General features: G+C 42.9%; 1 protein-coding gene and 2 pseudogenes across 1 annotated transcript; 2 read left to right on the top strand and 1 right to left on the bottom strand.

Moving 5' to 3' along the window:
* Nucleotides 1–36,627: 36,627 nt before the first annotated feature.
* LOC101441373 (hepatoma-derived growth factor-related protein 3 pseudogene) lies at nt 36,628–37,448 on the top strand (annotated as a pseudogene).
* A 37,233-nt stretch (nt 37,449–74,681) lies between these two features.
* On the bottom strand, nt 74,682–264,295 carry LOC101440942 (zinc finger protein 596-like). The gene is made up of 9 exons (XM_058290790.2): nt 263,905–264,295; nt 261,509–261,549; nt 241,684–241,837; nt 162,378–162,455; nt 129,363–129,448; nt 127,576–127,702; nt 125,924–126,016; nt 123,374–123,474; nt 74,682–122,929 (listed from the first exon to the last, which is right to left on the bottom strand). The coding sequence occupies exons 5-9, from the start codon at nt 129,393–129,395 to the stop codon at nt 121,589–121,591; spliced, it is 1,695 nt and encodes a 564-aa protein (XP_058146773.1). The 5' UTR covers nt 129,396–129,448; nt 162,378–162,455; nt 241,684–241,837; nt 261,509–261,549; nt 263,905–264,295; the 3' UTR covers nt 74,682–121,588.
* Nucleotides 178,464–188,751, top strand: LOC101440058 (myotubularin-related protein 10 pseudogene; annotated as a pseudogene).
* Nucleotides 264,296–288,358: the final 24,063 nt, after the last annotated feature.

Below are 288,358 nucleotides of genomic sequence, written 5' to 3'. Positions count from 1 at the left end.
CATTTCCTGTCAGCTTTAGGAATAGGGTTAATCATATTTGTTCTGTTGTTCATGATTCTCGCCTGTGCCAGACAGTGCTTTTGAAGAAAATTGCAAAGTGTAATAGCCATGGGACATGCAAATAATCTGGTGCTAGCAAAAGCACTTCAATAATTTCCCCAAGTCGAAGAGTTTGGCTGGTAGTCAACGATGGGTAAGACTCTCAGAGAAGGGCAACCTAAGACAGGCACGGTCACCTCGACAAAAACAAAAAGGGGGAGATGTTGGAAACTGAGGCACAGTGGATTCTCAAGGAGAGATGTGCTGTCTCCATGGCTACACTTGCAATCTAAGGAATGTGGTAATTAAGAGTTCCCAGCAAACAGGATGAAGCTGTGAAAAGCTGAAAGGAAAAATGAGCAGATAACATTTGTGTAGTAAATAGAACACTTAAACCTTGAGATAATATTTTCTTAATTCCTTAAACTATGAGTAATGTTGATGGTTCTACCCATGTGGACTGGGGTATATATAGAGCCCCTTGTGAACGATAAAGTTATCTGAGGAATCATTACTCACAGACCCCCTGATCCCTGCTCTCTTGTTCTTTCTTTTTGTTTCCTTCTCCCTTTTCTCTTTCTTTCATTCCTGATACCCTTTGGGTCCAAATCTCCAACACTTTCTTTCTTTTGAATAGGGATATCCAGTTCTCCCAGCACAATCTGCTCAATAGACTATTCTACTCCAGTTGAAACGATTTGATAGTCTAACCAAAAATTACTTCACCACAAATGCAAGGATATATTTCTGAACTCTCATTTTTATTCACTTAATCAAGTCTATCTTTATACCAGTACCATACTGTTTTACTGTAGCTCAGTGCTTTAAAATCAGGAAGTAGGCATCCTCCAATCACTTTCTTTTTTTCAAAGACATTTTTAGCTATTTGGGGAAATGTACTCTTCAAAATTAATTTGATAGTTGGGTTCTCCAATCTGCAAAAAAGGCTTTGGGGATTTCATTGGAATTATATTGAATCTGTAGAACAATTAGTATAGCATTTTTATCATAGTGATATTTAGTCTTCCAGTCTATGAAGACATTATGACCTTCCATTTATTTAGGTCTTCTTTGGTTCTTTTAGCAATGCTTTGTTGTTTTCTCAATATAACTCCTTAATGTCCTTGATTTAGTTTAATTCTAAATATTTAATTCTTTTAGTTGCTATTGTAAATGAGATGTTTTTCCTGACTTCATAGAAACACTACTGATTTTTGCATATTAAACATGTATCCTGCCACTTTGCTGGACTTGCTTATTCACTCTAGCTTTTTGTCATGGAATTTTTAGGAGTTTCTAGATATAGGATCATCTATCAATGAATAGTGAAAATTTTACTTCTTCCTTTCCTATTTGGATACATTTTATTTCTTTTTCTTGCCTGAATGCTCTAGCTAGAACTTCTAAGCCAATATTAAATATTAATAACAGCGGTGACAGTGTTCGTGATGTCAGGGGAAACTTTCAATCTTTTACCATTGAGTACAATTTAACTGTGGGTTTTTCATATATGTACTTTATCATGTTGAGAAAGTTTTATTCTATTCCTTTCTTTCCAAGTGCTTTTATCAAGAAAGTGTAATGGATTTTGTTAAATAATTTTCATGCATCAATTGAGATAACCATATGTTCATTCCTTGAATTAGTAATGTTACATATTACATTGATTGATTTCTTTGTGTTGAACCCCCTGTCCAAACCTGGATAAAATCTACTTGATCATAATGTTTAGTTCTTTTATTGTGCTCTTGGATTTGAATAGCAAGTATTTTGTTGATGGTTTTTAATCCCTATTCATTAGAGATATTGATCTATAAGTTTTTCTTATGGTATTTTTATCTGGTTTTGGTATCAGAGTGACGCCCTCCTCTTGCTCTCCTTTCAGATCTAAGTGGCTTAGAAATAGTCATATGTAGTCCCTATCCCCACTTATTCATCTCTATTTCAATCCTCTGTGATCTTGAACTAGCTGAACCCTAGCCAACCCTCCAATGAAAACTCTCTCCTACAGATATACCAAATACATTCAAATTCTTACATGCAGTAGCCACTTTCCTTTTCATTCTTGATTTTTCCTTCCTGATATTGAAACAGAGTTTATGGATTTGGTTATGTTCATCCCTGTCTGCCATCTTGGCTTCACCATATTTCCCTGGTGCATCTCCCTCCTCATGTTCTCTTTCTTACATCTCATTGTTCTCTTCTTGTTAACTCCTTACATGTTGATAACCCCAAGTTTCCTTCTTCTTCCCACTCATCATTCAACATATTCTATTTGAGTGACCACACCCAAACCTATGGTTCCAAATCATTCAATATGCCAGTGACTCTTAACTTTTCATATCTAGCCCAGATCTCTCTTCTGACTTCTATATATGAATTTCTTATTTGTCTCTCATAGATACCTCAATGTAAAGCTGATACCACATTTTTCTACCCCTTTTTCCTTTTCAGGATAAATGTCACCATCCCTGCCCAATTTTTGAAGCCAGAAACTCTGATTTCCAATGTACTTCCCACTTTATTGTTCTTTGATACAATTAGTCCAAAGATGTGTCAGTACAACTTCCTAAATATTATCATCTCAATTTCACCATACTGCCCCATTTCTCTCATCACAGATTTAGTCCAGTATTTCATCACTGATAGCCTGGATTATGGCCACAAACTTCCTATTTTCTCTGCTTCTGGCTTTGGCTCTCTCAAAGTTATCATTTACACTCCTGGAAGAACATTTATAAAATTAAAATATTCCTTATCTAAAACCACTCAATGATTTTTGAAGCTTACACAATAAAATTCAAATTCCTCAACACTTTAGAACACCTGGACTGGCCAGGATCCACTTCTTCAGCTCACTTGAAAGTAACCCAAAAGAATTATTTTACACTAGAAATAAGCATATTCTTCAAGGTATGAAAAAAATTCAGGTTACATAAATTTTCAAATGTGGAGAAATGTATTTAAACACAGTAATGGGCATTTGCAATAACCAAGAAAGGAATGGAGAAGATAGTTTGAGTACTGAAACCCCTGTTTTTCAATGAATACAATTAACATTGAGGAGTTCATCTGAGAAAAGTTACCGAAGGCCTTTGGGAAAACCTATACTTCTGACAGTATGCTATGCTCTCTGTTTCTTCACTTCTAGGTAGGGTGCCTTCCATTCATTCATTCATTTTTTCTTTCATTCAAAAAAGCTCACTGTAAATCAACTAGAATGGGCTGCACATTCAGTGGGAAAGCATGCCCTTGGTGAGCCAAAATTTGTAACTAAATGATTAGAACCATTAGGATAAGTTCTGTGAACTTGGCATCATACTGGAAAGAACTGAGTTGTATGTGTTCATATACTGAAAAGACCATTATGGGAAGATGGGATACAAATAATCTCTATTCATATTGACTATTATCTTTATTCAAATAATGTAAACTCAAATGGCCTTCCTTAAAATGAAATGATTCATTTTGGTATTAGAATATGCTAAAAGTCTTTGAAATTTAAGGCAATAAAACATTTTAGGGAACAGCGGAAACTTTCTAAAATAAAGTCTATATAGTTTCATCAATGTGTTCTTGAAGAAGAAAAAGAGCACAGAAAAAATGGCTCTATGCAATGTTTTGGAACAGTTTACCAACTTTAAATTGTTTCACAAATACTTATCCTAATAATGTACTGCCTTGATTCTAAGAGTCCGTCTATGGAATAATGATTGGGAGGGCAAAATTATTCTTAAACAAAATATACATGGCATTATCATATTAAATGAAAATGTATAACTTTATTCCATATATTAACATACTACTACTTCCTTCATTGACACACATGTCTGCACCTAAAGAGGCTTTCTGAATCTTCCTTAAACTAATAATTTTGACAGATGGATCACATTGTTTAGCTCCTTCATGATAGTCTTTCACAAAACATGAATTAGTCACACAGACCTCTCTCAGCTTTGAAAATTCTAAAATCCATTCTAGGAATACTTGACAATTTCCACCACCTTTGCTAGCATTTTCTGACATGTGACAGGCAAACTTTCATATTAAATACATAATTTTCACACCACTATAACAACATAGTAAATACTAGAAGACATTTGAAATGATGAAGAAACAAAATGTAACTAAAAATTATACACCTGTGGTGACAAATAATTAACTATGAAGATAATTAGATAAACAGATATCTTCCTTACAATTCTCAGAGGCAATAGGACCCTTCAAGGGATTAGTAAAGCAAAAACCTCATAATACAAAGACATTATTTGCCCATTCCATTGTTTATTCTTTCACAAATATTCAAAGCAGTTCTCCAAATGCTAAATGACATGGGGTCTCACTACTCTGAGAGCTACCTGAATGTGTGTTCTTGTATTTTAAAAACTCTGAATTTAATTATTAATACCATAAATACCCAAGGTTCGTGAGATCCTCAATAATTTTTAAGAATTCAAATACACACTGAGACTGGGCCGTCCTCCACGTCTGAGGTCAACACTTCCAGTACCCTTGATGCCCCCTGATGATCTGCCCAGGGGTAAACAAGTCACTTTTGACAAGAACTGTAATTTGGGCCTTACTTTAATGTTTCAGAAACATTAAAAAGAGGAAAATATGTATCTTAGAAAGAAATCTAGATTCCCAGATACATGAATGTTGTGTAAAATGCTGCTAAACTGCATTTTGTCTTTCACTAAAACAAGTAGAATAACTGATGTAATTCGATTTGTGAAAAATCCGTTTTTCCATTTTGACTCATTCTACACAAAAAAGGCTCTTTTTAACAAGAGGGACTATGTCTAACATCAATTTGACTTCAGAAATTTTATCAGCAAATGAAATTTGATGGGAAGCCTGAAATGCATTTTATGATTTTAGAAAATGGGTTACAATATTTTTTTAATTGCAACAAAAGAATTTTGCTAAACAGCCACAACAATCTGTGTAGAGGATTGGTGCACCATAAATTGTAAAAAGATAGGAGGAAAGCCTGAGGAGGTCTGAAAACTATGAAGAATGGGGTTTGGACTTGATCCCATAGCAAAGGTCAAGCTAACTAAAGACATTGGAAGAGGAAATTCATGATGAGCAAATGGTTCACACTGAATAGACAGGAACAGACTGAAGAAAGAAGAAACTGGAAAGTGAAACGATCACTTAGTTTTGTTAAGGTACGTGGTGATGGTAACATGTCATTGTCAATATAATTCACACCACTGGGTTATCTATCTGAATCTGGATAAGAGGGGACATTTTGTACAGTATTTATGTTGCTAGAATAAAAAATCAAAGCAAATAAGCATAAGAACATACAATACAGTGAAACCTAAAGAAAACTATGGAGTACAATTAATACAAGTTATTATTCACAATTGCTAAAAGATGGAAACAACCTAAGTATCTGTCAACTGATAAACAGATAAACAAAATGTGGTATATTACTGAAAGTTGCAACCTATTAAGTATATATGATTCAAAACTTACTAATTCTAAATAAATCTTTTGTTAATAAGCCTAAAGGGACAGATTTTGTTGTATTCTAAAAACAATTAGATTGCTACAATAACTAATTTTCTAAAAAGCAAGAATATAGGGAAACGGACTTTGGCCCAGTGGTTAGGGCGTCCGTCTACCATATGGGAGGTCCGCGGTTCAAACCCCGGGCCTCCTTGACCCGTGTGGAGCTGGCCATGCGCAGTGCTGATGCGCGCAAGGAGTGCCGTGCCACGCAAGGGTGTCCCCCGCGTGGGGGAGCCCCACGCACAAGGAGTGCGCCCGTGAGGAGAGCCGCCCAGCGTGAAAAGAAAGAGCAGCCTGCCCAGGAATGGCGCCGCCCACACTTCCTGTGCCGCTGAGGACAACAGAAGCGGACAAAGAAACAAGACGCAGCAAATAGACACCAAGAACACACAACCAGGGGAGGGGGGGAAATTAAATAAATAAATCTTTAAAAAAAAAAAAAGAATATAAAATACAAATTCTATATGGAAATATTAAACCCAATTAGACAATTTCAGCAAATAAGGCAACATTCAAAATATAATAAACAATTTTAAGAAAAATGATAGGTTATGTAATCCTTATGATTTCTTTGTCAAAGTACAAAGAATTTTTAATTAAATCACAAACATTTGTTAAATCCAAATTGGAAAAAAACTTTATCGTAGCAGAAATTTGATTACTATAATATCTTGAAACAAAATTAGCAGTATTTATTCCTACAAACCGACACCATTAAAAAACATAAGTATTATTATTTAAATAAGAATCCCTCATCCAGAAAAGCCCTTGCAAGTATTTATATCTTGGAGTTTAAAATTTTTTGGATAGTATAAAGTTAAATATTCTAGTTTATTTTGGTAATATAGGGCATGTCATAAGGAGACTACAGGGCCTACAGCAGTGCTCTAAAATTACACATATTAATCATTCTTTTATAAAACATAAAAATATTCAGTTCTCTCAGTTTTACTAAGAAATGAGTCAATAAGGGTTTGGTTCCAAATAATCATTAAAAATCATGTAGTAGCTACAGCCATATGGATTTAAAAGTTTCAGAAAAGGAAGAGTTAACCTTATAGCCCTTCTTGAAAATCATCAATGAAGTTATTAAAAAATCAATAGTTTGCAACAAACAAATACTATCAAAGTATCACTGTTTCATTCGTTTTTGGTTTTATTTTCTTTAAACATGGAATGAAATATTACCATGTGTATCAAATGGCTTGGGTTACAATGGAAAGAAAAACTGTCCAAAACAGTCTTAAACACAAAATTCATTTATTGACTAACACATATGAAAAATTCAGCCATAGTACGTGGCTTCAGAAAAACCCTGATCACATTTTTCCTGCTGTCCTTTCAGCTCTACTCGCCGCTGTATGTAAGTCTGTCCTCAGACTCCTTTACCTTAAAGTAGGAAAGTGATTCCAGGGGATCTCCTCACACGGACACATCCCTGTTCTGGCCTCCTTCTGACTGGACCTGTTTAGGGCCTGCACCCATCGGCAAGGCCAGGAGATCTGATTCTCTGACTCACAGGAAAATCACGGTCCACCTTCTAGTCGAACCATACAATGGATAAAGAATAGAATGGATATTAGGGAGGCAAGTGTTAAGGTACATAATGTCACAAATGAAACAAAAGAGATTCAAAATTAAGAGCAAATAATAGATCATGGAGATGGTTGGTATGAATTAGTACGATGGTTAGTATGACTAGATCACTTGGATCTATTCATTCACTTACTCTGAAATCAATGTTTCCTAAAGTCCAGAGACTACACTAGCTATGACACTGAAAATGCCAAGGGGAGAGGAGATGCTCAAGTTTGTGTGAAAACATTTTTTGTATGAATACGGAAATTACCAAAAAATTAATATATTAAACCTATAAACGGAAGAAAACAGCATCTATGCCTTCGATTACACTGAAGTATCTAGGCACCTTTTTGAATTTCAAATGCAATGGCATCTCCCCATGAAGAAGGCAAGACCTGGTCTCTCACAGCAAAAGTTCCTTAGACCAGTTACCCTCAAGAATGAAATAATTTTCTATTTAAAATCACTAAAACCAAAACAGGTGCCGTGCATGATGGATCAAAGGAAACGACAGGATGGCTATTTAATTTGACACAGGAACGCAGGACTCACACCATTTACCTGGTGATGAGCTTCCTTTAAAACCACCTTGGGAACCGCCAGGGGCAGGGCTCGCTGGGGCTGCCCGGTCTGGTGCCCGGTGCCCGGGGAGGCACCTAGCCTGTAAACGCCACCCAGCCTGGTGCCCGAGGTGGCATGGGGCCTGTAAAATCCACCCAGCCTGGCGCCCGAGGAGGCACCTAGCCTTTAAACGCCACCCAGCCTGGCACCCGAGGAGGCACCGGGCCTTTAAACGCCACCCAGCCTGGCACCCGAGGAGGCACGGGGCCTTTAAACGCCACCCAGCCTGGCGCCCGAGGAGGCACCTAGCCTTTAAACGCCACCCAGCCTGGCACCCGAGGAGGCACAGGGCCTGTAAACGCCACCCAGCCTGGTGCCCGAGGAGGCACCTAGCCTTTAAACGCCACCCAGCCTGGTGCCCGAGGAGGCACGGGGCCTTTAAACGCCACCCAGCCTGGCACCCGAGGAGGCACGGGGCCTGTAAATGCCACCCAGCCTGGTGCCCGAGGAGGCACCTGGCCTGTAAACGAAACCCAGCCTGGTGCCCGAGGAGGCACCTGGCCTGTAAACGCCACCCAGCCTGGCGCCCGAGGAGGCACGGGGCCTGTAAACGCCACCCAGCCTGGCACCCGAGGAGGCACCTAGCCTTTAAACGCCACTCAGCCTGGCGCCCGAGGAGGCACCTGGCCTTTAAACGCCACTCAGCCTGGCGCCCGAGGAGGCACGGGCCTGTAAACACCACCCAGCCTGGCACCCGGGGAGGCACGGGCCTGTAAACGCCACCCAGCCTGGTGCCCGGGGAGGCACGGGGCCTGTAAACGCCACCCAGCCTGGCGCCCGAGGAGGCACGGGCCTGGAAACACCACCCAGCCTGGCGCCCGAGGAGGCACGGGCCTTTAAACGCCACCCAGCCTGGCGCCCGAGGAGGCACGGGGCCTGTAAACGCCACCCAGCCTGGCACCCGAGGAGGCACCTGGCCTTTAAATGCCACTCAGCCTGGCGCCCGAGGAGGCACGGGCCTTTAAACGCCACCCAGCCTGGCACCCGAGGAGGCACGGGCCTTTAAACGCCACCCAGCCTGGCGCCCGAGGAGGCACGGGCCTTTAAACGCCACCCAGCCTGGCGCCCGAGGAGGCACGGGCCTTTAAACGCCACCCAGCCTGGCACCCGAGGAGGCACGGGCCTGAAAACACCACCCAGCCTGGCACCCGAGGAGGCACGGGCCTGTAAACACCACCCAGCCTGGCACCCGGGGAGGCACGGGCCTGTAAACGCCACCCAGCCTGGCGCCTGAGGAGGCACGGGGCCTTTAAACGCCACCCAGCCTGGCGCCCGAGGAAGCACCTAGCCTTTAAACGCCACCCAGCCTGGCGCCCGGGGAGGCACGGGGCCTTTAAACGCCACCCAGCCTGGCACCCGAGGAGGCACGGGGCCTTTAAACGCCACCCAGCCTGGCGCCCGAGGAGGCACCTAGCCTTTAAACGCCACCCAGCCTGGCACCCGAGGAGGCACGGGCCTTTAAACGCCACCCAGCCTGGCACCCGAGGAGGCACGGGGCCTGTAAACGCCACCCAGCCTGGCGCCCGAGGAGGCACCTAGCCTTTAAACGCCACCCAGCCTGGCACCCGAGGAGGCACGGGCCTTTAAACGCCACCCAGCCTGGCGCCCGAGGAGGCACGGGGCCTGTAAACGCCACCCAGCCTGGCACCCGAGGAGGCACGGGGCCTGTAAACGCCACCCAGCCTGGCGCCCGAGGAGGCACGGGGCCTGTAAACGCCACCCAGCCTGGCGCCCGAGGAGGCACCTAGCCTTTAAACGCCACCCAGCCTGGCGCCCGAGGAGGCACCTAGCCTTTAAACGCCACCCAGCCTGGCACCCGAGGAGGCACCTAGCCTTTAAACGCCACCCAGCCTGGCGCCCGAGGAGGCACGGGGCCTTTAAACGCCACCCAGCCTGGTGCCCGAGGAGGCACAGGGCCTTTAAACGCCACCCAGCCTGGCGCCCGAGGAGGCACGGGCCTGTAAACGCCACCCAGCCTGGCGCCCGAGGAGGCACCGGGCCTTTAAACGCCACCCAGCCTGGCACCCGAGGAGGCACCGGGCCTTTAAACGCCACCCAGCCTGGCGCCCGAGGAGGCACGGGGCCTTTAAACGCCACCCAGCCTGGTGCCCGAGGAGGCACGGGCCTTTAAACGCCACCCAGCCTGGCGCCCGAGGAGGCACCTAGCCTTTAAACGCCACCCAGCCTGGTGCCCGAGGAGGCACCTAGCCTTTAAACGCCACCCAGCCTGACGCCCGGGGAGGCACCTAGCCTTTAAACGCCACCCAGCCTGGCACCCGAGGAGGCACGGGTCCTTTAAACGCCACCCAGCCTGGTGCCCGAGGAGGCACGGGCCTGTAAACGCCACCCAGCCTGGCACCCGAGGAGGCACCTAGCCTTTAAACGCCACCCAGCCTGGCGCCCGAGGAGGCACGGGGCCTGTAAACGCCACCCAGCCTGGCGCCCGAGGAGGCACGGGCCTGTAAACGCCACCCAGCCTGGCGCCCGAGGAGGCACGGGGCCTTTAAACGCCACCCAGCCTGGCGCCCGAGGAGGCACCTAGACTTTAAACGCCACCCAGCCTGGCGCCCGAGGAGGCACGGGGCCTGTAAACGCCACCCAGCCTGGCGCCCGAGGAGGCACGGGGCCTGTAAACGCCACCCAGCCTGGCGCCCGAGGAGGCACGGGGCCTGTAAACGCCACCCAGCCTGGTGCCCGAGGAGGCACCTGGCCTGTAAACGCCACCTAGCCTGGCGCCCGAGGAGGCACCTAGCCTTTAAACGCCACCCAGCCTGGCGCCCGGGGAGGCACGGGGCCTTTAAACGCCACCCAGCCTGGCACCCGAGGAGGCACGGGCCTTTAAACGCCACCCAGCCTGGCGCCCGAGGAGGCACGGGGCCTTTAAACGCCACCCAGCCTGGCACCCGAGGAGGCACCTAGCCTTTAAACGCCACCCAGCCTGGCGCCCGGGGAGGCACGGGGCCTTTAAACGCCACCCAGCCTGGCACCCGAGGAGGCACGGGCCTTTAAACGCCACCCAGCCTGGCGCCCGAGGAGGCACGGGCCTTTAAACGCCACCCAGCCTGGCGCCCGAGGAGGCACGGGGCCTGTAAACGCCACCCAGCCTGGCGCCCGAGGAGGCACGGGGCCTGTAAACGCCACCCAGCCTGGCGCCCGAGGAGGCACCGGGCCTTTAAACGCCACCCAGCCTGACGCCCGGGGAGGCACGGGGCCTGTAAACGCCACCCAGCCTGGCACCCGAGGAGGCACGGGGCCTGTAAACGCCACCCAGCCTGGCACCCGGTGCCCGAGGAGGCACGGGGCCTGTAAACGCCACCCAGCCTGGCGCCCGAGGAGGCACCGGGCCTTTAAACGCCACCCAGCCTGGCACCCGAGGAGGCACCTAGCCTTTAAACGCCACCCAGCCTGGTGCCCGAGGAGGCACGGGGCCTGTAAACGCCACCCAGCCTGGCGCCCGAGGAGGCACGGGCCTTTAAACGCCACCCAGCCTGGCACCCGGTGCCCGAGGAGGCACCTGGCCTTTAAACGCCACCCAGCCTGGCGCCCGAGGAGGCACGGGGCCTGTAAACGCCACCCAGCCTGGCGCCCGAGGAGGCACCTAGCCTTTAAACGCCACCCAGCCTGGCACCCGAGGAGGCACGGGCCTTTAAACGCCACCCAGCCTGGCGCCCGAGGAGGCACGGGGCCTGTAAACGCCGCCTAGCCTGGTGCCCGAGGAGGCACGGGGCCTGTAATCGCCACCCAGCCTGGTGCCCAAGGAAGCACCGGGCCTTTAAACGCCACTCAGCCTGGCACCCGAGGAGGCACCGGGCCTTTAAACGCCACCCAGCCTGGCGCCCGAGGAGGCACGGGGCCTGTAAACGCCACCCAGCCTGGCGCCCGAGGAGGCACGGGCCTGTAAACGCCACCCAGCCTGGCGCCCGAGGAGGCACCTAGCCTTTAAACGCCACCCAGCCTGGTGCCCGAGGTGGCACCTAGCCTTTAAACGCCACCCAGCCTGGCGCCCGAGGTGGCACCTAGCCTTTAAACGCCACCCAGCCTGGCGCCCGAGGTGGCACCTAGCCTTTAAACGCCACCCAGCCTGGCGCCCGAGGTGGCACCTAGCCTTTAAACGCCACCCAGCCTGACGCCCGAGGAGGCACCTGGCCTTTAAACGCCACCCAGCCTGGTGCCCGAAGAGGCACCTGGCCTTTAAACGCCACCCAGCCTGGTGCCCGAGGAGGCACGGGGCCTGTAAACGCCACCCAGCCTGGCGCCCGAGGAGGCACGGGCCTGTAAACGCCACCCAGCCTGGCGCCCGAGGAGGCACGGGGCCTGTAAACACCACCCAGCCTGGCACCCGAGGAGGCACGGGCCTGTAAACGCCACCCAGTCTGGCGCCCGAGGAGGCACGGGGCCTGTAAACGCCACCTAGCCTGGTGCCCGAGGAGGCACGGGGCCTGTAAACGCCACCCAGCCTGGCGCCCGAGGAGGCACCGGGCCTTTAAACGCCACCCAGCCTGGCGCCCGAGGAGGCACGGGCCTTTAAACGCCACCCAGCCTGGCGCCCGAGGAGGCACGGGGCCTGTAAACGCCACCCAGCCTGGCGCCCGAGGAGGCACGGGCCTGTAAACGCCACCCAGCCAGGCGCCCGAGGAGGCACCTAGCCTTTAAACGCCACCCAGCCTGGTGCCCGAGGTGGCACCTAGCCTTTAAACGCCACCCAGCCTGGTGCCCGAGGTGGCACCTAGCCTTTAAACGCCACCCAGCCTGGCGCCCGAGGAGGCACCTAGCCTTTAAACGCCACCCAGCCTGGTGCCCGAGGTGGCACCTAGCCTTTAAGCGCCAGCCAGCCTGGTGCCCGAGGAGGCACCTAGCCTTTAAACGCCACCCAGCCTGGTGCCCGAGGTGGCACCTAGCCTTTAAACGCCACCCAGCCTGGCGCCCGAGGAGGCACCGGGCCTTTAAACGCCACCCAGCCTGGTGCCCGAGGAGGCACCTAGCCTTTAAACACCACCCAGCCTGGCGCCCGAGGAGGCACCGGGCCTTTTAAACGCCACCCAGCCTGGCACCCGAGGAGGCACCTAGCCTTTAAACGCCACCCAGCCTGGTGCCCGAGGAGGCACGGGCCTTTAAACGCCACCCAGCCTGGCGCCCGAGGAGGCACGGGGCCTTTAAACGCCACCCAGCCTGGCGCCCGAGGAGGCACGGGGCCTTTAAACGCCACCCAGCCTGGTGCCCGAGGAGGCACCGGGCCTTTAAACGCCACCCAGCCTGGCACCCGAGGAGGCACGGGGCCTTTAAACGCCACCCAGCCTGGCACCCGAGGAGGCACGGGGCCTGTAAACGCCACCCAGCCTGGTGCCCGAGGAGGCACGGGGCCTGTAAACGCCACCCAGCCTGGCACCCGAGGAGGCACCTAGCCTTTAAACGCCACCCAGCCTGGCACCCGAGAGGCACGGGGCCTGTAAACGCCACCCAGCCTGGCACCCGGTGCCCGAGGAGGCACCTAGCCTTTAAACGCCACCCAGCCTGGCGCCCGGGGAGGCACCTAGCCTTTAAACGCCACCCAGCCTGGCGCCCGGGGAGGCACCTAGCCTTTAAACGCCACCCAGCCTGGCGCCCGAGGAGGCACGGGGCCTGTAAACGCCACCCAGCCTGGCACCCGAGGAGGCACCGGGCCTTTAAACGCCACCCAGCCTGGTGCCCGAGGAGGCATGGGGCCTTTAAACGCCACCCAGCCTGGCGCCCGAGGAGGCACCTAGCCTTTAAACGCCACCCAGCCTGGTGCCCGAGGAGGCACCTAGCCTTTAAACGCCACCCAGCCTGGCACCCGAGGAGGCACCTGGCCTTTAAACGCCACCCAGCCTGGTGCCCGAGGAGGCACGGGGCCTGTAAACGCCACCCAGCCTGGCGCCCGAGGAGGCACGGGGCCTGTAAACGCCACCCAGCCTGGCACCCGAGGAGGCACCTAGCCTTTAAACGCCACAGAGCCTGGCGCCCGAGGAGGCACCTAGCCTTTAAGCGCCACCCAGCCTGGTGCCCGAGGAGGCACGGGGCCTTTAAACGCCACCCAGCCTGGCGCCCGAGGAGGCACCTACCCTTTAAACGCCACACAGCCTGGCGCCCGAGGAGGCACGGGGCCTTTAAACGCCACCTAGCCTGGCGCCCGAGGAGGCACCTAGCCTTTAAGCGCCACCCAGCCTGGTGCCCGAGGAGGCACGGGCCTTTAAACGCCACCCAGCCTGATGCCCGGGGAGGCACGGGGCCTTTATATGCCACCCAGCCTGGCGCCCGGGGAGGCACGGGGCCTTTAAACGCCACCCAGCCTGGCGCCCGAGGAGGCACGGGGCCTGTAAACGCCACCCAGCCTGGCGCCCGAGGAGGCACGGGGCCTTTAAAACGCCACCCAGCCTGGCACCCGGTGCCCGAGGAGGCACGGGTCCTGTAAACGCCACCCAGCCTGGTGCCCGAGGAGGCACCGGGCCTTTAAACGCCACCCAGCCTGGCGCCCGAGGAGGCACCTAGCCTTCAAACGCCACCCAGCCTGGTGCCCGAGGAGACACGGGGCCTGTAAACGCCACCCAGCCTGGCACCCGGTGCCCGAGGAGGCACGGGGCCTGTAAACGCCACCCAGCCTGGTGCCCGAGGAGGCACTGGGCCTTTAAACGCCACCAACCCAGCCTGGCACCCGAGGAGGCACCTAGCCTTTAAACGCCACCCAGCCTGGTGCCCGAGGAGGCACGGGGCCTGTAAACGCCACCCAGCCTGGCGCCCGAGGAGGCACGGGCCTGTAAACGCCACCCAGCCTGGCGCCCGAGGAGGCACCTAGCCTTTAAACGCCACCCAGCCTGGTGCCCGAGGAGGCACGGGGCCTGTAAACGCCACCCAGCCTGGCGCCCGAGGAGGCACGGGCCTGTAAACGCCACCCAGCCTGGCGCCCGACGAGGCACCTAGCCTTTAAACGCCACCCAGCCTGGCGCCCGAGGAGGCACGGGCCTGTAAACGCCACCCAGCCTGGCGCCCGAGGAGGCACCTAGCCTTTAAACGCCACCCAGCCTGGTGCCCGAGGAGGCACGGGGCCTGTAAACGCCACCCAGCCTGGTGCCCGAGGAGGCACGGGGCCTGTAAACACCACCCAGCCTGGCACCCGAGGAGGCACCTAGCCTTTAAATGCACCCAGCCTGGCGCCCGAGGAGGCACCTAGCCTTTAAACGCCACCCAGCCTGGCACCCGAGGAGGCACGGGGCCTTTAAACGCCACCCAGCCTGGTGCCCGAGGAGGCACGGGGCCTGTAAACGCCACCTAGCCTGGTGCCCGAGGAGGCACGGGGCCTGTAAACGCCACCCAGCCTGGTGCCCGAGGAGGCACCGGGCCTTTAAACGCCACCCAGCCTGGCGCCCGAGGAGGCACGGGCCTTTAAACGCCACCCAGCCTGGCGCCCGAGGAGGCACGGGCCTTTAAACGCCACCCAGCCTGGCGCCCGAGGAGGCACGGGCCTTTAAACGCCACCCAGCCTGGCGCCCGAGGAGGCACGGGGCCTGTAAACGCCACCCAGTTGGCGCCCGAGGAGGCACGGGCCTGTAAACGCCACCCAGCCTGGCGCCCGAGGTGGCACCTAGCCTTTAAACGCCACCCAGTCTGGTGCCCGAGGTGGCACCTAGCCTTTAAACGCCACCCAGCCTGGTGCCCGAGGAGGCACGGGCCTGTAAACGCCACCCAGCCTGGCGCCCGAGGAGGCACCTAGCCTTTAAACGCCACCCAGCCTGGCGCCCGAGTTGGCACCTAGCCTTTAAACACCACCCAGCCTGGCGCCCGAGAAGGCACCTAGTCTTTAAACGCCACCCAGCCTGGCGCCCGAGGAGGCACGGGCCTGTAAACGCCACCCAGCCTGGCGCCCGAGGAGGCACCGGGCCTTTAACACCACCCAGCCTGGCGCCCGAGGAGGCACGGGGCCTTTAAACGCCACCCAGCCTGGCGCCCGAGGTGGCACCTAGCCTTTAAACGCCACCCAGCCTGGTGCCCGAGGTGGCACCTAGCCTTTAAACGCCACCCAGCCTGGTGCCCGAGGAGGCACGGGCCTTTAAACGCCACCCAGCCTGGCGCCCGAGGAGGCACGGGCCTTTAAACGCCACCCAGCCTGGCACCCGAGGAGGCACGGGCCTGTAAACGCCACCCAGCCTGGCGCCCGAGGAGGCACGGGGCCTTTAAACGCCACCCAGCCTGGCGCCCGAGGAGGCACCTAGCCTTTAAACGCCACCCAGCCTGGCGCCCGAGGAGGCACGGGCCTTTAAACGCCACCCAGCCTGGTGCCCGAGGAGGCACGGGGCCTTTAAACGCCACCCAGCCTGGTGCCCGAGGAGGCACGGGGCCTGTAAACGCCACCTAGCCTGGTGCCCGAGGAGGCACGGGGCCTGTAAACGCCACCCAGCCTGGTGCCCGAGGAGGCACCGGGCCTTTAAACGCCACCCAGCCTGGCGCCCGAGGAGGCACGGGCCTTTAAACGCCACCCAGCCTGGCGCCCGAGGAGGCACGGGCCTTTAAACGCCACCCAGCCTGGCGCCCGAGGAGGCACGGGCCTGTAAACGCCACCCAGCCTGGCGCCCGAGGAGGCACGGGCCTGTAAACACCACCCAGCCTGGCACCCGAGGAGGCACCTAGCCTTTAAATGCACCCAGCCTGGCGCCCGAGGAGGCACCTAGCCTTTAAACGCCACCCAGCCTGGCACCCGAGGAGGCACGGGGCCTTTAAACGCCACCCAGCCTGGCGCCCGAGGAGGCACGGGCCTGTAAAAGACACCCAGCCTGGCGCCCGAGGAGGCACGGGGCCTTTAAACGCCACCCAGCCTGGCGCCCGAGGAGGCACCTAGCCTTTAAACGCCACCCAGCCTGGCGCCCGAGGAGGCACGGGGCTTGTAAACGCCACCCAGCCTGGTGCCCGAGGAGGTACGGGGCCTGTAAACGCCACCCAGCCTGGTGCCCGAGGAGGCACCGGGCCTTTAAACGCCACCCAGCCTGGCGCCCGAGGAGGCACGGGCCTTTAAACGCCACCCAGCCTGGCGCCCGAGGAGGCACGGGGCCTGTAAACGCCACCCAGCCTGGCGCCCGAGGAGGCATGGGCCTGTAAACGCCACCCAGCCTGGCGCCCGAGGAGGCACCTAGCCTTTAAACGCCACCCAGCCTGGTGCCCGAGGTGGCACCTAGCCTTTAAACGCCACCCAGCCTGGTGCCCGAGGTGGCACCTAGCCTTTAAACGCCACCCAGCCTGGTGCCCGAGGAGGCACGGGGCCTGTAAACGCCACCCAGCCTGGCGCCCGAGGAGGCACGGGCCTGTAAAAGCCACCCAGCCTGGCGCCCGAGGAGGCACGGGGCCTTTAAACGCCACCCAGCCTGGCGCCCGAGGAGGCACGGGCCTGTAAACGCCACCCAGCCTGGCGCCCGAGGAGGCACCGGGCCTTTAAACACCACCCAGCCTGGCGCCCGAGGAGGCACGGGCCTTTAAACGCCACCCAGCCTGGTGCCCGAGGAGGCACGGGGCCTTTAAACGCCACCCAGTCTGGCGCCCGAGGAGGCACCGGGCCTTTAAACGCCACCCAGCCTGGCGCCCGAGGAGGCACGGGGCCTGTAAACGCCACCCAGCCTGGCGCCCGGGGAGGCACATAGCCTTTAAACGCCACCCAGCCTGGCGCCCGGGGAGGCACGGGCCTTTAAACGCCACCCAGCCTGGTGCCCGAGGAGGCACGGGGCCTGTAAACGCCACCCAGCCTGGCGCCCGAGGAGGCACCTAGCCTTTAAACGCCACCCAGCCTGGCGCCCGAGGAGGCACCTAGCCTTTAAACGCCACCCAGCCTGGCGCCCGGGGAGGCACGGGGCCTTTAAACGCCACCCAGCCTGGCACCCGAGGAGGCACGGGGCCTGTAAACGCCACCCAGCCTGGCACCCGAGGAGGCACGGGGCCTGTAAACGCCACCCAGCCTGGCACCCGAGGAGGCACCGGGCCTTTAAACGCCACCCAGCCTGGTGCCCGAGGAGGCACGGGGCCTTTAAACACCACCCAGCCTGGCGCCCGAGGAGGCACCTAGCCTTTAAACGCCACCCAGCCTGGTGCCCGAGGAGGCACGGGGCCTTTAAACGCCACCCAGCCTGGTGCCCGAGGAGGCACGGGGCCTGTAAACGCCACCCAGCCTGGCGCCCGAGGAGGCACCTAGACTTTAAACGCCACCCAGCCTGGCGCCCGAGGAGGCACCTAGCCTTTAAGCGCCACCCAGCCTGGTGCCCGAGGAGGCACGGGGCCTTTAAACGCCACCCAGCCTGGTGCCCGGGGAGGCACGGGGCCTTTAAACGCCACCCAGCCTGACGCCCGGGGAGGCACGGGGCCTTTAAATGCCACCCAGCCTGGCGCCCGGGGAGGCACGGGGCCTTTAAACGCCACCCAGCCTGGCGCCCGAGGAGGCACGGGGCCTGTAAACGCCACCCAGCCTGGCGCCCGAGGAGACACGGGGCCTGTAAACGCCACCCAGCCTGGCACCCGGTGCCCGAGGAGGCACGGGGCCTGTAAACGCCACCCAGCCTGGTGCCCGAGGAGGCACCGGGCCTTTAAACGCCACCCAGCCTGGCGCCCGAGGAGGCACCTAGCCTTCAAACGCCACCCAGCCTGGTGCCCGAGGAGACACGGGGCCTGTAAACGCCACCCAGCCTGGCACCCGGTGCCCGAGGAGGCACGGGGCCTGTAAACGCCACCCAGCCTGGTGCCCGAGGAGGCACCGGGCCTTTAAACGCCACCCAGCCTGGCACCCGAGGAGGCACCTAGCCTTTAAACGCCACCCAGCCTGGTGCCCGAGGAGGCACGGGGCCTGTAAACGCCACCCAGCCTGGCGCCCGAGGAGGCACGGGCCTTTAAACGCCACCCAGCCTGGTGCCCGAGGTGGCACCTAGCCTTTAAACGCCACCCAGCCTGGCGCCCGAGGTGGCACCTAGCCTTTAAACGCCACCCAGCCTGGCGCCCGAGGAGGCACCTAGCCTTTAAACGCCACCCAGCCTGGCGCCCGAGGAGGCACCTAGCCTTTAAACGCCACCCAGCCTGGTGCCCGAGGAGGCACCTAGTCTTTAAACGCCACCCAGCCTGGCGCCCGAGGAGGCACCTAGCCTTTAAACGCCACCCAGCCTGGTGCCCGAGGTGGCACCTAGCCTTTAAACGCCACCCAGCCTGGTGCCCGAGGAGGCAAGGGGCCTGTAAACGCCACCCAGCCTGGCGCCCGAGGAGGCACGGGCCTGTAAACGCCACCCTGCCTGGCGCCCGAGGAGGCACGGGGCCTTTAAACGCCACCCAGCCTGGCGCCCGAGGAGGCACGGGGCCTTTAAACGCCACCCAGCCTGGCGCCCGAGGAGGCACGGGCCTGTAAACGCCACCCAGCCTGGCTCCCGAGGAGGCACCGGGCCTTTAAACACCACCCAGCCTGGCGCCCGAGGAGGCACGGGCCTTTAAACGCCACCCAGCCTGGCGCCCGAGGAGGCACGGGCCTTTAAACGCCACCCAGCCTGGTGCCCGAGGAGGCACGGGGCCTTTAAACGCCACCCAGCCTGGAGCCCGAGGAGGCACGGGGCCTGTAAACGCCACCCACCCTGGCGCCCGAGGAGGCACCTAGCCTTTAAACGCCACCCAGCCTGGCGCCCGAGGAGGCACGGGCCTTTAAACGCCACCCAGCCTGGCACCCGAGGAGGCACGGGGCCTGTAAACGCCACCCAGCCTGGTGCCCGAGGAGGCACGGGGCCTGTAAACGCCACCCAGGCTGGCGCCCGAGGAGGCACCTAGCCTTTAAACGCCACCCAGTCTGGCGCCCGAGGAGGCACGGGCCTTTAAACGCCACCCAGCCTGGCACCCGAGGAGGCACGGGGCCTGTAAACGCCACCCAGCCTGGCACCCGAGGAGGCACGGGGCCTTTAAACGCCACCCAGCCTGGCGCCCGAGGAGGCACGGGGCCTGTAAACGCCACCCAGCCTGGTGCCCGAGGTGGCACCTAGCCTTTAAACGCCACCCAGCCTGGTGCCCGAGGTGGCACCTAGCCTTTAAACGCCACCCAGCCTGGTGCCCGAGGAGGCACGGGGCCTTTAAACGCCACCCAGCCTGGCGCCCGAGGAGGCACGGGGCCTTTAAACGCCACCCAGCCTGGCGCCCGAGGAGGCACGGGGCCTGTAAACGCCACCCAGCCTGGCGCCCGAGGAGGCACCTAGCCTTTAAACGCCACCCAGCCTGGCGCCCGAGGAGGCACGGGGCCTGTAAACGCCACCCAGCCTGGTGCCCGAGGTGGCACCTAGCCTTTAAACGCCACCCAGCCTGGTGCCCGAGGTGGCACCTAGCCTTTAAACGCCACCCAGCCTGGCGCCCGAGGAGGCACGGGGCCTTTAAACGCCACCCAGCCTGGCGCCCGAGGAGGCACGGGGCCTTTAAACGCCACCCAGCCTGGTGCCCGAGGAGGCACGGGGCCTGTAAACGCCACCCAGCCTGGCGCCCGAGGAGGCACCTAGCCTTTAAACGCCACCCAGCCTGGTGCCCGAGGTGGCACCTAGCCTTTAAACGCCACCCAGCCTGGTGCCCGAGGTGGCACCTAGCCTTTAAACGCCACCCAGCCTGGTGCCCGAGGAGGCAAGGGGCCTGTAAACGCCACCCAGCCTGGCGCCCGAGGAGGCACGGGCCTGTAAACGCCACCCTGCCTGGCGCCCGAGGAGGCACGGGGCCTTTAAACGCCACCCAGCCTGGCGCCCGAGGAGGCACGGGGCCTTTAAACGCCACACAGCCTGGCGCCCGAGGAGGCACGGGCCTGTAAACGCCACCCAGCCTGGCGCCCGAGGAGGCACCGGGCCTTTAAACACCACCCAGCCTGGCGCCCGAGGAGGCACGGGCCTTTAAACGCCACCCAGCCTGGCGCCCGAGGAGGCACGGGCCTTTAAACGCCACCCAGCCTGGTGCCCGAGGAGGCACGGGGCCTTTAAACGCCACCCAGCCTGGTGCCCGAGGAGGCACGGGGCCTGTAAACGCCACCCAGCCTGGCGCCCGAGGAGGCACCTAGCCTTTAAACGCCACCCAGCCTGGCGCCCGAGGAGGCACGGGCCTTTAAACGCCACCCAGCCTGGCACCCGAGGAGGCACGGGGCCTGTAAACGCCACCCAGCCTGGTGCCCGAGGAGGCACGGGGCCTTTAAACGCCACCCAGCCTGGCGCCCGAGGAGGCACCTAGCCTTTAAACGCCACCCAGTCTGGCGCCCGAGGAGGCACGGGCCTTTAAACGCCACCCAGCCTGGCACCCGAGGAGGCACGGGGCCTGTAAACGCCACCCAGCCTGGCACCCGAGGAGGCACGGGGCCTTTAAACGCCACCCAGCCTGGCGCCCGAGGAGGCACGGGGCCTGTAAACGCCACCCAACCTGGTGCCCGAGGTGGCACCTAGCCTTTAAACGCCACCCAGCCTGGTGCCCGAGGTGGCACCTAGCCTTTAAACGCCACCCAGCCTGGTGCCCGAGGAGGCACGGGGCCTTTAAACGCCACCCAGCCTGGCGCCCGAGGAGGCACGGGGCCTTTAAACGCCACCCAGCCTGGTGCCCGAGGAGGCACGGGGCCTGTAAACGCCACCCAGCCTGGCGCCCGAGGAGGCACCTAGCCTTTAAACGCCACCCAGCCTGGCGCCCGAGGAGGCACGGGGCCTGTAAACGCCACCCAGCCTGGTGCCCGAGGTGGCACCTAGCCTTTAAACGCCACCCAGCCTGGTGCCCGAGGTGGCACCTAGCCTTTAAACGCCACCCAGCCTGGTGCCCGAGGAGGCACGGGGCCTTTAAACGCCACCCAGCCTGGCGCCCGAGGAGGCACGGGGCCTTTAAACGCCACCCAGCCTGGTGCCCGAGGAGGCACGGGGCCTGTAAACGCCACCCAGCCTGGCGCCCGAGGAGGCACCTAGCCTTTAAACGCCACCCAGCCTGGTGCCCGAGGTGGCACCTAGCCTTTAAACGCCACCCAGCCTGGTGCCCGAGGAGGCACGGGGCCTTTAAACGCCACCCAGCCTGGCGCCCGAGGACGCACCTAGCCTTTAAACGCCACCCAGCCTGGCGCCCGAGGAGGCACGGGGCTTGTAAACGCCACCCAGCCTGGTGCCCGAGGAGGTACAGGGCCTGTAAACGCCACCCAGCCTGGTGCCCGAGGAGGCACCGGGCCTTTAAACGCCACCCAGCCTGGCGCCCGAGGAGGCACGGGCCTTTAAACGCCACCCAGCCTGGCGCCCGAGGAGGCACGGGGCCTGTAAACGCCACCCAGCCTGGCGCCCGAGGAGGCACGGGCCTGTAAACGCCACCCAGCCTGGCGCCCGAGGAGGCACCTAGCCTTTAAACGCCACCCAGCCTGGTGCCCGAGGTGGCACCTAGCCTTTAAACGCCACCCAGCCTGGTGCCCGAGGTGGCACCTAGCCTTTAAACGCCACCCAGCCTAGTGCCCGAGGAGGCACGGGGCCTGTAAACGCCACCCAGCCTGGCGCCCGAGGAGGCACGGGCCTGTAAACGCCACCCAGCCTGGCGCCCGAGGAGGCACGGGGCCTTTAAACGCCACCCAGCCTGGCGCCCGAGGAGGCACGGGGCCTTTAAACGCCACCCAGCCTGGCGCCCGAGGAGGCACGGGCCTGTAAACGCCACCCAGCCTGGCGCCCGAGGAGGCACCGGGCCTTTAAACACCACCCAGCCTGGCGCCCGAGGAGGCACGGGCCTTTAAACGCCACCCAGCCTGGCGCCCGAGGAGGCACGGGGCCTTTAAACGCCACCCAGCCTGGCGCCCGATGAGGCACCGGGCCTTTAAACGCCACCCAGCCTGGTGCCCGAGGAGGCACGGGGCCTGTAAACGCCACCCAGCCTGGCGCCCGGGGAGGCACCTAGCCTTTAAACGCCACCCAGCCTGGCGCCCGGGGAGGCACGGGCCTTTAAACGCCACCCAGCCTGGTGCCCGAGGAGGCACGGGGCCTGTAAACGCCACCCAGCCTGGCGCCCGAGGAGGCACCTAGCCTTTAAACGCCACCCAGCCTGGCGCCCGAGGAGGCACCTAGCCTTTAAACGCCACCCAGCCAGGCGCCGGGGGAGGCACGGGGCCTGTAAACGCCACCCAGCCTGGCACCCGAGGAGGCACCGGGCCTTTAAACGCCACCCAGCCTGGTGCCCGAGGAGGCACCGGGCCTTTAAACGCCACCCAGCCTGGTGCCCGAGTAGGCACGGGGCCTTTAAACGCCACCCAGCCTGGCGCCCGAGGAGGCACGGGGCCTTTAAACGCCACCCAGCCTGGCGCCCGAGGAGGCACGGGGCCTTTAAACGCCACCCAGCCTGGTGCCCGAGGAGGCACGGGGCCTGTAAACGCCACCCAGCCTGGCGCCCGAGGAGGCACGGGGCCTTTAAACGCCACCCAGCCTGGTGCCCGAGGTGGCACCTAGCCTTTAAACGCCACCCAGCCTGGTGCCCGAGGAGGCACGGGGCCTTTAAACGCCACCCAGCCTGGTGCCCGGGGAGGCACGGGGCCTTTAAACGCCACCCAGCCTGACGCCCGGGGAGGCACGGGGCCTTTAAATGCCACCCAGCCTGGCGCCCGGGGAGGCACGGGGCCTTTAAACGCCACCCAGCCTGGTGCCCGAGGAGGCACGGGGCCTGTAAACGCCACCCAGCCTGGCGCCCGAGGAGGCACGGGCCTGTAAACGCCACCCAGCCTGGCGCCCGAGGAGGCACGGGCCTGTAAACGCCACCCAGCCTGGCGCCCGAGGAGGCACGGGCCTGTAAACGCCACCCAGCCTGGCACCCGAGGAGGCACCTAGCCTTTAAATGCACCCAGCCTGGCGCCCGAGGAGGCACCTAGCCTTTAAACGCCACCCAGCCTGGCACCCGAGGAGGCACGGGGCCTTTAAACGCCACCCAGCCTGGTGCCCGAGGAGGCACGGGGCCTGTAAACGCTACCTAGCCTGGTGCCCGAGGAGGCACGGGGCCTGTAAACGCCACCCAGCCTGGTGCCCGAGGAGGCACCGGGCCTTTAAACGCCACCCAGCCTGGCGCCCGAGGAGGCACGGGCCTTTAAACGCCACCCAGCCTGGCGCCCGAGGAGGCACGGGCCTTTAAACGCCACCCAGCCTGGCGCCCGAGGAGGCACGGGGCCTGTAAACGCCACCCAGCCTGGCGCCCGAGGAGGCACGGGCCTGTAAACGCCACCCAGCCTGGCGCCCGAGGTGGCACCTAGCCTTTAAACTCCACCCAGCCTGGTGCCCGAGGTGGCACCTAGCCTTTAAACGCCACCCAGCCTGGTGCCCGAGGAGGCACGGGCCTGTAAACGCCACCCAGCCTGGCGCCCGAGGAGGCACCTAGCCTTTAAACGCCACCCAGCCTGGCGCCCGAGGAGGCACGGGGCCTTTAAACGCCACCCAGCCTGGTGCCCGAGGAGGCACGGGGCCTGTAAACGCCACCCAGCCTGGCGCCCGAGGAGGCACGGGGCCTTTAAACGCCACCCAGCCTGGTGCCCGAGGTGGCACCTAGCCTTTAAACGCCACCCAGCCTGGTGCCCGAGGAGGCACGGGGCCTTTAAACGCCACCCAGCCTGGTGCCCGGGGAGGCACGGGGCCTTTAAACGCCACCCAGCCTGACGCCCGGGGAGGCACGGGGCCTTTAAATGCCACCCAGCCTGGCGCCCGGGGAGGCACGGGGCCTTTAAACGCCACCCAGCCTGGTGCCCGAGGAGGCACGGGGCCTGTAAACGCCACCCAGCCTGGCGCCCGAGGAGGCACGGGCCTGTAAACGCCACCCAGCCTGGCGCCCGAGGAGGCACGGGCCTGTAAACGCCACCCAGCCTGGCGCCCGAGGAGGCACGGGCCTGTAAACGCCACCCAGCCTGGCACCCGAGGAGGCACCTAGCCTTTAAATGCACCCAGCCTGGCGCCCGAGGAGGCACCTAGCCTTTAAACGCCACCCAGCCTGGCACCCGAGGAGGCACGGGGCCTTTAAACGCCACCCAGCCTGGTGCCCGAGGAGGCACGGGGCCTGTAAACGCTACCTAGCCTGGTGCCCGAGGAGGCACGGGGCCTGTAAACGCCACCCAGCCTGGTGCCCGAGGAGGCACCGGGCCTTTAAACGCCACCCAGCCTGGCGCCCGAGGAGGCACGGGCCTTTAAACGCCACCCAGCCTGGCGCCCGAGGAGGCACGGGCCTTTAAACGCCACCCAGCCTGGCGCCCGAGGAGGCACGGGGCCTGTAAACGCCACCCAGCCTGGCGCCCGAGGAGGCACGGGCCTGTAAACGCCACCCAGCCTGGCGCCCGAGGTGGCACCTAGCCTTTAAACTCCACCCAGCCTGGTGCCCGAGGTGGCACCTAGCCTTTAAACGCCACCCAGCCTGGTGCCCGAGGAGGCACGGGCCTGTAAACGCCACCCAGCCTGGCGCCCGAGGAGGCACCTAGCCTTTAAACGCCACCCAGCCTGGCGCCCGAGGTGGCACCTAGCCTTTAAACACCACCCAGCCAGGCACCCGAGGAGGCACCTAGTCTTTAAACGCCACCCAGCCTGGAGCCCGAGGAGGCACGGGGCCTTTAAACGCCACCCAGCCTGGCGCCCGAGGAGGCACGGGCCTTTAAACGCCACCCAGCCTGGCGCCCGAGGAGGCACGGGCCTTTAAACGCCACCCAGCCTGGCGCCCGAGGAGGCACGGGGCCTTTAAACGCCACCCAGCCTGGCGCCCGAGGAGGCACCTAGCCTTTAAACGCCACCCAGCCTGGCGCCCGAGGAGGCACGGGCCTGTAAACGCCACCCAGCCTGGCGCCCGAGGAGGCACCGGGCCTTTAACACCACCCAGCCTGGCGCCCGAGGAGGCACGGGGCCTTTAAACGCCACCCAGCCTGGCGCCCGAGGTGGCACCTAGCCTTTAAACGCCACCCAGCCTGGTGCCCGAGGTGGCACCTAGCCTTTAAACGCCACCCAGCCTGGTGCCCGAGGAGGCACGGGCCTTTAAACGCCACCCAGCCTGGCGCCCGAGGAGGCACGGGCCTTTAAACGCCACCCAGCCTGGCACCCGAGGAGGCACGGGCCTGTAAACTCCACCCAGCCTGGCGCCCGAGGAGGCACCTAGCCTTTAAACGCCACCCAGCCTGGCGCCCGAGGAGGCACGGGCCTTTAAACGCCACCCAGCCTGGTGCCCGAGGAGGCACGGGGCCTTTAAACGCCACCCAGCCTGGCGCCCGAGGAGGCACCGGGCCTTTAAACACCACCCAGCCTGGCGCCCGAGGAGGCACGGGCCTTTAAACGCCACCCAGCCTGGCGCCCGAGGAGGCACCGGGCCTTTAAACGCCACCCAGCCTGGCGCCCGAGGAGGCACGGGGCCTGTAAACGCCACCCAGCCTGGCGCCCGGGGAGGCACATAGCCTTTAAACGCCACCCAGCCTGGCGCCCGGGGAGGCACGGGCCTTTAAACGCCACCCAGCCTGGTGCCCGAGGAGGCACGGGGCCTGTAAACGCCACCCAGCCTGGCGCCCGAGGAGGCACCTAGCCTTTAAACGCCACCCAGCCTGGCGCCCGAGGAGGCACCTAGCCTTTAAACGCCACCCAGCCTGGCGCCCGGGGAGGCACGGGGCCTTTAAACGCCACCCAGCCTGGCACCCGAGGAGGCACGGGGCCTGTAAACGCCACCCAGCCTGGCACCCGAGGAGGCACGGGGCCTGTAAACGCCACCCAGCCTGGCACCCGAGGAGGCACCGGGCCTTTAAACGCCACCCAGCCTGGTGCCCGAGGAGGCACGGGGCCTTTAAACGCCACCCAGCCTGGCGCCCGAGGAGGCACCTAGCCTTTAAACGCCACCCAGCCTGGTGCCCGAGGAGGCACGGGGCCTTTAAACGCCACCCTGCCTGGTGCCCGAGGAGGCACGGGGCCTGTAAACGCCACCCAGCCTGGCGCCCGAGGAGGCACCTAGCCTTTAAACGCCACCCAGCCTGGCGCCCGAGGAGGCACCTAGCCTTTAAGCGCCACCCAGCCTGGTGCCCGAGGAGGCACGGGGCCTTTAAACGCCACCCAGCCTGGTGCCCGGGGAGGCACGGGGCCTTTAAACGCCACCCAGCCTGACGCCCGGGGAGGCACGGGGCCTTTAAATGCCACCCAGCCTGGCGCCCGGGGAGGCACGGGGCCTTTAAACGCCACCCAGCCTGGCGCCCGAGGAGGCACGGGGCCTGTAAACGCCACCCAGCCTGGCGCCCGAGGAGACACGGGGCCTGTAAACGCCACCCAGCCTGGCACCCGGTGCCCGAGGAGGCACGGGGCCTGTAAACGCCACCCAGCCTGGTGCCCGAGGAGGCACCGGGCCTTTAAACGCCACCCAGCCTGGCGCCCGAGGAGGCACCTAGCCTTCAAACGCCACCCAGCCTGGTGCCCGAGGAGACACGGGGCCTGTAAACGCCACCCAGCCTGGCACCCGGTGCCCGAGGAGGCACGGGGCCTGTAAACGCCACCCAGCCTGGTGCCCGAGGAGGCACCGGGCCTTTAAACGCCACCCAGCCTGGCACCCGAGGAGGCACCTAGCCTTTAAACGCCACCCAGCCTGGTGCCCGAGGAGGCACGGGGCCTGTAAACGCCACCCAGCCTGGCGCCCGAGGAGGCACGGGCCTTTAAACGCCACCCAGCCTGGTGCCCGAGGTGGCACCTAGCCTTTAAACGCCACCCAGCCTGGCGCCCGAGGTGGCACCTAGCCTTTAAACACCACCCAGCCTGGCACCCGAGGAGGCACCTAGTCTTTAAACGCCACCCAGCCTGGCGCCCGAGGAGGCACCTAGCCTTTAAACGCCACCCAGCCTGGTGCCCGAGGTGGCACCTAGCCTTTAAACGCCACCCAGCCTGGTGCCCGAGGTGGCACCTAGCCTTTAAACGCCACCCAGCCTGGTGCCCGAGGAGGCAAGGGGCCTGTAAACGCCACCCAGCCTGGCGCCCGAGGAGGCACGGGCCTGTAAACGCCACCCTGCCTGGCGCCCGAGGAGGCACGGGGCCTTTAAACGCCACCCAGCCTGGCGCCCGAGGAGGCACGGGGCCTTTAAACGCCACCCAGCCTGGCGCCCGAGGAGGCACGGGCCTGTAAACGCCACCCAGCCTGGCGCCCGAGGAGGCACCGGGCCTTTAAACACCACCCAGCCTGGCGCCCGAGGAGGCACGGGCCTTTAAACGCCACCCAGCCTGGCGCCCGAGGAGGCACGGGCCTTTAAACGCCACCCAGCCTGGTGCCCGAGGAGGCACGGGGCCTTTAAACGCCACCCAGCCTGGTGCCCGAGGAGGCACGGGGCCTGTAAACGCCACCCAGCCTGGCGCCCGAGGAGGCACCTAGCCTTTAAACGCCACCCAGCCTGGTGCCCGAGGAGGCACCTAGCCTTTAAACGCCACCCAGCCTGGCGCCCGAGGAGGCACGGGCCTTTAAACGCCACCCAGCCTGGCACCCGAGGAGGCACGGGGCCTGTAAACGCCACCCAGCCTGGTGCCCGAGGAGGCACGGGGCCTGTAAACGCCACCCAGCCTGGCGCCCGAGGAGGCACCTAGCCTTTAAACGCCACCCAGTCTGGCGCCCGAGGAGGCACGGGCCTTTAAACGCCACCCAGCCTGGCACCCGAGGAGGCACGGGGCCTGTAAACGCCACCCAGCCTGGCACCCGAGGAGGCACGGGGCCTTTAAACGCCACCCAGCCTGGCGCCCGAGGAGGCACGGGGCCTGTAAACGCCACCCAGCCTGGTGCCCGAGGTGGCACCTAGCCTTTAAACGCCACCCAGCCTGGTGCCCGAGGTGGCACCTAGCCTTTAAACGCCACCCAGCCTGGTGCCCGAGGAGGCACGGGGCCTTTAAACGCCACCCAGCCTGGCGCCCGAGGAGGCACGGGGCCTTTAAACGCCACCCAGCCTGGTGCCCGAGGAGGCACGGGGCCTGTAAACGCCACCCAGCCTGGCGCCCGAGGAGGCACCTAGCCTTTAAACGCCACCCAGCCTGGCGCCCGAGGAGGCACGGGGCCTGTAAACGCCACCCAGCCTGGTGCCCGAGGTGGCACCTAGCCTTTAAACGCCACCCAGCCTGGTGCCCGAGGTGGCACCTAGCCTTTAAACGCCACCCAGCCTGGTGCCCGAGGAGGCACGGGGCCTTTAAACGCCACCCAGCCTGGCGCCCGAGGAGGCACGGGGCCTTTAAACGCCACCCAGCCTGGTGCCCGAGGAGGCACGGGGCCTGTAAACGCCACCCAGCCTGGCGCCCGAGGAGGCACCTAGCCTTTAAACGCCACCCAGCCTGGTGCCCGAGGTGGCACCTAGCCTTTAAACGCCACCCAGCCTGGTGCCCGAGGTGGCACCTAGCCTTTAAACGCCACCCAGCCTGGTGCCCGAGGAGGCAAGGGGCCTGTAAACGCCACCCAGCCTGGCGCCCGAGGAGGCACGGGCCTGTAAACGCCACCCTGCCTGGCGCCCGAGGAGGCACGGGGCCTTTAAACGCCACCCAGCCTGGCGCCCGAGGAGGCACGGGGCCTTTAAACGCCACCCAGCCTGGCGCCCGAGGAGGCACGGGCCTGTAAACGCCACCCAGCCTGGCGCCCGAGGAGGCACCGGGCCTTTAAACACCACCCAGCCTGGCGCCCGAGGAGGCACGGGCCTTTAAACGCCACCCAGCCTGGCGCCCGAGGAGGCACCTAGCCTTTAAACGCCACCCAGCCTGGCGCCCGAGGAGGCACGGGGCCTTTAAACGCCACCCAGCCTGGTGCCCGAGGAGGCACGGGGCCTGTAAACGCCACCCAGCCTGGTGCCCGAGGTGGCACCTAGCCTTTAAACGCCACCCAGCCTGGCGCCCGAGGAGGCACGGGCCTTTAAACGCCACCCAGCCTGGCACCCGAGGAGGCACGGGGCCTGTAAACGCCACCCAGCCTGGTGCCCGAGGAGGCACGGGGCCTGTAAACGCCACCCAGCCTGGCGCCCGAGGAGGCACCTAGCCTTTAAACTCCACCCAGTCTGGCGCCCGAGGAGGCACGGGCCTTTAAACGCCACCCAGCCTGGCACCCGAGGAGGCACGGGGCCTGTAAACGCCACCCAGCCTGGCACCCGAGGAGGCACGGGGCCTTTAAACGCCACCCAGCCTGGCACCCGAGGAGGCACGGGGCCTGTAAACGCCACCCAGCCTGGCGCCCGAGGAGGCACGGGGCCTGTAAACGCCACCCAGCCTGGTGCCCGAGGTGGCACCTAGCCTTTAAACGCCACCCAGCCTGGTGCCCGAGGTGGCACCTAGCCTTTAAACGCCACCCAGCCTGGTGCCCGAGGAGGCACGGGGCCTTTAAACGCCACCCAGCCTGGCGCCCGAGGAGGCACGGGGCCTTTAAACGCCACCCAGCCTGGTGCCCGAGGAGGCACGGGGCCTGTAAACGCCACCCAGCCTGGCGCCCGAGGAGGCACCTAGCCTTTAAACGCCACCCAGCCTGGCGCCCGAGGAGGCACGGGGCCTGTAAACGCCACCCAGCCTGGTGCCCGAGGTGGCACCTAGCCTTTAAACGCCACCCAGCCTGGTGCCCGAGGTGGCACCTAGCCTTTAAACGCCACCCAGCCTGGTGCCCGAGGAGGCACGGGGCCTTTAAACGCCACCCAGCCTGGCGCCCGAGGAGGCACGGGGCCTTTAAACGCCACCCAGCCTGGTGCCCGAGGAGGCACGGGGCCTGTAAACGCCACCCAGCCTGGCGCCCGAGGAGGCACCTAGCCTTTAAACGCCACCCAGTCTGGCGCCCGAGGAGGCACGGGGCCTTTAAACGCCACCCAGCCTGGCGCCCGAGGAGGCACGGGGCCTGTAAACGCCACCCAGCCTGGTGCCCGAGGTGGCACCTAGCCTTTAAACGCCACCCAGCCTGGCACCCGAGGAGGCACGGGGCCTGTAAACGCCACCCAGCCTGGCACCCGAGGAGGCACGGGGCCTGTAAACGCCACCCAGCCTGGCACCCGAGGAGGCACGGGGCCTTTAAACGCCACCCAGCCTGGCGCCCGAGGAGGCACGGGGCCTGTAAACGCCACCCAGCCTGGTGCCCGAGGTGGCACCTAGCCTTTAAACGCCACCCAGCCTGGTGCCCGAGGTGGCACCTAGCCTTTAAACGCCACCCAGCCTGGTGCCCGAGGAGGCACCTAGCCTTTAAACGCCACCCAGCCTGGTGCCCGAGGAGGCACCTAGCCTTTAAACGCCACCCAGCCTGGCGCCCGAGGAGGCACCTAGCCTTTAAACGCCACCCAGCCTGGTGCCCGAGGAGGCACCTAGCCTTTAAACGCCACCCAGCCTGGTGCCCGAGGAGGCACCTAGCCTTTAAACGCCACCCAGCCTGGCGCCCGAGGAGGCACGGGGCCTGTAAACGCCACCCAGCCTGGCACCCGAGGAGGCACGGGCCTTTAAACGCCACCCAGCATGGCGCCCGAGGAGGCACGGGTCCTGTAAACGCCACCCAGCCTGGCCCCCGAGGAGGCACCTAGCCTTTAAACGCCACCCAGCCTGGCGCCCGAGGAGGCACGGGGCCTGTAAACGCCACCCAGGCCCGCCCCTCCCGGGGAGGCCACGGGCACAGGCGCAGCACAGCGCGGGAAATCCGCAGCGCAGCACAGCGCGGGAAATGCGCAGCACAGCGCGGGAAATGCGCAGCGCCCTCCACCTCTGCCGCGCCCTCCTCCCCTCCTGTGCCCTCTCCCTCTCCAGGCTCTGCCCGCCCTGTCCGCGCCCCAGCGCCCTCGGACCCCGTCCCCGCCGAGGCAGCCCCGTCCCGGGTCGCCCCGCGCCGCCCTGGTCCACTCCCAGCAGCACCCCCCGCGAGGCTTCCCCAGGGCCGCCCTGGAAGCCGGCGGGAACCGTGCCTGACCCTCCACGGTGGACGTTTAAACAGCTCTCTGGCTCCGCAGTTCCAGCAGACCGCGCTTGCCACGACTATGACAGTTCCCTCCGGTGGGCACATCGAAGGTGGCAGGAAACCGGGCACAAGGTGGAGGTGATGGGCGCGCCGACCCCAACCCAGAGAGCGCGCGGTCAGTGCGGACAGCCTCCCGCCCCCGTGGACCGAAACTCACCCAAAGCTGGGTTCAAACCTGGGGCTACTCGGGAATTCCTGCCTATTTGGAGAACCGGGTGAAGAATTGTCAGCAATCCCTTCCTTTCAATGCATCCCAGACCAGCTATGCCAAGCGGAAATTTTTTGAGCTCCCATGATTCTGAGGACACCAAGGTTTTTATTTTTATACCGCATTCGAATGTTATCTGCACTCAACACCATCAAGATAAATGGGAACTCCAGATCACTAAGCTTGACCAGTGTTGTTTAAAACGCTTCTATTTCAAATAGGATCAAGGGTCACAACTCTCCTAGTGTTGTTCTGGAAGAAATGCCCTAGGAAGATCTAGAGACTTAAAAGAAAACAAAAATAAAAGGCAAGCATCACTGTCTCTTTTCTGTGCAGTTTAGAACCAAAATAACAACCTTAACTGTGGTTTAGTCTTCAGAAGAAAGCTGCTGGGAAGAGACACTGAGCCATTATTCCCAGAATTAAATAATATATTTAAGCTGGATTTTATTCAGGCTACACTAAAATAGATTTGTGATGATTTCTAATTGGTAAAAATGTAGTCATCTTTTCAAAGCACGGTGATTTTGAGAAAAAAAGTGCTGAAGGCTTAAAAAAATAACCAAAAAAGGTACAACAAAATCAACTATCAATTCAGCACTGCAGTGGGATTGTGTAGCATAACCAACATTTTAGTCAGGGTAGTTACATAGAATTAGGTTGTTCAACACTTCCTTGTTGTTGTTCTCATTTCCTTTGTTTTGTTTTTGGCACAGCCTTTTGTTAATTCAGATCTTTCCTTGTATTTATTTATACTCAATATTTTTAATAGAGAATAAGCCTCATCTCTGAGCATCACCAACAGCAAGTTATGAACTTTTGAATGTATAATTGTCTTGGGTCCCTGGGGGAAATTTATAAATTACAACCATGGAACAGGTGAATTTCTACCTTGAAGAAGTAAGAGTTTTCTCCATTCTCCTAAACTTAGGATTTCTTGATATAAATTGCTGTAATTGCTTTAGGGAAACCTTTCCAACATTTCAATAAAACTGCTTTCCTCGTTTTAAAAATTAACATTTGCATGGAGTGAAATGCACAGATATTACATATAAAAATTCACTGAGTTTTGACAAATGTATACACCAGTGCAACTAAAAATGTAAATAAAGAACATTTCCATCACCTAGGAAAATTCTTTCCTCATTCTCGGCTATCCAGATAAATTATTTTAGATTCACTTTTAAATATCTCGCCTTTTATGAACATGATATATATGAATCCCCCTCTTTATTTCACTTAAAATTCTCTCTGTAAAAGACATGAAGTCTTAAATATACTTAAATTTTGTAAGTTGACTGAAAACATCCATAACTTAAAATTATTTCTAATTTTCATGTATCAATCAAAAGAGAATACTGTGGAAAACACAAGTATCACTCTATGTTTAATTTTAAAAATGCCAAACCATAATCCAACTACCTACCACATAAAAGCCACAACAATTTCATGGCAGAGTTAAAAGAGGAAAAAATTCATTACAAATCTTTTAGGCAAGTTAAAATACCTTTACATACTGAACTGAATTGCCAAAATCTCTAGAATTAAGATCAGAAGCGTTTTTTAAGATTCTTTTGAACAAGAAAAACCATCCTTTAAAAATCTTAAAAGAACTTCCTCTGTTCTGCTTATTTCCTGTTAGAAATACCTACTAGCAAAACAAACCTCTTTTATAATACCAAGTCAACCTTAACAAGAAGCCAGATCAATAACTAACCAGGAAAACAGTATTCAAAAAACTCACCATCAGGAACAGCAACAAACCATTAAAATAGGTATGCACGCGGACAGGTAGATATTAAAGCGGATTTGGAACTGTAAACCTGCATGAAGCAACTGTCCCAGGGGCCTAGGAATAAAGCCATGGTTATGTACCCATTAGGCAGCCTCGGGATCCCAGGGCGAGGCCTCGTCTACTCTCACACCTGCACCACGTCGCCCAGTGACAAGGCTCCTGAAACACTATAAAATGTGTCCCCTCTCGCGATCACACACTGTCCTACACCGCTGGAGGAAAATATTCACAGCGTCACAAGTTTTAAAAGCAAGCCAAGCAATGTGCCCTTGCTTGACGTTTCCGCAGGGGCCTAGCAGTCTAAGCCACGACACTGCCTGCCTCGTGTCACATCCCAGGACTCGCGGGAGCACCCGGTCCTGCCTCACCATGCCGGCTGAAAGGAACGGCACGCCGCTGAGATGGAAAGGAAAGAGAGGGCTTGGCCTCTGTCACCCTCCAGACCAACAGTCTCCATTCCCTCGCCGCGGGTCGGAATCCCTGCCTTCACCAGAGAAAGAGGACAAGTGGGGGCGGGACCCGCCAGGGCCTCTGCCCCCCACAAGCCCCCCGCGCCCAGGGCTGGCTCCGGAGCAGGGGCGGCCTCTTTCCTGCCTCCGCTCCCACTCAGCAGCCTTCGGGACCTCAGGTCTCCAATCCTGCCCTTCGCGGGGACTCTGCGAGGACAGACGGGTGGGACCCCGGCACTTCCCGCCCGCAGTGGCCCCAGCGGGCGGGTGTGCAGCCTGCGCGGGGCTCTGCTCCGCGGCGGGGACGGGCCTGAGGGCGGGGGCTGCGGGCGCGGAGGAGCCGCGGGGCCGCCGGGGGGCGCTGCTGCGCAGGCGCGCAGGCCCTCCAGGCCCCCGGAGGGGTGAGCAGGGGGTGCAGGGCGCGGAGGGGCCGCCAGGGGGCGCTGCTGCGCAGGCGCGCAGGCCCTCCAGGCCCCCGGAGGGGTGAGCAGGGGGTGCAGGGCGCGGAGGGGCCGCCAGGGGGTGCTGCTGCGCAGGCACGCAGGGCCCTCCAGGGCCCCGGAGGGGCGAGCAGGCGGCGCAGGGCACGGAGGATGCCGTGGGGCCGCCAGGGGGCCCTTCACGCCTAGCGGAGGGGCGAGCAGGGGGCTGCAGGGGTGGAGGAGCCACGGGGCCGCAAGGGGGCGCTGCTGCGCAGGCGCCCGGGACCCTCCAGGTCCCTGAGGGCGAGCAGGGGGCGCAGGGCGCGGAGGGGCCGCCAGGGGGCGCTGCTGCGCAGGCGCCCAGTCCCTCCAGGCCCCCGGAGGGGCGAGCAGGGGGCGCAGGGCGCGGAGGGGCCGCCAGGGGGCGCTGCTGCGCAGGCGCCCAGTCCCTCCAGGCCCCCGGAGGGGCGAGCAGGGGGTGCAGGGCGCGGAGGGGCCGCCAGGGGGCGCTGCTGCGCAGGCGCCCGGGACCCTCCAGGTCCCTGAGGGGCGAGCAGGGGGCGCAGGGCGGCTCCGCCCCGCCGGGACCACGCCCGTCTGCGGAGACGGTCTCGGGGAGCCCGCCCCAGCCCGCCCGCAGCGCGGCCCCAGCCCCGCCGCCTCACCCGCAGGCCGGCCCCGCAGCGGCGGCTGCCCGGATCCCCGGCGCGTTTGACCGCCCCACATGCTGCTGCCCCAGGGGCCGCCGCCTCTTCCACAGCCAGAAAGCCGGGTCCGCAGGTCCTAGTGGCCCCCATGCTGAGGAGGGGGCCGGGCCGCGGCAGCCCCACCGAGCGCGGGCGCCAGGGCGCGGGGTCCTCCCGGGAAGACGCAGTTCTGGGTCCCTCGGGTCTCCACACAATCTTGGCCTTCAGGATTCACTGCTGCAGCTCCACCAGGAGAAAAAAGAAAAAAGGGGGAAAAGCTGGCTGGAACGTGCTCACGGCCCCGGGCCCAGGGCAGCCCGGCCGGGGCGCCTCACGGGGGCAGGGACCGCCGCGCCCCCAGCCCAGCTGCCGAGGGCCGCGGGTCTCCTGCCAGCGGGGCGGGAGCTGGTGGGGGCAGGAGTGCGTGGCGGGGCGCGCTGCGGCGCCGGCAGCAGCTCCGGGAGCCCGCGGGTCTCGCTGCCTGCTTGTCCCCCCCGGGGTGGGGGAAAGTGGGCTGTGCAGGCTCCACCGTGGACCACAAAACCCGCCCAAGGTCCACCCTGCAGCCCAGAGCGTGTTCCCCCGCACCCCCGGGCCCCCGAGCTGCGGGAGGCGCAGTCCTGCCCGCGCAGCAGCACAGAGCAGCCCTTTCCACTGACGGGGAAGCCCTGGGGACTCAGGCCCCAGGATCCAGTCCGCAACTTGACTGCACTTGAGGAGCCGCTGTCGTCCGTCCGTCCATCCGCCCAGGTGCTGCCACAGGCGCTGACCCGTGTCTGGCCTCAGAGCTCCAGCCTCGCCATGCTCCGTCCTAAGAAAGGCCACATGCCCCCCAGTGGGCTTTTGTCAACATCCTAAAAATGCACAAACTGTTGCTGCTGCGCCAGTGTGAGCACCAACCTCCAACTTAGTGGTCAGATAATAAAAGCAGGGAAATGCTTCAAATTCAGTTATTGGAAAATAGCATGAAAAGAAAAGAACTTTACCCAATCAGTTCATAAAATCAATTATTTTATGTCCCAGAAAATCACAACAGGACGTTCTCACCCATACAGGTACAGATCGCCAGCTTTGACAATTCCTCCTGCTTTGATTTCTAAATCAAAACCTCTGTAGATGCCGGTGAGTGCTCGATTTCAGGCATATTTTATAGTATTTATGAAAGGTACCTTTTAATTCCCACTCGTGGTATTTCAGTGGTGCTAGTGGCTTATGATCAAATTCAAATAATTCTTCTGGCCCCCACTAATGTATTCTAAATTTCAGTTTCTTACAGTTTCCTAAAACTCTACTCTTATTTTAAAATGTTACCTTTTAAAAGTTTACGCCAGTCATGTGCAAGTTTAAAGTAAACTTGAAGCTGGTGTGAGGCCCAGCGCTCACACCTGGAGGTCGGGAGGCAGCGATGGCACAGGGCGGGGCAGCAGCGCCCCGGGACCTCAGCAGGAGACGGGTGATCACCTGGGGGCGCCCCCGCCGCGTGGCCGAGATTTGGGGGACGCCGCTCACACCTCTAGCCTCAGCTGCCTTGTCTCTGCTTCCCCGGAGCTGGGAGTACGGTGTGGACTTTGAGGGCAGTGGGGTGTGTGGCCTCCAGGCACCTTAGGCGACGACCAAGGACAGTGGGAAGGGGAGCAGCGGGGATGGGGTGTCCTTGGTCCCGCCAGTAGAAGGTGGCGATCTGGTCCTCCCAGGATGAAGGTCTCCCTGCACTTGCCGGCGGGACTGATGAACTCCCACAAGAAGCCCTGAAGCCTCCGCCAAGTAAGTGTCCTACCTTTTTTGTTGGCACCCAGGTAATTGCCTTTCGAGGTCCCAAAGACCCTTCCCATATAAGGAACACAAAGATAAGTTTGGAAAGTCAAACAGATGGAAAGGCTTTAATGAAGGATTATGGGAAATAGAAAATAACCCAGGAGTGAAGTTTACCGGCTTACAGGCAATTCAGTAACAGAGCTCTGCAAAAACAGGCACAAGGCAGAGGAAGAAGGTGATAGAGCAGAAGATGGAAAAGGCAAAAGAAAGAAGAAAGAAGCAGGCTCAAAATGGACACATCATTCACTTCCAAGAAATCCTCTAAACAGTTCCCAAAATCTCTGAGAGATGAAAAAGACAAGGATTGCAAAGAAAAAGAAAAAAGAAAGCAGCTGTGAGGCTGGATGCTGGCAGTGACACAAGAAACACAACTTCAGACTTGCACAAAACTAGTGAAGGGATCTAACTACTATAATGAAGCTGCATATTAAGAGAAACCACAAGAAGGTTCAACTTTGGTTGTCTAATATTCTTGGATTTGATATGAACCAATACCTACTTATTGTTGTCAGTGACAGCACACTAAATTTGTAAGAATGTTATTCACGTTCTTCTGTTGTCCTTGAAATAAAAGATATTTTAGCCTTTTTGAAAGTTATTTACTTTTGTGTTATTTAGTTGCATGAAGATGCGCTTAACTACTAAGGATTATAAAGATTTTTTTGCAGAGATTTATTTGTCTATTTATATAATGATATCAAATGATTAATCCTAGGCTCTCCCTATATCATAGTAAAGAATTGATAGAAAGGAAAAACAATCCACTTGGTTGGAAAAGTAATTCTTTCTCATTTTTAGACCAAACCTTATAATTGAATTCAGCCTCTGAAATTTGGGTAAATTGAATGATTTTTATCTTCACTCTGACCTTTGGAATCTGGCTTATTAAGTCTGGCTCTGCTAGCACAGCCGGGATGTCCTGACACTGAACTGACCTACTGGAACCAAACCGATTTAACCAGGTAACCAGCTACCAATCATCCAGTATCTGCTTAATCTTTACTGCCTACAAGTTCCCAGTCTTTTAAACTGCCAGCCTCCAGGTGGGTGAAGGAGCCTTTTCCTTTTGCCTTTGTCCTCTAGGAGCAGCCCCTAGAAGGGCAGGAAGGGTGGCCTTTTGTGGGAAGGATCATTGCACAGCATAGAAAAGATTCATGACAGCACCTGGGCCCCAAGCAATCGTGGCTTTCCAGCCAAGACACACCACAGAGGGCAGGGCACCCATTTGCCATTTTTCACTAGCTTCCAGCCCTCTCTCATCACTGTAAATAGGATGGACCAGTGATAACAAGGGTGACATCAGTGCACAACCTTCACCATCAGTGCGCTTTAAAAAAGGAGACACCAGAATTAACCAGAGTCCTGTCTGTGGTCTCTGGGTTGACAGGAAGGACATTTTGCTAGGGTACCTGCGTGTTACGGATGCACTTTGGCTATATCCCCTGACAGGGTCGGGTGGAGGGAGAGCTAATCACTCAGTAAACAGGAAAGACACTTATACGTAATAGGCCATTGCAAATGGAAAAAGTGAGCTCCTACCCAATGGGATCGTGTCTACAAGCAAACAGCTTGGGTCCAAGTACTAGAGACCCTTTTCAGAAGGCTGCGATCTCCCGGTCCCAGTGTTCCCAGAACATAATCCCGTCTGCACTCTCCTCTTCCATGTAGAAGTAGTTTTAACAAGGGGAGAGCACATTGTGTGTTTGTATGTGTGTGTATGTGTGTGTCACATTGGTGGGGTTTTTTTCCTTTGTCTGATGTTAGGGAGCTCCTGAGGTGTGGAACAGTATTCTCTCGGGGAGCAGACACAGCAATTGAAGGCAAGGGCCAGCTGAAGGCTGGCTGCTCTCAGGGCTGGGAACTGCCTCACATACTCCCCCCCCCCCAATCCCCATGACCCCTGAAGAGCTAAAACACCACTGAGCTTCAGCAGCACAGCACGTGGCAAAGCTGTCCCAGTGGCAGAGGGGAGGTCAAGGGCTCTGCCAAGGCTTGCTGTTCTGGCTCCTGTCATCTCTGTCTAGTGTCAACCACCACCACCCCCCACCACCAGATGAAAGAAACTGGTCCATCGGGCCATGGAAAGCTCAGGTTGGGAGCCTCAGCCGTGACCTTGTCACCACGGCCATTTCCATTTATTATTTTGTGCCCACTCTGGGTACTTTCACTTAAAATGTGGGAATAAAAACACTGACCTGTATCCCCAGACTGTAAAAAGGAACAACTAATATAAAAGGGGAAAAATGGATAATAGAGCACTTTGTAACTACACTATGTATAAATATTAAGGCCAGCATGATGCTACCACAAACAGGACCATGTAAAGAAGTTGAAGGGTGATTTGCACTTGGGGGTAGCTCCAAATTCAAATAATTCAAAACAGGGAGTTCTGGGAGCAGAATCCCAGCTCTTCTGTTTGCGCAGCTGCTATTTCTCAGCTCTTTTCTAGAAAAAAAGGACTTCAAAATTGCTTTCCCACTCATTGGCCCCATTGCTAAGGTCCTGGGCTCTAGCATCTCTTCATTTCAGTTTAAGAGAGGGGACATCTCTAGTTTTCTTCTAGAAACCAAGAAGGGAAGAGGGGTCACTAATAAGGCACAGCCCCTCAATTTTCTATCTTCTTCTGAGTGACCAAACCATGATCATCAGCGTTATTTTCTTTTTTTAAATTTATTTATTTCTCCCCCTCCCCCAGTTGTCTGCTCTCTGTGTCCATTCCCTGTGTGTTCTTCTGTGACCGCTTCTATCCTTACCAGTGGCACAGGAATCTGTGTTTCTTTTTGTTGCGTCATCTTGCTGTGTCAGCTCTCTGTGTGTGCAGCACCATTCCTGGGCAGGCTGCACTTTCTTTCACGCTGGGTGGCTCTCCTGACGGGGCGCACTCCTTGCACGTGGGGCTCCCTTACATGGGGGACACCCCTGCGTGGCACGTCACTCCTTGTGCACATCAGCATTGCACATGGGCCAGCTGCACATGGGTCAAGGAGGCCCGGGGTTTGAACCATGGACCTCCCATGTGGTAGGCGGACGCCCTATCCATTGGGCCAAGTCTGCTTCCCGTCAGCATTATTTTCATGCTGTTCACTGTTCATGTATCGAGGTCAATCAGCATGGAACTGAGATTTAGCAAAAATTGCCTGGCGTCAGAATGGAGCACCTGGAATGTGCCAAGAAATACCGTGATTGGGGTGGGAGGTAGGAGGGTCCTCCCCAGCCAACCTCAGCCTTTAGGACTGGTTCTTTTACTACAGAGGCTGCCATTTGGCTTATAAACCCACCTGTCAGAGTAGATACCTAGATACCAGGAAGAAAAGGGAACCCATTTTTTCTCTAATCTGGAGGAATACCCTTCCTTCTTTAGTTGACACCTTCTGGCTAAATAAAGTGGAGGAAAGAGAGAAGTTGTTCTCAGGATTTTGGAGCTAATAAATATAGGCTGTCAGCCACAGAAGGCCCTTGATATATTAATACATAAGCACTCTTTCACCCCAGTCTTGGTAATTACATCAGATTCTGGCTGAAGTCTCAGAGAACTATGTCCTGATGCCCCAAATAACACAGCTCTAAGTCACAGCTTACCTGGACCTCAGTGCCCTCATCTGTAAATGGGGATAACCGCAGGGCTCATCTTGTGAGCTTCCGAAGGATCTTGGCACGTTGAAATGCCTGTACAAATGCCAGCTTTCCTGCTCTTTTCCCCAGGCAGACACCTCCTGGGTCACCCGCACCCACCTCTCTGCCCTCTGTACCCATCTCTGAGTCTTCCTGCACCCACAGCAGACAGCACCCACCCAACTGGAACCAGTACCATGTACTCGATCAAGAACCCTGTGTAGTACTGACCTGGCCAGTAGCAGGAAATCACAGCTTTTCCTCTTTCCCTCTTACAAGCAGCTTTAGGCCAGGGGTAGAATGAGCTGAGGGCAGAGTGTTCCCTAATCGAGGGTGTTCCCTGATCACAGGAGAGACCAACGTCATGGAATTGCCCTGTTTTTTCTTCCACCACTGGCCAGGGACTCCAGGGCAATTTCAGACCAAGGAAGGAAGATGCTGGGCATCTGATGCCCAATCCTGCCTTAAAATCGACATCTGGAAGGCAGGAGGGACAGCTCCTCTCCCCAGTTACATGGACAGTCCAACCCTGAGCCCACCTGACACGCTCACACCCCAGCACTGTCAACCCCACCCACATCTCTGCTCCCCCATCACCCCATCCACCTTATCATAGGTTCTGCCCAGATTGAGCACCCCTTCATACTCTTTCCTTTCTGTCTCCTGATACATTATCTTCCAGACTCTGACTCTGCTCTACATGCTTAGTTCATATCAGTGAGACATGCAAGATTTCTTCTTTAGTGACTGCCTTACTTCACTTAACATTTTATATTTTTATTCAACTGTATTTTTTTAGTTATTATGTTTCCAATCATTAAATGTATAAAACATTTAAAAAAACATAAGATCTTCAATATTTGTCCATTTGTCGCGTGCTGATATTCATTCCTTCTTAAAGTCGACTAATACCATTGTATGTAAAAAACACATTTTGTGTATCTATTCATATGTTGATGAACAATTAGGGTTGAGTGCCGCTTTTGGCAATACTGAATAATGCCACTATGAACACTGGTGTGCATAAATCTGTTTGTGTCCCTACTTTCATTCTTCTGCGTATATACCCTGAAGTGAGATTGCTAAATCATATAGCCATTGTATAGTTATCTTCCTTAAGAACTGCCAAACCCTCCTCTACCATGGCCGCACCATTCTACAATCCCACCAGCAGGGATGATGGTTCCTTTTTCTCCCCAACACTTGTAGCTTTCTGTTTTTTCCTCTATATTTTATTTGCTCTATTTAATTGTTTGTTTTCTGCTTTTTTAATAGCCACCAGTCTAATAGGTATAAGGTGGTACCTCATTGTAGTTTCAATTACAATTTCACTAATAGCCAACAATGTAGAGTATCATCTCAATGTGCATTTTAGCCATTTGTGTTTTCTTTTTTTGGAAAAGTATCTACTCAAGTCTCTTGCCCATTTTTACAAAATGGGTGGTTTGTCTTTTAATTTTTGAGGTATGGGATTTCTTTATATATGCTCCATATTAGGACCTTATTGGAGAAATTGTCCCAAAATATTTTTGCCCATTGAGTAAGCTGTCTTTCCACTTTCTTGACAAACTCCTTTGAAGTGCAAAAGTTTGTTGTTGTTGTTTTTTTATCTTGAGGAGGTCCCGTTTATCCTTTTGTCCTTTTGTTGCACGTAATTTGGGTGTAGGGTCTGGGGATGGGATACAGGTATCAGAATTTTAACCTCCTGAGATAATGTCAAACTGTAGAGAGTTGATATATACTGCCTCAAGGAGTGAGGCCACATGGGAAATATCTACCTCTATGAATATATAAATTTTCCTTATATTTTAATTACATACAGGCATTCCCTTTTGTGTATTTTTTTAAAGATTTATTTATTTATTTCTGCCCCCTCCCTCCATTGTCTGCTCTCTGTGTCCACTCGCCGTGTGTTCTTCTGTGTCTGCTCGTATCCTCAATAGGTGGCTTCAGGAACCAGTCCTGGGACCTCCCAGAGTGGGAAAGAGGTGCTCATTGTCTTGAGCCACCTCAGCTTCCTGGCCTGCTACGTCTCTCATCATCTCTCCTCCGTGTCTCCTTTTGTTGCATTCCTTGCTGCGTCAGCCCTCCACGTGGGCCAGCACTCCTGCGTGGGGCAGCACTCCTGCGTGGGGCAGCACTCTGCATGGACCAGCCTGTGACATAGGCCAGCTTGCCTTCACCCAGAGGCCCTGGGTACTGAACCCTGGACCTCCTATATGGTGGCCAGGACCCCAATTGCTTGAGCCACATCTGCTGCCCTCCTTTGGTGTATTTTTAAATTTGAATTTGTTTGTTTACAATTGTTTAAATGATGGCAGAAGACAGCAGAAAATGTGTTTTGCTGGGACTAGAAATACAAGTCTTAAAGAGCTATAACCAACTCTTCAATTCACCAAAGCGTAATTCTTTACACACTATTTTTTTCATAGTTGAATAAAAACATACGTTTCTCATTTAAATGAACTGGATACATATAAATTTCTTTTGAATGATACAATATGTTGCACAATGTATTTGGTTCATAGTAATGCAATCATACAATATTTGTCCCTTTGTGTCTGGCTTGCTTCACTCAACATAATGTCCGCCAGGTTCATCCATGTTGTCATATGATTTACAGTTTCATTTCTACAGGTGCATAATCATAATATGCCATTGTGTGAATACACCATTCATCAGCTGATGGACACCTGTGTTGTTTCCAACTTTTGGCAATCATGAATAATGCCACTATGAACATCAATGTGCAGATGTCTATTCATTTCACAGTTCGTGTCTTAACACCACTACTGGATATATACCCAGTAGCAGTATTGCAGGGTCACATGGCAAGTCTATATTCAACTTCCTTAGGAATTGCCAAACAGTGTTCCTATCTCTCCACATGCTCACCAACACTTACAGTTCTGTGTCTTTTCAATAGTGGTCATTCTGATAGGTGGGAATGATACATCATTGTAGTTTTGAATTGAATTTCCCTAATTGTTAGTGATGTTGAGGATTTTTTTCATGTGCTCTTTTTTGCCACTTGTATTTCTTCTTTGGACAACTGTCTATTCAAGCTTTTTGTCCATTTATTAATTGGGTCATTTGTCTTTTTATTGTTGAGTTGTTACATCTCTTTATATATCCTGTATAGTAAACCCTTATTGGACATGTGATTTCCAAGTATTTTCTCCCATTGGTTCAGCTGCCTTTCCCTTTTCAGCAAAGTCCTGTGAGGTGAAAAAGTGTTTAATTTTGAGGAGGCCCTATTTATCTATCTTTTCTTTTGTTATGCATGTTTTCAGTGTTAGGTCCAACCAACCAACACTGACTACAAGGTCTTAAAGATGTTCTCCTATGTTTTCTTTTATTGGTTTTATGGTTGTGGATTTAATATTAAGGTGTTTGATTCATTTTGAATTGATTCTTGCATAGGGAGTGAGACAGGGTTCCTTCCTTCCTTCCTTCCTTCCTTCCTTCCTTCCTTCCTTCCTTCCTTCCTTCCTTCCTTCCTTCCTTCCTTCCTTCCTTCCTTCCTTCCTTCCTTCCTTCCTTCCTTCCTTCCTTCCTTCCTTCCTTCCTTCCTTCCTTCCTTCCTTCCTTCCTTCCTTCCTTCCTTCCTTCCTTCCTTCCTTCCTTCCTTCCTTCCTTCCTTCCTTCCTTCCTTCCTTCCTTCCTTCCTTCCTTCCTTCCTTCCTTCCTTCCTTCCTTCCTTCCTTCCTTCCTTCCTTCCTTCCTTCCTTCCTTCCTTCCTTCCTTCCTTCCTTCCTTCCTTCCTTCCTTCCTTCCCTTCTCCCTTCCTCCCTTCCTTCCTTCCTCCCATCCCCCCTTTCCCCCTTCCCCCCTTCCCCTCCTGCCACCTTGCTGTTTTTGCTCTCTGTATTGTAGTCTCATTTTCTCTCCTCTAGGATTCCCTGGGATTTGATCCTGGAAATCCTGATGTGGAGACAGGTTCCCAGTCAATTGTGCCCCCTCAGTTCCTGGTTTCTGCTGCACTTCACATTGACTCTTCCCTTGTCTCTCTTTTGATGTGTCATCATCTTGCCACATGACTCACTTGCGCAGGCACTGGCTCACCACACAGGCACTCATGCAGGCACTGGCTTGCCACATGGGCATGCTTTCTCCTTCTTTTTCACGAGGAGGCCCCAGGGAATCAAACCCAGGTCCTCCCATATGGTAGGTGGAAGCTCTATCACTTGAGCCACATCTGCTTCCCTGCTTCCTTGCTTTTCTTGATGGAAGCTTTTAATTGGGTTTTATTTAGGTTGCCAGAATCTAGAGCCAAGGCCAGCTTCCTGGGCCCATGACCTGTGCAGATGCACAGGGACATATACTTGGAAGTTCTCTGTGCTTTAATGCTCTGCTCTCATCACTCTCATCATCCTGAATTCGTAACCATTTTATCTTTGAACTTATGTTCTGTAAGTTAAGTCCAATAGGGCAGTGAAGAAGTAGAAGGAAGAGAATGACCTTATAAAAACCCCCAAACCACCTAGGACCCCTATTATATCCTTTCTTATTCTATTAGTCAACCACTTACAGTGAAAATAATTACAGAAGGAAAGGGAAGGATAGGGCAACTAATAGTTCCTTTCCTTCAGGCTTTCCTTATTCACCACTAAGCAAAAGGTAGAGAGTGTTGGTCAGATGTGCACCTACCAAAAAGCAAAATAAAAACAGTTGTGTTGGTTTCGTGCAGGGTTTCAACTATTCTAGTAAAAACAAAACACATGCACAATGAAATAAGAGCCACAGAATAGGAATTATGTGATTTATTGATTCTACATATGAGTTAAATGCTCTTATACTTGTATTTAATAGTGACAATGCACAATAAAATGAACAGCAAAATTCATACAAATAAATTTGTTTTAATTTTTCTTTCGTTCAAACGGTATTAAGTAGTAAGCTTGGAGCGTTTGTAGCTCAGTTGTTTGAGCACGTTTCCCATATATGAGGTCTTGGATTCCATCTCTGGTACCACCTAAAAAAATTTTTTTTTAAGTATTAAGCAAAATAAACCATGAAAATTAGAGATACTGTGGGATAAAGGAAAAAGCTTTATATTTTAGTATTATTAATGGCACATTTTTTTTCCTGCTTTTAGAACAAGAATCACACTTCATTTTCTCCTGTGCCCTGTAAATTACACAGCTAGCTTTGGAGTGAATATGTAGTTTTCAATATATTTAGAAATAAATATAGATGTAATTGTCTTTAGGTATATACTTATACATTCATATACAGATATATAAATAGTATAAATATTCATATATTCATTTGCTCTGTCCACTGAAAAGAACTGTAGTGACAATCCAATAGCAATGAGTGCCCTAGCACACAGAGCTTTGTTCCTTTTCTCTTCTTCTTTTTAATTCTTTGCTTTTTTAATTTTTAAATTTTTATAATAATAAACTTTATTTTTAGATAAGTTTTAGAATACAGAAAAGTTACCAAAAGTATAGAGGACTGTTTTAATCACTTCACCTGTGACTGTCAAAAGGGTGAAAAGGCAGATGAGTCACTGGGAGAAAGTATTTGGTAATCACATATCTAAAAGGGTTTAGCATCCATGCTATATAAAGAAATTATACAACTCAAAATAAAAAGACAAACTACCTGATTAAAAAATTTGCAAAAGGTCTGAAATGATGTTTGTCCACGGAAGAAATACAAATGGTGAAGGAACACATGAAAAATGTTAAATATCACTTGTGAATAGGGAAAGGCAAATCAAAACTACAATGAGATATAATTTCACACCTATTAGATTGACCAGTATTAAAAAGCCAGAAAACTGTAAGTGTTGGAGAGATGTGGAGAGAGAGGAATGCTTATTCACTGTTGGTGGGAATGTAGAATGGTACAGCCACTGTGGAGGACTGTTTGGCACTTCCTAAGGAAGTTGAATATAGACTGGCCATGTGACCTGGCAATACCATTACTAGGTATATACCCAGACCTGAGAGCAGTGACATGAATGGACATCTGCGCACTGATGCTCATGGCAGCATTATTTACAATAGCTGAAAGTTGGAAACAACCCAGGTGTCCATCAACTGATGAATGGATAAACAAACTGTGGCATATAAACATGATGGAGTATATAGTGGTAAGAAGAAATGAAGTCCTGAAGCATAAGGCAACATGGACGAACCTGTTGAGTGAAGAAAACCCGACACAAAAGGACAAATTCTGTATGATTGTACTAGTATGAACTAAATTTATTATGTAAATTCATGGAATTAATAATTAGAATACAGATCACCAGAAAATAGAATGAGGGTAGAGACTGGAAAGTTGATAGTTAATATGTGCAGGATTAGTTAAAAGATTGTTTGTAAATCTCTGGAAGTGAAATGAAGTATTGAGAGCTCATCATGCTGTTTATTAGCCGAGTTATTGTATGGGTATGACAGCAGTTGAAAGGTAAAGCCTAAGGACATTTATATTACTGGAAGGAAAGCTAAAATTGTAACTTGGGACTGTGTAACATAATGAAACCTCATGTGAAATATGAATAGGTGTGATAATGTCAACCACAAATTGTATGACTGTTTTTTACAAACTACAAATACAAATTAGAAAGAGTGAAACAGAATAGCAGCTATGTATGGCAGGGGAAGCATAGAAAGATTGCGAGGTGATGAGTTTTGTTTGCTTGGTGGCTGGTTTTTGTCTTTTAGTATTGTTGCTATTGTTGTTGGAATAATGAAGATGCTCTAAGAATTATTTGAGTGGTGAATGCACAGCTATATGACTGCACTGAATACCACTGATTGTACATTTTGCATGAACTTATGCATTATTAATATATATCAATAAAACTGATTTTTTAAAAAGGAAATACAGGGGAATTGGGGAGTTGGTGTAGCTCAGTGGTTGAGCACCTGCTTTGCATGTATGAGGTCCCAGGTTCAAGCCCTCATACCTTCTAAAAAAATTGTGTGTGAAACAAAATTATAGGGGATTCCAAAAAAAATGCAAAAATGTTTAGGGAATTCCCATATAATCCTCCTACTTACACAATTTCCCCTACTAACACTTACGTTACTGTGATACATTTGTTACAGTGGATGCACCAATACGGAAGCATTGTTACTAACCAAGATCAATAGTTTACATTATGGTTTACACTTTGTTCTGTACAGTTGTATAGTATTGCAGACAATTTTTAGGGCTTTAGAATTGATATGTATGATACTGCAGTGACAGATACATGACACTCTACATATGCCAGAGCTTATGAACTAGGTTTTTTAAAGGTTATATTGGCATGTACCACCACATGCAATGCTGCAGCCATTCCTCAGGCCAGGGGCGCCCTGTTCTCTTAATCTCCACCTCTCTCAGTCTGTCTTTTTCCTTCTACCTGCTGAAGTCCCACCTACTCATAAATCCAATCTCATCTCACCTTTTTCAAAACTCCTTGTATTAGTCAGCCAAAGGAGTGCTGAAGCAAAATACCAGAAATTGGTTGGTTTTTATAAAGGGTATTTATTTGGGGTAGGAGCTTTCAGATACCAGGCCATAAAGCATAAGTTACTTCCCTCACCAAAGTCTATTTTTACGTGTTGGAGCAAGATGGTTACCAATGTTTGTGAGGGTTCAGGCTTCTTGGGTTCCTCTGGGCTCAGCTCCTGTTTTCTCCACAAGGACAGCTGTAGAATGAGGCTCTCTAGGCTTTGCCTCTCTCCACACAGTCAGCTGTAGAATACCAGGTGAATGGCTCTGTCTCTTTCCGCGGACTCCAGCTTAAGACTTCAGCATCAGACTCTAACCTCAAAACTCCAACATTAAGAACCCTCAACTCTGTTCTTTGCCATACCTTTTATCTGGGGTGGGGACTCAATGCCCTAATCATAATTCAATCATGCCCAGGTACAGATCAGATTACAAACATAATCCAATATCTATTTTTGGAATTCATAACCATATCAAACTGCTATTCTCCTCTTGCACACACAGCCTGAACCCTGGGAATGAAATGACCTCATTTTCCAAACAAAAGTATCAGGACACATTGTGTCTCGATGTTAATAAACAAAATGGGGGTAATCCTTTCTACTGCAAGAAGCTTTACCATTAGCTTCTACAAAAGTGTATTTGTCACTGTGCTACATCAGCAGAATATCTGTTTTTTTGTTTTATGTTTTCTTGCAATATATATATAACCTAAAACTTCCACCTTTTAACTACATTCAAATATATAACAATGCAGGTTATATTACATCCACTATGTCATGCTACCATCACCACTGTCTATTACCAAAACTTTTCCATCACCCCAAATAGAAACTCCGTATATGATAAGCCTTAATTCCATATTCACTACCCTGACCTCATCCCTTGGCAACCTATATTCTAGATTCTTCCTCTATTAATTGGCAGAAGGCCTGGTATTTACATGAAATTTTATTGAAAGAGAAAGTATCAGATTCAAGTTTGTTCAAGAGATATTACCTAAGTCATTCCTCTATTCTGCCCCCGAGGACATCCAAATTACAAGAAAGGACAATGAATAAAAGGTTAATTAAAGATTATGGTCTGTATATTAGCTTTAAGGCTAATCTGTATTAAGATAGAGCTAATAGCCAGCTAATATTTTAGTTATTAACTTTATTTTTTTAATTTTTAAAAATATATAGATCACAAGGAATGTTACATTACAAAACATAAAAAACCAAAAAACATAAAAGGTTCTTATATAACCCACTCCCCACCACATCATTTTTGTGAATTATATTTTTTCAAGATAAATACATTACCCAAAAAAATGTTACACTAAAAAAATATGAGCTTCCTGTATACCCCCCAAGCCCCCACCTCACTCCTCCCACTCCAACAACCTTCCTCATCATTGAAGCACCCTCATCACACTCAGTGAACACATTGTGGGGCACTGCTGCCCTACACAGATAGTTCACACTCTCCCCCAGTCCATTCAGTGGGTTATGGCAGGATATATAAAGTCCAGCATCTGACCCTGCAATATCATTAAGGCAACTCATGTAAGATACTTTCATTTTGTGTAAAATTGAAAAGGTAGATAAAGTTATACAGAGGAAAGTCTCCTTTCCACCTGGCCTCAGTTCCCCACCTTGCTTCAGTCTAGAAATATTCTATACCACTAAACAGGTTTTGCTAATTTGGAATGTGAGACACTGTGCTAGTGTTTGTGCAGATAGGCTCCTTTAATTTTCATGAGCAGTGTAAGACACAGTATTATTATTATTCCCAGTTTACAAGGGAGGAGACCTGCTTGAGGATGGACGTGAACAAGAAACTTTACGTCTCATGACTCATAAGAGATAGAAAGACTGTGTCCTTCCTCAACCCCCTCCCCCCACACACACACACCACCTCCATGGGTTATAGGTATAATGGGGGCAATTTGTAAAATGCTCCATTTTGCAAGGTCTTGGATGATAATTTTACTATTTTAGTCACCATGAGAGCTTGAAGAGTACTTAAAACTTTTCTTTTCTGCTAGGATTTACTTGATTCAAACTCTCTAATTAGAAAGGCAATTCCCAAAGGTAACATTCTTCCTAAGGGTACATGGAACTTACAAGAAGTCATTTTATGGGGGATCTGGGAATCTAATGCTGTGAGGCCCCATGCTCACCTACCATTAAATAATGTCCTCACTCAGCCCCAGCACTTCCCCAGCCAGCAGTCACACTTCAGCCACTGTGTGTTGACCGGCTGGAGGTGAAAAACTGACTAGGCTTCTAACAAACAAAAGCTATGTCATTACCATATCCAGAAATGCAAACATCCTCATTTGTGAAAGCACTACCAAACATTAACCCTTTACTCCTTACAATCGCTAAAAAGCTCAGTCATTTCATCTGTGTTCTACCAGTGAGGAAGCTGACAGAATGAGATGAGATTTCAAGATCAGCAGAACAAACACCTGAATCCTAAAATCATCTCCAATAATTGACTTTGTTATGAAAATTCCTGAACAAAGGAAGTAGCAGAAGGTCATGGGAGTTTTCCAGGAAGGAATCTGAAATAAAAGCTCCCTGAAGGGCCCTTTCCAAACTGCAATGCTGATTCTGCCCCTGGCACTTTTCAGTAGGCCTGCCCTCTCCTTCACCAGAGGCAGGCTGCCTGTGGGCTGAGGAGCTGCTCACAGAAGATAACATCAGACCGTGGAGAAATGGAAACCTGTGTAATTCTGTCACTTCAGCATGGGAAGACTTTATATTGCCTGCTCAAAGATTACAGAAATACCCTTGGGCTCAGGTCTCCTGTACCAATATATGGAACAACTCAAAATGATGCATTCAGGAGGTACTGATGAACACACTGAAACCTGACTGCCTGGTTCAAACCTGACCTCCTTCACCCACTAGCCACATGACATTGGATGACTTACAGTTTCTGTTCCTCAGTTTCCTCATCCATGAAGTGACAGCAGTAGAGCGAGCACACACCAAATGATGGATGCTATCACTGTTGTTCAGAAAGTCTTGTCCAATTCAGGGCCCATCCCTGTCTTACAATGTCATTAAATCACAGTATGTATGATGGCATTCTACCATTCATCCCAATAGCTAGTTTGCTTTCAACGAAGCTCATAAAAATAACAATAAGAAACTGGTTTTCTCAAACCACAAGGCTTACATTAACTATTTTATTATATGATGTATGAGAGTTAAAAACCAATAAGCTCCCACAGAATTCACACTCACATTTAAACTAGAAGATAATTTAAAGGAATAGTTTAACTCATTTCCACAAAAATGCATTCTTATTATTTGGTATAACCACAGTCAGTAGACATTCTCTCAAATAAGAGATAAGTATGGGTTTCACTTTTTAAAGGTATAATCTATGTAATTCCACTGAATAGTTTTCATATTTCCGATTTGTTTTACTATGAAAAACATCCCATTTAAAATATCAAATTAAATTTTAAATCATTAGGAAGCAAAGTATCATTAATTTAAATATATATTTAGGATTTGGGAGTGACATTTTCACCAAATATTTTTAGAGAGAGAGAACATTAAATAGCAACAGGAACAGATAACTAACATTTATTACAACAACAATTAAGTATTTAAGCTAGGTCCTATTTTTACATGCTATCTCATCTTTTAATCCTTTGACAGAGGTACAACCTCCTATACAGGAAAATCTCAGCTTTGAGGTGGATTATTAAATGGTTCTGAGAGCTGATGGTAGCATCCATGTGAGATTATTAGGATAAAAACATACACACAACTGTCCTTCACAAACATTTTTTTTAAGATTTATTTTTTAATTTATTTCTCTCCCCTTCCCCCCACTGTTTGCTCTGTGTCCATTTGCTGTGTGTTCTTCTGCACCTGCTTGCATTGTCAGGTGGCACTGGGAAAATGTATCTCTTCTTTGTTGCATCATCTTGCTGCATCAGCTCTCTGTGTGTGTGGTGCCACTCCGGGGCTGGCTGTGCTTTTTCACATGGGGTGGCTCTCCTTGTGGAGCACACTCCTTGCATGTGGGGCACCTCTATGCAGGAGCACCCCTGCATGGCATGGTACTCCTTGTGCACAGCAGCACTGTGCATGGGCCAGGTCACCACACAGGTCAGGAGGCCCTGGGTATTGGACACTGGACTCTCCATATGGTAGGCAGAAGCTCTATCAGTTGAGCCATGTCTGCTTCCCTCTTCACAAACATTAATGTGCATGAGAATCACCTAGGGATCCTTGTTAAAATGCCTATTATAATCCAGAAGTTCTGGAATGAGGCATTTATAATAAACTCTTAGAAAATTGGTGAGGCTGGTGGTCTACAGAAAACATTTTGATAGCAAGATCAACAGCTTGTATAGGCTACCAATCACACATGTAAGAGTCTTTCTAAAAACTGACCTTTATGTGGTTTATTTCACTAATTGATTTTCTGGTGTTGAACCACCCTTGCATACCTGGTATATAACCCACTTGATCATGGTGTAAAATTCTTTTAATATGCTTTTGGATTTGGCTTGCAAGTATTTTGTTGAGGATTTTTGCATCTATATTCATTAAAGTTATTGCTCTGTACTTTTTCCTCTTAGTAGCTGTATCTGGTTTTGCTATTAGGATGATCTTGGCTTCATAGAATGAGTTTGGTAGCTTTCTTTCCTGTTCAATTTTTGGAAGAGCTTGAGCAAGATTGGTATTAGGTCATCCTTGAATGATTTGTAGAATTCACCTGTGAAACCACTAGTCCCAGGCTTTTAATCTTCTGGAGTTTTATGATGACTGTTTCAATCTCTTCACTAGTGATTGGTTTTTTGAGGTCTTCTGTGTCTTTTTTTTTTTTTTAATATTTATTATTATTTTTTTAATTACATTAAAAAATATATATGAGGTCCCATTCAACCCCACCGCCCCCGCCCCCCACTCCCCCCACAGCAACACTCTCTCCCATCATCGTGATACATCCATTGCACCTGGTAAGTTCATCTCTGAGCATCACTGCACCCCATAGTCAATGGTCCACATCATAGCCCAGACTCTCTCACGTTCCATCCAGTGGGCCCTGGGGGGATCTACAGTGTCCCGTAATTGTCCGTGAAGCACTATCCAGGACAACTCCATGTCCCGAAAACGCCTCCACATCTCATCTCTTCCTCCCGTTCCCCACACCCAGCAGCCCCCATGGCTACCGTTCCCACACCCATTCCACATTTTCTCTGTGGACATTGGATTGGTTGTGTCCATTGCACACCTATGTCAAGTGAGGGCTTAGATTGCACATGGGTACTGGATGCACTCTTCCCGCTTCTAGTTGTAGACACTCTAGGCTCCATGTTGTGGTGGTTGACCTTCTTCAACTCCATGTTAGCTGAGTGGAGTAAGTCCAATAAGTCAAAGTGTAGGAGCTGAAGTCTGTTGAGGCTCTGGGCCTGGGTGTCATATTATCAGTCCAGAGATTCAAATCCCCTACATATATCTTAAACCCAGCACCAACTACAATTCCAATAAAGTAGCATGCAAGTCTTGTGAAAAGAGATCCCCTCTGAGTCCATTTCCATCACGCAGAAACACCAGCTCCAAAGAAGGGCCATCTGTCATGGCAGTGAACCCCTTCTGCCATGACCATAGAACCCGTGGGTCTCTTTATCCCTCAAAAGAACCAATACCTGGGGTTGTATCTACCTTATCTGTCTCTTAGACTCTGTTCAGTTGTACATAGGGGTATTCCTTCTGACAACCTCCAGACTCTTTTTTAGAGACTCACAGCCTTATAATCTCATTTCTCCTTTCCATTTCCCCCTTACATTAGGTCAAACCGCTTCCCGAAGTCATGTTATTATATGTAGACAGGTATATTCTGCTGTTCCGCATTGAATCTTTAATTCAAGGTCATTTTCTAGTTGCTTCTTCAGCTGGTATGTGGTAGTGATCCCTCGGTGCCAGGGAGGCTCATCCCCGGGTGTCGTGTCCCACGCTGGGGGGAATGTTCTGTGTCTTCTAGGGTCAATGTAGGTGGTATGTGTGTTTTTTAGGAATACGTTCATCTCATCTACAATGACTAGATTTTTTCATATAGTTGTTCATAGTATCCTCTTATGATCTCTCTTAATTCTGTGGAAATGCCCTCCCCCCCTCATTTCTGATTTTATTTACTTGCATCTTCTCTCTTTTTTTTCTTTGTCAGTCTAGCTAAGGTTTGGTCAACTTAGTTGATCTGCTCAAAGAAACAACTTTTGGTTTTGTTGGTTCTATTGTTTTTTTTTCTTTTCTTGATTTCATTTATTTCTGCTCTGATCTTTACTATTTCTTTCCTTCATCTTGGTTTGGGATTAGTTTGCTATTCTTTTTCTAGTTCCTTCAGGGGTGCCATTAGATGTTCAATTTTAGCTTTTTCTTCTTTTTCCATGTAAACATTGAGGGCTATAAATTTCCTTCTCAGCATTGACTTTGTGGTATTGCATAGGTTTTGATATATTGTATTCTCATTTTCATTTATCTCAAGATATTTCCTGAATTCTCTTGCAGAGAATTCTTTGATCCACTCATTGTTTAAGAATGTGTTGTTTAATCTCCATATATTTATGAATTTCCCTTTTTCTGTCCATTATTGAGTTCCAGCTTCATTCTGTTATGATCAGAGAAAGTGTTTTGCATAATTTCAATCTTTTTAAATTTATTGAGTCTTGCCTTTTGACCCAAGATATGGTCTATCTTAGAGAAGAAAGCATGGGCATTTGAAAAGAATGTATATCCTGCTGTTTTGGGGTACAATGCTCTCTGTACATATCTTATAGGTCTAGTTGATTAATCATATTATTCAAGTTCTCTCTTTCTTTATCCTTTGTCCAGATACTCTATCCAATACTGAGAGTGGTATATTGAACTCTTCAACTATTATCTTAGAGACATCTATTTCTTTCTTCAGTTTTGCCAGTGGTTGCCTCATGTTTCTTGGTGCATTCAGGTTAGGTGCATAAATATTTAATATAACTATTTCTTATTGGTGAATTATCCCTTTTATAACTACATAATATCCTTCTTCAATCCTTATACCAGTTTTACATTTGAATTCTATTTGTCCATCATTACTATCACTACTTCAGTTCTTTTAAGGTTATTTGCATGGAATATCTTTTTCTAATCTTTCACTTTTAACGTGGTTGTGTCCTTCTATCTGAGTTGGGTCTTTTATAGACAACATATAATGGCTCATATTTTTTTATCCATTCCATCAGTGTATGTCTTTTAACTGGGAAGTTCAAGCTATTAACATTAAATATTATTACTGCAAAGGCATTACTTATTTTATCCATTTTGTCCTTTGGCTCTCTGTTATCATGTGGTTCCATTGTGTGTCTTTCTACCCTTTTATTTACCCTTCCTAATAATCTTCTTTTCTATACTCTTCTCCAACTCTTGCTTTTTCCTTTCAGGATTCAGCACTTCCTTTAGTGTCCCTTGTAATTCTGGTCTTTTGGTAACATATTCTATCAGTGTTTTTGTGTGTTTTTTTGTTTTTTTGTTTGTTTTTTTGTCTGTGAAGATTTTGAACTCACCCTCATTTTTTAAGGACAGTTTTCCTGTATTACAGAATTCTTGGCTAATAGTTTTTCAGTACCTTAAATATATCATACTAGTTTCTTCTCTCCTCTATGGTTTCTGATGAGAGGCTGGCATTTAATCTTATTGAGATTCCATTTTATGTGATGCTTTGCTTTTCTCTTGCTACTTTCAGAATCTCCATTCTCTGATATTTGTCATTCTGAGTCATTGGTGTTTCAGGGTAGGTCTATTCAAATTTATTCTGTTTGTGGTGCATTGTCCTTCTTGAATATTGATATTTATGTCTTTCATAAGGATTGGGAAGATTTGGGTCATTATTTCCTCAAATACTCTTTCTGTCCTTTTCCCATTCTCTTCTCCTTCAGGGACAATAATAATGTGAATTTGCATTGTCAATTCCCTGTGAATGTTTCATTTTTTTCCCATTCTCTTCTTCTCTTTCTGTTCTCCTGTCTTTTCCAGTTCAGATGTTCCGTCTTCAGAATCACTAATTCTGTCTTAGAGCAATTCAAATTCTCTTATGTGTTTCTAATGTATTTTTAATCTCATCCATCATGTCTTTCATTCCCATTTCTGTTACTTTTCTTTGCAGGCTTTCAAATTGTTCTTTTTTTTCTTTTTTGAATTTTTAAATTTAATTGCCTTTTTAAAAAAAGATACATAAATCACAAAAAATGTTACATTAAACAATATAAGAGGTTCCCGTATACCCCACCCCCCACCCTACTCCTCCCACATCAACAACCTCTTTCATCATTGTGGCACATTCATTGCATTTGGTGAATACATTTTGGAGCACTGAGCCTCAGCAGAGTTGCAACTCCTACTCTCTGGTTCAAATTGTTCTTCATGCTCACCCAATGTCTCCTCAATATCATTTATCTCTTTCAATTCTTTGAATTGAATCATGAGGGTTATGTGATTATCACTGATTAATTGTCTTTAATCCTGTATCTCTTCAGAATATTTGGTTTGTTCCTTTGGTTGTGCCATCTCTTCCTGTTTCCTGGTATGGCTTGAAATTTTTACTGATATCCAGGTATCTGAATACGTTGGTGAATTTTCTCTGTTGTCCAATTTCTCTCTCCTGCCTATTGTTTTGTTCCAAAGCTTTTCTTTGATATTCGGTCCAACTTATTCTTAGTCTTTATTGCCCAGCTTAAGTTATCAAAATAGGTCCAGGGACTAATGGGGCACAGATTTTCTCCCAGGGGTTAGGATACAGAGAGAGCCAAAAACAGTTTTTTTCCATGCAATTAACAGACCAGTTAGCAAGATGCTGTTCATCAATGCACCTTTATACAGAGGTGTTTCAGTATCAGCTTTCTTGTGTTCCTGTGTTTAATCTCCAGGTTAATATCCTGAGTGTGGGGGAGGCACATCCTTCTCAGCCATTGTAAGGGTTTGGTAATTCACATTTGTTGTTTCATATTCCTCTATCCGTTCCTTACCCTCTTGGGGGTTATATAGCAGTGCTCTGGCTTCCTAGTTCCCAAAACAGTTCCCTAAGACAGCTTTTGGTTCTTTCTTCATTTTTTTGAGAAATAACTGAGCCCTGCCTTCTATTCTGATGCCATCTTCCCACAATCCCTAAACTTCTTTTTAAAAAAATAGATATGCTACAAGCACGGATGAAGCTTGAAGACACCATGCTGAGTGAAATAAGTCAGATACAAAAAGACAAATATTGCATAGTTTTTCTTATATGAAATACTTAGAATAAGTAATTCATAAAGACTGCAAACAGATGAGTTGGTACCAGTGGGGGGGCGGGTAGAATGGAAGGTTTTTGCTTAATGTGTAAGAGTTTCTGTTTGGGACAATGAGTTTCTGGAGTAGATAGTGGTAAATGTTACACAAAATTGTCAATATATTTAATGTCACAGAATTGTAAACTTATGGTTAAAATATTTATGTATATTTTACCACAATAAACACATTTTGAGAGAGAAAGAAGCAGGAAGGCATCAGAAACCAGAAATCAGGGGGACTGGAAGAGAAAAGAAAGGACATAGTCATATGAAGGGAAAGCTTTGCTGACTCCAGAGATACCATGTGGCAGATGGACAGTGGGTGGGAAAGAGTGAGAGGGGCACATGAGAACCAGAAGAAACCAAGTCAGAGTGTCCAGCAGAACCTATGCCCCGACTACTCTGCAGGGGTGGGGTCCACTCCATCATGTGTCTGTAACTAGGATGAGTATTGATTTTGTCATGGCCTCTCAGGTCTGGGGACATTCTGTGGCAAACCGCCAACAGTGGGACAGGATAAGGATCCCAACCAAATAACAAATCTGAGCGTGTGTGGTTTCACACTGGGACAGAATCTAAAAACATCTATCTCCACCATGATTTATAGTTCACAAGGTGATAGTGGTATGCGAAGAAATGTGGCTATAAAAAATGAATACCACTCCTTATAATAAATTACTTATTTTTTAAACAACAGGAATTTCTGCCAGGCATCCCAGCTGCTTGCTTCAGTAGACCTCCAACACCCCAAGAGAAAAGGGCTGTGGCCACAAGGCACAAAGGTGAGCAGGCCCAGCAGGCCCAGCTCTGTCAGATGGAGCAGAGGCCTGGCCCCACCCCTCACCCACACTCCATGCGATCACCATGAGGGTTCCAAGAAGTCATGCCTCCCTTGGCTTTCAAAACCCCGCCAGGTCAGGTATCCTCAGGGGGTTGTGCCTTCAGGCCCTTGGCACTAACCCACCCTGCCCAGCCTTGCTCAGTCCCTGGAGGGACCCCAGTCCCATCAAAGGAGCCAACACCTGCCTGGAAGGCTGGGCCTGCAGGAGCCCTTGACATGAAAGTCCTGCCTGGCCTGCCTTTGTGCCTCACGCAGCACACGCACTGTCATGGGGTTTCTTCTAATCTCAGCAGCCTGAATTAAATCAGGGCTCAGATCAGATCTGTTATCATGGGAAACCTCAGCCAGGAGCCCAGAGAGAGACCTGGAGACTGTGGGCTTGGAGACAGGCCATTTGAAGGCATCTTCACCTGGGAAGAGATTTCCTCTGAGATGGGAACTGTTATGGTCCTTGGACCCTTAGGAAACAGGGGATCTGGGATGAGAGGTGGGGCTCTGGGGTTTCCCTGTGAGTCCCCAAGTGGCAGAGGCTGCCTAGGGTAATGAGCAGAGCCTCCACTCACATCTCCTATTCCTTTGCCATCTGTGGAGAGGCGTCCTCTGTGGGCTCTTGGGGCTTAGAGCTAAGGCCTTACATACAAGTCCTACTTGTTCACCATGGTAATATCTTTCTAAGGAGGGAGAGAATCATTGCCAGTGAAGAAAACTCCTGCCACAAATTACTGCAATACAATAGCAAGTCTCCCAAAGCTCAACCAGGCCATGGGAGTCTGTCCCTTGCCTGCCACACTATTGGAGGTCAAGGCTTCCTGCCCACCTCCGAAGCAGAGGCAACCCCACTCCAGGACTAGCAAGCTTCTTCCGTGATCCCCACTCTGGCTGGAGTCTTTCATTCTTTCTGCCCATTGTCCCTTGCATGAAGAGCCACAGTCTGAAATGTCTCTTCAGATTATTAATTTCCTTCTTTCTCAGGACACCTGCTGACCTCCCAGATCCTCCTGTTCTGTGAGGGGGATGGGGTGGGAGATTTGGTCAGAGGGTGGGGGGTGAATCTCAGACTTCAGCCTCAGAAAAAGTTGATGGAGATGGCTGGAGATAGTAGTGTGTCTGCCCACTGGGCTGTGCTGGGGCTGGGGCTAGGACTGCAGTGGGCTCCTGAGGGAAATAAAACAAGCATGTTTCAGAGCCCCTTTCCTGGGACTGCCGAGAGGCACAGTCCCTAGGAAGAAGGAAGGATGTTTAGAACACTTTCAGGCCCCCTGCTGTGGTCCAGTGGAGCTGATCCATGACCCCTCCACACACAAATCTCCAGCCCACACACACAACTCCAGGTTTTATTCTTACCCTGTGGCAGCATCTCATCTCAGTCAGGAGTGTAGACAGGATTCCCAGCCCGTGAGGGCACACTCAGCTAAAATTTACACTCCAGCCATGTCCAGGAGCCATTCAAGACTGCCACAAATTTGGGGACTGAGGCAGAAGGGCAATGAGTAGTGGGCGGAAAAAAACCACCAGCACATGTGAGCCGCTGGGACTCTTGGGGTAACTAAGATCCCACCTCATATTCGTGCAGCCCGATCTGTCCACACTTTCAGTGCCCACCTAATACCCATGTGGTCCTATATTTGCCCCCCTTCTTCACAGACCTTTACTTTGTACTTCCTCTAAAATTCAGGGAAAATTTTACTTCTGCCAAGTTCTTCTGTCACTAAAAAGTCGCCCACTCCATAGACTGGCAACTGTGAACATTCCAAGTCAGGGAGATGGACAGGGAAAATAGGCATGGATGTTTGATTGCTGAGGTCAAAATCTTCCATGCCTAACATTTCTGTTTTATTTAGTTATAAGCTTGGGCTCTGCTTGCTTTATGTTGCACCTAGCAATAAGAAATGCTGTGAGACTTCTAACTGAACACACAGAAATAAAGAGTATCATAAGAGATACTGTGAAAATTGTATGCCAACAAGATGGATAACTTAGATGAAATGGACAGATTCCCAGAAACAGAAAGAGCCTACATAGATGAAAGAAGAAATTGATGATTCAACAGATCAGTCATAAGTAATGATATTTAATTAGTCATCAAAAACCTCCTAACTAAGAAGAGCCCAAGACCACATGGCTTCATAGGAGAATTCTATCAAACATACTGGAAAGAATTTACATCAGTCCTGCTTAAACTCTTCCAAAAACTTGAAGTGGAGGGAACATTGCCTAACTCATTCTATGAGGCCAACATCACACTAATAATGAAGCCAAACAAAGAAGCCAAAAGAAAGGAAAACTATAGACCAATCTCTCTAATGAACTTGTATGTTAAAACCCTCAAAAAAATACTTCCTAATAATATTCAGCAACACATCAAATGAACTATACACAATGACCAAGTGGGTTTCACCCCTGGTATGCAAGGATGGTTCAACATAAGAAAATGAAATGCACCACATAAACAAATTGAAAGAAAAAATAATTTGATCACCTCTATAGATGCAGAAAAAGTATTTAAAAATACAGCACACTTTCCTGATAAAAACACTTCAAAAAATATGAATAGAAGGAAACTTCCTCAAAATGATAAAGGGTACATATGAAAAATCCAGAGCTAATACCATATTCAATGATGAAACCCTAAAAGCTTTCCCTCTAAGATCTGGAACAAGGCAAGGATGCCCACTGTCACTGCTCTCATTTAACATTGTGTTAGAAGTACTTGATCAAGCGCTTAGGCAAGAAAAAGATATAAAAGATATCCAAATTGGAAAGGAAGAAGCAAAAATTTCACTATGTGCAGATGACATGATCCTATACATAGAAAACTCTGAGAAATCTATAACAAAGCTTCCAGAGCTTATAAATAAGTTCAGTAAAATTGCAGGCTATAAAATCAATGTGAAAAAAATCATTAGCCTTTCTGTACATCAATAATGAGAAATCTGAGGAGGAAATCAAGAAAAAAATGCCACTTACAAATGAGCTTGAAAAGATACAATGAAATGTGTTGAAAATTCCACAATAATAAATTAAATTTATTTAATTTTTGTGGATTAAATATTAAAATGGAAAAAAAACTGGTGAATCTTTTACTGCAAAATGTTATATGAAAGATACATAGAAACTAAAATTAGAATTTAATTTCTCCATTAAAAATAACAGTGCATTGTCTTTAAAAGGGGTGGAGTGTGGGGTTTGGACCAAAAGCCCTAAGTCATGGCATGTTTATAATGATGTCAATTCAAGAAAATATTGACTATTATGTGAAATATATTCGACCAATGGAAATGAAAATTGGAAAAGAATGTAAAGAGATGACTCCAAGTGATTTCTCTATATAAATGAAGTATACGATTTAAAAACACACACACACAAAAAAACTACCATTTACAATAACAACTAAAAGAATCAAACTCCTAGGAATAAACATAACTAAAGAGGTAAATGACTTCTATGCAGAAAACAACACAGCACTTTCAAAGAAAATCAAAGAAGACCTAAATAAATAGAAGAATATTACATGTTCATGGGTAGAAAGAATAAACATCATTGAGATATCTATTATACTCAAAATGATTTACAAATTTAATACAATCCCAATAAAAATTACCGCAGCATTTTTTTAAACCAAATTGGAAAAGCTAACTATGCAATTTATTTACAAGGGCAAGGGGCCCTGAATAGCCAAAGACATATCAAAAAAGAAAAATAAGATCAGAAGAATCACACTACCTGACTTTAAAACATACTACAAATCTACAGGGGCCAAAACTGCATGTATGGGCACACGGCTAGACATCCTGACCAATGGAACCTATTGACAGTTCTTATATTTTTCCCAACACATACAGTCAACTGATATTGAACAGGGCCACCAAGCCCACTCAACTTGGAGAAGTGCCTCTTCAACAAATGGTGCTTGGAGAACTGGATATCCATATCCAAAAGAGTTAGAAAGAAATGCCATCTCACACCTTATACAAAAATTAACTCAAGATGGATCAAGTATCTAAATAGAAGAACCAAGACAATAAAGATCTTGGAAAATAATGCAGGGAATCATATACTAGATCTTATATTAGGAAATGGTTTTATGAACTTTATACACAAAGCACAAGCAATGAAAGAAAAAGTATATAAATGGGACCTCCTCAAAATTAAAAACTTTTGCACCTCAAAGCAATTTGTCAAGAAAGTGAAAAGGCAGCCTGCTAATGGGAATACATTATGATAACCATATATCTGATAGGGGCCTTATATCTAGCATATATACACATAGAAAATAAAAAAGGCAAACAATCCATTTAAAAAATGGGCAAGTGATTTAAATAGACACTTCCCAGAGAAGAAATACAAATGGGTAAAAAGCACAGGAAAAGATGATAAACATCACTAGCTGTTAAGGAAATATGCAACTGAAAACTACCGTGAGATACCATCTTATACTCATTAGACTGGTAGCTATTAAAGAACAGATGACTACAAGTTTTGGAAAGGTTGTGGAGGAATGGGAACACTTACCCACTACTGGTGGGAATGCAGAATGTTGCAGTTATTGTGGATGAAAGTTTGGTGATTCCTTAGAGAGCTAAATATAGAACAGCCATAAAATCCAGCAATCCCACCACTAGGTATATACCATCCATATGTAAAATGCTATTAATAGGGGAAAGGGGAATTAGGGGAGAACATTGGGTATATGGGAGTCCCCTATATGCCATATGTGTCTTATTCTGTAACCTAATGTAAGACATTTGGGGAATAAATGGAAGGAAATGTCACTGTACATGCAAGGCAACAGATCTTACAGTGATTAAAGACATAATGTCAAAAACTTTTTAGTTTTATTTTTCCTATTTCCAATTTTTATTGTATTTTATTTATTTTTAAAACTATTATTTCATTTTCTTATTGATTTTATTTTGTTATTTTGTTGGCTTCATTTTTTAAGAAGTTTTTGATACCAGAAGGGTTACAATTTTGGCAGGGGGGTTCATTGGTATGGAGTGTCAGTGATAGGGGATGCATGGGAGGAGGTTCACCTGGGGCATGCTTTTAAAGCATAAGAATTTGATCAAGTTTTCAGGAGGCATTTTCATGGTGGGTGGAGATACACAAAATAACCAAAAGAATATTGAATTCCCAACCTGGGGAGCTCTGCCTCATTTTCTAACTGGACAGCAAGAATCCCCCAAGAACAGGGTCAGTGACTAATGAAAGAGGAGAGAGCATTCATGGACCCTTGCATTATAACTGTACTTATGAAACTTTTTTTTGAAATTGAAAGTTAGCCTATTATATGTTGCCTAAGAGTTACCTCCTGAAAGCCTCCTTGTTGTTCAAATGTGGCCTCTCTCCAAGCCAAACTCAGCATATAAATGTATGGCCTTTCCCCAGCATGGGACGTGACTCCCAGGGATAAGTCTCCCTGGCAACAAAGGATTACTGCCAAGCACTGACTAGCAACGCAAATGGTAAAAGACCCTGACTAAATGGTGGAATGGGGTAAAGCCAAATGAGTTTATATGGCTAGGAGACTTTAAAGACAGTCAGGGGGTCATTCCAGAGGTTATGCTTATGCACATATTTGCAAGACCTCATTGACTGCCACAGTAAATACTGCCTCAAATAATGAAGCTCCTGAGGGCTCCAGCGACATCCAGATACAGTAGGCTGACAAATCAGTAGTTTGGTGCCCTGTCAATGGGTCCTACTTTGGAATTTATTCTCCCCAGTGTGACAGAATTGGACTCAGTTCTGGTTTCCCTAAACATGGCTATCCTTCCTTCTACTTGAACCTATAGTTAGTACTACAGTTGATAGGGTTATGTCAAGAGACTTAAATCTTTGGACTTTCCATGTGCCAGTTAGGCTCTGAATCTCAACAGATTTGTAACACCTACTCTCCAGTTCATTGGACTCACTAAGGACAACTAACAACGAAATGATGAACAACAACCATCCCAAGGAACAGAGAAGTCTACAACTGCAAGCAGGCCATCTATCTGATGCACTCCAAGCCACCTCTCAATTAGAAGTGGAGTGGGAATCACCATCCCAGAATCCTTAGGATTAGGGAATGAACAATGGACTAGTGTAGATTTACTGTTACTCTACTATGGACTTACTGTGATTCTAGCAATGGAAGAACATTTATCATTGATTTGAAGGCAATATCCACTGGAGGTTCTAAAGGGAGGAAGAGGGAAAAATAGGTGCAATATGGGGGCATTTTCAGGACATTGGAATTGTCCTGAATGACATTGCAATTACAGATACAGGCCACTGTATATCTGTCATAACATACAAAATTGTGTGGGAGAGAGTTTAAACTGTAATGTAAACTATAATCCACACTCAGTGGCAGTGCTCCAAAGTGTGTCCATCAATTTTAACAAATGTACCACACTAATGAAGGATGTTGTCAATGTGAGTAAGTGTGGGAAGAGTAGAGAGTGAGGCATTTGGGAATTCCCTATATTTTTATGTAACATTTATGTAATCTAAGTATTTTTTAATTAAAAAAAAGTATATACATATATATATATATAAGAACTGCTGTTACTTTGGAATTGTTAATGATAGAATAATAGAATAATGAAAAACATTACTCATTATCAGTCTCTTATTGTTTTATTAGCCAAATGTAGACTATTTAGTCCATTTTTCAAAACAGATATAAAAACATTTGACTTAAGTGCAATGATTTAAGCAATTGAAAAGTTGAAGTGTGGGGAGAAGCATCAGTCTTCCAATGCATAAGTGTGTCAGAAATGTAGAGTCACAGTTAATCAGAGGCTAGAAGTTGAATGGGGATGCAGGAATGATACTCACAAGACCTTGAGAAAATCTTCTGCACATGTTCCCTGAAGACTAAAGAACTAGAGTGGAGCGACCAGGTCATGCCATGTGAGCAGAGAGAGCCATGGGGCAGAGGGACACAATACTTATCTTCAGGCCAGCTGGTTGCTCTGCTGGACAAATCAGTGTGGGCATGCCCTGTCCTAGCATCAGAAATCACTCCATTTATAGAGACTAGTTCTAGTTGTCTCTGAACAAATTTTCCTTTTTATTTCTCAATTGTGTTATTGCATAGCAGGGAGTCACTGATAAAATTCCCTGCAATCCTGATATGAGGTTGTACTTAAGCTGGCAAAGTTTATACATCATGATAGAATTGCTAGCTTCTAGTGTAGGAATCTGTGGGTCCTTCATTCATGGACACTTGATCAATGAGCTCTGTGTCATGGTGACCCTGCTCCTCAGCTCCTGGTGCATTTATGAGACCTGGAAGTTCAGAATTAATCTCTGGCTATTGACAACATACTTAATGTAAGGTCTGCACAAAGACTTGCTCTGTGCAAACTACCCTTATACTTTCTGTAGGATGATCTTCCCAACTGTCAAACCAGTGGTTTCCATCTGCCCCAGATTCCTTCCTGCTCCCTCTGCATCCACTTCTCAGAGGGTCCTGTGCCTGGCTCTTTGAACACACTTGTGCATTGTGGTTGGAAGGATGAAGAACATGGTACACATCACACAGAGGAAGTTCCAGCCTGTGCAGAGGCACAGTCCACAGACTTCTGGGGCCTCTCTGCTGGCACTACTCCCTGTTCCAGGCTGGCATCCTTGCCTCCCTCCCACTTTGCCCCTGCTTTATTTGAGGCTCTCAACTCTGAGTCCATTCTTGCCTTCTTGATTTTGGCCTAATTCTGCAGTTTTTCACCCTAAGGACAAATAGACCAAGAAGCAGAGGGAAGCTGTGGGCAGAAAGGACAGAGTCCCATTATAAGACCAGCTGCTAGAGACACAAGGAGAGGAGACAGTGGAAGACATGGGAAGGGAATTGGCACCACTAGAAGAAAACTAGGCATATCTTTGGTTCTCCACCTGAGTCTTGGGAGGAGAGGTAAGGTTAGAAAGCTTGTTTAGAGGTAAGGCCATTTGAGGAGGATGGGGTTGCTGTTCATATTTAAGCATGAGCAGGCACTTTCCCAGAGTGAACCTTAGACCCAGTCCTCTGAACCCCTTGGAGCCTGCCTGCTGCTGTACTTCTGCTTCTGTATTTCCAATTATTCTTTTCTCCTGGCACTTATCGTTCATTTGACTGTCCTTAGGGTGCTTGTCACACCCAACAAAATACCACTCTTGTACTTACAAGCCACTCTGGGAGCCATGAAAAGCATAGTCTTGATTCCAGCATCTGGTGGGAACTGGAACTTAAAGGTGTTAGCTGCCAGGACAATTCCATGAGGTGCGTGTGCTGGGCACTCACTTGATATCTATTGAAGGGTGCACTGCTGGTTCATGGCCCACCTTGCCACTGGAAGCTTGCACTTTGACCTAGTCATAGCTTCCTTTTTGAGTTTCCATTCCTGTTCCTGATAGCTGAAAAATGTGCTTACTAAAAATTTCTTCACTTAAGCAACTCTGAAATTTCTAATATACTAATTAAACTAGTTTTCTGTTCATCGAAATTTAGAAATTCACTCTTTGTTCTTCATTCTCTGAATGATTTGTTTGCAGGAATAAGAAAATGTCTCAAAGCAAAACCAGACAGAGTGATGTGAGGAGCACCTTATGATGCAGCAAATCTGTTACTTATCTCAGAGACAAAAATCTTGATATCCTTGAACAGTGGGCACAATATCTAAACTGTGGTTAATTAGCCATTGAAACCAAGGACAAACTGTACATCCTTGAAACAAAGCAGGGCTGACAAATTGTATATACTCTCCTCACAAGACCCTGGTGTCTAGGTACTGGTACTTCTTACCTGCCCCTTTCCTCTTTTTTGCCTATAAAAATGCTACCTCCCATTTTCACTGTGAACAGGAGTGGGGAAGATTCTACCAATTCCTTACTTGTGTGCTCACAATAAACCACCTTTTCACTGACAGACATGTTCTTTGTGGTGCTGGATCAGGTGGACCCTTCTATTGGAAATGAGCCATGCTTATGGTAACAATTTGGTGAGCCAGCCAGGAGGCACAGTGCTCTCTGATGCAGGCCTTGGATCAGACCAATCCATGTGTTGTCAATCATGGGGCTTCCCTGGATCCTCCAGCTCTGTGTCTACCAGCTGCCTGGGGGTTTTCCTGGATGACCAAGACTGGAGGTTCTGGGTGAAGTTTCAGCCTGGGCAGACACTAGGTGTTTTCTGTGAAGGTGATTCTGAAACTGGGTTTTTCCCTGTGCTAGGTTAGTGCATAAAATTCTGTCCTGCTCTGATCTGTGTTCACTTTTACTTTGTCAGTCTCCTTATGCCTAGGACCTCATCAATCAGATTTAGGGTTTGCCTGTTGATTTTGTATTTTGAAGTTGGGAAAACTGATGACTTTGAGGAGCTCTTGTTCTTCATGTTGTCACTTCTGCCGGTGTTGCCTAGCCATGGGAAACTCTCGAATATGCCAGTCATATCTCCTCTGCATTGTAAATTGGAAAATTCTTCTAAATTTGGAGGGGATCCCCTTAAGAAAAAGAAAATATTTCCTATTGGAATGTTGCCTGGCCACAGTATAAATTGGATGACAGTGAAAAGTAACCTAAAAATGAGTCTTGGCAATACTATCTTGCAATTGGAATTAGTTTAACTGCTGTAGAAGTGAAAAACTTAGTAACATTAATATTCTCTGTTCTGTTTCCATGTTAATTCTAGTGGGATTTGGATAGCCACATTAATAAGTTTGGTGCTTCAGAGTGGCTATAACTCAGTGGTTGAGCACCTGTTTCACATACACAAGGTCCTGGGTTCAATCCCCAGTACCTCCTAAAAAATAAAACAAAAAATAAAATAAAATAAAATTGGTACTGTTAAAGTTTAGTAACTTTTGAACTGGAAAACACTATAAAAGAAAAAGAGAAAAAATATAGAAAACTGCTACCTACTTTTGTAAGCCTGCAGTTCAATCATGGTTTAACCCTGACAGCAACCAGCCCCACTAACTTGACTCCAGGGAAATGCTTCAGAAATATTTCCTTGCAAGTGTTTAATAATATAGCTCTCTGAAATACTGATAAAATAGTACACTAAAGAAAGCATATATTTCTGAAAACCATCCCCTATAGATTATCAATTTTCCAGTATTGCATGCTATTATGTATTTGAAATGAAGAGAAGTTATGCTTGCATACAACCAAATTAAATAATTATTCTGACAAGTTTGTTTAATTTTTATGGTAAATGTATGTTGTAAGAGATTTGCTGGGACAAATTTCCAAAATCATTTTGGTAACTTCAGCATGTTAGGTATATAGAATATTTTAAAAAATTATTTCTATGTAAAAAGAAAGACATTTTATCCTAAGAAAGTGACTGGTTATTAAGAAAGAAGAAAATGTGGAATAAAACCTGAATGAATATAAAAAGTGCAGTAGTTTCACAGAAAAGGAATTTTTGGGGTCAAATTAGGGTAAGATTTGATGGGTCTATCTATAAAGTTTTAAAACAGAGTATCAAATAGTATACTGATGCAAAACTAAAATGTGGTTCTTTCTCTGTTAAAGTAACAAGGTTCCTTAAATCATTTGTCTGTTTTAGCAAAAGTTTATAAAGAGTTTTTTCCCTGAATAATCAGTATATGAAGCAGAAAATCCATTTTATCAACATAGCTTCTTGTGCTTTAACCTTATCAGGTTCTTTGTTGTTTAAGATAAACAAGTCTTCTCACTTTTAAAAGAACATAATGTTCAAACCTAACATTTTAAAAACTTGCTTTTTCAAAATCAAACCCTGAAAAGTATCTTTTAATTTCAAATTATTGTAAGATTTGTTCTTTCACCTTGTAAAAAGTGAAGTCTTAAAAATAGTTAAGTTCATTTGATATGTTATAAATGAAAAGAGATAGACTTGAGTGTTTCCAAACTCTCATGTGCATTTAAACAAGGCACCCAGTGCTGTGCACAGTGCCTCTCCATTTGAGTTGCTGACTAGATTGGTCACTATGACTCTGAAAACAATAAACAAGGCCTCCACTGCTGTGTACAGTGCCTTTACATTTGAGTTATTGACTAGATTGGTCACTATGACTCTGAAAACAATAAAAGAATCTGCTACATCACCTGATCATGTTTCTGAAATACATGGAACTATGTAGCTGCTTCAAACACCTGCAGCTCTTCCAGCCAGAGATGGTTGCTCTCCAGGACCAATGATGCTGTAGTATGTTGGGTGTGTAGAGGATATACCAAGTGGAACATTAGTTACCAAAGTAATGCGAGTAGAACCTAAACAAACACAATTGGCATTATGGCCCACTCCCATGAAGAGATGACATGTACAGTATTGCAAACCTGGGGCTTAAATATATTAACTGCAGCTCAAAGAGAAATTTGTGCATTGCTCAGTATTAAGTACTGTACCTGATGAACATAATCTCTCCTCTATACTGGACCATAGTATGGAACATGTTAAAAGCCTTGGCAATAAGAGTTACCACCCAAAAGCGTCCATATTGCTCAAATGTGGCCACCCTCTAAGCCAAACTCAGCATGTAAATGCATTACCTTCCCCACAGTGTGGGACATGACTCCCAGGGATGAGCCTCCTGGGTGCCAAGGGATTACTACCAAGTACCAGCTGATGATGTAACTAGAAAAAGACCTTGAATAAAAGGGTCATGTCAGACCAGCAGAATATCTCAGCCTACATGTAATATTAGGTGCTAAAAACTGCTTTATGAACTTGAATAAAAGGGGGAAATGGAAAGGACACATGAGTTTATATGGCTATGAGACTCCAAAAAAATGTCAGGTCATCAGAGGGGTTGCACTTATGCACACCTCAGCAGAGTCCCAGAGACAGCCAAAGTAGACACAACCCCCAGTATTGGTTCTCTTGAGGGCTACAGAGACCCGCAAGTTCTATGGTCATGGGAGATGGCTCTGGATTCAGTGCCATGTCAGTTGGCCCTACTTTGGAGTTTGTGTTCCTGAGTGTGATGGAGTTGGACACAGATGTGACCTTTGTACACATGCCTCTTTTGTCACTTTTACTGGACCTGTGGTTGGTGCTGGGTTTGGTGTATACTCAGGAGACCTGAATTCTGGACTGTCCATGTGACAGCCAGGCCCTGAGCCTCAGCAGGCTTGCAACTCCTACCCTCTGGTTCATTAGACTTACTCCAGCCAGTCAACAGAGAGGTGAAGAAGGTCAAGCACCACACCAGGGAGACAAGAGTGCTTACAACTTCAAGCAGAAGAATCACATCCATCAACCATGTAGAATCTAAAACCCCTCTCAATATAGAAGTGGAGTGGACATAATCATCCCAGGGTCCACAGGATGGAGGAATAGAGTATGGATTAGAGTGGACTTACTGATATTCTACTATGGAACTATTGTGATTAGTAATGGAAGAAATTGGAGCATTGATGTGGACAAATTGGCCATGGTAGCTGCTGAGAGTAGGGAGAGGGAAGAGATAAGATGTGGGGGCATTTTCAGGACTTGGAGTTGTCCTGGGTGGTACTGCAGGGACAGATGCTGGACATTGTATGTCCTGCCGTAGCCCACTTGGTGAACTGGGGGAGAGTATAAACCACAATGCAAACCATTATCCATGTGGTGCAGCAGTGCTCCAAAATGTATTCACCAAATGCAATGAATGTCCCACAATGATGAAAGAGGTTGCTGATGTAGGAGTGGGGTGAGGGGTATGGGGGGTATATGGGGACCTCTTATATTTTTTGAATGTAACATTAAAAAAAAAAAGTCCTGGCAAACTTGATTCATTTTCTAAGTAGTTAATGAAATTGTCTATGAGATAAAAGAATCTCTTAAATAATGTCTTTATTTGCTTGCCATGATTTTCTTTTTGTTGCCTAAATCATCTTTGTGAATTTATGTATATAGCATCCTCCAAAATGACATGAAAAATTTCTTCACCCCTAAACAACATGAAATAACTAAGAGGATGAGACCTTTGTCCATTTTCCTTATATGAGGAATATTTACAAAATGTCTTCTTAAGAATAAGAAGAGTGTAAACACAAAGGAGGATTTGATAGCTGGAAAAACGTGCTTACTAAAAATTTCTTCACTTAAGGAACTGAAAATTCTAATACACTAATTAAGCTAGTTTTCTATTAATCTAATTTTAGAAGTTTACTCTTCCCAGTTAGTTCCCTGAAGGATATTAACCAGACTTCTTGTTTTGTTTACTGGAATAAGATAATGTCTCAAAGCTAAACCAGGCAGAATGGCGTCAGGAGCACCTTATGAATGACCCAGTAAACATGTAACTTTTCATGGGGACAAAATCTTGACACCCTTGAGCATTTGGCACAATATCTAAACAGTGTTTTATTAGTCACTGAAATCAAGGGCAATTTAACATGCTTTGGGGCAATACAGTACTGACAAATTGCATATACTCTCCTTACAACACTCCTGGCATCATAGCATCACTCGCTTTTTCCCTTATTTTTCTTCTCATCTACACCTTTTCTCTTTTCTTTGTCTATAGAAATGCTAGCTCCCACTTTCACTTTGAACTGGTTTTGAGAAGATTCCCCCAATTCCTTTCTTGTGCACTTGCAATAAATCACTTTCTCATTGAGAGATATGTTTCTCCTTTGTAACGCTACATCAGGTGGGCCCTTCTTTTGGAAATGATCTGTGCTTACAGTAATACTCCCACACTGCCTTTGCAGACAGCTACCCTTTAACTGTAGTTAATTGACTAGAATGTGGCATCTTTGTTTTTCTGGATGGATCACTGAACCTGTTCACCTCCAGAGGCCTTGGCACTCCAAGGCAGCTCTCCATACTGATAAACATGCGTTCGAGGAGGGCCAGTATCCAGGCAGTATTTGCAGATATTATGCCCATTTATCAGTGACAGACACAGGAACAGCAACTGGAACTGTATTCTGGACCCTGGCAGATGAGCAGATACCCCTCTACCATGGGGTCTCACTAGGGACCACACATACCAGAAAGAGTAAGACTGATGGAGCAGAGAATGTGAGAAATAATGAGGTTAGTAGATGTATGTGCAACAGAGATCCCCAAAGTGTGTGTGCTGTGGGGTCCTTGCAGGGGAGGTAGGCTTTTGAGGCACTACCTCTGGTTGTCTGTACTAACCAGACTGGCAAGACAAGTGGGCAGTGGCTCAGAGGGGACAGGAGAAAATACCAACACTCTATTTCTCCAAGTTCCAAAGAGTGTGAAAAATTTTAATTCCATCCTGGTCCTCCAGGTCTAGCTTCCTAAGAGTGTATGTGCCAAGAAGGAGGATGGGGTGTGCTTTGCTGAACAGTGGGTTAGCTTAATATATGCTCATCATGTTTCTGCAAGTATCATGTATGGTCTCCATTGTACTCTACATCTGGACTCCATGGGTGTCAGGGAAAGGTAACAGCTGTACACCATGTGTAGCAGACGGTGCTTGGGCCATTGCTCACTGCCATCGCCTTTGAATTTCTGGTGGGTGACAATCACTCTACCAGGGGACACAATGGAAGGGTTTCTGCTGAACAGTTTAACTCATTAAAATGTTTTTAATTGAGGTGAAGATTACATACATTGAAAAGCATGGCTCTTAATATTATGATTTGAGTTTGGGGAAATGCACACACACATGTAACCAACACCTAACTCAAAAACTAAAATATTTCCATCACCCCAGAAGGTTCTCTTGTCCCCTTCCCCTTTGACCCCACCTCTCTAAAGCAGCTATTATTCTGATTTACTCTCACCACAGGTCAGTTTTGGTTGTTCTTGAACATCATGTCAGGAAATGATACATCAGGTACACTGGGGTCCAGTTTCTTTGATATATATGTTGTCTGTGTTCATCTGCATTGTATAAATTAGCCAATTATCCTTTTATATTGCTGGAGACTATTTCATTCATTAATAGATAATGATTCGTTTAGCTATTCTACTGTTGAACATTTAGATTAATTACAGTTTGAGTTTGTAAAAAGAAAGAAAACAAAATAGAGTTACTATGGGTTAGAGATTAAAATTTGGTCAGGTGGTCATTCTGGATATTACTCTCAGACAAATATCAGTCAGATATCACAAACTGCCAATGTGTGCAAAGTCTCAAGCAAAAATATTCCTCAAAACCCCAAGGATACCTTGATACCACAAACAAATCACAAGATAAAGAACTCTGCAAATTATTAAACTGATGGACATTTGAAGCACTACAAGTATCAACCAATCGCAAATAACTTATGTAATCTTCTTTCTCTTTAAAACCCTTTCTTGGAAATGCCAAGATAGGACATGATTTGGGTTGTTATCTGAATGTGTGCAACACAAATTGCAATTCTAAAACTCCCAAATAAATATCTTTGTTGCTCTGCAGCTCAGTTTCTTATCTCATGCTTGGCAGGCACAGAATGGCAGAAGAGGAAGGTTTACAAGGATCTCCCTCCACTAGAAAAACAAGAGTTAAAAAAGAGGCTAAAATAAAGTAGGTGTTAACCCTGAACCAGAATGGTAGGAGTTCCAAAGGAAGCAAGAGGCTGCAGAATTGAGTTTTTTAAAGTGAAAGCAGGAACCACTGCCCAGCCCTCACTGCCCAGCCCTGCAGCAGGAGTTGCAGAAATGGCTGTTGCTGCAGGGAAGTCCAGCACCCAGGAGAAGCCGGTGGTCCAGGACTGGCAGAGGAAACCTCCTACTCTGAAAGTTGTGGTTGAGGCTTGCAGTTAGATGAGTGGATCTGGAAGGGGCCAGCTTGTGGAAGCTGACCTCAATTTCAGCCCTCTGGACTCCCGTGAGAATCCACCTAGACATAAAGAGCTAGTGTGAGTTTTTTTCCTTCTCTGTGTGGGCAATTCCTAGTCTGGAATGGTATAGTCTCTGATCTTGGTTTAAGCCCTATCAGCAACAGGTGCTTCAGACCTCACACCAGCATCTTTGAGGACTTAAAGACCCAGCTTGCTTTTTCTTACCTGGGTTTCTACTTTCTCTTTCTTGTTTATTCTGGAAGAAACCCACGCAGTGCCTCAATATCCTACAGAAGCAGCATTTTCTGACCTTACACCAACATCTACATGGACCTAAAGAACAAGTGAACCTCTCTCTTTTACTTAATTTTGTGACTGGTGTTTGCCTTTCTCTGCTTTATAGTTTTGATTGTGTTTGATCCCTGAGGGATGGGCAGGGAGGCCTAGGTTTTGGCCTCAAAAGCACAGCTTTTTTTCCCTCTCACCAGCACACAAGTCTTGTAGAGACAGTGAAATTCACATTTTTTTTCTTTTTTGTGTTGGTGTTTTTATCTGATTGTTAGTATATTTTCTTTATTCCTTGTCTTCCTATCTCTTTCTCTTTTTTTCCTTGCTTTATTTTCTTCATTTTCTTAGACTGTGGACTGAAGACTGGGAGAAATAGATTTCCAGAGTGACCAACATAGCATAATAGTCAGAAGATTCAGCTCTCAACTCAAATACAGAAAATATAAAAAAAGACAGGAAAATATGGCACAGAGGAGCAAAATAATTTAATGGAAAACATTACTGATGAAGTACAGTCTTTTGAATTACTAGTCAAAGATCTTAGAACAACTTGCATAAAAAGGATCAATGAATTAAAGGAAAATTTGTAGAAGAACTAAAAGAAATCAAGAAGACAATATAAAACTAAATGAAATTTTCAATAATAAGATAGAAATTACCCAGAACCAAATGGAAATATGGAAATTCAACAACACAATAAATGAATTGAATAAGTCAAAAACAGATTGAACTGAATTTCAAGAGATTGGTGGAGGCTGAAGAAAAGTATCTAGTTTACATTGTAGTTTACACTCTTCCCCAGTACATTCAGTGGGTTATGGCAGGAGATATAATGTCCAGCATCTGTCCTTGCTGTATCACTTAGGACAACTCCAAGTCCCCAAAATTCCCCCACATCACATCTCTTTTCCCCTCTCTCTGCCCTCAGTGAGTACTGTGGCCACTTTCTCCACATCATTGCTACAATCTTCCATTACTAGTCACAATAGTTCTGTAGAATACCAGAAAGTTCCATTCTAATCCATATTTTATTCCTCCATCCTGTGGATCCTGGGTTGGTGATGTCCACTCCTCCACTATACTGAGAGGGGGCTTAGATTTCACATGGCTGATGGATGCAGTTTTCCTGCTTGCAATTGTAGGCACTCTTGGCTCCCTGGTGTGGTGGTTGACCATCTTCACCTCCCTGTTAGGTGATGATCTTAGAGGACACGGTACTTCATTTCAGTGACTAGAGTCTTTATCAGTGGGTGAGAAAGTCCAGCAGATAGTAATTCACTGAGCCAAGCAGAAGTCCAGATTGTTAACTATGCCCCTTACTAATGGCCCAATAGGGAGTATCAGCCAGAGACCACTGCAAAAATCTTGTTCATAATAAAAACAACTAATAGATTCAAAAATCTACAAGACCCATAGGCAATGCCATTATGATGGTCCAGATGTGGAAATCCACTCCTTGATCTTTATTTTGGGAAACATAATCTGGACATATTAAAGTTTTCCATCCTCAGATCCTCACCACAGTCTCCAGGCTTAGTGGATGTGCAAAGCATCTTGACGCATCCTTCATTGGCTATGTCATTCCATAGATATCTATCATGATAGAGTCCTTGCCACTGACATCAACATGAGTTGATGTCTTCCACAATGTCAGTTGTTTCCATAAGCTCCTTTGTCACACCTGGGAACTTTCTTTTTTTTTAGCATTTTTTTAATTGTACTTTTTTGAAGATACATAGATCACAAAAAAATGTTACATTAAAAAATATAAGAGGTTCCCACCCCACACTCCTCCCTCATCAACAACCTCTTTCATCATTGTGGCACATTCATTGCATTTGGTGAATACATTTTGGAGCACTCTGCACTGCATGGAATATAGTTTACATTGTAGTTTACACTCTCACACCTGGGAACTTTTGATTCTCCAGTCATATTCTGTCTGTGTTCCTGACATGATTTTGTTTATGACTCCCACCATAAGGCACTAAACAGGTACATTTGGGTGCTTGGGTGTTCATGTCCAAGAGTTCCAGGGTTAAGCAGATCACTCATAGTTCAGCACATTGGGTAATTTTTGTCCAGTGCCATAGGAGGCTTATTATTCTGAGGCTAGTTAAACAGTAGCTGCTGCCCAATGAATGCCAGATGGCTTCAGCTTGACTAATCCATCAGTGAAACAGCACCCAGTGGGTATCTTTGAATAGGAGCCCTCTGGATTCCAGTGCAGGGAGGGAAGGGCCTTCATCTCCTATTGCAACAGGATCATTGTTGAGGGACAGTTTTGCCACCACTTTGTGCAAGCATGTCATTCCTTGGAGGCCCAGGTAGGCACAGTCTTTAATTTGCTACTTCCATTTGATGATACTCTGTTATTGGGCACATCCTGGATAAGTGTTGTGATTAGCCAGGTCTCAGGATCTGATGGGATTTCTAGACTCTGGAGGATCCAAGAGCTCTTTGTAATCCTTACCCTTTCCATTTCCACCAAGGCCCAGTAGTGTATCAGAAGTTGCCTTCTGAAGGACTAGTTCTGGTTTTCTGGGGGGTAACTTTGTGGCCTAAGAGCACATAGCTCTTTCCATATGCCCCAATATGAGGTGCCAGGGGGATGTGAAGATGTGGAGTATGTTGGCGCCAATATGCAAATAGCCTAGTAAACCACTGAGCTTCCTTTTTGGAGGTGGATGACTTTAAGGGCTGTAACTTCTCCAGTACTGCCTCAGAGATCCAGTACTGGCTTGTGCTGTTACACTACCATAGAAATTGAACTTTTGAGCTGGTTCTTGCATCTTGTTAGAATTTATGGCTCAACCAAATTGCCGAATCCCAGTTAGCAATGCATGCAGCTCCTGGGCAAATTGTTTCTCGCCCTGGCCACTAAAATGAAATCATCAGTATAATGGAGAACTTAGAATTCTCTGGGCAGGGGTACCTTACTCAAATCCTGCCCCACCCATTGATGGCAGATAGCGACTGAACTTAAATATTCATATGGCAGTTCAGCGAAGTTCCACTGTAGGGCTTGCCATTGGAAAGAAAATGGATTCTGGTCCTCCTCTCAGAGTAGTAAGGCGAAAAATCCATTCACCAGACCAAAACTACATATCAAACATCAGGGGAAGCTATGATGATTTCCAAGAGTGTCACAATGTATGGGATTGCATGTGCCAACGGCAGCACTTCTGCATTCAAATGCCAATAGCCTACAATTAGTTACTATGCTTCACTTGTCTTTTCTACTGGCCACACCAGGCTATTATAGGTAGAGATGGTGGAAAAGAGGACAGCTGCAGAAGGAAGGTCTTTTTTTGAGTTTTCTCCACCAGGAAGATAGGATTGCCAATGTTGTACAATGCAAGGAGGTGGGAGCACTGGAGATGCTGTGGAGATCCCCAACCATTACAGGCAGAAGTTGTTGTGATGGGGCAGTTTATACTTGTCATCATGCTAGGGATATGGAGTGGTGCATGATAGCAATCGCTACAATGTATTATGTGGCAAAAAGCATGACCACAGAGGTGGCCAAAGGCCAAAGGAACAAATGAACAGAGTAGCAGTAACCTCCCATCACCATAACCTTGTGGAATGCCCAAGGCTTCCCCTCTGCATCTATTGGAATGATAGTGACTTGGTTGCCTGTACCAAATGATGCTATGAAGCTTTGTTCAGGCCCCCAATTGTATGTGCACTGGGGCACATGGCCTAGGGTCCTGGAGGATGGTCAGGATCTTGACCACAATCCTCAGCTATTTTCAATTTGGTCATGTCTTGGTTAAAAGACCCCTTCCAGAGGCCAGACACTTCACTCACAGTTGAAGGAGGGAGGGGCTCTTCAACTTGCTCTTCCTCCTCTGCCTATATTTGGCAATTGAGGGGAGAGGATCTGGAAGAAAAATATTGTCTCTATTGAGCTGTGGCTCTCCTTCTAGTTTATATTTTTCCCAAAGTTCTCCACTGGAAATCCTGTCTATGTATGCTGGGCAGTGGAGGCTCCAATCTCATTGATCTCATTGATCTGTGTGTAACCATCAAGCCAATTCCCTGGAATTCATGGGGAGGTTCTCAAAGTCCCATTTATTGCCAACCTTCCTCCATAGGATGGAAACAGCAATGCTTTTGTCCCCCACCTGTGGACCATTACCTCCACCCAGTCTGGTAGGACAGGGGTGAACCTTCAGTTTAGCCCACCAGGACGCCAGTCCTGTTTTGTCCAAAATGCTCCTGTACAAAAGGAATGCAAGAGTGATGAAAAGAATGGCCAAAAAATCAACCCACTCCATTCCATACTTCCCCATGCACTCTGCTTACAGGACAAAAATCTGTGAAGCAAATTGCTCTTTGATGCATCATGGGAACACAAGCTCAAGAACAACTTTTAGCAAATGACTGCTTTATTCCTTGCACAGAATAAAGTGCCCAAAAGAGCAAAGAAAAAGTTAGTGTTGGCAGCTCCAAATTCTTCTCATTGGAGAGGAGAGAATTGTGCTGTTTGAATGTTCATTCAGCATTTATACACCACAGCATGTGGGGATCTGCCAATGAGAGTTCTCATCCTGATAATTAGCTGTTTCCAGTTTGTGGGTTTGAGATGTTCAGGCATTTCCACAAGACCTAATATATCCACCAGGCTGTGGAATGGAAACATACTGAGGCAACTGCAAACAACAGAAGTGGGAGTAGTCAAGGGCTGGGAGATGGTCTCTAGGTGTCTTTGATTTACCCAGCATGTTAGATTCTCTAGTGTGCCCACAGTAGGCACCCGTTATCATAAATTGGGCTACTTTGTCATGACCTGAAATAGTGCTGTTGCCCATTGTAACATTAAATTCAAGAGGGCTAAAAAGAAACAATCTCAGAATAAACTCACACCATTTTGTAAGAGTAGTCTTATGGAACTTCTCCCAGGATGACCTGGTGATATTTGGGCTTTCAATAAAAAGAAAGCATTTCTCCCCAAGGTTGGGGCACTCTATATGGGGAGTCCTTGGGATTCAAAGATGTCTAGCATGGCCAGTGGACTCTATCCTTCTTGCCTATAGAATGGTTTCCTTGAGACACTAGGTAATACATCCAGTATGCCAGTGTGGTCCACCATTTTGTCAACTGGGATCATGTGGAGTGATGGTTAAATGCTGAGCTGACAGATTTGCTTAGGATGGTGGCTTCAGCAAAAGCCTGTATCATTGGGACAAACAACCAGTTACCCAGGAAACAGACAGACAAGCAGGCAGACAAGGAGACAGATATATCCCAGGGGCACATTCCACACAGGACAGCAAACATCAAGATGTCAGCAGCAGAGGCAAAATTCTTCAAACCTTGGTTAATTCCTGTCCCAGAGGCCACACCCTTCAGCCTCCTTCCTTGGGTTTGGAAGGAACAAGTTGGCTGCAGGTCGACCTTGGGCTGGGATCTCTTCTCTGGGATGAGAGGAGAGAGGGTCGAGTGGTCTGTTCTAATAGAGCTTAGAGTCAGGTGGGTGGAGACCACCAAGAAACAGATCAGGGAGTCAATCTAGCAATCCAGGAGGTTTGCACAGAAGAACTCTGAAGTGTACCCCAAGAGATAGCCCATTAGGAAAAGGAATCCCCAAGTGGTGGGAAGTGTCTGCTACATTTCTGAGGTCTTGGAAATGGGGACAAATGTATTCTAATCACCCTCAGGATGGTCAGGAGGGCAGAATCCACTGAGGCAGGAAAGCCTAGTCAGGCTGTGTCTGGTGGGGGTTTGGAGAGGGTGTGGGCGAGGACTTTTGGGTGGGCTGGGGTGTTGGGGGAGCACCACGCCTAACCCACTCTCACCCACCAGGTCTATAGATCTAAGACTCTAGGGCCTTCCTGAGAAAGCCTGCCTTCAGACAGCAAAGGCACAGGAGGTGAGAGTGGAGGCTCTACCCACTGCACTGGGCTGTGGAGGCTGCTGGCATTCAGGAATCATGGGGAGTCTCTGGAGCTCTACCTCTCCTTGCAGACCTCTTGAGCTCTGCCTGACCAAGGCCCTCCCAGTTCCTAGCTCTAAAGGGATCTCCTCCCAGGTGATGATGCCTTCAGATGGCTTGCCTCCAAGCCTCCATCTGCCAGTCTCCATCACAGCCCCTCGCGGGGGTTTCCTGCCATAGCCAACCAGATTGGAGCCATGATTTGGCTCCTACTGCTGAGTTGAATAGATGCCCCATTGCACAGTGAGTGTGTGTTGCTTGAATGTGCATGGGTGGACCAGATGGGACCTTGGTGCCAGAGGCTCCCCTAGCCCCAGCCCTTTGAGCAGATTTCAACTTTCCACCTTGGGTGATTCCAGTTGAGTTCTGAGGGCTGAGGACAAAGCCTATTCAGAAGAGATGTACTCATTTTAGTGAGGCCAGTAGCAGGAGTACCATGGCCACATGGGTAGGAGGACACCTTGTGGGACAGGTGTACCCTATAGGAAGATAAGCATGGGGACAGCTTGGTTGGGGGTCCCTAGAGAAGAGATGTTCCTGAGTATTGGGTGGAAAACAATCCTCCAGACCTTAGCCTGGTATACTCAGTCAAGTCTACTAGGTGGGTGGGGCCCTGGCCTGGTGGATTGCCACAGGACATTCTAGGAAGTGCCTGTCAGGCTGAGCAGCTGCCAACTGGGCAGACCATCAGGGTGTGTTGGTAGTTCTGGTTGAACACAGCAGGGGTATGTGTGGGGTGCCTGTGGGAATGGTAGTGTGTGTGGTTGTTGGTTGGGGATGGGTGGCTTTCCAGAGACTAAACCAGGTTGGGCAAGGTGGGGCAGCACAGATGGCCCAAGAACACACCCTCTGTGTATGCCTGACTTGGGGGGATGTCAGAATCCAAGGGGAGGCAGGCCTCTTTGGAAACTGCCTAGTGAAGTGACTGGTACCCTGGGGATCCTTTGGCCTATGGTGTACTATATGGTAGCTGGGCACTATCAGCCATCTCAATATCTTGCCTCCCTTCTGGCTGCTGTCTTGGCCCTCAGGGTGGGGGCAAAATCCAAGAGTGAGTCATACCTCAGTGGCCAGGGCACCTGAGAGATTGGTGGCAGTGAGCAGGGTCCAGCAGCCCACAGATGGTTCCTCTTCTAACTTTTACTATTATTATTATCCTTTTTCTTTTCTTACCTCTTTTGCTTTCTCTCACCCTAATCTTTTTCTTTCAAGGGAACATAGACAAAAACAAGAAAGGAAAATAAGAGGAACAAAGTATCAAAGAGAAAACTTTAACACACAAAAACAGCAATTAAATAAAACCCTAGAGTAGAGAGAGAAGGTAATCAACTGAACTAATCCATTAAGATAAAAAGATGACCAGACAGCTACAAAAAATTACAAACCATACTAAGAAACAGGAAAACATGGCTCAGTCTAATAAAAAAACTAAAGACAAGGAGGAGATGCAGAACATTGAACAACTAATCAGAGCTGTCTAAACAAATATCATGGACCAACTTAATGAAGTGATGGAAGAGATTAAGGATATTAAGAAGAAGCTGGGAGGACATACTGAAGAAATTGTAAACATACATAAAAAGATAATGGATATGATGGTGATGGACGGCATAATCCAAGAAATACAAAATGCAATGAAAGCACATAATAGCATATTTGAACAGGCAAATGAAAGAATTAGTGATGTAGAAGACAATACATCTGAAATCAAACAGACAGTAGAACAGATAGGTAAAAAGATGAAAAAAATCCAGCAGACACTTAGGGGTTCAAATGACAACAAATAACATGCAAACATGCATTATAGGCATCCAAGGAGGAAAAGAGAAGGGAAAGGAGACAGAAGGTGTGTTGGAAGAAACAATGGCTGAAAACTTCCCAACGCTATTGAAGGAGATGGATGTACATGTCCAGGAAGTGTGGCATACCCCGAAGAGTATAAATCCCAACAGGCCTTCTCTAAGACATATACTTGACAAACTCTCCAATGCTGAAGATGAAGAGAAAAAGCTGAAGGAAGCAAGAGAAAAGAGAACCATCACAGACAAGGGAGGATCAATAAGATTAAGTGTTGATTTCACATCTGAAACCATGGAGGCAAGAAGATGGTAGTATGACATATTTAATGTACTAAAAGGAAAACTTCCAGCCAAGAATTTTCTATCTAGCAAAGCTGGGGTTCCAAAATGATGAAGAGTTCAAAATAATCACAGAAAAGAAATTAAGAGAGCATGCCAATAAGGAACGTGACTTTCAGAAATACTAAAAGGGGTGCTGCAGGTTGAAAGGAAAAAAGAGGAAAGAGAGAGTTGGAGAAGAAAAACTAAAAAGACAAAAAGAGAAATAAAAGCAACATATGACATATATAAACCCAAAGAAAATATGGCCAATGTAAGTAATTCCTTGAGAGTAATAACACTGAATGTTAATGGATTAAATTCACCAGAAAACCACCTTAGACCTAGTGATTGAAGGAGGTTGAAAGTGAATGGCTGGAAAACAATCTTACAAGCAAACAATAACCAAGAAAGGGAGGGAGTCACTATACTAATATTGGACAAAGTGGACTTTAAATGAAAAAAAATATTGCAAGAGATAAAGAGAGACAGTAAATATTAGTAAAAGGGGTAATCTTTCAAGAAGAAAGAACAATCATAAACATTTATGCACCTAACCAGGGTGCCTCAAAATACATGAGGCAAACACTGGGATAACTAAGTGGAGAAATAGATGGCTCTGCAATTATAGTGTGGACTTTATTATATCCTTATCACCATTAGACAGAACATCTCAACAGAAAATCAATAAAGAAAGAAGGACTTTGAATAATACATTAGAGGATCTGGAACTAATATATATATATATACAGAACACTACACCCAAATATAGCAGGATATACATTATTCTTGAGTGCACATGGATCATTCTCCAAGATAGAACACATGCTAGGCCACAGAAAAACTCTCAATGAATTCAGAAAGATTGAAATTATACAATATAATTTCTCTGACCACAATGGAATGAAACTGGAAATCAATAAGGGGCAGATAATGAAATTAGGCACAAATATATGCAAGTTAAACAACATACTCTTAGACAAACAGTGGGTCAAGGAGGAAATCACAAAAGAAATCATTAAATACCTTGAACTGAATGAAAATGACAACATAACACATCAAAACCTATGGGAGACAGCAAAAGCTGTACTGAGAGTGAAATTCATTGATAAATGCATATGTCAAAAAAAGAAGAAAGACCTAAAATTGAAGACTTAATGACACACCAAGAGGAATTAGAAAATGAACAATAAACTAACCCTAAAGGAAGTAGAAAGAAGGAAATAAAGATTAGAGCAGAACTAAGTAAAACAGAAAATAAGAAAGCACTAGAAAAAATAAAGCCAAAAGCTGGTTCTTTGAGATGATCAATAAAATTTACAAACTGTTGGCTAGACTAAAAAGGAAAAAAAGAGAGAAGATGCAAATACACAAAAGAAAAATGAGGAAGGGGAATTCACCTCTGACTTACAGAAGTAAAGAGTATCAAAAGAGGATATTTTGAAAAATTTTATGCCAATAAAAATAATTTAGGGGAAATGGTTAAAATCCTAGAAACCACAAGCAGGCTACATTGATCAAAGAAGAAACTGATGAACTCAACAGACTGATTTCAGGTAAAGAGATAAAATCAGTCATCAAAAACATCCCAACTTAGAAGAGTCCAGGAACAGATGACTTCACGGGAGAATTTACCGAACGTTACAGAAAGAACTAACATCAATCCTGCTTGAACTTAAAAAAAAAAAAAAAAAAAAAAAAGAAGTAGAAGGAGCATTGCATAACTCATTCTATGATGTCATTACCCTAGTACTGAAGCAAAAGAGAGATGCCACAAGAAAGGAAAATTACACACCATTCTCTCTAATGAGCCTAGATGCTAAAATCCTCAACAAAATACTTGCTAATTGTATTCAACAAGACATCAAATGAATTATACACCATGACCAAGTGGGCTTCATCCCTGGTATGCAAGAATGGTTCAACATAAGAATAATCAATGCAATATACCACATTAACTTAGCAAAAGGAAAAAATCACACGATCATCTCTACAGACAAGAAAAAGTATTTGAAAAAATTCAGCACAATTTCCTGATAAAAACACTGCAAAAGAATAGAAGGAAAATTTCTGAACATAATAAAGGATATATATTAAAAAACCCACAGTGAACTTCATATACAATGGTGAAATCCTAAAAGCTTTCCCTCTTAGATTGGAAACAAGACAAGCATGCCCAGTGTCACCACTCCTATTTAAAATGGTGTTACAAGTAGTTGCTCAAGCACTGAGGCAAGAAAAAGATATAAAAGACATGCAAATTGGAAAGGAAGAAGTAAAAATTTCACTATTTGCAGGTAACATGATCCATACATAGAAAGTCCTGTGAAATGTATAGCAAAGTTTCTAGAACTTATGAGTTCAGAAAAGATTCAGGTTATAAGATCAATGTGCAAAAATCATTAGCATTTCTGTACACCAATAATGAGCAATCTGAGGAGGAGATCAAGAAAAAATACCATTTTCAATAGTAACTAAAAGAATCAAATACCTAGGAATAAATTTAACTTAAGATGTATATGACATATAAACAGAAAATTACACAACACTGTTAAGGGAAATCAAAAAAGAATTAAATAAATGGAAGAGGGAAACGGACTTGGCCCAGTGGTTAGGGCATCCGTCTACCACATGGGAGGTCCGCGGTTCAAACCCCAGGCCTCCTTGACCCGTGTGGAGCTGGCCCAAGTGCAGTGCTGATGCACGCAAGGTGTGCCCTGCCACGCAGGGGTGTCCCCCCACGTAGGGGAGCCCCACGCGCAAGGAGTGCGCCCCGTAAGGAGAGCTGCCCAGGGCGAGAGAAAGTGCAGCCTGCCCAGGAATGGTGCCACCCACACTTCCCAAGCCGCTGACGACAACAGAAGCGGACAAAGAAATATGATGCAGCAAATAGACACAGAGAACAGACAACCAGGGGAGGGGGGGATTTAAAAAAAAAAAGAAAGAAACCTTTAAAAAATAAAATAAGATAAAATAAATGGAAGAATATTCCTTGTTCATGGATAGGAAGACTAAACAACATTGAGATGTCTACCCTACCCAAACTGATCTACAGATTTAACGTAACCCCAATAAAAGTTATCACAGCATTTTTACTGAGTAGGAAAAACTAACTATGAAATTTATTTGGAAGGGCAAGAGGTCCTGAAGAGCCAGACATATTGGAAAAAAAAAAAATTGGAGAATCATACTTTAAAACATCTGCAAAGCTACAGTCACCAAAAATGCATGGTATTGGCACAAGGATAGACATACCAACCAATGGAACCAAACTGAGAGTTCTGATATAGATCCTCACATATACAATCATCTGATATTTGACTAGGCCACCAAACCCAATCAATTGGGAGGGAATGGTCTCTTCAATAAATGGTGCTTTCAGAATTGGATATCCATATCCAAAAGAATGAGAGAGGAACACCATTTCACACCTTATACAAAAATCAACTCAACATAGATCAAAGATCTAAATATCTAAGTGCCAGGAACATAAAGACTTTGGAAGATAATGTGGGGTGCATTTCCAGGACCTTGTAATAGGAAATGTTTCCATGAACTTCACACTCAAAGTATGAGCATTGAAAGCAAAAATAGATAAATGGGATCTCCTCAAAATTAAAAACTTTTGCACCTCAAAGGATGCTGTCAAGAAGGTAAAAAGACAGCCTACCCAGTGGGAGAAAATATTTGGTAAGCGTATATTTGATAGAAGCCTTACATCCAGCATATATAAAGAAATCCAGGGAAGTGGATTTGGCTCAATGGAAAGAGCATCTGCCTGACACATGGGAGGCCAAGGTTCAAACCCAGGGCCTCCTAACCCATGCGGTGAAGCTGGTCCACCACAGTGCTGATGTGTGCAAGGAGTGCCATGCCATACAGGGGTGTACCCCGCATAGAGGAGCCCCATGCACAAGGAGTGCACCCTGTAAGGAGAGATGACCCGTGTGAAAAAAGTGCAGCCTGCCCAGGAATGGAGCCGCACACATGGAAAGCTAATGCAGCAAGATGATGCAACAAAAAAGAGACACAGATTCCCAGTGCTGCTGACAAGAACACAAGCGGACACAGAAGAACAAACAGTGAATGCACAGAGAGCAGACAATGGGGGGGGGGGGAGGGGAAATAAATCTTTAATAAAAGAAAAGAAAAGAAATCCAATACCTCAAAAATAAAAAGACTAACAATCCATTTTAAAAAGGGGTATGCAACTTGAAAAGACACTTCTCCAAGGAAAAAATACAGATGGCTAAAAGGACATGAAAAGATGCTCAACATCACTAGCTATTAGGAAAGTGGAAATCAAAACTACAATGAGATATCATCTTACACCCATTAGACTTGCAGCAATTAAAAAGTAGAGGAATACAAGTGTTGGAGAGGATGTTGAGGCAAGGGAACCCTTATCCATTGCTGGTGGGAATGTAGAATGATCCCCATGTTGTGGAGGACAGTTTGGCAGTTCCTCAAAAAACTAAGTATAGGACTGCCACATGATCCAGCAATTCACAGCTGGGTATACACCCAGTAGAATTGAAAGCAAAGACATGAACAGATATATGAACACCAATGTTCATAGCAGTGTTATTCACTATTGCCAAAAGTTGAAATTAACCCAAATGCCCATCAACAGCTGAATGGATAAACAAAACGTGGTATATACATACAATGGAATATTACTCAGCTCTTAGAAGGAATACAGTGGTAACACATGGGATAAGACAGATGAATCTTGATGAACTAATTTTGAGTGAAATAAACTAGGCAATGAAGGACAAGTATTACATGACCTAATTGATATGAATTAAGCAAATTGAGCAGACTCAGAGAGCTAGGGTCTGGAAGATAAGTTTCCATGAAATAGAAAGGGAGAAGATTGGGAACCAATGCTAATATGGGTGAAATCTATGATAAGGTGGAAGTGGGTAGTTGTGCAGTGAAGGGATATGATAGGAGTGTAGTGATACTATTGGTTTGGGTGGTACAGGTTTCACAGGGGTTAGAGTGGGGACAGTAGATTGTATGGTCCATGGAAATGGGGAAAACATTGAGAAGGGGCCAGGTGAACACTGGAGATTGGCAGGTAAGTGGTTGAAAGTACCAAGTTGTGAAAGTTTTTATGGCAATATGACAAGGAAGTGTTACTGGTTTAGGGTGTTGGATGGGGGGCATTTGGGACAGGGTGCAACTGGGGCAGGCTTCTAGGGAGTGTGTGAGCAATCATTTTGTCATAATGTGTTGTATCAGTTGATGGAGACCCACATAATGAGTGGGAAGGAGTTGGACTCCCATCCTGGTGAGGAAAGATATGTTCTCAAACAGAAGGGTGGGAGTCTCTTGCGATAGCATGGGTGGCTCCTAGTAGGGGAGGAAAAACCAGTGAGTCAAGTCCTCAGCATTTTTCCAATTATTTATGAATCTTGTCCTTCTAGGAGTGAAGCTTGGTGGTTACCATGGGCCCCAATGGGAGTTTGAGGAAGGAATAGAGAAGATGGAAGGGGAGATATTTAGTGGGCAATGGAAGTGTTCTACATGATCTTGCAATGATGGACACAGGCCATGTTAATTATCATCAAAATTTATAAAAGTATATGGTCTAAAATGTAAACCATACTGTCAACCATTGACCATGATTAGTAGCTATATTTTACTATTTGTATATCAGCCGTAACACATATACCATCCACATATAAAAAGGTATTAATATGGGAAGGGGGAGAAGGGGGAGGTTGTTGGGTATAAGGGAGTCCCCTGTATTCTGTGACTTTACTGTGACCTAAAACTTATTTGAAAACAAAATGAAAAACAAAATGGGGAATAAATGGAAGAAAATGTCACTGTACATACAGGACAAAAGATATTACAGTGATGAAAAGCAAAATGCCAAAAAAATTAAAATATTTTCCATTATTTTTTCATATCCCAATTTTAAAATTTGATTTTATTTTTGGTTTCTTTAGATTTTTATCTATTTTATTTCTTATATTTAAACATAATTATTATTTCGTTTTTCTTTTGCTTGTATTTGGCTATTTTATCGTCTTCATTTTTGAAGAAGCTTTGGATCACAGAAGGGTTACAATTGGGGCAGGGGAGGATTATTGGTGAGGGGTATCAGGGACAGGAGATACACGGAGGAAGTTCACCTGGGCATATATATGAGGTATATAAATGTGTTCAAATGTTCAGAGGGCACTGTCACAGTGGGTGGAGATTCACACAATAACCGAAAGAATATTGAATTTCCATCCTGGAGAGCTCTGCCACATTCTCTATTGGAACAGCAACAATCCCCCAAGTAAAGGGGCAATGACTAGCAAAGAAGGATGTTCCATTGATGGGTCCTTAGTACTGATGACTATGCTTTTAAGTCTTTGCTCTTGAAAATGAAACAGTCTGGTGTTGTAGGGCACCTAAGAGTTACCTCCTGAGAGCCTCCTTTTTGCTCAAATGTGGCCTTTCTCTAAGCTAAAGTCCACATATGAATACATTACTTTTTCCCCAGTGTGGGACATGACTCCTGGGAATGAGCATCCCTGGCACCAAGGGATTACCACTAAGCACCAACTAGCAATGCAACTGGGAAAAGCCCTCAAATAAAAGGGAAAAAAGGTAAAAACAAATGTGCTTATATGACTAAGAGACTTCAAAGTGAGTTGGAATGTCATCCCCAAGGTAACACTTATGCACATCTCAGCAGGTTCTCATAGACTGCCAATGTAGATACTACCCCACACAGTGGGGCTCCTCAGGGCACTGGAGACATCCAGGTACTATGGTCAGGGCAGTGTAGTTCCAGAGTTTTGTGCCTTGACAGTGGCACAAAGTGACTCCACTTTGGAGTTGGTGCTCCTGATTGTGACAGAGTTAGACTCAATTATGGCTTCCCTACACATGGATCTTCTGTACTTCCTATTTGAACCTGTAGTTGGTCCTGAAATTTGTAGGTATGACCAGAAGACTTATATAATCTTTAGGCTGTTCATGTGCCAGCTGGGTCCTGAGCCCCTGTGTAATTGCAACACCTACTCTCCAGTTCATTGGACTCCCCCAGGACAACTAAAAAGGACATGACAACCACCATATCAAGGAAATGAGAAAACCTACAACTGCAAGCAAGAGAGTCCCATCCATTGGCTGTATGGGATCAAAGCCATCTCAAATAGAGGTGGAGTGGACATCACCATCCCAGAATCCTCAGGATTGGGGAATGAACTATGAACTAGAGTGGACTTACTGGTATTCTACTGTAGACTTATTGTGACTCTAGCCATGGAAGAAATTATAACATTGATGTGGAAGTAGTGGCCATTGGAGGCTCTGAGGGCAAGGAGGGGAAAAACAGTTTTAAGACAGGGGCATTTTCAGGACTTGGAATCATCCTGAATGACATTGCAGGGACAGATATAGGCCATATCTTCCTATAACCTAAAGAATTGTGTGGGAGAGAGTGTAAACTACAATGTAAACTATAATCTGTGCTTGGTGGCAATGCTCCCAAATGCATTTATGAATTGCAATGAATGTACCACACTAATGAGCAGTGTTGTTTATATGGGAAGATATGGGAGATATTTTTTACATAACATTTATGTAATCTAAGTATCTTCACAAAAATACAAACACATATATAAAAAGATAAATATAGTGAACCCATAGTTGGACGTTGATTTTAAAAAAATCAACTCTGTCAATCTCTGCCTTATAATTGGCATGTATAACCATTTACATCTAATATGACTAATGATATAGTTGGGTTTAACTTTTCCCAAGAAAGATCTGCCATGTATCTGTCTCACTTTTTTTTTTGTTTCCTTTTTTTTTTAAACCATCCTTTAGATTATATGCTGATTTTTCTTATTAAATTTTATATCCATTGCTATCTTATTATTTATAAAAAAAGAAGACTGGGAATCTGTGGCATCTGATCTGAGTTTGCTCCCATTCCCTTCCCCACTCCAGCTTGTTCATTGTAGAGGTGCTGCCAAGACTGGATAGGCAGTGAGAACAGGAGTACCTCTCACACAGTCATAAAGGTTTCACTGGGTACAGGTTAAGCTCAGTGGTTGAATGCCTCCTTCCCACTTATGAGGTGCCAGTTTCAATCCCTGGTACCCCTAAAAAGGAGGGCTCATTAAATATGGATCAGTGTGCACATCCATTCATAGCATCATAACCAGTTGAAGTGAAAATCTCAGGCAGGAAATTGGAGAGGGTCTAGGGGTGTGTTGTAGGGAATCATAGGTCCAGATGTGGCCCCATGTAGGAGCAGTAGAGGGCAGATAAGGACCCCATCATCCATAAGCTCCAAGTAGACCATGAGGCTGTACATATAGGAGCACTGAAAGTACACAGCAGAAAGGGAAAGTCAGAACAGACATGAAAATATCAGGGAACCGTGAATACTAATGTAACCACAGAGAACCTATGAGCAGAGATTTGAACCCTTAGTGGCCCAATGTTGTTGAAAAACCTCTGTCCATTTATTAGCTGACAGTTAATCTACACAGAAATAGCTGCAACCCATAGGAAGCCAACAAGAATTATATAATATATGCTATATAAAATGTTACATATTTGTATGTTTATGCATATATATGCCTACACATATATTGAGCAGAAACATATATTGTTGTATTGTATAGGGGAAAGAGAATTATAGATTTAATCCAAGAGAGACGAAAATAAAAATATGAATGAAAAATTTAAAGCAGCAACATTAAGCACCATCAGAAGTAAAAATAAGAATCTAGACATGCTAAAATATATTGTTATCCAGAATGATCAGTTTTCAGAAAAGGAAAGTGATTCATACACATGGGAAAATGCAGTGAATAGGAATGGTGTATAAGTATCTCCAGAAGTCTGATACATGAAGGTATCAAACAGCTAATATAAATAAGTTGTGAGAACTAAAGTAGATCATAGTTAATGAAAGTATGACTAAAATGAAGAAAAAAAGAGGAAATTCTCAAAAGAGAGAAAATTTATTTTAAGACTAGAAATTTTATTGTTGGTAAAACAATAATTCATGAAAAAATCTGTAGAGGAATGCAACAGATGATCAGGATGGCAAAAAAATGAGTATTTTTAATATACTTAAAAATTTTTTAAAATATACTTACATGGATGTTACAGTAAAAAAATATTCAGAAGTCCTATATGCCCCAACTCTTTTTTTTTTTTTAAGATTTATTTATTTTTAATTCCCCCTCCCCCTCCCCGGTTGTTTGTTCTCTGTGTCTATTTGCTGCGTCTTGTTTCTTTTGTCCGCTTCTGTTGTCATTAGCGGCATGGGAAGTGTGGGCATGGGAAGTGTCGGCGGCGTCATTCCTGGGCAGGCTGCACTTTCTTTCGCTCTCCTTACGGGGCACACTCCTTGCGCGTGGGGCTCCCCTATGCAGGGGACACCCCTGCGTGGTGCGGCACTCCTTGCGCGCATCAGCACTGCGCATGGGCCAGCTGCACACGGGTCAAGGAGGCCTGGGGTTTGAACCGCGGACCTCCCATGTGGTAGACAGACGCCCTAACCACTGGGCCAAGTCCGTTTCCCTGCCCCAATTCTTAACCTTCCTACATTTTCCCACATTAACAACATCCTTCATTAGTGTGGCACATTTGTTATAAATGATGAACACATTTTGGAGTACTATCACTAAGGGTGGATTATAGTTTACATTGTAGTTTACACTCTCTCCCACACATTTTTGGAAGTTATGCCAAGATATATAATGACCTGTATTTGTTATTGAAAGGTCATTCAGGCAATCCCCAAGTCCTAAATTATGCCCCCAAATTACAACTATTTTTCCCTCTCCATCCTCTAAGAACCTCTTGTGGCCACTGCCTCCACATCCATGATGAAAGTTCTTCCATCACTAGAATCACAATATGTGTGTAGTAGAATAATAGTAAGTTTACTCTAGTCTATCATTCATTCCACAATCCTTAGAATTCTGGGATGGTGATGCTCACTCCACCTCTAATTGAGAGAAGGCTTAGATCCCATGGGGTAGATGGATGCGATTATCTAGCTTGCAGTTGCAGACTCTGTTCCTTGAGTTGGTTGCTGTCCATCATCATCTCCTTATTAGTTGTCCTGGGTGAGTCCAATGAACTGAAGAGTCGGTGTTGCAACTCTGTTGACATGCAGGGTCCAGTTGGCACATGGACACCCCAAAGATTTAAGTCTCTTGGACATATACCTATTAACTCCAGTACTAAGTATAGGTTCAAATAGAAGGGGCAGAAGAGCCATGTATATGGAAACCATGACTAAGGCCAACTCTGTCATACTAGGGAGCATTAATTCCAAAGTAGAGTCCACAGCCTGGGTGCCAAACTCCTGAGTTGCCTCCCTTTTCTATAGTGTTAGGATGTCTCCAGAGCACTCAGCTGCCCTGAAATATGAGGCAATATTTACTTTGGCAGTCAATAAGGCTGTGCTTAGATGTGCATAAGAATAATGCCCTCCTAACTCACATTGAAGTCTCTTAGCCATGTAAACTCATTTGTCTTTATCTATTCCACCTTTTTGGTCAAGGTCTTTTTCCAGTTGCATTGCTAGTTCATGCTTGGTAGTAATCCATTGGTGTCAGGGAGACTACTCCCTGGGAGTCATGTCCCACAAGTGCTGAGTTTGGCTTAAGGAGAGGCCACATTTGAGCAAAAATAGTAGGTAACTATTAGGCAACCTGTAATACGAGGCTGTTTCAATTTCAAAAGTAAAGTTTTGTAAGTACAGTCTTCACTATTAAGGACCCTTCAATAGTCCATCCTCCTTCATTAGTCCCTGTACTCAGGGGATTCTTGCTGTCCCATTAGAGATTGTGGTAGAACTCCCCAAGATGAGAATTTGATATTCTTTTGGTTATAGTGTGAAACTACACCCATTGTGACAATGCCCCATGAACATTTGAACACATTCATATGCCTTATAGTTATGCTCCAGGTGAACTTCCTCCCCTTCTTCTCCCATCTCTGACACCCCACACCAATCCTTCCCTGCCACAGCTACATTTCTGTGATCCAAAACTTATACAGAATTGAAGCCAGCATAATAACTGAATATAATTAAAAGGAAAATGATATAACAATGACAAGTTTAAAAATAATCAGTAAAATACAAATTTTTTAAAAGTTTGAAATAATAAAAAATAAAAATATAAAAGTTACAAACACTTTTGACATTGTTTCTGTCATCTGTTGTCTTTTATGTACAGTGACATTTTCATGTTTATTCCCCCAATATCTTATTTTTTCACTTTGTCATCAAAGAAGTTTTAGGTTACAGAAAAGTCATGTACAGAATATAGTTGATTCCCATATACCCAACATCTTCCCCCTTTTGTACTTTCCCCTATTAATAACATATTACATGTGTATGGTACATTTGTTACAATTGATGTACAAATATTGAGAGTCAATGATTTATATTATGATTTACATTTTGGGCTATACACTTTTATAGATTTTGATGAAATTTAACATGGTCTGTATCCATCATTGGAAGATCATGTAGGACAACTCGATTGCCCCAAAATGCCCCATTTTCCATCTCTTCTTTTCCTTCCTCCCCCTTCCCTCAGGACCCATGGTAACCACCAAGATTAACTAACTGAAGGACAAGTTTCATAGTTAACTGCAATGATATTGAGGACTTGATGTGCTGGCCTGTCCTCCCCTATTAGGCACTGCGTATGCTCTCAAGAGATGTCTGCCCCTCTAATTTAGACCATGGCAGGAATTCCCAGGATGGAAGTCCAACACCTTCCCACTCATTATGAGTTTCCACACTCTGATGCAACACAGTATGACAAGATGAACACTAAACACTCCCTAGAAATCTGCACCAGGTGTGCCTTTTCCTGCATGTCCCTGACATCCAATACATTAAACCAGTAACATTCCCCTGCCATATTTGCCAAAAGAACATCTTAACATTGTGGTATCAACCACAAACACACAAATCCCCATAGCTCTCCTGCTTTCTTCCCCAACCCTCCCCTGAGTTCCATGGACAGTCCAACCCACCCTTCCTACCACAACCCAGCCAAATCTCATACTGCACCACTATTATGCCCCATACACTGCATAATTACACCCTTCCACTTTATCATAGATTTTGCCTATATGGACATTGACTCACAACTTCTCCCTTTCTTTCTCTTGTAAACCTATCTTCCAGGCTCTAGCTCTGTGAGAATGCTCAGTTTGCTTAATTCACATCAGTGAGATCATGTAATATTTGTCCCTCAGTGCCTGGCTTGCTTTACTCAACATAAAGTCTTCAAGATTCACCCATGTTATCCCATGTGTTAATACTGCTTTCCTTCTTACAGCTGAGAAATATTCCATTGTATGTATATACCACAGTTGCTTTATCCATTATCTGTTGACAGGCATTTGGGCTGTTTCCAACTTTTGGCAATAGTGAATAATGCTTCTAGGAACAATGCTGCTAGGAACACAAACATATACCTGTTTGTTCCCTGCTTTCAGTTCTTCTGGGTATATACCCAGCAGTGGGATTTCTGGGTTATATAGCAGTTGTATAGTTAGCTTCCTGAGAAACCACCAAACTGTCCTTCACAATGGCTGCACCATTCTATATTCCTACCAGGAGTGGGTAAGTGTTCCCATTCCTCCACATCTTCTCCAGAGGTGTAGTCCTGTTTTTTTAATAGCCACCACCTTACAATGGATGTAAGATGATATCTAATTGTGGTTTTGATTTGCATTTCCCTAATAGTTAGTGATGTTTAACATCTCTTCATGTGCTTTTTAGCCATTTGTATTTATTCTCTGGAGAAGTGTCTACTCAAATCATTTGTCCAATTTTTAAGTGAGTTGCTTGTCTTCACTTTTGAGGTGTAGGATTTCTTTACATATGCTGGATATAGGCCCCTTTCGGATATGTGGTTACCAATTATCTTTCATATTGAGTATACTGCCTTTTCACTTTTTTGACCAAAAAAAAAAAAAACTTTTAATTTTCAAGAGTTCCTATTTATATATTTTTTCTTTCTTTCCTTGTGCTTTGTCTGTAAAGTTCATCCTAATACAAGATCCTGTTGATGCTTTCCTACATTACCTTCCAAGATCTTTATGGTCTTATGGTCTTGGCTTTCATATTTATATCTTTGATCCATTTTGAGTTAATTTTGTATAAGGTATAGTGATATTCTACTCTCAGTCTTTTGGAAAAGGAATTCTATCCCAGTTGAGCAAGCTTGATGGCCTTGTTGAATTTCAGTAGACTGTATGTGTGAGGATACATGTCAGAACTCTCAATTCGTTCCATTGGTCAGTATGCCTATCCTTGTAACAATACCATTCAGTTTGCACCACTGCAGCTTTGTAGTATGTTTTAAAGTCTGATAGTGTAATTCCTCTGATCTTTTTCTTTTTTAATATGTCTTTGGCTATTCAGGTCCCCTTGCCCTTCCAAGTAAACATCATAGTTAGCTTTTCCAATTCAGTAAAATCAATGTGGTAATTTTGTTGGGATTGTGTTAAATCTATAAATCCGTTTGAGTAGAATACATCTCAATAATGTTCATTCTTCCTATCCATGAACAGGGAATATTTTTCCATTTATTTAGGCCCTCTTTGATTTCCTCAGCTGTGTTGAGTAGTTTTCTGCATACATCACTTACATCTTCAGATAAATTTATCCCTATGTATTTGATTCTTTATTTGCTACTGTAAATGGGATTTTTTCTTGATTTCCTCCTCAATTTGCTCATTATTGGTGCCCAGAAATGCTACTACTGATTTTTGCACATTGGTCTTATAGCCTGCCACTTTACCGAACTCATTTATAAGCTCCAGAAGCCTTGTTTTGGTTTCTCAGGGCTTTTAATGTATAGGATTATGTCATCTGCAAATAGTGAAATTTACACTTCTTCCTTTCCAATTTGGATGACTTGTTTGAGCAAGTGAAAGTGGGTGTCCTTGTCTTATTCCAGAATTTACAGGGGAAGTTCCCAGGATTTCACCATTGAATATGATGTTAGCTGTGGCCTTTCATATATACCTTTTATCATGTTGAGGAAGTTTCCTTCTATTCCTATCTTTTGAAGTGCTTTTCTTTATCAAAAAAGAGTGCTGTATTTAGTTGAGTACTTTTTCTGCATCTATAGAGATGATCATGTGATTTTTTTCTTTCATCTCTTTGTGGTGTATTACATTGATTTTCTTATGTTGAACCATCCTTGTATACAAGGGATGAAATCCACTTGGTCTTGGTGTTTAATTCCTTTGATGAGTTATTGAATATGATTACAAAGTATTTTGTTGAAGATTTTGGCACATAGGATTGTTAGAGAGATTATTCTATAGTTTTCCTTTCTTGTGGTGTCATTGTTTGGGTTTGGTATTAGGGTAATGTTGGCATCACAGAATGAGTTGGACAATGTTCTAACTTCTATTTTTTGGAAGAGTTTACCAAGATTGGTGTTACTTCTTTTCAGAATGTTTGGTAGAATTTACCTGTAATGTGATCTGGTCCTAGGCTTTTCTTAGTTGGGAGGTTTTTGATGACTAATTCAATCTTGTTACTTGTGACTGGTCTGTTGAGTTCGATTTCTTCTTTCATCTGTGTAGAGTGCTTGTGTGTTTCTAGGAATTTGTCCATTTCCTCTAATTATTCATCTTGTTGGCATATAATTATTCAAAGTATCATCTTATGATAGGCTTTACTTCTGTGGTGTCAGTGATCATATCCCTTTCCTCATCTCTGTTGAGATATTCTGTGTAATGGTGATAATGGTGTATTAATGTCTTACTTATAATTTTAGAGGAATCTATTTCTCCACATAGTTTTTCCAATCTTTGCTTCATGTATATTGAGACAAACTGGTTAGGCGCATAAATATTTATGATTGTTCTTTCTTTTTGATAGATTATTCCTTTTATTAATATATAGTGGCCTTCTTTGTCTCTTAAAATAATGGTGCATTAAAATTCTATTTTGTCTGATATTAGTAAAGCTATGTCTGCCCTTTTTTTGGTTATTTGCATGTAGAATTGTTTTTTCACCATTCACTTTCTGCCTCCTTCCTTGGATCTAAAGGTGGGTTTCTTGCAGACAGCATAAAGATGGGTTATATTTCCTTATCCATTCTGCCAATCTGTGTCTTTTGACTGGAGAGTTCACGTCATTAACATTCAATATTACTGTCAAGGAAATAGTTACATTAGCCATATTTTCTTTAGGTTTCTGTATGCCATATGTTGTGGGGTTTTTTTATATATATTTTTATCTGTTTAATTTTTCTTACACACTTCTCCATCTCATTCTTTCCTGTTTTTTCCTTTCAACCGACAGAACTCCTTTTGGTATTTCTTGAAGGGCAGGTTTATTATAGAGAAATTCACTTTAATTTATGTTTGTGACTATTTCAAACTCTCCCTCATTTTTGAATGCCAGCTTTGCTGGATAAGAAATTCTTGGCTGGAAGTTTTTTCTTTTAGCCCCTTACCTATGTCATACTACTGCTTTCTTGCTTTATGGTTTCAGATGAGAAATCAATTGAGCTTCCCTTTTATGGGTTGGATCTCTATTCTCTTGCTGCTTTCAATATTCTCTTTTTTCTTAGAATTAGACAATTTGACAAGCATATGTCTTGGGGTTGGCACTTTAGGATTTACACTGTTTGTGGTGTCCTGTGTTTTCTGGACATCTACATTCATTTCCTTCAAAAGAGTTCAGAAATTTTCAGCCATTATTTCTTTCAACACTCCTTCTGACTCCTTTTCCTTCTCTTCTCCCTCTGGGATGCCTAAAATACATATGTTTGTGCATTTCATGTTGTCATTCAAATCCCTAAGTCCCTGTTGGATTTTTTTCTTTTTATCTATCTGTTCCACTATCTGATTTCAACTGTACTGTCTTCCATATTGCTGATTTTTCCTCTGCCTATTCACATCTGCTTTTATGTGCTTCCAGTGTGTTTTTGGTATCTTGCATCAAGCCATTTATCAACATATCTGTTATCATTTTTGTATGTTTATAATTCCTTCAGTATGTGCTCCCAGTGTCTTCTTAATATCCTTAATATATTCCTTTACATCATTAAGTTGATTCATGATGTTTTTGGACATCTCTGATTAGTTTTTCCATGTTCTACATCTCCCTTTTTCTAATTTGTTCATTGGACTGGGCCATGTCTTCCTTTTTCTTCATATGGATTGAAAAAAAATTTTTTTGGTATCTAGCCATCCATTTATCTTGATAGGTTTATTCAGTTGATTAGCTGCTCTTTGTACTCTAGGGTTATATTTGGTTGTTTGTATGTTTGTCATAAGGTTTCATGTTGACACTTAATTTCTCTTATTCTATTTCCTTGCTGTTGTTTATGCTCCTGTTTTCCTTTCACTTCCCTATATTTCCTGTACCCTCCAAGATGATTCAGAGAACTTTTCCATTCTCTATATATCCAAAGTAGTTCCTTCAGATAGGTCTCTGTCCCTTTCTCCACTCCTCTGTTGTGAAAGTGTAGACTCTGCCTCCCCACCTCAGCACCATTTTCCCAGAACTCCAAGAATGATTCTTGAACTTATAAATATAAACAACTTTTCAGAATCCAACTGAAAATTACTGAGGAAAAATTAATAAAACCTCAGTCACCTGTGAGACAACATTAACTACACCAATTTCCATGCAATAGGACTCCTAGAAGGAGAGGAGAGAAAAGGGAAGAAAAATATTTGAAGAAATAAAGACCAAAAATTAACCAGATTTAATGATAAACAATATCCATATACAGGATGCTCAAATAACCCTGCTAGGGTGTATCAAAGAGATCCACACATCACAGACAAACCATGAAAACTAAATGCAAAGACATATCCAAGGACCTGAGATCTAGAAGAGGATGGGAACTTTAAGTTCAGCTTATATGAAACCAATAGTGGCTCATTTGAAGATCAGGAACTAAAAAAAACTCTGTATAGTATTTCACTTGTGGTGCAGCAATAAAAAACACAGCAAGGAAGAGATTATTTCTAATTGGTCCAGGGAGAATTAATGATGAATGGATACTGCAGATACTGGTCCACTTTGAGAGAGAATTAGGATTCAAGTGGAAGAAACCTGGAGAAGCTCATGGAAGATCTGACCAGTGATTGCATGAAGACACCTGATTTTGTCCATGTTCACATGCAGGGGCAGGAAGCCCACTTCTCTGTGAATATGACCTTAAGAGAAGTCATTCATCTCGTGGGGAAAAAATGCCAGCAGGAACCCCAAGAGGAGAGAGCATGAGGACACCCTTCCAAGGTCCCCAAAATATTCCTCTTCAAACAGAACAAGCAGGTGGATATCAACATTTCTGTGATAGTGTAGTCAAAGAATGACACTATTGCAGGTTGACACAATCAAGTACTTTCCCTGGTTATTATTCAGAAAGATGACTACACTAATCCTGAAGAGAGGAGTAGTTTTGGAATAACCGGCATAACTCCAGAAGAGCAGAGCTTGACTCCTCCATACCACAGGAAGGATACCTAGGAGGAGCCTCTTCTCAAGCTCTCCCTATGGAGGTGTAACCACAATATCTCCACAGGACAGATCATGCCACCCAAGCCTGTCCCTACTAACCAAAGCAATGATGGAACACTCAGATGTGGGATAAACCAAAGTGTCCAGGGTCCCCAAATTCATTCAAGTGTGAAAACTATCCCAGGATGTTTATTCTTCTCAGCTAGGCACAGGAATGTGAGACTATTTGTGTGTGCCAAGTGCCACAAAGGTTTCTTCCAGATATCAGACCTCCATGTGCACCAGAAGATGCACAAAGTGGAGAAGCCCTGCAAGTGCAGCACATGTGAAAAGTCCTTCAACCAACTTGTGAGCTCATGGGAGAATCAGAGAAGCTACCACCAGTCATCTACATACCACTGTCATATGAGGACCCACCAGAAAATTGATCTCAAATCTTAGTCTTCCACACCAGAAACTTCCTCTGCTATGGCCCCCACATGATACATTTTAAAATTATCCAGTATGTCTAAAAATTCCTGCAAAATGATAATTATTTTGGTACGGAGATGATTTAAAGACTGGTTACTTTGATAGAATTATTCTTTTCTCCTTTATTATGTGACACCCTTACTCAAAGTTTAATTCAGATAGAAAAATAAAATTAAACAAAATCAAATACAAGGAAAAAATCTTGAAAACAACAAAAGAAAAATGGCTTATTATATAAAGTGGAGTATCAATAAAATTAATGGATTTTAGCCACAAATCAGTGGAATTATAAGGTCAAATCATTGCAAAGGAAAACAATGCCAAGCATAAATTCTATATTCAGCAAAACAAAAGTTAAATAAAGACAATCCAAGATAGAAAAATACCAATTATTTAAATGGTTGGCTTAAATAACAGGAATTATTGCCTCATAGTTTCAGAAACTAGCAGTCCAAAATCAAGATGTCAGCACAGCTATGGTTTCTCCTGGAGTCAGTCATTCTGGTGATAGCAGTGCTCCATCACATGGTGATGTATTAGGCCTTTGCCTATGACTTTCTTCTGCTGAAGTTTGCCAAATTAACTCTGTTATAAAGGATCCAGGAATAATGAATGTCCTATTTACCAATAGGTTCATACCCAGAGTAACACATTAAGAACAAGAACTTGGAAGTTCTGGGTACAAATAATTCCATCTATCAAACATGCCTTACAGGAAAATTGACAGCAAGTAATTCAGACTGAAAAGAATTTACTCCATTTGGGGAGCAATGAAGAGCACAAGAATGATAAATATGTAGCATAATGTAAAAGCATCTGTTGGTATACATTTCTTTTTCATTTATTGTATTGAGATGTAAAATTGCATAAATCAGTAATTATATTATTACATGGAACATTTATAATATATAAAAATATATATCATAACAGCCTAAAGAAAAGGAGGAAGAAATGGAGGTATATTGCAGCAAAATTTCTCTATTTCTGGAATTGTTAGCACTGATATGAAGCATGTTTTCATAAAATAAGATGTATCCCAATCTTTCACTTAGAATTCCAAAAGAATAACTAAATGATAAAAGTAAACAAATAAATTTAAATGGTACAATAAACAATAACTTACAAAAATGAAGTCAAGAGGAACAGAAGAACAAACAAGAGAGGAGACATAGAAAATAACTGCTAATATGGGTTGTATAAATCCAGAAATTCCAACAACTCCATTGAATGTGAATTGCCTAAACAGCCCAACCAAAGTTAGAGATCATCAGACTGGATGAAATTATAAGATCTAACAACACACTGTCTACAAGAGTCCCACTTTAGATTCAAAGATATAAATAGAGTGAAAATAAAACAATGGGAAAAGACATACCATTCAAAAGGAAATTATTAGAGAACTGGAGTAATTATATTAGTATCAGACAAAATAGGATTTACAAGTAATATTACTAGAGACAATGACAGATATTTCATATTAACAAAGAATCAATGCATGAAGAAAATATAACCGTAAATATATGCATACTTATCATCGAAGCCTCAAAATACCTAAAACAAAAAACAAAAAAAAAAACATCTGGAACATATCTCAGAGATAGCCCTGTAAAGGAGGAGGAGGCAAGGTACTGTCTCATGATCTTCCCCAATTCAGTTCCTAGCACTTTATACTGCCAAGTTCAAAGTACTCAGCCTGATTGTTTTAAGCACGTTTACTAATTTGGCTCATGTAGACCATGTTCCCTCTCTGAATGTTCAACCGCTACTAGTTTTAGTATATACAGTTGATGTACAATGAATGTTTTTGAATGAAAAAATAAACGAGTAAATGAATGAATGGATGGCATCTTATACAGAGGTGGAGAAGCAAGGGAGAATAGCATATTCTAGGAACTGTTATAAGTTGTTCCAAGTGCCTTCAGTAGCATTTTCTAAACTGAATTCCTAGAGATATAAATTGGTTTTAAATGAAAAACAGGGGTTCAGGACTCAAAATTTACATTCTCTTCCTGTCTTGAATACACTCAATGCCCATTACTGTTTAAACCATTTCCCCCAATTTCACAAATTAAAATTATTTCATGAGAATTTTAATAACTTGGTAATTTCCCTTCAGAACCGTTTAGAAAATGCTGACCTCTAGTATAGCATAGTTTTGATGAAATGGTAGGGGGTGAGGCTAAAGAGATGAACTGTGGCCAGGCCATGAGATTTTTTATATGAAATGCTAAGGAACCCATCTTATCCCTTCCCTGTACAAATACTTACCTCTAGTTTATCAGAGATTTCACCCATGTAAACGTCAGCTCACAACCTTCCTCCCCCACATCCCCCAATTTCCTGAAAGCCTATCATCCAGTCTCTAGCACTCAGAGACAGCTTGGTTTGCTTATTTCATATCAGAGAGGTCATGTAGTTTTTGTCCCTCAATGCCTGGCTTGCACAGCTCAGCTAACAGGGAGATGAAGATGGTCAACCACCACACCAGGGAACTGAGAGTGCCTACAATGCCAAGCAGGAGAATTGTATCTATCAACCATGTGGGATCTAAGCCCCCTCTCAATACAGAGGTGGAGTGAACATCATCAACCCAGGGTCCACAGGATGGAGGAATAAAATATAGATTAGAGTGAACTTACTGGTATTCTACTATAGAACTATTATGACTAGTAATGGAAGAAACTGTAGCATTGATATGGAGAAAGCGGTCAAGGTAGTTGCTGAGAGCAGGGAGAGGTAAGAGGAGATGAGATGTAGGGGCATTTTCAGGACTTGGAGTTGTCCTAAATGATATTGCAGGGACAGATGCTGGACATTATATATCCTGCCATAACCCATTGAACATATTTGGAGGAGTGTAAACTACAATATAAACTATAATCCATGCACTGCAGCAGTGCTCCAAAATGTATTCACCAAATGCAATGAATGTGACACAATGATGAAAGAGGTTGTTGATGTGGGAGGAGTGGGGATGGGATGATGTGGGAACCTCATATTTTTAATGTTATATTTTTTGTGATCTATGTATCTTTAAAAAAAGATGATTTAATTTAAAAAATGAAAGCATACGCACAAAAAGAAATACTAATACAAAAATAAATTTGGACTTTACTGTGCAAACCACAGAGACAGTTGCAATATTTTTGGTAAAGGTGTAATTTTTTTTAATAGCAACAGTATAGGAGATGAATTGGATAGAGGCCAGTCAAGAGGTAGAGGAACTAGTAGGAAATTTTGATAGAGAGCCAGGCTATCAGTAATGAAGACTTGGGCTAAGTCTATGGCAGAAAGAACAGGGAGGAGGAGAGAAATTAAGGGAAAAAAAAACTACTTAGAGAGTAGAGTTGACACATCATCATTAACTGCATCAATGAATGAGAGCAGGACCTGTCAAGGAAACCTTCCATCTTCTGACTTAGAACATTGGTGGTGGCAATCACCCTGATAGGGAAGAGGTGGAATAAATTTTAGAGAAGAACTTTAGTTTGAGGTATCCATGAGTCCAATTGGAAATTCAGAAGTGGGGCTGAGAAGACAGTTCTCACTAGATGTGAAAGGTTGTGTTCACTTGAATATTGACTCAGTTGAATCCATAGCTTGGATGTGGTTACTCAGAGAGAGTATGTAGAGTGAGGGGTATATGGGCAGGAGATTGAACCTTGAGGGCATCAATATGAAAGGGATAAATAGAGGAAGACTACACTGAGAAGGAATAAACCTAGGGGTAGGAAGGAATTCAAAAAGGATATAGGTAAGCCAGGATGATGGTAGAGAAGAATATAAACAAACCTATATTCAAGAATGAGAAAACAGGAAGAAAAGATTAAGAAGATAAAGAAAAGAATGTGTCCACTGCATTTGAGAACTTGAATGTAAGTGGTAACCTTAGAATAGCAGTTTCATTGGAGTAGGTGGCTGAAGTATGACAAAATCACAGCTGACTGAATTAGAAAGGAGGAAATGGTGCCAGTTAATGGCCTGAGACTCACCTAAAAACCTTAGCTCTGCGAGGAGAGTGAGGGAGCAATACTTACCAGTGGTGGGGACCTTTAGCGAAGCTGTTATCTCAGTTTTGGATGAGAAATAAAGGGGAGAGCATGTGTTGAGGGTAAGCCAGAGATGTGGAAGGGAGATAGCTGAGGGGACTGAGCAAAGCTGTTGGGGCAAGATGATAAGCAGCATAGTCAAGGCCAACTGAAATAGGCCTAGCAATATTTTCTCATTCTACTATCCTGTCCATACTGGTATGGTATATTCCCCTAAGACACAATATTTAGGATATATTCAGTAAGTTAGGCAAAAACATCTTACCATTTGCATATTCCTTACCAGAGTAGGTTAGAACAAATGGGGGTTAACTTGCCCAGAAACATGCCTTGCTCATCTGGCTGCTTCTCCCCTGCTCCCATCACTCTCCATATAGATTCTGTAAATAAAATCTAAACTTATGGTGTCCTACCAAAGTCCCATGTGATCTGCCTTCTTCTCAGCTCTCTAAATACATCCCCAACCAATTTTCCCCACTCCCATTTCTGTACCTTGAACTGGGGAACTGCTCTCCACATTTTAGGGATTTTCCCTTCCTGTAACCGCTGCTGGGAAAGCTCTTCCCTTAGCACTTTGCATAGCTGCCTCCTTCAAACTCTTCATAACTTAGCCTGAAGGTCACTTCATCTCCTCACATGAAAGGAGATCTCTGTAATCATCCATACTTTATTAATAGTCTTTTTTTTAAAAAAGATTTACTCCTTTTTTCTTTAGCGTTGTTATCTTAACTTTATATTTAGAGAAATTTAGATTCATATTTATAGAAAAATTACAACAAAAATATAGGGAATTTCCATACAATATCCCTGTACCCACACATGTTTACCTCTATTACTGATATCTTAGATGAGTGTGATCCATTTGTTACAATTGTTGAACCAACTGCTACTAATCAAAGTCTATAGATTATAATACTCTTTTTATTTCCTTCAAATACTTGCATGAAACAATGGCTATCTTTTCTGGCATTTAATTTGGCCTGCTGTTAATAACATACCATCAAGGTGACTGTGGTTTACCATAATGCCAGTGTATGTAAGTGCACAACAATCCAAATTGTTAAACGAGTAAGAGAAAACATGTCAAGATTTTTTGTCCTTTTCCCTCAAAAAGGATAAATACTCAACACTGAAAGAGTACAGGCCCTCTCCTAGTGGGCCATTTAGAGCAGCCATCTGCCAACTCTGGCCTGAACAGCTGGCCTACCTGGGACACTAGCCATAATTGAGTGTTTAATAGGGGCTGATGTGGGGCCTCACCCTTAATGGTCCAGAGGGAAGATCCTCTGGGACAGTCTGAGACTGGTCATGGTCTAAATTCTAATTTGTGGCAGTGGACAAAGAGCATGACACTTGTGAAGCTCAAGCCACACTTGCCACAAAACAAGAGGGTTTTTTTATACCACATGTCTATGTGCAGATGGAGATGGTATTTGAGGAAGTAGCATGATTAAAAGGCACAGTGCTCAAGAGAAATAAACAAGACCCAGACATTCACAGTGTTTTCCAGCAGGGCAGAAGTTACATTTTCACATTAGCTATGTAAAATGATAATTTACATGTTTGTCAGTAGGGCTGAAGTTACATCTTTACAGTAATTACTAAGGGATCTATTGATACTAAGGTGGTCAAGCTGTTCACAGATCAGATTATTCTTAGAGTTTCTAGGAGAGAAGTCTAACCGGACATTCCACTTATCAGTCATGAGCTCACAGTTATCTCTCAAGGCTTGCTGTGTAACTATTTAGAAACGAAAAGCTTCTGTGACTAGAAGGGGAAAGAAGAGAAAGCCTTGTGGGAAAAATTCAAAGCCATATATGCTACAGTGAGAGACAAAAACAGTATGACTTATAAAGGTAAAATAGAAAAATGACAGGAGAAATTTCTATATCATTAGTAGTGCCTTTAAATGAAAATGGAATCAACTCTTCAGTCAAATGGAAGAGATTGGTAAAATGTATTAAAAGCATGAGCCAACTTATGTTGTCTGCAAGAGACTTATCTTACATTCAAAATACAAATATGCTGAAGGTGAAAGGATGGAAAAAATATACCATGCAAGCTGTAACCAAAAGAGAGCTGAGGTAGCTATACTAATATAGGACAAAATAGTCTTAGAATAAAAGACAAATAAGTGGGTCAATGTGGCCATTACATACTGAAAAAGGGGATAATTCAAAAGGAATGTGTCATAATTATGAATATACATGCACCTAACAGTGGAGCCCAAAAATATACGAAGAAAATACTGACAGATATGAAGGGAAAAATCAAAAGTTACCATTAATAGTAGGAGAATTTAAAACACCACTCTCAATAAAGGGCAGGCCATCTAGAGAGACTATCAGTAAGGAAGTACAGGACTTGAATGATATAGATACACACAACCAACTAGACCTAAGAGACATATATAGAACACTGCACCTGACAAAAACAAAGTACATAATCTTCTCAAGTGCACATAGATCATTCTCCAGGATGGAATATATGTTGGAGCACAAAACAAGTCTCAATGAATTAAAAACTTTTGAAATTATACAATGCATATTCTCTGACCATAATAGAATGAAGCTAGAAATCAATAACATAGGGAGAATGGGGAAATTCACAAATATGTGGAAATTTAACAATACAATCTAAAACAACTAATGGGACAAAGAGTAAATCAGAAGCCTAATTAAGAAATACACCATGAGGTGAATGAAAATGAAAATACTATACAAAAACATTTGGGCAGCAGCAAAGTCAGTGCTGAAAGGGAAATTTATTGCTCTAGATGTATACATTAAATTTGAGAAAGATTTCAAATCAGACCGCTAACCTCAAAATTGAAAGGACATGAAGAAGAGCAAACTAAACCAAAAGCAAGGAGAAGGAAGGAAATAACAAGGTAAGAGCAGAGATAAATGAAATAGAAAGTATAACAATAGAACATTAGCAAAGCATAAGTTGATTCTTTGTAAAGATCAATAAAATTAACAATTTGGTAGAATAACAAAGAAGAAAAGAGAGCATACAAATAAAGAAAATCAGAAATGAAAAGGGAGACATTACTACCATCCTTACTGAAGTATCAAAGGACCATTAAGTGGATTCTATGAACAGATATGTCTTAGTTTGTCACAGATTGCCGATGCAAAATATCAGAAATTATTGGGTTTTATAACGAGAATTTTATTTAAGGTAAAATCTTACAATTCTGAGGCCATGAAATGTCCAAATCAAGGCATCAGCAGAGATGTTTTCCCACCAATATTAGCTAATGGTGATACTAGGGTCCTCCCACATGGCAAAGCAACATGGTCACCATTTACTACTGAGCCCCCTGCTTTCCCTTACAGAACCTACATCTCCTGGAGCTCCCATGTGCACATGCAGTTATAGGCCTTTTCTCTTTCAGGTCATCCTTTTCAATCTTGGCTGCCTTGCTTTCTTCCCAAGTTCACCTCTGGGCTATAAGGCACATGACTCATATCTTCAGCCATGAACTGTTTTTTGGGCCCATCCTCTTGTGGGTGTTGTGTTTAAATTTTTGCTGCTGGTGATCCTCAAGTCATGTGTCAGGATCAAAAAAGACAGATTCTATTTTCTCTGTCTCCATTTAAATAAGGCCCAGCAAGTAGGCAGAATCCCAAACTGTTACATTTCAAAGATGAAGTCCAATCAAAAGGGCCAAACACACTGAGAAGGGAATAGGTCAAAAACTTAATCTTTTACTTTTTGGGAGGCATAAAAGGACTTCAAACTGTCACAAGATATATGTCAATAAATTATATAACCTGGATGAAAAAGAAAAATTCTTAGAAGCACATAAACTATCTTCATTGACTAAAGAAGGAATAGAAGATCTAATAAACCATGACCAATAAACCAATTGTATCCACAATCAAAATACTCCCATGAAGAATAGTTCAGGACCACATGGCTTCAAGGGAAAATTTTTGCAAACATTTAAAGAAGACTGAACTTTAATTCTGCTCAAATTCTTCCAAAAAACTGAAGAGGATGTGAAACTACCTAACTTATTCTATGAGGCCAGAATTACCTTCATAGTTAATCCAGATAGAGATACCACAAGAAACGAAAATTACAAACTAAAATTTCATTAATTTAGAAGTAAAAATTCTCAACAATATACTAGCAAACTGAATCCAGCAGAGTCTTAAAAGAATTACACATAAAGTGGTAATCATCCCTGATATGCAAATTTGGTTCAACATGAGAAAAATCAATTAATGTAATCCACTACACTAACAGAATGAAAGAAAATACCCATGTGATCATCTCAATCAAGGCAGAAATGGCATTTGACAAAAACAAAAAACAAAAAAACCACAGTACCCTTTGTAGATAAAAACACTTTGAACACTAGGAATAGAAGGAAACTTTCTCCACATGAAAAGGGCATATATGAAAAGCAAATAACTAACATCCTACATAATGGTGAAATACTGAAAGCCTTCCACTTAAATTCAGGAACAAGACAAGGGTGAGCACTGCATCCTCTCTTAATCAACATTGTACTAAAGTTCCTGCCAGAGCAATTAGGCAAGAAAAAGAAATAAAGGCATTGAAATTGGAAAGGAAAAAGGAAAACATTCCCTATTCGTACTTGATACCCTCCTTTATACAGAAAATCCTGAAAAATCTACAACAAAATTCCTAGAACTAATAAATGAATTCAGCAAATTGGCAGGGTAGAAAATCAACAGCCAAAAATCAGCAGTGCTTCTATACACAATGATCAACAGGAAGAAGTGAACAAAAATATCAAGTCACAGTTACAAATTTAAAAATCAAATATAAAAGAATAAATATAATGAAGTAAATAAGAGACTTCTAAACAGAATACAATAAAACATTGCTAAAGGAAATTTTAAAAGATCTAAATAAACGGAAGGCTATTATTCCATTAATGGGTTAGATATCATCCTGAGGTCAATATACCCAAAACAATTTGAATCTACATTGGTAGATTCAATGTATTCCCAATTACAATTCAAACAAGTTTCTTTGCAGAAATGGAAAAGAAAACATTTAAATGTAACATTTTTCATGATTTATGTATCTTTTTAAAAAAGACAATTTAATAAGAAATTAAGAATAAATAAAATTAATTAGGATGGATAATGGGCCCTGAGTATCTCAAGACATTTTGAAAAAGACAGGAGTTAGAGAATTCACAATTTCCAATCTCAAATGTTATAACAAAGGTACAGTAATCAAAAACCAATAGTATTGTCACAATGACTGACATATAGAAGAATGGCACAGAATTGAGAACTAAATACTCAACCCTCACATTCCTGGTGAATCAATTACTGACAAGGCAGAAAAGGCCCCTCAATCTGGAAAGAACTCTCTCTTCAACAAATGATGATGGGAAAACTAGATCACCATGAGTAAAAAAATAGGTAAAAGGAAGCGGACGTGGCTCAACTGATAGAGTGTCTGCCTACCATATGTAGGGTCCAGGGTTCAATACCCAGGGCCTCCTGACCCATGTGGTGAGCTGGCCCACATGCAGTGCTGCCACTTGCAAGGAGTGCCGTGCCATGCAAGGGCACCCCTGAAAGGGGTGCCCACAAGAAGGGCTGCCCCACATGAAAAAAGTGTAGCCCGCCCAGGAGTGGCAACACACACATGGAGAGCTGATGCAGCAAGATGATACACACACAACAGAAGAGACGCAATTTCCCAGTGCTGACAATGCAAGTGGATGCAGAAGAACACACAATGGACACAGAGAGCAGACAATGGGGGGGAGGGGAGGAGGAAAGGGGAGATAAATAAATAAAATAAATCTTTTTTAAAAATAGGTACAGACTTTCAGGAAAATGGCACTGAAGTATGTAGGCAGAGTCTGACTCTCACAAAAATAGTGGAGAGAAGGAAGGCAGGGACATATCTAAAGGAGCTGCTTTGGATATATAGAGAATGGTAAGGTGCTCTGAGTCATCTAGGAGGTTACTGGAGATATAAAGAAGTGAAAGGAAAATTGAGTTGCTCACATCTGTGGCTGGAAATTGCACGTATACCCTGCCCTCAGGACAAAGAGCATTGGTGTAGACCAAGACTCACTGCTGCCAAAGGACTGGGAGGGGGCATTCCCTGAGAGGAAGAGAAAGGGGCCTGACAGAGGGTGGACAGTTGGTTATCTGTGGTGAGTTTGGCCAGCTGAGCCTCTTTTGAACATAGGAAGGGACCCATAAACAATAGGGAGAGGCGAGGGGTATCTGTTCAGGCAGGCTGTCACACCCTGCCAGCTGGGGAAAGAGAGGAACTAGATTAGAGAGGGGGTGGGACAGGCACCTAAAGAGCAGGACTCTAGCAAGCTGTAATCTAAAACACGTAGAGAAACAGGGTAGATAGCTTTCTGAAGCCTAATCAACCTAAGGAAACAATTTAACTCAGAGGAAGAATTCCTGCCTTGCATATACGAGGCCCCTGGATTGATTTTCTGGTCTCCACAGTGAAGTGGAGTAATGATCCTCTGGGTTGTCAAGAATACAGCTGGTACATTTTGACAGGGAACAATAAAGACATTCTTTTAATTCTGGATCTGTTATTTTTTTCAGAGATTCCTTTTTTTCTTTTTTCCTTATTTTCCTTCCTAAAACCCTGTACATTACCTGCACAGGGCAGGCTGCAGGGTGATTGATGAACAGCAGCCTGAGAGGCTCCTTAGGGTCCTCAGAAGGAATGCTCCTTTTCCTTGGTTGCTTTTTTAAGATGCTGCTGTTTTGCTTCCTATTTGGTATGTTTCCCCTTTCTTTGTTTTCCTTTTTTTCTTTTACTGAATTTTTCTACCTAGATTATATCTTTTCTTTACTTCATTTTTCTATCTTCTGTTCTTTGTTGTTTTCCATTCATTCCAAATTTTGTTTGTTCTACAATTTGACCTTTTAAATCATTCCATATACTTTTCTTTAATTTGTTTCTCACTTCATTTTCTTTATTCTACCTTTTTTGTTCTTGGTCCTTTATATTTTTTTTACATGTGTTATTTCTTCTCCCAGGTCTTGCTTGCTTCCTCTTCTACTTTTATTATTACTACTACTATTATTCTTTTCCACTCCCTATCTCTATCCTTTTCTCTGGTCCTAATTTTTTTTCAAGGGAATACAGACAACAGCAAGGAAAGAGAATAAGAGGAATGAAGTGTCAAAGTGAAATTTTACCACAAAAACAACAACAAAATAAAACCATATAGTAGAAAGAGAAGATAACCAACTGAGTGAATATATCAAAACAGATGCCTACACACCAACAAAAATTATAAGCCATACTAAGAAACAGGAAGACATGGTCCGGTCTAATGAACAAACTAAAACCAAGAGGAGATGCAGAACATGGAACAACTAATCAAAGATGTCCAAACAAATAGCATGAATCAACTTAATGAAGTGAAGGAAGAGATTAAGGATACTAAGAAAACACTGGGGGAAATGGCTATGGCTCCAATCAGTTGGGCTCCCATCTACCATATGGGAGGCCCTGGGTTTGCGTCCGGGGCCTCCTTGTGAAGGCAAACTGCCTGTGTGCCACGAAGAACTGACAGCCTGTGCGCTGCAGAGAGCTGAAACAGCAAGATGATGCAGCAAAGGGAGACAAACAGACACAGAAAAAACACACAGCAAATGGACACAGAGAACAGACAGGAAAAAACAAGCCATAAGGCGGGGGGTGATAAATAATTAATAAAACTTTTTAAAAAAAGATGACACTGGGAAAACATACCAAATAAATTGTAAACATACGTAAAAAGATCATGGATATGATGGCGATTGTAGCAGTTTGATATTATTTATGAATTCCAAAAATAGGTATTGGATTATTTGTAAACTAGTCTGTGGGAAGTTTCACTTTTACTTGATTAAATTATGATTAGGGTTTTGATTTGGCCACATCAGTAGGATGTGATTCCCTGCCCCCCCGGTGGGTGGGGAATCAAAGAGAAAATAACAAGGCACAGGAGTTGGTTGAGGCTTTGAGCAGGAGCCCAGGAAGTAAACACACAGAGAAGCAGATGCCTTAGACATGGCAGAGGCCCTGGAAAGAGATGTGAGTCATTTGCCTGACAGTCTACAGCTGACTTCATGAAGAGCCGTGAGCAGTTAAGTCCAGAGAGGAAATGAGTTCTGGGAGAGAGAACTACAGCTACAGCTGATTTTGAAAGAAGCTGGGACCACAGAAACAAGAGAGGAAGAGGGAGCCTGAACCCTTTCATACATCAGCACCTTCTTGCTCCAAAACATGGCAACAGATTTTTGTGAGGCAAGAAAATTATGTTTTATGTCCTGGTAACTGTAAGCTTCTACCCCAAATAAATACCCTTTTTAAAAGCCAACAGATTTCTGGTATTTTGCAACAACACTTCTTTGGCTGACTAATACAGTGATGAGGGGCAAAATGCAAGATATCAAAAACACACTGGAAGCATGTATCAACAGATTTGAACAGAGAAAGGAAAGAATTAATGATGTGGAAGACAGTACATCTGAAACCAGACAGATAGCAGAAGAGATAGATAAAAAGATAGAAAAAGTCCGCAGGGAATTGGGGACTTGAATGACAACAAGAAATGCACAAACATATGCATTATAGGTTTCCCAAAAGGAGAAAAGAAGAGAAAGGGGGCATAAAGAGTGTTGAAGGAAATGATGGCTGAAAATTTTCAAACTCTATTGATGGAAATGAAGGTACACATCCAGGAAGCACAGCACACCCCAAAGAGTATGAATCCTAAAAGTCCTGCCCCAAGACATATACTTGTCAAACTGTCCGATGCGCAAAACAAAGAGAGAATACTGAAAGCACCAAGAGAAAAGAGATCATCACATACAAAGGAAACTCACAAAGATTAAGTGCTGATTTCTTGTCTGGAACCATGTGGGCAAGAAAGTAAATGACAGAGTTAAAGTGCTAAAAGAAAAAATTGCTAGCCAAGAATGCTCTATCCTACAAAGCTGGCATTCAAAAATGAGGGAGATCAAAATATTCACAGAGGAACAGAAATTAAGAGAGTTTGTCAGTAAGAAAACTGCTCTTCAAGAAATACTAAAAGGGGTTCTGTAGGTTGAAAGGAAAAAAAAAAACAGGAAAGAGAGATGGAAGAGAGTGTAAAAACAATTAAAAAGGGAAAAAGAAAAAACAACATATGGCATACAGAAACCTAAAGAAGATATGGCTAATATAAGTAATTCCTTGGGAGTAATAACATTGAATGTAATGGATTAAACTTTTCAGTGAAGAGACACAGATTGGCAGAAGGGATAAGGAAATATGACCCATCTAAATGCTGTCTGCAAGAAACCCACCTTAGACCCAGGGACACAAGGAGCCTGAAAGTGAATGGTTCAAAAACCATTTTATGGGAAGTGGATGTGGCTCAACTGATAGAGTGACTGCTTACCATATAGGAGGTCCAGGGTTCAGTATATCCAGGGCCTCCTGACCCATGTGGTGATCTCACCCAAGCACAGTGCTGCAGCATGCAAGGACTGCTGTGACACACAGGGGTGTCCCCTGGGTAGGGGAGCCCCACATGCAAGGAATGTACCCTGCAAGGAGAGCTGCCCCACCTGAAGAAAGCACAGCCCACCCAGGAGTGGCACCGCACACATGGAGGAGTTGATGCAGCAAGATGACACAACAAAAAGAGAGACACAGATTCCCAGTGCCATGCTGACAAGAATGCAAGTGGACACAGAAGAACACACAGCGAATGGACACAGAAAGTGGACAACTGGGGGGGGGGGTGGTAGGAAAAGGGAGAGAAATAAATAAAAATAAATCTTTTAAAAAAACAATTTTACATGCAATTTCATTACATGCAATAATGAAAAATGGCAGCAAATGGTGCTTAGAAAACTGAATACCCATATCCAAAAGAATGAGGATGACTATCTCACATTCTGTACAAATATTAACTCAAAATGGAGCAAAGATATAAATATATAAGCCAAGACCATAAAGATCTTGGAACACAATGTAGGGAAGTATCTACAGGATTTTGTAATAAGAAATGGTTTCACAAAGCTTACACCCAAAGCATGAGCAATGAAAGAAAAAACAGATAAATGGGACCGCCTCAAAATTGAACTTTTGGACCTCAAATGAGTTTGTCAAGAAAGGGAAAAGGAGCTGTAGCAGTTTGATATTATTGATGAATTCCAAAAAGAAATATTAGATTATGTTTATAAACTGATTTTCTCCTCTGGCATATTAGATTATATTGAATTCATAGGCTTACTTGATTAAGGAATTATGTAAACCTCTGGTGCCAGTAGGGTGTTGAGTCCCCACCCTTTGGTGAGTGGGGACTCACAGATAAAAGGCATGGCAAAGAACAGAGTTCTGATGCTGGAGTTTGATGCTGAAGACTTAAGCTGGAGTCTAGGGAAGTAAGCTCATTAGGAAAGAGAAGCCAGACCCAGGAAGACAAGAACCCTGAGTCCAGAGAGAAACAAAACCCTGGAATGTAAAAACCCAGGAAACCTGAACCCTCACAGATGTCAGCAGTTAGTCATATTGCTCCAAATAGACTTTGGTGAGGAAGTAACTTATGCTTTATGGCCTGGTACTGTAAGCTCCTACACCAAATAAATACTCTTTATAAAAACCAACCAATTTCTGGTATTTTGCATCAGCACCCCTTTGGCTGACTAATAAAGCAGCCTACTCAAAGAGAGAAAATATTTGGTAACCACGTATCTGATAGGGACCTAATAACCAGTATATATAGGGAAATCCTACACCTTGAAAATAAAAAGACAAACTATTTACAAAATGGGCAAGTGATTTGCATAGACACTTCTCCGAAGAAGAAATACAAATGGCTAAAAAAGTATATGAAAGATGTTCAACATCACTAGCTACTAGGGAAATGCAAATCAAAACTACCTTATATTCATTAGACTGGCAGCTATTAAAATACAGAGTACTCCAAGGGTTGAAGAGTATTTGGAGGAATGGGAACCCTCATCCACTTCTGGTGGGAATGCAGAATGTTGCAGCCATTGTGGAGGACAGTGTGGTGGCTCCTCAGAAAGCTAACCATAGAACTGCCATATGACACAGCAATTCTGGGTACATACCCAGAAGAACTGAAATTATGGACAAAAACAGATATATGCACACCAATGTTCCTAGTGGCATTATTCACTATTGCCAAAAGTGGTAAACAATCCAAATGCCCATCAACAGAAGAAAGGATAAGCAAATTGTGTTATATAATACAATGTAATATTACTCAACTATAAGGAAGAATCCAGTATTTACACATGGGATAACATGGATGTATCTTGAAGACCTAATGCTGAGTGAATCGAGCCAGGCACTGAAGGAGAAATATTACATATCCTCACTGATGTGAATTAAGCAAACTCAGCAAGAATCTGGAAGATAGGATTACAGGAGAAAGGGAGAAAAAGTTTGTGAGGCAAAGCCCATATGGGCAAAATCTACGATAAGATGGAACTATGTAGTTGTGCAGGGGAGGGGCATGACAGCAGTGCAGTGATATTATTGGGTTGGGTGGTGCTGGTTTGTCAGGTGCTGGGTAGGGTGGGTTGGACAGTCCTTGGAACTGAGGAAAAGGTGGGGGAGGGAGCAGGTGCAAACTGGGGATTTATATGTGGCTGAAAGTACGATGTTGGGAATACTCTTCTGTCAACATGGCAGGGTGGGGTTAGTGGTTTGGGGTGTTTGATGGGGTAACCTGGGACAGAGCACATCTGGGCAGGCTTCTAGGGAGTGAGTGTTCATCTCCTCATAGTGTGTTGTATTCATTGGTGGATACCCATATAATGAGTGGGAAGGTATTGGACTTAATCCTGAGGAGACTGGCTATATTCTCAAACAGAGAGGCAGGCGTCTTTAGAGAGCATAGGCAGTGCCTGATAAAGGAGGACAGAGCAGTATGCCAAGCACTCAACGTTGTAAGTAACTATCACTCTTGATCTTCAAGGAGTGAAGCCTGGTGTTTGCCGTGGACCTCAAGGAGAGGTGCGGGGAGTGGTAGAGTGGACAGAACACGGGGCTTTTGGGGGGCACTGGAAGCATTCTAAAAGATCTTGCAGTGATGGATACAAGCCATGTTAAATTTCATCAAAATTTATAAAACTCTATGGTTCAAATGTAAACCATAATTTAAACCATTATGATGGTTAGTAGCTATGTTTCAATATTTGTACATCAATTGTAACAAATGTGCCATCTATATATAAAATATTAATAGGGGAAGAGGGAAAACTGGTAGGATGTTGGCTATATGAGAATACCCTATGTTCTGTACCTTCTTTAGGAAGTTTTCTGTAGCCTAAAACTTCTTTGAACACAAAATGCATAAAGTAAGACACTGCGGGGAATAAACAAAAGAAAATGTCACTGAACATACAAGACAATAAATCTTACAGTGATGAAAGACAACGTCCAACAAATTTTCTTAAATATTTTTTCATTATTTTTTATTATTCCAAATATTTTATTTTAAAAATATTTTATATCTTATTTTTAAAACTATCATTACTTAATTTTCTTAATGTATTTGGTTATTTCATTGCCTTCATTTTTGTAGAAGTTTTGGATCAAAGAAGGGTTACAACTATGATAGGGGAGGGTATTTAGGATGGGGTGTCAGTGATTGGGGATACACAGGAAGAGGTTCACCTGGGACATACATATAAAATATAAAAATGTGTTCAAGTGTTTATGGGGCATGGTCATGGTGGGTGGAGATTCACACAATAACCAAAAGAATATTGAATTCCCATCCTGGGGATCTCTGCCACATTCTCTAATGGAACATCAAGAATACCCCAAGTACAGGGGCAATGACTAGTAAGGGATTATGGTCATTGATGCGCCCTTGATACTGATTGAAAATTAACCTAGTATGATAGGGTACCTAAGAGTTACCTCCTGAATGCCTTGTTTTCAAATGTGGCCTCTCTCTAAGCCAAACTCAGCATATAAATGCATTACCAGCCCCCCAGGGTGGGATATGACTCCAGAGATAAGCCTCCCTGGCAAGAAGTGATTACTACCAAGCACTAGCTAGCAATGCAACTGGAAAAAAACCATGATCAAAAGGGGGAAAAGGTAAAGACAAATTAGTTATTTGGCTGAGAGTCTTCAGAGTGAGTCAGGAGTTCATTCCAGAATTTATGTTTATGCACATCTAAGCAGGATCTCATTGACTGCCAAAGTAAATACTAGCTCAAATAGTAAGGCTCCTGAGGGCTCTGGAGTCATCCAAACACTATAGTCAGGGCAGATAGCCCAGGAGTTTGGTACCTTGCCACTGGGCCCTATTTTAGAATTTATGCTCCCCAGTATGACAGAGTTGGATTCAGTTCTGGTTTCCCTAAACATGGCTCTTCTGACCCTTCTATTTGAACCAATAGTTAGCATGAGAGTTGACGGATATACAACCAAGAGAATTAAATCTTTAGGTTGTCAACATACGAGAGGGGCCCTGAATCTCAACAGAGTGGCAACACCTACTCTCCAGTTCATCAGACTCACCCAGGACAACTAAAACAGATTTGATGATGGACAACAACCATCCCAAGGAACTGAGTCTACAAGTGCAAGGAAGAGAGCCCCATCCATCTGCCATATGGAGTCTAAGCCCCTTTCAATTAAAGGTGGTATGGATAGCACCAACACAAAATCCTCAGGATTGTTGAATTAACTATAGACCAAAGTAAACTTACTGTTTTTCTACTACAGACATTGCTATCTATCAATGGAAGAGCTTTTATCATTGATGTGGATGCAGTGGCCTTCAGAGGTTCTGAGGGAAGGCCGAGTGAAAAATAGGTGTAATATGGGGGCATTTTTGGGAATTGGGAATTGTCCTGAATGATGTTGCAATGACAGATACAGGTCATTACAAATTTTGTCTTAACTTACAAAATTATGCAGGAGAGTTTAAACTAATGTAAAATATACTTAGTGGCAATGCTCCGATATATGTTCATCAGTTGTAACAAATGTACCACATTACTGATGGATGTCAATGTGGGAATATGTGGGAGTGTTAGGGAGTGGGCACATGGAAAACCCCTACATTTTTCATGTAACATTTATGCCATCTCAATATCTTTGAAAATAATTTTTAAAAGTATACCAAAAAAAGGTAGACCATTCTCAAACCATATACAAAAATAACCTCAAGATCATATGTTTCCATTTATTTAATATGCAAATATGAATCAATTTATAAAGATGAAATTATAGATTAGTAATGTAGGGTTGTGACAGGATAGAGGGATTGTGAGGTAACTGCTAAGTGGAGTGGAGTTTTTCTTCATGGTGTAATGAAATTGTTCTAAAACTATTTTGGTGATGAGGCACATTTTGTTTATGTTAAGACCCACTAATTATACACTCAGGATAACTTGTAGGGTATGTGACTATATCTCAATAAAATTGCTTTAAAATAAATACATATGCAAGAAAAGGCAAAAAGAATGGTTTATGTACAGTAGGGAATCATAAAGAGATTTAGAGGTGATGAATTTTTGTCTGCTTTTTGTTTATTATTGAAATAACATAAATGTTCTCATAATGGTTTAAATAAAGAATACACAACTATGTGATTAGGCCAAATACCATTGACCATACATGTTGGATGGATTGTATGCTTTACTAATATGTATCAATAAAATTGATTTTAAAAACTTAGTTGTAAAGTTAGCATATTTGCATGTTCTTGATCTTAATATTTTAATAATTAATGTCAAGGACAGGATTTCCAAATGTCAACCATCATAATGGCAAGGTCTATGGGCATAAAAGGCTTTGAATTTTAACAAGATGATTATTCCTGTGCATTTTCCCTGGATACTTCCTACTGGGAAATTAGTGATGGGCAGTGGGAATGATCTGGACCTTTGCCTGGCATAGTGAATGACTGTGTGCATGATTCTCACACCCACTGGTAAATATTCTCATCACTGAGATGAAGTATTGCTTACTCTAAGATTAGGAACAAAGTGACCATGTCTCTTCCTCCCATTCAGATATTTAATCAGTAACCCAGGCAGGAGAGGCAACCAGAGAACCACATTCATTTATGTGGGGAAGACTCCAAAATCACAGACTTCACACATTCTCCTATCCCCAAACCTATAAAATACCCAATTGATATCTACAAACTCAGCCAACAAGTACCCAATCATTTGCCAAAACCCCTCAAACAATATCCCTTTAAAAATTAATTATTTTTAATTATTAATGAACACAACCTTCCCAATCTCTGAATAGATGATTTCCCATGATTTTTACTGACTGCATTCTACACCAAAGAATCTTCTGGAAATCTCTCAAGGGATTTCATACTCCTAATGGAGACTTCCTCTTATTTAATGTTTTGTGGTTATTCTTAAACTGCATTTCCTTTAACACACTAAGGTTTAGCTTTAACTGAATAATAGTGCACAGGGATTACAGACCTAGTGTTTCACTCTTTTGGAGTTCACTCATTTAATTTAAAGAATAAATTAGGAATTTAGGCAATCCCAAATTGAGTAGAGGTGTAGAATTCCTCACAAGTGATTTACCCGATTAGCTTATCAGTTAGAATGGTAAAAGAGGTCTCTCCAATTCCACTATATTAACATTATGTGTACTCTCACATAATATATCACTTATCTACTAAGGGCTTTGCTACATAAATGACACGCATATGGATTCTCACCAGTATGAATGTCATTAGATTATTTGTAGTATGAATGACTGCAGGAACTTCTGAACAGATTAATAACAGTGTTTATTCACTATGTGAGCTCTCTGGTAGTTTAAAGTTAAATCTATGGCTGAAGTCTCTTTTATATACAAGACATTTATAGTGTGAGCTGCTACATCTTAAATAAGAATATTGTGGGAAGATGATTTGGCTCCATCTACCATATAGGAGGTCCAGGGTTCAAACCTGGGGCCCCCTGACCTGTGTGGTGAACTGGTCCACATGCAGTGCTGATATGCGGAAGGAGTGCCCTGCCACATAGGGGTGCCCCCCACATAAGGAAGCCCCATGCACAAGGAGTGTGCCCTGCCAGGAGAGCTGTCCTGCACAAAAAAAGCGCAGCCTGCCCAGGAGTGGCGCTGCACAGAGAGCTGATGCAGCAAGATGATACAACAAAAAGAGATACAGATTCCCGGTGCTGTGCTGATAAGAATGCAAGCAGACACAGAAGAACACACAGCAAATGGACACAGAGGGCAGACACTGGGGGGGGGGGGGGGGGGGGAGGGGGCAAAATGGGAGAGAGATAAAAAATAAATCTTAAAAAATATATATTGAATTATTTAAAAGTCAAATAAGTCAATATTGTTGACATTTACAGGGATTCTCTCCATTTGAGTAAAATATTGTCTAATGCTGGAAAAATTAGGGTTTTCCAATATATATATATTATGGTTTCTGTCCAGCATGAATTCTGTCATAGTGTCTGCAGGCAGAAATACAGGTGAAAGATTTCCAACACAGATAACATTTATGGTATTTTCTACAGTATGAGTTCTCCTATGGGGTTTATGTTTAGAAAATTGACTGAAGGTTTCCCACATGAGTGACATTTATAGGGTTTTTCACCACTATGAGTTCTCTCATGCCATTGACGATGGGTGTAGCAGTTTGATAGTTTATGAATTCCAAAAATAGATATTGGATTATGTTTGTGAATTAATCTGTCCTGCTGGGCATGTTAGATTGTATATTGATTCAGAGGTTTCACTTTATTAAACAATGATTAAGGCTTTGATTGGGGCATGTCAGGGAGTGGGAACACATAGAGAAACTGCACCTCAGAGAAAGGAGGTTGGAGTTTTGATCATGGATACTGGGAATAAACACACAGAGAAGCAGATACGTGAGGAAGGAGAGAATGCTCCACTAAACATGGCAGAGGCCCCAGGAAGAGAGATGAACCCTTCACATGATAGTCTACAGATGACCATATGGAAAGAGCAGAGTAGCTGAGCCCAGCGAAAAATGAATCCCAGGAAGAGAGGAAACCAGGTCTGAACCCTTGCAAACATCACCAGCTATCTTGTTCCAACATATGGCAGCAGAATTTGGTGAGGAAAACAATTTATGCTTTATGCCTGGTAACTGTAAGCTTCTACCCCAAATAAATACCCTTTACAAAAGCAAACAGATTTTTGTTATTTTGCATCAGCACCCCTTTGGCTGACTAATAAAATGGGAATGTTGACTTTTCAGCATTGATGATGTTCATAGGGTTTCTCACCAGTGTGAGTTGTCTCATGTCAACTAAGATTAGAAAAATTACTGAATGCTTTCTCACTCTGATGACATTCATAGAGTTTATCTCCAGTGTGAGTTCTTTCATGTTTTTCAATGGAAGAAGGATGAAAGAAGCCTTTCTCATAAATATGGCATTCATAGTGTTTCTCTCCAGTGTGAGTTATCTGATGTTTTCTTAGGGAAGAGGATTGATGGAAGGCTTTCCCACAAAGATGACATTCATATGGTTTCTCTCCAGTGTGAGTTCTCTCATGCTGTTTTAGGGAGTAGGATTGAATGAAGCCTTTTCCACAAAGATGACATTCATAAGGCTTCTCTCCAGTGTGAGTTCTCTTATGTTGTTTCAGGGTAGAGGACTGACTGAAGGTTTTCCCACAAAGATGGCATTCATAGGGTTTCTCTCCAGTGTGACATCTCTCATGTTGTTTAAGGGCAAAGGAAGTAGTGAAGGCTTTCCCACAAAACTGGCAATTATAGGGTCTCTCTCCAGTGTGAGTTCTCTCATGTTCTCTAAGATGGGAATGTTGCCTGAAAGCTTTCCTGCATAGATGGCATTCATGGGGTTTCTCTCCAGTGTGAGTTCTTTCATGTTGTTTTAGGGAAGAAGATCGAATGAAGGCTTTCCCACAAATATTACATTCATATGGTTTCTCTCCAGTGTGAATACTGTGATGTTTTTTTAGGGAAGAGGATATAGCAAAGGCTTTTCCACAAAAATGACATTCATATGGTTTCTCTCCAGTGTGAGATCTCTCGTGTTCTTTAAGATGAGCATAATCACTGAAGGCTTTCCCACATAAATGGCACACATGGGGTTTCTCTCCAGTGTGAATTCTCTCATGTCGTTTAAGGGAAGAGGATGTAGTGAAGGCTTTCCCACAAAGAAGACATTCATGGGGTTTCTCTCCAGTGTGAGTTCTCTCATGTTCTTGAAGATGGGAATTTTGCCTGAAAGCTTTCCTGCATAGATGGCATTCATAGGGTTTCTCTCCAGTGTGAATTCTCTCATGTTGCTGAAGATGAAAATGCCGACTGAAAGCTTTCCTGCATAGATGACACTCATGGAGTTTCTCTCCAATGGGAATTCCATTGTATTGTTTGAGGTCAAACCATTGCATAAAATTTTTAGCACTTTGGTAACATTCAAATGATTTACTTCTAGGGTGAATATGTTTATGTTGACTAAAATATGAATGATCACTGAGGACTGTTGGAAGTGGATTCCTGAAATAGGATTTCTTTGTCATGTGAATTAATGCATGTTGGTTCACTGTGGATGTGTGAGAGGAATCTTCTTGCAAATAATTATATTTAAAGGAATTCTTTTGGGTGCGAGGTCTCTGCTGTGGGGAGTGAGATGTGAGACTGTAAAACATTTGTCCATAAAAATGATTTTCCCTAAATATGAAACCTAGACTAATTCACTAGTGATAGTATCCAATTAAAATATTTGCCATGTTGGTTTCAATGCACATTATTCTACTCCAAGCACACAGATTTTCTCTATTACAACAATCTAGTTGCAGAGGTATCCAATCAATTTTGGGTTCATGATATTTCAAAGATTACGTATGTGAAACATGCTTATGCAATTCATTTTTTATATGAACTCAGGTAAGAGTTTGTGATTAGGTTCATTTTTACCTTAATTCAAACTCTCACTGATTTTCGTAGGATTAGCACTTAATCCCAACTCTCATTACAATGTCATGGTTTTAGTGCATTCCTAATTCATTCTGTCCCTAGGTATCTATTTGGAATATAAGGGTTCACAAAATTAAGCCTACCAATGCCATCATTTCAGAAGTGTCTTTCTTACAGATGTGTTGGTTGAATATCATTTCTGTCATCTCCCATATTTGAAAGGCACTTTTCCTTCCTGTAGGAACTGAAGAACAGAAAAGAAAATAAATTGTCAGAATAACATTAGGGGAACAAAATTTTTGGAAAGTTCCAAGGATTTCTTTCAATATGTTTCTCACAATCACAACTAGCTGGGAAAGAATATCAAATCAATAAATAATTTATGGATAAGAAATCATTACAGGACATTACAATCAGAAAACATTTTCAGACAAGGACTATGGGGAAAAAAAAGGATGTGAGGGAGGTAGAAAAAGAGGGAAAAATATTTCAAGAATAGGACCAAGACAAGGATCATTATGTGAAGGTTTAATTGCAATAACAAATATATATCACTTTCACAATGACAATGACACTTGATAAAGCAAGAGAAATATATGGAATAAACTCATTTGACTACAATTTTCCCAATATCCTCAGCTACATTTTAGAAATCATAACTCATATAAGGAAACCTAAAGAAATCGTAATTCATCTGGGGCATACCTATAAGTCATATGAATGTGTCAAGTGTTCATGGGGCATTGTCACAGTGGGAGGAGAGGCAATAACCAAAGAAATATTAAATTCCTATTCCTGGGAGCTCTGCCACTTTATGTAATGGGGCAAAAAGAATCCCCTGAGTACAGGGGCAGAGACTGGTGAAGGTTGGATGGACCACTGACAGGTCCTTGATTGTAATGACTATACTTACAAACCTTTACTTTTGAAATGGAAACAGCAGAGTATTATAGGGTGCCTCAGCTTTACATCCTGAAAGCCTCCTTGTTGCTCAAATGTGGCCTCTCTCTAAGCCCAAACTAAGCATATAAATGCATTACCATCCCCCCCAGGGTGGGACATGACTTCCAGTGATGAACCTCCCTGGCACTGTGGGATTACCACCAAACACTAACTACCAATGCAACTAGAAAAAGACTTTGACCAAAAGGGGGAAAAGGTAAAGAAAAATGAGTTTATATGGCTAAGAGACTTCAAAGTGAGTCAGATGGTCATTTCAGAGGTTATGCTTATGTACATATCAGCAGGAACTCATAGACTGCCAAAGTAATTATCTCAAATAGCAAGGCTCCTCAGGGTTCTAGAGACATCCAAATACTATAGGCAGGGCAGACAGTTCAGGAGTTTGGCACCCTGCCAGTGGGCCCAATTTTGGAATTTATACTCCCCAGTGTGATAGTGTTGGACTTGTATTTACCCTACACATGGCTCTGCTGCCCTTCTAATTGTACCTATCATTAGTACTAGAGTGGATATTTGTATGGCCAAGAAACTTAAATCTTTGGCTGTCAATGTGCCAGTAGGGCCCTGAATCTCAACAGACTTGCAACATCTACTCTCTAGTTCATTGGACTCAGAGGACAACTGAAAAGAAGAAGACTAACAAAGACTGTCTCAAGAAACAAAGAAAATCTACAACTACAAGCAAGAAAGTACCATCCAGGGAAGCAGATGTGGCTCAACTATACAGCATCCACCTATCTTATAGGAGGTCCAGGGTTCAAACCCAAGGCCTCCTGACCTGTGTGGTGAATTGGCCCACATGCAGTGCTGACACACGCAGGGATGGCCCCTGCATAGGGGACCCCACACCTGCACAAGGAGTGTGCCCCACAAGGAGAGCCACCCCATGCAAAAAGTGCAGCCCATCCAGGAGTGGTGCCGCACATAGAGCTGATGTAGCAAATTGACATGACAAGAAGAAAAATATATCCAGTGCCCCTGGGAATGCAAGCAGACACAGAAGAACACACAGTGAATGGACACAAGAGAGCAGACAACAGGGGAGGAGGGGGCAGGGAAGGGAGAGAAAATAAATCTTAAAAAAAAAAAGTACCATCCACTTGCCCCATGGGACCTAAACCCCCTCTTTATTAGAGGTATAGAGGGCATCACCATCACAGAATCCTACTTGAGAAATGGATGATGAACTAGACTAGACTTACAGTTGTTCTACTGTAGATGTGTGATCCTAAAAATGGAAGAACTTTTATCATGGATGACCACTGGAGGTTCCAAGGGAAGGGAGAGGGAAAAAAAGTATATAATTTTGGGGGCTTTTTTGGGATGTGAGAATTATCCTGAAATAACATTTCAATGACAGATACAGGCCACTGTATATCATGTAATAAGTTGCAAAAAATGTGTGGGAAAGAGTGTAAACTCCAACGTAAAATATAATCATCACTTAGTGGCAATGCTCCAAGATGTGTTTATCAATTGTCACAAATACATACTGATTAAGGATGCTGCTGATGTGGAAAATGTGGGAGGGTTAGGGAGTGGGGCATTTGGGAATCCCCTAAATTTTTTGTGTAACATTTATGTAATCTAAGTTTCTTTTAAGAAAATAAAAAAGTATATTTAAAAAATGAAATCATAATTCACCTAAGGAATTCTGAAGTGAAAATATTAAAGCACAAACACATTATATCATGAACCTCTCTTCTGATGCACAGGTCCTCAGAGCTCACCTGGATTCTGGTATTCAGGAAATACTATTCCTTCTTTCCACACTTCTTCTTCTTCCAACTGGGAAAGCACATCTGTTTTGCAGACTGGATATCCTGTTTGAATGAAAAAAAGTTACCTGGATTTTGAGTTGTGATAGTAACAGAGCAAGATCATGATGTACATGGCAGGTTACCAAAGAATAAGGTAAGCATTGAAAGTCAGCAATACGACAAAACCTAGAACTCAGATCACTGATAATATTTCAACAGAAATTGTAACTCTTGATCTTTTGCCCATTTCAATGAGGACCACTGGTTATTGTTACCAATGAACTAGCATAAAAAGAGACTGCAGTATCATCTATATTCTAAGTGGGGAGAAATCTATATTTCCAAAATGATTGAATATTATGTTAAAAAATAATCCAGTTAACATAAATCCCAACAGAATGATCAAAATTCTATATGGAAAAGGATATATGCAATATTTTTACGACTGTGTTATGAAGCCTCAGCATAGCCCTTGAGGCAGAATACTTATTTCAATAGTCAATTATTTATCCATTCAGAAATTATTCAGTGAGTCCTCAGCACAGCACTGAGTGTTGAAAATTGAGATTCAAGAAAGTTATTAAGTTGTGATCAAGAAGATTAAATTGTATTGGAGTGACCTAGATGTAAATAAAAATAAGGAAACATTCGTTTAAGCAGTTTTACTTTTTATAAAATTATAAAATATAAAAATATAAAGAAAATAAAGATTATACAACATAGGGAAGCTGATATTTGAATAAATGAAAGATGATTTATGATAAATATATAGGTAGATAGCTAGATAGGTTAGATAGATGTTAGGTAAGAGCTAGGTAAAGATGTTAGAAAAATTCTGAGAGGCGGCAGACTTGGCCCAGTGGTTAGGGAGTCCATCTACCACATGGGAGGTCCGCGGTTCAAACCCCGGACCTCCTCAACCTGTGTGGAGCTGGCCCATTCGCATTGCTGATGCACCAAGGAGTGCCCTGCCACGCAGGCGTGTCCCCCGCGTAGGGGAGCCCCACGCGCAAGAGAAGTGCACCCATAAGGAGAGCCGCCCAGCGCGAAAGAGAGTGCAGCCTGCCCAGGAATGGTGCCGCCCACACTTCCCGTGCTGCTGACAATAACAGAAGTGCCAAAGAAACAAGATGCAGGGAAACGGACTTTGGCCCAGTGGTTAGGGCGTCCGTCTACCATATGGGAGGTCCGCGGTTCAAACCCCGGGCCTCCTTGACCCGTGTGGAGCTGGCCATGCGCAGCGCTGATGCACGCAAGGAGTGCCGTGCCACGCAAGGGTGTCCCCCGCGTGGGGGAGCCCCACGCGCAAGGAGTGCGCCCGTGAGGAAAGCCGCCCAGCATGAAAAGAAAGAGCAGCCTGCCCAGGAATGGCGCCGCCCACACTTCCCGTGCCGCTGACGACAACAGAAGTGGACAAAGAAACAAGACGCAGCAAATAGACACCAAGAACAGACAACCAGGGGAGGGGGGGAAATTAAATAAATAAATAAATCTTTAAAAAAAAAAAAAAAGAAACAAGATGCAGCAAAATAGACACAGAGAACAGACAACCGGGGGAGGGGGGGGGGGCGGAATTAAATAAATAAATAAATCTTTAAAAAAAAAAATTCGGAGAGCCTCACCTATTGAGACCAAGTTATTTATATTCTCCAGCATCACTTCTCTGAACAACTTTCTCTGGGATGTGTCTAACAGGTCCCACTCTTCCTGGGTGAAGTCTACAGCCACATCGTTGAATGTCACTAATTCCTAAAACATCACAGAAACTTGTGTTCATACAGCACTATCTTTACCAATGTCCTGATTTTGATGTACACAGTAACAACACTAAAGAAGTAGAAATTGTGTACCTAAAACTTGAAATGTGTATGGGGTTCCAGTAACATCATAATCAATGCTGAATTGCCATCTGTCTTTTAGAAGCATTCACAGACATATACACACGCTGAACACATAACACCCCATTGTAAAAGAAAATCACATGACAAGGGATGTTATATACACCTGGAAATTTCCCAATAAATTTGTAATCATGCCTTCTTTATGCTGATTATAAAGTTTTCATTTGAGCATTCATAAATAAATCAATCTTTCCCAAAAATTTTAGGTAAGTTTACAGACTTATTGTAAGGCAAACAATATCCATGATATATCATTTTTAAAAATGAGTATGGTTAGATTATTCCCCTATATCAATGAACTCTCTTTCCTCTCATTTATAAAATCATTTAAAAATGTTATGCATTTTGACAAAATCAAGTCAATGTGTGAATTGCTTTCTATCTAAATTCAATTCACAGGTCTATTATTCATTAAAATAGTAGGGAAACTTGAAGAAATATCCAGAATTGAGATAAACTGAATAGGTATCATATCAGTAAGTCCTGCTTTCCAGTGATACGTAACTCAGATATTCATTATAATGTATAAATACAGATGGTTCAGGGTTACATGCCAGGGACTCCTGAGACAGTTGTACTGACATGTGGCTTTAGACTGACAATTCCTGTGGAAGAAGACTTTCCAATCTCAACTTTTTCAGTGGTCTACAGATAACAGTTTTCATTGTCTCATTTTTATGTTCATCTCATCTGGGTGTGAAAGATTAAAAGAATCCTTTTCATTGCTTCTGGTCTCTCCAAATATTCAAAATTTTTCACAGAGAAATAAATTTTATTCTACCTATTATAAAGCTCCTGAAACCACAGCCACAATGAAGGGAAAAAAAAATTCTATATGTTGCAGCCACTTCGAAATTTTAAATAAATTTTATTTAGTAAATTGAAGTTGGGATATCTGAATAACAGTGGTAAGGGGAATTTTAGTGTTCTTTTAAAAAATATTTCAAAATGTTAAAATATATTCCATCAAAACTTTATGAAAATTAAAATTGGGGAAAATAAATTTTCCTCATTTCCTTTAATTTACTAATCTTCTCATGTGCTTCTGGCAAATATGCCTACCACTACACCACAGGGCCTGTAGTATTCGATTGACTGCACTGCATAGCTGAAAATTCTCTGCTGACTGTCAACTTCTCTTCTTACTCATCTCTATTGCCTCTATTCATCATATGCCCAGGCCAATCTCAGGCACTAAAATGATCTATGAATTCATTATTTATCCAATGAGGTCTTGGGGCATGTGACAAAAGAAAACATCTGTCATCTTTTCAGAGAATACAGCTTTATGGAAGTTGGGACCAACACTTAGAATTACCTTGGAAGATTACTGATTCATCAGTCCCTAAGTTATCATAATCATCAAAGAGTCTGGTTTAAAAATAATTTAAGCTCAGATCCTTGAATACCTCCTAAATACACTTGGAATAATCACACCAATAGGAGAAATCTTCCCTTCTGCTGGCAACATAGGTGCAATTTCAGTTAAAGAAGAATTCCCTACTCACCTGTGATTGCATTGTCAATACCTTAGCAGGCATCTATATTCCTCTGGATTTTCGCTCACAACCAGACAAGAAGAAGGTGAGAAAAGCTGAGAATGGAGAAAGAATCTTAAGATTCAAGTCTTGACCACAACTTTCAGACCCATCAATCACAAATGCCATACCCTTCACCTATGAGTATCCCCAGCCCAATAACAAAAGGAACATGAGGTGTGCTTAAGAGAAATAAGGGGAGGACTCTCCTTTCTGAGTGTCAAGATGCTGGAGGTCTTGTCTTCTCCAGCTAATAAAGATGATATGATTATCTTCATTGTACAGATAAGAACATAAAAATCTATAAATTGTATTTATAAATTAGCCCAAGATGTTCACAGACTTAATCCATCACGGATTCCAAAACATAGGAACCCTTGACTAAAATCACATCTGGAATTGGGTACTCAGCACAAGAGGAAGCAGACTGGAATTTCTCCGTTATTACTGGTTTTTGCAGAAGCCTTGGTTCTTTCACTTGCATTTGTCTTCTGGACTTTGACTCCCTTCCTACTCTACAATGAACCTAATGTTCTGGATATATTTGTCCTAAAACACCTTAGTTCTTGCATATGTAGTGTATAACAATGCAACCCCCTCATCACTTGTTCTAAATCTCACATCAATGTATTTGGAAATCAACTGAGAAACTTAGGAATACCTATTATTAAAAGTAAAATTTTAAAAAGAAAAAAAAAGAATATGTATTTCTATGGGGGTGACCAGATCTAGGATTAATTTACCCATTTGTACCTCAAGTCCAGGAAGAAAATGATCGTATTCAACATGTTTGGAGAATTTCATATTTTTCATAACTTAATCTTCTAAGTAACCCAGCTGATGAAGGTTAATTTATTCATTTAACAAATGTTCCAAATAGAGGTTCAGAAAGCTGAAGTAATATGACCAACTTATGTGGCCAGAAAAAGGCACAGCTAGATTTGAATTTTTCTTCCTGTATTCCAATTTCAAATATCTTAAGGGTTACATACCACAGAGAGTGTCAGCTCTCATTTCAATAATCAGATCTTCACCCTATTGTCAAAACTTCCTCTTCATATAGTTTGTTAAATTTACATGCACACACAAGTTCTCCTGACACAAGGAAACCTCCACTGCCTTGAACACACTTCCTAAACATTAGCTTCCACCTCATGTGTAACATTTACTGCCAGATGTATTCCAAGCATACATATTTCAGCATATGCTTCCTGAGAACATTTCTGATGTCACCATATTTTACTTTATGTGTCAATAAATATCTTACTATTTTCACATTTGCCCACTAGGTGGTGATTTTCATTTCCTGTCATGTTTATTACTGCATGTGACACAGCACATCACTAAGCTCTTGCTTTATGACTAAATACAGAATCACAACTACTGGTGCATTCAAATATATCTAGGAAAAAGATTACATCTTGATAATTGAGTTATGTCTTCCATCTTCCAGAATTACTTCAAGTTCCATAGTTTGAATACCACATATTCTCATATTTCACATTACTGTTACCAGGTGAGATTAATATCATAATAAAGTGAATAATGTAATTTTTAAAAAAATCACCTCAACTTAATGCTTAGTTATTCCTGCATTCCTACCCATTAGTTACTCCATCTTTCTCATTGAAACGTTTGTCACCTTATTAAGGAGAAAGTCTCCAACTGAATTCTTGTCTTTCCTGTTTCTTTTTGAAATCTCTCTTATCACAATCACCTCATCATTTAACCTTATTGTTTCTCTTCTATTATGAATCCTAATGCTCCCTATGCCAATTTTATCTCTTGTGCCTTATCTCCTTTTCCTTCTTTCTCAGTCTACACACTTTTACCCTTTTCTCACACAGCCTTAAATGATGAGTTAATAACATCACAGACTTCCTTTTAAATAAAGCATGCTACCATCGCCAATAAACTTTCCATGAATAGAGCCAGTGTGTGTCCTTCAGTCTATTACTTGGAAGTAAAGACAAATTGGACCTTTTGGGAACTTTCTTTTTCTTAGACTTCTCTGACATCTCAATCCCCTGCGTGTATTCAAGTTATTTTAGTCACTCCTTACTCTTGTGTTCTGCATGGCAATACTTTAACAATATTATTAGGACATCTCAAGGATGAACTGTAGTCCACTATCTCTCTCATTTCTGTACACTATCATGACAATCTCACACATCTATTCAATTGCTTCCGTTTATTCCACTGTTGTTTGCTTTAAAACAAGAGTTTACTTTGTACATCTCTATTTTCATAGAGGCAAAAAATCAAATATAACTCAAGATTTTTCCACCACCATGATCCCAGAAATCTAAAATAAATTCTGTTCTTCTAAAGCTTCTCTCTGATTAATCTAGATGTCAATCAAGATTAATATAGGGAAGCAGATGTGGCTCAAGCAACTGGCTCCCAGCTATCATATAGGAGGTCTAGGGTTTGATTCCTGGGCCCTCCTAGTGAAGGCAAGCTGGCCCACATGGTGAGCTGGCCCATGTGGACTGCTGGCCCATGAAGGAGTGCTGGCCCAAACGGAGTGCTGTCTCATGTAGAGAGCTGGTGCAGCAAGATGATGCAACAAAAAGACACAAAGTAGAGACAATAAGAGGTGCAGCAGACCAGGGAGCTGAGATAGCACAAGAGATTAAGTGTCTCTTTCCCTCTCTGGAAGGTTCCAGGATCAGTTCCTAGTGCCAACTAAAGAGAAGACAAGCAGAGACAGAAGAACACAGCAAATGGACACAGAGAGCAGACAGTGAGTGCAACACAATAAGGGTGGGGGAGAAATAGATAAATCTTTTATAAAAGAGATTAATCAAGGTATGTCACTCTAACAAAATATTTCCCTGGAAATTAAGCAATTTTAAGTTAGGACTCCTCCAAGCATCCAAGGATTGAATAAGAACTCATCACTCAGAAACACAAAAATATATTAATGTGAACTATTATTTCAGCACTGAACACTATAATCATCCTTCATTCCATGAAAATTCCATCACTTTCCCCCATCATGCTCATTTCTCAGTCTCTGTTTTGTAATTTCCTTAGAGATTTCTTCACTGAGTCCCAACCTAATCTATTCTTTGCCCTTCTTATAGCCTATATTACAATTCTACTATTGCTTCAGGTTACTCACATAATTTTTCATTGCACACTTCTTTGTTCATAATTTGGTCTCTCCCCCTGGTCTAACTGCATGAAACCATTCCTTGAATGGCAACAGATTAAATAAGTTTCCTTTTGAAAATAATCAAGTAACTATAAATCCAGAAATATTGTGGATCCACAATAAGTTTACCTGACCTCAGATGGCCTAGGTCCAACTGTCTGCAGTCAAATTAAATAATACATTCTGATTAAAATCATTTACAAAATAAATGAAGGTTCTTCTACCTGGTGAAAAGTCTCTTCCTTTATTCATAAAGACCCAAATGGACTGAGATTGCAAGGAATCCAAGTCTTAATGAGTCTTTTTTGCTTTCACAAAATATGTAGTTCAGAGCTGCTTTTTCTCTAGAAAAAAGCATCATTTTGATGGCAAACTCTTTTTTTATGTAGTTGATAACATCATCAGGCCTATAGTTCAAAAGACACATCTTGATAGCTCAGATGTTAGTCAAGATAAATCTACTCAAGGCACACCTTGTGTTATTCAGTTCCTTCTAAAACTCTTAAAACCAACCCTTCTGTTTTTTCAAAGATACCTCACAATTTATGGATTTTGGTTGTTCTAGCTAAGTACTCTAAAGCACCTATACCAAGAAGATTCTTGCTAATCTATATATCTGAGAACAACTGATAACTACAGATATTTTCTCAATCATCCATGTGACTCTACGTAAGTAGAAATATTTCTACTGAAAAAAATATACAGTGAAAATTTGTATTGTTCTAGAGTGGGCATATTTTATTATCAATCAAGGGAAAGACTATCCAGTATAGGTCTTATTATGTCAGATCTACCTTGAAAATTAAAAAAATTTGGAGTTCCCAAAAAAATGATTTTCCTTGTTGATTTTACTATGAATAAGCTGGGTTTTAAAGATTTTCTAAACTGAAATTATTAACAATATATGCTTGCATATGTTTTACCAGTACATTCAGTTTATTTTGAGTTTTAACAAAGCTTACTATTTTAGTAGTGCTAAATAATTACTGGCTCTATCAAGAACCTGCAACCAGAAAATATTTTTCTTTTATGACCATTTAGATGCAGGTACTGGCAGATCAAAATGATTATTTACTTTTGTTTTTTAATTCTTAAAACATATAAAAGAGCAAGCAATGGTAGCAATCTGGTAATCCTAATCATTACTCAATGGACTACGGATTTCAGTGCTCAAATTAAAAACTACTAGAAGTACCAGAAAACCATGATATTAAGGGAGCAAATACACTAAAGCAAAACAAGCACAAAAGTAAAAAATCTAAAGCATTCATTGATAATATATGTCAGTCATTTCCACTTATTTCTTTTTAAGGTAAGCCAATTAATGAAAGAAATTGTGGGCAGTAACCTTGTCTCTCACACTATTTTTCATTTCTGTCGCCCTAGAGCAGGCTTGACTCAAAGGTCTTTTGAAAAGGTGTGGAGGTAAGAAGTCATCCCCTAACAATGATCTCACTTTGTCTACTACTAATTATCTCTCCAGTTAGTAACAATCATGAGTAGATTACCAAATTATTCATATATATCTTGAAAAATAGAACAATTTATTTCTGTTGAGAAGTCAAGTAATATATTTCCATTTTAGTTATTTATATCTAAATACATGTTTTGTCATTTTTAAAATTCACTCCACTGTAATTAAAATAATTGCGTTTCACTACATTTGTAAATGCATTTTAGGGAACCGATTATTCCATTTTCATGGTTTTCTTATATAATCCTGTGTATTTTCAGCCTAGCTTCTGTAGCATGATTAAAATGTAATGTATGTGCAACCTACCAAGCACCATAGGGATCACATGAAGTATCTAATTTGATATTAACCATAACTGTTAGTTCTTTGTGAAGAAAAAATGTAATGCTTCACTTGATCTATTATCTTTGTCACCATGAGAATTAGAGACCCCAGGATAATTATGTGTATCTTGATGTTAACAAGAAAAAAACACCCCAGGCCATTCACAGAGCTCAAAGAAATGACTTAACTTTCTTTATTGAACTGGGTATAAAACCTGTAAGAAAACCCCTCAATAGGGAGGCCAATTTGATATTGGTTAGACCTCCTGTCTTCCACTGGCCAATAGACACTTTTTCTTCCTGGCCTAGTTCAGTGTATTTATTATGCCATGTCAAGCACCAAGCCCACATCCATACTGGCAATTCCAGGCAATATTTTTCAAGAAAGTGATTCCTTTTTTTAATGTGTATATGTTGGAAGACAACTCTGAGCTAGGCCTATTCAAAAGCATAGAGTTATATTAGCAAATAAAACATATAGTCTGACCATATGGGATTTAAGAGCCACTTAAGAAGAGAAAATTTAAAGGAAAAAAAATGCAGGTTTCTTGTTACATGATATAGATTATTTCAATTTTGGAGATAGGAAATACCAATATTCTGAATGAAGAATAACACCAAAGTTTCTTTATTAAGCAACAATGTAACATGTAATTTTATTCAATCTGGTTTGGATTATTAAAGAGCAAGATTTTCAAAAGATGATGAGCTCCATTTAAGTTACTGATGATAAAGCTACGAGAATTTCAGTACAGAATATATTTTCAAGTCTGGAACTCAGATGTGATATTTGGACAGGAACATGTAAGAAATGTAACCATAGATGATAAGTCAAACGAAAGGAAGATATTGCCTAGGAAGAAATATAAAGGATTGGGACTATATTCCAATGAATTTCAACATTTGTATTTCAGAAATAGCTTGCAAATATGTAACGTGGGGCCAGAAAAAATCCAAGAGAGTGTTGTGACCTAGAATACCAGGACAGAAATGGATGACAGAAAGAGGAACTCAAGGAATGTGTTGAGGAATCTTGTAATGTTAAGAAGCTGTCAGTACTTTCACTGAGATGGATGTAAGCAGCTTCTGAAGGGCAGTGCATGTAAGTGCAGAAGGTGTAAGCCATATCAGAATGTATTGAGGAATAAGCAGGAGGTGAAAACAAACCCACTAATTGCAGCTCATTGAAAAAGGGTGGACTCAATTGGCAAGAGAATTGAATAACTGGAGAAAAGCACATACCAAAAAAATTAAATATTTTAAGATAATACTTTGATAGAATCTATGTGTGAAAATTTACAGTATTTATAAATGGTAATGGGGAAGGCCAGTTCACTTATAGTTTGGAGAACTCCCAAGAAAAGAAAAAAATAAGGAAACCTTGAGGTCTACTTAATTCTGAGGCAAGTTTCACAGATAAAACACACTTTGCTCTTCTCCCAAAGTTCTGTGCTCTTCAACTTATTTATCAATGGCAAAATGCAAAAACTCTATTTGTATTCTCTTTGTATAGGGAAAACATTAATAAATCCATTGAGTGATCCATTCCAGGGAGAAAGCACTGACTGCACAGACTGCAGATACTGGACTTAATCAAGGTTTCGTTCAATGAGATGCATTCTGCTTACCTTTGTATTAGTCAGCCAAAAGGGTGCTGATGCAAAGTACCAGAAATCTGTTAGCTTTCATAAAAGGGTATCTATTAGGCGTAGAGGCTTACAGTCACAAGACCATAAAGTATGAGTTACTTCCTTCAACTCAGTCTGTTGCCACATGTTGGAGTGAGATAGCTGCTGATGTCTGCAAGTGTTAAGGGCTTCTCTTCCTCTTAAGTCTCCATGGTCCCAGCTTCTTCCAATATCAGCATAGCCTTGGATAAGTCTTGTCTCTCTCCCAGTGCTCATTCCTCCCTGGGCTCAGCTGCTCTGGTCTCTCCACAAGGTCAGCTGTAGACTATCAGGCTCTCTCCTCCTGGAACCTCTACTGTGTCTATGGAGCCATCGCTTTTCCTCTGTTTTCTCCTGCATGTTTACTTCCCAGGCTTCAGCTGAAACCCCAACCTTCTCCTCTGCCATGTTGTTTTCTTTGTGAATGAATAGCCAGCAAGGGGGCAGGGACTCAATGTCCTACTGATGTAGCCCAATCAAATCCACAATCATAAAAATTTAATTAAGTAAAAGTGAAATTTCTGAAGTTAATAAAATCTAATATGCCCAGAGAGAAGAACAGACCAGTTTACAAACATAATCCAACATCTATTTTTGGAATTCATAAAAAATGCCAAAATGTCACAACCTTGATTTGATTTACAAGATAATTAAGAAGTTAAAATCCTCTTATGATGTTGGAAAATGAAGCAGTAAGGCCATTGAGGATGATTAATTATTAATTATTAGATTATTAATCCAATAAATACTTTACAATTCATTGTTTATAACAGGAAATATTCAAAATCCTGGGGATACAATAGGGAACCAGATATAGTGGTTCTATATAGACAAAGTTTGAATTCTCTGGAGGAATACTGGGATTAAAAACAAAATGTAACATTGTGGGAATATGGTGTCTGAGTAGGCAGGCAGGGCTCAGCTCTCTCACAAAAACAATGGAGAAAGAGCCAAAAGTTTTCAGAGGGACTTGCTTTGGAGTTCAGTAGATCAGGACAGTGCTACAAAGTTCCAGGAGGTTTAGGGTCAGAGAGATGAACAATGCAAAAGAAAAAATGTGAGTTACCAAACACCACAGTGGCAGGGAAGAGCTACCCCCCTTAAACACACCCTAAACATATTAAGCTGGGGTAAAACCCAAGGCTCACTGAAGCCAGCTGAGAGGGGAACAGACATCTTCCTCCATGTAAGCTGTTACAAGGAAAAGGGAGGGAGAGTCAGGCGGCTGTCTTCAGTGAATTTGGTCATCAGAGCCTACTTTGAATTTTGGCTCTAGCCAGACCAAAATAAAGTGGAGAGTGAAACCCCTCCATGAAAAGGCATGCTGTTGAGTGCCATCTACTGGCCAGTCTGGAAATTGCATGTACAAAACTGCTTTTGGGTTTCTCTCTACCCTAAACCCTGGAGAAAAATCTGCACACTATTAGTGAATCCCTGGCATGATTTTGATAACATAAGCTGGGCAATTTTAAAGACTTAGAATAAATTGAACCATAAATCAAAGAAGAGCTGTGAAAAAAAATTGGCAAGAAAGAGAAACTGGCCATCAGAGTAAATTCACCAACATATTCAGATGCCTAGACATCAGCGAAATTTACAAGCTATACTAGGAAGTGAAGAGATGGCCCAGCCAAAGGATCAGGTCAAAAGTCCTCAAGAGACACAGGATTTAAGACAATCAATCAGTGATAATCATACAACTCTTCTAAATTAATTCAAAAAATTGAAAGAAAATGACTAAAGAGATAAAGGAAATTAAGAAAACAATGGGTGAACATAAAAAACAACTGGAAAGCCTGCAAAGAAAAGTAACAGAGATTAGGGGAAAGAAAGATATGATGGATGAAATTAAAAATACACTAGAGGCACATAAGAGCATACTGGAATTCTGTGAAGACAGAATTAGTGATTTTGAAGACAGAACATCTGAACTGGAAAAGACAGAAGAACAAAAAAGAATGGAAAAATGGAACAGGGAATTGAATGACAACATGGAATGCACAAACATATACATTATCAGTGTCCCAGAAGATGAGAATGGAAAAGGGGCAGAAAGAATATTTGAGGAAATAATGACCAAAAGCTTCCCAACCCTTATGAAAGACAAAAAAAAAAAAAATATCAACTATCCTATAGTTTGCTTATCCATTCATGTGTTGATGGACATTTGGATTGCTGGGAACTTTTGGCAATAATGAATAATGCTGCAATGAACACTGGTGTGCATATATCTATTCATGTCCCTCTTTTCAATTCTTCTGGATACATACCCAGCAGTGGGTGTGCTGAATCATATAGCAGTTCTACAGTTAGCTTCCAGAGGAACAACCAAACAGTCCTCCACAACGGCTGCACCATTCTACATTCCCACCAGCAATGGATAAGTGTTCCCTTTCCTCTACATCCTCTCCAATACTGTTAAGTCCTCTATTTTTCAATAGCCTCCAAACAAATGGGTATAACATGATATCTCATCATAGTTTAGATCTGCATTTCCCTAATAGCAATGTTGAGCATCTTTTCATGTGCTTTTTAGCCATTTGTATTTCTTCTAGAAGTGTCTATTCAAATCACTTGCCCATTTTTTAAATGGGTGTTTGACTTTTTATTTTCAAGATGTAGGATTTCTTTATATATGCTGGATATTAGTCCCCTACAAGATAAATGGTTACCATTTTCTCCAATTGAGTAGGCTGCATTTTCACTTACTTGTCAAACTTATTTGAAGCACAGAAGTTTTTTTAAATTTTGAGGTCATATTTATCTATTCTTTCTTTCACTGTGTTTGGTTGGGATGTAAAGTTTATGAAACCATTTACTATTACAAGATCTCATGGATACTTCTCTACATTAATGTCCAGGAGCTTTATGGCCTTCACTGTTCTATTTAGATCTTTGATCTATCTTGAATTAATCCATCATGAGATGATGATCCTCTCATTCTTTGGATATGGATATCCAGTTCTCCAAGCACCATTTATTGAAGAGGCCATTCTCTCCCAGTTGAGTGGGCTTGGTGGCCTTTGTTGAACATCAGTTGATCCTGTATGTGAGGTTCTATATCAGAAATCTCAGTTCTGTTCTTTTGGTAAGTATGTCTATGCTTGTGCTAATACCATGCAGTTTTGAACACTGTAGTTATGAAGTATGTTTTAAAGTCAAGGTAGTGTGATTCCTCCAATTTCATTTTTATTTTTCAATGTCTTTGGATATTGGAGGCCCCTTGCCCTTCCAAATAATTTACATAGGTAGGTTTTCTAATTCAATAAAAAATGCTGTCATAATTTTTATTGGGATTGCAGTAAATCTATAAATCAGCTTGGGTAGAATAGACATCTTAATTATGTTTAGTCTTCTTATTCAACAGAAAATATACTTTCATGTATTAAGGTCTTCCTTGGTTTCCTTTTTTTTTTTTAAGATTTATTTATTTAATTGCCACCCCCCCCCCCCCCCCCCCGTTGTCTGTTCTCTGTGTCTATTTGCTGCGTCTTTTTTCTTTGTCTGCTTCTGTTGTCGTCAGCTGCACGGGAAGTGTGGGCGGCGCCATTCCTGGGCAGGCTGCACTTTCTTTCGCACTGGGCGGCTCTCCTTACGGGGCGCACTCCTTGCGCGTGGGGCTCCCCTACGCAGAGGACACCCCTGCGTGGCACGGCACTCCTTGCGCGCATCAGCACTGCACATGGGCCAGCTCCATATGGTTCAAGGAGGCCCGGGGTTTGAACCGTGGACCTCCAATGTGGTAGACAGATGCCCTAACCACTGGGTCAAGTCCGTTTCCCTTCCTTGGTTTCCTTTAAAAATGTTGTGTAATTTTCAGCATACAAGTACTTTACATCTTTAGTTTATTCCTAGGAATCTGATTCTTTTAATTGCTGTAAATGAATTTTTTTCTTGACCTATTCCTCCAGTTTGCTCATTATTGGTCTATAGAAATCCTATTCATTTTTTAATGTTCATCTTTTATGCTGCCACTTTACTGAACTCATTTATGAGCTGTAGAAGCTTTGTTGTAGGTTTCTCAGGGTTTTCTATGTATCGGATCCTGTCATTTGCAAATAGTGAAATTTTTAATTCTTCCTTTCCAATTTGGATGACTTTTATACCTTTTTCTTGCTTAAGTGCTTTAACAAGTACTTCTGATACAATGTTAAGTAAGGGAGGTGGCAGTGGGCATTCCTGTCTTGCTCCAGTCCAAAATGTAAATCATAATGTAAATCACTGGTCACTGTTAATTGTAATGTTTCAATATTTGGACATCAATTGTAACAAAAGTACCATCTACTTGTAAAATATTATTAATAGGGGATGGGGAAAGGGGAGACATTATTGGGTATATGGGAATCTCCTATATTCTGTAACCTAAAGCTTCTTTGAAGATAAAATGGAAAAAATAAGACACGGTAGGAATATATGGAAGAAAACATCACTGTCCATACAAGACAACAGATCTTAGTGATGAAAGACACAATGTATAAAATTTTTAATATTATTTCAAATAATTTTTAATTTTGTTGTATTTTATTTTTTAAAGCTACCATTATTTTATTTGGTTATTTTGTTGGCTTAATTTTTGGAGATTCTTTGGATCACAGAAGGGTCACAACTGTGGTAGGGGAGGATCATTAGCGTGGCCTATTAGTGATGGGGGATGCATGTGTAGCAGTTCACTTGGGGCACATCTTGAAGGCATATAGATATGTTCAACTTTTCATGGAGCATTTTCAAAGTCAGAGGAGAGTCACACAATAACTGAAAGAATATTGAATTGCCATCCTGGGAATTTCTGCTACATTCTCTAGTAGGACAGCAAGAATCCTCTGGCTACAAGGGGAGTGCCTAGTGAAGGACAGACCATTATGCCAGGTCCTTGATTTTGATGCTTGTATTTATGAACCTTTTCTTGTGAAATGGAAACTTAGCCTAGCGTTATATATTGCCTGAGTTGCCTCCTGAAATCCTTCTTGTTGCTCAAATATGGTCTCTAAGTCAAACTCAGCATATAAATGCATTTATCTTCCCCGCAATGAGGGACTTGACTATTGGGGATGAGCCTCTTTACCATAAGGGGGTAACAGTAAATACAAATGAGTTTTTATAGAGAAGTTAATATGAGTTGGGAGGTCATTCCAGAGGTTACCCTTATGCACATCTCAGCAGAAACTCACTGATTGCCACAGTAAATAGTGCTTCAAATAGTGGGGCTCCTGTGGGCTCTAGAGACATACTGACATTATAAGCAGGGCACACAGCTCAGGAATTTGGAAACCTTTCATTGGGCCTTACTTTGGAATTTATGCTCTCCAGTGTAACACAGTTATTAGACTATTTATAGTTTCCCTACACGTGGCTCTTCTGCCCCTTCTATTTGAACGTATAATTAGCACTGTGCTTGATAAATATATGTCCAAGAGACTTAAATCTTTGGTCTGACCATGTGCCAGTTGATTGCTGAATCTCAGTAGAGTTGCCACACCTATGCTCAAGTTCATTGAACTCACTCAAGACAACTAACAGGGAGATCATGATGGGCAATGCACATCCCAAGGAACAGAGAGTGTCTGCAACTGCAAGTGAGATAGTTCTATCCATCTGCAGTATGGGATCTAAGGCCCTTCTCAATTAGAGGCAATGTGGGCATCACCATCCCAAAATTTCAAGATTAGGGAATGAAAAATGTACTAAAGTAGACATTATTATTCTACCATAGACTTATTGTTATTCTAGCAATGGAAGAACTTTTATCATTGATGTGGAGGCAGTGGCCGCCAGAGTTCAGAGAGGTGGGAGAGGGAAGAATAGGTGTAATATGGGGGCATTTTCAGGACACTGGAATTGTCCTGCATGATATTGCAATGATGGATACTGGACATTATATATTTTGTCATAACCTACAAAACTGTGTCTGACAGAATGTAAACTATAACGTAAACTATAGTTTATAGTTGGGAGCAATGCTTCAATATGTGTTCATCAATTGTAGGAAATGTACCAGCTAATAATGAAAGATGCTGTTATATGGAAAATTTTGGGAGCAGGAGGGAGTGGGGCATATGGGTATCCCCTATATTTTTATGCAGCATTTATGTAATCTAAAGCTTTTTTAAAAATAAAAAGTAATTTAAAAATCATTTTAAAAAAACAAAAAAGTGATTTTTGACAAGGTTGTCAAGCCCTCTCTACTGAGCCAGAACAGTCTGTTCAACAAATAATACTGTTGAGAACTGGATAGCCATATCCAAAAAAAAGAAAGAGGACCCCTATCTCACGTTATACAACTGCATATCTTAATAAAAGGAAATTTGTCAATCTATCTATCAGTACACATTTATATATCTCACAAGGTTTTCCTAGAGATAATTGCAAAACTATATTCAGTTTTTTAAATCCACTAAAATTAGGAATTTAATAAAGTGAAATCCTTCAATTCCATTCAGGTATAAATTCAAATTCTTAGTAAAAAAACCATAAACATTTAGAGTACTCTACTGTAAGTATTTAAATTTAATTTTTTCCCTACAGAAACACATTTCTAAAACCAGGTTCTCATTTTATCTAACGAGAGGTATTAATAATAAAATGTCCTAAAGAGTACTATGTAGCCTCTTCACTAACACTGCCTTCCTACATTTTCCATATCACTAACCGGTTTCATTTTTGTTACATTACTGTCAATCACAAATTTTCATATTTCTTCATCTTCACATTTTAAAAATTTTATTGATGCATATTAATAAAGCTTAAAGCCATCCAAAGTGTGCAAACAATGGTATTTGGTATAATCCAAGATTTTGCATTTATCAATTCAATCAGGTTTAGACTATTTTCACTATTCCAGAAAAAATAAAAAATAAAAAAAACAAACAAACAAAATTCCATCACCTCTCAATCTATGCTTCCCCTTCTGTAACTACCTGCTTTTCTGTTTCCTTCTCTCTAGCATATTTGTATTAATGTTTTGTAACACAGCCATATATAAAAAAAGATCACCCATATTTGTATGTTACATGAAGTTTCAATATTTATAGAGACCCATGTTACATTTTTTAGCTTTCCTTTTAGAAATACACATGTCCTTAGATTTTCTCTTTTGGCCACTCTTGACTCTAGATGTGAGGGTCTATTTCTAAGTTCTCAGTTTGGTACCATAAGTTGATCTGTCTGTCTTTATTCCATTACCATGCTGCTTTTACCCCCTTAGCTGAGTAATATGCTTTAAAGTCAGGAAGTAAGAATCCTCCAAATTCATTCTTCACTTTTAAAACATTTTCGACTATTCAGGGTCCCTTTTCCTCCAAATAGTTTGGTAACTGGCTTTTCAATTTCTGCAAAAATGTTGTTGTGGTTTTTATTGGGATTGTGTTGAATCCATAAATCAATTTGGGTAGCATTAAACTCTTAATGACATTGATTGTTCCAATCCATGAACGTGAAATGTTCTTCCATTCATTTAGATCTTCTTTGATTTCTTTTAGCAAAGTTTTATTGTTTTCTGAAATAAGGTACTATATGGGCTTAGGTACGTTTATTTCTAAATATCTGATTGCTTTAGTCACTATTATAATAGAATCTTTCCTGATTTCCTCCTCAGATTGCACATCAGTAGTGTATAGAAATGCTGTTGATTTTTGCATATTAATCTTATATCCTAACACTTCGTTGAATTAATCTACTAGTTCTAGCAGCTTTGTTGTAGATTTTTCAGGATTTTTAAGATATAGGACATATCATCAGTAAATAGTGCAAGTTTTACTTCTTCCTTTCCTATCTAGGTGAATTTTATTTCTTTATCTAACCTAATTGCATTTGCTAGAACTTCCAGCACAATATTGAATAACAGTGGGCATCCTTGCCTTGTTCCTGATCTCAGCAGAAAAGCTTTCAGTGTTTTGATGTTGAGTACAATGCTACCTGTTTTTCCTATATTTATTTTAACACATTCATAAAGCTTCCTTCTACTCCAATCTTTTGGAGTGTTTGTAACAAGAAATGATGCTGTGTTTTGTCAAATGCCTATTCTGCACCAATCAAGAAGACCATGTAATTTTTCATTTTCAATGTATCTATGTAGTTTATTATACTAATTCATTTTCTTGTGTTGAATCACCATTGCATACCTGGGATAAAACCCACTTGATTGTAGTGTATAATTCTTTTAACGTGTTATGGATTCTTTTTTCAAGTATTTTGTTGAGGATTTTTGCATATATATTCATTAGAGATACTGGTCCGTAATTTTCTTTTTTTGTAGTATGTCTATCTGGCTTTTGTATTAGGGTGGTGTTGGCTTCAGAGAATGTGTTTAGCAGCTTTCTTTCCTGTTCAACTTTTTTTGGGAAGAGCTTGAGCAAGACTGGTATTAGATTTTCTTTGAGTGAATGTTAGAATACACCTGTGAAGCCACCTGGTCCTGGGATTTTCATCTTTGGGAGGACTTTTTTGAGGTATTGGGGACAGGTATTGAACCCAAGGTCTTGTATGTGGGAAGCTGGTGCTCAACTGCTTGAACCACATCTGTTCCCCTCTGGGAGGTTTTTGATGACTGCTTCAGTCTCTTCACTTTGGTTTGTTGAAGTCTTCTATTTCTTCTAGGGTGAGTGTAGGTGATTCATGTGTCTCTAGGACTTTGTCCATCTCATCTACATTGTTTAGTTCTTTGGCATACAGTTTATCATAGTATCCTCGTTTAAACTCTCTTATCTCTATGGGATCCATAATAATATCCCCCAATCATTTCTGATTTTATTTATTTGCATCTTCTCTCTTTTTACTTAGCTACAATAGAAAAACAGCTATGTACTGGCATAGACATGCACAGATTGAGCAATGGAGCCATATCAATAACACAGAAATAGACCCGCACATCTATGATCAAGTTATTTTTAACAAAGCTGTCAAGCCCTCAAAGCTGGGCCAAAACAGTCTATCCAACAAATTGTGCTGAGAGAACTGGATATGATCTCCAAAAGAAAGAAACATGACCCCTATCTCACATCATATACAAAAGTAGCTCAAAATGGAGAGATGGGGGGCAAGCAAGTGGCTGAGTAAGGCATCTCAACAGTCAGCTCATCCTACAGGGAAGTTAGCAATCTAAACAGATCTATCTAAACCATACATTGATGGGGCTCAGGAAAACAGAAGAGCATCCTGCAACATCCTTGAAAGAACGTAAGGAAGAAATGCCCATTTGCAGTGAAGATTTATGATTAGAGCACTCTGCACTGTGGAAGCCAGTGCCCATCCTTCCACTGGTGGCACAATCCACCCCAGGAACAATTCTGTGGTTATAGTTGGTAGCTCCATTTCCCAAAATAGGGAGAGGAAGAGACGACTGGACACCAACTTTAGCTACTGATTAGTAAATTTGGCTGGTGTGATAGATAGGTTAATGTGTCAATTTGGCCAGGTAATTGTGTCCAGTTGTTTGGTCCAGCAAGCACAGGGCTAATTGTAATACAAGGACATTTATGGGCTTTAGTCATCAGTGAGTTTACTGCATAGATGGCTGATTACATCTACAATCAACCAGGGAGACTGTCATTAGCAATGAATGATGTTTTATCCAATCAGTTGGATGCCTTAAAAGTGGAAGTGATTTCAGCATTCAGAGAAAATTTCCCAGGTCATCATGGATAACCAACAACTCCTGAAAACTCAAGGACCTTCAGTGGACTTTCATTGGGCAACCTGGTTTGCAGCCTGCCTGTGGAACCTGGACTTGGGCATTCCCAATCATGTAAGAGAATCTTATAAAATCTTATACTATTTACAGATATCTCCTGTTGATTCTGTTCCCTAGAGAACCCTGACTAATACAGTTTTGGTACTAGAAATGGTTCATGAGAAACAGAATCTTAAACATGGGAGATCTGAGGTGGTTCTGGGAGTTTTGCAATTGACTCTCTAATCTAACTGGACTCAAGGGTAATAATGACTCCCTTTCCAATAATGAAGAGGCCACTAAATAGTCCATGGCATGAGTTGGCAATGGAGATACACAAAATATTACTAGATTCCCCTACTTTCATGCCTATAAGAGGCAAGGATCTGAGTGAGACTGTTTTCAACACCTTAACAGAGATTTGCAGAGTTAAAAGGTATAACAATGTTGTCTGACTCTTCCTAGATACTCTGGATACAGTTACAAAAGAATGAGATTAGCTAAGTCTTCAAATTTGAAACATAAAGGCTGCATGAATGATATGAAAGTTGCTATGTGTACTCTGAAAGGAAGTCTTGTTTCCTGCAGCCAAAGGTTGAGATATCGGAGAATCAGAGTCAGACTCTCATTGTATGAGTAGCAGAGTTACAAAGGAAATTAAAGTCTCAACCCTGCAAGGTATCTGTTATTAAAGAGAGATGATAACGTTGGTGGGGATATTGTAAACCTAAATTCTGCTGAGACTTTACCAGATAAATCTGTGATGGCCTGCCCTATGGAGACCACATCTTGTCAACCTTGCATCAACCAGTCTCCAGCCTGCCCCAGGGAGTCCTGACAACTTTCCAGCCCTGAGTTGGGTAAGAACCAAACTAAAGCCTGCATGGCCCAGCCTCTGGCCTGCCCCAGAGAGTCTGGCTCTCCTCCCAACACTGAAGAAGGTACCAGTCCAACTCCAGCAAGTGCTGCCCAACCTCCAACCTGCCCTGATGAACCAACCTTCCAAGCCCTGCCCAAAGAAATTAATCCTGCCTCACCAGAAGAAAATGCAAAGGAATGCCCTTGTAGCTTGCAAGACATTTCTAACATTCTCCTTAACCAAACCCACCACACTTTTTCTCTTCTAGACCTATTACTAGACTAAAATCACAAGCTCCCAAAGATGAATTACAAAGTGTGATCCATAAGGAAGTATGCTATACTCTGAAAGAACTGCATGAGTTTTCCAACTTACACAGCCAGAAATCATGGGAATATATGTGGTAATGGCTACTAAGGGTATGGGATAATGGTGGAAGGAATATAAAGTTGGATTAGGATGAATTTATTGATATGGGCCCACTAAGCAGAAATTCAGGATTCAATGCTATAGCTCAAGGGATTAGAAAGGGCTCTAATAGTTTGTTTGGGTGGTTGACTACTGTATACCAATTTGCCCTGGTATACAGTAGAAGAGGGAATTCAAAGGCTTAAGAGAGATTGGAATGCTAGAATGAATTTACCATTTGAGACCTACCCACCCACTAAAGGAACGACCAGAGGACACATCTTTAACCAGGACTGTGAGGAATAAAATTTTAAGACTAAATCCATCTTCCCTGAAGAGATCTGAGGTTGCTCTTTGTCCTCCAGATAGGACTATAGCTGGATGGATGTAATGGAATTAGAATCCTTAAACATAAGGATGTTTGAATCACAGTCTGGTAAAAGTCAAATATTGGCAGTTAATTGTCAAAGAAAGGTGGACATGCCTACTGCAATGAGAGGCAGATTCAAAGCAGGACTCAAAATAGTCTGAGTCACATAGAGTTATGGCCTTGGCTAATAGATCATGGGGTACATAGAAGTGAAGTAGATGGGCAGTCTACTAAATTTCTTCTGGATCTGTATATGCAAAAGAGTTTCAGGTAGTATGAAAAAACCCTAACTCAAATTACAGATGCAAAGAATCACAGCCCCTTAATCAATTCCCAGATTCGAGAAAGATTATAGACCCAGAGTCCCTTGAATGAGGAGAAGGCCAGGCCCCCTTGGTGAAATATCCTGTTAAACTACCAAAAATCTGTACTGTTAATCTTCCTCTCACCATTCTCCAAGGAGACCTATGGCCTTTTACCAGAGTAACTGTGCACCAGCGAAAAGGAAATGATCATGAAGCAGGCTAGTAAGATAGGGAATCAATAGATGGATCTAGAACCTGGCAAGAAGTCCATGTTGACATCAATAACCCCAAGATGGCTGCTGAAGACCCTCCCAAGATTCTGCCACTCAGAAGACTTCCTCTGGAAGCTAGAAGAAGCCCCAGATATGCCCTAAGGATTTTATCATTGGGCCCTCATGGGAAATTGATGGGAAAAATAAGCAATCAAAACAGTAAACAGCTGGAACAACTCCCGTGCATTAGCAAAGAGGTGGGATAATCAAAAGTTCAAAAAGGTGGGCACCAGGCAGGAGCTCTCTCTCTCATGTGCTCTCTTGCTTCTGGACCCCAACTCTGGCTGCCTTCTCCCCTGCTTGGATCATCACACAAGTAAACCTGGGGACTTATAACCTATAATGGGAAATTGTAGCCTATAAATCTGCCCTGTTCATCACTTTTCAGCCCCTTCCCTCTACAGGGACTTATGATCTGTTACTTTCTCCCACTTCTCTTCTCTCTCTACCTGAATAAATTACTGGCCTAACTCACCCAACATGCTCTTGAAAATCATTTCTGCAGCATAGTCAAAGAACCTAGATAAAATTTAGTAACAATCAGACATTTCAGGGATTATTAGACACTGGCTCAGAATTGACATTAATTCCAAGAGACCCAAAACATAATTGTGGCCCACCAGTCAGAGTAGGGGTTTATGGAGGTCAGGTGATTGATGGGAGTTTTAGCTCAGATCCATCTGACACTGGGTCCATTGCATCCTTAGATCCATTCTGTGGTTACTTCCCTAGTTATAGAAAGCATAATTGGAATATTAACTGGCAGAATCCCCATACTGTATCCCAGACTTGTAGAGTGAGGGTTATTGTGGTAGGAAAGGCCAAGTGGAAGCTACTAGAACTACTCCTGCCTAGCAAAATAGCAAATCAAAATAATACTGGATTCCTGGAGGGATTACAGAGATTAGTGTCACCATCAATGATATGAAGGATGCAGGAGTGGTGACTCCCACCACATCCCCATTCAACTCTCATGTTTGGCCTGTTCACAAAACAGGGACCTTGGAGGATGACAGATTACTGTAAACTTACCAGTTGGTGACTCCAATTGCAGCTGCTGTCCCAAATGTGGAATCGTTGCTTGAGCAAATCAACACATCCCCTGGTACCTAGTATGCAGCTGTTGATATGGCAAATGCTTTTTTCTCAATTCCATTAGTAAGGAGCACCAGAAACAATTTACTTTCAGCTGCTAAGTCAGCAGTATACCTTCACTGTCCTGCCTCAGGAATATATCAGCTCTCCAGCCCTATGTCATAATATTGTCTGCATGGACCTTGATCATCTCTCCCTCCCAAAAGATATCACACTGGTCAAATATACTGATGATACCATGTTGATAGGTGAGAGTGAGCAACAAGTATCAGACTCCAGACTTATTGAAAAGGCATATGCATCAGAGAGGATGGGAGAGAAATCCAACACAAATATAGGGGCCTTCAACCTCAGTGAAATTTTTAGGTGTCTTGTGCTGTGGGGCATGTCAAGATATTTCTTCTAAAGTGAAGGCTAACCAAGTGGGGTCACTGGCATTCATCTGGCCAGTGTTCCTCATCCACTTCTTCTCTTCCCCATGCAGACACTCATTGCTATACCTATGCTGAACTGTGCCCCACTATAGGTCCTTCCAGCTCCCCTCCCCTCATCATTGGCAAGCTCTCCCTGATTGAGTCTGAGTCTGCTGAAACCACACATCCGTCTCTGCCAGTACAGTTTAGAAATATGTCCACTCACACCTAATCCTGGTGCACACTTGTCAAAAGAAAAGATTTTCTTCTCATTTTGAAATTCAACAGAACAGTCCTGGATGCTGTTAAAAACAAGATGTACCCTTCAGGTGTACCTACCTTCAGAATGACAGTACTTCCTATTTGAGAAACGAAAACAAAAACAAAAAGGTTACCTGTTCTCCAGCCCTTTTCTCTTATCCTATATTTCTCTCTCTCCTCTCTTTCCCCCAAATAAAAACAAACAAAAAATAAAGTGAAGGCTAAGCTGTGCATCTGGCCTATCCTATGACCAAAATAGAGGCACAATGCTTAGCTGTTCTCTTTGGATTTTGGAGACAACATATTCCTCATTTAGGTGTGCTACTCTTCTAGCCCACTTACAGAGTGACCAGAAAAGCTGCTAGTTTTGATTGGGGACCAGAACAAGAGGATGCTCTGTGACAGGTCCAGGCCGCTGTGCAAACTGCACTACCACTTAGGCCATATGATCCAGCAGATCCAATGATGATGTTAGTTTCAGTGGCAAATAGAGATGCTGTCTGGAGCCTTTGGCTGGCCCTTACAGGAGAACCACAATGCAGACCCTTAGGATTTTGGAGCAAAGCCGAGCCTTCCTCTGCAGATAACTACTCTTTTGAGAAACAGCTTTTGGCCTGCTACTGGGCCTTAGTGAAGCTTAACCATGGGCCATCAAGCTACCATGAGACCTGAGTTGCCTATCATGAGCTGGGTAATGTCTGACCCACCAAACCATAAAGTTGGGCGTGCACAGCAGCACTCCATTATAAAGTGGAAGGGGTATATACAAATAGGGCTCGAGCAGGTAATAAAGGCACAAGTAAGTTACATGAGGAAGTAGTCCAAATGCCCATGGTCACCACCCCTGCCATGTTACCTTCTTTCCCAGCCCACAGCTATGGCCTATTGGGAAGTCCCCTATGATCAACTGACTGAGGAAGAGAAAACTTGGGCCTGGTTTACAGATGATTCTGCATGATAAGCAGCTACCACCCAAAAGTAGACAGCTACAATACTGCAGCTCTTTTCTGGGACATCCCTGAAGGACAGTGGTGAGGGAAAATCCTCCCAGTGGGCAGAACTTCAAGCAGTGCACTTTCATTTTGTGTGGACTAAGAAATTGTGATGGGGTGTTTTTACACTGATTCATGTGCTGTTGCAAATGGTTTGGCTGGATGTTCCAGGACTTAGAAGGAACATGATTGGAAAATCGGTAAAGGTCTTGTGAGAGGTATGTGGACAGACCTTTCTGAGTGGGCAAAAAGATGAAAATATTTGTTTCCTACATGAATGCTCACCTGAGGGTGATTTCAGCAGAGGAAGACTTGAATCAAATAGATAAGATGACCTGCTCTGTGGCCAATGCTCAGCCTCTTTCCCCAGCCACTCCTGTCATTGCCCAGTGGGCTCACGAACCAATTGGCCATGGAGATATGGATGGAGGTTATGCATGGGCTCAGCAACATGCACTTCCCCTCACCAAGGCTGACTTGGCTACAGCCGCTGCTGAGTGCCCAATTTGCCAGCAGCAGAGACCCACTCTCAGTCCCTGAAATGGCACAATTCCTTGAAGTGATTAGCCCACTACCTGGTGGGAGGTTGATTACATTGGCCACTTCCACAATGGAAGGGGCAGTGGTTTGTTTTAACTGGAGTAGACACATACTCTGGATATAGGTTTGCATTTCCTGCTTGCAATGCTTCTTCCAAAACTACCATCTGTGGACTTACTGAATGTCTTATCTATCACCATGGCATTCCACACACCATTGCTTCTGATCAAGAAACCCATTTCACAGCAAATGATGTGCAGGAATGGGGACATGCCCATGGAATTCACTGGTCTTATCATATTCATTATCCTGAAACAGCTGGATTAATAGAATGGTGGAATGGCCTTTTGAAGATACAGTTATGGTGCCGCTAGGTGGCAATAGCTTACAGGGCTGGGGCAATGTTCTCCAGGAGACTGTACCACTCTTACAAGTAAATACAGGAGTAATTCTTCATTACTTTAGATGTGGCAATTGATGCTTAGATGAGACATTAAAATCACTAGAAACAAACAAATATTGGCAAATTGTTTTTCACAAAAATTAAAAACTTTTTAATCAAAGGAAACTCCATCAATAAAGTAAAAAGATAACCTATAGAGAGGGAAAAATATTTTAAATTATATATCTGAGAAGGGTATAATATCCAGAAAGTACATATTTTTTTTTAAAAATCCTTAACCCTTTAACATAAAGACATAATCTACTTAAAAATGGGCAAAGCGTTTGAATAGAAATTTTTTCAAGGAATATATACAGTTGGATAACAAACACATGAAATATTGCTGAAATCTTTAGTTATTAGGGATATGCAAATCAATACAAAAATATGACATCAATTCAAACCTGCTGGGCTGATCATACTTTTTTGAAAATCTGAAATAACTGTTGGTGAGGAAGTGGATAAATTGGAATCCTTGTACAGAATTGGTAGGTATGGTGCACAATGGTGCAACCACTTGGAAAATATTGATGCAGGTCTTCAATAAGATACACAGAATTAGCTGATGATCTAACAGTTCTCTTCCTTGATATATACCTCCCCACGACTGAAGAAAGATGTTCAAGTAATTGTGTACAAATGTTCATATTAGCATTATTTACAATAATAAGTAGAAACAACCCAAATTTCTATCACCTAATAAATGGAAAACCAAAATGCGTAATATCCATACACTGGAATCTTGTTCAGTCATAAAATGGAATGAAGTAATAGTATAAACTATACCATGGAAAAGACTTGAAAACATGCTGTTTTCAAAACTTAGGCCAGATATAAAAGGTCACAATTTTAAAAGATTTCATTTATATGCATTATTCATAATAGGCAAGTCAATAGAGACAGAAAGATGATAAATGATTGAGAGGGACTGAGAGAAGTGGGGAATATGGAATAATTCCTTTTGTTGTATATGAGGTTTCCTTTGGAGTTGATAAAAATTCTGAAATTAGATAAAGCTGATACACAACATGGGGAATGTACTAAATGTCACTGACTGTACATTTAAAATGGTTTATTTTATGTTATGTGAATTTCACCTCAATACAAATTGTACAGATAAGGTCAAGTACACAAAGTGCATGAGATTTTATTCAAAGAAATCCAATTTTCTCTAAAATATAAACCATATATATTTTATTGTGTAAATGTGAATATAAACATTAAATGTAAATTTTAATGAACACTGATTTTTTTCATATTTATTTTTTAAGCATAAAACATATCATATTCATAGCAAAATAAAATCAAAATGGCAAATTAAAAAGAAAACCTTAAACTCCTCTCAAATATTTGTACAATTCAATTGTGAATTAAATGGAAATAAAATTATGCCCTACACAATATTATGTACAACAATCATTTCATAATTTCCCTTTATAAAGACAAGTATAAGGGAAGCAGACGTGGCTCAACTGATAGAGCATCCGTCTACCATACAGTGGGTCCATGGTTTGATCCCCAGGGCCTCCTGACCTGTGTGGTAAGCTGGCCCACGTGTAGTGCTGCCGCGCACAAGGAGTGGCATGCCATGCAGGGGTGCTCCCCACATAGGGGTGCCCCATGTGCAAGGTGTGTGCCCCGCAAGGAGAGCTGGCCTGCATGAAAAAAGTGCAGCCTGCCCAGGAGTGGCGCCACACATACACAGAGATGATACAGCAAGATGACACAACAAAAAAGAGACACAGTTTTCCAGTGCTGCCTGAAAATGCAAGCAGATGCAGAAGAACACACAGTGAATGGACACAGAGAGCAGACAATTGGAGGGTAAGGGGACAGAAATAAATAAATCTTTAAAAAAAAAAACAAGTATAAAATTGGCTTTCAATAGTCTTTCAAATAATTACTAATGTATTTATCCTATTCAAGAGAGTGCTATGTAGCTTCTGCCCTGACACTCCCACCATCTATTCTTCATCTCAGTAACCTGTTAAACATTTGTAACATCCTTAGGTCTGTTGAAGTGTTCATATTTTTCATCTTTTTTTTCCAGATTTATTTGAGAATTCCAGCTTTTTATCTATAGAGAACCAGTGTGTTAGGATCCCTAATGCATCTCCAGGACCTAGAATATTTCCTAGTACACATATAATGCAACCAAAAGAAATTTTGAATGAAGAAATGAATGAATCTTCATAATTTCTCTTCCCAATATCCTTACGTGGCCAACATCATCTGAGAGTTATACTTTTGAACATATCTGGTAAATACAAGGACGATGAACAGTCTGTGTCCCACAGAATGAAACACTGACTAGTTTTATTATTTGTGTAATCAGGGTGTGACCCCCTGGACTATAGTCCTTACGTGGATGGACTGTTTTAAAAAGGTATGTAAAAATAGAGGTTATATTCCCCTTAAGAAACTAAACAGGGCAGGAATTTTGGAAGAGAGGAAAACTGCTTTCTTTTGGAACCTGTCTCGGAACCTAGTTGACCTCAACATTTCTTCCAATTTTGGAGTTACGGTGAGTTCTCCAAATAATAGATGTGAGCAGGCCACATTTCCTTACACTTTTATAAGATCTGACTACATTTAGGCTTTTTTTATTCCAAGAAATACCTTCCATTTTGTATCCACTTTTGCCTCATCATTCTCATTTAATATTTTTACTATTTGTGTCCCTTATTCATTTTTTTAAATCTATTTCATTACTTTTAATTGTGTTATCCAACATTGTAGGTCTTTTCTATTCAATACTGAAAGCAATAAACATGTGACTATTAAATTTAAATTAATCAAATTGAAATAACACTAAAACTCTGGGTTTAAGAAACACTAATCAAATTTCTAGTGCCTGACAGCTATATGTGGCCACTTGCTTTTGTAATGGACTATGCAGATATAGAACACTATCTTCATTGCAGTAAAAACTATTAGGTATGTTCATCTGAATCCTAGATTTTTCTTCTAATATTTCCATTTATAAATGAATTATGTTTTGCTTAATTTCTAGGTCTCTACCCCTTAATAATGTTTAATTTTATTTCTCTTAAAAGTATCTCAGGAATATTAGTTCAGACTTGTGATTCTGGTAATTTTATGTAATGTATTCAACTATTATTATTTTTTACAATCTACTTTTCATTTGTTCCAAGGTTATTTATATAAATTTTCCCCCTTAATTTCCAGTTCATAGATTATATTTTCCATGTTTCTCATTGTTTTCTGGTTTTATTTCCTTCTGTATTGGGAATATTGGTTATCCCTTTCAAATTTCTGTGGTTTTTCTCCATCCTATTGTATGAAACATTTGTATGGTGGGTCCATAAGCTCTTAAAAGGTAGCTTTTTTCAGGATGTAGTACTTTTAATAGATGCTTTCTTGAATAATTGTGGAAGTTATTCTAATTTCTTTTGAGAAAGTAGTTGGGATTTTTCTTATCAAAACAAGAAGTGATAAAGGCCTATGAAATGATGCATAAGTTACATGCCTGAGTCCCTCATTCTAAGCCCCAGGTCAGCAAACCAAAGCTTAACTAAGTTCCTGTCTTTCTAAGTGCTCCTATCCCAGAACTGGAAACCTGAGAACAACCAATCATGACTCAACTCCTCCCTTTTTCTTCTGTAGCTTAGTTCTTCTAAATCAAGGCTAAGCCAAATAAGGAAAACTATCCTATGTCAAGCAGTAAGGTTATTTTCTTTAAGACTACCTTGTCTTATTTATAGAAGACTTTTTGCTCTCACTCTTCTAAGCTCCCTTCCATTTTTGGGATTGAATGTTGTCTGATTTATGAATTGCTTTAAAACCTTATAAGATCCATAAAATTAATTACCTTTGTTTCTTGGTTTTTGTTTTTGGTTTGTTTTGGGGTTTTTTGGGCAGTTTTGGCTATGAGGAAAGGATTCAAAGGTGACCACTAATGACTCTGGAGACAAGAAAGACAGACATAATGCCTTCTGAACCCTTTGTGTTCTTTCCTCACCACCATCTCCAAGGTTCTTAGATGAGTTCATACCAAACTGGAGATTCACTACTTTTGTGTTTGAGCTTTCCGATCTCACAAGCTATCAGTCCAAAGGTTAGTGGGTTAAATTTATTGGTGAGAAAGTTCAAATTTTTAGCAATCCCTAGTCTTTTGGTAAAGACCAGTTTCATTTCTGTTACTGCTGGTTTCTTCATCCTATGGACAAGGTAAGAAGTAAAATGATAAAGATGAGATCCTCATGTTTATCTAAAATTTGATTCTCTACACTCCAGCACTCTGGCATATGCAGCCTAAGAGTTATTCCTGAGGGCCTCCTTGTTGTTGAAATGTGGCATCTCTCTAATCCAAACACAGTATATAAACATACTACCTTCCCCCCAATATGGGGCATGACTCCTGGGGATAAGCCTCCCTGGCACTAAGGGATCTTTATCAAGCACCAACTAACAATTCACCTGGAAAACGACCTTGACCAAAAGTGGGAAAGGATAAATACAAATTAGTTTTTATGGCTAAGAGATTTCAAAGTGAGTCAGGAGGTCATTCTAGAGGATATGCTTATCCACATCTCAGCAGGATCTCACTGATTGCCACAGAAAACAGTGCCTCAAATAGTGGGGCTCCTAAGGGCTCTGGAAACATCCAGACACTATAGGCAGGGCAGACAGCTCAGGAGTTTGGCACCCTGGCAGTGGGCCTTACTTTGGAATTTATGTTCCCCATTGTGACAAAGCTGGACTCATCTGTGGTGTCCCTACACATGGCTCTTCTGCCCCTTCTAATTGAAGCTATAGATAGTATTATACCTGATAGGTGTATATCCAAGACACTTAAATCTTTGGTCTGTCCACATGTCAGTTGGGCCCTGAATCTCAGCATAGTTGTAAAACCTGTTCTCTAGTTCCTTGGACTTACCCAGAAAACTAACCAGGAGATGATGATGGACAATACCTATCCCAAGGAACAGAGAAATGTAGCTCCATCCATCTGCCCCATGTGATCTAAGCCGCCTCTCAATTAGAGGCAGAGTAGGCATCACCATCCCAAAATTCTCAAGATTGAGGAATGAACATTGGACTAAAATAAACTTATTGTTCTACTATAACCTTTCCGGTTTTCTAGCAATGGAAGAGCTTTTAGCATTGATGTGGTGACAGTGGCCACTGGAGATTCTGAGGAGTAGAAGAGGGAGAAATAGGTGTAATGTATGGGCATTCTGGGGACATTGGAATTGTCCTGCATGATGTTGCAATGACAGATAAAGGCAATTATAAATTTTGCCATAACTTTAAAAATTGGGCAAGACAGAGTGTAAACTATACTGTAAACTATAATCCATGGTTAGTGACAATACTTCAATATGTGTCCATAAATTGTAACAAAGGTACCACACTAAAGAAGGATGTTGTTAATGCAGGAAAGTGTGGTAGGGGGAGAGAATGAGACATATGGGAATCCCCTATATTTTTACATAATATTTATGTAATTTAAAGTTTTTTTGAAAAATAAAAAAAATGCTTATGGGGCTGGAAGCTATATCAATCTAACTAAATGGCAAAATCTTACCAAAGACCATCTGGAATTTCTATGTCTATATGTTTGATGTATCACATTTTCCTACCTCTGAATGGTATTACCAAACTAAAATGAAATTTTTTAAAAAGCTCTATTCAGGTTGGCTTAAAGATAAATAAGCACTTATATATATAAATTAATACTCCTAAAAGTTCCAGAAATTATGAAAAGCAAACATCTAATATTTCCAGTGAAAACAGAGAATGTATAGAAGTAAATCCAAGTTTTTGAAAAAAAATTTCACATAATTAAGGCAAACCCTAGGTAAATAAGACTGATTGAATATTAACTAAATAAAAATAGCTATGTCTTCAGAATTATCAATACTAAATAGAATATAAGCATATAATTTCATTCTAGTTTGGTGTGTTCTTCCTAAATTTATGCAGTTTTCTAATAAAATAACACAGCATTATATCTAGCAGAGCCTTAAGAAGATGATAAAACATAAACTGAGTTTTGAAGGATATTGGGTTGAAGGCAGTTTACAAGATACTTTTGATAATATGTAAGGAATACAGGATGTGTTTGGTTAAGGGAATGGAAAATAGTTTTGTCTAAATGCAAAATGACAAATTTTTTCAGAATGATAAACAGGCATATGGAGGACAATCTGAATAGATGTAGAAAGTTGCAGGTTTTCAGAAAAGGGATTTTATCTGTCATGGTAATGGGAGGTTAAGATTTGATACTTTGTAGATTTTTTAAGAGCTTTCTTATCAGAAAGTATCTTCAGGCGTTTCTAGTATTTGATTTTCTTTCCTTTACAAGGACAAAGTGTCATTGGATTATTGGTCTGCTCTTAATATGAATTAATACAAAGTTTTTCCAAAACATCTGAGTAACCTGCTTAGAGGGAAAGATACTACATCTTAACAGGAAAATCTGTGTTTTATATTCTTTATATAAACGTCATTTAATTGCTTTAGAGAATGTCTTCTCACTTTTGTACATTTTTTAAAAACCATGCTACATCCTCTTTATTTTTAAAATATTTTGTTGTCATTTTCATTAAGGCACTAAATATTGTTTCACAGTTTCCCATGATCCTATTTAACAAAATAGTAAAACCTGACAACTTTTGACAGTTTCCTTCTAAAAATTGAATCAGAAATAATATCTTTTTGATCTCAAACTCTTACTGTGATTTTCCAGAGGGCCCTTGGAAAATCACAAAGGATTTTTCTCTTTCACCTTGTAAAAAGAGAGATGGTAAACTAGTTAGTTTTAGTTGATATGTTATCAGTTGCATGGGAAATGTTTTCAAATTAAAAAGGATTTGTAACTTTGTTTCTTAAACTATAGGATAAAATGTTATTAATATAAACATTTCAGAAATTATATATAGTTCTTAGAGACTTGTCAATATCCTCACTGTCCATGAGTTTTCCAAATAGAGTACACGTCTGATATTAGAACATAGTATTATTGGACAGAAATTCAGTTGTTCTTAAAATAATGTTTTGTGACTCATCATCTGATTGTTTGCTTTTGTAAAACAGCAATAAGTTAACTATGGACATTTTAAGTTTTCTGTCATCTACAGGTAGTTTTTATTCTGATGTTTCCCTGAAAACACTTCCAATCAGCTGCAGGCTAGTGTGCTTCATCTTCAACAAAAGGACTGTCTCATAAACCTATGGGAAGGACTATGTCAAGTTATCTAAAACACCAGCTTCTTTTTTTTTTTTTTTTAAGACACCAGCTTCTAATGACATTCCTTAAATAACTTTGAGAGCATACCACTGTACTAGTCAAGATCTCCAGAATTTTAGTGAAGAAGAGGATAGGTGCATGAGATTGATAGCAGATCTTATGAAACACATATTAATTACTTAGTGCTAAATGAACTGATAATGAATGACCATAGCTTTCTTTGGATTATTGCTAATATTTTATTTTTCTATTTTCTATATACAAGGGATCCCTCACTGAACTATGTTACCTAAAATTCCTAAGACATTTGTTTTTATCTCCTTGCCTGACCCCTCCAGAAATTGAAAACTCTTACTGAATATTCATAAATTTATGGTATTATAATTATTTTCATAGGTTCAATCAGGAACTATTCTCCTTGTTAACAGAAAATAATTGCAATAAATGATTATATAAGCAAACCTTAGGCATGTTAATTCAAGAACAGAGGAAACTTCAAATCTAATGCATATTAGAGCCCCCACCTTGATGCAGTTGTCTGTTCTTATCCAAATTGTGTTAAGGCTTCAGCAGAAACTGACAAATTAATTAAAGCCTCAGCAATCTTAGCTCTGAGCAGGCCTAACAGTTTTCCTTTAAAAACCTGACTTCTTATGAGTTCCTTCTCCTCCACCTCATAGCCTTCACCTAAAATGCTGGAATGTTCCTCATGCTGCTACTCTGCTACCTTTATCCAATGAGGGGTTATTCCATGACTGTACACTGGTGACTTCATAATTAAGGGCGCCATACATGTTCTTATGGTAAGCACAGATTTCATTCTACTTGTTAATGCTTCTTATGCTAGGAATTTTAATGGTATATTCAAACAGTCTATACCAATACTGACTGAGTAAGGTAGCCATCCACAATTTTCTTCCACCAAAAAGGATGAACTCTGTGCTCTTACTCCACCCTGATTTCTATTAGAAGGAAATTCCATTAACAGCTATAGCAGGAGTTCTTAAACATTTTTTGTTCCAAGGACCCCTTTGCCAGTCAGGTGAAAACCACAGACCTCTTCTCAGAATACAGCAGCAGATAGTTTTATGGCACTCAATATCAGCATGTCTTTAAAATTTTCAGTTCAAGCTCAGGGAACCTCTGAAATCTTTCCCTGAAATCTTCACAGTCCTGGTTAAGAACCCCTGATCTATAGCAATTTCAGCATGCTATGAAAGTAAATAGAGTTCTTCACTTCTTCTGGTATACTAGTTGAAATCTGTGGACAATTAAATTATCTCCTGTCTGTCATCTTATTCCCATCTACGTTTGCCACACAAAAATGACTGAACATGAATATTTTTAAAAATGTCCTTTGCATATTTTAAGGCAAAAACAGCCTCTATTAAAGCAGTTGTAATTATAAACTTAAAATAATACTGTCTATATTAACTGAATATCTTAGCCTTTGCAGGCCCAAAATTTTATCTTTGGTTCTCTGCTTATTCATAGCATTCCTTTTAGGAAATACAAATTTTCCACATATGAAATTTGTTCCTAGCAGACCTATCTCTGAGAATAAACTGAGACATGATCACTTAATACACCATGACATGACCCAATGTGCAAATCCACAATGCATATGCCAGAGATTATCTTCAACAAGTAAAGGACATCTTTCCTGTCCCACATGACACACACTCCATTAATCATAATCTGAGACCAGGATAACGGGCCTACTGGAATGACACAGACAAAAGACAGCCCTAGATCTTTATTATAAGTAACCCTGCCAAGTACTCCTAACTTCTGATAATGCTACTTAGTTATAGGGTGTTGAGCCACAGGTCCACATTACTCAAATTAAAAAGTTCCATCAGACACGTGGACTAATTATAGAGACTTAAAATTACAACTAGCCAGGAAGGGAAGTAGATAATGTCACAAAGTAGACTACTTATTCCCAAGGAGACAGATCAAGTCCTCACATAGACCCTACCTTACACATACTTATAATACATAAAATCTTTATATTTCCTTATGCTTTGTCCTTGCACTGGCCTGGAAGACAATGTCATTGTCTGCTTCTCCAAGGACATTTTAAAGGAAGGTAACCTTACAGATTGTTGGAATTGTCACCATAAACTCTGATCTATGAACACTGCAAGGAACCCCATTTTTCTACCCATAATAAATTCCTTTCTTATCCCAAATACTTCAATCTCCCTGGATCAAACTGCACCATTGGTTTTATATCAAATATGAATATCAGACCCAAGGTTCTCTTTATTCTGCTTTAAGCTTTTGTGGACCTGTAACCCTTTGTATTTGTCAGCCAAAAGGGTGCTGATGCAAAATACCAGAAATCAGATGGTTTTTATAAAGGGTATTTATTTGGGGTAGAAGATTATAGTCACCAGGCAATAAAGCATAAGTTACTTCCCTCACCAAAGTATTTTGCCACATGTTGGAATGAGATGGCTGCCAACATTGGCCAGGGTTCAGGTTTCCTGGGTTCCTCTCTTACTGAGGTTCATTTCTCTCTGAGCTCAGTGCCTCTGTTTTCTCCACATGGTCAGCTGCAGACTATCAGATGAACAGACTGTCTCTCCTCCTGGGGTCTTCTCTCTTTCCTCACAACCAAGCTCCTCTGTGTGCTTAATTCCTGGGGTCCCAGCTCAAGACTCCAGCATCAAAAAACAAAAACAAAAACAAAAACAAACAACTCTGTCCTTTGCCATGTCTTTTATCTGTGGTTCCCAACTCACCAAAGGGCACAGACTCAGCACCCTACTGATGGGGCCCAATCAAAGCCCTATTCATAATTTAATCATGACCTGGTACAGACCAGTTTACAAACATAATCCAATATCTATTTTTGGAATTCATACATAATGCCAAACTCCTACACCTTGTAACCAAGAATTAATAATTAACAAAAGTTTATGATTACTGTATCATTATATAGTTGCTTTCCCCCTCATTTTTCAGTATATTAAAGAATAGCCCAAAGCTAATACTTAAAATTACTGAAACTGGCTATGTCAACCTCATTCGTCTTTATGGTTATTTCAAATGATGCTCACCCTTGGGCCCTTGGGTATAATTACTATTTTGACAGTTATTCCACTCTGACCTTACCTTTGTTTATAGTTATTTCAAAACTAGGTTCACCCTTGAGTATACTTACTAGTGTGGTGTCGATTCTAGACTAAGCTTTCATTTGTTTATGGTTATTTCAAAACTAGGCTTGTGTATAATTACTATTATAATTGTAAACACTCCACTCTCTCCTGTTTGAATCCATAAAATCCCTAAACTTCTCAAAAATCAAGGAGGCAGATTTTTGGGCCCTTGCTAGACCAATGATCTCTTTGCTAGCCTAGCAAGTAAACGTTCTCACTTGGAACCCCAGTGTTGCAGGAATTGGTCTTTAGTGTATTGAAAGGAAAGAAACTACTTTTTCTCAGTATCAACCACACCATAAACAAAACTCATTGAGAGAATTATAACGATACCATAGAAGAGTTCGGAAAACTTACCGTAATAGTCCGCATGCATCCACAATCTGCAAGTTACCTTAACAATGTACTTCCACATTCAGGTTTAAGGTACTGGATCTGCAAAAGATTCACAACACAAATAAATTTTGGTCAGCTCTTCACTTGAATTCTCAATACCACAGACTCTTGGATATTAAGGACAAATTCCTGTAATGAATCTATATATATCACATTGACTGTATTTACATTGTTCTGCCAGGCAATATTTTTATTGTGAAAATTTTATCAGATATTTGCCTAGATGGTAAATTACCTTAATAGATGATAACTGTGTGGACAACGTGCACTTGGTCTCCCCACAGTCCCTTAGGAATTTGTAATAAACCTGAAACTTCTCACTGGACTACTCCCCTCAATCTACAGTCTCAGGCAAACCAGGATTTACCCAGGGAGAAATAATTCTGGGTTTGCTTCTTTTGGCAGATTGCTGCTATTTTGGCTTCGGGTTAACGTGAATGAAAAAAGGATTAGATATTTATCAATCGCAATAGGAGAAATTACTGGATCTACTGCTAGAGCTAGAGCTATGGAGAAAGTCATTAGCTTTATTAGCTAAACTTGTTACTTGCCTGAACAAGGAGGCATTTTTGCCATCCCCAACACCACCAGCTGTACTTGGGTACACACTTCTGTGGAAGCTGAGACACAACTGTATGAAATAATTAAGTAAACAACATGCTTTAAACAGGTAAGGGCTTCTTCAAGGCCTTGATCTGATCACTTTGATTTCTGTTGAGTCAAATCATGGGACCTGTGCTTAGGAGTATACTCTGAGGTGGGCATTTGGGCCTTTTATACTCCTAGTACTCATAGTCTCCCTGGTGTACTGTTCTCTCAAGGGTTTTGAATGTGTGACCCCAGTCACTTGTGAGCCAGCAAACGATTTCTCTGTATCTGGGATGACATAAAAATGATAATCATGGAAAAACTGACATCATGATCATCATGATAATCTGAGCCCAGCTTGGAAACAAGCTGCAAGTACTACTCCAAGACCTTAAGCAGTAACTGATAATGGGCTCAACACCTTAAATTTTTATCAGAACTCTCAATAGCTGAAAGCAAGATCAAACGGGGAAATTGATAAATAAATTAAGCAAACCCTAGATGGAGACCTTCCTGCTAAGCCCTACATCAGCAAACTGAAGCTTAACTTAGTTCCCATTTCTTGTAAGGCCTCTTTCCCCAGAACCTGAAACACAACCTGCCATAACTTGCCAGGTTCTTTCCTTTCTTCCTTCCCCAGGTATCTTGATCTGTTCTGTCTTTTTTGCAGAATTCTGTCCCAAGCTTCTATGATTTGCTTCAATTCCCCTCCTCACTGGTGCCCCGTTTTCCTTACACTTTTCCTTCCTGTGACTCTCCAGTCTAGCAGTTCAGTTTAACCCTCCCCCGTCCATTTTTCCCTGTGAGGCTTTTCCGCCTAAAGTTTCTTCCCTGCGGGGTTATCTCGCCGCTGAGAGTCCGACAGGGTCATTCCAGAAAGGTGGGCTCCCCAGGAACGTCGGCTTCGCCTTCAGGGACTTCCACTAACAGGAACGGGACCGAGGGAGCGCCCCCTCGGCACAGCCATTCCGCGAGGATTCACACCCGCCCCGCGCCCGACAGGGGCCTTTTGTTCTCAGCCTTCCTCGGCAGAGGGCTTTCCGCCCAGGGTCTCCGTGCCCGACAGGCTGACAGGCGAGGGGTTCCGATCCAGCGCTGTGACTCCTCTGAACTCTGCCTCCCCAGGGGGAGGGGGAGGGAGCGGGAGCGGAGGGAGCGGGAGGGAGCCGGCTGCGCGCCCCCGGGGAACTGCCGCGACGTGCGCGCTCCCGAGCGGGAAGCACCGGAGGTCCGGAGGTCCGGGATCCAAGTGTCCTACCTGGTACTTCTACCTTTGTTCAGATCAGCGTCTGGGGGGTCCTTCTCTAGTCTACCCATAGCCGGACCCCGGGAGGCTTTTCGGGGTGTGGACTCTGTCGCCGTGCTGATGACATCACCCGCCCTCCGCTGGTTTTCGGGGGGGTCCCGGATACTGAACCCCAGACCTCACACCTGGGAAGCAGGCAGTCAGCAACGCGGGCTGCAGCCAACCCCTCACTGACACTTTTCTAACTTTATCTCAACTTCAAAAAAAATAATAGACAAAAGGCAGCTTCAGAAATTATGGAAGCATTAATCTAAAGTATTCTGTCCCATCACATTTATCTTCTCTATTCCTCGAAACAAACTCAGTGTTTCTCCAGTGTTCAGAAATATACATGAATGAGCAGAGACTGGTTAAATGATATGACCGTCTCCCTCTTAATGAAGTAAAAACGTTTGATCATATTCATATTGCATAAAACTAAGCCCATATTATTTTACCTTTAACATTGATATAGTACCTTCTTTGCCTTTCTGACAAAAATATTACAATATTACTGATAATTATAATCTACATATTATTTGTACTTTTCCTATTTACCACCAAACTGTTAACACATCGCAGGTGAAAGAATTCTTGTATTTATATTACTAATCAAAATCCTCATCTACTGCCAAGATCACTGTTATACAGCCTCTAGACTATCCTATAGCGGTCTTTCAATTAGCATTAAACTTTCTGGACTACATCTTTCAATCACAACCCCATTTATAAATAAGGAGTACGTGTAACACTCATTATAATGTGCTACTATCAACTCTGCCCATTGCAGCATATTTACAATTGACTTTATTAAACATTCTACATACATTCACCATCATCTCCCCCTTCTATATCAGCATTCTGTCTCCTACTAATCTATATTCTATAGTGTTAATTCCATAAGCTTACTAAGCATATTTTGTTCGTATCAGTGAGAACATACAATATTCACTCTTTTATTTATATCTTATTTAACTCAACATAATATCATCAGTGTTGACCCATGTTATCATATATATCCCAATATTATTTCCTCTTACACCCGGCTAATATTCCACCATATGTATACATGACATTTTGTTTATCTACTCATTGGTTGATGGGCACGTATTTTTTTAAAGATTTATTTTTATTTATTTATCTCCCCTACCCTTCCCCCACCCCCACCCCATTGTCTGCTTCCTGTGTCCACTCAGCGTGTTCTTCTGCGACCGCTTGCACCCTCGGTGGCACGCGGAATCTGTCTCTTTTTGTTGCGTCATCTTGCTGCATCAGCTCTCCATGTGTGCGGTGCTACTCCTGGGAATCTGTGTCTCTTTTTGTTGCGTCATCTTGCTGCATCAGCTCTCCATGTGTGCGTTGCCACTCCTGGGCGGGCTGCGCTTTGTTCACGCAAGGTGGCTCTCCTTGCGGGCGCATGTGGGGGCGCCCTTGCGTGCAGCAGCTCTGCACGTGGGCCAGCTCACCACACCGGTAGTTTAACTTGATTGGGTTGGTTTCAAAGCCTTGTGAAGAATCACTTGACCATAGATGTGAGGCCCTACTGATCGACTCTTCACTTGATCCATTGGACAGTCTATCTTTATACCGGTACATGCTGTGTTTTGGGGTTTTTTTTTCTACTTTTGCTAAATGATATGATTTAAAGTTGGGAAGTGAGTGTCCTTCAACTTCATTCTTCTTTTTCCAGATAATTTTGGCTATTCAATGGGTCATGTCCTCCCAGATAAATTTAATAATTGGCTTTTCCAATTTTATAAAGAAGGCTGTTGGAATTTATATCAGGATTGCATTAAATCTATAGATCAGTTTGGGTAAAACTGACATCTTAGAGACATTTAGTTATGTTTTGTTTAATACATTTTCTGGATCAAATGAGATAACCAAGTGATTGTTTATCTTCAATTTATTAGTGTGATATATTACACTGATTGATTTTATGTTCAACTACCCTTGTATACCTGTTATAAAACCCAGATAGATGATCATGATGTATAATTTTCAATGACCTTTTGAATTCAGTTAAGAAGTATGTTTGCTAAAGATTTTTGCATGTATATTCATTAGAGATATCGGTTCATAATTTTCTTTTTTCTTAATATCTCTATTTGGCTTTGATATTAAAGCGATGGCTTCAGAGACTGAGTTTGGAAGTGTTCCTTCCTGTACAATTTTTTTTTTTTGCAAGAGTTTAAGCTAGATTGGTAAAAGGTCATCTATGAATGACGGGTAGAAATGACTGTGAAGCCATCTGGTCCCGGGGCTTTCATTTTGGGGACATTTCTGATTACTGTTTTTTTCTTGTTCTTTCTTTCTTTTTTTTTTTTTGAGGTACCAGTGGCTGGGGATTAAACTCCATCCCTTGTGTGTGGGAAACGAGGACTCAACCACTGAGCCACATTGAAAAAGCCTGAATTGGTTTTTGTTTGTTTTGATTTTCTCCTTTGTTGTTTCAGAAGGCATTGTGAACCAAACCCAGGACCTCCCATGTGGAAGGCAGATGATCAAATTCAGGAGCCACATATGCTCCATTTTTTTTATGTGTGGTTGGCTTGTTTAGGTCTTTGATTTCTTCTGGGTCAGTGTGTTTCTAGGAATTTGTCCACTTCATTAATGTTGTCAAGTTTATATACAGTTATTAATAGTATCCTCTTATGGTATTTTAATTTCTGCTGGGTCAGTGTTAATGTCCCCCTTCTCATTTCTGATTTTTTTTAGTTACATCTTCTCTTTTTTCCTTTGTTTAAACTAGCTAATGATTTTTAATTTTTTTAAGTCTTCTCAAAGAACAAATTTTTGCTTCTCTTGATTCTCTCTTTTGTCTATTTTTATTGCCCATTTTATTTACTCCTGCTCTAATCTTTATTTTTTCTTTTCTTCTACTTGCTTTGGGGTTGGTTTGCAGCTCTTTTTCTAGTTCCTCCAGGTTGCAGTCAGGTCGTTGATTTTTGTTAGAGGCTTGCAATAATTAACAAGTTGTAGCTCAGTTTCCCCTGATATGCATTGGGGAAAGGCTAACCCCATCCCCCATAACCCTATGTGTCCAGGGGCACGGCGCTTCCCAACAGGTTAAATGAAGAAACCACATAGAGACCCGAGTAAAGGAAAATAGAAACCTTCCCTATCTACATATCAGAGGGAGATAAAATCCCTACAGATCAAAGAAACATCTGCTCCTGCAGCATTCCAAGAAGGCTTAACTCCCTAACCCACTATCTTCTAGTCACTATCAGGAAAAAGTTACTCCTTTTAGGGCTTCCTATTGGTCCCTGCACCTCACTCGGACCCTCAGCCCCCTCCCACCAACTATCATTTCCCCGCCTAGGAAAGTTCTGTATAAATTCAAGTCCCCCCTTCCAGGAATGGGCTGAAATCTCTCTTCAGATCCCCACCATACTGGTGGGGGGGGCTGATGTCTGTTCTTCAGACCCCCTCCATTGGGAGAGCTTCTCAATAAATCTTTGTCTACAGTCATTTCAGTCTCCGTGTCCCAGTGAGCACCGTATTTTCTCCAACATATGGCGCCGAAAGCCCGTGACTGGGGTCCTGTTGAGACTGATGGACTAGTGAGGCATCTCCCCTCTGCCACGGCCCAACACCCATCCCACACCAGACATTGAATCTCGGCTGGTGAATTAAGGGTTTTTCTGCTGGAGGATCCTGCCGTCTCTCTCTCCTTTTCCATTGTCCAGGACAACCCACTGGGAAAACCTAGTGCTAGGTCAAGATCCTCACCGTTCCCCGAGGGCCACGGCAGGTGGTAGGCCTGCGTCCTCGTGGGAAGAAACCCCTTGGCTCCAGAGACATCTGGCTCCAAGAGCAGTTTTCCGTTTCCTTGGAGATATATGACTGATTCGGGGACGCCTGTCTCACTCAGAATCTCCCCCGTCCTAGAGATCCTTAGTCTCACCCCAGCCACCTAAAATGGGGAATTCAATTTCGGCCCCCCCAAAATCCACGCCTCTGGGCTGTCTCCTTTATAACCTTAAAATTCTGTACCCGGAAGGAGAGTTTTAGGAGGCCTAAAAAACTCATTTTCTATACATCCTCTGTGTGGCTGCAATACAAATTGGACAATGAAAGTCAATGGCCAGAAAACGCCACTTTTGATTTCCAAGTTCTCCAAGACGCAGAGAACTTTACCCAGCGCCATGGCAGATGGCCAGAGAGCCCTTACATTCAGGCATTTTTCTGTCTTCAAAATTGCCCCTCCCTCTGCCAATCCTGTTCTTCCTACCAAATTCTTCTTTACACCAGAAACCTCCTCAGAATCTCCCTTCTCATCAACTCCACCCCCTAAAACTTGTGAAAACTCCAACTTTGATCCCACAGATCACACTCCTCCTATGCCTCCTCCCTATAATCCTCCGTGTTATCCCCAAACTCACCCTCCATCCCTCCTTCCTCCCCCTTCATCACCGCTGCCCTCTAACCCTTCCTTCTCTCCTCCTCATACTCGCTCCCGAGGACTACCCCCCTCCTTCTGCACCGCACCCTCCCCCTCTGCCAGCACCAGGCTCCTAACTCCACGCAGACGCCAGCTCCTCTCTTGCCCTCAGGGAGGTAGCAGGAGCCGAAGGAATAGTCAGAGCACATGTTCCTTTCTCACTCTCAGATTTCAGCCAAATAGAGGACCGGTTAGGATCTTCCTCTGAAAACCCTGCTACACACATCAAAGAATTTCAACACCTCACTTGCTCATATGGCCTCACATATCAGGACACATACATTATTGTTACCTCCTCTACAACTCCAGGGGAAAAAACCACATATGGGCTGCAGCTGCTGCTTTCACAGATTCCATGCATACTCAGGATCCCAATAGGCATCCAGCCGGTCCCACTGCAGCTCCCACCACTAACCCCTCCTGGGATTACCAACTGGGTTCAACAGACCTTGCTCGTATGGCCCATTTCTTAACCTGCGTAATAGAAGGCATGAAAAAGGCTGCTCTTAAAGTAATTAATTATGATAAAATTGAATCTCACAGAAACCTGATGAAAATCCAGCTGCCTTCATGAACAGATTAACCGAGTCTCTCCTTAAATATACTAATTTAAATCCTGACTCGGACTCTGGTCAACTACACTTACACAACCACTTCATTACCCAATCTTATCCCGATATTTTTAAAAAACTACAAAAGCTAGAAGATGGCCCTCAAACCCCTCAGCAAGACCTAATTAAAGCTGCCTTCAAGGTCTTTAACAATAGCGCGGAGGAAGCCAAGTTGGAAAAGCATAAGCGGGATCAGGCTAACGCCTCCCTCCTTGCTGCGGCCCTCAGGATCAGTTCTCAACCCCCTCCCCCTGCCTCCCCTCGGCCACCACCCAGACCCTGCATCGAATGTGGAAGGAAGGGCACTGGGCACGTTCCTGCCCTGATCCAAGGCCCCCATCTACGCCGTGCCCGGTGTGTCAGCACAAGGGTCATTGGAAGTCGGACTCTCCTGAAAACCCTGCACCCTACTGATCTGGAGCCAAGATCTTTTTTCCAGACCTTCTCGGACTGAAAAAAACGATTGACGGGTTCTGGGTTCGGAATGGCCCCACATCTCCATCAGTAAGTCGGAACTGAGTGTTATCGTCAAGGCTGGAGGTAAGCTGATCTTTTTAATTAACACGGGGGCCACATATTCAGTCCTCCTAGAACATTCAGGACCTTTATCTACTTCCTCTATCTCTATTGTGGGAGTTGATGGCATCCTCTCTCCTTTAATTACCAAACCACTCATATGCTCAATAGAAAACCATACATTTTCCCACCAGTTCCTCATAATCCATACCTGCCCTCCCCACTTCTAGGTCGCACCAGTTCCTCATAATCCATACCTGCCCTCCCCACTTTTAGGTCGCCATATACTGTCTACACTCCACTCCTCCATGTCCTTTACGCTTCCGTCCTCCCAAACCACCTTCCTTCTCCTCCTGTCTACCACGCCCTCCCCTCCCAGCTCCCTGCTGACATTCCCCCTGTACTGCAAACACAAGTTCATCCCCAGGTCTGGAACACCAGCTCCCCTTCAGTCGCATCACAGAACACCAGCTCCCCTTCTCCACCAGCTCCCCTTCAGTTGCATCACACCAGACCCCTGTCAAAATAGTCTTTAAAAAAATCCTGTCTCACACAAATATTCCTCTGTATCCCCTACCCATCAGTGCCCGACAAGGCTTAAAGCCTACCATTGACAAACTCTGTAATGCTGGCCCTCTACATCCAACAAACTCACCCTTCGATACTCCGATTCTAGCAGTAAAAAAAACCAGTGGAAGCTGTCGTCTTGTGCAAGACCTTAGAATTGTTAATGAAGCCACAAAGCTTAGTGTTCCCCTGGTTCCTAACCTGTACAGTCTTCTGTCCCACATACCCCCTCAAATCACACCCTACACTGTAATCGGCCTCAAAGATGCCTTTTTCACTATTGCCCTCGACAAAACTTCCCAAGACATTTTTGCCTTTACATGGACAGATCCTGAAAACCCTCTAAATCCCCAACAATTAATATGGACAGTTCTTCCCCAGGGCTTTAAAGATAGTCCCCATATCTTTGGACAGGCACTACACTGAGATCTCTCTGATCTTCAGCTCCCCTCCAGTACCCTTCTCCAATATGTCGATGACCTCTCCCTTTGTAGCCCCTCCTTACAAACCTCTATGACCCACACTATCACCCTGCTTAACCTTCTCAGTTATAAGGCATATCGGGTTTCCCCAAGCAAAGAACAATTTTTAAAATCTGAAGTAACCTACCTGGGTAGGTTTCCCCCTCACATAAACATGTAACTGCAGACCGAATCCAGCTCATCAAAAGCTATCCTCTTCCACAGATTAAAGCAGACCTCCTTTCTTTCCTAGGGTTTGTCAACTTTTTCAGTCTCTGGATTCCAAACTTTGAACCTACAAGCTGCTTTCTGGCAACTTATACAAGCCACTTAATCGCCCCCTATCATTCAAACTTCCCTTCAATCAGCTTTTAAAAAACCCTACTAACTGCACCTGCTCTAGCTCTCCCCAGTCCCTCCAAACCTTTCTCTCTCTACGTAGATGCCAGACAAGGATATGCCCTAGGAATCTTAATGCAGCCATCTGGCCCTGATAACCGCATCATTGCCTACTTCTCCAAACAGTAAATCCCGTAACTCTGGGTTAGCCCACCTGCCTCAAAGTCCTCACTGCAGCTTCTCTCCTAGTTCAAAAAGTTTTAAACTATCCCCAATAAATCATCTTGATGTTTTTTCCTCACATTCCCTATCTCCTCTTTTAACTCACAAAGCTACTGCATCTATTTCCTCTACCCGTCTTCAAACCCTTCATTTCTACCCTCTTCCCCATTGATCGGAACCCATCCCCGGAAATACTGAACACAGATTACACTCATAATTGTGGTGATGTGCTTAATCTCCTCACTAAACCTCTTCCCAATATTTCAGATACTCTTCTCCTAATCCTATGCACACAGGGCTTATTGATGGCAGCTCCACTAAACTTTAGCAATTCCACCCAGGCTGGACACACTATTGTTACCTTGACTGTCACCATTGAATCGAGTCCCTTCCCATCTGGCACAACCTCATAACAAGCTGAGCTTATAGCCCTCACCAGAGCACTATTCAGAGGCAAAGGGCAAGCCCTAAACATCTACACTGACTCCAAATATTCATACCACATCCTACATTCACATGCCCCATCTGGCGGGAGAGAAGGTTCCTAACTTCTAACAGATCCTCCATTGTAAATAAAGATCTCACACTGCAATTACTCAATGTGGCATTACATCCAACCCAAGCTGCTATAATTCACTGCAAAGGGCACCAAAAATCTAATTCCTCCATATCTGTTGGCAATAACTGAGCCAATGCTGAAGCCAAAGCACAGGCTACCAAACTCTACTTAAGTGCACAAACCAGTATCACACCCATTCTCCTAGCACTCCCATACCCTGCTCCCCCTTACACACCTGAAGAAAACTCAAAGCTTCCCCTTATTAGAGCAAAGCAAATTAAAGGATGACAGAAAGACAGAAAAATCCTTTTACCTGAATTGCAAAAACATAACATTCTTACTTTACACAATCAATACCATGTAGGACACAAACCACTCTCATTACTCCTATCTAATTCTCTACATTATCCTGAGCTCTCAAAACTCTTAAAAATAATTACCAAAAAACTGTTCTCTTTGCCAACAAACTAATATCCACGGAAATTCTACTTCTCTCTCTTTTAAAACACACCAGTAGAGAGGCTCCAAACCAGAACAAGATAGGCAATTAAACTTCACTCACATGCCACCAATTAAAAAACTTAAGTATCTCTTAGTCTTCATAGACACCTCTTCTGCGAGGGTTGAAGCATTCCCAGGAACCTCAGAAGGGGCAGACGTTGTTGTTAAAATCCTATTAACAGAAATCATTCCCAGCTTTGGCTTCCCTCCTCCCTGCAGTCAGACAACGGAACGGCTTTTACTTCACAAATCACCAAGGTATCTGTAGTGCCCTAGGAATGAGTAACTACGGAAATCAGTCATGGCTATCCTCCTTCCTTTCTTATTTTTCTTCACCCTTAAAATCAATCCTTTTACCCATTACAACACCCTTATTAATAGTATTGCTGCTGCTTCTTTTTGGTCCTTGTCTCTTACAGCTTCTTGTCCGATTCATACACCAAATTCTACAGTCAATAATCCAGGAATACGTAAATGGAGTCTTTCTGCTGCATAAACAATATCAACCCCTGTGGGACCTGAAACCACAGCCCACAGTACAGGATGGAAGGAAACTTCTTTTCTCCACCCCTTGACAGCAGGAAGTAGCCAGACCAAACCAATGCCCCAAATCCCCTCACCCTCCTATCCTGCCCAGTACCTTATACCCCAATACCCAGGTCCCCCTATACACACACACACACATATATACATACATAAATATATATAAACAAAAGAGTTAGGGATGTTAGAGGTTTGCAATAATTAACAAGCTGTAGCTCAGTTTCCCCTGATATGCACTGGGGAAAGGTTAACTCCATCCCCCATAAGCCTACGTGTCCAAGGGCATGGCACTTCCCCAAAGTTTAAATAAAGAAACCACATAGAGGGAAGCGGACTTGGCCCAGTGGTTAGGGCGTCCACCTACCACATGGGAGGTCTGCAGTTCAAACCCCAGGCCTCCTTGACCCGTGTGGAGCTGGCCCATGCGCAGTGCTGATGCGCACAAGGAGTGCCCTGCCATACAGGGGTGTCCCCCATGTAGGGGAGCCCCATGTGCAGGGAGTGCGCCCCATAATGAGAGCCACCTAGCGCAAAAGAAAGTGCAGCCTGCCCAGGAATCCTGCCACACACATGGAGAGCTGACACAGCAAGATGATGCAACAAAAAGAAACAGATTCCCAGTGCCACTGATAAGGATAGAAGCGGTCACAGAAGAACATACAGCGAATGGACATGGAGAGCAGACAACTGGGGGGAGAGGGGGAGAAATAAATAAAATAAAATAAATAATAAAACGAATAGCTTCTTTAAAAAAATTTTTTTTTAATTAAAAAGAAGAAACCACATAGAGATGGGAGTAAAGGGAAATGGAAACCTTCCCTACCTACATATCAGAAGGAGATAAACAGAACAAAGAAACATCTGCTCCTGCAGCATTCCAAGAAACCATAACTCCCTAACTCATTATCCTCTAGTCACTGTCAGGAAAAAGTTCCACCTCTGAGGGGTTCCTATTGGTCCCTGCACTTCATTCGGACCCTCAACCCCTCCCACCAACTATCATTTCCCCACCTAGGAAAGTTCTGTATAAATTCAAGTCCCCCCTTCCAGGAATGGGCTGAAATTTCTCTTCAGATCCCCACCATGCTGGTGGGGGGGCTGAAATCTGTTCTTCAGACCCCCTCCATTGGGAGAGCTTTTCAATAAATCTTTCTTTATCTATAGTCATTTCAATCTCTGTGTCCCAGTAAGCGCCGTATTTTCTCCGACAATTTCACCTCTTTCTTCTTTTTTTAAAGTAAGCATTGAGGGCTATAAATTTCATTCTCAGCACTGCCATATGTGTTTTTAGGAGGTACTGGGGATTGGACCCAGGACCTCATATATGGGAAACAGGTGCTCCAGTGCTTGAGCTACATCTGATCCCTTGCCATAGGTTTTGATGTATTGTGCCTTTTTCGTTCATCTTGAGATATTTACTGATTTTGCTTGTAATTTCTTCTTTGAATCAATGATTATTTAAGAGTGCATTGTTTAATCTATATATTTTGTGGATTTTTCTTTTCTCTGCCTGTTTTTAATTTCCAACTTAATTCCATTATGATCAGAGAGAATGATTTCGTTAATTTCAAACTTTTAAAAATTTATTGCTATCTGATTTATGTCTCACCAAAAGGTCTATCTTGGAGAAAGGTCAATATGCCCTTGAGAAGAATGTGTATCACTTTGTTTTGTAGTGTAGTGTCCTATAAAATTATGTTGTCTACTTCATTTATCATATTACTCAAGCTCTCTGTTTCTTTATTTATTCTCTGTCCAGATGTTCCATCCAATGCTGAGAGTAATGTGTTGAAGTCTCCAACTATTATTGTAGAGACATGTATTTCTCCCTTCAGTGTTGTCAGTGTGTTCCTCATGTATTTTGGGGCACCTAAGTGAGATGCATCAATATTTATTATTATTTCATCGGAGTTAATTGTCCTATTTATTAATATATAGTTACCTTCTTCACCTATTATAACAGTTTTGCATTTAAAATCTATTTTGTCTGATATTAGTGTCACTGCTCCAGATCTTTTTAAAATTACAATTTGCATGGAATATCCCTTTTCATCCTTTCGCTTCCATCCTGATTATGTCCTTGCATGTAAAGTGAGTCTCTTGGGGAGCAGGTGTAGTTCAGTGATTGAACATCTGCTTCCCATGTATGAGGTCCTGAGTTCAATCACCAGTACCTACTGAAAAAAAAAAAAAAGTGAAACTTGTAGTCAGTACACAGATTTCTCATTTTTTACCCATTCTGTCATTCTATGTCTTGATTGAGGAGTTCAATCCATTAACATTCAATGTTATTATGGTAAAGGCATTACTTACATTGTCCATTTTATACTTTGGATTTCTCTTGTCATATCTTCCTATTTTCTATCTTTTAAACCTTCCCATTACCCTTATTTATTATCTTCATTACTACACACTTCGCCAAGCCTCTCACCCTTGCCTTTGACATTCAGGTTGTAACATACCCTTTAGTATCTTTTGTAGAACCGGTCTCTGTGACTTACTCTCAGTTTCTGTTTGTCAATGAAGACATTAAATATTTCTGAAGGTTAGTTTTTCTGGAGACAGAATTCATGGCAGGAAGATTTTTCTTTAAGTACATTATATATATTGTACCACTGTCTTCATACCTCCATAGCTTCTGTTGAAACACCAGCACTTAGAATTATTGAGGCTCCCTTGTAAGTGATAAATTGCTTTTCTCTAGTTGTTCTCAGAAACCTCTCTTTATGTCCGGCATTTGACATTCTGAATAGTATGTGTCTCAGAGTGAATCTATTCAGATTTATTCTGTTTAGGCTACAATGTAATTCTTGAATATTGATATTCATGTCTGTTATAAGGATTGGAAAATTTTCAGTCATTATTTCCTTAAATATTCTTTCTGCATCTTTTCTATTCTCTTCTCCTTCTTGGACAACAAAAATGAATATGTTTGTGTGTTTCATGCTATCATACAATTCTCTGTAAACTGTTCAATTTTTCATTCTTTTCTCTTTCTGTTCTCCTGCCTTCTCCAGTTCAGGTGGTCTGTTATCTAATTCACTAATTCTCTTCTCAACCAAATCAAATCTTCTATTTTATGCCTCTAATGTATTTTTAATCTCATCTAGTGTATCTCTCATTCCCCTAAGTTCTGTACTTTTCTTTACAGGCTTTCAAATTGTTCTTTATGCTCACAGTGTCATCTTAATATCCTTCATTCTCATTAGCCATATTTTCTGTCAATTTCTTGAATTGAAAAGAAGATTTGTGTAAACATCATTGATTAGTCGTCTTTATTCCTGTGTTGCAGCTGGGTTCTTCAATTCTTTGGCTTCACCATATCTTCCTGTTTCTTAGTGTATCTTATTATTTTTTGTTGATATCTAGGCATCTAATAATGTTGGTGATTTTACTGTTTTCACCAATTCCTCTCTCTTGCCTAGTGACTTTATTTCACAGCTCTTCTTGGATTTATGGTTCATTTTTCCTAAAATTTTAACTTTTCTCTGTTTAAGTTATTAAAATAGGGACAGAGATCTACTAATGGGGCACAGAAAAGATCTCAGTTGACTGGGAAACAAACAGGGACACAAGGCATCTTTCTTCACTTTCCTAGCTGTTCGTCAGATGGTGTTCTTTGGCAAACCTTCCCACTGTGAGGAACCCTTCAAATTCCATTGACTTCTGAGCCATAGTTTCAAAACTGGCTTATGCTGGTTAAATTCCCTGAACAGAAATCACAATCAGGCCTCTGCCGCACCCTACCTCTTCCCTGGGGGGAATATGTCCCTTCCCCTCTCTGTTAGCTGCTCAGCTACAGGTTTTGTAGAGGTTGTTCACCACAAGGGTGGGGATGGGTGCCATTCCCAACAGTGGAGTCAGCAACTCACAATTTTCCCTTTGGGCTTTTAGTCTCTCCATCCCCAGTCTCCAGTGGATGATGTGTATGGCACTCTCCTGTTCTGCAGGTCCCCAACACAAATACCTGGGATGACTTAAATACTTTCTCCTTATTTTGTAGAAGAGCTGCACCCTGCCTGAGCCATTTTCCCAGAACCCTCATAATTGATCATTACTGTTTGGGTTTCACTTTTGCCCAAAACTCTAACTTCTCTTAATTACAGACCTTTGGGAATACTTACAACACATACTAATTTTTAAAAACCTTCCCATTGCTCTTTTCTATATTTAAAGGGGGCATGTCTCATCTTCATGTTTATAATATTCTGTATATATAAGACCCTTCCATAATATCTTTCTGGAGGCCAAATTGAGACAAATGCTCTCCTGGGGCCCATTAATGACAGGTTGTCATACTGTCTCATCATCTGTTATGGGACTGTTAATGAACACATTTAAATCTAAATTCTGACCACCAAGGAATGTTCCACATTTTTCAACATATGTGGGATAGATGATTAATCTTCCCCTCTGAATCTCCTAGAGTAAATTTAAATTACTGCTCCAGGATTATTTACATAAAGGTATGTGCCATCAATAAGGGAGATAAGCAACTCAACTTGATAAATGATAATCACATTAGAAAATAACATGGAAGCAAAACCCTCTCCCACCATGATGAAACCAGACAATATTAGCAATATTATTATTTGTATTATTACCAGTAATAATTCATGCCAAGAGTGGAAGCAGTATAAACCAAGAAAAAACGTATCGGATACAGGCCTACACCATTCTGTTTGCTTTGTTGTTTTTATTGTACTGGGTGCTTTCATTGGTTTGCAGTCCAGATGCTCAAATCCTCCAAATAAGACATTTTTTTCAAACAAAAATGTCAAATGCTGAGGGCCACATGCCAACAAATTTGGATAATACAAGCCCTGTAGTACAAAGACCTTGCTGGCTTGCCTATCTCCAGGTAAACCAACAATTGAGGCAAATAGTAATCGGGCAAATTTGAGGCGCTAACTACAGGCTAATACTGCAGCTTCAATCTCAGTCACAGTATTTTAATTACCAAACAACCTGACACATTATTAGCAACATGTTCATATGATTTAAAACCTATTTGCAACAGATTCCTTCTCATTACCTATCTGAGCCAAACCTTGGACTCTTGGGAGCTTTTACATTCAGCTACCATTAATTGTGGCTTTAATTGTACTAATCAAGTCCTGGCTCTTCGGTCAAATTATAGCAGCATCAACTGCTAGCTGTGCACTCACAAAGCCCCGTGATTTAACAGATATTTGCAAGTCAGAATCTTGGCCAAATGTTGCCTTCAAATTCTACGAGGAGCTTGAGGTCTTGAGCTGCTGGCTGCAGGCCCTGTGTGTGCAGTCCCTCAGGTGGGGCAGTGAGGCCTTTCTGGGAATGGGCCCTCGTGCCAGCCTAGGCCAGGACTGCCCCTGCTCCTCCCTTCTCTGGCAGCTGCTACTTCATTGCCCAGCCTGTCAGTCTGCAGGATGATGCTCCAGAAGCCCAGAGGTATGTGGAGGTGTCAAGGGGCCTCAGTGCTGACACTGGTAGTGGAAGGTCCTGGGAGAAGAGGAGGAGGCAAAGTGTTCTCCTTCAAACTGCCCAGACCCACGTTTAGATCCTGTCTCCTGCCGCCACCAGAGACTGGTGATAATTTAATTGAGAACTGAAGATTAAAAACCTGGATCCAGTCCTTTTGCCAGGAGAAATCATCATAAATGAAGTCAATTTTGTATGAAAATGCATTGCAACAGACACAAGTCAATATGATTTGGGGAGGAAATCTGATACATAGTAACTTCAAAACTTCCCTTATTCTGAACACTTTCTAAAAGAACATTGTTATACTATTAACTACAACCTTCACCTACCACCAAAATCACTCTATTTTATAGCCCCTACATTATTCTCTAGCTTCTTTTCAATTGAAATATTACACCCACAGACTACCCCTTTCAGCCACAATCACATTTATAAATCAGCAGTGTTAGTTATACTCACTACAATGTATTACCATCAACTCTATTCATTTACACACATTTAAAATAAACCTTATTAAAAATTCTACATATATTAAGCATCAGTTCCCATTCTCAACCCACATTCTATTTCCTAGAGAGTTATTAGGGAGTATGGGATTTTTTTGAGTAATGAAAATGGTCTAAAATTGAGGTGATGACAGCACAATTCTGTGATGAATATGGAGAGTGATTGTACATTTTGAATGAATTTGTCAAAGCATGGGACTATATAACAAAATGAATCCTTTGGTGGAAAATGGACTGCTAGTAACCGAACAAAAATGAGAACATTCTCTCATAAACTACAACAAGCATATAATCCTACTACAGAGTGTTAATAACCAGGTGGGCTGAGGGAAAAATACACCTAATGTAAGATATTAGCTATAGGTAGTATTAATGTTTTGATGATGCTCTCCCATAGTTTTTAAAAATTGCTTCACAACAATTCAAGGTGTGGGTGGTGGGATAATGCATGGAAACCCTGTATGATGATACGTATGTTTGTTTTGTAAGTTCACAACTCTTACTATAAACATTGTTTATGGATGTTCATGTATGAATGATAAACTTCAATTTAAAAGGTTAAAAATTTTCCTTTCTTCCAGATGATCAAATGCATTACAGAAATTCCATCACAAAAAACTTCTTGGTGAAGATGATGTCTCTTTGACACGTATTGAGTAAATTGCCACAGCAAATGACCACAAAAAAGCAGAAATTCCTAGGCCCCAGGCAGAAATGCAAATGTAATCCAACAGTTAATTATTTATTGTAAAGATTTCAGAATTCAGATTTTGCTTTGATAAGTCAGGTTCCAAAACTGCCAAAAAAATATATACCTTGCAATAGCTCGTTATTCTCAGCCAACAGACCTGCAGTTATTCTTTGCATTTGAATATATTGGGGAAAAATACCAGAAATTGGCCAACAAAATAAATAGAATCCCCACAGGACGTGGAGCAGGAGGTTGTGGAGCTGGTGGTGGAAACAGCCAAAAAACTCCTCTGTTTGAAACTTAGATTGGGACAGTGAAATCAGGTGGGTGGGTGTTTCTGGGTGAAGAGTTTGTTCCATTAATGGGGGTTATGTGATATATACTTGCTGTCCAGAATACTTTGTACTACCAAGTTCTTTAGCAGACCAAGATCTAAAGTTCTTTCCCCATTCTTTTGTTGAAAGAAGGATGCCACTCCTGTGCTGGAACCACCCTAATGGCAGTGCATTGGGGAGAATGCCCCTCATAAAAGATATCTTGCAGCAGTGAAAATTTGATCAAAGGATCTGAAATGCAATAACTAGAAATCATGCACAGAGAAACGATGTTTACAGATTGGATTTGAAGACCTTGCCTAATATCCGAGAAATACAGGCAGCATTTGTAAAACTTAAGCAACTATGTATTAATGCACCTTTTGAAGAAACTGAAAAGGAATGGCTATATTCATTGGAAAGTACCAGGTGGATAGGATATGTAAGGGCATTCTCTAAACATTCAGTAGGACTTCTGTACATGCTAGAAAGCAAACACATATCTGTAATCTTACAAGAGGAGGAGGAAGAGATTTAAGTTATTTCATATTTTCTCTTATTCAAGTGATGCAGGATCCCTATTTTAAGACAATTACTGCATTTAAGTGCCTGATACAGAAGCAGTAGATCATGGATGGCTATTGGTTCCTGGACAGAATGCAACCATTTAAAGAGATTTGAAAAATAGTCTCCCTTATTTTTGCTATTCTTGGATGTCACATGGCAACTGTTAGAACAGTATCCAGTGGTATTCCAGTTCTCTGAAACTTCCTTAGTGGTCATGTACAACAGTATCCACATACCACTGTTCAGAATGTTCCTATTCAACTGTCCTCAACAGTGGGTGAAACAAAGCACAGAATTTGCTATAAGGGAATATATCCAATTGGGTGATGTAAAAGGCTAAAAATTCACATCAATTTGGGACTAGTCTCTTCAGTTTATAGCATAGGATTGCATACGTTTCCATAACATTGGGAAGGGCATGACTTTATATACAGAAAAGCTCTGAAATCTTTTAACTGGACAAAGAAAATCTACAGCTCCACACTAAGAGGACTGCTGTCTTCCTTCAAGAATGGATTCATCTGCAACCAAGAACTACTTCCAAGGAGCAAATCCTTAATATTAAAATTGGAGCCAGTATTGTGGGAAGGTGACATTGGATTAGGCAGGCAGGACCCAAATCTCTCACAAAAACAATGGAAAAAGAAACAAAAATTGTTTGAGGGACATGCTTTGGGGCTCAGCAGTCCAGGGCACTGCTTCAAAACTCCCAGGAGGATGATGGAAAGAGAGATGAAGAACCCAAACAACAAACATAAGTTACCAAACCCTTGTGGCAGTGGGAAAGGGTTTCACTCCCCGACCCATAAGGTATTAAACTGGGGTAAAACTCCTGGTTCACTGCAGCTAACTGAGAGAGGAACAGTCATCTTCTTCCCTGTCATCTGTTACAAGGGAAAAGAAAGGGAGAGTTGGGGCTTTTCTTCCATGAACTTGGCCTGCAGAGCCAGCTTTCAATCTCAGCTCTGGCCAGACCAAAACAAAGGAAAGCAGAGACTGAAAGAAACAACTCCATGGAAAATTGCACCAATGAATGCCATTTGCTGGTGGTTCTTGGACAAAACTGCTTAGGGTTCACTCTGTAACTTAATTCCTGGGAGAAAATCTGCACCCCATGAGTGAGTCCTTGGCACAATTTTGACAATTTCAGCTGGGCAATTTTTAAGACTTAGAATAAGTTGAGACAAATAACACAGAAGAGCTGTGAAAAAAAAAATAGGTAAGAGAGAGAAACTGGCCATCAGAGTAAATTTACCAACATATTCAGATGCTTAGACATCAGCAAAAAATTACAAGCCATACTAGGAAACAGGAAGAGATGGTCCAGCCAAAGGAACAAACCAAATATCCTGAAGAGATACTGGATTTAAGAAAATTCATCAATGATAATCACACTACTCTCCTGAATCGTTTCAAAGATTGAAAGGAACTATGACTAAAGAGATTAAAGATACTAAAGGAGCAGATGCAGATCAAGCAGTTGAGCACCTACTTCCCACAAAGGAGTTCCTGGGTTCAGTTCCTGGTTCCTCCTAAAAACAAAACAAAACAAAAAACAAGCAACAAGCAAACAAATAAAAAAAAAAAAAAAACAACTCAGGGGAGCTGATTTGGCTCAGTGGTTGCACACTGGCTTCCTATATATGAGGTCCCAGGTTCAATCCCTGACCCAGTACCTCAAAAAAAAATATTAAGCAGATACAGAATGAGCATAAAGAACAATTCAAAAGCCTGCAAAGAAAACTAACAGACCTTATGGAAATGAAATGCATGATGGGTGGGATTAAAAATATATTAGAAGGGAGCAGATGTGGTTCAGTGGTTAAGTACCTGCTTCCCACATGGGCATTCCCAGATTCAGTTCCTGGTCCCTCCTACAAACAAACAAAAAACAAACAAGCAAACAAATGAAAATACCAACTCAAGGGAGCTGATGTGGTTCAGTGGTTGAACACTGACTTCCCACATGGAATGTCCTGGGTTCAATCCCCAGCCCTGGAACCTCATTAGAGACTATTTGAATTGCTCAAAGACAGAATTAGTGATTTCAAAGATAGAACATTTGAACTGGAAAACACAAGTGAACAGAAAGAGAAAAGAATGAAACAAATGGAACAGGTTCTCAGGGAATTGAAAGACAATGTGAAACACACAAACATGTACATTATCAGTGTCCCAGAAGAGAAGGGAAAATGTGCAGAAGAATATTTGAGGAAATAAAGACTGAAAACTTCCCAACTATTATGAAAGACATAAATATCAGTATCTGTAGCAGTTTGATATGGTTATGAATTCCCAAAATAGATATTAGATTATGTTTGTAATCTGGTCTGTACCTGGGCGTGATTAAGTTATGATTAGGGCTTTAATTGGGCCACATAATTGGCGCTATCCTTTCGTGGGTGGGAACTCAGACAAAAGACACAGCAAAGGACAGAGTTGAGGGCATTTTGATGTTGGAGTTTTGATGGTGGAGTTGGATGCTGAAGCCTTAAGCTAGGGCCCCGGGAAGTAAGCTCACAGAGGAAAAAGAAGCAAGCCCCAGGAAGAGAGGAACCCTGCACCCAGAGAGAAGCAAGACCCTGGAAGGGAGGAACCCAGGAAGCCTGAACCCTCACCGACATTGGCAGCCATCTTGCTCCAACACATGAAAATAGACTTTGATGAGGGAAGTAACTTATGCTTTATGTCCTGGTATGTGTAAGCTCCTACCCCAAATAAATACCCTTCAAAAAACCAACCAGTTTCTGGTATTTTGCATCAGCACCCCTTTGGCTGACTAATACAATATCTAAGAAGGACAATACACCCTACACAGAATAAATTGAACATGCCTACCACAAGACACCTACTATTCAGAATGACAAATATCAGAGCTAAAGAGAGGATTCTGAATGAGTAAGAGAAAAGCAAAGTATCACATACAAGTGAACCTCAATGAGATTAAGTGCCAACTTCTCATCAGAAACCATGGAGCTGAGAAGAAAGTATAAAGTATTTAAGGTACTGAAAGAGAAAAACTCCCAGCCAAGAGTTCTGTATACAGGAAAACTGTTAAAAAATGAGGGTGAGTTCAAAGTCTTCATACACACACACACACAAACAACTGATAGAATATGTTACCAAAAGACCAGAATTCAAGAGATACGTAAGGGAGTATATATCTCCCTGAAAGGAAAAAAGAAGCCTGAAAGGAAAAAAGAAGGGCAAGAGACTTAGAGAATAGTGTAGAAATGAAGATTATTAGGAAGAGTAAGTTAAAGTGTAAAAAGACAGACAACAGAATGATATGACACCAGAGAGCTGAAGAACAAAAAGCATGAAGTAAGTAAAGCCTTTATAGGCGGTGGACTTGGCCCAGTGGTTAGGGTGTCCGTCTGCCACACGCACTCTGCACATGGGACTCTCCTACGCGGGGACACCCCTGCGTGGCAGGGCATTCCTTGTGCACATCAGCACTGTGCATGGGCCAGCTCCACACGGGTCAAGGAGGCCCAGGGTTTGAACCGCAGACCTCCCATGTGGTAGACGGATGCCCTAACCACTGGGCCAAGTCCGCTTCCCTATACTAAATATTTATGCACCTAACTGAGTACCACAAGACACATGAGGCACACACTGGCAGAGCTGAAAGGAGAAATTGATGTCTCTACAATAATAGCTGGAGACTTCAATACATCACTCTCAGTATTAGGTAGAACATCTGGACAGAGAACAAATAAACGGAGAGCTTGAATAATATGATAAATGAACTAGACCTAGCAGACATCTATAGAGTATTGTACCTCAAAACAGCAGGATATACATTCTTTTGAAGTGCTCATGGATCCTTCTCCAAGACAGACCATATGTTGAGTCACAAGACAAATCTCAATAAATTTAAAAAGATTGAAATTATACAGAACACTTTCTCTGATCATAACAGAGCTGGAAATCAATAGTGGATGAAAAAAGGGAAAATTCATAAATATATGGAGATTAAACAACACACTCTTAATCAATGGGTCTAAGAAGAATTTGCAAGGCAATTCAAGCAAATACCTTGAGATGAATGGAAATGAGAACACAACATAGCAAAACCTAAGGGACACTGCAAAGGCAGTGCTGAGAGGAAAATTTATAGCCCTCAAAGCCTACATTAATAAAGAAGAAAGAGCTAAATTGAAGATATAACTGCACACCTGGAGGAACTAGAAAAAGAACAGCAAACTAATCCCAAACCAAGATAAAAGGGAAAGAAATATAAATCTCAGAGCAGAAATAAATGAAAATGGAAGAAAAAACAGAATCAACAAAACTAAAAGTTGGTTCTTTAAGAAGATTAACAACATCAGCAAAGACTGACAAAGAAAAAGAGAGAGACACTATTAAATAAAATCAGAAATAAGAGGGAGGTCATTACCACTTACCCTGCAGATATAAGAGTGATCATAAGAGGATTCTATGAGCAACTATATGCCAAAAAACTAGACAATGTAGATTAGATGGAGAAATTCCTAGAAACACATAAACCACATACACTGTAGAATAAATAGAAGACCTCAACCAACTAATTACAAGTGAAGATATTGAAACAGTCATCAAAAACCTCCCAAAGATGTAAAGCCTTGGAATAGATGGCTTCACAGTGAAGTCTAACAAAACCACTGAAAGACAATTTTATACCAATCATGCTCAAGCACTTCCAAAAATAATGAGCAGGAGAGACCAAACTTATTCTATGAAGCCAACATCACCATGATACCAAACTGGATAACAACGCTATATCAAAAAGGAAAGTACAGGGAAGTGGACTTGGCCCAGAGGTTAGGGCGTCCGTCTACCACATGGGAGGTCCGCGGTTCAAACCCCGGGCCTCCTTGACCTGTGTGGAGCTGGCCCATGCACAGTGCTGATGCACGCAAGGAGTGCCTTTTCACGCAAGGGTGTCCCCTGCGTAAGGGAGCCCCACATGCAAGGAGTGCGTCCCGTAAGGAGAGCCGCCCAGCGCGAAAGAAAGTGCAGCCTGCCCAGGAATGGTGCTGCACACACAGAAACCTGACACAGCAAGATGACGCAACAAAAAGAGACACAGATTCCTGTGCAGCTGACAACAACAGAAGTGGACAAAGAAGACGACGCAGCAAACAGACACAAAGAACAGACAACCGGGGCAGGAGGATGGAGGGGAAGGGGAGAGAAATAAATAAAAATAAATCTTTAAAAAAAAAAAAAAAAGGAAAGTACAGACCAATATCTCTAATATTGATGCAAAACTCCTAAACAAAATTCTTGCAAACCAAATCCAAAAGTACATTAAAAGAATTTATACACTGTGCTCAAGTGGGTTCTATCACAGATATGCCAGGGTGCTTCAAAACAAGAAAATCAATTAATATAATGGAACACATTAATAAATCAAAGAAAAACCATATGATCCTCTCAATTGATGCAGAAATGTATTTGATAAAATACCCTTTCTTCATAAAAGCACTCCAAAAGTTAGGAATAGAAGGAAGCATTCTTTATATGGTAAAGTAAATGCAAATATGAAAAACCTACAGCTAGCACTGTACTCAACGGTAAAAGATTGACATTTTTTCTGATTAGATCAGGAACAAGACAAGGATGTCACATTGTCACAAGGATGGCATTCTCTATATGCTAAAGTAAATGCAAATATGAAAAACCTACAGCTAGCACTGTACTCAATGGTAAAAGATTGACATTTTTTCTGATTAGATCAGGAACAAGACAAGGATGGCCATTGTCACAATTATTATTCAATGCTGTGCCACAAGTGCTAGCTAGAGCCATTAAGCTAAACAAATAAATTGCGGTCACCCCTTGGGCTGAAGTGTGGTTTGCTGGCCTGGCGAGGGGCGGCAGCCGCGGTAGGCCTATTCCAAACTGCTGCCCCCATAATAGGGTGGTTGGTCGGGCCCACCGCCACCCCTGAAGGAAGCTCGGCATGGGCGCAGAGTGCCCTCGGGTCTCCCCTTCTCGGCAGCCATGCTTCCGCGGCCACCCCTCCTCCCGGGTGGCGCCACACGATGCCTGTGGGGCGGCACCCTTCTTCTTCCTTCTCCCTGCGCAGGCACAGGGCGGAAAATTCCAGTCTGCCCTTTTCCCCTCCCCCGACAGCAGCAACAGCCAGGGGTGGGCGGAAAAATCCAGTCTGCCCTTTTCCCCTCCCCCCGACAGCAGCAACAGCCAGGCGTAGGCGGGAAACTCCAGTTGCCCTCTACCCCAGCAACAGCAGCCACCAATCACTAAACCCTGCCACTTCCCCCAGCAACAGCAACAGCCAATCCCTAATCACCACCCCTCCCCCGTCCAGTACCGCCCACTGACCTTTCTCCAGCAACCAATCAGAACAGGGTGTGGCTTCGACCAATCAGCCTTCCCCAGCCCCTATAAAACTGTTGCCTCTCCCTCAATAAAGTGGACTTGCGTGTTTACCTTGTCTCTGCGGTAGTTCTTCTGCCGTGCGCCCTCCAGTCCTGAGAGCCCCAGACAAGGGCCTGGCCTCCCTTGTCCCCAGTTCGTCGCCTGCTTCTCCGGGCGACCCCTTTGTCGCCAGCTTCGCCGGGCAACCCCGTCAGCCGAACCGCGCAACCCCTGTGAGACCGACGCCTCGTCTGCTGCCGGACCGACCCCTCGTCCCAAGCGGGACCGATCCCTCGTCCCAAGCGAGACCGACCCCTCGTCCGCAGCCAGACCCCACCTCTACCGACCGAGCAAACCGTCGCAATAAATAACAGACACCCAAAAAGGAAAAGGAGTTAAACTTCCACTATTCACTGATGATGTGATCCTATATCTAAAAAATCCTGAAAAATCCATAAAAATGCTTCTAAAATGAGTTCAGCAAAGTGATTAAAAATAAAATATTTAGGAATAAACATAACCAATAACATAAAGGACCTGTATTCAGAAAACTACAAAACATTTCTAAATGAAACTGAAGAAGACTTAAATAAATCGAATGACTAAATCTTATTAAGATGTCAGTTCTGCCCAAACTGATTTACAGATTCAATGCAATCCCAAAAAAAATCACAACAGCCTTTTTTGCAGAAATTGAAAAGCCAATTATCAAATTTATTTGGAAGGGTAGGGGGCCCTGAATAGCTACAAATGTCTTTAAAAGGAAGCATAACGTTAGAGGACTCTCATTTCTTTACTTTAAAGCATATTACTTAACTACAGTGGTAAAACCAGCATGGTACTGACATAAAGTCAGACATATTGACTAATGCAACTGAATTGAGAAGTCAGAAATAGATCCTCACAAGTACAGCCAAGTGATTTTTGACAAGGCTGTTAAGCCCACGCTGCTGAGCAAGAACAGTCTATGCAACAATGGTGCTGGCAGAACTGGATATCCATATCCAAAACAAAGACAACCCCTATCTCACACCGTAGACAAAAATTAACTCAAAATGAATCAAGGACCTAAATATTTAAGTGACAACCATAAAACTCTTAGAAAAAAATGTAGGAAAGCATCTTCAAGATCTTGTGGTAGGTGGTAGTTTCTTAAATCTTACACCCAATGCATGAGTAACAAAAAATACATAAATGGGACTTCCTCAAAATTAAACACTTTTGCACCTCAAAGGACTCTGAAATCATGAAAAGTATTTTTTTCTTTTATAATAGTGATAAATCATTTTAATTAATAAAAAACTGAAGCCAGGTCCTCTTCAGCATACAGCCAGGATGGCAGCTTGAAGCAGTATTTTAGGGAATAGTTTTCTAAGCCAGTCTACCTGCATGGGGTTCTGCCATGGCTCTCTGGAGCACACACAAAACTGGAAATGTTGCTGCTTCTGCTGGGTTCCCAAGGTGCAGATCAGAGGTGGGGCTTCATCACTGTCTTCCACAGGCTCCCCCAGCTGGCCCATGTAGTTGAACTGCTCAGCAGGACACTCCAGCAGCGCAGAGGGGGGCCCTTGCCAAGCCTGCAGTGCAGAGCTGGAGCAGAGCAGGATGTGCTTCTGAGCCAGCAGCCCTCATGATGCCTCAGGGACAGCAGGGTACCTCTCATCTTCATTTCCATTTTCTCCTACAGGGAATCTATGTGGACAAAACATTCTAGGAGTGCAGTAGGCTAATTTTTAGTGGGGCCAAAATACAATTATCTTCTGAGACACTAGCAAATGAGGGCTAAATGTAGCGTTTTCTGAAAATTTGGAGGGAAGTTGTAAACTTTTTCCCTCTGAATTGAAATTGCTAAGCTAGGCATTTGAAGCTCTAATGATTTTATATGTAAGAAATACAGTTGAAATTTGCACTATTTAAAAATGTATTGTCATACTTCCTTTACATTTTTTAAATGTGAGGGGAAAAGGCATACATTTGGTTTTTATGACTTTTTATCATTATTGGTCTTGTTCATTTTTACGTGATTGGCAGGAAGACATCCTCCCATTATAACTGTGGTGGATCTAATCAGAATGTGTTGCTCTACTTATTTTGTCTGCATCCATTTTTTTCCTACCACCTAACAGTTACCTGATCCTTGGTCAGATCAGCAACTCAGAGAAGTAGAAAGCAGGAAAACGAACAGTTAGTGTTTAGTATTTTTCCAGGAACAACTGGTAACCCCCCATAAAAGGCTAGCAGGTTTTCTTGTTTTTATGGTTACTTCTATTCTCTTTAATGGGATTTAACTGATGCAGGTTCAGGGTTCCAAGGCTATACTTTATCATTTAGATCACCTTCTTTGGGACTTCAGATCACCATTTAAAATCATGAGTTTGCTTTTATTTCATAGGACTAATTTTTAAATGAAATGCATTGTTAACGTAAAGCATTTGCTGTAGATATTATTAAACTTAGAAGTAGTGCTTTTGATGTTGATATTGCAGTAAGATTAACAGTGACATTTTAGTTTTCAAAAATGGGGTGCTAAAACCCCACTGCATATTGGAAATAGGATTTGCACATGAGGCTCCATGCCTATAGCTGGGGATCCCCAAAGCCATATTTTTCTCCTGAAAGTCACCAAAGACCTACAGGGTCTGTGGGTGTGATTCTTACAGACTCCTGAGAGCTAGCCTTGGACTGAGAGTCCTGGCTGCACTGGGAAAGCCCTCCCTACACAGACAGGACTTTGCTTGGAGGCATTTGGGCTGGTCTGAGACTATGTCAATATTTACACTCTGGTAAATTACCCTTGGCACTGTGCCTTGGAAATAATGGAGGCCACAAGACAAATCACCTGCATATAATTCCTCTTCTCTCAGACAAGATTGTTAACACAAAGAATCAGAATAGAGAACAGAAGAAATAAAAATGCACTTTTCAGAATACTGCCCTATTTCTATAAGGAGCAAGAGAAGCATCGCACTCCCATCCTATTCCTGACATTTGGCAGCAATATTAAGAGGAGAATGTAAACCTGACAAGTGTCATCTTAGTTTGAAACACCCTAGTGTTCAAAGTGTGTTGGGATCCTAGTGAAAGCTGTGAGGGGTGAAGTCTAAGCTTATTACGGCAATGACATTTAGCACCATTCTCTCCCCATCCCACTCCTTGTTTAAAAGATAGATCTTTTTTTAAATTTGGTTTTATTGTTTAGAGTTTCTAAAATTGCCATCTTAATTAAGATTTTAAATATTGTTATATTAAATTGTCCAGTTAGTACCAGGTCAGATGGCCCCTCTTTGGAACTGGTGTTTATGTGTGATGAATCTGGACTCAGATGGGATCTCTCTTCATAAGACTTTCATGCTAATGTGCTGGAGGTGCAGTTAGTGTCGGGGTTTAAGATATATTTAGGGGATTTGAATCTCTGGACTGACAATGTGATAGCCAGGTCCTGAGCCTCAACAGACTCCAGCACCTACAATCTGACTTATTGGGCTCACCACACTCAGCTAAGATGCAGTTGAAGAAGGACAACCACCACACCATGGAGCCTAGAGTGATTATAACTGAAAGTGGGAGGATTGCATCCAGCATCCAGGTGGAATCTGAGCCTCTTCTTGACATAGAGGTACAATGGACACAACCAATCCAATGTCCACATAGAAAAGGTGGCATTGGATTGAGAAAAGTGGACATGATGGCTGATGGGTATGGGGAAAGGCAGGAAGAGATGAGAGGTGGAGGCATCTTTGGGACATGGAGCTGCCCTGGATGGTGCTTCAGGGGCAATCACCGGACATTGTAAATCCTCACAGGGCCCACTGGATGGAATGGGGGAGAGTGTGGGCCATGGTGTGAACCGTTGACCATGGGGTGCGGGGGTGCCCAAAGATATACTTGCCAAATGCAATGGCTGTGTCATGATGATGGGAGGGAGTGTTGCTGAGGGGGGGGGAGAGGTGGGGTGGGGGAGGTAGGGTTCAATGGGACCTCATATATATATATTTTTAATGTAATATTATTACAAAGTAAATAAAATAAAATAAAAAAAAAAATTGTCCAGTTAGCTGACTATGACTTGAGTTAAAGTATAATGAGCAGGAAGGTAAATGGTTTTATTGTAGAACAATGATGAGTATGAAGGAGATTCTAAGCGCTAAATAAAATGTACATAGGGAAAAGTGCTAGTAGTGGCTCAGCTGCTTTTTAATGCCATAAATGTAAAAACATGACCCTCATCAACCCAAGTGGGTCTTCATCTGGGAAGGATACCCCTGCCCCACATCCAGATGACATCAGCCCAGCCCAGGAGCTCACTGCTGCAGATGACACCATCTCACACCATGGCTTCCCAGCCCAAGAGTTTCCTGTTGGAGATCACTCACCCTTCATCCTAAACAACTGTCAGGAATCCCAAATACACTTGAGCTGGGAAAGTCTCACCATCCATGAAAGACCCCAGACACCCTCAATTTTTCAGTGACTAATCATGTTATCAAGTCCTGTTATAAAAATTGAGACCCACCATAATGAATGATTTTACAGACAGTGTGGTCTTCCTGCCCTGTGACCCAACCTTGCTTGGTGATACCTGTGAAACTGATTTATGCCCCCTCGTGACTGTAATACTAATTTTACCATGATAAGTACCTGTAGGACTCATTCCAATAAATCTGAATTGCCTCCACAATTAAGGTTCCTGCTAATACCATCTCTCTTGCCTAACAGGTCGCCTTACTGAGGTGTCCATGCTACGTGCTCTCCTAGGTAAAACGGGAGACTTCTGCTGGCTTCCTAATGTGCTGTCTATTGGTGTACCTCCCCTACCTACCTCACCCCATTGTCATTAGTTATCATCCATATTCTCTCCTCAGTCTCTCCTACCCTAACAATTCCTGCCTCTCATGCCCTCCAAAAGACTACATGGAAAATCAAACCCAAACTCATCACCCCAGCTCCTTGGATATTTACACAGATGTCCAATCTACGCATACATCAGCTGATCTAGTTTGTCATGCATTGACGAACCCACAACTTCTGGATTTGCCATAGTCCTGCTTCCACACCTTTAGCCAGCTCATATCTGGCCCAGAGATGGAAAATATTGAGAAATTAAAACCTCTTCCAAACTGCCACCTCCCCTGAATCTGATGCTCATCTCCTCATGGCAATTGGTGACTGTTCTCATGTTTCCTCAATACAGAGCACAGGTAAGTGACTGAATGGACAAATGAACACAGTTTTGGTCAGCTTTTTGCTACACTCCAGGGCACAGCTGTCATGAGGTAATATGTTTGCTTTGCATCTACTGGAGTCAGGAATGAGTCTGAACAAGTCCTACCTCCAAGGAACTTATTATCTATATCAAGCACCTTTAGGGATACTTACAAGGAAATTCCAATGGACATAGAAAAGATGGTATGAGTATCACCTAATATTTGTGCATTAGTTCAGAGGTCAGTGTGAAGAAGGGGGAAAAGATTTGTATATTTTTTTCACATAAGTGAAAATCAAATAAATGTTAATGTTGAGAAGTAATTTTATTTTCTATTCATTATGTCATGACATTACATTTAAATATTGTGTCATGGATGAATTATTTCTCTAAGTAATTTGAGTTAAGAAGAGATCATAGCTATTTTCCACATAAATAAGGGGTTTCAATAAATGTACAAAATTACTTAAGATCAGATGAACTCACACCCACCTCCATTTGCTCTGGGGGGAAAATGCCAATTAATAAAATTGTAAAAGAAATCATTTACATTTATCTTATTTTTATACAAAATTCAAGTGTGAAGAGTGGTACCTTATGCATTTTAAGAAATTAGGAGAAGAAAAGGGAATGCATACAATACTTTTTCATACATATCCACTTATTATCTCTGTCCAATGCTCTTGTTACCATTTATTGCCATTTCCTTGCACATGTAGGAGTTTCTTTAGTTTTTCCTGTAGGAAAAGTCTTGCAAAAAAATCTCTGCTGTATTTAAAATCTTGGAATGTGTTTGTTTCATCCAATTTTTTAAAGAAAAACCTTCTATTTGAAATAATATTAGATTACAGAAGAAATAGTACACACTGCAGAGATCATACGGCAGCCCCATGTTCCCTCCAACCAGGATCCTGTAATGTTAACATCTCATACAACCATGTTATATTTGTCAAAAATGAGAAATCAACATTACTGTATCATTACAATACTATGTACTGAACTACAGAATTACTCAGTTTTCACCTATATTTTCCAGTAATATCCTTTTTCTGGTTTAAGCATCCAATCCAAAATGTGATGTTGCATTTATTTATTTGTTTGTTTGACTCTCTGATCTTTAAAGAACCTTTAGATTACATAAATGTTACATCAAGAATATAGGAGGTCCCCATATACTCCACTCCTACCCCCTCCCACACTCTCCCACTTTAACAACACCTTCATTAGTGTGATACATTTGTTACAATTGATGAAAACATTATTGAGGCATTGCTACTAACCATGGTCTATAGTTTCCATTAGTTTACACTTTACCTCACACAATTTTTTAGGTTTTGAGTAAAAGTATAATGGCCTGTATCTGTCATTCCAGTATCATGCAGGGAAACTTCAATGTCCCAAAAATGCCACCATGTTACACCTATTCTTCCCTCTACATCCTCTTACAATCTTTGGTGGCCACTGCCTTAAAATCAATGACAGAAGTCCTTCATTGCTAAAATAATGTCTACTTTAGTTAGATATTGCTTCCTCCCTTATGTTTGTTAATTCATCAATCTTGAGGATTTTGGAATGGTGATGTCCACTCTGTTTCTGATTGAGAGGAGGCTCAGATTCCATGGGTCAGATGTATGGAAGTGCCTTGCTTGCAGTTGTAAATACTCTGTTTTGAGATGGGCATTGTCCATCATCATCCTTTTTTTAGTAGTACTGAGACCGATGAACTGGAGAGTGGGTGTTGCAACTTTGCTGAGATTCAGGGCTCAACTGGCATATGAATAGACTGAAGATTTAAATCTCTGGGATATATATTTAATAAGCATAGTGCTAATTATCATTCAAATAAAAGGGGCAGAAGAGCCATGTGTAGGGAATTATAAATTAGTCTCTCTGCTACATTGGGTAATACATACTCCAAAGTAAAGCCTGCCAACAGGGTGCTGAATTCCTGAGATTGCCTGCTCTGCCTATAGAGTCTAGATGTCTCTAGAGTCCTTAGGAGCCCGCCGTTTGAGGCACTGTTTACTGTCAGTAAGATCCTGCTGAGATGTGTATACGTGTAGCCTCTGGAATGAAACTTATTCTGCAAAAATTAAAAAGTTTTGGTTACCATAGTTTCTGAGGGGAGAAGGGGAAAAGAGGAGAGGAGAGGAGAGGAGAGGAGGGGAGGGAAGGCGAGGGGAAAGGGAGGGGAGGGGAGGGGAGGAGAAGAGGGCATTGGAATTGTTCTGCATTATCTTGCAATGATGGATACAGGCCATTTTAAATTTTGCTAAAACCTACAAAAGTGTACAGTGCAAAATGTATACCATAATGTGAACCATTGACCATGGTTAGTAGCAATGCTTCAATATTTATACATGAATTGTAACAAATGTACCATACACATGTAAAATATTATTAAAAGGGGAGAGAAAGAGGGTGAGGGGTTTTAGTATATGAGAATCCCCTATATTTTCTTTGTCTTTTCTGTGACCAAACACTTCTTTAAAGATAAACTTGAAAAAATAAGACTCTGGGGGGAACATAGGAGAGAAATTGTCACTGTACATAAAAGATAACAGAGCTTACAGTGATGAAAGACACAGTGAAAAAGATACTATTTATTTATTATTTTTGTATTTTATTTATGTTTACTATTTGATTTTGTTATTTTTTTTATTTGTATATTTTTTGGCTTTGCGTTTGAGATTCTGGATTGCAGAAGGGTCACAACTGTGGCAGGAGAGGATCAGATATATCAGTGATGTGGATTTGTTTGCTGAGGGGTGCACACTGGGCATGCCTCTATGGCATATGAATATGTTCAAGTGGTCATGAGTCATTATCTTGGTGGGTGGAGACCCTCATATTAACTTAAAGAAAATTGAATACCCATCCTGGGAAGTCAGGATACATTCTCTAATAGAGAAGCATGTATCTAATAGAGAAGCATGTATTGAGTACATGGTCAGTGCCTAGTGATGAAGGATGGACCATTATCCCAGGTCCTTGATACGGATGGCTGTATTTCTGAACCTTTTCTTGTGAAATTGACTTAACCTAATATTATATATTGCCTGAGTTATGTTATGAAAGACTCCTAAAATGTGGCCTCCCTCTAAGTCAAATGCAGCATACAAATGTCATATCCCAGCATGGGACATGATTCCCAGGGATGAGCCTCCATGGCACTAAGGGAAAAAGACCTTGATCAAAAGGGGGAAATAATAAAAACAAATGAATTTTTATGGCTAAGAGATTTCAAAGTGATTTGGCAGGTGATTTTGCATTTAATCATCATGTTTCTTTAGTTTTCACTCTATGACAGTTCCCCAATCTTTTTTTATTTTTTATCTTTCATGATCTGGACAGTATTGAAGAGTACTAATCATGATCAGTAATTCTGTCCCCAATTTGTCTGATTCTCATTACTAGACTGAGTTTTTGGATTTTGGGAGTAGTACAACGAAAATGTTATGCCCTTCTCATCATATCAGGAGGTACCTGCTGTCAATATGACATCACAGGTGATGCTACCTTTCTTGCTTGGCTAAGGTGGCCTCAACCAGATTTCTGCACTGTGAAGGTTTTATATTTTCTTTCTATACTCTCTTTACTGTGAGTCAATAAATTCAGGCACAGTAGGGGAGAAGGGAATTAAGGTCTATTTTGTGAAAGAAGTAACATTTCCATTTATCAATTTTGTCTTCATTTATGTAAAACATTTAGGCTATATATAAAAATCTTGGTTTTACTTTTGTTACAACTCTTTTTTGTTTTATCTTTGTGGTGGTATTTTTTTAAATTTTATTTATTCATTTTTTTTATAAATATTACATTCAAAAAATATGAGGTCCCCATTCACCCCCACCACCCCCACCCCACCCCCCACAGTAACACTCTCTCCATCATCATGACACATCCATTGCATTTGGTGAGTACATCTCTGGGCATCGCTGTACCCCATGGCCAATGGTCCACACCATAGCCCACACTCTCCCACGTTCCATCCAGAGGGGCATGGGAGGACATACAATGTCCGGTAATTGTCCCTGCAGCACCACCCAGGACAACTCCAAGACCCGAAAATGCCTCCACATCTCATCTCCTCCTCCCATTCCCCCCACCCATCAGCCATCATGGCCACTTTTCCCACACCAATGCCACATTTTCTTGATTATTAACCACAATAGTTCATGAATAGAATATCATTAAGTCCACTCTAATTCTTACTGTATTTCTCCTTCCTGTGGACCTTGGCTTGGTTGTTTGTTATAACTCTTTAAACATGTCAATTCTTCTGCCCTCCATTGTTGATGATTGTCATCTAATAATCATCCTGATGCTCTTATGAATGTGGTGAGTTATTGGATTTTTTTGGTGCTTTCAAAAATTTTTTCCTTTGACTTTCAATATTTTGGTTATAATTTACCTAGGGTGGGTTTCTTCAAATGAAAACCAAGAAAATGATATTCATAAATATGTACCTGTTTCATATAGAGGCAAAAATATCACTAAAATAAGAACCCAAAAGCTTTAAGATGGATCTGTTCCCCAGCAATGCAGAAATCATGGTCTGCTTGGGTCATGGCAATATCTGTGTCTGGAACGTCATAGGGACTCAGTAAACATTGGTCAACCAATGAAGTCTGGTGTCTTTCTGAGGCAGTGTGTTATTCATACACAGCTCAAATCACACATAATGTTAATGATATATGGTGTCATCATTGTATTGTGACTATTTTAAAAATTCATAAATTACTTAATTTTTTGCATGACATTTTTATTAGATATCAATACCATGTTTTCTTCATTAGTTATATGTTTAGAGAACAATTATGCATGAAATGCAGAATTCCCATGTATCACTTTATGGTTAACAGTTTGCATTTGTGTGGAATATCTGTACAATTGGTGAAAGCACTTTTTATAATTACACTGTTAACTAAGTCCATGATTTAAGGCAAGGTTCACTGTTTATGTAGTGCAGTTCCATTCGTTTATAAATCAATTTTTCATTCCCTTATCATAAATACAACCTAATAATTCCCCCTTTAGCCACATTCATATACATATAGCAGTGCTGTTAATTATGTTCATATCACCACTGTCCATTACGAATATATTTCAATCATTCCAAATAGGATCTCTGTACAGTTCGTGCCTTAACTTCTCATTCCCTATCCCCGCCCCATCCCCTGGTAAATGATATTCTAGGTTACGACTCTATAATCTTGCTTATTTAATTATATCACATCAGTGAGATCATATAATATTTGTCCTTTTGTGTCCAGCTTATTTCACTCAATATGATGTCTTCAATGTTCATTCATGCTGTTGCCTGGGTCAGATCATTCCATTTTACAAATGAATAATATTCCATTGTGTGTATATACCACATTTTATCCATTCTTAGTTTGATGGACATTTGTGTTGCTTCCATCTTTTGGCAATTGTGAATGACGCTGCCAATAATAACACTGTGAAAATATCTCTGAGTTCCTCCTTTTAAATCTTATGGGGGGCAGCAGACTTGGCCCAGTGGTTAGGGCATCTGCCTACCACACGGGAGGTCCATGGTTCAAACCCCGGGCCTCCTTGACCCGTGTGGAGCTGGTCCATGTGCAATGCTGATGTGCACAAGGAGTGCCGTGCCACGCAGGGGTGTCTCCGCATAGGGGAGCCCCACACGCAAGGAGTGCACCCCCTAAGGAGAGCCGCCCAGCACGAAAGAAAGTGCAGCCTGCCCAGGAATGGTGCCACACACACACAGAGCTGACACAACAAGATGACGCAACAAAATAAACAGATTCCTGTGCCGCTGACAACAACAGAGGTGGACAAAGACGACACAGCAAATGGACACAGAGAACAGACAACTGGGGTGGGGGGGAAGGGGAGAGAAATAAATAAAATAAATAAATAAATATTTTTTTAAAAAATCTTATGGGTATACACTTAGTAGTGGGACCGAAGGTAATTGTATACTTAACTTTTTGAGAAACCACCAGTGACTGCACCATTTTACATTCCCATCAGCAATACATGACTGTTCTTATTTCTCTGAATCCTCTCCAAAACTTGTAGATATCCATTTTTAATAGCTGCTATGGCAGTTTGAAGGTCTTGCGGATCCCAGAAAATTATGTCATTAGACCTAGTCCATTTCTGTGTGTGCAAAGAAGGTTGCTGATTTTGATTGGGATGGTGCTGAATCTACTGCAGGTGTGACATCTTGATTAAATTACTTCACTTAAGGGCCTATGATTACTTTGTGTGACCCAGGGTGGGTCTTATTCTTTTTACTGGTGACCTTTATATATGGGAGAAACATGCAGAGACACATAGAAGTTTAGTGACAAATGCCCAGAAGCTGAGAGAGAAGGCCCCAGGAGTAATTAGTTGAAATAAACAGAACACGGATATGAGAGAAAGCCACGTTAGCCAGAAGCTTAAAGCAATGAGGCCCAGAGGAGAGGAGAGAGAAGAGCCAATGCTGCCATGTGCCTGATCACCCACAGCTACAACTCGAGGAGAAAGCACACCCTGATGATACCATTGTTTGGACACTTTCTTGGACTCAAAACTGTAAGCTTTTAAATTAACAAGTCCCCATTGTAAAAGCCCACCCATTTCTTGTATACTGCCTGGCCTACTGTTGGCAAATGAAAAGAGCAGCCATTCTAATGATTGTGAGATGATGTATTTGAATGAGGTTTTGATTTGCATTTCCTTCTAATTAATGATGTTGGACATTCTTTAAAGTGTTTCCTAGCCATTAGTATATCTCATTTGGAGAAATGTCAGTTCAAGTATTTTGTCCATTTTCTAATTGGATCATTTGACTTTTTGTTGCTACATTGAATATTGTTTATAAGACTATAAATATTAAACTTTTGTCATATATATGGTTTCCAAATATTTTCTCCCATTTTGTAAATTGTCATTTTACTTTCATGATGAAATCCTTTTATGGGCCAAGTTTCAAATTTTGTTGGGGTAAATTTATTTATTCTTATTTTTTAATTGTAATTTGGGTATAAATACTAAGAAACCTTTGCTAAACACAATGTCTGGTAAATGTTTCTCTATATTTTCTTCTATGTGTTTGATAGTTCTGGCTCTTATATTTAGGTTCTTATCCATTTTGAATTGATTTTTGTATAAGGTGTGAGCTATTGGTCCTCTCTCATTTTGCAAAAGGAGACCCAGCAACATTTGTTGAAGAGAATATTATTTCCAATTGAATGGTATTTGACTCCTTGTCAAAAATCTGTTGGGCCATTGTATTAGTCAGCCAAAGGGGTGCAGATGCACAATACCAGAAACTGGTTGGTTTTTATAAGGGTATTTATTTGGGGTAGGAGCTTACACATACCAGGCCATAAAGCATAAATTACTTCCCTCATCAAAGTCTATTTTCACATATTGGAGTAAGATGGCTGCCGATGTCTGCGAGGATTCAGGTTTCCTGGGTTCCTCCCTTCCAGGGTCTTGCTTCTCTCTGGGTGCAGGGTTCCTCTCTTCCCAGAGCTTGCTTCTTCCTGGACTCAGGGTTCCTCTCTTCCTGGGGCTTGCTTTTCTTTCCTCTGTGTGCTTATTTCCCAGGACTCCAGCTTAAGGCTTCAGCATCAAACTCCAACATCAAAACCCCAACATCAAAAACCCTCAACTCTGTCCTTTGCCATGTCTTTTATCTTTGAGTCCCCACCCCACTAAGGGGTGCCCTAATGCCCTAATGATGTGACCCAATCAAAGCCCTAATCATAACTTAATCACACCCAGGTACAGACCAGATTACAAATATAATCCAGTACCTATTTTTGGAATTCATAACCTTATCAAACTGCTATAGTCATAAATGTGATGGTTGATTTCAGAGCTCTCAATTCTGTCCCATTGATCTATATGTCTGTCCTTGTGGGACTATCATGTTCTTTTGATTACTGTGGCTTTATAATAAGGGTTTTTTTGTTTTGTTTTTTATAAAAGATTTAGTTTTTATTTATTTCTCTCCCCTCCTCCCCCCCAGTTGTCTGCTCTCTGTGTCCATTTGCTGTATGTTCTTCTTTGTCCATTTCTGTTGTCAGCAGCACAGGAATCTGTGTCTCTTTTTGTTGCGTCATCTTGCTGTGTCAGTTCTCTGTCTGTGCAGCACCATTCTTGGGCAGGCTGCACGTTCTTTCATGCTGGGCAGCTCTCCTGAGGGGGCGCACTCCTTGCGCATGGGGCTCCCCTACATGGGGGACACCCCTGCGTGGCACGGCACTCCTTGCGCACATCAGCACTGTGCATGGGCCAGCTCTACACAGGTCAAGGAGGCCTGGGGTTTGAACCATGGACCTCCCGTGTGGTAGACGGACGCCCTATCCATTGGGCCAAGTCCGCTTCCCTATAATAAGTTTTAAGATTGGGAAATGTGAGTCTTGAAACTTCATTATTCTATTTCAAGATGGCTTTGTCTGTTTGGCGACCCTTACTCTTCTATATAAATTTGATGATTTGCTTTTCCTTTTCTCTAAAGAAGGTTGTTGGTTATATTGGAGTTGTGTTGAATCTATGAATTGCTTTGGCTAGGATTGACATCTTAACAATATTTAGTCTTCTAATGCAAGAACACAGACTATCATTCCATTTATGTAGGTGTCTTTTGATTTCTTTTAGCAATATTTTGTAGTTTTCTGTGTACAAGACCTTTAATCCTTGGTTAGATTTATCCTTAGATTTTGTTATTTTATTTGTATAGAAACACTACTCATTTATGGGTGTTGATTTTCCACCTGGATCACATCATCTGTAAAAAGGGAAAATATGACGTCTTTTTTTTCCAATTTGATTGTCATTTATTTTTCTTGCCTAATTACTCTGGCAAGAATTTCCAGTACAATATTGAGTAAGAGTGGTGACAGTGGGTATCCTGTCTTGTTGCTGATTTTAGAGAAAAAGCATTCCATCTTTCACCATTAAGTAGAATGTTAGTTCTATGAGCTTTTCATACATGTGCTTTATCATGTTAAGCATATCCTTGTGGCTGGACAATGTTAACAACTCAGAGAGGGGATGCATTGTGACCTAGTCTCAAAAAACTGTGATCTGCTTCATGGTGGATTGCAGAATTCTAACTAACCTCCATGTTCTCAGAGCCCATAATATTATGTATTCATTTACTTACAATAAATTGTTCACTAATTCTTTTAATACTTATTGTGAGTTTCCTCAGTATACAGCTCAGGGATACTTCCTGATTGTAAAACTGCAATCAAAATACATCTGTGCTCTTTCCCAAGATTTTCCTAGTTTAACAAAGGAAATACAATTAAAGAAACAAATGCAGCATGCGGGGGTGTGCCACGATGGGGCAGATCCAGAAGAGGGGAATTCCCCTGCCCTGTGGCCAGGAAGATTCCACGTGTAAGGACCACTGAGCTGAGACCTTGAAGTCAATGTCATCCTCCAGGAAAAAGGCCCAGAGGCAAGAATAAGCACAAAATCCTTAGAGAATGAGAGAAGTTCACTGTGTCTGCAGAGAAGAATGTGAGTAGGGGGAATTGTGGAGGTTGATCCAGCAGAGGTGAGCGGGGTAAGGATAGATGCATTGCAGACTGTGGAGGCTCAGCATGGCTGTTCAGCACATCAGTGTGGAATAAGGAATGGATGACTGTGGCCAAACAGAAATTACTTTCCCCAGATTGGTAGGATAGAAACTCCAATTTCCTTCTTTATTAAATGCAGAATTGTCCCAATCATCCACAAGAACTTAGCTTAACCTGAGACTGAGTACATGCCATAGGGGAACAGAAAATGTCCAAGAGAAAGGAAAAGAAATATTACTACAAAGAGGGACATTTAATAATAATAAAAGATCAATACATCAGGAAAATATAACAATATAATTATATGGTCACCTTACACCTAAGCCTCAAAATACCTGAAGCAGAGCTCCAATACTGTGCAGGAAATGACAGGTTGCATGCCTCCTCCAGAAGCTGCAGGAAGGCAGGCAGACAGGCTTGCTTGGGAGAGGGGAAGCTGCAGGCCATAGGGATAATGAGAGGGCAGCTGGAGAGGGCTGGCCCAGCAAGGTACCAGGGGAGTGGTAGGAAGTTGGGTGATTATTCCAGTGAAGGGATTCCCAGGTGGGCACCAGGGAGTGGCAGACTATGGGGCAATTTGGCTGGTGAAGGGATGTCCAAGTGGACACCAGGAAAGTGTCAGGCTGTGATGCAATCAGGCCAGTGTAGGGGTGCCCAGACAGGCACTGGGGAGGCAGCAGGGAATGGGGCAATCAGGCCAGAGGGGGTGCCCAGAAGGGCAATGGAGGAGTGACTGACAATGGGTCAATCTGACTAGAAAGGGGGGAACTAACCAGAGGTCAGAGGCTTGAGAGGGAGGCCTGTTATTTTTGTCCTTCTCATCTACAGAGAGGTGGGCCATGGGGCTGATTGATTGGTATGTATGGGTGACTAATGAGAAGGAACCTCGCCAAAAGCCTGTGACTTGAGATGGAGGCATTTTTTCTTTTCTTTTTTCTTTATTCTTTATTACTTTTTCTTTTTTTCTTCTCTTCCTTTTCCTATATTAATTCATTTGTTTACTCTCCTTGTTTTACTTATCTTTCACTTTTCATTTTTTTCACTTATTTTTCTTTTTTAAAATTATTTTTTTCTTCTTTTATTTTTTCAGATAAAAACAGGCAACTCTAAAGATTTCAAAGAAGTGGAACCAAGCAGGAACTTAGCACAAAGCCAAACAAAAATAAAATTCTAGGCATGAGAAAGAAACTGACCAACAGATAAACAGATGCCTAAAATTCAGCCAAAAATTACAAGTTATACTAAGAAACCTACATGGCCCCGTTAAATGAACAAACTTAAAAGAAGGAGGAGATACAGAATGTGGAACACAAATCAAAAGTGTCCAAACAAATCTTCTATGTTAATTCAATGAGATGAGGGAAGAGATAAAGGATAATCATAATATATTGAGAGCCTAGTAGTTAGCCCAATAAAGGCTTAGAGAGAATGGAAGCCTAGTACTTAACCTGAGGTCATCTGAGAGCTAATCCAGCATTTCTCAGACAGGAGAGATCACAGTGTTTGCTTGTTTGGCGAATTAATTAATGCATTCATTTATTATGTTAAAAAGCATGTGTGGATTGGACTGATGAAGGCAGTTTACTGTTGACAGTTAGTGATGGGATTGGAAACCCAATTAGAAGAAGGAATGGGAGGGATGAAGTAGTTCCAGGAAAAGTAAAACTGTTGCCCCAGGAACTTTGCTGTTAAGGGGAGGAGGAAAAAATTAGTTAACAGCAGTGTCAGAACATACAGTTAAATGATACAACCTTTTGTTAAGATGCATTATATTTGAGCATGTTACTGTATTGTTGAGAAAGAGCGAGACCAACAGAGATGAATATTAATTTGCAACATAGATCATGAGACATGCTATCTTTGTGTCATGGTCTCTCTAGATGTCTAGTCACATGAAAAAATTACTTAATAGATGTTATGTATTTTTTTCTTTCTTTTCTTTCCTTTTTAAAATAGATGTTATATTGTGTAACAGTTTGAGATTATTTTATGAATCCCAAAAAGAGAAATATTATGAGTGTTAGCAAATCTATTTCTCTGGGTGCGATAGTCTTTGATTATATTAAGCTGCTGGGCCTTTGATTACATTACCTGTTAAGAGCCCTATAGGGCTTTTTATTGGATTACATCTCTGAGGTGTGACTCAGGTTGAGTCCCTGCCCCTTGCTGGGTCTCATATAAGCAGACACTCAGCCAGCCACAAGAAGAGAGAGCTCGTCATTTTTTTATCCTATCATGAGACAAAAAGGAGAAGACTCAAACAGCTGAACCCCCGAGATAGATGAGCCATTTGCCTGATGGCTCAGAGCTAAATTTGGGAAAGAGCTGAGCAGCTGAGACTAATATAGGAAGCCCTAAGAGACAAGTCCTATGCCAGCTTGCAGCTGAAATTGGGAAGAAAGCTGAGCATCTGGGCCTAAGAGAGAAAGCCTGGGGGGAAGGAGAGACCAGGCAAAGATCACCTCCCTTTTTGCTCAACACATGGCTGCTGACTGGGTAAGAAAACACATCTTATGGAGCCTTGGTTTGGGTTTTTCATGGCCTTGGAACTGTAAGTTTTTACCCCAATAAATCCTATTATAAAAGCCAACAGATTTCTGGTATTTTGCATTGGAACTACTTTTGGCAAATTTGCACATACAGGTTATACCAAAGAATTTTCCTTCGGAATTATTTTATTTCTGATGAGGCTGAATGTTTTGTGGCTATGTTTGCTTATTATTTCCTCTACCACTTTTTCTGTTCACATCCCTTGCTTTTGTATACTAGGGCCTGAATGCTTTTTTTGTTTTTATTGCATTCATTCAAAGAAATAGTTGTAGGTTTTTTCACTAGCATTGCTATTTACCATTTAATTATTTTATGTATGTATAAAGGTATTTGGGAGAAATGTGTGAAAGGCTGTAAGTTTTATGTGTTCAAGTATATCTGTGTTACAGTATTGCCTTTCCCCCATTCCTTTTCAAATGTAGAAAGTTTTTCTGCCCCCTTGTATTAGTGAACTGCTTTTTATTTCTTTAAAAAAAATAATTTTTAATATTTTTTCCACCAAAGTGGCAACTGTGACTGTACTTGAAAACACCAGTGCAGTGGAGGGAGGGCTGTGGGGGTGGGGATAGGGTTGGTAAGATTTCTGAACTCATGGGGGAAATTCTGTGACGCCTGGAGCAAAATTTTACCGACCTCTGCACCTCAGATATTCCATTTTAAAGCATTGGTCCTATTTAGTGAGGTTTAGGGAATGCCAGTTTGGCACAGCTGTAGAGATGCTGAAGCACCTGGAGAGACTTTTGTGGATCAAAAAAAATCCATTTGCACATTACCAGACAGAACAAAATGTTTTTAGATCTGTTGTGAAATTGAAAGAATACAGCAGTATACGAATAAACTTCTCCATTGTAGCACTTCTAAATGTTTATTAAAATATTTGATGAACAGAATTTTAAGTTTCTCATTTAAAATTTTTAGGAAAGTGTTTGAAAGTGTTGAATGCTTTGAATGATTTGGTGTTCATATTGACCATTGCCTCCAGGAATATTTCAAACTGCCACCCTAGTAAGCTCATTGGAAGTTCTGTGCCTGTGGGTGAGATTTCTCAAATGTGGGACTCAGTACAGGGTGAACTAGCTTGGCTCTACCTTGGGACCATCATTGGGAGGATCCTTAGGTTTCCCCCTGGGCTACTCACATTCCCCGAGAAGGCTTCCCTGCCTAGGTGGTCTAGGAAGTCTGTGGTCTCAATATTAGGAGGCAAACTTCCACTTAATCCTCTCACATTTTCAGTATTGTTCCCCTGGTCTCAACTGTGCCTACTGATCCCCACTACCAGTCTCTTCCTACCTTCTCCAGAGAATAAAATTTTAATCTTCTCCTAGGATGGGGTGGGGTGGCCTGCAGTGTGGGAGGGGATGCAGGGATTCAGCTGTTTGTTGAACAGACTCTCAGTCCTCTTGCTGTTTAACTTCTGCTTTCACCCCCACTTCTAGACATACTTGATAGTACCCATTTCTGAGCCTTTTATTCTATGTCATAACTTGGATTGCATTTCAGCCTCTCCATTGAAGTTTAGAGTTTAGCTTTCTTGATCTTGCTATTTGCTTTCCGCTTTCTAACATTTTATTGCCATTGTCTCCTTTCCTGTTCTGTGTCCCTGGAAAGTTTATGCCCTTAAAAGAAATCCCTGCAACTGCCATTTCACCAGAGTCTGTAGTCAAAATCTTTAACTAGCAGTGTGTCCTCAGTTCCTAGCATATTGCATAGCACATGGTAAGTGCCCAATAATATTTGTTGGTCAAAGAAAGTATTATTTGACATCATTATCTTGCCCATCTTTGGTAAGGAAATGATGAGAAGCCCTTTAAATTGAAATCTATCTGGTTATGATATTTAACACATCTCAGCTTGCAGTTCACAATCCCATGTGAATTATATATTATGCAATGTTGTATAGTGAAAAAGTTGGAACCTAGGTATTAGAAACCACCAATTTGTGTGACCTTGGCAAGCCACTTCTGCTCTGGAGTCTGTACCCTCTTCTGTAAAATGGGTATAAGAATGACTTCTCCAAGTGCCTTGCTCAGTGCCTAAAGCTTGGGAAATTTTTGTTTTCAAAGATGTGCAAGGGCTTAACATCAAAGCAACAATTCCTAGAAAGCCAGTGTTTTATTAAGTTTAAAATTAGCCTTCACACTTGATTTGCAAATTGGTCCCTAACTAATGCCCTTCAGCATAAAATCTGTGTTTAACCTTACTCAGTGCTTAGGGAGAGATAGCAAAAACCTTTTTAGCTAAAAGAGGAAACTAACATTCATTACTGTCATTGTGTGCCCGCTTCCCTCTTCAGTCAGGCTGGTGGGTTCAGAACTTTGGACATAATTCACAGATACTTACAATGTGTCTGCCCTCCACTCTCACCCCTCCACCTCATCCTTGCCCTGCTCCTACCCGGGCTCGACATCACAGCTGGTTTGTTGCAAGGTGCCCAGTGAAGGAGCCCAAATACTAACCCTGCTCTTTCAGCCTCCAGAGAAGAAATCGAGGCAGAACTTTGAACAACCTACTCCATGTTGCCTTGATCCACCTCAAGCTCCTCCAATTCAGCCCTCCTTCCTTCCTGGTCCCACAACTCCTGCCGCCAGGTTCCAGGACCACTAGAGGCAGAGGAGCTGCCCTGGCCCTGCACTCTGGCACAGGTAAGAGTGGGGCCAGGACGGAGCCTGAGGGAATGGCACCCGTACCCCCACCCTCCCACCCTGGCCCATGTCATGCACTCCCACCTCCCTCCCTTCTGCTGTGAGGAGGCAGGACCTGAGCCATATTGGACCAAGCCACAGCCTTAGCTGGTGGTGGGCACAGAGGCAGAGGCTGCGGGGTGGCCACCAGTGGTAAGGTGGCAGAGGGGGCAATGCTGGCATCAGGCTGAGCCCACCTGATCCTGGCACCAGAGCCGTCTGAGGCTGCCAGAGGCGGGGGGCAGCGTGCTGAGCTGTGAGGAGCCGGAAGGCTATGAGGGGGGGGCAATGCCTCAAGCACCTGCATGACCTGGGGCACCAGCCGCCCTCCCCAGCCACCTCTAAGCAAGTGAACCAGAGCCCTGGGGTGGCCAGATCGCATTGCAACACGGGCTACCTGCAAGTGCATCAGGCAGCCCAAATGGTAAGTGCAGGAGGGAGGCGTGGTATCTGCCTTCCCTCCACTTCCACCTTTGGGGGCACAGGCTCAGTGGGTCTTGGCCACGCACCTGCCTCAAGGGCCAGACACCAGCTGCTGCACCCCTTCCCTCAGGGTCCCTGGCCACCATCCTGCCTGCACTGGGGACCTCTCCCCTTGCTGGAGCATGCCTGGCCCCTCCCTGGAGCATCGCTAATAGAGGGCTAGTTTCAGTTTGGGGCTTGGTAATGCACAGAGCCTGCCACCAGGCTCTAGCTGTCCCTGGGACCCTGCAGGTCTTAGCATCTTATGACACATTTTCAGGCCGGCACAGCCTCCACCTCCACCCATGGTCCTTGTCTCTCTCTGACCCCAACATTGGGGATTGGGTTTTATTTCTTTTTTTTTTTTTTTTTTATCTTTTTTTTTTTTAAAGATACATAGATCAGACAAAACATTATAATAAAAACACAAGAGGTTTCCATATACCCCACTCCCCACACCCCCCAATCCTCCCACATCAACAACTTCTTTCATTAGCGTGCTACATACATTGCATTTGATGAGTACATTTTAAAGCACAGTTGCAGAGCATAGATTATAGATTATGTTTTAGTTTACACTCTCTCCCAGTCCATTCAGTGGGGTATGGCTGGATATATAATGTCCTGCCTGTGTCCCTGCAATATCATTCAAGAGACAGCTCCAAGTCCCCAAAGTGCCCCAATATCACACCTTTTTCCCTCTCCCTGCCTTCAGGACTCCCATGGCCACTGTCTCCACATCAATGATATAATTTCTTCCATTGCTAGAGTCACAATAATTGTATATTGAAATACCAGTAAGTCCACTCTAATCCATATTTTACTCCTCCATCCTGAGGACCCTGGGATGGCAATGCCCACTCCACCTTTAAATTGAGAGGAGGCTTAGACCCCACATGGCTGATGGATGGGATTCTTCTGCTTGCAGTTGACAACTCTCAGTTCCTTGGTGTGGTGGTTGACCATCCTCACCTCCTTGTTGGCTAACCTGGGTAAATGTAATGAACAGGAGAGTAGGTGTTGCACCTCTGCTGAGGCTGAGGGCCCAGCTGGCACATGGACTGTCCAGAGATTCAAGTCTCCCAGGCATACACCAACCCCAGTGCCAACCACAGGTTCAGTAAGTGACAGAAGATGCATGTGTAGAGAAATCACATCTGAGTCCAACTCCATCACACTCAGGAGCACAAATTCCAAATTAGAGCCCACTGGCAAGGCACTGAATTCCAGAGCCATCTGCCATGACTGTAGGACCTGGGTGTCTCCATGGCCTTCAGGAGCACTATTACCTGGAGTTGTATCTACTTTGGCTGCTCTGAAATCATGCTGAGATATGTGAAAGTGCAACCCCTCTGCTGACCTCCTGACTCATTTTGAAGTTTCTTAGCCATATAAACTCATTTGGGGGACTGGGTTTTATTGGCTCCACAGTGCCTAGAAAAGTGCAGGGCAACAAATGTTTGTGGAATGGAGGAAAGTAGCCTAAATTCAGTTGGGGAGATCAGATCTGCCCACAGATTCTCCAGTTTATACTGAACAGTATTCATTTCTCTCAATTAGCCTAAAGACAGAATAGGCATCCTCAAGCCCACCGCCCCAGCACAGTGGCTGGCACTGTCTAATGTGGGGGCAGCCAGTGTTGGAGGTAGCAGAGTAAGAGAAATTTCTGTTGGACTTGTCCTTAGTAGAGCCATTTCTCAGGGTCTTTCAGCTCTGTCCTGTCTTGTCATTTTGTAACAGGACTCTCTAGCAGCTGCTTTGCTCTGCTGTGGACAGGCCATGTTCCAGCTGAGGAAAAATAAGTGTGCTCCCATGTTCCTACTCTGAGACCCATAAACAAAACTTCTCAGCCAGAGAAGCAATTAGCATTGAGTTGCAGCGTATGTGCATTTTTCCTTTATTTTTAAAGAAGCTTTATATTACATAAATGTTACACTGAAAATAAGGAAATTTCCATATATTCCAAACCTTCCCCCTCCCACACTTTTCCCCATTAACATCTTTCATTACTGTGATACTTTTGTTAGAGTAGATAATTCATATTGAAGCACTGCTAACCATGGTCTATAGCTTATATTATGTTTTACAATTTGAACCACACAATTTTATAAGTTTTGGCAAAATGTATAATGGCTTGTATCTTTTCATTGCAATATCATGCGGAACAATTATAATTCTCAGTAATGTCCCATGTTGCACCTATTCACCCCTCTCCATCCCGAGACCCTCTGATGACTACTGGCTTTCTTTCAATGTTACAATTTTCCATTATTAGAATAATAATAATTGTATTTCAGCCCACAGTTGCATTCCCCCCCTTATGTTTGTTAATTCCTCAGTCTTGAGGATTTGGGGATGATGATGCCAACTCTGTTTCCAATTGAGAGGGAAGTTAGATATCACGGGGAAGATGGATGAAACTGTCTTGCTTACAGTTGTAGATACCCTCTGTTTTTTGTGATGGACATTTTCAATCATCGTTTTGTTTCTTGTCCTGGGTGAGTATGATGAACTGGAGAGTGTGTTGGCTACAACTCTGCTGAGATTCAGGGCTCAACTGGTATATGAGCAGCCAGATGATTTAAGTCTCTGGGACATATATTTAATGGGTTTAGTGCTAATTATAGGTTCAAATAAGAGGGGCAGAAGAACCATATATAGGAAAATTATAAATGAGTCTGATATATTGGGGAGATAGGTTATCATACTTTCCAAAGTAAGGCCCACTGAAAGGGTGCTGACTTCTTGGGATTGTCTGTCCTGCTGATATTGCCTAGATGTCTCTAGAGTCCTTAGGAGCACTCGTTTGAGGCACTGTTTACCATTACAGTGAAATCATCCTGAGATGTGCATAAGTGTAATCTCTAGAATGACCTCCCTATTCACTTTGAAATCTCTTAGTCATAAAAATTCATTTGTATTTAATATTTCCCATTTTTGGTCTCAGTGTATTTCCAAATGCATCACTACAGGGCATTTGGTAATAATCGCTTGGTGCCAGGGAGGTTCATCCCTGAAGGTCATGTCCCATGCAAAAGGTAGTGAGTTTATATGCTGAGTTTGGCTTGGAGAGAGCAACAAGGAAACTTTCAAGAGGTAACTCTTAGGTAATACATATTACTAGGCTAAATTTCAATTTCACAAGAACAAGGTTCATAAGTACAATCATCAGTATCAAAGGTGGCATATTGGTCTCTCCTCCTATGCTAGGCACTGCCCATGTACTCTATAGATTTTTGCCATGCTATTAGATAATGTAGGTGGGAATTGTATGTCCATTTTGTTCCCTCCAAGCATTGAATATCTTGTGCTTGAGTGCACAGATGAACACTCCCTAGGAATAATATAACGTGTTGACACCCTTTAAATAAAGGTCTCAGTGTATGTAACTCACAGATTCATAGACTGTTTTATCTCTCCCCAGGGTGAAAGACTTGTTCTACTGATGACTAGAGAGTAGTTTTTAAGAACTCTAAGGCAAATGGAGCAGGTTATCCCTCTGTAGAATTTTAAACTGATCTTTTGCAGTAAGCTGGTATACTCTCAAATACATATTAGTTCAGTAGTTAGGCCTTGCTGTCAGCAAAAATAGTGGGGGAGGGGAGACCACGTGGAATACAAGGCCTTCAGGTAACTTGCTTTTTTTAGGCTGTGGCCTTTTAAAAGTCAGTAGAACTTGGCACTGGGAAAGTTGAACCAACTTGTCATGCAAAATTTTGAAATACAGTAGTTTGTACAAAATGTTATTTCATTGTGGGAGTTTGTCACCTAAGGTCAGGGATGGAAGCCAGTGGTTTTTATTCTTGCTTTTTGGTAAGGTACTATTTTGTTGTAGAGCTTTACTTTTCATCTGAAGATCTTTTGGGCTCAGCTTCTATGATCTAGCCTGACTCTGCCAGTTGTCTAACCCTTAGAATTTTGAAAGTGAGACTATATATGTGGATGAGAAAAGAAAAGGGACCTGCATTAAGGGTATGGCAATAAGCAATAGTTTCCCCTCTACTTGGCTTTTCAGCCTTGATAAAAATCAGGGGTGGGGAACAATGTGGGCCAGTGGTTGAGCATATGCTGCCCATGTGCAAGGTCCAGGGTTCAATCCCCAGTACCTCCTTAAAAAAATCAGGGAATTTAGGGACACCCCCATCCCCTGAAAACCCCAAGAAACTGGTTTCTAAATTTAAACTGGAAAACAAAAATGTTATAAAATTGTTCTTAGAAAATTCAGAATCCCATAAAAAAATGTGAATGTTTCTAAATCTGACCCTGTGATTTTCAAGAAAAAGTTGACATTTAAAAAATTTTAGTTCCTTATACCAGCAGCCTCACCTAGTTTTGGGACCTTGTTAGAAATGCCTCTCCCCACACCTTCTGAGTTATAATAGGCATTTTAACAAGGTTCACCAGATGATTTGCTTGCACATTAAAGTTTGAGAAGTACTGTTCTGTATGTTTTTGTGCTAAAAATCTCACATGGATGCTAGCCATCAGCTCTCAGAAACATTTAATAATCCATTTCAAGACTGAGCTTTTTCTGTAAAAGGAGCCTATACTTGCATCAAAGGATTAAAAGGATGAGAATGCTTGTAAAAATAGCACTTAGCTTCTTATGTACTTAAGTGATTTGTAATAAATATTAGCTATCCCTGTTGCTAATTGTCATTCTGTCTAAAGAAAATTTGGTGAAAATGTCACCCCAAATCATGAATATGTTTAATTAATGATACTTTGCTTCCTAAATATTTAAAAGTTAAATTGATATTTTCCATTTGATAATAAAACTATTCTGAAATATGAAAATTAATTAGTGAAATGGCATAGATTATATATTTAAAAATTGAAACCTATAGCTCTCTCTTAATTGGGAGAATGTCTTACTATGGTTATATCAAACATTAAGAATGTATTTTTTTATAGAAATGAATTAAAGTACTGATCTGAATTAACTTCTTTTTTCTCATGTGTGAATTCTGAGAGAGATTATTGGTTTTTAGCTCCTATATATCATTTAAAGAAATAGTTAATATAAGTCTTTTGGTTTGAGAAATCTAGGTTTTTTTATGAACTTCATTGAAAGCAGAGTTTTTATCTGCTTTTTTATATTTATCATAAATATATTAATATTTATGATACAAGGATATTGTGAGAAGGGTTGGGCCCTGGATTGGACAAGACTTTCTGAATAACAATATTAGCAGCCATCATTTAGTGTGTGCTTACAGTAGTGTTGTCACATTATGGATGAAGAAATTGAGGCACAGAAGCTGTAGCTCATTCAAGGTCACATGCTAGTGAGGAGTGGAGCTGGAATTTGAGCCCAGACATTCAGGCTTCAGTGTTCTCTTCAGTGTCTCCTGAGTGCATGATTTTGAGTTATTCCACATAGTGGTCCATGAGACACTGAGCCAAGGATGTTTCTCTCATCTTTGGGTAGGCAGCCTAGCATCCTTGTGGGTCAATTTTCACACACTGAAGCAACAGAATTACAAGGGTTTCCATTTCTCCATGGGTGTGTGTGCAGCTCCTCAGTGGACAGCCCGGTTTGCTTTCAGTCAAGGAGAGGGCAGGTCTTCTCAAAAGTGCCAGGAGCAGAATCAGCATTTCAGTTTAGAAAGGGCCTTCAAAGAGCTCTTGTTACTTCAGATGCTTTCCTTGAATGCCTCCCATTACTTCTGACATAGCATTTTTTCAGAAATTTTTATAAGAAAGCCAAGTAATAGGAGATGGTTTTAGGATTCAGATGTTTGTTCTGCTGATTCTGAAACCTCTTAATCTCTTCCTGTCAACTTCACTGGGAGAATACAGGTGGTAAAGACTGAGCATTTTAGGAATTGTAAGGAATAAAGGGTTAATATTCAGTAGTGCTATCTTAGATAACTCACAGGCAAATTAGAATATTGGCATTTCAGAGCTGGGTAATGACATAACTTTTATTTGTTGGAAACCTTGGCAGACTATGATCTCTACCCAGTCAACATACAGTCAGTCCCTGAGGGGTGACTGCTGGCTGGGGATGTGCTGCAGCTTGATGAGGACATGCATTTGATGCAGGTGAGTCAGGGGGCTTCACAACACTGGATTCTCAAATCACTGTAAAATGGCTTCTTGTAAGCCCCATGTACCTTTAGGAAGAATGTTACCTTAGGGAGTTTTCTTTCTGATCAGGGACTTAGAATCAAGTAAATCCTAGCAGTAAAGAAAAGTTATAACCACTCTTCAAGTAGTTATGGTTATTAAAAATAGTAAACTTATCATCCAAAGCCTTGGAAAAGGGGACGCAGACTTGGCTCCGTGGATAGGGCATCTGCCTGCATGGGAGGTCCGCGGTTCAAACCCTGGGCCTCCATGACCCGTGTGAAGCTGGCCCATGCGCAGTGCTGATGTGCGCAAGGAGTGCCATGCCACGCAGGGGTGCCCCCGCGTAGGGGAGCCCCACGCGCAAGGAGTGCGCCCCGTAAGTAGAGCCGCCCAGCGCGAAAGAAAGTGCAGCCTGCCCAGGAATGGCGCTGCACACACGGAGAGCTGATGCAGCAAGATGACACAACAAAAAGAAACACAGCTTCCCAGTGCCGCTGATAAGGATAGAAGCAGTCACAGAAGAACACACAGCAAATGTACACAGAGAGCAGACAATTGGTGGGGCAGGGGAGAGAAATAAATAAAAAATAAATCTTAAAAAAAAAAAAAAACGAACAACAAAAAAAGCTTTGGAAAAGGGAGTGTTCTAAAAATCACCCCCATTACCCCCATAATCCATGAAGTCACCTTTCTTTAGAGGCCTCTTTTTTAGAGGCTTTTTGTCTCTTCTCAGCCACGATACTTGAAGAGGTTTGAAAACATGGACTTTCTCTCTGATCAGCCATGAGATGTTTGAAAAGTTGCTTGTTCACTCTAGACCACAAGCAGCTCTCACTTGTAAATTGGGGCTAATGATAATAACACCTGTGCCATATATTACTCATGAGAATTAAATGAGACTATGTGCACATATCAAACTATCAAAAACTGGTTAGCAGTACAGAATAGCTCTTGAATGATGCAAGTTGAGGAACTGAGGCCAGGATGAAAAAGACTTTCCCTGTATAATAACTTTTCCTATCCTATGAAATTTTGCATGAAATTCAAGTATCTTCCATTCAAAAATAACTAAAATATTAGCTTGTTATTAGATCGATCTTAATACAGATTAGCCATAAAGCAAATATACTATAATCTTTAATTAATCTTTTATTCATTGTTCTTTCTTTGTAATTTGGTATCCATGGTGACTGCAGAGAGGAATGATTTAGAGAAACTCTTGAACAAAGTTGAAGCTGATACTTTTTTTTTCAATAAATTTTCCTGTAAAAACCAGGCATTCTGTAAACTCATACAGAAGAATCTAGAATATAAGTTATCAGAGGAAGAGGGTGGGGTAGGGAAAACAGAGTTAAGGCTTATAATGTACCAAGATTCTATTTGGGATGATGGGGAAATTTTTGGTAACAGATGGTTGTAAAGGTAGAACAACATAATGAATGTAATTAACTACTGAGTTATATATTTGAATGTGGTTAAAATAGGCAGTTTTAGGTTGTATATATGGTAAAAAACAAATGATAAAAAAGACATCCTGCTGACATAGCACAATAGCAGGTATTTAGATTTTTATTGAAACTAACGGTACAGTTTCTTTCATTTGAAAGTATTTTCCCCATTTTATTTATTAGGTAAAATAATTGTCAATGTGTCCAGATATTTTTGTTTGGAAAATAATATTTCATTCCTAGGGCTCAGGCTATGTGTGCGAGAGGAGTAAAAAGAAAGGTGGGATGAGATGAGATTGGATTCACGAGTAGGTGGGACTTCAGCAGGTACAAGGAAGGATAGGCTGGGACAGGTGCAGAGTGAACGAGCATGGCACCCCTGGCCTGGGGAACGGCTGAAACATCACACATGGTGGCAGAAGCCAATTTAAACTTTTAAAGACTCAGTTTATAGGCTTTGACAACTGTATAGTGTCATGTATCTGTCACTACAGTATCATACAGAATAACTCCAGTGCCCTAAAAATGCTCTGTAAAACTATAAAATTGTACAGCACAAAGTGTATAAACCATAATATAAACTACAGACCTTGGTTAGTACCAGTGCTTCAACTTTAGTGAGGTACATTTGTTAAAATGGATGAACCAATGTAAGATGTTAGTAATAGGGAAAATGGTGTAAGTATGGGGGGTTTATATTGGAATTCCTTATACATTTTTTGTGGATTTTTTTAACCTCCTATATTTTTTTACATTAATTTTTATGCAATCTAAGCTTCTCTAAAAATAGTTTATTACAAAAACTAAAAATAAATTAAAATGCTTTGAAAAGAAGAAAAAGAAACTAAGATCTGAGTGCTAGTGTGCTCATTGTTATTGGGTTGTCACTGCTTAGAGTTCTTCTTAGTGGACAGAGCTAAGGAATATATGAATATTTATACTGTGCATGTATATTTTTATATGTACATATATAAGTATGTACATAAGGACAAATCTATATTTATTTCTACATCTATATTGAAAACCACAAATACACTCCAAGTCCACCTACTTAATTAACATAATTAAGTGTAAATGAAAGGTGGTTTTCTGAATGTAATAAATAAATAATAAAAAAAAAGAAAGGTGGGACCCTTGTTCTAAAAGCAGGAAAAAATGTGCCATTAATGATACCAAAATATAAAGATTTTTCCTTTCTCCCACAGTATCTCTACTCTCCATGATATTTTTTGCTGACTCCTTAATACCATTCTAAGTAAAGAAAAATAAAAAACTTAACCATATATACAGATTTTACTGTTCCTTCCATTGCGCAGTATCATTTTTTAAATACAAGTATAAAAGCATTTAATTTGTATGTGGAGTCACTAAATTGTACAATTCCTACTTCATCACTCTTATTTCATTGTGCATTTATTTCATTCTTACTAGAATAGTTGAAACCTTGAACAAAACATAACTTTTATTTTGCTTTTTGATATACGCATATTTGACTAACACTATTTACTTTTTGCATAGTGATGAATGAGGAAAGACTGAAGGAAAGGAACTATTAGTTGCCTATCTTTCCTTTTCCTTCTATCGTTTTCACTGTAAGTTGTTGACTAATAGAGGGTAACATGATTAAGGAAGGATGATAGTCATCCTTTGTTGTTTTGTGTTTTTAAGGTCATTTTCTTCCTGCTACCTTGGAAGTAAGCTCTAGTTTGAAAGGAAAGTGTGGCCTCCTGGAGTTGTTAGTGTTCCCTTTACTCATAGCAGTAGCATGCTTGCTTAGTACTCATATTGAGTCTTGCTGAGTTCCCACCCATCATAGGTTCATTGTAATTTTGTGCTGATGGGATGTTTTGAATGCTACATGCTAATGGGGTGGCAAGGAATAGCAGATACACATATTGTGTATATCTCCTCTCCTTCACTGCCCTGTTGGACTTACCTTACAGAACACAAGTTCAAAGATAAAATGGTTAAGAACATCAGGATGATGAGAGCAGAACATTAAACAAAGCAAAGAGTCCTTCTGAAAATGCGGCCCTTTGCATCTTCATAGGTCAAGGGCCCAGGAAACTGGCCTTGGCTCTGGCTTCTAGCAAACCAAAAGAAAATCCAATTAAAAGCTGCCACCAAAGATGCCACAGGTTCAATGTTTGGATATACTCATAGTGGCAACAATTAAAAACCACAGTAGGGGGGGTACTGGGTTCCTGGCCAGTGGTGCTCTGTCGTGGTCCCTAGGGGAGCAGCGACAGTCTCCCAGGTACAGTGGTGGGGACCGGGAGGGAGTGAGGGTTCAACAGTGAGCCCCTGATACTAATGACTATGCTTGTGAGCTGATAAACCCAAAATAAGAACAAGGCCTAGAGCAACTTTGTGCCTGGGAATTTCCTTCTGTCAGCCTTCATGTTACTCAAATGTGGCCAGTCTCGAAGCCAAACTCAGCATGTAAATGCAATGCCTTCCCCCCAGCGTGGGACATGACACCCGGGGATGAGCCTCCCTGGCAACGAGGGACCACTATCAACTACCAACTGATGATGCAACTGGAAAATGACCTTATACGGAAGGTTCAATGCGGATCAGCAGAATATCCATGTCTACATAAAATACCATGACTTTAAAATGCTGTTTGACCTAAAGTAAGGGGGAAATGGAAAGGAGAAATGAGTTTATATGGCTACGAGTTTCTAAAAAAGAGTCTGGAGGCTGGCAGAAGGTTTGCCCTCATGCACAACTGAACAGAGTCAGAGAGACAGATAAAGCAGATACAACCCCCAGATATTGGTTCCTTTGAGGGCTAAAGAGACCCATGGGAGTTATGGTCATGGCCAATGGGGTTAACTACCAGGGCAGATGGCCCCTCTTTGGAAATGGTGTTTATGTGTGATAAATCTGGACTCAGATGGGATCTCCCTTCATAAGACTTTCATGCTAATGTGCTGGAGGTGCAGTTAATGTTGGGGTTTAAGATATATTTAGGGGATTTGAATCTCTGGACTGACAATGTGATAGCCAGATCCTGAGCCTCAACAGACTCCAGCACCTACAATCTGATTTATTGGAATTACCACACTCAGCTAAGATGGAGGTGAAGAAGGACAACCACCACACCATGGAGCCTAGAGTGATTACAACTGAAAATGGGAGGATTGCATCCAGCATCCAGGTGGAATCTGAGCCTCCTCTTGACATAAAGGTGCAATGGACACAACCAATCCAGTGTCCACATAGAAGAGGTGGCATTGGATTGGGAAAAGTGGACATAATGGACAAAGGGTATGGGGAAAGGCAGGAAGAGATGAGAGGTGGAGGCGTCTTCGGGACATGGAGCTGCCCTGGATGGTGCTTCAGAGGTAATCACCGGACATTGTAAATCCTCACAGGGCCTACATGATGGAATAGAGGAGAGTATGGGCCATGATGTGAACCAATGTATATGAGGTGCAGAGGTGCCCAAAGATGTACTTACCAAATCCAATGGATGTGTCATGATGATGGGAACGAGTGTTGTTGGGGGGGGGGGAGAGGGGGGGGTGGGGGGGTGGGGTTGAATGGGACCTCACATATATATTTTTAATGTAATATTATTACAAAGTCAATAAAAAATTAAAAAATTTAAAAAAAAAAAAAAAAAAAACAAAGATGCCACAGGTTTAGTAAGAAAAGCCTCGCAATCATAGACGGGTAAGTAGTGGTGCATAGAAAAACACTCTCGATTTTCTTGTAAATAGGATAAATTTGGGTAGGGTATTTACTCATACATAGTTGGGAAAGGCTCCAAATAGGAAGCTTCTAAATTTGTCTAAGGTGAGTTAATATGGCAAGCCAATTTGAATTCTCAATAAAAAGTTCACCTCTTTCTTAAACAAGAGCTTATGCATCATGTTCAATTTCCAAATCCTTCCTTCTGACCTACTCAGGTTACCATCATGCCACACCCAGTTTGCAGACATTTTAACAAGGACCTCAGAGGTGTTGAGAAATACTGTGTGTGGATGTCAGTCATGATGTTGCCTATTTTATTTCTTCCACTTCCTGACAAGGAGTTTCTTTCTACAAAAAGTAATCAGATTTGAATAGGTTACAATTCTTAATTGCTGCTTCATAAATAGTTCAGTTGTTCCTCTCACCTTTCTCATCCTGGGAAAATCCCCTTATTATTTTAAATAGGATGGAATGGTACCTCTTCATGACTCTCTTGGAAGAAGTGGCCTCTCCCTTTGTCCTCCCTCTGCTGCTGTGTGAAGCTCACTGGTTTATCATGTAATAATGGATTTCTAAGTCCGTTTTCTCTGAGGACTTCATATTTCTCCAGGGTAGGAATGGGGTCTTCTTTCCTTTCTGTGCCCCTGATACCATCCCAGTGTCAAGCACATGGTCAACTTAACATGGGAACAATTAACAGCTCTTTATTCTTTGCATATTCTACTTCTCACACTTTAGTCCTAGCACTTTCCTCAATTGAGATGGCATGTGTGTTTTGCTGTTGAAAATGAAAAAGGGAAAAAGATGTGGCTGAAGCAGTTGGGCCCCCATTTACCATATAGGAGGGCCAAGGTTTGATGCCCAGGGCCTCCTGGTGAAGGCGAGCTGGCCTGCAGGGCGAGCTGGCTCATGCAGAGAGCCAGCCCATGAGCGAGTGCCACCCCATGCAGGAGTGCCGGCTGATGCGGGAATGCGTCAGAGGGCTGGCACAGCAGAGAGCTGACACAGCAAGATGACACAAGAGACACAGAGGACAGACAATTAGAGATGCAGCAGAACAGGTAGTTCAGGTGGCACAAGAGAATTACTGCCTCTCTCCCACTCCAGAAATTTCCAGGATTGGTTCCTGGAGCCGCCTAATGAGAATATAAGCAGACACAGAAGAACACACAGCAAATGAACACAGAGAGCACACAACAGGGTGCGGTGAGGGGGAGAAATAAATAAAACCTTTAAAAAAGAAAAAAAAAGAAAATGAAATGGAAGGCAATGATCCCATCAGGTTATGTTTTTATTATCAGTGACTAGGGGTTGTCTGAATAGACAGTTACTGTAAGAGAGGATAACAAAAGATCATCTCTTCAAAAACTGAACTGTTGGGAAACGGACTTGGCCCAGTGGTTAGGGCATCCATCTACCACATGGGAGGTCCGTGGTTCAAACCCCGGGCCTCGACCCGTGTGGAGCTGGCCCATGCGCAGTGCTGATGCGCACAAGGAGTGCCCTGCCACACAGGGGTGTCCCCCGCATAGGGGAGCCCACACGCAAGGAGTGCGCCCCATAAGGAGAGCTGCCCAGCGTGAAAAAGTACAGCCTGTCCAGGGATGGCGCCGCCTACACTTCTCGTGCTGCTGACGACAACAGAAGCAGACAAAGAAACAAGATGCAGCAAACAGGCACAGAGAACAGACAACCGGGAGAGGGGGCGAATTAAATAAATAAATAAATCTTTAAAAAAAAAACTGAACTGTCATTTTAAAGGCCCCTTGCTTCTACATTGTCATTTTAATTAATTTAAGCTGTTTGAGAGTTAAAATGTTTAAAGACATTTCTGGCTTTTTAAAAAATTTTTTTTAATTATCATCATTATTATTTTACTTTAATGACACACAGAATTTGGTAAAATACATTTAAAGAGCTGCCTGGTAAGAATTAGCATGGGATCTTTATTCTTTATGGCCTCCACTTGGTCTCTAAGTGTCCGTTTTTCTGCGGTTGCAGTGGACCTAGAATTGCCTCCTGGAGAAGTTAAGGCACTGCCTAGAGACACTCTCCTGGCTATCTCCACATGAAGGCAAGGACCTTCTCTGTTCACGCACATTTTAGTTCATCCTACAAACCCTACCTGAACTCAACTCATGATCAGGGGGTGCGAACTGCCTGTGGTTTGCAACATGTTTGCATTTTGCATAGTTGTCAAAGCAAATGCTCTCCTGACAGATACTTATCAAAATCAAGAAATAATATTTATAGAAGTTGGTCTGAAACAAGGGAGCTATGCACATAATATGTTAATCCTTCAGGAAATAATACATTTCCCTGTCACCATCATAATCTACTTCTTCCTCTGTATTGTTAAATTGCTGTTTTTATATTATGATAAATGTGATGTAGCCCAATTGTTCTCTAGTTCTTCTGGAATCTCTACAAGTCCTTCTTAGACCAGCAGACAATGGATTTTACCTTCATGCACTGCACTATTGTGGTATTTTGTGGACGCAGATTTATGGAATGGGTAAACAGTATAATTTGAAGAGTTAGAACTTGGCAGTTGGAGATAGGCATTCTTCATTTGAATCCCACCCTAGTCCAGGCTCTTCCTCTTGCTGTGTGGCCACTGGCCCTTCTGACCTCTCTAAAGCTCAGCTTTCCCTCCCATCCATACAACTGGGTAAGATGATTCCTGACAGGGTTATGGAGATGATTAAAGGAATAATTCATGTACAGCAATAAGCACAGTGCCTGACCCATAAGTTCTCAATAAATACTTATATTATTTTAATATAATTTTCAAGTGCACCTTGGTGTATTGTCATTGCTCTGCCTGGGGTAACACTGTATGACAAAGCTCCCCTAGTCATGGTAGGGATGTTGACAAGAATGTTCATCCATTCACTCAAGTACTTGTGGATTTGTGCCAGGCATAATTCTTGCTGGCAATAAAGCAATGAAAATGATGTATGGGGAGACTTGTATGATGATATGCATGTCTGTTTTGTAAATTCACAACTTTTCTATGCACTTATTGTTTATGTATATTCGTGTGTGAATGATATACTTCAATAAAATTTTATTTAGACAAAATATGAAGGCACTCAACATTCTGCTTCCACAATGTCCAATGAGTTTCTTGGAGTCCGCAGGGGTGCCTAGACACTGAGGAAGCTCTTTTGCATGGAGATTCACACCATCACATGTGGACTGAACTCTTTGACTTTGAACTTTAATTCCTGCTCCCTTAAGACTCATAACCATTCATCCTGAGAAAGCAGAGGTTAGCCATTACACCCGCGCATTGTCCAGTCCCATCCTATTTCTGCCTCCCGTCACCCCAAGGCTCCTAGACCCACTGGTCCATGAAAATTAGCCCTGGAAGGAGGCCAAAGCCCCAATGCTGCAAGCAATTGCACTCTGATCTACAAACTGTGCTCAACCAGGAGACCCAGCTACAGGAAAACAACACTAACATCTCAGGGTTCTTGTGAAGATGAACTGCATTAACAAAGAGATAGCTGGTAAGCACTACATGGGTGTGTTAGGATCAAAGGGTGTACTGGGAAGATTGATAGACTTGCCACTCCAAATGATCATTATTATTAAAGCAAAGCACTGGAGAATCAGCCATGGGGATCGTACAGACACACAGCCTGTGTCTTTGCTTAGATCAGTTTTGTTTTTAATGCACACTGTGACCTTTGGTAAATCATAAAACTGCTTTAGTCACAACCCATATTTAAAAATATGTATATAATAAAACAGGATAGAAAATAGCATGCAACACACAGATTGTAGGATTTGATGAAACTTCTGTTTCCTTTACAGGGACAGAATGTAAATAGATTTCTTACTCTGACTTGAGGTTGAGATTGAAATCCACTGATCAATCCCATAAACCCTTAGAATAGTTGAACCGAAATGATAATGTGGGGAAGCAGACTTTGCCCAGTGGTTAGGGCATCTGCCTACCACATGGGAGGTCCACGGTTCAAACCCCGGGCCTCCTTGACCCGTGTGCAGCTGGCCCATGCGCAGTGCTGATGTGCACAAGGAGTGCCCTGCCACGCAGGGGTGTCCCCCACGTAGGGGAGCCCACGCATAAGGAGTACGCCCCGTAAGGAGAGCCACCCAGCACGAAAGAAAGTGCAACCTGCCCAGGAATGGCACTGCACACATGGAGAGCTGACACAACAAGATGACACAACAAAAAGAAAGACAGATTCCCGTGCCGCTGACAATAACAGAAGCAAAGAACACGCAGCATATAGACACAGAGAACGGACAACTGGGGTGGGGGGAGAAGGGGAGAGAAATGAATGAATGAATGAATGAATGAATGAATGAATGGCAATGTGCAACAAAACTAGCTGAGGAGTTTATTAAAATGCAGATTTCCAGACACTTCTCTCTAGAGCCATTGGTGCATACAGTTTAGTGGGGCCTGGGAATGTGCATTTTAACAAGCTCTCTTGTTATTCCAATACGTTTGATCTCTGGAAAACAATCCAGGAATCACTGTATTAGAGGAAGAAACTATGTATTTTGTAGGACAATGTTATAGGAAGCTCAATGACTTAGGAAGATGCTTATTTTATCTTCACCTGGAGACTTGGGTAGTAAAAGGGTGGGGTGGGAGAGGGCTGGCTATGGGGAAATTGCCTTCTTCCATTTGTGTCAATGAATCAGTGTCTCACAGGATTGGGCACCAGCTGACCACCCTTGATAGTCGACTGAATTTACAGTTCTCAGAGTCAGGCACAGGGAAAGGCTAAACCTCTCCCTGAATAGCTATCTACCTGGGGACCCAGGTGGCTTTAGGAAAAGCCCTTTTAGTGACAGTCCTGGACTGGATGACATCTTGAGATTACTTTTACCTCCTGTAAGTCATGATTCTAACAGCAACAGGATGGAGGGGGAGGCTGGAAGACACAGCATCTCAAACACAGCTGCCACAGATTAGAGCTGTGCTTTCCAAACTGTGGGTCACGGCTCATTAGTGGGTCAGGAAATCAATTCAGCATTTTGAAAAACAAAATATACCAGAAAATACCATGAGGGTATCATATATATCATTTATCACGGCATAACAAACTAACCAAAAACCAAAAAGTAGGCTTAAAACATGTATTTGCTTATGAGTCTGAAATTTGGGCAGGGCTCTATGTGGCATCCATTGGGGTGACCCAACAGGACCCGAAGTATCCACCTACCACCTGCCTTGCCTCCCTCACATGGCTGGCTAGTTGGTGCTGGCTATCAACTGGGAGCTCAGCAAGGGGGTCAGATGGGGTGCTGGTGCTTCTCCAAGTGGCCTCTCTACATGGCTATGTTACATTTCCCACAACCTGAACCCAAGAACGAGCATTCCAAGAGGACAAGCACCAACACGCAAGCACCTATCAGCCTCCACTTGCATCACCCTTACTAATATCTCACTGGCTGAAGCTGGTTACCTGGCCCAGCCCAGAAGCAAAGTGGGAATGCACTATATCAGGGCACGAAAACAGGGAGGTAAGATTGGTTGGGGGCCACAAGGGTAAGCATTGGTTTCTGGAAAAAGTGTTTTCACCCGTATATGTGTATAAGTATTGGGTAGCAATGGAAAACATATTCCTAATAATTGATCACAGTTCAAAAGGTAGGAGAAACAGAACCAGAGAGCCTTGGGACCCAGGTAGAAGCCAAACTTACTTTAGTTTCTGTTTCTCTGTCTCCTTTCTGTCTATCTAAGCCTATCCATTTTTCTGATATCTTCCCCCACTCCTTTTTTGAGTCCTCTTTTCTTCTTTGTATCTCCCTCTTGTTCCTTTTTCTCCCCTTATCTCTTTCTCAGTCTTAAGTGTCTCTAATACTGAATCATTTTTTTCACTCCTAACTTTTCACATTCAAACTTCTTCTCTTTCAAACATACCTTACAATAAGTTGGGGTCCCATGTGACTCATTGTCTTTACAGCATCACATATAAATGACCACAGCCCAGCAGCCAAAATTAATTTTACATTTATTTCACTTTTTCCTAAATTTCCTGAATATTAATAAAAATGCAGTTTAAATTCCACAGATGAACTCTGTAAAATTCTCTCTCTCTTCTCTCAGTCCCCACCTGGCAACGGCTCTGGAGTTTCCCTTGCCAAGCTCCCAAAACTCTCAATACTCAGTCCAGAAGTCTCACCCCCACCCATCTCCCCTCCCCTTACTCCCCTTTCTTAATGTAGCTTAGTGTAGCTTATCGGATTCCAACCTTCGCTCCTTCAATATTCCGATTCTGTGTCACAAAGATCTAAAACACAGATTGACATAACGGAACTCAGAAGGAGGGACAGAGACAAAATCTGAATGGGCAACAAAATGCTCTTTCAGTGAAGGGTTTGGGAAATAATCAAATTGTTGTAAATTTTCATCCCAGTTACCACACACCCAATATGGTGTCTTAAGAGTCCTGGATGGTGAGTCAGGAGGAACTGACTTTAGTTCTGGCTAGATTGCTGATTTTATGCATAACCTATGACAAATCATCCAGTTTCGCAGCCTCCACGATAAGCAATAATGCCTGTATGTGAGGACTGTTGTGGGGACTAATGACCTGCTGTTTGTAATGAGCCTGGCACACAGAGGCTAGCAGAAAGCGTGCTTCCCGTTGTGATTCCTCACCTGTAAAATGGGGTGATGACACATGCCTTGCTCATCTTGCAGGGTCTCTCTAAGGATCAAATTAGAAAATGCACATAGAAGCCCTTTATAAACTACAAAACACTGTGCTAACTGTATGCTATTTTTTCTTGCTTTATTGAACACAAAACTCTCATCCTATTCATATTTGCAAACAATGTCTTGTTTACAATTGGGCTCAGAAATAGCTAACATGGTTGTGCATCAATTATAATCATACAAAGGTAGGGAAACTGCCCTTCTCCAGTTCCTCCCAGCCCCCTCGTCTGAAACCTTTACCCACCCACGCCTCCACCCCCACCTACACACACAATTTGTTGTCAAGGGAATGGTGTAGCCAAGTTCATGGAAGAGGACTTTTTTATTTAACCCAAAGGGCAAAGGTTTCCTTAGCTCAGTAGTTCTTAGAGTGTGGATCTTGGCCAGCAGCCTCTGCATCACCTGGAAAAGCGTAAGATGCACATTATTGTGCCCCACCCCAGAACTGCTGACTCAGAGACTCAGGGGAGGTGGGGTGCAGAGCACATCACATTGAGTATATGAGGTCAGAAGAATGACAGCAGGGGAGTACACAGGGACTCTCCTATGTAGAGTTGAGATGGCTTTTTGGCAGGAAAGCCAACCCTGGGGATGCAAGATTGTCCGTATTCAGACACCGGTAGACAAGAACTGAAAAGTTTCAAACTGGAGCCCAGAGTGAAGGACCACAAAAGAGATTCCTTCCTCTCTTTTCTTGGGATTCAATGCTCTCTCCACCTTTACTGTCTGAGGAAACATCCACTCTCTCCTAAGTAAGATCAAGTGAAGGAACAGCTTTGATTCACAAACTAGGCCAGAGGTGGTGAAATTTTGCAAGACAGAAGCTAAAACTAGGGTGAGGCAAGTGAGGCACCTAGGGTGCAACATTTTAAAAGGCATTTGGCCTCAGGATACTGCAAGTGCAGTCAGCAGGAAGAGGAACATCTGCTTGGAGAGAGCTCTGAAACCTGGAAGGCTGAGACTTGGGAAGGGCATACATGAGGAGAGAAGGGCACATAGCCATGGGACATTCTGGAAGTATAGGGAATGTTCATCATGGGTCATCCCAAAGGGCTGGAAAATGAGGCCTGTTCTTCTTGGGACAAGGGGACATGTCTACTAGACTAGAGGCCCCAAATCCCAGGTGTCCAGCCCCTTGGCCAACACTGTGTGTTTGGATTTGCCACTGGACATCTTATTAAAGCACAGGTGACTCTTCCCTGAGTGTGCACCTACATGTGCAGGTTCCATTGCAGCCAAGGCCATCGTGGGAACTGAAGAACAGGCATGCAGACTGATGTCCTGCCCAGCAGAGGCCTCTTCCATGGGGACCAGTGGAGACATGAGCCAGACTGAGATACCACCCAGCTCAAGAAGTGCCGTCAAGGCTGAAGCCCCTGATTTGCCACCACTCCCAGGAAAGGCAACCACCACGTCCCAGGGGTCAAGAGAGGGAGGGTAGCATTCATTATGTAATCATCATCATAATAAAAGTAATATATCTCGAAAGACTGACAGTTAATTGAGTGTTTATTATGTGCTGTGTTTTAGGCATTTTACACATGTTCTATCTAACCCTGTCGCCCTGCAGTGGTACTGCCACCTTGATGAGAGGAATCTGAGCTAGGTGACTGCACTGCAGGCCTCCAAGGGCACCATTCAGTAGACCACACAGTCTGTGGGGCTGTGCAGTTCCCAACCTCCAGGGCCTTGGGCAGCCACTCTAAAGCTAAAACTCAGAGTAAGTGACTTGCTCAAGGCCACACAGCCAGTTGGTGGCTGAGCCAACAGCATCTGCTATGGAGCTAGACAGAACAGAGCCCATGTGGCCCTGTGTGTGGGAGGGGAGACACCAACTCTCCCCTGAGAATGGGTGAGTAAAGGAGAAAAGGGGGATTCAGGGGGTTCTGCAGTGCCCTGGTGGGAGAAGTAAGCAGCAGCAGCTGGCATGTGGCCCTGAGGGTGGAAGCTGGAAAGGGGACTGGAGCGTTCGTCTGGCAATTTCCACCCACAGGAGGCCAGACTTGGAGAGCGAGGCGAGCAGGTTCACACCCTGGGCCTGGGAGAGTGGGCTCCATCCATTCATTACACACACGACATGTGTGCACACACACTGAGCACAACCTTGGGCCAGGTGCTGTGCCACGTGTGGAAGATTCACTGAAGATTTAGCCCAGGCCTCCTCTGAGGAGCCATGGTCATGGAGAGAGGCAGGTGATCTAATGTAGTATGATTAGTGCAGGGGTGAGCTGGCTGGGGCCTCCTGGTCACACAGCGGACGGAGGCCCAATGCCACCTCCAGGGCGGACGGGAGGATGCTGAGGCAGGGAGCCACCAGGGGCCAGATCATGGAAGGTCCAATGTGCCAAGCTGATGCCTGAGATTGGATTTCTTCTTTTTTTTTTTTTTTTTTTTTTTTTAAGATTTATTTATTTATTTAATTCCCCCCCCCTCCCCTGGTTGTCTGTTCTTGGTGTCTATTTGTTGCGTCTTGTTTCTTTGTTTCCTTTTGTTTCTTTGTCCGCTTCTGTTGTTGTCAGCGGCACGGGAAGTGTGGGCGGCGCCATTCCTGGGCAGGCTGCTCTTTCTTTTCACGCTGGGCGGCTCTCCTCACGGGCGCACTCCTTGCGCGTGGGGGCTCCCCCACGCGGGGGACACCCTTGCGTGGCATGGCACTCCTTGCGCGCATCAGCACTGCGCATGGCCAGCTCCACACGGGTCGAGGAGGCCCGGGGTTTGAACCGCGGACCTCCCATATGGTAGACGGATGCCCTAACCACTGGGCCAAAGTCCGTTTCCCTGGATTTCTTCTTAAGAGAAATGGGGAACCACGGAGGAGTTGTAAGCAGGGCAGTGACATTATTGAATTTATTATTTGGAAATGTCACTCTGGCAGCTGTCTGAAGGATTAGGGTGGGTGGCCAGTAAGGGCTGTAGGATGGAGTACTGCCAACACAGGCAGAGAAAGGGGAGGGGTAGTCAGCCCCACCCTGCCTCCAAACTGTGCTCTGCCTTGGTGGGGAGGTACATCTGCTCTTACAGCAGCGAATCCAACCCCACCCCAGGCCTGGAAGAGCTGTGCTCCTTGACTGGTGGGTGCAGCCTGTGCTCAGAGCCCCAGGCAGCACCTTCCACAGTGCTAGAAGGAGTGGATGCACAAGAGACGGCCACGCTCCAAACTTGGGGTGGGCTCAGTGTAGGCACGGCCCCCCTCAGAGAAAGGGATCCACATGGTGGTGGCTGGTGGGGGTTGCAGACCCCCAGCTATGTGGAGTGGCCAGATGCCTCGCCATTGCAGCAGGCATGGCTGGGTAATTGGCGTTGGGCTTTGCATTCTTGTTGGCACTGTTACTTTGGCTCATAATCCCAAATTCTTATCCATTAGACTGTGGGGTACTTTGACACACACACACACCACACACCCCCCCCCCCCCAAGTCTAGAGTACAGAGAAAGCTATGATAGGCATTTAAAATTTCACCATCAGAGCTAGAGATATTTAGACAGAGGACAGTGGACACAGACCTCACATGCCCTCAGTGGGGAATTTGGGGGGATTCATACCTCTACTGAACAGGGTGAAAATACCTCAGATCCAGCCCACTTCCTCTGTTCCACTAAACCATCCCTTGACTAAGAAAGCTGAAGCTCAGGCCTGAGGTAGCTGACATATGCTGGGGAAGTCCCTGGTCTTGGAGTCAGCTTCTAGAGTGGATCTCAAGAAATCAGATGGTAAGAGCAGGAACAAGACATTAAAGATCACTGAGGGTGGACATCCCCTGATACTCAGGCCCGAAGAGGAAGAATGACTTTGTCAAGGTCACAGCCCATCCTACATTCACTTATTTATTCACTCATTCATTCATTCACTCATTCAACAATCACCTATTCAACACTTACCACTTGCCACACCTTGTTTTAAAGGTGTGATATAATACTGAACAAGAAATGATCCCTGCTCTCAAGGAGCTCATGTTCTGGTAGTTATAACCAAGATAATTAGGTAAAGCATAGAGAATATCTTTACCATAGAAGGGGCAAAGAGTGTACCTTAGAGGTGGAGACAATTTTAAGTAGGGTAACATTTGAGAAAAGGTCTGAAGGAGGTGAGAAGGAAGTGAAGGATGAGTATTCCGGGCCTAAGGGACAGTAAGTGCAAAGTCCCTAACACAAAAACATGCCAAGGTATTTGAAGAAAGGTAGTGTGGTTGGAGGGGAGTTAGCAAGGAGGTAAGTAGTAGGAGATGAAGTCAGAGAGGTTGGAAGAGGTCCATTTCTTATGGGGTTGGAGGGAGTTGCAAGAATTTGGTCTTGTCTCTAATGAGATGGGAGCCCCTGGAGGTCTCTGAGTAGAGGAGGGATGTGCTCTGATTTGTGTTAATTGACTACTGGGTTGTGAATAGACAGAAGGATGTGATCATGGAGACTAGTGTAAGACGCAACTGCAAAAGTCCAGGCAAGAAATAATGGTGGCTGGGACCAGGGAGATAGCATTGGAAGTGGGGGACATGTCAACAGAGTTTGGCCAGATTATGGGGGTAAAGGAAACAGTATTTACTGGAGGACTGGCTGTGAGATATAAGAAAGAGAGGTGAGTAAAATGTCCCCAAAGTTTTTGCCCCAAGCTATTAAAGGGAAGGTGTTGCTGTTGACCACTGTCGGAGAGGTGGTCTCTGTTTGAGTGTTGAGTCTGGGGTGCCAGTGAAGGTGTAGAGGAGACATGAGATGGGAGTTCAGATATGAGGTCACGAGAGGCAGAGCCAGGACTTGACCCTGAGGATTCACACATTACACTGCTCTGACTGAAAAATGACAGACGTGCCTGAGCAGCTCACAAGTCCCAAAGTGTTAGAAAGTCCATCAGCTGAGAACGACTGGACTGGTGATAAAGGAGCTCCATGCTGTCTTTGGGACAACGCAGCACAATGGGACAGCAGCAACAGGGGATGGGAAGGCAGTAGTTCACACAGTAAAGTGCAGGCCATTAACTCAAGCCCCCAGTGGGTCCAGATTCAAGTGAAGGTGAATTCTCCCAAGTTCATCCATCCTTGAAGACCCACTGGGAGATCACTGGAGATCTTGCTAAGCAGTGAGTGGTATGTTTGCTTAAGCCTTGCTCACATAGCAGAAAAAGCACATTTGATTAACATTTTCTAGATTCACAAACCCCGAAGGCCTGCCACAGAAAGAACAGTCTTGCTAGGAAAGAGGAAGCTGCCTCTGGTATCTGCAGAGCATCACTTAGTCAATAAGTTTGTGTGGACCACTAGATTGAGAGAGAGGGAAGTTGAAGGAGGGTCTTAGTTGGATTCCTCAGAAGCAGACCCTGAGACCAGGTTTTGGTTGAAAGTAGTTGACTTAAGAGGTGATACCAGGAAGCACCAGTGGAAGAATGGAGAAGTGAGACAGGGAAATGTTAATGAGCCAGTGGCCACTGTGGCCAACAAGGGCTCAGTTTTACTGCGGACACTCCAAGAGAATGCATGGAACAAATCTCAGGGTTTTCCCACCCAACAGGTAGGGAAGCTGAGGTGTTTATCCACTAACTCATGCATCATTGGTTGAGGGCTGCTCCCATAGACATTAACATTACGTCATTTCTGGTGTGTCTCATGGCCTGAACGGACCATTCTTTTGTGGCCAGGGAAAGCCCTCAGAGAGTAGCAGGTGTTGCAGTAGGTGGCTTCCTGGGCCATGGGTGCCCAGGAGGACGGGCAAGACCCCGATGGCGTCTGACACAACATGCACACGGGAGGCACGGGAGGCTGCATCAGTGGGGCCTCTGCCTTTAGTCTGGACTGCAAGAACCATCACCGGCCCAGTGACCAGGACTGAGAGACTCCTCTCAGCAGTCCTGGAAAGACTGAAATTCCAGGGTGACATCTCACTGGTCCCTACGGAGAGGAGGCAGACATGGCCCTCTCAGCCTGGAGATCAGAGCTACAGCAATCCCCAACCTGAGTCAGAATTTTGCAGTGTGCTGGGGAATGGCAACTCTCCCAGGAGTATCAACTGATAGGCTCAGCTCTTTGGGGGTGAGCGTTTGAGTACGTGCCTAAGCCATGGTTAAGGTTCGGGAAGGTCCTGAAGAGGAAAGTAGATGTCCCAGGACAGAGCTTCCAACGTTAACTATGGGGCTAACAGCCTAACCCTGCTACTTAAGGATCAGCCCAGGGTTCTAGTGTGGGACCTGGAAACTGAAATCACAACCCTCTATATCCTTAGGTTGTACCATATACCTGTATACATTCTTACTGAAATCCAGTCATTCTCATCAACAAATCCTTTCGCCATCTTCATAAAGTTCCAAGTTAAAGCGCCAGCCTAGGTATTACCAGTCATAGACCCCTAGGTGGATAGTCCATTCTGACCATTGGAGCCAATATTCTCTTGACCATATTAGGAAAAAACACATACACAGCATCCAATTCCTCCCTCCTCCACATTCTGTCTGGATGACCAGTCCCTGATATAACAAGCTAAAACTTGTGCTACTGTTAGTCAAGAAAGTGACAAGGTATTTGCAAGACAAATAGGATGGGATCTCTGCCTTTCAGAAACTCCCAGGTCCTGCACATAAACATCTGGTCTTAGATGCTTGTTGAAATAGTGCCATGAACAGAATGGTAAAAAAGTCACAGCTGCCACCCACTGACCCAAGGAACTCTCTCCATCTGAGCCCTGCCCCTTCCCTCCCATTCTTATCAGTCTCTTGAGGGCTTAGACAGGTATTCTTTCTCAGTGATCAGTGCTGGCCACCTTATTCGAGTTGGATTTGCAGTGTGTTTTTTCAAAGGCCTTTGTGTGTTTTTGTTTTGATTTGTTTATCTGACCATGCCCAGAGGTGTCCCAGTATGGGGAAAGAACATAGGCTTTGGAATTACACAGCTCTGCTTTGAATACAGTATCTTCCACCAGCAAGCTGTGTGACCTTGAGTCAGCTGCTTAACCTCTCTGAGCCTGTCATCTAGAAAATGGGGGTGATAACATTATGGTGAACTTTGTGTAGCTCAAAAATAGTTGAATACTGGCAATGTCTCAGGATCCCCAACACCTACCTGGCAGAGTTGCGGAGAGAATATATGTGTCACTGCTTTGGACCCTGATCTAGCTAGCTTAGGACCACAGAGGAAGCTCACGTTCCCCTTCCAAATCGCTGCAGTATGAGGGTTCAAAATTCATTCACCTTACAGGATTCCCAAGTGATTCTGGGATCCCGGTGGCTTCTCGTTTCCTCCACCAGCCGTGTTCCTGCCATAGTGATGGCTGATGTTTATTGCACATTTGCTACCTGTCAGATATGGTGTGCCAAGCACCTTGTATACATGCATTTCTTTAGCTCTACTTTCCAACATGTGAGGCTGGTATTGTTCTTGTCCTAAATTCACAAATGAGGAAACTAGAGTGCAGAGAAATGACGTGTATTGCCAAAATCATACAACCCCTAAGTGGTAGGGCCAGGGCTCAAAGCCACACCATTGGCGCCATCCCATGTTTCCTGCCTTCTTGCTACTGCTACCATCTTCAGCTGCTTTCTACCTGGCCCCTCTAGGCTCCTCTCTTCCTGAACCATTGTGTTCCTGGGGTGGACACTGACATCTCTATTTCTCCACAGAGTCAATGTCAGGCAAATCTGTCAGGAGTCTGATGAAAGGCGAAAGGAAGAGAACAAAATCAAGCAGAATTAAGAATGGGAAATGAGGCATATTGTACATGTACTGAGATTAAAAGATAACAAGGGAATTCTATACTAACTTGTGGCAACTAAATTGGAAGTCCAGAAGAAAGTGATATTTACCTAGAAAAATATAAATTACCTAAGTAGACCAAAGGAAAAGAAGAAATGTAAAGACTAATTATAGCAGAAGAGACTAGAAAGGTGATTAAAGATCTACAATTATAAAAAGCACCAGAAAAAGGTGATTTCACTGCTGAGTTTTATGTAACCTTTAAAGAACAAATAATTCCAATGCTAATTAAACTCTTCCACATCACAGAAAAAGATAAAGCACTGCAGTACACTATCTGAAGCTCACATTATCTTAGTACCAAAATCTGATAACAGATCACTTAGTAAAAGGAAACTGTATGCCAAGTGTTTTTATGAAAGTTCAAAACAAAACACTAGCAAATGAAATCTGCCAAAATGTCATTAAGATCAAGTTAGAGTGGCCCAGTGGTTAGGGCGTCCGTCTACCACATGGGAGGTCCGCAGTTCAAACCCCTGGCCTCCTTGACCCGTGTGGAGCTGGCCCATGTGCAGTGCTGATGCACGCAAGGAGTGCCATGCCACGCAGGGGTGTTCCCCACGTAGGGGAGCCCCATGTGCAAGGAGTGCACCCCAGAAGGAGAGCTGCCCAGCGCGAAAGAAAGTGCAGCCTGCCCAGGAATGGTGCCGCACACATGGAGAACTGACACAACAAGATGACGCAACAAAAAGAAACAAAGATTCCTGTGCCACTCACAACAACAGAAGCGGACAAAGATGACGTAGCAAATAGACACAGAAAAAGACAACCGGGGTGGGGGGGGAGGGGAGAGAAATAAATAAATAAATCTTTTTTTAAAAAAAAAGATCACGTTAGATTTACTTTAAAAGCATACAATGATTTATAACAGGGAATCAATGAACATAATTTGTTATATCAACAAATTCAAGGAAGAAATGTGATCCTATAAATAAATAAAGTGATGAAGCAAAACTCTAAGTAAAATAAAAATAGAAGAAATTCATTCATTCTTCCAACAAGTATTTAACAAGTAAAATAACTGCTTGTCAGACCCTGTCCTAAGTGCTGAGGCTTATAGCCATGACCAAAACAAATATTTTTCCCTGCTCTCGTAAGTATTAGTAGAATATGCCTATTATGTTTGGGTGTGTGCTAAGGAGAAAAATATATAGTGTCACGGAGAGTAAGAATTTTAGACAGGGTGGTCAGGGCAGGTATAACTAAGAAGTGACACCTGAGGAAAGCAAGAGGACAGCCACGTGACTATGGAGATGGACATTCCAGGCGTGGAGAAGAGCAGCATGAGGGCCCTGGAGCAAGCCTGTGTCCCCTGGAGGATCATTACAATGCCAGTGGCATGGGGTGATGAAGAACAAGATATTCATTATCAAGTTCCTGAGACCCGGACACCTGTGGGAGAACAGGGACAACATGGAGAGGTGACTTACGCTGCCTTTGGGCACCGGAGCTCTTGGGCTCCCAGGCCCTGACGTCCCCTTGGGGCAAGCACCACATGGCAGGCCAGCTGAGCACTCCACAGCAGAAGTGCCAGCCCCTACCTGCCCTGGAATCCAGCTGCCAACAGGAGCTTCAGACCCAGGAGGAAGAAGGGGCCCCACCCTCCCCCACCCAAGTGAGATGAAGTCATTCTTCCAGGGAAACCCCAGGCTGGAACCCCCTCAAGGCCAGGCGAGGCCATCACAGTAGCTGACAGACACATCTCCGACAGTTGGGGCATTCACCCTGAAATCATACCTTGTCAGCAAGTTCAAAGATGTGTGCAAATCTAGAATTCATTTTCTACTTCTTCCAGGACACAGACTAGTGAAATGCCTGACATTTCCGTGGCTAGACAGAACACACACCCTCAATCTGCTGAAAGCACAGACAGTCAGAACTGGGCAACATCACCACTTTTTCCAAGAACAATGACTGGGTACTTTTATTTTCTCTACCCAAGAGCTCATCCTGGTGATTCTCCTGAAACAAGAGATGCCTGACCCAAAGACGAACCTACCTTTCACCTTCTAAAATCTTCCATCTGCTTGCTGCCTCGAGGTGAGGTTTCTCCTATGAAAAGAAAAGGCGGTTCTAGTGGCTTCCACACCCATGTAAAGCACCTAGCACATCGCCTGCGATGCCAGGGGCACCTGCCAAGGTCTCTGGCCCTTCCATTCTTCTGCCTTTTCAGCTTTCCACAAAACCACCCCGCAGGCGTCCCCTCTTCATCAGGGGCACGGCGGTAGAGCTTCATGGGTAGGGTGCCCCTTCGAAGCTCAGAGAGGAGCTTCGGATTATAGGTGTGGCCCCCAACCCTCGGTGTAGACACTTTTTAGGAAACATTGATGAGGTTGTCCCCTTCTGTATATTCTCTCTGTAGAAATGATGGCCTAATAAAGCACATGTGGAGTGCTGAGTGAAAGCTGAGAGTTAAGGGGAAGGAGTCAGCCCTCCCACTGCAGGGCCAGCAGCAAAATCTGCATCCCTCAGACCAGATGGGGTGGAAGCCTGGTCTTCTGAGTTGGTTTATGCTCTGAAGATGGAGACAATGAAGCCACCAAAATCCCTTCACTGACATTGATTCTGACCATGTGGTTGGCATGTCCTAGAGGAACCCACTCATTTAAATTCATCGGTGCTATCAAGAGTGAGAAGCAGATGATATGTAGAGTTTCCTCCTACATAGACCTCAGATTAGGTTTATATCAAGGCATCAACCCTGGGCTTGATATAAGAAGACTCCTGGCTTATGGATCTTCTATTTGCCAGCTAGAGAACTTCAGGCAATTCCCTTAAGCAATCAGAGCCTCAATTGTATCATCTATAAGAGGGAAATGTTAAGAGTCTACAGGGTTAAGAGGATTAGATGGAATAATGCTTATGGCTGGATCTACCTCATTAGAGATGCTTCTACATTTAAGGCATCAGATTCCCTGGAGGAGCTCAGGTTTACCTTTCTATGATTCTCCACTCTCCCATCTCATCCTTTGACACTTCTCACCCACCTCACCCATCCATGTCTTAATCCTGATAAATATGCTGATAACGCCCAAGGCCCGAAGACCACCAGGAGCACACCCATAACCAAAGTCAGGTTTACTGACTTGCTGCAGCAAGGGCGAGCATGCACCAAGGGGACCATGGAGCAGCCCAGTAAGAGGGAGCTGGGATGCACTGTTTTAGGGTTTTGGAGACCTTAAGGAATTCTAGACTGGGTGCTGTCAAGAAGCAGGGGCATGTGGAGGGTTGCGTTGCAGTCATTTTTATCTAGAAGGCAAGGAGAATAACGCAAGGCTAGGGCTGTCATTGGTGAAGAAATATCATGTTAGCTGGTATTCGTTTTTGTGGTTTCACAGGATGCACATGTTTAACATGTTTCTTATGGTCACAAATAGACCTTGTTTGAAGGTGGTATTTTGTGAAATTGTTTATGTTCAGCACTGATCACTAGGGCTAGCCAGGAGTTGTAAGGCCTGCTGTCTGGGTTTTTACCTTCTCAGTATACAGCAGTAGATAGCAACTAGGAGAGGAAGCAAGTGCCCCCTGGCGATTTGTTTCCATACACTAGACACCATCTAAAGCCACCCCGCCCCCACCCATAGGCTTTGTCTGGGAAGTTACCTCCAGTCAGTCCCCAGGGATGGTTCAGTAGGCCAGAAGGGAGAGGCTTCTCAGCTGCCAAAAAAGAAAAAGTGGCTGGACGGGGGTGGGGCTGAGCTCCGGTGCGGGGATGCAGAGGGCTCTCCAATCTGGTTCTGGGCAGGAGGAGGCCAGCCTTAGTCTTTGCTCTCCACACCTGCGTTTGACAGCCTCCGGCTGGAGTGGTCCCTTCCTGGATGTCCTCCCCTGCAGGAAGCTGCTTTGCACTTTCCTAAGCCAGGAGAACTGGTGTGAGAGGAAGTTAATGACTTTGTGTAAGGGCACTGGGCAGGCAGACATGAGAAATGAACAAGGGCTTCAGGTTCCTACATGAGGCAGGCTAGTCCTGAGTGCCTGGCATCACTGAGGACCTGAACAAGTGAAAATGGGGGCACTTCTCCACCGAGGATTTGGATTGGTGGCAGGAGGAAAGAAGAAGGCCGGAACCAGAAAAACTCAGCCAGTCATGCCTGCCCAACATGCCATTTCAAATGGGCATCAGGCTCTCAGGTGCTGCCGCTAATGTTCCCTGGGATGTGATGATAGGAGACATTTACACAGCACTCGTGATATGCTGGGTGCCACCTTAAGCACTTTGTGTGGTCAGTCTTTCAGGTCTCACAACAATCCTATCAGGTAGACAATATTACTATTCCCATTTCACAGGAGACTGAGGCACTTGCCCAGGGTCACACAGCCAATAAGGGACCTGGCTGGGGTTGGGACAAGAGGCAGTGTGGCTCCCAAGTCCATGACCTCAACCATACCTGACACCAGTGCCCTGAAATGTAAACAGGCCTTCTCATAGTCATCCCCTTTGCTTAGGGAGCCTAGAGCAGGGCATGCTATGGCTTGAGAGCCTGAGAGCTAAATCTGGTTGGCCAACTGTTTTTGTAAATAAAGTTTTATTGAAACACAGCCACACCCACTCACTTGTGTACTGTCTGACTTTCTAGCTACAGTGGCAGTATTGAGTAGTTGCAAAAGAGATCACATGACTCACAAAGCCTAAAAGGGTAACTTTCTGACCCTTTACAGGCAAACTTTCCCAACCTCAGCAAGCATTGTCTGTGTCCTGAGACAGCTCAGCTATTAACTTGCTATATGACCCCAGACAAGTTGCTTTTCTGAATCTGTTTCCTCATCTGTAAAATGGGTTTGTGGTGGGGATCTGATCAGCTAGTGTATGTATGGACCAAATGCCTGACCCAAAGTAAGGTTTTGATAAGGATTTGCTATCATTGCTAACAGACTGATAACAATTATGACTGGTTGCTATAACATCACTGAGAACAAGGCAGGAAACTTTACCCCATTTCATGGGAGAGGAAATCCAGACTCAGGAAGAGAAAGTGGTTTGCCCTAAGTTTCATGCAGAGTGAGAGGCGGAGCAGGTTATCTTCCTGCTGGAAGTCCAGCGCTCTGTGCCCCAACACCTCCTCCACTCCCAATCCAAGTAAGCTCTGCTCCTCATTTGTGTTTGCAAGCTTGTGAAGCAGCTCACCTGTTTTTTAGTTTTCAGAGTCTCTAAGTACCCAAAGCTGCACAGAATTCATCAGCCCAGACACCGGTCAAAGATGATATGCCAGTCATCCATGCCACCGGAGACAGTGACAGTTACACTCTCCGGCTCTGCCATCAGAGAAGCCGTGGATAGATAGGGCTCAGGCACTCACTCTCTGGGCCTGCCTGGGGAGCTGTGCACCAGGCAAAAAACAAACTGCTACATGGTCAGCAGGCAAGGGGGTGTGATTTCTGTGCACGCAGATGAAGGCAGTGTGTCCTACCCTCCCCTCAGCCCCTACTCTGAAAAAGCACCTGCCACCTTCCCTTCTCCCCACTGCCTCAGACCTGATGTCCACTTAGGACTTGTAAGAGGTCAATGGCACGGAGGAGCATGTCATCGGGTTTGGGCTATTTTCCATAATAGTAACAGCTGACCTGTATATATACAGAACTGTTCTAAGTGCCTTAACTCCTCTCATCCTTAGCCATCCTGTGGTGGAAGGACAGGAAACTGAGTCAGAGAGGTTAGGGAACATCTCCAAAGTCACACAGTTTGGAAGTGGCAGTGATAAGATAGGAACCAAGACTGGCACAAGTCCACTGCCACTCAAAATTACTACTGGGGGGATCTGGGATGGAAAAGGAATCATGGTCTGTCCAGTAGAGACAACAGGAAGAACAAACAAGGAATTTGGGTTCTGGTCCCAGTTGCATCATCAAAACAAAGGTGTGGTCAGGAACACATAGTCCCACTTCGGTTTCTTCAGATACTAAATGAGCCCTACGCTGATGGAAGGTCCTCCCAGGTCCCAGCCCAGCTCCAGGGATGGCCTCATTCTGTTCTTCTGGGAACCCCAGGGACCAGCTCCTCTGCCTTCACGTCCAGTAATCATCCAGGGTCTCCATCCTCCTACAAGTGCCATCTCATACTTCACTAAACCATCATCTCTGTACCCCGGAGGTGAGGTCACAGACCCAGAGATTTTGTAGGGATTTTTATGGTTGGTGACTTCAAAGGAAAAGACCAAATAAAACAAAAAGAAGAGAGATGATACAGAGCTATGAAAGTTTCCAAAGTCTGGCCCAACAGCTCTTTGTGGGTACTGATACATGCAAGATACCTTGTTTCCCTCTTCTTCTGGATGAAAGGTTGGAAAAGACGACAGTTTGGGGTCTGGTACACCAATCACTTGCCGGGGCACCTTGCAGAAGCCCCTTCCTTTCCCTGAGCCTTACTTTCCTCATCTGTAAATGGATAATAGTATCGATCTCATAAAATCCTGGGACTAACCATGAAAACCACCTAAACCAGTGCCTGGCACATGGTGAGTGCTCCATAACAGCCAGCAGCTGGTCACCTCTGCCTTTCAGTCTTCTCCATGGGAAGGAAGGGGCGGGTTTCACGCTGGAATGGGCTTCAGTGATTTCATGTCATTCCTATGATGCCTCCTTGCCCCCTCACACTCACCTGCACCTTTCTTCTTTGAATCTGTGAGCTTCCAGCTGCCTGTTTTACTCAGGAGTGTGTGGGGTTAGAGAAAGCTATACGAGCTGGAGGAATTACCACTCTTATTCCCAGTGGTGGAATCATTCCAACTGCAAGTACCTTCAGATGGATCCACCTCCTTTCATCCACACAGCTGGGAGTCTAAGCTATTGTGGCCAGGGCCCTCCTGACCACACCCTACAATGACAGACCTCAGGATCCAAACAAAAGTTTCAGTGAGAAGCCATTTAACCCGTGTAGACTCAGCCTCATCAGCCCAATGTCTGCAGGAATAAATAAGTCCAGCTTCCCTGCAACTCATGTAGAGGACACCCACACTGGAAAGGAGTGTTCTTGCTGTTCAAGCTCCACAAACACTTGAAAAGTCATTTAGTTTTCAATCTGTGAGCAGGACACTACCAAACCAGGAAGCATTAAAGAGATCTTGGGGGATTCTTTCCCAGATTTTAGGGGGGAGGGTAGATGTGGGTTTTAGGGTTGGTTTCTTTTATTCCACTGATGCTTTTTAGGCAAACACATAAATCAGCATCAGCTATATTCATTAGATAACATGACTTGTTCAGTACAAAATTACCCATTTTGCATGATTTTCCCTCCTTGTAATTACTATAAATGGCTTAAGTTAATTATGTTTCTCTTCATGGAAAAATGTATTTGTCAAAGTGCTGAAACATCAAAAAAATAAACTGTCATTTGAAAAGAGGCAGAGTTGCAGATGAGCAGTCAGGGAATGGGGAAAGAAGTGGACTCACCATCTGGGGGCTGTCATTCTGACTGAGTAGGCACAATTTGTATTTACCAGCAGTGACAAAGGCATTCTTCTTAGTTAAGCACACATAAGTCCTGATGAGACAGACTGATGTCATCATTATTAACAATAATAGCACCTCAGGCTGAGAGAAAACCGTTTTCCGTCCATCCTTATCAGGGAAAATGAGAGTTGTCAGCCAGCCCCCAAAACTAGGCCCAGCATGCTGACTTGCAGGAACAGAGAGGGAATGCAAATTTTGGAATGGCTATGAGGAATACTTGTTATTTTGTTATGAATGTTTGTATATTTACATAAAGTAAATATCTTTGTTTTCTTCCCTGTCTAACCCCCTTAATGCATGATATAAATTTTATTTTATTAGCTTCATGTCATATTATTTAAGTTATAGGATATTGAGTTTGAGTGACTATTACCTAAGAACTTGGACCCTATTCTGAGGAGTTACTGTGTTTCCAGTTGTATGCAGGACAGTAGAATATAGTTAGGAGAAAATATGACTGTTATTGTTCTTATTTAGAGATTAAGTGTGGTTTAAGGAGATGTGTATGCCCAGGATGAAAAGGGATAAACTGTTATTGTTAAGTTCATGTGTGAAATTCACCAGTTGTTTTTTTGTTTGTTTGTTTGCTTGTTTTTTAGGTAGCCAATTTTTAATAAATTTCATTGACACATATTAATAAAGGCTACAATTCCTCCAAGGTGTACAATCAATGGTATTTGCTATAATCTCACAGTTGTGCATTCATCACTTCAATTATTATTAGAGCATTTCATTATTTCAGTATTAATAATAATAAACAAAAAACAGATAAAGAAACAAACAAGAAAATTCCTCACTTCTCAATCTCTCTATGCTTCCCCCACTGTACATAGCTAATGTTTCTGGCTATTCTATGCAAAGTATAAAATCAATGGATTTTAGTAAAATCATAATGTTGTACATTCAACATCTTAAAAATTCTAGAACAGTTTTATTACTCCAAAAATAATGAAAAAGACAATAAAAGGAAAGGAAAATAGGAAGGAAATCAAAAGGAAACATTAAAATAAAATGGTAGTAAAACAACGGAGAAATAGAGAATGAGAAACACAAATATATGACTGTTTTTAGTCAGGGTTCTCTAGGGAAACAGAATCAATAAGAGATAATCTGTCGATAGTAAGAAGTTTTATCAGAGTCTTACATGACCATGGGGATGCACAAGTCCAGGTTCCGCAGGCAGGCTGCAATCAGGGGCTCAAGTGGACGTCCAACCAAGGTCCTTGATGAGTCCTGGGAGATGGTCGCTGTCCAAAGTCGAGCTGGGAAATTCTCTCTCAATGCTGGAATCACTTCCCCTTTTAAGGCATTCAACAGATTGGATAAAGCATCACTCATTGCTGATGGAACTGATTGATGTAAATACAATCAGCTATCTATGATTTACCACTGCAGTGAAGTCAATGATGACTAAAGCCCATAAATACCCTTGTATTACAATTAGCCTAGTGCTTGCTTGACCAAACAACTGGGCACAATTACCTGGCCAAGTTGACACATTAGCCTAACCATCACAATGACCTATGGTAAAGAAATAACAAAATTATGGAAGTCTGATCTTACTAGAAATTAATTTAAATATGAAAGTAGGTAGATTGGCAGAAGTGATAAAAAGTGAAATGCAATCCAAATTTGTGCTATATGACTTAGCTGTAGATCCCCAAAAAATTAATAGACTGAAAGTGAAAAATGGAAAATGATTATTCCAGCAAAAAGAAACAAAAGTGAGTGAGATGGCTATAGAAATAGCAGACAAAATGGGCTTTAAGGTCAATATATTTTTAAAGTAGGAAAATACATTATATATTTATAAAAGATCAAGCCATACAGAATAAATAACAATTATGGTCACATACACACAAAGAGACTCAAATGTATGGAGGAATAAATGACAGAATAGTAAGGATAAATAGAAAGTGTTACAATAATAGTTGTAAACTGCAATATCTCATGTTTGGTAAGGGTTAGAGGTACTAGAGAGAAAATCAACAGAGAAGTAAAGGACTTAACAATATAAACCAACAAGACATAACCTACATGTATAGAACATTTTAACCAAGTTGGACAAGATACACAATCCTCTCAAGTGCATATCTATTTCACATGATTGACCATATTGTAAGATTCAAAACACACCTCAGGAGAGGGCAGGGCAAGATGGTGGCTGAGTGAGCACACCTGATAATCTCTCCTGCAAAGAAGAGGTTGGGCAGTGTTGGAGATTCTTTGGGACCAAGCTGTTTCGGGATTTTTGCAGGGCAGGAGGTGTCTGGACATCGATTTGGTGGGAAGGTCAGCTAACAGGGAGGTGAAGGTGCTCAACCACCATACCAAGGAACTGAGAATGTCTACAGCTGCAAGCAGGAGAATCCCATCCATCAGCCATGTGGGATCTAAGCCCCCTCTTGAATTAGAGGTGGAGTGGACATCGCCATCCCAGGGTCCACAGGATGGAGGAATAAAATATGGATTAGAGTGGACTTACTGGTAGTCTACTATAGAACTATTGTGACTCTAGCAATGGAAGAAATTGTATCATCGATGTGGAGACAGTGGCCCCAGGAGTTGCTGAGGGCAGGGAGAGGGAAGAAGAGATGTGATGTGGGGCATTTTTGTGACTTCAAGTTGTCCTGAATGGTATTGCAGGGACAGATGCAGGACATTATATATTCCGCCGTAATCCACTGAATGGATTGGGAGAGAGTGTAAACAACAACGTAAACTACAATCCATGTGGTGTAGCAATGCTCCAAAATGTATTCACCAAATGCAATGAATGTGCCACGATGATGAAAGAGATTGTTGATGTGGGAGGAGTGGGATGGGGTGGGGAGTGGGGTGTACGGGAACCTCATATTTTTTAATGTAACATTTTTTTGGTGATCTATGTGTCTTTGAAAAAAAAAGACAAATAAAAATTTAAAAATTAAAAAAAAAAAACCTTAGTAAATTTTTAAAAATTGAAATTATATAAAGAATCATCTTTGACCACAAAGGAATGAAACTAAAAACCACTTGCAGGAGAAAATGGAAAAAATAACAAATATGTGAAAATTAAAAGACACACTCAAACTACCAAAAAGTTAAAGAAGATATTACAAGGAAAAATAGAAATAACAAAAAAAGGGTCTCAAAACTACAACTTCTCACCTTAAGGAACTAAAGATTAAACTAAACTCAAACATAGAAGAAATAAATCTTGAAGTAAAGATTTAAAATTGGGCAAAGAAAAATGAAAATCAATAAAACCAAAAGTTGAATATTTGAAAAGATCAACAAAGTTGATAAACCTTTATCTGACTAAGGAAAAAAAGAAGAACTAAGACAAAAAGTGCTAAAAATCAGAAAAAAGTAGGGACATTACTACAAACTTGAGAGAAATTTTTAAGTATTATAAATGAATATTATGAACAATGTACTTTAATTAGATAATCTAGATAAAACAAACAAAATCTGAGAAGCAAGCAGACTACAAAAACTGTCTCAAGAAGAAACAAAATTAGAATAGAACTAGCAAAAGAGATTAAATCACTAGTCAAAAACTTCCTAACAAAGAAATATCCAGGAGCAGATGGTTTCACTGAAGAATTGTATTAAACATTCAAAGAAGAATTAACACCAATATTTTTTAAGCTCTATCAAAAAATAGAATAGAGATAACTTAATTATTTCATGAATGCATCATTATCTTTATATCAATGATTTCAATGATAGGAAACAACAGACAAATAGTTATGTTTAATTTGTATGCAAAATCTTGAACATACTAGCAAAGCAAAAACAGAAGCATATTTTAAGGGATTATTTAGGATGACCAAGTAGGGTTTATTCCAATTATTCAAGAGTGGTTCAACATACAGAAAAATCAATCAATAAAAACCTACTATAATAATTTGCAACAAATGTTCTACCACAGTGTGGTGTATTGTTAGAGGGATACTGTATGGGAATTCTGCACATGGCATGACTGTTTTGTAAGTTTATAACTTCTGAAATAAAAATACATTGTAAATATAATAATAAAGTGATTTGGAGGAAAATACACCAAATGTAAGATAAGAACTACACTTACCAGTACAATTTTGAAAATATTCTCCCATAATTTGTGACAAATGTCTCACAACAGTGCAAGGCGTTGGGGGAGGGTTGATGTATGGGACCCCTGTATGATGTTAGGCACGTTTGCTTTGTAAGTTCACAAATTTTACTATATACTTATTGTTTATGTATGTTCATTCATAAATGATATAATAATATGGACTGGGAGAAATACACCAAATGTAAGATACTTTGGTTAGTAGTAATATTTTGAGGATGCTCTTTGATCATTAGTTAAAAATGTTTCAAAACCATGAGAGGTATCGGTGGTAGGGTGAGGTATGACAGCCCTGCATAATATTATGTATGTTTGTTTTATAAGTTCACAACCATTACTATACACTTCTTGTTTATGTATGTTTAAGTATGAATGGTATACTTCAATAAATTTTTTAAAAATTAAAAAACCTATGATAACGCTATAATGATTAAAACTGTGATATTGGAGAAAGAATATACAAGAAGATAATTGGAACAGAATAGAGAGAAAAGATGTATATCCACACCAATATAGCGACAGTCAACTAAACTTTGACAAAGGAACAAAGACAATTTGTGGAAGAAAGGATAGTGTCTCCAACAAATGGTGCTGGAACAAATGGAAAACAAATGCAGAAAAAAATGAATCTAGATGTAGATTTTATACAGTTCACAAATATTAACTGAAAGTTAGGGGCGGGGCAAGATGGCGTCTGAGTAAGTGCACCCTCCTCATCTCTCCTGCAAAAACGGGCTGAGTGGGGACAGAATCCGCATAAGTGAGCAGTTTTAGATAGCACAAAGCAGGAGGTTTCTGGACATCAATCTGGAAAGACTGCAACAAAAGGAGTGCTTGCTCCAGGTAAAACCACAGGTTTCTGACACTAGAGCTGGAAGCTGTGGGAAGGCAAAACCCTCCCCTAGGGCTGACAGCCAGGGCATTCCCTGCTCACCTCCGGCCACAGGGCGGCGCTCCCGAGCCCTGTGTTCCCACAACACACGATCTCCGAGGCTGTGTTCCCTGAACCTCACGCTTCCCAAACACCGCATTCCCCATAACCCAGGTTCCCCAAGCCTGCATTCTCCCGAGCCCACATTCCCCAAACCCAGCGCTCCCCGAACTCCAGCATTCCCCTAGCCCTCCAGTCTCCAACAAACTCCGAGCCTGGAAGGGTTTGGGTGAGGGGGGCAGAGGGGCCTGAGGAGTGCAGGTTCAATTGGTGCCTCCTTTTTTCAGGCTTAGAGGAGCATGCCAGCTGGCTTGGGGAGAGGCTAAGAAGAGAGGAGAGGTGAATCTTCTGAGACAGCCTGATTTCTCTAAACGCCCTGGGATTAGGGAAAGTTGGTCTGGGAGAAGGTGGAGTCAGAAAACTGACTAGCCCTGTGTAGCACACCTAAGGAAGGGGTCAGTCGGACATGCTTTGTAGGCTTCCAATAGCATGTTTAGGGTTCCTGGCAAGGTGTGGGTGCTCTCTCTCAAAGAAACGAAGTCATTTTCTGTGGTGAGTTGGTTCACCAGGGTCCCAGTCGAATCTCCAAGGGGAGCCCTCACACGGCCTTCCTGCTGCCCTGGAAGAAAGGGAAGTGAGGAAAGGAGAAAGAGGGAAGGACAGATGCCTAAGCAGTTTGTTCAATTGTAAAGAGGATTCCTTGCTTGAGGTCTTGTTTGGTCTCTTTTGTTGGTTTGTTTTCTTGGCCTTTCTTTTCATTTCCCTCTCTCCTGACCACAATGGCCTTTTAATTCATTCTCTGTTCTTCTCCATATTCAGTTTACCATTTCGTTGTAGGTACTCCACTTTTTAACTATTATAACTCTACACAGCTTACATGAGTTTAATATCCATTCTCCTAGATCTCGCATGGTTCTCTAACATTTACTATCAATTCTACTATTACACTTTTTCTTTTCTTACCTCTTTTGCTTTCCCTAGCCCTAATATTTTCCTTCAAGGGAACTCAGACAACAACAAGGAAATAGAATAAGAAGAACAAAGTGTCAAGAAGAAGACTTAACACACACACACACAAACAGAATCTAAATAAACCCTGAGACTAGATGGAGAAGCTAATCAAATAAACAAACCCATCAAGATAAAATGATGACCAGACAGCAACAAAAAATTACAAACCATGCCAATAATCAGGAAAACATGGCCCAATCCAATGAACAAACAAAAACCAGGAAAAGGATCAGAACACTGAACAACTAACCAAAGCTCTCACAACATATATCATGGGCCAATTTAATAAAGTGAAGGAAGGGATTAAGGATATTAAGAAACCACTTGGAGAGCATACAGAAGAAACTGTAAACATACACAAAAAGATAATGGATATGATGGTGATGAACAGCACAATCCAAGAAATCAAAAATACACTCTCAGATTTGAAAAGGCAGAGGAAAGAATTAGTGATGTGGAAGACAGTACATCCGAAATGAAACAGATAATAACATTGATTGATAAATAGAATAACTCCAGCAAGGACTTACGGACCTGAATAACAACATAAAATGCACAAACATACACATTATAGGCATCCCAGAAGGGGAAGAGAAGGGAAAGGAGACTGAAGGGGTGTTGGAAGAAATAACCTATTAAGGGAGATGAATGTACATATCAAGGAGGCACCTTGCACCCCAAACAGCATACATCCCAACAGGCCCACTCCAAGACATATACTTGTCAAATTATCCAACGCTAAAGACAAAGATAAAATACTGAAAGCAGCAGAGAAAAGAGCACCATCACATACAAAGGAAGCTCAATAAGATTAAGTGATTTCTCATCTGAAACCATGGAGGAAAGAAGGCAGTGGTATGACACAGTTAAGGTACTAAAAGAAGAAAAAATCCCAACCAAGAATACTCTATCCAGCAAAGCTGGCATTCAAAATGATGAGGTTCAAAATAGTCACAGATAAACAGAAACTAAGAGTATGCCAACAAGAAACCTGCCCTTCAAGAAGACTAAAGGGAGGTCTGCAAGAGGAAAGAAACAGGAGAGACAGAGTTGGAAGACAGTGTAAGAACAACTAAAAAGACAAAAATAGAAATAAAAACAACATATGACATACACAAATCCAAAGAAAATACAGCTAATTTAAGTAATTTCTTGAGAATAATAACTAAATGTCAATGGATTAAACTCACCTGTCAAGAGAAACAGATCGAAAGAATGAACAAGGAAATATAACCTATATATATGCTGTCTACAAGAAACACATCTTAGATCCAGGGATTAAAGGAAATTGAAAGTGACTGGCTGGAAAACAATCTTACAGGCAAACAATAACAAAATAGGGCAGGAGAAGCTATATTAATATCGGACAAAATAAACTTTAAATGAAAAACTATTGTGAGACAAAGAAAGACACAACATATTAATAAAAGGGGTAATCTAGCAAGAAGAAAGAACAATCATAAACATTTATGCTCCTAACCAGGTGCCTCCAAATATATGAGTCAAACACTGGAAAACGTAAGTGAAGGAATAGATGCCTCTACAATTACAGTGGGGGATTTTAATACACCACTATCACCATTGGACAGAACATCTCAACAGAGAATCAATAAAGAAGCAAAGACTTTGAACAATATATTAGAGGAGCTGGACCTAATAGACATATACAGAACACTACACCCAAATACAGCAGGATATACATTCTTCTCAAGTGCAAATGGGTCACTCTCCAAGACAGACCACATGGTAGGTCACAGAGAAAGTTTCAATGAATTCAGAATGATTGAAATCATACAAAATAATTTCTCTGACAACAGTGGAATGAAGATGGAAATCTGCAAGAGCCAGAGACCCAGAGACTCAGATTAGGGATGAACATATGGAAGTTAAACAACACACTCTTAGACAATAGTGGGTCAAGGAGGAAATCTCAAAAGAAAGCAGCAACTACCTTGAAACTAATGAAAATAACACAACATATGAAAACTTATGGGATGCAGAAAAAGTTGTACTGAGATGGAAATTCATAGCCATAAATTCATACCTCAAAAGAAGAACTAAAATTGAAGATCTAACTGCATACTTGGAGGAATTAGTGAAAAAACAACAAACTAACCCCAAAGGAAGAAGAAAGAAAGTAACAACAAAGATCAGAGCAGAACTAAATGAAACAGAAAATAAGACACTGCTACAAAAAAATAAAACAAAGAGCTGGTTCTTTGAGAAGAACAATAAAATTGGCAAACCCTTAGCTAGACTAACAAAGGAAAAAAGAGAGAAGATGCAAATACAAAAAAAATAAGAAACAAGAAAGGGGATATCACCACTGACCCGACAGAAATAAAGAATATCATAAGAGGATATTTTGAAAACTATATGCCAACAAGAAGGACAATTTAGAGGAAATGGACAAATTCCTAGAAACATATTAAGCAGCCTTCATTGGCAAAAGAAGAAACTCATGATCTCAACAAACCAATCACAGGTAAAGAGATAAAATCAGTCATTAAAAACCTCCCAATGGGGGGTGAATGGGGACCTCATATTTTTTTAATATAATATTTTTTTAAAAATGAATAAAATAAAATTTAAAAAAACAAACAAAAAAAACCTCCCAACTAAGAAGAACCCTGGGCCAGATGGCTTCAAAGGTGAATTCTACACAACATTCCAGAAAGAACTAACACCAATCTTGCTTACACTCTTCCAAAAAATTGAAACAGAAGGAACATTGCCTAACTCATTCTATGATGCCAACATTACCCTATTACCAAAGCCAAACAAAGACACCACAAGAAAGGAAAATTACAGGCCAATCTCTCTAATGAACCCAGATGCAAAAATCCTCAAAAAATATTTGCTAATCGTATTCAACAACACATTAAATGAATTATACACCATGACCAAGTGCGTTTCATTCCTGGTATGCAAGGATGGTTCAACATAAGAAAATCTATTAATGTAATACATCACATAAACAGATCAGAGGGAAAAAATCATATGATCATATCTATAGATGCAGAAAAAGCATGACAAAATACAGCACCCTTTCTTTTTTTTTTTTTTATAAGATTTATTTATTTATTTAATTTCCCCCCCTCCCCTGGTTGTCTCAGCACCCTTTCTTGATAAAAACACTGTAAAACATAGGAATAGAAGGAAATTTTCTGAACATGATAAAAGGTACATATGAAAAACACACAGCTAATATCATTTACAATGATGAAATCCTAAAATCTTTCCCTCTACGATCAGGAACAAAACAAGGATACCCATTATCACCCCTTCTACTTAACATTGTGTTTGAAGTACTTGCTCGAGCACTGAGGCAAGAACCAGATATAAAAAGCATCCAAACTGGAAAGGAAGAAGTCAAAATTTCACTATTTGCAGATATCATCATCCTATACACAGAAAACCCTGAGAAGTCTACAAAAAAGCTTCTAGAACTTATAAATGAGTTTGGTAAAGTCACAGGTTATAAGATCAATGTGCGGGAAGCAGATGTGGCAACTGATAGAGCGTCCACCTACCATACAGGACGTCCAAGGTTCGGTACCCAGGGCCTCCTGGCCCATGTGGTGAGCTGGCCCATGCACAGTATTGCCGCACACAAGGAGGGCCATGCCACATAAGGGTGCCCTCCAAGTAGGGGTGCCCCACCCACAAGGAGTGTGCCCCACAAGGGGAGCCACCATGCACAAAAAAGCACAGTCCACCTGGAGGGACGATGCACACAGGGAGAACTGATGCAGCGAGATGATGCAACAAAAAGATACACATATTCTCGGTGCCACCTGACAAGAATGCAAGCAAACACAGAAGAACACACAGCAAATGGACACAGAGAGCAAACAATGTGAGGGGAAGGGGAAAGAAATAAAAATAAATCATAAAAAAAAAAAGATCAACGAACAAAAATCAGTAGCATTTCTGTATACTAATAAGGAGCAATCTGAGGGGGAAATCAAGAAAAAATACTGGGAAGCGGATTTGGCTCAACAGATAGAGCATCCATCCGCCTACCACATGGGAGGTCCAGGGTTCAAACCCAGGGTGTCCTGACCCGTGTGATGAGCTGGCCCATACGTAGTGCAGATGCATGCAAGGAATGCTGTGCCACACAGTGGTGTCCCCCCACACAGGGGAGCCCCATGTGCCAGGAGTGCACCCCATAAGGACAGCCACCCAGAGCAAAAAAAGCACAGCCTGCCCAAGGTGGCGCTGCACACACAGAGAGCTAGTGCAGCAAGAAGACACAACAAAGAGACACAGATTCCCGGTATTGCTGACAAGAATACAAGGAGACACAGAAGAACACACAGCAAATGGACACAAAGAGCAGACAATGGGGGAGGGGGGAAGGGAAGAGAAATATATAAAAAATAAATCTTAAAAAAAAATACCATTTACAATAGTGGATTAAATATCAAATACCTAGGTATAAATTTAACTAAAGACATAAAAGACTTAAACACAGAAACCTGCACAACACAGTTCAAGAAAATCAAAGAAGACTTCAATAAATGAAAGACTATTCCCTGCTCATGGATAGGAAGACTAAATATCATTAAGATGTCTATCCTACCCAAACTGATTTACAGATTCGAAGCAATCCCAAATCAACACAGCACTTTTTAATGAACTAGAAAACCTAATTACGAAATTTATTTGGAAAGGAAAGAGGTCCCAAATAGCCAAAGACATACTGAAAAAGAAATTGGAGGAATCACACTATCTGACTTCAAAATTTACTACAAAGCTACAGTGGTAAAAACAGCATGGTATTGGCATAAGGATAGACATACTGACCGATGGACTCAAATTGAAAGATCTGATAGAGATCCTTACATATACAGTCACCTAATATTCGACAAGGCCACCAAGTCCACTCAACAGGGAGAGAATGGCCTCTTCAACAAAAGATACTTGGAGAACTGGGTATCCATATGCAAAAGAATGAAAGAGGTGGTAATCTCACACCTTAACAAAAATCAACTCAAGACAGATCACAGACCTAAATATAAAGGCCAAGACCATAAAGACCTTGGAAAACAATGCTGGGAAACATCTACAGGATCCTGTAATAGGAAATGGCTTCATGAACTTCACACCCAAAGCATGAGAGCAAAAGAACAAATAGATAAATGGGACATCCTCAAAATTAAAGCCTTTTGCACCTCAAAGGAGTTTGTCAAGAAAGTGAAAAGAGAGCTTACTCAATAGGAGAAAATATTTGGTTACCATATATCTGGTAGAAAACTAATATCCTGCATATATATAAAGAAATCCTCTATCTTGAAAATAAAAAGACAAACAACCCATTTAAAAAATGGGCAAGAGATTTGAACAGATGCTTCTCCAAAGAAGAAATACAAATGGCTAAAAAGCACATGAAAAGATGCCCAAAATCACTAGCTGTTATGGAAATGCAAATCAAAACTACAATGAGATACAATCTTAATCCCATAAGACTGGTGGCTATTAAAAAAACAGAATACTACAGGTGTTGGAGAGGATATGGAGGAATGGGAACACTCATCCACTGCTGGTGGGAATGCAGAAGGATCCAGCCATTCTGAAGAACAGTTTGGCGGTTTCTCAAAAAACTAGCTATAGATTTGCCATATGACCCAGCAATTCCACTGCTGGGAATATACTCAGCAGAACTGAAAACAAGGACACAAACTGATACATGCACACCAATGTTCACAGCAGCATTATTCACTTTTGCCAAAAGTTGGAATCAACCCAAATGCCCATCAACAGAAGAATGGATAAATAAAATGTGGTACAAACATACAATGGAATACTACTCAGTTATATGAAGGAATACAGTACAAAAACATGAGATAACATAGTTGAATCTTGAGAACCTTATATTGAGTGAGGCAAGCCAGGCAGTGAAGGACAAATACTACATGACCTCCCTGATATGAAATAACCATCCAAGCTGTCTCAGAGAGGTAGAGACTGGACGATACGCTTACAGGAAATTGGGGGCAGAGGAAGGTTGTGAGCTGAAGCCTACATGGGTGAAATCTACGATAAAGTGGAGGTAAGTAGTTGTACAAGGATCAGGATACTATTGGGTCAGCTTTGCAGGCTTGAGGGGGGCTAGAGTTGGGAGGGATGGGTCAGATGGCCCAAGGAGTTGGGGAGAGGGTTGGGGGAACAGATGAACGTGGGAGATTGTCAGGTATGTGGTTGAAGCTATAACACTGAGAAAACCCTTTAGAAAATACAATAAGGAAGGGTTACCTGTTTAAGATGCTTAACAGGGTACATCTGGCACAGGGGCAGGCTTCTAGGGATTGTGCGAGTGATCACCTTGTCACAGTGTGTTACATAATTGTGGGAAGGTGTACCCCCAGGGAGGCCTGATGTTCTCAAACATGGGGAATTGTGTCTCTCGAGAGACCTGGTGGCTCCCAATGGGTTTAGGGCAGTCTAGTATGCCAAGCCCTCAATATTGTTGCAAGTATCTATGAATCTGGCCCTTCAAGCAGTGAAGCTTGGTTGTCACTGCAGGCCCTGAGGGGAGGCAGAGAGAGGAATAGAATAGATGGAAGCAGGGTAACTGGGGGGGCAATGGAAGTGTTCCACAAGACCGTGCAATGATGGATATAGGACATGTTGAATTTCACCAAAACTGTATAAAAGTCTATAGGCTAAAATGTAAACCATAATGTAAACCATAATGTAACTAAAAATTTGGAAAATTGTACAGTTTAAAATGTAAACCATAATGTAAACCAAAATGGAACCATATTAGCATTGATGTGGAGGCTGTGGCCACTGGAGATTCTGTGGGGAGAGGGAGGAATAGTTATAATATGGGGGCATTTTTGGGGCATTGGAATTGTTCTGAATGATGTTGCAATGCAGATACAAGCCATTATGTGCTTCAATATGTGTCCATAAATTGCAACAAATGTACCACACTAATGAAGGATGTTTTTAATGTGGGAAAGTGTGGTAGGGGGAGGGTGTAGGACATACCAGAATCTCCTATCTTTTTATGTATCATTCAAAGAATCTAAACTTTCTAAAAATGTGAAAAAATATATAGGGCTAGAAATTGTATCAATCTAACAAAATGGCAAAAATCTCACCAAAGACGATCTGGAATTTCCATCTCCATTTTGGGAAATATTCAATTAGACAAAATTACTCATTACTCTAGAAATAGAGCTCCAAAACTAAACAGCTAAACGGAATGCCTACTTAGTACTAAGAATTTACTAAACTTATACAAGAAAAATATTTTCATTAAAGGACTCTTTGCAAAAGACAAATGAGCAAGCGTAAGCTCAGAGGATTTCTGTTTTGTTTATCTCTGTTTTGTTCTGACAAAGGGCTAAATTTGTTTTAATTGAAGTTATAAGCTCTCTATTTGTGTCTGTCTGTATGTTTGATGTAGGACATTCTCCTACCTCTGAATGTTATTACAAAAGTAACTTATGAAATTCCTTTAAAGAACTCTCTATTCAAGTTGGCTTAAAGATAAATAAGCACTTATATATAATTTAATACTCTTATACTTCCAGGGATTAAGAAAACCAAACTTCTAATATTTCCTGTGAAAACAGAGAATGCGTAGAATTAATCCAATTTTTTTTTAAATTTCACATAATTCAGGTAAACCCTAGGCAAATAGGACTGATTGAAAATTAACCAAATAAAAATAGCTATGTCTTGGGAATTATCAATACAAAGTAGAATATAAGCACACAATTTTATTCTAGTTTGGTGTGTTCTTCCTAAATTTATGCATTGTTCTAATAAGATAATATAGCATTATATCTACCAGATCCTTAAGATGATAAAAAAAATGTAATCTGAATTTTGAAGGAGGTTGTGTTGAATTCAGTTTACAAGATGTTTTTGACAACAAATACGTAAGGTATGCAGGATGGGTTTTGTTAAGGGAATGGAAAAGAGTTTTCTCTAAAAGTAAAATAACAGGTTTTTACAGAATAAAAAAAAGGAATGTGTAAGATAATCTGAATAGATACAGAAAGTTGTAGGTTTTCAGAAAATGGATTTTATCTAACATGGTCATGGGTGGTTAAGATTTGATAGTTTATACGATATTTAAGAGTTTCCTTAGTATCTTCATGCAAAACTAATATCTGATTTTCTTTTCTTTACAATGACAAAGTATTCTTGGATTGTTGGTCTACTCTTAAAAGAGTTAATAAAAGGGTTTCTAAAACATCTGCGCAAACTGCTTAGAGGGAAAGACTCAGTATCTTATCAGAAAAACCTTCTATGCTATATATTCTTTATATAAACATCATTTAATTGCTTTAGGAAATGTCTTCTCACTTTTGAAACAAACTATTTTTTTTACCACCATGCTACTGCCTCTCTTTATTTTTTAAATATTTTGTTGTCACTTTCATGAAGGAACTAAGTATTGTTTCACAGTTTCCCATGATCCTAGTTATCAAAATGTTAAAACCTAACTTTTGACTGCTTCCCTCCAAAAACTGAACAATAAATAATATTTTCTTGAGCTCAAACTCTTATTGGGATTTTCCAGAGCCCCTGGAAAATCACAAAGGATTTTTCTCTTTCACCTTGTAAAAAGAAAGGTCATAAACTAATTATATTTTATATGTTATCAGTTACAGAGGAAGTATTATCAAATTAAAAATAATTTTGTAACTTTCTGTTGGCTAAATTATAGGATAAATGTTATTAATATAAGCATTTCAGAAATTATATAAAGTTCTTAGAGACTTGTCTATATCCTAGTGTCCATCAATTGTCCAAGTACTGATAAGTCTGATCTTAGACAGTAGTATTACTGATCATAAGGTCAGTTGTTCTTAAAATAATATTGTGTGACCTATCATCTGATTGTTCACTTTTGTAGAACAGCAATAAATTACCCATGGACATTTTAAGTTTTCTGTTATCTATAGATAGTTATTATTCTGATGCTTCCCTGAAAACACTTGCAATCAGCTGCTGGCCAGTGTGCTTCATCTTCAACATAAAGGGCTGTCTCAGAGAACAATGGAAGGACTATGCCTAGTTATCTCAGGCAGCATCTTCTAATAACAATCCTTAAGTAACTTTGAGAGAATACCACTGTACTAAGTGAAGATCTCCAGAATTTTAATGAAGAAGCTGATACCTTCTTGAGATTGATAACAGAGGATCTAACGAAACACAGAATAATTACTTAGGGCTAAATGAACTGTTAAAGAATAATCAGAGCTTTCTTTGAAATTATTGTTAATATTTTATTGTCCCGTTTTCTAGATATAAGGGATCCCTTACGGAACTAAGCTATCCATAATTCATAAAATATTCATCGTTATCTCCTTGCCCTGACCCCTCAAGAGTTTGAAAGCTCTTACTGAATATTCTTAAATTTATGGTACTATAATTATTTTCATAGATTCAATCACATCTATTCTCCTTGTTAACAGGAAATAATCGGAGTAAAAGGTTATACAACCAGGTCTTAGGGATGTTAATTCAAGAACACAGAGAAAACTCCAAATCTACTGCATATTACAGCCCCTACCTTGATGCAGCTGTCTGTTCTTACTCAAACTGTGTTAAAGATTCAGCAGAAACTGACAAATTAATTATAGCCTGGACAAACTTATCTCTGAGCAGGCCTAACATTTTCCTCTGAAAACTGTCTACTTAGGAGATCCTTCTACTTCACCTCTTAACATTCACCTAAAATGCTGCAATGTTATTGACCCTGCTACTGTGCTACCTTTATCCAATGAGGGGACACCCCATGACTGTAAACTGTTAACTTCAAAATTAATGATGCCACACATGCTCTTATGACCACCCAGATGTCATTCTATTTGTTAATGCTTCTTATGCTAGAATTGTTAATGGTACATTCCAAACAGGCTACATATACCACATACTGATTGAATAAGACAGCCATTCACAATTTTCTTCCACAAAAAAGGATGACCTCTGTGCTCTAACCCAACCCTGCTATCAATCAGAAGGAAATTCTGTTAACATCTATAGCAGCGGTTCTTCTTTTCCATGGACCCCTTTGCCAGTCAGGTGAAAACCATGGACCCCTTCTCAGAAAAGAGTGGCAGATAGTTTTATGACAATCAACATTGGCATGTCTTTAAATTAAAATTTCATGCCCCTTGAAATCTTTCCCCTGAGTTTAGAAACCCAGATCTATAGTGATTTCAGCATGCTATGGAAGCAAAGGGGGTTCCTCACTGCTGGTATGCCAGCTGAAACTTTTAGACCAGTAAGTTATCTTCTTTCTACCAATTTACTCCCATCTCCTGTTGCCTTCATTAGGATAAAGGTTTGGGAAGCGGACGTGGCTCAGCTGGTTGAGCATCCGCCAACCATAAGGGAGGGGCCAGGGTTTGATACCCAGGGCCTCCTGACCCCTGTGGTGAGCTGGCCCATGTGCAGAGCTACCATGCGCAAGGAGTGCCGTGCCCCACGCGCAGTAAGTACACCCTACAAGGGGAGCCACCCGGCCTGAAAAAAGCACAGCCCACCCAGGAGTGGCACAGCACATGGAGCGCTGATGCAGCAAGATGATGCAAGAAAAAAGAGACGCAGTTTCCCAGTGCCAGCAAGGGTGCAAGCGGGCACAGAAGAACACACAGAGAGTTGACACAGAGAGCATACAATGAGGAGGGGGAGGGGAAGGAGAGAAAAATAAATAAAAATAAAAATCTTTTTAAAAAAGATAAAGGATTAAACAAAAAGGACTAAGCCTGAATATTTTTTGAAATGCACTTGCATATTTTCATGCAAAAACAGCCACTAATTAAAAAGCTGTAATTATAAACTTACTACTGTTGAAATTAACGGAAGAACCTAACCTTTCCTGGTCAAAAATTTTACATTTGGCCCTCTGTTTATTCATACCATTCCTTTTAGGAAACTCATATTCTCCCCTAATGAAATTGTTCCTAGCAGACCTATCTTTGAAAATAAATTGAGAACTGATCACTTACTGTCATATCATGGAATCTGCAAATCTTTAATGCATTATGCCAAAGATTATCTTCAAAAAGTAAAGGATACCTTTCCTGTCCCACATGACAGACATAACATTAATCATAATCCGTCACCAGGATAATGGGTCTACTGGAAATGACAGAAAAGACAGCCCTAGATCCTCATTTAAAGGAACCCTGCAAGGTACTCCTAACTTCTGATAATACAACTTAATTACAGGGTGTTGTGTCATGAGTTCACAACTATGAGTTACTCAACTATGAAGAAATTCCATCCTCCAATGTCATTTTTCTTTTTCAATATGTCTTTGAGTATTTGGAGCCTCTTTCCCTTCCAAATAAATTTCATAGATTTTCCAGTTCATTAAATGAATGTTGACTTAATGTGCTGTGTTGATTTTTATTGGGACTGCATTAAATCTGTAGATCAGTTTGGGTAGGATAGACGGCTTAATGATATTTAGTCTTCCAACCCATGAACAGGGAATATTCTTCCATTTATTGAAGTCTTCTTTGATTTCCTTTAACAGTGTTGTGTAGTTTTCTCTGTATAAGTCTTTTACATCTTAAATTTATTCCTAGGTATTTGGTTTTTTAATTTACTATTGTAAATGGTATTTTTTTCTTGATTTCCTCCTCAGATTGCTCATTATTGGGTAGGACAGACTAGTGCCTGTGAGGACAGACTAGTGTGTCAAGCCATCAGAATTGCTGCAAGTATCTATGAATCTTGTCCTTAAGCAGTGAAGCTTGGTTGTTACTGTGGGCCGCAAGGGGAGGGGGAAAGAGGAAGAGAATAGTTGGAAGAGGGGGTAACTGGGGGGCAATGGAAGTGTTCCGCATGATCATGTAATGATGGATACAGACCATGTTAAATTTCACCAAAAATTTATGAAAGTGTATAGTCTAAAATGTTACCCAAAATGTAACCCATAATGAAACCCAAAATTTATAAAGAGTACAGTCTAAAATGTAAACCATAATGTATACCATAATGGAACCATGGCTACTAGCTATGTTTCAATATCTGTACATCAGTTGCAGCAAGTGTAACATTCACATGTAAAAAGATCATTGCTGAGGAAGGGGGAAAAGGGTTTGATATTGGGTATATGGGAGGCCCCTATAGTCTGTATGTGACCTTACTGTGATATAAAACATGTATGAAGACATAATAAAAAAAAGGAGATGTAGACACGGGAAAAAATGGAAAAGACTGTCTTGCCACTGTACATAAAGGGCAACACCTATCACAGTGATGAAAGGCAAAACGTAAAAAAAAACTTTTTATGATTTTTTCATTTTTTAGTACCCCAATTTTTTTTTACTTTAGTTTTTCTAAATAATCTAATATTATGTATTCTATTTCTAATCTTTAAACCTATCATTACTATTTCATTTTCCTATTAATTGAATTTGACAATACATTAGACTTCATTTTTTAAGAAGTTTTGGATCACAGAGGGGTTCAGCTATGACAGGGGAAGAGCACTGGTGTGGGGTGTCATTGATGGGGCATGCATGTAAGGTATATAGATATGTTCAGATGTTCATTGAGTATTGACATAGTGGGTAGAGTTTCACATGACAATGGAGGGACTGCTGAGTTCCCATTCCAGGGAACTCTGTCACACTCCCCAATGGAGCAGCAATAATCCCCCAAGTGCAAGGGCAAAGACCAGTGAAGAAGGATGCTCCAATGATGGGCCCTTGATACTGATGACTATGCTTATGTACCTGTGCACTTAAAATTTCAACTAAGCCTAGAGGTGCAGGGTGCCTAAGAATTACCTCCTGAGAGCCTCCATGTTGCTCAAATGTGGCCACTCTCTAAGCCAAACATAGCATGCAAATGCATTACCTTCCCCCCCACCATGTGGGACATGACCCCTGGGGTTGAGCTTCCCTGGCACCAAGGGATTACTACCAATCACCAGCTGGTGATGCAACTAGAAAAAGACCTTGAATAGAAGAGGGAAATGGTAAAGACAAATGAGTTTATATAGCTAAGAGACTTCAAAATGAGTTGGGAGGTCATCAGAGGGTGTCACACTTACACACATCTCAGCAGGATCTCAGAGACAGCCAAAGTAGATATAACCCCAAGTAGTGGTGCTCCTGAGGGCTGCAGAGATACTCAGGACCTACAGTCATTGCAGCTCTGGAGTTCAGTGCCTTACTAGTGGGCCTAACTTTGGAACTTGTCCTCCTGAGTGTGATGGAGTTGGACTCAGATGTGACCTCTCTACACATGCCTCTTCTGTTACTTTTACTGAAACCATGGTTAGTTTTAGGGTTGGTATATGCTCAGGAGACTTGAATCTCTGGACTGTCCATGTGCCAGCTGGGCCCTGAGCTTCAGCAGAGTTGCAACACTTGCTCTCTGGTTCATTGGTCTTACCCAGGTCAGCTAACAGGGAGGTGAGGATGATCAACCACCACACCAGAGAACCAAGAGTCTACAACTGCAAGCAAGAGAATCCCATCCATCAGTCACATGGGATCTAAGCCCCCTCTTGAATTATAGGTGGATTCAGCATCACAATCCCAGGGTCCTCAGGATGGAGGAATAAAGTATGGATTAGAAGTGGACTTCCTGATATTATATTATAGAATTATTGTGACTCTAGAAATGGAAGAAATTGTATCATTGATGTGGAGATAGTGGCCATTGGAGTTGCTTAGGGCTGGGAGATGGAAGAAGAGGTGTGATATGGGGGCATTTTTAGGACTCGGGAGTTGTCCTGAATGATATTGCAGGGACAGGTACAGGACATTATATATTCTGCCATAACCCACTGAATAGACTGGGGGAGAGTGTGATCTATGTATCTTTTGAAAAAGATAAGAAAAAAAGAAAAAAATTCCATCAGAATCCTGGACTAATTATGGAGACTTAAAAATCAAACAAACCAAGAAACAAAGCATAAAATGTCAAAAAGTAGATGACTTATTCCCTAGGTGACAAAAACAAGACCTCACATAGACTCTACCTTACTAATACTTAACATGCATAAAATCTTTGTATGTCCCTATGCTTTGTCCTTGCACTGGCCTAGAGAGACAATGCCATTGTCTTCTTCTCCAAGGACATTTCAAAGGAAGGGAAACTGAGTACATAAACCCTGATCTATGCACATTGCAAGGGATCACATTTTTCTACCCAAAACAAATTTCTTTCTATCGCAAATGCTTCAGTCTCTCTGGATCAGACAGCACCATTTGTTTCATATCAGATATGACTAGCAGACCCATCATCATCTTTACTCTGCTTTAAGCTTTCTTGGATCTGAAACTTGTAACCAAAAATTGAGAATTAACAGAAGTTTATGATTATTAACTCATTATACAGATGCTTTTCTCCTTATTTTATCAGTATATTATACAAGAGCCCACAGCTAATACCTGAATACCTGAAATTACTGAAATTAGTTAGGTCAACCTACCATTCTTTATGGTTGTTGCAAATAAGTCTCACCATTGTGTATACTAACTAATGAGATGGTTATTCCAGTCTGACTTTACCTTTGTTTATGGTTATTTCAAAATTAGTCTCACCCTTGTGTATACTTACTATTGTGGTATTTATTTTTGTTTACAGTTCTTCAGAAAACTAGTTTGTGTATATTACTATTGTGATTTTAACCATTCTACCCTCCCCAATTTGAATCCATAAAAACCCTAAACTCCACACAGTGGAGGAGGCAGATTTCTGAGCCAATGCTAGACCAATGAGCTCTTTGTTATCTTAGCAAATAAACTTTCACACTTAGAACCACAGTATCTCAGGAATTGGTCTTTATAGTGTATTGGAAGGAACAAACCTGCTTTTGCTCAGTATTAACAACACTATAGACACAATGGTTGAGAGAATTATAAAGATATCATAGAAGAGTTTGGAAAATTTACTATAATAGTCCATATGCCTCCACTACAAGCTTACCTTAACAATGCATGTCCACTTTCAGGTTTAAGGTACTGGAGCTGAAAAAGATTCACAACACAAATAAATGTTGGTCAGCCTTTCACTTGGACTCTCAGTACCACAGACTCCTATATACAAAGGACAAATGATAATATTCCTGTAATGAATTTATTTTAAAAATTCACCTGAACTGTAGTTACATTGTTCTATCAGGCAATATTTTTATTGTGGAAATTTTATCAGATATTTGCCTGGGCAGTAAATCATCTTAATAGGTGATAAATGCCTGGACAATGTGAATTTTGTCTCCTCATAATTTTTTAAGGACTTACAATAAATCTGAAACTTCTCACTGGAATACTCCCCTCAATCTACAGTCTCAGGCAAAACAGGATTTATCCAGGGAGCTATTGATTCCGGGTTTGCTTCTTTGGGCAAACTGCTGCTACCTTGGTGTAGCAGTTTGATATTATTGATGAATTCTAAAAAGAAATACTGGATTATGTTTGTAAACTTATCTTTTCCTCTGGGCATATTAGATTATATTGGATTCATAGGTTTACTTGACGAAGTAATTATGTAAGCCTCTTGCGCCAGTAGGGCATTGAGTCCCCACCCTTTGGTGAGTGGGGACTCACAGATAAAAGGCACAGCAAAGGCCAGAGTTGAGGGTTTTTAATGTTGGAGGTTTGACTTTGGAGTTTGATGCTGAAACCTTAAGCTTGAGCCCCAGGAAGCTCACAGAGGAAACAGATGCAAGCCCCAAGAAGAGAGAAACCCTGAACCCAGGAAAAAGAAGACCCTAGAAGGGAGAACCCAGGAAGCCTGAACCCTCACTGACATGGGCAGCCATCTTGCTCCAACACCTGAAAAGAGTCTTTGATGAGGGAAGTAACTTATGCTTTATGGCCTGGTATCTGTAAGCTCCTACCCCAAATAAATATCCTGTATAAAAACCAACCAATTTCTGGTACTTTTTATCAGCACCCCTTTGGCTGACTAATATACTCGGACTGGGGTTAACAGAAATGAAAACAAGTTTGGATATTATCAATCACAATAGGAGAAATTATTGAATCTACTGTCAGAACTCTAGCTGTACAGCAAGTCATCAAATTTATTAGATAAACTTGTTTTAGATCACAGCACTACCAAATTTGTTACTTATTAGCTGAAACAAGGAGGCATTTTTGCCATTGCCAACATCACCTGTTCTACCTGGTTACACATTGCTGGGGAAGTTGAGGCACCATTGCATGAAGTAAATAAATAGACCACAGAGTTTAAACAGGTAAGGCCTTCCTCAAGATGCTGATTTGATCAAATCAAATGGGTCCTGGGCTTAGAAATATACTATGATGTAGGCAGTTGGGCCATTTATCACTTCAGTACCCACTATAGTCTCCCTGGTGCAGTGTTTCCTCTCAAGGGTCTTTAATGTGTCCCCAGCCACTTGTGATTTCTTTATGTCTGGGATGACATAAAAATGATGACTATGGAAAAACTGGCATCATGACCCTCTAAGAGCCGAACATGAAAATAACTGCAAGCACTCCTCCAAGATCTTAGGCAGTAACAGAAAATGGGTTAAACACCCTACATTTTGATCACAACTCTCACTAGTCAAGAGCCAGATCAAACTGGGAGAAACTGTCAAATAAAGTAGGCCCTACATGGAGTCATTCACGCTAAGCCCTACATCAGCAAACTGAAGCTTAATTTGGTTTCCACCGCTTGTAAATGCTCCTTTCCCCAGAGCCTAAAAAATAACAACTTGCCATAACTTGCCACATTATTTCCTCTCCTCCTCCTCCAGGAACCTTGATCTGTTTTGTTTGTTTATGTGCAGATACTTGTCCCCAGCTCTTAAAATTTGTTTAAATTCTCTTCCTCATTCAGTGCCCCATTTTCCTGACACTTCATTTCTGGGACTCTCCAGTCTAGCTGCGGTTCAGTTCAAACCTCCCCCTCCATTTTTTCCTGTGAGATTTTCTGCCAAAACCTTCCCTATTAGGTTATTCTGTCTCTGAGATTCAGGCTGTCATTACAGAAACTTGGGAACCCCAGAAAAGCCCGTTCTTCATTTAAAGAATCCCACCAACAGGAACTGGCCTGAGTGCGCGCACCCCTCAATCACAGCCGTTCTGCTGCGATTGTGCTCCCCACCGCCCTAAAACGGGGCCTGTGGTTCTCAGACTCCTCAGCAGCTTGCTTTCAGCCCTGGGCCTCCGGGCTTCCCTCTCAGCTCCCGGATTTGCGGGGGGTTCTAACTCACTGCGGCGAGTTCCTCTAAAACCCGTTTCCCCGGTGAGAGGGGCCCGGGCTGCTCGCTGCCCCCCGAGAGGCCCCAGCTTGGCCGGGACCCGCTGCGAGGGAAGGGAGGCGCCCCGCAGGCCCTGGGCGGCGTTTCCTACCTGAGAGTTTCCTCTTTCTTCATTCCAGCAATTGTGGAGTCATCCCGTCTCTACCACTCTCCCGAGTGTCTGGGGTGGTTTTTTCAGGGTACGGCTTCCGTCGCCGTGCTAATGACGTCACCGCGCCAACTTTGAATTTTTTTATTAAAGCCACCTGGAGATCGAGCCGGGGGGCTCCGGCGCGGGAAGCAGGTGCTCAACCGCGGGGCTCCCTCCGCTCCCCAGTGCGAGTGGGTCTTTTCATTTGCTTGTTTTGTTTTCAGTCGGTTCCAGGGACGGCACCCGGGACCTGGTACGTGGGAAGCAGGAGCTCAAGCGCTTGGGCTACATCCGCTCCCTCACTGATTTTTCCTGGAACTTTATCTCAAGTTCAGAAAATAAAATCAGAGACAAAAGGCGGCTTGACAATTTACGGGAGGAGTAATCTCAAAAATTCTGTCCAGTCCCTTTTATATTATTTAGTCCTAAAAAACAAACTCAATTGTTTCTCTAGTGTTAAGAAAGACACTGCAACGGCTTCCCCTGCGCCCGCGGGCTCGGGCTGTGGGTGGGGGGGCCGGCGGGGCTGGGAGGCGGCCGGGAGGCCCCGCCGCCCCGCGGATCCCCCCGCGACTCCCCCGCGGATCCCCCGCGGACCCCCCCCACCGCCGCCGCCGCCGCCGCCCCCCCGATCCCGCCCCCGCGGCTCCCCCCGTGGCTTCCCCCGCGGATCCCGCCCCCCCCCGCCGCCGCCGCCGCCCGCTCCCCGCGCCCAGTCCCGCCTTCCCCGCGCAGGCGCGTCCCCGGCAGCGGCGCCCTCAGCTGTCGCGGCCTCGCCCCCGGCCGGGCCGGCGCAGGCGCAGCGCTGCGGAGGAGAAGGAGGAGGACGACGACGACGAGGGCTGTGCGTGCCGCGGGCCGACGGGAGCGCCGGCATCGCCGCCCGGGCTGCGGCCTCCTGCGGCGGGGACCCTGCGGCGGGGACCCGGCGGCCCGGCCTGGCAGGAGCGAGGGAGGGAATTGGTGCGCGCTGGGCTGCTCGGATCGCGTCTCCGCGGGAGGCGGCGGGGCTCAGGCCGGGGCGCCGTCCCTGCCTCAGCCTCCCCTCGTCCCCGGCCGCGGGGCAGGGCCGGGGCCCTCGGCGCGGGGCCGGGACCCTCGCCGAGCTCGGGCTCTCGCCGGGCCGGGCGAGCCTGCTGGACGCGGGCCCCGCGGGGCGGTGCTCGGGGCGGACGCGCTGCGCTGTGCCGGCCCCGCGCCCGGGGAGCTCCGCGGCGGGGCCGCCCTGGCCCTGGCTGCCCGCCCTGCCCGGGACCCGGGCTTCCTCTCCGTGCGCCTCCCCGGGCAGCCCTGCCGCCCGCCCGCTGTCAGCCTCCGGAGAGAGGATGGTGGTCTTTTTGGTGGGTTGGAGTGTTACTGAATAAAATAATTGATGAGGAGCCATTGTTATTTGTAGTAGTATTGTTTTGACGTTTGACTGTTAGGCAGAATGGAAAGGAATTCCATTACTTGAGTCTCTTGTACGGTGGGCTTACGTTCCTGAAGATTTTAATAATTAGATACTTTCTTTCCAGCTAGATGGAAGAAGAATATGTGGACACTGTGTTCTGTGCTTCGTAATTGTTAAAAGTTCATTTATAGGTCCAGAGATGGAAAAGACTTAACTTTAGTTTATTCTGCCACAGCCTTTGAAATAAACTGTTTTTGGTCTGTAAAAAAAAGGAAGACGCATGAATGATTGGAAATTGGTTAAATGTCATGACCAACGTCTCCTTCTTAATGAAGAAATGGGAGAAAAAATATTGAATCACATTCAATCTCATAAAACTAAACCCCTTTTTTTTTTACCTTTAGCATTGATATATTACTTTCTTTGCCATTTCTACCAAAATATTATAATGTTACTGGTAGCCATAGTCTATAAATTATATTAATTGTATTTTTCCTACTTACCAGCAAATTCTTAACTTGTAGTTGAAGAACTTTCTTGTATTTGTAGTATTAACCACAATCCTCATCTACTACCAAAATCACTGATATACAGCCCCTATATTATCCACATGCTGTCTTTCAATTAACATTAACTTCCCTCGACTACATCTTTCAACTATAATCCCAGTTTATAAATAAGTAGTGTGCCCAATAGTCATTATAATGTGCTACTATCAACTCTATCCATTACAAAATATTTACAAACGACCATATTAAACATTCTACATACATTCAGTATCATCTCCACCTTCTTAACATCATTCTGTCTCCTACTAACCCATACTCCATATTGTCATTCCATAAACTTAGTAATTATATTGAGTCCATATCAGTGAGAACATATAATATTCATTCTTTTGTTTCGTATTTCACTCAACATAGTATGCTCAAGATTAATCCTTGTTACATGCATCCTAATTTCATTTCTTCTTACACCTGAATAGTATTCCATAGCATGTATATACCACATTTTGTTTACCCGTTCATTGGTTGACTGGCATTTAAGCTGTTTCCATATTTTAACCATTGTCAGTGATGCCACTATGAAGATGGGTGTGCAAATATCTGTTAGGATCCTTGCTTTCAGTCCTTCTGTATATATTCCTAATAGTAGGAATGCTGGAAAATAGGGCAGCTCTATGTTTAGCTTTCTGAGGGACCACCAAATCATCCTCCACAGAGGCAACAGCATTTACAATCCCACCAACAGTGAATGACTGTTCATATTTCTCTACACCCTTCCAGCATCCATAATTTTCTGATTTAAAAATAATAATAATTCCCACTCTTAAGGCATGAAACATCTCGTTTTGATGAGAATTTCCCTAATAAATACTAATGTTGAGTATCTTTTCATGAACTATTTTGACCATTTGTATTTCCTCTTTGGAAAAATATCTATTCAAGTCTTTTGCCCATTTTTAAATTAGGTTGTTTGTCTTTCTGTTGTTGAGTTATAGGATCTCTTTATATAATATGGAAATAAAAATCCTTGTTGCACATGTGGTTACTGAAGATTTTCTCCTATAGTTGTTTCCCTACATTTTCTTCCAGGAGTTTTTTGGGTTTTTTTAGATTCTTTTTTTTTTATTTCTCAACCCTTCCCCCCCACCCCCCAGCTGTCTGCTCTCTGTGACCATTCTCTGTGTGTTCTTCTGTGACCGCTTCTATCCTTATCAGTGGCACCGGGAGTCTGTATTTCTTTTTGTTGTGTCATCTTGCTGTGTCAGCTCTCCGTGTGTGCAGTGCCATTCCTGGGCAGGCTGCACTTTCTTTCGTGCTGGGTGGCTCTCCTTACAGGGCATACTCCTTGCACATGGGGCTCCCCCACATGGGGGACACCCCTGCGTGGCACGGGCACTCCTTGCACACATCAGCACTGCACATGGGCCAGCTGTACACGGGTCAAGGAGGCCTGGGGTTTGAACTGTGGACCTCCCATGTGGTAGACGGACGCCCTAACCACTGGGCCAAGTCCACTTCCCTACACTTAGGCTCTTGACCTATTTTGAGTTAATTTATATTAATGAGGTATGAGATAGGGATCCTTTCCTTTCTTTGAGATATGGTTATCCAGTTTTCCAGCAGCAATTCTTGATGAAACTGTTCTAACTCAGCGAGGTTGGTTTCACAGCCTTGACAAAAATCACTTGACCGTAGATGTAAAGGTCTATTTTGAATTCTTAATTCAATCCCATCAATCTATCTACCTTTATAGCAGTATATGCTGTTTATTACCACATTAGGTAAATAATATGTTTTAAAGTCAGGACATTAGAATCCTTCAACTTAATTCTTTTTTAAGATATTTTTGGTATTCAGTGACCTGTGTCCTTCTACGTAAATTTGATAATTTGGCTTTTAAAGTTTTACAAAGAAGGCTGCATGAATTTGTATGGGGACTGCATTAAATTCATAGATCATTTTGGGTAAAATTGACATCTTAGTGATATTTAGTTTTCCAATACATGAACACAGAATGTCCTTCAATTTATTGAGGTCTTCCTTGGTTCCTTTTAACAATGTTTTGTCATTTTCTGAATACAGGCCCTTTATGTCCTTGGTTGTTTATTCCTAAATATTTGATTATTTCAGTCAATGTAGTAAATGGAATTTCTTTCCTAACTTTCTCCTCAGTTCTCTCATTAGTGTATAAAACTCTTGATTTTTTGCATATTAATCTTGTATTCTGTCACTTTGCTGAAGTTGTCTATTCTAGTAGTTTTGCTGTGAATTTTTTAGTCTTTCTGAGATAGGATCATATCATCAGGAAATAGTGAAATTTTAGTTTTTTTCCTATTTGGGTGCTCTCTATATCTTATACTTGCCTATTTTCTCAAGCTAGAACTTCTAACATAATACTGAATAACAGCAGAAATAGTGGACATCCTTGTTCTTTCCCTGATCTCATTGGGGAAAAAATGGTCTTTCATCATTCAGTACAATGTTAGTCATGGGTTTTTCATATGTGGTCTTTATCATATTCAGAAAGTTTTCTTCTATTGCTGTGTTCCAGTGAGTTTTTATCAGGAAGAGATGTTATATTTTGTCAAATGCCATTTCTGGATCTTTTGAGATAAGTGATTTTTTCTTTCAATTTATTAATGTGGTATATTACACTGATTGATTTTCTTATGTTGAACCATCCTTGCATACCTATTATAAAACCCATATGATCAGGGAGTGGATGTTGGTCACAAAGTTGAGCACCTGCTTTCCATATGGGAGGTCCTGTATTCAGTTTCTGGTGCCTCCTAAAAACAAAAACAAACACTAAGTAAACAAATGAAAAAACCAACTCAGGGGAGCCAATGTGGCTCAGTGTTTCAGTGCCAGCTTCCCACATATGAGGTCCTGGTTTCAATCTCTGGCACCTGTGCCTCAAAACAAAAAACATATGATCATGGTATATAATTTTAATTTGCTTTTGAATTTGTTTAGGAAGTATTTTGTTGAAGATTTTTGCTCCTATATTCACTAGAGATGTTTTTCTATAATTTTCTTTTTCCATAATATTTTTATTTGGTTTTAGTATTAAGGCGATGTTGCCCTCAGAGACTGAATTTTATAACCTTCTTTCCTGTACAATTTTTTGGGAGACGTTGAGCAGAATCAGTATTAGATTTTCTTTAAATGATTGGCAGAATTCACTGTGAAGCCGTCTGGTCTGGAGCCTCTCATTTTGGGGAGGTTTCTGATGACTGTTTCATTTTTAAATTATGGTTGGCTTGTTGAAGTCTTCAACTTTTTCAGTGTGGGTTGTTCATGGGTTTCTAGAATTCATCCATTTCATGAATATTGTCATTGGTTGGCATACGGTTAATAGTATCCTCTTTTGATATTTTAATTTCTGCTAGGTCAGTGTTAATGTTCCCCATCTCATTTCTTATTTATTTTCAACTTCTCTTTTTTTTTTTGTTAAAACTAGCTAAGGATTTTTAAATTTTGCTCATCTTCTCAAAGAACCAGCTTTGGAACTGTTGATTTTCTCTTTTGTCTATTTTTATTATCCATATTATTTATTCCTGCTCTCATCTTTATTGTTTCCTTTCTTCTGCTTGCTTTTATATTGGTTTGCAGCTCTTTTCTTACTTCTTCGGATGTGAAGTTATGTCTGATTTGAGCTCTTCTTCTTTGTTAAAGTAAGCATTGTTAGCTATAAATTTCATTCTCAGCACTGCCATATTGTTTTTTAGTAGTTACAGGGGATTGAACCCAGGACCTCATATATTGGAAGCAGATGCTTAATCACTTGAGCTACATCTTCTCTCCTGCCCCAAGTTTTTATATATTCTGTCTTTGTTTTAAATCATCTTGAAAAAGAAGCTAACCAGCCAAACAAGCACATCAAGGCAAACAGATGCCTAGACACCAACAAAAAATTACAAGCTATACTAAGAAACAAGAAGACGTGGGCAGTCTATTGAACAAACTAAAATGCAATCAGAGATGCAGAATGTGCAACAAATAATCAGAGATGTCCAAATATTATGAATCAACTAAATGAATTGAAGGAAGAGTTTAAGGACACTAAGAAGACACTGGGAGAATATACTGAAGAAATTGTAAACATACATAAAAAGATAACAGATACAATGGTGATAAATGCCACAATGCAAGAATTCAAAAATACACTTGAAGAATGTAACAGCAGATTTGAGTATAAAGATGCAAGATCAGTAATGTGGAAGACAATACATCTGAAATCAGACAGTAAAACAGATAGATTAAAAGATAGAAAAAATCCAGCAGGGATTTAGGGATTTGAGTGACAAAACAAAACACACAAACAGATACATTATAGTCATCTCAGAGAGAGAAGAGAAGGGAAAGGCGCAGAAGGAATGTTGTAGGAAATAATGGCTGAAAAATTTCCAAACTCTTCTGAGGGACATAAACATACATGTCCAGAATGTGCAGTGAACCCAAAACAGTATAAACTCTAAAAGCCCTACCCCAAAATACATACTTGTCAAATTTTCCAATGCTCAAGACAAAGAAAGAATACTGAAAGCAGCAAGAGAAAAGAGATCCATCACATACAATAAGATTAAGAGCTGGTTTCTGATCTGAAACCATGGAGGCAAGAAGGTAGTGGTATGAAATAAATAAGGTGCTAAAAGAAAAAAAATTATCAGCCAAGGATTCTGTATCTAGCTAAGCTGGCATTCAAAAATGAGTGATTTCAAAATATTCATTGATAAACAGAACTAAAAAAGTTTGCCAATAAGAAATCTGCCATTCAAGAAATACTAAAGGGAGTTCTGCAGGTTGCAAGGAAAAAACAGGAGAGAAAGGGTTGGATTAAAGTGTCAGAAAGAAAATTATTAGTAAGAAAAAAATTGAACAATAAAAAAGCAATAAAAAAATATGGCATAAATAAATCTATAGAATATATAGCTAATATGAGTAATGCTTTGACAGTAAGAACATTGAATGCTAATGGATTAAACTCTCCAATGAAGAGACACAGAATGGCAGAATGGATAAGGAAATATGACTGATCTGCATGCCATCTACATGTAGACCCAGGGGAAAAAGAGGCTGAATGTAAATGAATAAAAAACAGTTTTACATTCCAACAATAACCAAAAAAGGTTGGGGGTAGTAGCTATAGTAATATCAGACAAAATAGATTTTAAATTCAAAACTATTTTAAGAGACAAAGAAGGACACTATATATTAATAAAAGGGGTAATCTGTCAAGGAGAAAGAGTGATCATACACATGAACCTAATCAGGGTGCCTCAAATTACAGGTGCAAACATTGGAAAAACTAAGTAGAGAAATAGATGCCTTTACAATTAGTGTCCTAGTGAGGGGTCTTAATATACCATTGTCACCATTAGACAGAACTGTTTGACAAAGGATCAATAAAGAAGCAGAGACCTTGAATAAAACATTAGAGGATCTGGACCTAAGACACATATACAGAACATTAGCCCCAAATACAGTGAGATACACATTCTTCTCAAGTGCACAGGGATCATTCTCCAGGATATACAACATGCCAAGCCACAGAAAGTGCAGCCTGCTCAGGAATGGCACCGCACACACGGAGAGCTGACACAGCAAGATGACGCAACAAAAAGAAACACAGATTCCCATCCTGCTGACAACAACAGAAGCAGACAAAGAAGAAGACGCAGCAAATAGACACAGAGAACAGACAACCAGGGTGGAAGGGGAAGGGGAGAGAAATAAATCTTAAAAAAAAAAAAGTCCTTGATTGAATAGATATTTGCAAGTCAGAATCTTAGTTGCCTTCAAACCCTACAAGCAGTTAGAGTCCGGAGCTGCAGGCCACAAGTCCTGTGGGATCGGGGGGCAGGCACCTTCCAGGGTTGGGTCCTGCACCAGCATAAGCCCATGCCTGCACATACTCCTCCTTTCTTTGGCGGTTTCTTCTTCATGTCCCAGCCTGTCAGTCTGCCTGGCCATCCTCCAGGTATGGCCTGGGCGTCAGCACCTGGAGCTCTATGCCAAGAGGTGTCTGGAGGGGTTGCTAGGCCCCTGGAAGGGACAGGTTCTGGGGGCAGAAGCAGAGGCAACATGTTCTCCTTAAAGATGCCCATACCCATATTCAGGTCCTATTTCTTAGTGCCACCCCAGACTGATGATAAAATTAATTTCAAACCAAAGTTTACTAAACTTGTGCCTATGATTTATGGGTAATGCCAGTATGTAATAACTTCAAAATTTCCTTTGACCTTAACGCTTTGTAAAATAGCAGTCCTATACTATTAACCACAATCTTCATCCACCACCAAAATCATATTATACAGTCTCTTATTATTCTCAATCTTCCTTTCAATTGAAATATCAAAACCACAAATTAGGGAAACGGACTTTGGCCCAGTGGTTAGGGCGTCCGTCTACCATATGGGAGGTCCGCAGTTCAAACCCCGGGCCTCCTCGACCCGTGTGGAGCTGGCCAGGCGCAGTGCTGATGCGCGCAGGGAGTGCCGTGCCACGCAAGGGTGTCCCCCGCCTGGGGGAGCCCCACGCGCAAGGAGTGCGCCCATGAGGAAAGCCGCCCAGCGTGAAAAGAAAGAGCAGCCTGCCGAGGAATGGCGCCGCCCACACTTCCCGTGCCGCTGACGACAACAGAAGCGGACAAAAGAAACAAAAGCAGACAAAGAAACAAGACGCAACAAATAGACACCAAGAACAGACAACCAGGGGAGGGGGGGGAAATTAAATAAATAAATAAATCTTTAAAAAAAAAAAAAACCACAAATTACTCCTTTCAGTCACAATCACATTTATAAATCAGCAGTATTAGTCATACTCATTATAATATATTACCATCAACTCTATTCATTTCCATACATTTACAATAAACATTATTAAATATTCTTCATACATTAAGAATCAGCTCCCATTCTCCACCAATATTCTATTTCCTATGGGGGTCTCATGGGGTATGTGATTTTTCTTTTTGGAGTAATGAAAGTGATTGAAAATAGAGATGATGAAAGTACAACTCTGTGATGAACATGAGTCACTGAGTATACATTTTGAATGGATTTTACAGAGCATGGGTTTGTGAAACACAGTGAATCATTTGGTGGAAGATTGTTGTTAACAAATATTAGAACATTCTCTTACAAACTATATAATATATAGTTTATAATACTAATACATGGGGTCAGTAACAAGGTGGATTGGGGAAAAATACACCTAATGTAAGATATTGGCAATAGGTAGTAGTAATGTATTGATGGTGCTCTTTCATGGTTTATAACCATTGTATCACAACAATGCAAGCTGCTGACAATGTTTCAAGCTCACCTAGCTGGGCCAGTACAGTCTATTCAAGAAACAGACCTGGCAGAACTGGATGTCCATATCCAAAAGAAAAGAAGATGATACGTATCTCACACCTTAGACAAAAATTAACTCAAAATGGATCAGGGATCTAAATAGAAAAGTGACAACCATAAAACTAAAGAATAATGTAGGAAAACATCTTCAAGATATTGTGGTTGATGGTTGTTTCTTAAAACTTACATCCAAAGCATAAGCAACAAAAGAAAAAATAGATAAAATGGAACCTCCCCAAAATTTAACATTTTTGCACCTCAAAGGTCTTTGTCAAAATGGTGAAAGCTGACACAATAGGAAAAAATATTTGGCAGTTACATATCCAATAAGGGTTTAATAAGCATTATATATAAAGAGATAAAACAACTCAACAATAAAAAGACAAACTACTTGATTAAAAAGTGGGCAAAAGACTTGAAAAGGCAATTGTCCAAAGATGAAATGGAAATGGAAAATAAATGAAAAAATGTTCAACGTCACTAGCAATTAGGGAAATGCAAATTAAAACTAAAATGGGATATCATTTCACACCTATTAGATGGGACACTATTATTTTTTTTCCAAGCCAAGCTGTATCCAGCTCTTATTAAAGATACTTTTTATAAACAATCATGACATTTCAGGCAGGACATGGGCAGACAATCATTAATGGTATACAACAACTTTCAAACTGCCTTCTTCAATGGACTACCAAAATTAGAAAGCCCCTCTAAAACCCAATGAAGTCTTCATCTGATGCTCTGAACAAGGGAAGTTTAGAGTGAGGGCTGGTATTTCACATTCAGTATGTTGTTTAACAACTTTTGACAAGCTGACCCTGACTTTTAGGCAATGAAATTAAAACAGCAGAATTATCCACCTTTTAAAAGAGGAATCACTACCCTTTTGAGGAATGCCATTTCCACGGCATCACTGGAAAGTCCAGATCGCCTGACATCCTGGTAACCAATTTATTCGGGGTCAGGCCTCAACAGGTCTCTGGGCTCAAGGGGGTCAAGTATGTGTTGAAGGCAGAAAGAGAGAAGATTTCATGAAGACACAAAAACAAATTTTTGTTTTTCCACACCACAGGCATCTATGCCAAGGTGAATATTTATCAACTTCAGGAAATCCCTTCTCCTGGGAGTAAAGAGGAAGTGTCTCAAAGAACTAGAGGTTAAGGTGTTTTCTCTCATACTAATCCAGCTTCAGAGATATTCTATTAGTGAACATTTGCCCCTTCCCCCAAAACAATGACTTTTTCTGCATGCTAAATAGATTTTTTAAAAGTAACACCAAAGTCTTCACTTTTATAAAACTTGATAAAAATAGTATTTCAAACTGTACACTCATCAGAAGTACACAGACATCAAAACTGCACACGCTTCCCTTGGCATCACCAGCGCCTTCAACTTCCTATGCCTGGTCTGTCTTGGCATCTCCATTTTCTGCAGCATTATTCCCATCCTTGCCAGCATCAGTTTTCCCTTTTTTTCCCTTTTGGTACCTTCTCTTCTGTCTTTGGAGGTGCCTTTTTGGGCTTGGGGTCTGGCTTTGGAGAAGCAGGTTTAACCGTAGATCTTCTCTGTGGTTAGTGGTGGTGGGTGGTGGGTCCTGGACAGGGGGATGCAGCAGTGCATGTGCTTTGGTAGGTCCAGGGGTCACTCTTGGCTCTTCTTCACACTGCTCCTGACTGGCCACTCTTGAAAAGCTGGAAAACTGTAAATGTTGGAGAGGATTTGGAGAGATCGGGATGCTGATTCACTTTGGTGGGAGTGTAGAATGGTATTGCCACTGTGGATAACTGTTTTGCAGTTTCTAAGGAAGTTTAATATAGACTTTCCATGTGACCAGACAATAGCATTGTTGGGTATATACCGAGAAGAACTGAGAGCAGTGACGTGAATAGACATCTGCACAACGATGCTCATAGTGGAATTATTCATGATTGCCGAAAGTTGGAAACAACCCAGGTGTCCATAAACTGATGAATGGATAAACAAATTATGATGTATATACAGGATGTAATATTATGCAGTGGTTAGAAGAAATGAAGTCATGAAGTATATGACTACATGGATGAATCTGGAGGTCTTTATGTTGGGTAAAGCAAGCCAGATGCAAAAGGACAAATACCGTATGATTGTGGTATTATGAACTCAATATATTTTGTAAAGTCATAGAATTAATAATTAAAATATAGGTCAGTAGAAAATAGAATGATGTTAGAGAATGGAAAGCTGATGGTCAATCTTTGCAGAATTGGGTAAAAGATTGTTTGTTTGTCTTTGAAAATGAATGGAAATGATGAGAGCACTTTTTGCTGTTCGTCACTAACAGCTTGTATGGATATGGCAGTGGTTGAAAGGGCAAGCCTAAGGACATTGACATTACTAGAAGGAAACCTAAAGCATATAACATGGGACTTTATAACGTATTGAAACCTCATATTAAAGATGAATATGGGTGATATTGCATGTATGTCTGTTTTTACAAAATATAAATACTAATAAACTAGAGAGAATGAAATGGAATAGCATCTATGTACAGCAGGGCAAGTAGAGAGAGATTGAGAGGTGATGACATTGTTTCAGTTGGCTGGGGGTTTTTTAAGTATTATTACTGGAATAATGAACATGCTCTGAAACTCATCTAAATGATGAATGCACAATTATAAAATTATACTGAGTACCATTTATTGTACCATTTATACATTAATAAGTTTCAATAAAATTGATTTGTGAGAAAATTGAAACACATGTCTAAACACACACACATAGATCTTTGGGTACTCAGATTCTTAACAAGGATTCAAATTGTTTTTCTCAGGTGTGTAAGGGCTCTAAGAAGGGATGGTTCCTTAAGATGGAGAGGGACCTGTGCTGTGCCTTGTCAGATGTGTGTGCTATGAAGGAGGACTGCCTGGGCAGCCCCCACACCCTCTCCACACCACCCCACCCTTACCACCACAAATAAGTGTCCATGGCTCTACACATCCCCCAAAACTGGCAGGTCCAATTCCTACCCACAGGGAAGACGAAACACAGTCCCAGCCACCAGTGGGCCGCACCTGCCCCAGGGGTGCCCAAGAGGGTCAACTCGCAGGCCCATATGAAAGCAGCCACTGTGGACACCCGGCAAACCAGCAGGACAGATGGAGAGTGGGATGGCATACCCCTCTTCCATGGGGGCAGGGTGGTCTTGGAACATGTCTTGGGGATACCCTGGGAACTGGTGGGTCGCAGATGACCTCCCTGGGGCCCATCTGACCAGCTTAGACAAGTTTCAGGTTCCTAGGTGGTAGTGAAGGGCACACAGAAAACAGATGGCATTGCCGGTGTGGGGTCATGGGTCAGGGATGTCTGTGTCTCCCTTTGATTTCCCCTTCTGAAAACCAAGCTTACTATTCAATCTACAATCTGGTCATAATGACAGGCATGTTGCAGAAGCGAAATCAATCACATTCCAGGGTGAGCCCCCAAATATCCCCGGCATGTGGCAGGTGGAAGTGTGGGGGGAGAGGCATGGTCATCCTCTTCAGAGATCCTACCCTTGCCCCGACTGAGGAGAAATAGCAAAGGGAATTTTTTTTAAAGATTTATTTTCTTTATCTGCACCCCTCCCCATTCCCCCTGTTGTCTGCTCTCTGTGTCCATTCACTGTGTGTTCTTTGTCCACTTGTATTCTCATTAGGCGGCTCTGGGAACCGATCCTGAAACCTTCCAGAGTGGGAGAGAGGTGATTACTCTCTTGCGCCACCTCAACTCCCTGTTCCGCTACAGCTTCTTTTCTCTCCTCTGTGTCTCTTGTTGTGCCAGCTCTCTGTGTTGGCTGGCACTCCTGTGCAGGGTGGCTTTCCCATGCTGGGTGGCTTTCCCATGCAGGGTGGCACTTTTCGTGGGCCAGCTTGGCCTCACCAGAAGGCCCTGGGCATCAAACCCTGGACCTCCTGTATGGTAGATGGGAGCCCACATCTGTTTCACATTAAAGAGAATTTAAAAGCCACCCACACCAGTAGTCAGCTGTGAAGCTCAGGAAGGTGCTAGTTACCCCTCAAATCTGGCACAACATCCCTCCTGTCTGTGAACAACCATTTTACTCTCCAAGAGCACAAATGGAGCTCCTATTGCTCTTCGTGAATCAGAAGAACAGGAAGTATCCCATGACAACAGCACCCGTGAAAAAAATCACTTTATCATTCACTCTGCAATCTGACTGTGAACTTACCTTCATGGCTAGAGGCACAGGATGCAGGACCAAAACACAAGACGAGGATTGAAGCATGGTCACAAGGTTGATCAAATGAACATATCCTAGACTTTGATCCTAGGCTCTGATCAAGGTTCAAGATGCAGATTGGCCATAAGAGGGCAGGACTACAGTACCAGACATTTCATTGCAAAATCTGCCATGTCCGCTTTAATTCAGAAATTCAACTCCAGCAGCACATTACTAGCCAACTGCATTACTAGCCAACTTCATAAGGATTGCATTGCAGGGCAATGACGGAAGCCAATACACCACCCTGACAAGAGACACTCAATTGGTGCATCTTAGACACTTGCTCTCTAGGAAATGGGTCTCTCAGAGGGAAACAAGCATTTTCTGGTTATTTTCCATGGATTGTGATCGGGTCTAAAAACAAGATGGGTGTTTTCCTGACATGCATGAAAACTTGTGTCTTCCTCACACGTCTGGAAAGAACTCTGGAATCCACTGGGACAAATTCTAGTGTGGTAGCATCACAACTGTGTGCAAGCCCTTACTGCTGAATACCATTTTCTATTGTTGACAGGGATCATGGCCTAATTCAGACCCAAGTACTTTTGTATCCAGTGCCTCCTACTTGATCTGTATCTCTTGACTGAATTCAATATTTGTCATGACCTTGCCAGTGTTAGGAAGCCATGTTGCTTTTCATTTCCTCCTTAAGAGAATAAGAGATAAATTATTTTCTTCATTTCACATTTTACTTGGAGTTATTCAAAAGAAATAGAAACCATATTGTTGTAGAATTTGAGAGAGGTTCAATTATTTGCGTATAGAAAGGCCAGGACTCAGGAATGATTTTGAGAAGGAAAAATGGTTTATTGATGGCCGGCCAGACTCAGGAGCTTTCTGTTTCAAACTCGAGCCCCAAACAAGAATTTTGAGTTCCTTTTATACAGAGGAAGGGCTAAATCATTCTTTGTTTCAGTGCTTGATAGGTTTGAATTAGCATATCTATCTTCCACATCCTAGGTAAGCTTTTAGCATGGACTGCATACATTCTAGATAAGCTTTTAGCACATTTGGTTTGCATTTTCCCTGAATATTTAAAGTTTATAGGGCTTGCACTGATAAACCGTTTCCTGGGACTGGAGTCGTTGCCATGGTTACCAAGGGCATGGGCTGCAGCCTCTCACCATCCCACACCCATAAGTCAGGACAGACAGCTTAGGTTAAGGTTATCTCCGAAGAGACAAAGAGCCTCCCATCCATAGCCCACATCATTATCACTCAGTCAGGACTACCTTCTTGCTCATTTTCTTTACCTTATTTTGAAGCTTCCTCCCCAGAGTTGCCATGAGAATATCTGTAAGCTGAAACTAAGCAAGCCGATGGCCCATGTCAGCACCTTTCGTATGTTCTGTGAGAAGACAAAAATCCCAAGTATTTTCATAATCACTTTCTTCATTTTAATCTCTCTTCATTTCTCTTGAGGCCACATCATTTGGTAGGAGCCTGATTTTAAAATGTATGGAAGATATTTTTTAGAAATTATCATCAAACCATATGCCTTTCCATTCACTGGCTTTGTGGCAGGCCAGGCTGCAGGTCATGAGCCCACTCCTCTATTTTAAGCTGATTGCATCCACAAGCCTGGAAGTTTTTGATAATGTTAGAGAAACACTGCACTCACTGGGACACAGAGACTGATGACTGCAGGCAGAAAGCAGAAAGTTTAATGGGAAGCTCTCCCAACCAAGGGGGCCTGAAGAACAGACTTCAGCCCCCTGCCAGCATGGCAGGGTCTGATGAGAGACCTCAGCCTGCCGGTGGCAGAGGCAGTTATGAATTTATACAGTACATCTACAGACAGGAAAATGCTTAGTCAGTGGGAGGGGTTGCGACTTCAATAAGACCCAATGGATAGGGTGTCTGCCTGCCACATGGGAGGTCCGCGGTTCAAACTCCGGGCCTCCTTGACCCGTGTGGAGCTGGCCCATGCACAGCACTGATGTGTGCAAGGAGTGCTGTGCCACGCAGGGGTGTTCCCTACGTAGGGGAACCCCATGCACAAGGAGTGCACCCCATAAGGAGAGCCGCCCAGTGCAAAAGAAAGTGCAGCCTGCCCAAGAATGGTGCCGAACACACAGAGAGCTGACACAACAAGATGACGCAACAAAAAGAAACACAGATTCTCGGTGCTGCTGATAAGGATAGAAATGGTCACAGAAGAACACACAGCAAATGGACACAGAGAGCAGACAGCTGGGGGAGGGGGGGAAGGGAGAGAAATAAATAAATAAATAAATAAATAAATCTTAAAAAAAGGAAAAAGACCCAAGGGCCAGTAGGGCACTATAAAGGGAAATTTTTCCCTTGTATGCCTGGGGATGGTGGGCTAGAGGTAGTGAAGATTCAGGATATGGGAGGGGTTGGTGGTGCCACGTGGCTCCTTTGCCTATTGTGAGTAAATGAGCTTTATCTGAACACAAAGGCTCTGGATGGGGGGCTGTTCTATGTCATGGGAATGCAAGTCAGTTTTTTTAAACCATTGTAAACCTCGTGATCAGTTAATCATTATAAACCTTGTAAGAAGAAACCTCCAATATTCCTGGCTCTTTGGAGATTATGTATATATTAAAGGACATGAGTAGGGGTGTAAGGTGCTGGGCTGGACAGAAGGGGGAGGAGGTTGGGGGCCCTGACTCCATCTAGCTCCTTCCTACTTTCAAGGGGCAGTGAGGGCTTCCCTTCTGTCCTGCCCTGCGGGTTCCGATTTCCAGGTCTGAAGAGTTGACATTGGCATTGACACAGGAGAAAGACACCATTCACATATTTTTGAGTTGCTGATTGCATGATTTAGTGTATGACCAGACTAGGGGCTGTGAGAGACAAGGACTAAAGAGAAGGAGCAGCAAAAATATCAGTAGTGGTGTTATGAGGGGTAAAAGGATTGACTTCAGGGGGGGGAGGAGAAATAAGAAGGAAATGAGGATATCCATGATTGCTTTTTGTAGCTGTTGTCTCTGGTCCTTTGGATGGTTTTATATTTTCTTTTAAAATTTTGAGATTTTTTTTCTCCTTGTTCTGTTCTGTTAACATAGAAGCAACAGGTGTCTTTATGATTGCACAGGTGCCTTTTGTTACAGTGGTGAGGACTTTAAGGCAAGTATGCCAGCCAGGAGTGACAGGATTTAACTGCTTGGAGAAATAGGCAATAATTTTGTTATTGGGGCTGTAAGGTTGCATTAGGTTTCTTAGAGCATATAACTGATTTGGTGATTCAAGGAGAAGAGGGGATGCTGTTCACCCCCACAAAAGAGTTTGAGGAAGTGGATAAAGGTTGTGAGTATTTTAGGACTGAATATGTGGCCCCCATGTTAATTAAAGAGGAGATTGCCTTGCCTCCAGCCCTAATGCTAACCCTCGGTTCAGGCTAACTGATGGAGATGTGGGATTGTTTCAAGCCAGGGACCCAGTGGTCATTTGTTGTTAAGCTGAGGAAGTCTGGAAAGGAGAATCTCTGCTTCAGGTTGGTAGGGTGTGCTGGAGGAACTTTCCTGGAAACAGCTTTTTCAGGACAGTTAGACTTCCAATGACATTTTTAAAAATTGTTTTTAATAAAAATAACTTCCGTTTTTTAAAAAAGATTTTATTTATTTATTTATTTATTTATTTCTCTCCCCTTCCTTGCCTCCCTCCCCCCCCCCGTTGTCTGCTCTCCGGGTCCATTTGCTGTGTGTTCTGTGTCCACTTGTATTCTTGTCAGTGGCCCCGGGAATCTGTGTCTCTTTTTGTTGCATCATCTTGCTGCATCAGCTCTCCATGTGTGCACAGCCACTCCTGGGCAGGCTGCACTTTTTTCCTGCTGGGCGGCTCTCCTTATGGGGCACACTCCTTGCATGTGGGGCTCCCCTATGTGGGGGACACCCCTGCGTGGCACGGCACCCCTTGCGCGTATCAGCACTGCACGTGGGCAGGGTCATCACACGGGTCAGGAGGCCCTGGATTTGAACCTTGGACCTCCCGTGTGGTAGGCAGATGCCCTATCTGTTGGGCCAAATCCACTTCCCTCCAATGACATTTACAACAACATATCAGGCAAGGCCCGCGTGGAGGCCTGGGATCAGGGCAGGAGCACGCTCAGTGCCCTTCCTTTCTGCACTTAAAGTGGGGTCCCAGAGGTGGCCAAAGAGGAAAGGGGGGTTACGTTTCTGAGAATCAGACTTGAGGGTAGCAGCCAGGAGGGAGGCTTTAACCTGGTCTCATTTGGGTTTTTCTAGTTTGGTTTCTTCTCTATTTAATTAGGTTTTTTCTGAGGGGTTTGAGGACCATCTTCTAACTTCTGTAACATTTTTCTAATGTCTGGATAAGATTGTGTGATAAAGTGGGTGAGTAGGTACAGCTGACCAGAGTCTGACTCAGGATCTAAATTGATACATTTAAGGAGGGACTTGTTTAATCTATTCATGAAGGCAGCTGGATTTTCATCAGGTTTCTGCGAGGTCTCTTTAATTTTACCAGAATTAACTGTCTTAATGGCAGCCGTTTTCATGCCTTCTATTAAACAGGTTAAAAAGTGGACCGTGTGGGGAGGTCAGTGGACTTTACCTGATAGCCACAGGGTGACTTAGTGTTTGGAAGGGTGGTGGGCCTGCAGGGTGTTTGTTGGGGTTCTGAGTGTACGTGGTGTCTGAAAAGGCAGGAGCAGCTGCTCAAATGCATTTCCCCCAGGTGTAGCTGAAGAGGTAAGGATAAAGTACCCTTAGTATGTGCTCTGATATGTGACATCATAAGAATGGGTAACTTCCGTCTGCGGCTCCGGCGAGGGCCGTGCACCTTCCCAGCGTCTCTGTTTCCCCCTTCTCGTCCCCTGCTGCCCGGGTCGGCGCTTTGCACAGAGGTGGCCAAAGCGGGAGGGATCATCTTAAGCTACAGGGAAAATGGTAGAAAATTCACCATCGCCATTGCCAGAAAGAGCGATTTATGACTTTGTACTATTCTTAAGCTCCCAGTTTGGCTTCATACTATATCTTGTGTGGGCTTTTATTCCTGAATCTTGGCTAAACTCCTTAGGCTTAACCTATTGGCCTCAAAAGTGCTGGGCAGTCGCTTTACCTGTCTACCTCCTTATTACTAGAGTGATCGGTTATGTACTCTTATTTGGAGTTAACATGATAAGTACCTCGCCACTCAACTCCGTTCTTACAATCACAGATAACTATGCTAAAAATCAACAGCCGAAGAAATACCAAGAGGAAGCTATCCCAGCATTAAGAGATATTCCCATTAGTGAAGTAAACCAGATGTTCTTTCTTGCAGGCGATGAACTTTACACCAAAAACTGATTTATATAGACATATTAACACCGAGCATTTATTTATAAGTTATTGACATAAGAATTTTGACTATAATTATTTTAACTTTCTTATTAAGAACTGGTACTGAGATTTTTTAAAAAATGTAAGTTGAACTTTTCTTAGATTAAATTCCATTAATACTGCAAATATCCATTCATAAAATAAAACACTGCAGACTTAAAAAAAAAAAAAAAAGAACAGGAGAGGTGTTGGAATTCTTTGACATATGTGGCAGGATTTTCAGAGAATGAGCCTAACTGGTTTTCTACCTGACTTAAATCTGAGAGTGAGAAGGGAACATGCACCTTGACTATTCCTTCAGCCTCTGCTGTTTCTGAGGGGGAGAGGGGTGTTGATGTTTCTGTAGAATTAAGAGGAGGATAGGAGTTAATGTTTGTGTCTATGGAGGTGGAGGAGGACAGTGAGGAGGGAAGGAGGATGTAGTTCTCATGGATGAGTATGAAGCAGGGAGAAAGGAGGGCAGAAGGCAGCACAGCAGAGGGCTGAGGGGTGGGAGGTGGTGGGGAGGGTGAGGATGGAGACAAAGATGGAGGCACATAGGGAGGGGTGCAGGAGTTTGGTTTGCTTGATCAAAGTCAAGAGTTTTGGGAGACATGGGTGGTAGGTGAGAGGAAGGTGAAAGTTTTTGAGGAGGTTTTTGGTGTAAAAGAAGAATTTGGTAAGAATAGAATTGGCAGAGGGAGGGGCAGTTTGCTCGTTGGGATTGCAGGCAGAAAAGAAGGAAAAAGAAAGCCCGGATGTAAGGGAGCTCAGACTACCCACTGCTGTGCTGGATGTAGCTTTTTTAAGTTTTGGAAAATTTGGAAATTGAAAGTGCTGTCTTCCAGCCATTGAGTGAGTTTCAATGTTCAATTTGTATTGCAGCCACAATAGAGATGTTGAACAGAAAATGAGTTTTTTAGGTCTGATGTCTTCTTCCAGGTATAGAGTTTTAAGGTTATGAAGGTGACAGCACAGAGGTGTGGTTTTCTGGGGGTTTGAAATTGAATTCCTCATTTTAGGTGGCTTGGGAGAGACTAAGGATCTCTAGAAAGGAAAGGGCAGGGGACATTGCGACTGAGACAGTCATCCCTGAATCAGTCAGAAATCTCCAAGGAAACAGGCCACCATGCTTGGAGTCCGACGTCTCTGAAGTCAAAGGGTTTCTCCCACGAGGATGCAGGCCTCCCGCCCTCTGTGGCCCGTGGGGGACAGTGAGGATCGCTGACCTAGCACTGGGCTTTTTCCTGCAGGTTGTCCTGGACAATGGAAAAAAGGAGAGAGAGAGCAGGATCCTCCCGTGGAGAAATCCCTAACTCACCCAGCTGTGATTCATCTTCCAGTGTCGGGGGGTTCTCAGCAGGGGCAGGGGGAGATCCCACACCAAGCAGTCAGTCTCAACATGACCCCAGCCCCGGGTTTTGGCACCAAATGTTGGAGAAAAATGGCACCCACTGGGACAGAGTCTGACAATTGCAGGCAGAAAGCTTATTGGGAAGCTCTCCCAATGGAGGGGGTCTGAAGAATATACTTCAGTCCCCCCACCAGCATGGAAGGGGTCTGTAGAGAGCCCTCAGCCTGCCCCTGGCAGAGGCAGTCATGCATTTATACAGTACACCCATAGGTGGGTGAGTGCCTAGTCATGGGAGGGGTTGGGCTTGGGTAAGACCTAGAGCCAACAGGGAACCACAGAGGTGAATTGTTCCTTGTACGGCAAGGGGATGGTGGGCTAAGGGTAGTGAATTCTAGGGATGCAGAAGGAGTTGTTGGTGCCATGTGGCTACTGTGTCTATTCTTGTGAGGAAATGAACTTTATCTGAACATGTAGGCTCTGGGTGGGAGGCTGTTCTAAGTCACTTTGTTAACCCTTGTAAACTCTGTGATAAGTTAATCATTATAAACCCTGTGAGGCAGATACCTCTAACAGAGGGGCTATGATAGTAGACATGGAAACATTCATTCTCTGCTGGTGGGGTTATAACATGGAACAGGCTTCTGTGGAGATCTGGGGTGGTTCCTCAGGAAGGCAAGTGTGGAGTTAACAGGGGTGTGAATGGCAGCAATGATTTACAACTGCCACCAGATAATAAGGAGAGGGAACTAGTTTGTGTGGGGTGGGCTGGTCTCATGCAGGGACTGCCTTGAGGCAAGTCCTGTGCATCCTCCTAGCCTGGCCCCACCACACACCCCCTCCACTACTGGGCACTGAAATTTGGCAACAAAGGCTCCACACATTCTCCAAAACCAGCAGGCCCAGATCCCACCAAGGCTGAAGACAAAGTGCTGCTGCACCCCAACTGGGGCCCCATGTGACCTAAGTGCACCCAAAAGGAGAGGGACCTGTTAGATCTTGGTTCAGTGAGGCTCAGAGATAGAACAAAATATAAGCAGAGTTTATTACTGCCAGCACGGCGAGAGTTTGAAGTGAAATTTCAGCCCATTTAACTGACTTGGGTTTGCCTGTAAATTGCATAGGGGTGGGGTACCAGCGAGGGCAAATGAAGAGTCTGATTTTTACTCTGTTGGGAGAGGGTCTTGTGTAGGTGTCCAAATGCGTATTCTGTCTTTCAGAGACAGTGGGTGGGGGTTTTGGCCATTTGTCTTTGGGGCTTGTGAGACCTGCTGCGGTCATTTAGCGGTTAGCTTGGGTCATTTTTGTGGATGGTGCTAATATTTGTCCATCCATCATCAGGGCAGTGGAGGCTGGCTGAAGCTGGCTGGAGTTTGCCGGCTAGGGTTGTGGATAGGTTATTTTGCCAGATGGGGCTAACACAAACTTATGTGCCCATTAAAAGTGACTGATAAGGATGTGGCTCTCCATACTGGGCGCACTCCTTGTGCTTGGGGCTCCCATACACGGGGGACACCCCTGCGTGGTAGGGCACTCCTTGCACCCATCAGCACTGCGTGCGGGCCAGCTCACCACATAGGTCAGGAGGCCCTGGGTTTGAACCCTGGACCTCCCCTGTGCTAGGCGGGCGCTCTATCAGTTGAGCCAAATCCACTTCCCTGTTTCTATATTCTTTACCTTGGTGTTTACAATGTTGAGGATTGTTAGTCAATGTTTGCAAGTGCTTTTCTTAAGTAATTTTTTGGATCTATTTATGTGCATTAATGTTTACCATTTTTTATTTTGTTACAGTTTTTTGGAAGAAAGATACTTCTGTTATTACCATTATAAGAGGTAATACAAAATGTATATACTCTAAACTGGAGTAGGCTTTTTTAAAGAATAAATCATTTGTTTGACTTATTGTTGGGAGGTTCAGTTTCGTGAATATGAAACTAGGTTACCTGCACATGAAAACCTAAAAAGTAAATATATAAAGTTCATGTAGTGTTACTTTTTCTGACTGATTCTAGTTAGTTTACTAACTTTCAGCACTCTTGTTCACTAAATATATTTGTCACTGAAGGATATCATTTATGCATGAACATATATAAACATTAAGTGTATAGGACATGTGAAATTACAGAATAAAGAGGCATAACCCCATATATCACGTCCACAACAACACCTTGCTTTATTGTGATACTTTTATTATAAACAAGGCTGCATATCATTAAAATTTTACTAATAATTATAGCCCATGTCTCACATTTGGTATACTTATCCAGGCATCTGTGCTATTTTAAAAAATAAATCTATTTTTATTAATACATATTAAAACAATGTTCAATTTATCCAAAGTGTACAATTAGTGGTTTTTGTATATTGACAGACTTGTGTATTAATCACTTAAATCATTAATAAACCTTTTCATTATTTCCTTAGTAATAATAATAAAGGAAGAAAAACTGGATGAACAAACAAGGAAGTTTTTACATAGCCAAGCTCTGTTTCCACTGCTGTACATATGTGTTAGTATAGCTATTCCTGCACAAATATTTGTTGTTTATCAAACAGTTTTATTGATATATATTCAAATGCCACATCATGTGGACAGAATGCATAATGAATGTTTTTTTAAGCTATTAAAAGATCTTTATCAAATAGAAATTAGAATGAAAGAAACTGTAAATTATAAAAGGGAGGGTAAGATTAGGTTAGATTTAATATAATCCATGGTAAGAAAGATATAGCATGGCAATAAACATTTCCCTTTATAAAGGGAAATAATAATTCTGATATAATAGAAATTAATATAAGAAAATTCTAATGCTTATATTCCAGCTCTGACTCTTGCATGTAATAATCTCTAGGAAGTAATTAAATTTTTGTTTTAGTTATGGAATTTCCATTGAGGTGATCATTCTTTCTAGGTAAATAAATTCCTTTTGGGGAATTCCTCATGTCTTAGTGGCTTAAGATAAGCCACTAACATAAGAAGATTACTAGGAAGACCACAATATTTCAAACTGGGGACCCCCAGAGCACAGTAAGCTAAGGGTCGAGAAAGAAATGACCAAAAAAGAGAAAATAGGGAGCTGAGGTGGCACAAGAGATTGAGCACTTCTCTCCCACTCCAGAAGGTCCCAGGATTGGTTCCTGGTGCTGCCTAAAGAGAAGACAAGCAGACACAGAAGAACACAGTGGATGGACACAGAGAGCAGACAAAGTGTGTGTGTATGTGTGTGTATAAATAAATAAATAGATCTATGAAGGAAAAAAAAAGCTTAAAAAAAAAAAAAAAGAGAAAATACTGACAACTAAATGATGAGCCAACCTTCTCAATGCCAGGGGAGACCAGATTCGACTCAGCCTAGCATACTGGAGAACCTCTTCAAGGAACATGAAATTGGCCTTTGGGCCCTGGCTTCCAAAATACCTCCCAGCAGTGGAGGCTGGTGTGATACAACTGTGCTCACCTTGGTTTGCCAGCCTCAGGGCAGTGGGTGCCCAGTGGTTCCTGGAAAATGGCTCGCAGAGTCAGATTTCCCCTCCTCCACTGCAAGGATCCCCCGTGGGCATGACCATACCATTCTGCAGCCAATTTTACTTGGAACTGGGGACATGGAAGAGGGACTCTTGAAATAAAAGCATCTAGAGAGGAGGCAATGTTGAAATTGCAGACAAGAATGAGAGAGAAAATAATGGAATCCTAAAGTAAAGTAACTAAGATCTAATTCTGTTTTGTAGTGGGGTGGGGTAGTGGTTGAAATATAGATGTAGAATGAAAAAACCACTAGTCAAACTCTTGATTATGGGGGAAAAATTAAAACACAACCGATGTCAAAACAGACACAAAAAATACACACAAATATTGAGACATGATAATGGCAAAGTATGGAAAAAGTGTGTCAAATATATGTTATGGACCATTGTACATGGAAATAATTTAATGATATTTTATCATAATCTGTAGGAAATCATCCACCATGGTGTGGTGTGATGATGAAGGACTGTTGTAAGACAATTATGACCAAGTCAATGATTGTTTTGTTAGTTCACAAATTTTGTAAGAAAAACGTATTTACAAAAACAATAATGGTGTGGGTTGGGGGAAAATACAACAAATGGAAAATATTGACTCATTATTAGTAAAATTATGACAATATTCTCTTATGCATGTATTTGGTGTATTTAAAATAGAAAAAACATTTTTAAAATACCTGGTAAAATACAAAATTTTAAAATAAGCATTAAATATTATCTTTTAAGATGTTTA

This window comes from Dasypus novemcinctus, chromosome 31, assembly GCF_030445035.2.
Source record: "Dasypus novemcinctus isolate mDasNov1 chromosome 31, mDasNov1.1.hap2, whole genome shotgun sequence".
Lineage (NCBI taxonomy): Eukaryota > Metazoa > Chordata > Mammalia > Cingulata > Dasypodidae > Dasypus > Dasypus novemcinctus.
Note: the sequence above shows the minus strand (reverse complement) of the source record. Positions and strands in the feature narration are given on the sequence as shown.

Coding starts and splice junctions, on each gene's coding strand:
- LOC101440942 (XM_058290790.2), bottom strand. CDS start 129,395: ATGCCTGCTAAGGTATTGACAATGCAATCACAG. Junction 126,017..127,575: donor AAATAACTTGGTCTCAATAG/GTGAGGCTCTCC, acceptor TCATTCAAACAG/GATATCCAGTCTGCAAAACA. Junction 122,930..123,373: donor CTTCTGAAATGATGGCATTG/GTAGGCTTAATT, acceptor CACTCCCCACAG/CAGAGACCTCGCACCCAAAA.